Source organism: Myripristis murdjan, chromosome 16 (genome assembly GCF_902150065.1).
Source record: "Myripristis murdjan chromosome 16, fMyrMur1.1, whole genome shotgun sequence".
Classification (NCBI taxonomy): domain Eukaryota; kingdom Metazoa; phylum Chordata; class Actinopteri; order Holocentriformes; family Holocentridae; genus Myripristis; species Myripristis murdjan.
This window is the reverse complement of record NC_043995.1, coordinates 1,766,807-2,055,164: the sequence shown is the minus strand read 5'-3', so window position 1 is coordinate 2,055,164 and position 288,358 is coordinate 1,766,807. Positions and strand designations below refer to the sequence as shown.

The following is a 288,358-nucleotide window of genomic DNA, read 5'->3' as shown; positions in this document are numbered from 1 at the left end:
CATCTGCAGATGGCATACACCAGGGATGCCGACACTTTTTCGGCTTGTGAGCTACTTTTAAAATGTCCCAGTCAAAATGATCTACCTTTCTCAGCTCGCTTTTCGGAGGAAAGTCTGTCATAGTTTTTATGAACAGTCCGAAAGTGCCGCTCCACATTTCCCCTCTTTGGAATAGAGATGGTGGATTGACAGATCAGACAAATGCACTTCGAACATGACATTGTGAAAAAAAAGTCCACCTCCCATTCCGGTTGGAAATGGTAAGTTTTTGGTTTCTTACTTGGTCCAGCTGCTCCACTCATTTTTAAACCCTTTCTTTGGTAGAAATAAATTGGACGGCTAACAAGGTAATTAGCCCACCGGAATTTTGCAGTAGCTCAACTGCGCATGCGTGGTGGCGGTGTGTCAGAAAACACAAGATCTCAGACTGGCTGTCCTGCCCTGATAGGCTAACATCCATTTTTTTTAATGCCACGCTATCTACCCACACTACCTTTGTGATCGACCAGTCGATCGTGATCGACGTATTGGGCACCCCTCGCATACACTATACATGATGGCAAGGGTTTGTAATTCTGTAATACTAACCTCCCTGTCTTCAAAGCCCACGCCCACTGGCTCGGCTGATTTTGCCTCCCTTCTTGCCCATTCTGCATCCAGTAACAGAAGTTCCTCGTCATTGTATTTGGGCTCATAAAAATGTAGCTCTGGATGAAAACCCAGTGTGTTAACAGTATAGGCTAAGCAGAGGTGTTTTTTTGTTTGTTTGTTTGTTTTGTTTTGTTTTGTTTTGTTTTTTGGTCATTTTGGATGATTTGGTGACACCAGAGAGTGTTCTTTGCGGATTTCACAGGGCTATAGTTCCACCCACTGTCATACATTATGTCAGCATGGTTAGCATGCTCATCAAGCTCATCAAGGCTCAGCAATCTGACATCACAGTTGCTACATGTTTGTCTGCAGCACAGGAAGGAAAAAATGTTAGTCTGCCTGTCTGAGAGGGAATGTGAGGTAGTTCCCCAAGTGGTTGTGCCAAAAGAGTTGCATCCCCAAGTGTTAAGTTTAGCCCATGATCACAGTCTGTCTGGCCATCTGGCCCTAACGAAAACCTGCAATCGGACATGATAGACAAAAAGAAGTGCATATTCTTGATTTGAAGTCTTTACTGATCACATTCAATGTGCAGCATGCTTTTCTTGAATTTCATATTTGCATTTTTTTGTATTTAATTGGCTTTTATCTAAATGTATTATTTTATCATAGTTTGTGAACTGTGTTTTAGAAAAATGCAATATAAACAAAGTTTATTGTCAGTTTTATTATTTATAAATCATGTTAGAGTTAATTTTCATGAATTATGTTGTTGAGACTTAACCTTGGCCTGTAATGTCACTAAATGAATAAAAGAAATCTGTGGCATGTTTATGCATTTGTTTGTTGCAGTGTGTTTGACTGTGGTTTGACTTTGCAAGTTCACCTTTTTTCCAACTCCTCTGGTGCCTTAACCTGCCATGTTGACCTTTGTCCGTGTTGTTATGCTCTGCTGTCAGGGATTTCACTGGTTATACTATTATGACATTTCACTGGGGAGCTAATTCTGTAATCATGTGTTTTATTGAATTATCCTAATTCATTTATTCACACACACACACACACACACACACACACACACACACACACACACACACACACACACACACACACACACTCATACACATGCATACAGATGTACATGTTCCTTTGGGTATGGTAAGAGTTTATGAGGTAGAGCTACTTCACAATTATGCACTATGTGTCTATCAATGAAGCATCTCTGTGGTAGAGTTCAAACAGCACTGTGTGGCTCTGCTGCTACACTATATAACAATGATAACAACCCACTAATATGGGGCCATGCAATTGCAAAAAAAAACTCAATTTCTTCTTGCTTTGGCCCAATCAAATTTTATGGTACAAGCATCAGACAGTATCAACCAGTTAGCAGAGCAGCACTCATACCATTTATAACAGTTGGAGTAATTGTAAGAGGATTTTTGTGTGGTCAGTTAATGTGACAAGTGCTCCGTTGCTGCCTGATATTCAGTCTGAATGGCCATTCTATTTCCACTCCATCATTTGGTGTGAAGTGGTCCCCATGCTAGCCGATTTCTGTATGTGGAGGGATTTGAATCCTGCGAACCAGGCACTAGCGACTGACATGTCCATCCTCTGTGACATTGTTTTCTGTCAACACGGTAGCTAAACTGACCAGTTTATAGCATCTTTAGCAACCAACAAAAATGTCAATGTTTGACACTTTGCCAAGTCTATTTGTTGTTGAAAGGGCTCATGCCCAATGCAAGAGCTCTAGATTATTCCCAAAAAGCCAAAAAGCCAATGAAAGTACATTTGGATGAAGGATTCAGTGAATTCAAGCTAATTCTAACACACAGACCACCAGTCGTTTCCAGTAGGGCTAGATGATAAAGCAAGTGAAACTTCTGCCAAATCTGGTCAGCAGAACGCAAATAACATCCTGCCCTCCCCAGAAATGCCATCATGTTGCTCTACTTTGAGTGTTTTTGATTTTTAATTTATTTAAAGCAACATCAACTGCAGCATCTATAACTTTAGCATCCAATTTCTCGCGTTTTTAGCCAGTGTTAGCTGATATGCTATGATCAGCAACATTTGTCCTACGCTGCATTGGTGGTGATTGTCCCAGTTACGTTTTCAACCATGAAATCACAGCTGAAGTGAGCAACACCAGACCCACAGGATTATTAAAACATTTTTTAAGTTGATTGATTTAAGTTAATGTGCATTCATCTGGAGAAAGGCTAGGAAAATCTTAAGAGTTTTCTAAAGTATAAACTTAAGATGTTGAAATGAGCTTTACAAATTCACCTTGTGTCTTGTCCTTAGAATTTATCAATGAATAATGTTTTCGTCCTGGCCACCTATTTTTGATTAAGTGTGGTAACTTTGTGCTGCTGAAGCTGCTTGCACTCTCAGCAATTTGAAATTTAAAAATGGGCAAGGTGACTTACACCTCACCAAAATTCCACTGCCCTAAAATAGGGCCCTAGGGCTTGGTTGCTAGACTCACACACAGGTTAGAAGCATGATTACAGGACAAGTGGTTTTCCATGTTAAGAATGCCTTCATGTGTCTGCTAATCTTTTCCTGAAGCACGCAGTTGCATATTAGAACTCTGATATCGTTTCTCCTACCTTTTATGCAGCAATTGGTCTCCATCCATTTCACTACAACATGAGAATGAACTTTTTCACACCAGTATTCCATCACTATAACAAAGTTATCCACATTAGTTTTCCCAAAAGCAGCAGCCCTGTTGTGTTTTGATGACTTGAAACTGGGTGGAGTGAAACAGTTTCTCTACCAGAAAATAGTCCCCAGGGAAACATTTGCTTTACACAACCAATTATTGGTTCTGTGGTTTATGAAAGTTGACGACTTTGTTAGCCACAGAAGCAGAACATTGTAGGGTGGGTGTTTCAACCAAAAACTGAAATATGAAAAATCAAGGGATTTTGAGTATGTGTTGAAAAATCTTTAGTGCCTCTGCATGATCTGCATGAAGGTTTGCTGTTGTGTGTTGTTTGCATGGGCCTTATACATTGATACCCTGGCTACGTGGCAATCATTTCCTCTTCTGTTACTTTTTGAAAGTATGTGCCATATATCTTCAAGTTCTGCCTGCAGCTTTTACAAATTGAATAAGCTGTAACATTCACACCTGTTGACATTTCTTTCAATAACAGGATGAATCAGAGAGAAAATGCTCCAATCACATCAACTGCCACCTCCTCAAAAGCGACACTATCCCTGTAGGGAACATCAAAGAAAGTCCCCACACTCCTGAGGCCAAAGAGTTGAATGAAGACCAGGCAAGTGGTAGATAGGGAGTTTTATGCAACCAATCACAGACTTACAGAGCAATATATATCCAAGTTTTTGAAGCTACTGCAGAACTTAATTTTGGAAAAGATTTACTCAAGTGGGGGAAGGACTAAATGACTCCTTTAATAATCTCACCTCTCTCCCTCTCTCTCCCTCTCTCTGTCTTTGTAACCGCTGGAGAGAAGGCATATTGTATCCTGGCAACTGCAAACTTGTGCAACAAAAGGTCATGCTGGACACAAAGGGATGAGTCACATGTCTCATCAATATATTTGCTGCAGAGATATAGACTGCAGTCATCTAGTATTATGAATGCTATACAACATACGCACTAATTTAGTGGTTTTCAAAGTGAATCCCCAGGGGTCCTTGAGAGTCCTCCAGGGGTCCTCAGCAAAATGAGGTATAGGCCTAGTTTGATTTCACTGTAATTTAAGGAGGTGGGACCTTTCACAAGCCTTGAAACACAAGAAATCTGATGATGACGCAGCATCACTGATCTGCTATTTAAATGTATGATTTTATTCATACATTCAGTCATGAATATAGTTTTAACTAATGTTACTTTTTTGTTGATTTGCTAATTGCCTTTTCCTCATGTTTTGGGAGAAATCAAGGGAATTTTATTCACTAGACATTGCTAAGACACAGAAATGTGTATTTCAGTTTCTGTTTTAACCACACATTTTAATCTCACCACTTTGAACAAGTATGACACCAAGACAATTCCATAATGAGCAAAAAGTAAAATATTAATCCTGAGGACAAAATCACTTCAAGTTATAGTTCGGGGCTTAATGAGAGTCAACCTTTTGAAAACACCTGATCTAAGGTATTCCCTAATGTCCAACTAATATGTGACTGTAGATCCTTACACTGTTACATTATGTAAACTGTAAACTAAGTATTTCAGTACAAGAGTGGTTGGCAGGCAAGAACTTTCCTATTTCAACAGCAAATACTAACTTGTTCAAGTACTGATGCAACCAAACTGCTAAAGGGACTGAAATGTCACATATAAAAATGCCCTACATTTGGTACTGTCATTTATGAAAAGCCACTGCTGAGTTTTAAACTCATGAGTGAGAGAACAGGACAACTTTTACCTTCCCACTCCATTTGACCTATATGTGTGCAAAAGCATGATGCTAATATAGGTATATTCAAGAATCAAATTGCACTGTAGGGCAGTCACTTGGATGGAATTACAAGAATTAGGGGTTAGGATTTACTCAGCAACATCCCCAGAATGAAATTAATTTGACAAAATGGGACATTTCATATCCATTCTTAAACACGTATATTATCAGCAAATGTATTGTAAATTACTTTTTGTATAGCCTAGTTAAATCCCCACAGCAAATAATACCTTTTATATGCTCTTAAAGTTTTGATAGTATTTTTTTTTTTCAATGAAGCTAATTTGAATTCTGATAGAGTGAAGGTTTGCTGCCAGTCCAGATGAGCAGAACAACACATTCAAACTGCCTCTTTTTTATAAGGCTTAATTGAGTTCAAATTAGATAATTATGGTCCAAAAGTTGAGTTTTTGTAAAAGTGCAGCGACTACTCTGAGCAGAGACTGGCAAAGTATGCAACACCTGCATCGAAGCTACAAACAGTAAAAGACATGTCTCCCTCAAGAAATCAAATCTGCATACAGCGTGTAACAACATTATATAAATTTTATTACAGAGACCTCCAAAAACTCATTTCACCCTGGAATTGCTATCCCTTTCATCTTATTTATGAGGTGAAACGTATCCTGTTACATAACATGCTATATATTACTTCCTCTCCTTCCTGACATGGAAAAGTGGGGTTATATTTGCCCTGTGCCTTACCCTTCCCTTCATGTTGGCCACCTGAAGTGTGCCCACAGACAACCTGACCATTTTAACACAGTGTGTCTAGACACTGCTGTTCTGTGGCCCCGGAAGCCCTCTGAGCATGTGAATGGTCGTCTGTCCTACCCTGGGGGAGCCTTTACTCACTGCAGCGCACCTGAAATCCCAATAGGTTACCTCTGACAAGATGACCACCATGGATTTTTCACAGTCCCCTGTTGGTTGCTTAAAAGCCCCCATCCCCCTCCCCAATCCACCACCACGATCACCAAAGATGTACGAGCAGCAACAGGACAAAATCTTTTTCCCCACACAGAGAAGTCACACCTCGGAAAATTTGATTCACTGATGGCTGTTATGATCCATTACAGATTCACACCTGTTTGGTAGCGTCTGCATGTTCTGTCCTCAACACAGAGACAGGAGAAAAAACAATGAGAGCGCTTCTGTCTACACACAGAAAAGTTATGGTTCTAAAATGTTTATTAAAAAAAAAAAAAAAAAAAAAAACGTGGCTCCATGAAGAAACATCAACTACCAATGGACCACTGTATTTTGTGAATATTTCTTCATTAAAAAAATAATAATACTAATTATAGCTGCTGTGCAGCAATGGTCAGGGCCGGGCAATTTTAGGCAATTCTGAGCAACAAGTAGAGAATAGGAAGATGAAAAGAAAGGTGGCATTTTAATGTGCATTTTGCATCAGTTGAGGCTTGAACTCAGTTTCTGGCATGAAGGACAAAGCTCTATCTCTCTGAGCTAATTGCCAAGTGTCAGTTCATGTGAAGCTTCACAAATTGACTAAGCCAGTCACATGATGGCAGCCACCTATGCATGGAAAGGCAGATTTCAAACCACTGTAAAAAAAAAAAAAAAAAAAACAGTCAAGACAAAAATCTGAAAATACACATATTGCATCTAGACAGCATGGAGATATTGGTAATTTGTTTTTAACAATGATTGATTTGCTCCATAAGTTAAAAAATGATGTTTAAGTGTAAAGTGTACAAAGGTTTCCTCAGTATTGGGGCTAAATTTTGATGAAAGTTGCAAAGCTGTAGCACATATGGTTGATTTATTAAGTTTCGAAATTTAGAGGCTTGCTGTAGCGCCACCATCAGGACTACTGGCTTGTGTTGGCAGCTGAGGTAATGTGGCATGGGACTGGACCTTTGTGCAAAGTTTGGTGAGTTTTGGCACATGGGAATGTTGGACAAGCTGAGGCTTGAACTCACAATCTTTGACACCAAAGACTGGCCTCTATCTCACTGAGCTAAAACTTCAAAGAGCTGTTATAGCTCTTAGAGGCACCTTCGAAGCTTTTCAGGAAATGGTTCTTTAGAGAGCCATGGTCTGAAAGCTTCTTTGTGGAAATAAATAAGGTTCTCCAATGGCATCACTATGAAGAACCATGTTCTGTTCCAGTTGTCTGTATGTCCTTATATTGGCAGAGCAATTCCCCATGATTTCTTAGACATTTTGTTTTTGATGGAAAACTTTTCTCTTTAATAATTTTAAATGAGAGCTTGTTTCAGTTGAATGTAATACAGAGTATCAAAGCCCTGATACATTTTGCCAGATAATTAGTTGCAATTATGCTCACAGTTAGCTCAGAAAACATCAAAGAGAACAATACTGTTCAAAACAGCTCAAATAATTAGCAGAATTCACGCTGATCAGCCCAAGTAAACCTGATACTGTATATTAAGACAAGACAAAAGATTATGATCCACACTTTAATGAATTTGGCCAGAAATAACACATTCACATCAAATCATTCTAAATGTATGGTCCCCTGTAATTAACAGTTATGAAAGTTGAATACAGCTCTAGCAATGCTTCCTCTCCAAGGTGGTTGGCTGTGTGTATATCTGTGTGTGATGTCACTGTTGTATCATCTGAGCTCTTTCGTTGTGCTGCTGTGGGAATCATGTTAGTTCATAATGCATGTGTTTAACCTTTGTGAAAAGGTAGCCCTGCCTTAAGCTGAATATAACCTAACCTTTAAGAGGTATTCTAACATTACCTTTCTCGTGCTGCATGTTTTCTCTACATTTAGTATGACATTTGTAGGGAATAACACAATAATAAAATCCTGCTGTACCACTCGCATGCATCTAAAAAAATGTTCTCACCTTACTTTATTGACTTTTTGTACATTGTGGCTTCTTTAAACATCTAAATTTTCAAATGAGCTGTGATTGCAATTGTTGGTGCAATATTCTAGGGTCCCTTGGATACGTATATGTGATATGTCAGAAACAAACATAATCCGTGGCAAAATAGATTTCCCCCTAAATGTAATTGAGAATGCAGGGTAGCTGTATGAGAACATAATTTTTAAGGAGACAGGGTTGGCAAATCAGATGTGTTCTTTGAGAAGATGGTGAGATAACCAAATACTGTGATTGGCTAGCTAAACACCTGATGGTGTGCATCAGCTGCAAAAATGTATCACTTTCCAAAAAGTAATGTATTTTCAGGGTGGTTGAGACAGTGTTTAGAAATACAGTGAAGCAGGACGTCCCTTGCCTGGTGGAGGGCGTGCTGTGCCAGGCTGTGTTCTTGCTGCAGCGACTTAAATCCAGCCTGGGCCCATCGCTGCATGTCATCCCCTCTCTCTCTCCACGTCTTTCTTGTATCTCTCTACTGTCACTTCCAGATAAAGTAGAAATGACCAACAAAAGATAAAGAAATACAGTTAGCCGTTTTTCAAGAGCAAAGGACCTCCTCTGGTTTCCCATGGTCTTTATGTACTAACCACAGTTTTCCTATGGTACTATAATAACTATAATTTCTATGATTTCTATGACAGTGGTTCTCAAATAGGTATATGCGTACCCCTAGGGGTATGTTGGAGTACTGCAAGGGGGAATGTAAGATTTTTTAAAATGTTAATTAAAATATCAGTCATGCATAATTCCTAAAATAATTAGCCTACGCTATCATAAGTTCAATAAAAAAATGTAAATGTAAGTTTGATATACCGCATTTTATATTCAGTATTTCCTTGGGGTTTCTCCCCCTTTGAAATATTTTTCAAAGGGGGTACATTATTGAAAGAAGTGTGAGAACGACTGCTCTAGGGTAACCTAGCCTGAGTACTTGTGTTTTAGAAGGATTTTGTAGTAGCTATGATTTATTGGTTGTCATACTGTAGATAAACATTGGTTAATTAGTTATCATTAGTAAAGCCATGGATTCAAATAAACAAATATATAAATAATTCTGGCATTTCTCAGAACATAAACCAGTTAAACTAGTGGTTTGCCCATCAGTGATCAAGCACCAGCCCTTCCACTGTAATGAGGGCAGCTGCTTTGGCCAGTGCTGCTGCTAAAACGGCTACTGTACAACAATGTGCTCATTATATTTCTGTGACAAGATTAAATTCTGCTCTGGCCTTTAATTTATTGGGAAGAACTGAATTATTCTATGTACTTGAATACAATTATTTTAATTAGTTCACCCACATTTAGAATTGTGAGCGTCTCCCTGCAGAAATCCCATTTCAGCTCGTCAGCGTACCATTCTTTCTTTGGCTTCATTTGAGATCAGTTGCTCTGATAGTCAGCAGGTAACAAAGCAGCCAATGGAAGGGAAAAATAATTCATATATATAAACGAGACAAAAACCAAGTCTTCCTAGATAGGTGGATTAGAGTGGCGCTTTGACTCATTTCAGAGAAACTAATCAAGCGTGGAAATACAGGCTCTAATGGAGAATTGAGTTGGCAAGAAACACATTTGACGCAAAATTAGTTAAGAGTGTTCTAAATCTGGCAAGTGGAGCAATTAGACAGTGTTCATTATTCCCACTTCATAAGAGAGAAGCTAGCTAAGACAGAGCTCATGGGCAGTCAATTAGCTGGTTTGAAGAGCATTGTTGCAAGAGGCCAGTGCATGCTATCAATATGAATTAAGCGAGTAAATAATACTGGTTAAATAAATTGTAGTTGATGAAGGAAGGGAAGGAAAGGAAATGTCAGTAAAAATCAGTGCTAGCTGTACAGAAGCATTTTTATTTGTAACTTACTTCCAAAACTATAAATGTACATGCAATGAATATTTGTAATATTCATTTTTTGTAGAGAGAGCAATACAGTTGGTTCAAGTCTATTAAGAGACTGTTTTAACCTGAAGAAGATCCAGTGCAGATCGAAATATTGTCTCTAATAACATTTGTGGCTTTGAGCTGAGTGGGCAGACGTTACTTTTTTTCCTTCACATGCAATGAATATTCCTAGAAAATAAAACAATAATGAGCTATTAACCCACATCTGGGGTGGGTGTAGAAAACTTTGATGGCAAGAGCAACTCAACTGTTGAAATGAATTGAGATGAATTGAAATGTCCGTTTTGTTTTTTTTTTTTGTCATCAAGGGAACATGCTCGTCATGCAGTGACATTTCCCATATCTAATCAGCAAGAATAAATATTCTGTCAAGCTTCAGCAGAACAGGAATGTCCAAAAGCACAGCCTGCCACACTCTAAAAGGGGGGAAAAGATTTTCCAAAAGCTCTTTAATGCTGTTCTTGGGCAATTCATTTGGCTTCATTTGATTCTCCCTGACTCATGCAGATGTTACTCCTAACCTTTTAACCTGCTTTAATTAGTCAAGAAGAGGAGCCGGGCTCAATGAGGTAGCTGCTGGGAAGCCCTGATACTATTCTGTCCTTTGTTCATATTCACAAGATAAGTCCATGGTAAAGGCAGGCAGCATTGAAAAGGCTGTCTGGAGTGAAAAGTGGCATTAACAATGCATTTATAATCTCTTCTTCCCTTTTAAGCATGCAGTTCAACAAACAAATTAAGCAGACTCACAAACATCCATGTAACAAGATTTGAGAGATTAGAAATTAGATTAATTGAATTAGATTCAAAAGGCTTTTTGTGTATTTGTTTAATCATAAATTATGTCCAGTTTATTCATAATCTTTGAACAGCATTGTATGTCTGTAGCACGTTCTATTTCTCTCATTCTTTTGTGTAAATTGTATACTTTATAACAACAATAAAGTCCAAGTATAAATAAAGAATACAATGCCAGAAAGCAAAAACAATATACTGGCGTCATTTTTAAAATAAAACTTTTGGGGTTAATTATAAACGTTTAAAAATATTTAAATATATTGTAATGTGTTTATAAAAGACTCAAAGTACATCACAGTCTTGCCAGCTAGGACACACAGAAAAATAAAGGTGCTAACTGGAACCAAACATGGCTCTTCGGAGTGATGCTGTAGGAGAACCATTTCTGCCTCCACCAAGAACCTTATGGTTCCTTGAAAGCTTCCCAGGTGCATCAGAGGGCCATGCACACAGTTCTGTGAGGAACCAGCAATGGTTACTTTAAAGCAGAGAGAACAGAAAAGATATGTGGAAGCAGCAGTTCTTTCTCATCTCAAGTCAACTAGAACCACAAATAGTTCCTCATAGTGGTGCTACAGGAGAACTATTTCTGATTCCACAAAGAACCTTTCAGGCCATGGTTCTTTGTCGAACAAGTTATAAAAAATGAAGAAGAAAAGGGACATGAAAATAAATGGTTCTTTAAGGAACTAAGTTGTGAAAGGTTCTTTGTGGAATACAGCGGTTCTTTGTGGTGTCTTGTGGAACATCAATTGTAATAACTGCTTCATTGATGTGATTGTAATTGCGATGTGCTCCCATTAAATATATACATAAAGAAAGAAAAAAGTAATATTCATTTAAATGGCTCATCAAAGAATCCCCAGTGGTGCCTAAAAGACTCATCAAAAAAAGCTCTTTGAGGAAGCAGAAATGGTTCTTCCAAGAACTTGAACCAACAAAAATTCTGGTCATCCTTTTAGAAAATAGATCTTGGTGGAGCTCAATAGTTCAATAATTCTTGTCAAATGCTTATTTTTTCAAATGAGGAGCCATCCACTAAATAAAGAGGTTCTTTAGTATTCAGTGGTTTTTAATGCAACCACACATTTTTATCTTTTTTAAAGAACCATTTTAAAACCATTATTTTTCTGTGTGGTCAAATCTTCGATGCTCTATGTATCAGAGCTCCATCCATCTAAATAGAATTTAATTATTTCATGCTTATGATATGTCAGAAAGCATGATATTACTAAAGACATGCACATGCATCATGCATCCTATCTTCTCAGATTCCTTACTTCAGCCTGTTGATCTTTGATGACAAACACTTAATTTGATTAGCCTCAGTGACTTAAATGAAAAAATGAAAGCTACCATATCACCGATGCCACACACGTTTTGTTTAGCTGACACGAATCCAGACATCTTGCGGTTTAATTGGGAATTTTATGTCACCCGCAGGTGATGGGAGGTGTATTATTCCCCCTGCGACACCTGTCGTCCACCAAGGTCATCCTCAATAGAGCCCAGCACACCAAACAAGAGGGCTCCCTGATTTGCATGCATAATACAGCGTCTCTCAGTTAAATGCCTTGTCAAAAGGGAGCATTTTCTTCAGAAAAATATAATGGCTTCAGTGGGGAACAGTGCACAGCTGGGTGCATTCTATATGGCAGTAAGCTCGTGTAAAGACGTTTTCATGCAGTGACACCTCAAGTTTAGGGTGTTTTGCTGTAGCATGAGCATGGACTAACTTTTTAGAGCAGTGACGAAGGGCGATAAACTGGAGCTAGAATATTAACAAAGTGCTAAACTTTGAACTCCATAGTTGAGATATAAAAAGCGCACAGACTGAAGTATTAAATTGGATGAGTTGGTTGCTCCAGGCAGCATATTTTCAGAGGGAAAATGAAGTTTGGTAACTCCGGTGGAGTCGTGCAGGGGATGAAATGCCATTTTAGACCCATTGAACGTGACATTTTTTCCTCCATCTACCTCACTGTACCTCTCTGAGAGGAAGTCAGAGGCATGACCTTTTCCAGTTTCCTTGAGGCTTTGCTCAAGCAAAATGCCCTTCGATATTTTTCCTGCGCATCTGAGCTAATTGAATCTAAAAGATTGCATGTGAACCTGGGGCTGTGGTAATGAGAGCACAGCTGCCTGCTCACAAAAGGTCCGTAAATTGATAGGAAAGGTGGGCGATCCCTCTGACAATTTGCTTCAGACGGAGCCTCCAAAGGGCAATCTCCCACCCTGCCTGATCCTCTGCGAGAGCCAAAAGGGCACCGAGCGACGACTGGTGAGTTACAGCCTCGCCTAAACCAGCGAGCCAGCCGTCGACTTTACTCTATCAGTCAAACAGTCGGTGCAACCCTCCATCACTCACCTGCCCAGCCACACATTCACACACACTGACCCACTTGCTCAGTCACACACACAAAACGGCTTAAACGCTCATTCATAAACTCACTTGTTTGGTGACTCACAGAAAGATGCCACTGAGTAGATACATATCAATGCATATCTTGAGATTTAGAAGATATTCCACTTCCACATTGCATAGTTGATCAAATTAAACTTTTGTCAATTCTTACTTTTCATGCTTTCAACTGACGGTAATGTTCTTAGTTTAATTAATTCAAACATTAAACAGTTATGTGTGTGTGGTTGATTAATACTTAAGTAGGTGGGCTTTTTATATTTCAATTATTATTACGGCCACACTCTCTTTCAACCAGTCGGCAGAATCACATCCTCCTTGTCTCATGACTGAGCTTTCCACAAAATTTTGACATGTCACATAAATCCGCGCAAAAGTTTTATGCCTTTGTTTGTTTGTCTGGTTATGGAATTCAGGATGGATATTTGCCAATTTTCTCTGACATGGTAACAGTTTTAGAATTCTATTAGAGAGTGTATGTGTGTTTCTACAACTCGGTCATCATAGTGCGTGCACAGTCTCTCCTCACTCACTCTCACACGCACACACACACACACACACACACAGATCATACTTGTCATTCTGGCATTTAGAGAGAGGCAGTCTCTCTAAAACCTGCAGCATATTGTCATTATCTGTAGAAAACTGTCATTATAAACACATTAGCAACAACCATCATTACTATAACAGCAAAGCACTTACCTCTGTCTCTCTCTCACACACACACACAATAATTGACAATTTCATTACACATAATTAAATTAAGCTAGTTGAATGACATTTTCCTGTAAGGTGAGGATAGTTACTGAACTAAATTTCTAATGTGAATAGCAGCTTTACTAGTTTTTAATTTATCAGTTTGATCCAGCCAGTTTTATCAGTTTTGTGTATGTGTGTGTGTGTGTGTATTTACTATATTGGCTCAGAAGGTAGAGCGGTCGTCTGGTAACCAGGGTTCCCAGTTCGATCCCCAGCTCGTCCAGAGTGTGTTGAAGTGTCCTTTAGCAAGATACTGAACCCCTCACCGCTCCTAATGGACAGTTGGCGCCTTGCATGGCAGCCTCTGCCATCAGTGTGTGAATGTGTGTGTAAATGGGTGAATGTGAGGCAAAACGTTGTAAAGCACTTTTGAGTGGTCAGTAGACTAGAAAAAGCGCTCTAGAAATGCAGTCCATTTACCATAAATACATACATCATACACACACACACACACACACACACACACACACACACACTGTCTATCTGTCTAGATAGATAGATAGATATATAGATAGATAGATTGCAAACACAAACACTTGGAATGAACTCCAGACCTTTAATTTTCTTCATTTGTTGTGGAATAATGAGGGAAAAAGTCGCACCTGGCCATGAAACTGCTTTTTAGTCAAGTGTCTAATGACTTATGAGCCTCTGAAAAAGGGGTGACGATGTATAAAAGTGGCTGTAATTCCTAAATGGTGAATGCCATGTTTTAGTTCAACCCCTAAAATTAAAGCTGAAAGTCTGCACTTCAATCACATCTAGATTACTCCATTTCAAATCCACTGGTGGTGTACAAGGACAAAATTACGAATATTGTGTCACTGTCCAAATACCTATGGACCTAACAGTACACATATACACTACTCACAAAAAGTTAGGGATATTCAGCTTTCGGGTGAAATTTCAGGATGAACCTAAAATGCATTATAACCTTTACAGGTGAACTTAATGTGACCTTCTGTAAACTTTTGAATGCACATGTCCAACTGTTCAATGTTTCAGTACTTTTTGCACAAGTTGCTGTTCTCTGACAAGGAGTTTAACGGCAAAATTCACATCAGGTGTTTGATGCTCCAGCTCATTGAGGTCGTATCATTAGGGAACGGCTGCTGGAGATTGGGGTACCTCAAATGGAGTGGCCTGCACTTTCTCCAGACCTGAATCCCATAGAAAACCTATGGGATCAGCTGAGTTGCCGTGTAGAGGCTCGGAGCTCTGTACCCCAGAACCTCAATGTCCTGAGGGCCGCCCTTCAAGAAGAGTGGGATGCCATGCCTCAGCAGACAATAAGTCGACTTGTGAACAGCATGAGACGTCGTTGTCAAGCTGTAATTGATGCTCAAGGGCACATGACAAGTTATTGACACTGACATTTTTTGTTGTGGTATATCCACCACTGTTGTTGGCTTTTGTTTCAAGAAATTGTTTGAGATGAGGAAATCACCAGTGTATGCTTCTACTTAAATGCCCTACTTTCATGATATAATATCACTGTAGCGTGAACTTTTTAGATTTTCCATAAATTTCACTCGAAAGCCAAATATCCCTCACTTTTTGTGAGTAGTGCATGTGTGTGTGTGAGTGTGTGTGTATGTATTGTGACGACCCCTCCGCTCCACTAGTTGTTCCTGTTGCTGGTGGCTGTTGGGTTTTCCTTTTGTGCTTGTAGGGCAGGGCGCAGGGCGTCGCCAGCTTGATTGGAGCTGCTGATGAGCCACACCTGGGCCCGGTGTGGTCTCACCCTCCTCCTCCATGGAGTTCTCTGCTCTCCTGCTCTCGCCTTCCAGCGCGGACGTGGCTGCTGTTTGTTGTTGTTTTCAGACACTTCCACACATCCACACATGCCTACACTGCTGACCACTGACTTTCAAGTTTATCTCAGTTCTTCATTGGTTATTTTTGTTCATAAATATTATTTTCACTTTTGCAAAACTCGTCTAGTCTCCCATTTTTGTTGCAGCCTACGAGCCGGGCTGTGACAGTATATATGCTTAACTTATTGTTGGTTGTTTTTGTCTTGCTTCTTTTTGTCTTATTACCTTGTCCCTTTCTTTGTGAAGCACTTTGTGACAATTGCTCTGAAAAGTGCTGTAAAAAAAAAAAATAGCACTTAGTCACTTACATATTGTGTAGTTTGCTTTGGGTTCAGGTTCAGGCTGACCACAGAGCTTCTTAACAGCAGCTATTCTGACATGATGTAACAGGTAAGCACAGGGGTTGCTCATAATATTAATTAAGGCTCTGTTCCACTGGAGTGGAGCAGAGCCTTGCAAACAGACCAGCATGAACGACAGCACGACTCTGGCACTGTTACACCCAAATGGAACAGATCCTTCATTAATGTCATTAGTGACACAGGCAGATGTTATTGTTTGCAGTCATGTGTTCCAGTGGGAAGTAAGCGGTAACTTCTAAAAGTTACACTTTCACAGTTATCTCCCAAAGTGTTGACACTGACATAAAACAACTTGAGGAAATCATAATCCCCAGAACTGTTGTAATGGCAGAAAAGAGCAGGCTATAATCCTGTGTGGATGAACATCTGTCACTGAGGCTTTAGCAGATGAGTAGTAATGAAGTGACTTTGCAGTGGTCCCAGTGTGTGGAACAGCCCTCCTTAGCACACACTTTACACCTGCCTTTTTACTGTGGCCTTCACTTCAAATTCTTCCAGTTAGTCACTTGTGTTTATTCCTTGATTTAGTTTGGTTGGTCTCACTCCTTGGCCTCTCCTTTTATATTTTGGATTGTATTCTTTTTTATGTCCTACATTTTATTTCTGGCTTTACTCTACTCTATACCACTCATCTTTTTTACACCATTTTATTATTTTATCTTAACTTTAACTCAACTTAACTTTAACTTAACTTAACCGATCTACTATTTAGAGTTTCTTGCTTCTTGTTAATTACTTTATTTTGCTATATTACGTATTTATCTATTACTTATTGGTCATAATCAAGCCTCTAATGTTTCCTCTACTGAATTTGTTTCTTCAATTACATTTGTTAATTTTGTGGTCCTGTTAATTTATTACAAGTTTTTGTTGTTGTTTATTTGTTTCTGTTTTATTGTGTGAGGCACAAAATTTGTTCTTTAATGAATGTTATAAATAATTTACATTTGTAGAAACCTTTCTGTTTTGGGCATTATAATGACACAGGACACTTGGATGAATAAAAATTTCAATTAAAAAAAAAACAAAAAACAAAAAAAACAGTACCCAATATTTTGCATGCCCATTATCTTATTGCAAGCGAAGAATCTTGTCCAAACATTTCCCAAATTCATGGTTTAACATGACAGCTGGGAATCGGCTGGCTTTCAGTTGACATAGTTGTCAGCTAATAAGAATTCCCAAAAATATTTCCTGGTAGGATCCTGCTCAGATTCTGTGTTCAAAGGTATGGACAGTCTGAGGCTGTGTCATTTGTTTCCTGTATTTTGGGACAGCCTGCAAGACGGTGATACAAAAAAATCACTTTCCGGGTCACAAAGGAAGTAGGTAGTGAGGGAAAGGCTAATGGGACGCGCACCCCGTAGAGAATCTGTATCTTTGCCTGCTTTCCACTGGACTCCTCTCTGTGTGTCGGCTCAAAACTGCGAGCTAGAAATAGAGCTGAAAACACATCCCCACAGACGTGTCCACACACACAAGGCGCTGTGGTCCTGCTGATGTCTGGAGCGGCCCAGAGGACAGCCTTCCAGCGCTGCTTGGTGGTCATAACCGGCAGCTCTATGAGCTGGCTGCGGTGATTAAAATGACATCAGCACCATGGAAACTGTGCATCGTATCACTCCCTCAAGGAAAATCACAGGCCTATTTCCAGCTGTATTTCACACCAGACAATTCAATATGAATTTTAGTGCCGCAATTAAGAGCTGAAACGTGTTCCGCTGAAGAGCATGGGACAGAGGACAAGGGTTGGCACAGCTTTGATATCTCGGCAATATGGGAGATACTGACCTTTTTAAAAGCAGATATCCACATGAGAGATTCTATTCTATATCAGTCCTGAAATTCAACACTGTGGGATTTACTTCAGCTTGAAAGTTATAGGGATTGCTGCAAATAAACCACAATCTTTTCATGAAAACAGATGCCTCTATGGTACTCTCAGTCTGTGATTATATAACACAATATGAATTCAACATGTAGCCAGTTTGTGTGCAGTTTTATAGAATTTTCTGGGGTAAACATAAGAAGTTCTGAGCAGCGAGGGCCACCATGGCTGAAGAGACAGAATGATAACTAAAGAAACTAACAGAAATCCTGTTTGATGATAGAAATTAAGAGATCTGCTGGATAATGATTTTCCATACGCCCACAAGTTAAAGAGGTATATTTTCATGATTAGCGTAATTGATTAAAAAAAAAAGAAAAGAAGAGCAAAAAAGAAAAAGAAACACCACAGTGTAAAAATAGTGGACTGGCAGAAAACACAACTGAGTTGCTTCTTTTAGAAAAACGAATGTGACCGACTGTGTTATGGTTATGGAGTACTGGTATGAAGAACATTTGAAGTCTCTGAAAGTTCATTTTCATATCATGTGGCCAAATAATTTAATAGTATGCACAACTGAATTGCTTTGTACAACACTGCATGTACCACATGATACTGAATGTGGACAGGTCAGAATGTAACCGTACACTGACTTATCTTTACAGCCCCAGCCTCTGCTCCAAAACACAGACGGTTGGCTTGACAGTGTGGAATACATGGGTAGCTTGCTAAATAGGCCAGCAAGATAATTTACCACAGAAGCTGAGGGTAACTTTAACATGCTAATATAATCACTATGAACACTATCGTTAGCTTCTATTAGATATGTTAAAGGACCAAACCAGTCATTTTGAATGTCTGGCCCAGTTACTACGCTACAGTTTCCTCGCATTTTACATCGCAACAAACCATTTTGCAAATCATGCAGGGGTACTAAAGATTTCACAATATATCAAATAAATCCCTCCATTGTCAAATTTGAATTTTTGAAACAGCCACCTTATAATGTTCTCCTTCTGTGGCTAACAAAGTTGTCAATATTCATAAACCACAGAACTGATAATTGGCTGTGTACAGCAAATGTTTGCCCAGGGACTATTTTCTAGCAGAGGGAATGTTTCACCCAATTTCAAGTCATCAAAACACAACAGTGCTGCTGCTTTTAGGAAAACTAATGTGGACAACTTTATTACAGTGATGAATACTGGTGTGAAGAAAGTCTGACGTCTCTGAAAGTTCATTTTCATATCGTAGTGGAATGAATGGAAACCAATGGCTGGATCTAGGGTAGGAAAACTGATATTGGAGTTCTAAAATACAACTGCTTGCTTTAGGAAAAGATTAACAGAAACATGGAGACAGTTTGTAGATAACATGCTAAACATACAAAATCACTGGCATGGTCCTTTAGCATAACCAATGAGAGAAGTAGCATCAGTTGCTAGGTAACAGACATAAAAGTTGTTAAGCAATGTTGGAATGACTATTTTGGATTTCCTAACCTGAGATAAGAAATGATGAAGTAAGATAGGATAGGATTCCTTAGGTTAATTAGAATTTGCTTCTGTAATATGAAATTGGGAAAAATCCTTTCTTAGTCCTCCTGTTTTAACTGAAGATTTAAGATAGGAAGTCTCTGTCAAACAGCCCCTGGTCCTCAAATGAAATAAGTGGACACTGTAACCAGACTGAGTGGCAGTAAAAGTTGTAGTTGTTGTAGTAGTTTCAATGACATTTCAATGAAGAGTTGTAATTTTCCTTGATCTTCTGAATGTTGACAAAAACATGCAGGGTGAAATGCTGGATACTTGTCATTTTTTGTAGTCTTGAGTTATATAATAACATGCTGAATACATAAAGTGATTATGCACAATATTCTGCCAGGACATGAATCCGCTACTGGTATCTGACTTGAAAACCCCACAGGGCCTAAATCTAATCACAAAAGTAATATTACTTTTTCTTGATCTTGGCAGCATCTTTGGTGATAAGCAGTCATTACATTGGTGCTTTGCCGTGTCCCAACATACTGTAATAATACACAGATCCAGAGGAGTGGGAGGAGGTAAACAAGTTGCCTTTACTGTGGTGGTGTCTCCGGGCCTTTTACCTTTACCTTTTCAATTTAGCTTTCCTTTTCTTTCATGGTTGATGCCATGAGCGATTTCCAAGTATTATTTAAGAACTGAGTAGGATACATACCCACACAAAGTACATTGAACCGTAAGTAGAGGCCACTGCCAAATGTCGTCAATCCAAGAATCCATCTTTTACTGTCAACTGTAATGATTTCTATCAATTTGCGCTGTTGCTAGAGGGTGAAATACACACACTGATCACCACATTTTTCTGTATCTTCATCTACCTTCTTATGTTTTTTCCAAAGAAAATGCTGTTGTTGCTGCCATAAACATAAAACGCATCACTTTCAGTGAGGCCGCGGATATTTCTGGGAAAACCTATGGGTCTTTCCAAGAGCAAATGTTAAAACTGTCACTGAAAATTGTGTGTGAGTAGTCATAGTAACACGCATGGGCCCCAAAGTGATTTTTTTACATAGCGCCCCAAAATGTCAGGGGACAGCTCCAGCTTCATTTACCCCCCAACCACACGCCCACTGTGTTTCACTGCTTCTCTTTAGACCCTTACATCATCATCTATAACAGATGAAGCAGCCCTGTCCCAAACCTCCAACAGCCAATCACAAAGCTCTACAATTATTGGCATGTTCAAAATTCAAAATTTTTAGTGTTGTGCTATAATAATAATAATAATAATAATAAAAAATGTTGCACAACACATTAAATGCAGTTGCATTTTTGATGTGGTGTGAGCTGACTGGAACTGGGTCTAGAGAGCAAAAAATCCTTTCTGATAGGCTCCCCCTCAGTTTTCTTTCTCAAAGTGTAAGCGGTGAGTTAAATAGACCACTGTCCAGTGTGTTCCCACACCTGTCCCCTGGAAATAAATACACAGAACCTTAGTGCAGTCTTCCTCTTCCGCTGTTTCCTGGTATGCCTCATTTTGCTGCATGGCTTCCTAATTCCCTGGTGGAGGTATGTGGCATGCGCTGAGTGTGAGGATAGCATGGCATTCAGTCATTAAGTGTATGACCGACATTTCAGATTGGCGTTCAGCAGTGGGTGACGACATGTGGAATGAGTCAGCATAGTTTTTGAAGTAGTTGCTACAGTCAAGGTAGCGTTTGTTAATGTAACAGTGACTGTAACCAATATGTGTGTGTGTGTGTTGACAAATGGTAACTCACTCCTTTGCCCCCACAGAGCAGAGGTTGCCACTGCTGCTTTGTCTGCCTTATTTTGGAACTTGAGAAAAACAGTTTTGCATTTTATTGTAATTTATTTATTAATTTTCCTTTTATCATTGGTTTTAATAGACTACCTGCTTTTATCTAGGGGCCTGTGGCTAGGTTCACCAGTCTGGGGTTTTAGCTAGGCTGGACCTGGGGTACGTGTGTTTGGCAAGTGGCCTTTTACTTTATTATGTCACTTAAAGGTTAAAAGGTTACTATATGTATAGTAACGTTTTAACTCACTGTTTTAATATCGGCTCTGGCATTTATTCCTTATATTCCTTATTAGTGCATATCAAATCAGATAATGTGTGATATGCATGTGTAAACAGAATAATTCAAAGAACTTGTAATTGACTTTTTTTCTTGTCTTTGTGTGTGTAATCAACTTGTGAATTTTTATAGCCATATCTGAAAGTAAAATTTTGAACCCCTTTCCCCTGTGTGTTAAAAACAGTGTTTTTTGGTAATATGTGGTCATAAATAGGTGATTTTCAAAACTTTCCACCAATGGGATTCCTTGGGACTTTTTTCCCCCTCACTCAGGATAAACTGAGGATACAAAATCAGTTGAGTTTGCTTCTCTTGCAATTTGTCCTAGGTTTTTACATAAAATGACTGGACTATTAAGCCTATGTGTGGTTTCTATTTCTATAAATGTTCTCATTTGATATAAAATACACGTCTCTGAATCCATTTGTGGATTTACCTGTGGGCTATGGTAGGAACCCGCAAATTACAAGTTACAGTTTTTCTTAGCTGATTCATATTAGTACAGTGGTTATATTCTTTGGGTGAGAGTGGCATCCCAAGGTGGCGTTGTCATCCTTTCAACATAATGTGATAATTGAGCTGGGCCGTATACACGTGGTTACAAAAGGTTTCTAGAAAGAGAAGTCTGAAGCTGCTCCATTGTTTCCTACGGTATTGGGACTAGGGTGGCCATACGTCCGGATTTAGGCCGGACAGTCCAGAATTTAAATGCCTTGTCTGGCGTCCGGCGCAGCCTCAAGCCGAACGCTTATTTGTCCTCCTTTTTGGAGTTGCACTTGAACGCAACACTGGCCCGGACTGTACATCGATATCAGTCATATTTTTTGTCATAGCCTTTTAAATTACAATCCAGAAAATGCATTAATTGGATGCGCGTTAGTTTTTCTCTTCCTGCGCTGCTGTGTGCTCATGCCGGAGTGCGTGTGTGTGGCGCTGTCTGGAGTCTGAAGTCACTGGCTAACAGCAGCACACTGGCTTAGCTTGTCTATTCAGAGAAGAGGTATCACTTCGGCTTATTTTTCAATCTATGTTATCACATGCATACCACTGCTCATTCATTGGTAGCTGAATCGTTAGGTCTGTTTGATAAGTAATTTACATTTTTAAAATAATAATTTAAAATATTGTTAAATTAAAAAAAAAAAAAAAAAAAAGCCAACATGGTGCAGGTCAAAGACCAAAAAAGAATATTGACTAAAACTATTGACTAAAACTGGACTAAAATACTTTGGATTTTCTTCGACTAAAACTAGACTAAAATGCCAAGACTTTTCGTCGACTAAAATGTGACTAAACAAAAAAGAATTCAAGTTGACTAAATATGACTAAAAGTGAAAAGGGCATTTGACACTAGACTAAGACTAAAACTAAATTGAAAATAGCTGATGAAATGAACACTGGTGGACCTGACTCGACCCCCCCACCACCCCACCACCCCTCCCGGGCCCGCATCGCCACCCCCCAAAGTGTCCTCCTTTTTGGTGTTGTGGAAATGGCCACCCTAATTGGGACAGCTTGCAAGATGGAGACGCCAAAATCAGTTTCGGGTCACAAAGGAAAGGAGGAGGTAGTGAAGGAAAGGAGGAGGTAACTGGACACGACCACTGTAAGCTGATCTCCAGAAGGTCTTCGTAGGGTTATCACAGCAGCACGGTGACCTGGTGAGACTTCAAGCCTGTTCTTGCTAATGTGCTGCGGCGAGCATGGGGAACCCATCCTCAGGGGAAATATGGTTTTGATATTGATACACTTTGACTCATTGATCTCTCTGTCAGCGCGTGTCGTGACAATGGCTTTATCTTTCCTCCGAGGCCCACAGAGCAGTGGACACATGGAGTGACCAGGAGGCAGACAGACTCATTACTTCATTTTACAACCTGTCACAAGGCTGACAGCCCCAGGGAGCAGCCACCACTTAAAACTACCTGAAGGCAAGCAGGTGAGAAGTTTCACAGAAGGTTGATTATATCTAAGATCTTTTTTTATGCATGGGTGTTCACTATCTAAGTGGAGGATACAAATTACATTCACAGTTTGCACACCTTACCAGAATGTAATTACATTTTCTCCACCAAAGCCATTCCATAAATAACACTGTCCAGGAAGCGAGCTGCGCTACGAATAGCAACACCGGTTGGATTCCTTTCTGCTCTGACTGTGTGAAATCTGGAGTGTTTATCCTGGAGGACAGAGGCATGAAAGTCAGTGAAATGCCAATTTGAAGGTCGTGACCTTTCAGTGATCTGAGCAGATGGACTGGTTTGTGATCTGGACCTTTCAGATGGAGGGTCGATGAGCTTGACTGACAGTACAGGGCCTTCTCCTCACATCCGAAACAAGGAGAGCTCAAAGGCACACGGTTAATGGAAGTTTCCTTCATATGAAAACAACTGGGTGACAAATGAGTCCCATTATGCAACTCAGTCTGTTGTGGGAATTCTACTAGCTGATGTTGAGCGCTGCAGATTGCTATTTGACTTTCGAGGCAGGGATGCAGTGGAGGGTAAACCCACTTAAAATCAGTTCACCTGTTTGCAGAATAAAGTCTACGATCTTTTTAGACTCGCGTTAAACTTTGTGACCTGAATCAGTCAGTCGCATTGACTGTTGTTCGCTTTATTATTATCGCCTTTATGCGTACAAGGAATTTCAATTGGAGGATTGGCCACATTAAACACAAAACAATACAAAATGATGTGTATATCACTTGTGTATAAAATTTTAATTAGAAATTTAGGGAGCATGTCTCTTTTATGAAGCAGTAGGCTATATGAAGAAAGAAGTGTTTCAATAGTATATAAACCTGCATACGCGTCCACTGAAGGGACACTATGGAAGTCTACAATAGCAAGAAAAGAAAATGATTAAACAGAAATGAATACAGTTTTAGAAAATACAGCATTGGGTTGTATTGTACAGCAGCTTATTACAAATTTTACTTGAGTTTGAAAGTAATGCGATGTCTAGCGGCCCTGTAAAGAACACCACTGTGGTGTAGTGTTAGAAGAGTAGAGTCCACATAAGGACTTTAGTGAAGTGGGGGATCAAACAGCACCACTTTCAGCCAGCTGACCTCAGATCAAATCCCATGGCCAGCAAGAGCAGAGTTTGCTAACATCAGCTAACTAGTACGAGTGAATGTGAGGTTAACATTTTGTTACCTTGGCGCTGACCTTTTTCATCACAACCCTTTCCTGAACCTTGACAACAACCTTTTCCTAAACTTAGTCAAGTATCTTTAGTGGCTAGGTCGCTAGCTAGTAAGCTAGCCCGCTAACTAACATTCATTAGCTAGCTAGCCGGCTGAGGAAACAGTCCTTTAGGTCGTGTCAGAGGGCTGGAACAACTTGGACAACTGGGGTCAGTTGTCAATTGAAGGGCTAGATGACTACTAGGTTGCAGCCTACGGTGCCCACGTAGGAGGCGTCCGACGGAGGTGCTGATATCAGGTTTACCGGAACTAAAAGTTAAGTGAATTGGGACGGTGTAGCCTGCGGAGGATTCCTACGTCATTATTATCGAGGCTTCCCGAAGCGCATTCGAGTGATGCAGTGTAAAATGCTGAACTAGGTTTGGGAGGTGTGTCAGTGAACACCTGTGCATGAAACCAAACGATAAGCAGCTTCAACGCGCTCAAGATGGACAACATGGATTCTGTAGTTTTATAGATAGATAGATACTTTATTCATCCCGAAGGAAATGTATTTTATTTTATTTTGTCTTCGTGAAGATGGAGAAAATTAAGATAATTGTTACACCTCACAAATTGCAACAGACTTTCCCAATTAAAGTAACTGTACACATGGCTACATTGTAACGTACCTGATGCACTGATGGTTGCTATGGAAACATCATGCAAAATGCCTATCTAACTCATCTAACTAAACTTGCATTTACAGGCGTTGTTGGGATACAGTTAACAGCTAAACCGAATCTATGGTGGTAATTATAGGCATGAAAACTTATCAAAACGTCATGATATAAACATTAAGACGGTCTAAAACAGGCTTCATAATTCCAGCAATGGTGGCTGATCCAGAAATTCAACCGGACCGAAAGGTACCCTGGGAAGTAGGCTGTAATGTCAGCGCGAAGCATCGTGGAGGTGTTTCCTGCAAATTAGTCAAAAATAGGCTGGATCTGTCGGCTACATTTGCAGGACCCTGCGCGGTAAAATTGAATTGGGACAGCAGTTGTCGCTCCGCCGTGATGTAAGCAACCTACAAATACGACCTAGGTAGCGTACAGCCTTTGAATTGGGACAGAGCCCTGGTCTCCATCATGCTCTGTAGTAACTCACAGGGGGGTGAAAACTTACCTACAGTATCCAGCATTAAATGTACTCAAAAGTACAAGTTAATTGTGCTTAATAAAATTGTGCTCTTCTTCAGACATTTAATGAAACTTGGTGCTAGTTTCTGTAGAAAACATACAATTAAATTAATTTTTTGGTTGACACAAGTAAAATGAGGCTAAAAAACAAACAAACAAAAAAGTGTTTTCTGAATATTGTGTCCCCTGCGTGCATGGCTCTAAAGGGTTAAATGATGTCTCAGACATGACAGTAAAGTTTATGGCTGTTTACATTTTTATCCTGTCAGTGTCTTTCAAACAGTGCCGTTTCATACATTTTGTGAAACTGACATTAAAATATACAAGAACACACTGTTAATGTGAATGTAGAAATGAAAACGTGCTTAACACAGTAATTTGACATCAGTGGCTGCACTGCACATGGCAGTTAAAGAGGATAGCTAAGTGTCCAAAAATCTCCTCTAATATAAAATAAAACTGCAAAAATATACTTCAGGACTTGTCCATGAAGATTAAACATAGATAATAAACTTACAGTAAATGCCTGTCCCGAGATCAGGACAGGTGGATGCAGAGGATTGAAGAGAAAGTGGTCTTGAGCACCTTATTGTCTGAAATCTCAAAACATGGCTGGTCTCCAGCTAGGACCCCACCCATGTGACCACAAACGACCAATAGAGAACAATACCATTTAAAGCTACAGGTCATTCAGTCCACCTCCGTCTCTAAATCAACCACTAGGGGTCGCTAAAATGCTCTCCGCCCTCAGGTAGCATCACTCTGAAACTGACACAAAAAAAAAAAAAAAACTTGGATGCTTATGCCGGGTGCTCACATTTGTTGTGCTGGCACCAGGAGGCACTGCTGTGTTAAAATGTTGTGGTTATCAATCAATCAATCAATCAATCTTTATTTACTTATTTATTGGTTAAAATCATCCAACAAAATCCAAAGTCAGCAAAGTTATAAACATTTATTTTATTTTTTTTTTATTTTTTTTTGCTATGAGTAACAAAGGTAGCCTAGTCAGGGAATTTGTAGTGGAGTAAAAGTACTTTATTTTGGTTTATCCCTTTGTATAAAAGGATAAACACTTAAGTAAAGCACAAATTCCTAAAAACAAACAAACAAACTTAAGTACAGTAATGAAGTATTTCTACTTTGTTACTTTAGACTACTGCTAACTCTTTTTTAATGAGGACAAGCCTATGGTGGTTGGTTACCTTATAATTATTACTGGCTGGAGGTCACAGGTTACCCTCCGTTTTATAACTACTATACGTCACTGCTTCGAGGCAGAGGTAAAGTCACATTGTGGGGAAACTAGTGCAGCAAACTGAAACCCCCCGAGTCCCAGAACGGGCCCTCTCCACCAGAGTCAGGCCAGTGGATCCTGTTTCAGTTTGGATCTCTAGATGCTGTGACAGCCTTTATGAATCATTTAATTGCCTCTCTCAGAGCTTTTCTCTGATGCCTGACAAATTGACTTTGGGCTAAAAGTCAGATGCTATCAGATATTTTTACTGCAGTCTCTAGCAAATAATCCTTTGTAAATTTGATCTGCACCCCGCAAATACAAAGTGACACACACAGAGAAGCAGAAATTCACCTCTCTATCACGCCTGAGACTCTTTATTTCTATCATTTTTATCTTTCTCTTGTGACTTGATGATGCTGCGTAGTCCACAAGTGTTTAAGGTGGCGCTTTAACAGTTTGATGTACAAATTATGTTTGTGCACAAACTAAATATTACAGTAGACTTCACAACTCCCTGCCAAGCTAGAATGTTTACCTCAATATACACAATTATTCTTACATTAATTTTAATGGTGTTGTATTGGATCTTTCCAGTGTCTCTTGGATGTTCTGATGTCTGACTTGGAGCCCACCACCTGAAATGCGGAATGTTTTTTATTGCAATTATTACTGCTTGATCTGTCCACTGACAGGAACTGACTCACTAATGAGAGTCAATCATTATAGCTAATGTCGGCATAACGGATAGCGGGTAGCATGGGCGCAAGATACCGTTTAGGGATAGCGGAAGTTCCTAAATCCGCAATTTGCAGGTAGCGGGTAGTGGCAGCGGGTAGCGGGTGGCACAAGATAGGGCCCTTAATTTATACCATCATAAAAGTGAGACCACAGCGAGTGCCAGATTGAGGCTGAACATGTTTTCAAATTTTGTTCAATCGGACAAAAAAATGTATCACTGACTTGGTTATCCGCCATTTTGCTGTGATGTCATATATGGGTATTTTGAGCTCTCAGATCTTTGTAAATCCGACTTGAAGTTCTGACTTAATTGACATTTCTTTATACTTATACATGAAAATTGGATTCATTTTAGGTCCAAGGTCTATGGAAAGTTCCATATAACAGTTAAAGACCACCTCCAATCAAAAATGTGTTTTTCTTATGTATATGTCTCTAAAACGGCTGACCTTCACTATACTGATGTGTATCAACTTGTCCAAAGTTTGTCACTAGAGAGGGTTCTCACATTCCTCTGAGAACTTTTAGAACTCCCCGAAAATCTGAGAGTCAAACATACCCCGGGCCAGCTAGACCAACAACACCAACTCTTGAACAATATTAGAGTAACTAAGAGATTCACTTATTTGTATTTTTTTTTTTTTTTTTTAAACATGGATAGATTATCAAATATGATGCAAGTTATGAGCTGGTGTGCCAGCAGTCAGGGAGTCAGTGGAGTCTATTTGCATATTCATTGCTCTGCGCATACTTAATGAGTGAAGGTATAGAGTTATATCTAAGCTGTTTTAAGACACAAATGGATGTTTTTTTTTTTTTCATGGAAAAAACTGGAACTTATAAAAATGTAATATTGATGAACAGAGATGATTTTTTAAGTGTTTAATCAGTGGCTGGAGGGGGAGTTTAATTAATGATATCCAAGGTAATATGTAGGAAAGAAATAAAGATCTCCCAATTAACAGACAATACTACTTTGTTCCTTAAAAAACTAATTTGCTCATTTTATCCCAGGCAGATGGCCATTCATTATTTAATTATTCCATTCTCTCTTTTGGCCAGTTCTTTGCATAAAGCCATCAACTTAGCCTTTGTTAAGTTCATATCAGAAATTGTTCCAAAAGTGCTCCAAATGGTTGGGAAAAAAACAAAAGGTATCTGGAGATGTTGGAATAAAAAATAAAAATTAAAAAAAAAAAAAGAAAAAAAAATGGAAAATAAATGAAAATAAATCCATAAATGTGGAAGTTTATTTGGTATTGTATCACCAATCATATGTTAATGTATTGTTGATTTAAATCTATCTAACTTTAGTCTTTCAAAACTTTGATTGAAACTGTACAGGTTTTATGAACAAGCCTGAATATTGTGCTATGTTTGCAACTTTTCCTCAAATAAAGTAGTTGTTTGGAATAATGAATGTATTACAGTCATAAATAAATCTTTCATGAGAACTGGTATATCAGGAGCATAAATTTCCTGGGACGTCTTCAATACATCAGCTAATCCTTCAGGCTTTGACATCGTTAGAGCAACTAATAACTTTTGTGGTACCCTTAACAAATTCAGTAAGGTACTGCCATGACACCTCATATGGAAGACAATGGTACAAATTATGGGGCACCCAAGCTGTTAATTTGATAATAGCACTCATGATGAATATCGTAATAAACACATTAAAGAGGTCATTCAAAAAAAAGAAAGAAAATAGACTGCTCCTGTGTTTGATATTATGAGAAAAAAACAAAAAAACAGAATGCTTATTACCCTCTCCAATAAAGCACAGGATTTTCATTTCAAGCTATTACACAATATTCATCCTTCTAATTTAGATGTTTCTACACATGCTGATATTGTATGATTGAACAATGTGAGGACACCTTACCTTACACTACATAGAACTTTCTGAACTGTCCTCAGCAGTGCTCTGTGGATGAATGCAGCCCTGTCTCCTAAATATTACACTCTCATACAACTAAAATGCATTCTTAATTATTCTGAAAGGGAAATGTATTTTGTCACAGATTGCGCTTGTTTCCAGTGTAGCACAAATATGTTTCTAATCAACATATCCTGTATATCATGTTAGATGGCATTTTAGCCATTTTCTTTACTTTAGCACTTTACTTTAGCCACCAAAAGCACTTGGTCAAGGTTAAAGAAAGGTTAGGTTCAGGCATGAAAACCACTTTTTTTTTTTTTTTTTTTTTTTACAGTAACATTACAAAACATGTAACATTTGGAAAAAAAACAAACACAACTATCACTTGATGCTGGACTCATATCTGGGTTGCTTGGGTTAAAGTCAGGTCTCCTAGAATGGATTTAAGTTCAGGAGTTCTATTTTCACTATCTAAGCACTCGGTCTGCAGAGCATGGTGCAAGTCTACTTTTGCTATGTTAACAACATAAAAAATAGCTGCTGCACCAGGCACATGATTTAACAGGCTTGTATTTAGTCTCTAAATGAATCATGGGTGTGATTTGGGTGTGACATGTATTAAACCAATCAGAGTGCCTTCTCCCATTCCCTGTAAAAGCCAGGTGTGCTTGCACCTTGGTGGATTGCTCTGAAACTGATGCATTTGCCAACTATGAAGGAAACGTATTTGCCTGTGCACAAGGTGAAAAAGCACACGAGCAGATCATCGACAGGACTCCATCTGAGCTCCCTGAGGTGAAGCAGCGTCCCTGTGTGGGACAAGCAGAGCAGACGCTCGCCGGCGCCCCCTATGTAGGCCACCATCACTGTCTGGATAATGAGCAGAGAAACCTGCAGCACTGACCTCAGAGCTGCTGTTTGTTGCTCAGTCACTTTCAATTGCCTCAAGACAACAACGCAGCAACACTGCAGCTGAGCTCAGCTCATTTTAAGAGCAACACGCCCATGGAGCTCAGATGGAGACTTTGCTCTTCACACAGCGTGGGCACTGGATAGGAAAAGGACAACTGAGCTGGTTGGAAACTAGCAAAGACAGTTGTGTTGAACTTGGTACGGCTTTGGCGGGAGATTGGGCCCTGAGTGATTACAAACATCTTTGTTTGTAACATCTTGTTACAAATGTTACAAACAAACTAATCTGCAACAAAATATATTACTCTGGACAACAAAATATATTACCCTGGAAACGTAATTGAGAATCAGTGTAGCTGTATGAAAGTCATTTTTAGGAGACAGAGTTGAAGACTAGGAATGGTCGAGATGTACTGCAGCTGTGTAAAAAAAATCCAAACATAGTAATGAAGTAGTTACTCAAAATGTATTCAGCATACAAACAAAAATAGACACACAAGACAGTTATGTGACTTTTCTCTCTTCAAAAAGGACCTGCTTAATGGGTTTTAGAGGCTGAAAGTAACTGCTCCAATGGAAGGCCAGCAAGAAGCTGCAGTAAAGTGGTGAGTTTGTCACAGAGGCTAGTGGTTACGTTGTGCTGTGTACAATTATGAATGGTGGGAATCCACATCTAATAGTGTGGGGGCTGAAAACAACCAAACATATCCTTTAATTACTCTCAGAAGCCCAGATTTGAGTGTTGAGAGCTCTAATGGCCACATTGTTGTGTCTTTCTTGTGAAATGACAGTGTGGTGTTTCCACGTGGGTGTTTTCCAGGGTAAAAGTGCACTAAATGGTATAACAGGCTCTTTTAGCCATCCAGCAGAGACTAGATTCAATTCCAGAGATATGACTCATCTTCCTGAACCAGGGGCTTTCCAGTCCCCATCACCCTGACATCCAAATTTAAACATTACAAACTCAGGTGCCACAGGGCAAAAACAAGGGGCCATTAGCAGCACGCTTCCACCAGTCCACTGGCAGCACAGACACAATGTACAGGACAAAGTTGCATTAGAAGTTGTACACCCACAGTGAATCATTATGAGCTTTCACTGCAACAATAAAGATCCACGCTCATCACTTTCAAGCACACAAAATAACTGGGAATGTATGTTCATAATCATCAAAGTAAACATGAACGTAAATGAACAGGCATCAACTTGAATGGTACAGAAATAAACAAAATTACAGTTATGATCGTAATTATCAGATTACACCAAATGGACCATATTACTCCAGGAAATGTCTTTCCTCCCAGGCCAGTTGTAGAGGTGGACGGGGGTTATCAGTACCATGAGCCATAGGCGGTTCTAGGGGGTGGCAGGGGGTGGCAGCTGCCACCCTAGAAAAATGCCTTGCCACCCTAGTTGCCACCCCAATTTCAGACAATTTATTTATTTATTTTGTAATTGTGGCTGTTCGGAAACTCGCTGTTACAAGACTCAAATGTCCGAGTGCAAGTAAATGCAGCAAAAGATGACACTCCCACTATTTAAGGGGTTGATAAATAAATAAATATTTCTAATGCCACCTTTTGGTTTTCTATTCAATGCTTTACTCATGTACCACAATAATAGAATGTTTTTCAGTTAAAATATCCTCATTTGGGGGTTTTCCAAGCAAATGCTGATATATGTGATCGTTTGGTATTAAATCAGCATATATATTTCTGCCACCCCTTAAAGTCTCCATGCCACCCTCTTGCCACCCCATGAATATTTGTCTAGATCCGCCCCTGCCGTGAGCAGAAACATGTCGATGATTTCCAAAGCAGAAGGGAGTCTATATTTAAAGATTTTTAAAGAGCAGTGTATCTCAAAGTATCTGATCTTAAATGCAGTTCTAAGTCACTTTTAACATGTCTTACATTCACGAGTGGCTTTCTGTTACCTGAGTGGGCAACTAAAAAAAAATAAAATAAAAGGATGTCACTTTGGGTTTGCATTAGTCAGGAAACAATGTGGATTCTTGAGAAATGCTTTGATAAAAAAAGAACCTTGGTGAGAGGAGCTGGGCACCAGATGTGTAAAACAGGTGATCTCTATTGTGCTCATTATTTTCTAGGGGAGTCTGTGCATTAGTGCTAGTAACACATAAAATCAGCGGAGGATGGGGGAAGAAAACTCGTGGTGAGATGAGGAGGAGAGTGTGGGATGATTATGGGGGAGGATCCAGGTGACAGAAGAACAATTGGAGGAGGCTGAGATGGTGAGGGAGAGGGAGAGCGAGGAGCCGCGGTGGAACCTGTGGGTGATGCATTACTGGAAGCCACGTCCACTGAGGAGCCCCAGAGAAAATGAGACATATGCTAGCTGCCTTTGCGATGCTAATGCCAGCAGGTATTCAGAGGGGAAGACGGAGGAGGGTCAGGCTTCATTTCTCATGAGACGCAGAGCAGAGGACACCCAGGGTTATGCTGCTCGACTGCCAACACAGACACTGTAAACGTGTTGCTATCTGTCTCTGTCCAGGAGCATTATTGGCTAAAAATGGCACTTCAGCTGTTATTCTGCAGCAGATGGCTCATGATAGTCAAAGCTCCAACAATAAACATGCGTGCTGAATACAATTAGAGCTCTTTGTAAATGCAAGCAGTAATCACACAGTCCTACCTCTAATTTGCAGACTTCACTGACAGACCGCTGTCACTCCCTGTATTTGAAAGGAACAACCACGGGTACAGCTTTTCCCCCCCAAAAAAGAACAAATACCGAGGAGTGGGCAGCCCTGTTTTCTAAAACTTATGTTCTCATACTGCATTCTCAATTAGATTTCAGGGGGAACGTACAACTGACTGTCACTCAGGTACCCTGAATTTCTCTCTCTCTCTCTCTCTCTCTCTCTCTCTCTCTCTCTCTCTCTCTCTCTCTCTCTCTCTCTCTCTCTCTATTTCTCTCTCTCTCTATTTCTCTCTTTTTTTTCTCCTTGCCACTGTGGCCCTGTGCTGCTCTCGGGGGGAGATTTTGCTCCATGGATTTGTCCAGTGTCTGTTGAGATTCACTTTAATCACGTCTCTTTAATGAATCAGGATTTACTGCACAATTCAAAAGCAATTTGTGATGCTGGAGTGTTTACAGTCATGAAATTTGCCAAACTGTTTGGTTGTCTGTTTGTTTAGTGAAGCAGCCAAAACCAGGCCTGAAATATTCTGGTCTCAAGAGATTTTGTGAAATCAACAGTATCTCAAAACAGAAATGATGTGTTCTGTGTGTGAAAACAGAGAAATTGCCCACCAGGAAATGATTTGGTGCAGACACTAAACTAGAGACAGCAAGTCATTTGACATGATTTTGGTAAAGAGAAAAAGGGAGGTGGAGTTGGGCATTTTGTATGTCCACACAGGATTAGCAGTACTCAGGTCAGGTCAGGTAATATAATTTGTACCAGCATCATAAAGTCATTTCTGGACTGCTGTGTGGAAGGACCAGGTCAGAGCTTTTTTCTGGGTACACAGATAATTCCAGCTGCAGGACCCTACTGTTTTTCATAGGACATACGCAAATATATATATATATATATATATACACTACTCACAAAAAGTTAGGGATATTTGGCTTTCGGGTGAAATTTATGGAAAATGTAAAAAGTTCACGCTACAGTGATATTATATCATGAAAGTAGGGCATTTAAGTAGAAGCATGCACTGGTGATTTCCTCATCTCAAACAATTTCTTGAAACAAAAGCCAACAACAGTGGTGGATATACCACAACAAAAAATGTCAGGTCAATAACTTGTCATGTGCCCTTGAGCATCAATTACAGCTTGACAACGACGTCTCATGCTGTTCACAAGTCGACTTATTGTCTGCTGAGGCATGGCATCCCACTCTTCTTGAAGGGCGGCCCTCAGGACATTGAGGTTCTGGGGTACAGAGCTCCGAGCCTCTACACGGCCACTCAGCTGATCCCATAGGTTTTCTATGGGATTCAGGTCTGAGAAAGTGCAGGCCACTCCATCTGAGGTACCCCAGTCTCCAGCAGCCGTTCCCTAATGATACGACCTCGATGAGCTGGAGCATCAAACACCTGATGTGATTTTTGCCGTTAAACTCCTTGTTAGAGAACAGCAACTTGTGCAAAAAGTACTGAAACATTGAACAGTTGGACATGTGCATTCAAAAGTTTACAGAAGGTCACATTAAGGTCACCTGTAAAGGTTAGAATGCATTTTAGGTTCATCCTGAAATTTCACCCAAAAGCCGAATATCCCTAACTTTTTGTGAGTAGTGTATGTGTGTGTGTGTGTGTGTGTGTGTGTGTGTGTGTGTGTGAGATGTTAGTAACTGGGCATTGCAATATGACAGTAAAACAAGACATGTTGTCTTAAGAATGTGCTGGGAACAAATTGCAGCAGGGAATGAAAAAATGTCAAGTTTTAAAATCCTTTTAGACCTGGAAGATGCACAATTAATTAGGTTAATTAAGTGGAGGCCAGTGCTCATGTCACCCTGTCAGCCACTCTGCCCAACACGAACACATGTCACATGTGAGTGCATGAAATCAAGGCATAACCCACAGCACCTGCAGGGGGCAATGAGTTGATTTGTCAAATCAAATCAAAAATCTGAGTTGACTCGTGTGGTACAGCACGTTTTTTTTTTTTTTTTTGTTTTTTTTTTTAACAAACTCCAGGATTGTCTGATAGTACTATTACTGTCTGGATCAACTGCTCAGTATTTGATGCAAATAACAATTTTTGTCAGTATGTGTGTTGATTCCTGGTAGGTAGGAGGGGTCAGTCAACATGACTGCCACCTAGCAGACTGAGTTCAAACCCAAGTGAGAGCAGTGTTTGTTTTTAGGTAGCTCAAGCCAGCTACCTAACATTACCCAATATTAACAACTGTTTGCTAATGTTTCTTAACCTTAACTGTGACCTTTTCCTGACCTTAACCATTGTGACAAACCTTTCCCTGACCTTAACAGTGACCTTTTCCATACCTTAACTAAGCATCTTTAGTGGCTAGTGAGCTGGGGAGCCGTGTTAGAGGGTTGGAGGACGTGTTGCAAACACCACAGGGTTATCTGTATGGCCGACCCAAACTACTGCTGACTCAGTCCAATGTTGCAAATTAGCTGTAATGACAGATTATGGCCTCAATTGGCCTAAAAAGAGATTGTAGGGATTATCAGTGCCTCTCTCCATTCATCCATCTCCTTCTGTCATCGTCAGAGCAGAGGCTGTCTGTTTGCTATCCTCACATCATCACTTTTCCACATCACTTGTCTGCCACAACAGCTTTGTGATCAGCGATCATTTTATGTCTCAGTCTGTGCCGAGCCCTCATCAACACAGAGCCAAGCCCCATTTTCCATTCCCCACACAGAAGTGCAAGTAAACACTTTGGCATATTTGAAATTTGCTAATGCACGCATTTTCAATTGAGTGGATTTGTTGGGGAGACGCGAGCAAGGTAAGCAGGAAGGCAGAGGAGGATTTTGACTTTTAAAGACGCAACAAACTGCCAGGAGCTAAGCATGTGTGATTCGTGGTCGTCGCTCTCCTGAGCAGCGACGCTCCGCTTTGTACTCCACATACTGTCCATGTATTATTCAGCAGTTCACGTTGAGTGCTTGCTCTCTGAATGGCACTGAGAGGTCAATGGCTCATGGAGCACCATTAGCATCTCAACCCAAGGCCCTGTGTGTGTGTGTGTGTGTGTGTATGTTTTGTGTCCGTGTGCATGTGTGTGTGTGTGTGTGTGTGTGTGTGTGTGTGTGAAAGAGAGAGAGAGACCTCTGCCACAGTCAAGTGTAAACATTTTTCAAAGTCTCTCCAAGGGGTGATTTATTCATTTCTTATATTTCACCTTTATCCAAATGAAATATTACTCACTGGGGAGACATTCTCTTTTCCACATGTGCAAAAAAAAAAAAACACTTAAGGGGGAAAAATATATATGGGTATGAGCAGGTTTACACACACACACACACACACACACACACACACACACACACACACACACATACAAAACTTCTGTCTCTTTCAATTTAGTGGTAGTATGATGTTTAAACAACGACCTGTGTTCTTTCTTATACAGGAGAACTGCTCATTCTTTGGTATGTGTCTGTAAATTAAAATTCTGCTTCAGTTAAAATGCAGTGACATTTTGGAGAGTTTCGCCCCATCATTTTGGTTATTATTCATGCACTGACATTAATCAATTGCAGGTATATTCTAACAAATTATTGATGAGTGAGACTTGATGAGTGGGTGGAGATAAATAAATCTTTGCTATCATTTTATATTTTGCAAAATCGGAAAATGTTCCTACATTTTGCTTCAAATTGCTGCAATATATACATTTTTCAAAGTCTCTCCAAGGGGTGATATATTCCTTTCTTATATTTCACCTTTATCCAAATGAAATATTACCCCCACCAAGCCAGCTGTTAGAGGAGAGGTGTTTGTTTTTTAATGGGATCAAACAGCAGCTGCACAATCCCACAGATATCCAGGAGCTGAGCTATGGTGTGGGCACACACTTTGGAAGTCTCTGCTCCAGGCTGTAGCTGTGCCCATAATCAAATACCTCAAGAGCGCAGCCTCAGAAGCTGAATGAAAAGGGCTGAGCACCAGAGGCTGTCCCTTAATGGAAAAACTCCTCAAATCAGTTCTTTACATGGGGTTAAAGGACCATACCAATGACGGTAATTTTTAATTTTTGGTTTAAACAACCACCTTATAATCTTCTGCTCCTGCAGCTAACAAAGTTGTTGCTATTCATAAACAACAGAACTGATAATTGGCTGTGTAAAGCAAATGTTTCCCCGAGGACTACTTTCCGTGATCGTATCACTCCACCCACTTTCATGTAATCACAATACGACAGTGCTGTTGCTTTTAGGAAAACTAATGTGGAGGACTTTATTATGGTGATGGAATACTGGTGTGAAGAAAGTTTGAAGTCTCTGAAAGTTCAATTTCATTTTCTAGGATAAAATGTCAAAAAATAATTGGAGTTGTAAAACATGACTGCTTGCTTTGGGAAAAGCTTATTAGAAATGTGAAGTTTATACATTTTGTAGATATGCTCAACATGCAGAATCAATGGTCTGGTCCTTTTACATTTGCCTCTGTCACACAGGGGACAGGACGAGACAAAAGGATGATGCAAAAGCTTGCAAGAGCATCATCGATTAGCTTAGTTGTTTATGAGATTTTCTTTAAGCGGCAGGATTGTGCAGATTGGATTTGTGTCTGACAAGCAGCGTTTAGCTGGCTGTAAAGTGTCGGCCACCTTTTGTTAGAGCGGCTCAGCCGTATTGACTGTCAGCCAGAGCCTCACTATTTGATCTCTGTGATTTCAGCTCTGCTTTGTCATAGGATTCAGCACTTGACCCTGCTGGCACACCTCTTTACAGGCACTCACACACACTTAAACACAAGCACACCTCACCTGGGTTGCATCCCTAGGTATAACAAATAAGAAAAATCAAATATCAATCAGTTGTTGATATTGTGATTGGAGTGATGTCAGAGCAAATACAAATACCCTCTCTATATGCTAGCAAAATTAATTAGATGTAATAACTATTCATGTAAGTGCATTGCATTACCCAGAGATTTAAAAAAAAAAAAATCTGGGGGTTGTTTTCTCACAATGATGACTTCAGTATTTCATAATGATGAGAAAACTATCTTGTAATTATGAGAAAAGCATCTCATAATTATGAGATACCGACTGCTTAATTATGAGAAAGGCATTATAATAGAGCCTGAGTAAGAATAAGCAGGAATGTAAAATGGATGGATGGACTGATTTTTGTTTTGCAGGAGGAGGAGGAGGAGGAGGGAGAAAGGAGAAGTAGAAAGCAAAATGGGAAACATGACACATGGATTTTCATTCTCAAGTTGTCACCAGCAAAGCAAAATAATGATAATAATAATGATTATTTTTCCTGATGTCATGGAACATTAAGCTGCAGCCCAGAGGGAACCCAAAGTGCCACTGGAGAGCTGCGTGTTAACCTGGCATTGTGCTCTTAAGTAGTACTGTGAAATGCTCCGGTAAAATGCAGTTGGTAGCATCACTGACATCCCAAACCCTAACCCTAACCTGGTGGGGCACCAAGCCAGTGGATTTTAACGGGCTGTTATGCCTGTATTAACAATATGTAATATCATGTAACATAATGTAATTTCTAACAAGGAGTCAATGCATTTTAAAACCCAGACATGGCAGGCTTTCTCCACAGTCTCACTCACTTGTGCCTCTAATGCTGCTCCAGACATACAGTAGTTACATTTCAGAGTGGACTGTGCTCCAGCAGTCAGTTCCACTGGTGCCAAGGCAGCATGTTTGTCCAAGGGGTCCACAGTGCACAGCTCCTGCCTCTGATCCACCCACTGCTCATGCAAACTGGGCCTCTGGGAGAATGGGAGAAATGATGCACCAGTGTTATATCCAACAGCTTATTTGCATCTCCCATGTAAAGGGCAAATTACATAATCACACACACACACACACACACACACACACACACACACACACACACATTTAACTTCATGTGTATATATATATATATATATATATATATACACACACATTTATTTTATTTCGGTCCATTTAAAAAAAAAAAGAAGAAAATACATAGTTTACAGTCTAGTTCACTAATAGTGGTACCGAAAAGGTATAGGCTGAAGCCAAAGCTTATTTTGCCTACCCTTTTTACAAGGAAACTATGATATTTAATAACAAAAACAATGTCACAGTTTTAAAACATTGTATACGTAAACTGAAAACAAGTTAAGGGAAAAAGTTTGTGCGTAATAGTAATAAACTTAAATGAATCTACATTGGATTAATAAAACTTAAAACAAAAAAGAAGTCACGTTTTGCAGAATGCAACATTCACATGCCACACCCTACTACATGGCCTATCAACCAGAGCATGGCTCCACTCCCAGGGACATCAGCCACAGTGCCTCACCACAATCCGTGGCTAGTAGGCCACAGAGCCTGGACGGGTACATACCCATTCATAATCATAAACCACCTGCACACAAGATCACATAAACACACATCACATATACATATACTATACTATATACTATATACAAATACTATACAAATACAAATACTATACAAATACTATACATATACTTTATTTAATAGCTTATTTTTGTACATCTTTTTAAATTTTGTGACAGTTGTACACATTTTTAAGTCTTGGTCTAGTTTATTCCATAAATCAACCCCTTTTACTGATAGACACCTGCCTTTTATGTTGGTCCTCACTCTTCTTTTCTTAAATATACACATCCCCCTAAGTGCATACTGGGACTCCCTTACTTCAAACAGCTCCTGCATGTAGGGTGGAAGAGTATTTTTTTGTGCTTTGTACATGATTAGAGCAGTATTTAACTTTACAAGATCTTCTAGTTTGAGCAATTTAGTGTTAATGAAGAGTGGGTTGGTCGGTGACAGATTTATTATTTATTATTTGATTTATTATTCGTATTGCTTTCTTTTGTAACATACAGATTGGTTTGATGACATATATGATACACACACACACACACACACACACACACACATATATATATATATATATATATATATATGGCATAAATAATTAGGAATACTCACTTCTCATGTTGATTCTCTTGCTATTTTCCCTTGTGCCTGGCTCTCTGGGTCCAACCTCTATTGTTTTTGCCACTGTTTTATGACAGGAAAGTGGATTCTAATCAAAGTAAGCCACTCACATCATGTCAAGGAATTCGGAATTCAATGGTTTTTAAGTGACAAAACATCATTTTTGTTTATTTCCAACACCATGGTGTCATTGTTGGCTGGCCCTTTATTCCATTTTCAAGAAGAAGACTACCACAGAGAAACTGTGTCAGGTCAACACACAACGGCTGACCTTATGTCACCACAACTTATCAGACATTTGTAGGATATCTTTGATTATGCTCACAAAGTATAATTGAGGCAACTAACTTTATTCATGAGCTTACATAAATAAGTAAGATAGGTAGCCTTGTCATCTTTTTTTGCCTCCGACTCACAGAGGACACAGTTTGTTGACAGGTGAATACTGAGTCAAAGACAACATGCAACCTGTCCTCCCTGACCTGATCGTTGATGGAATTGGTCTCTGCTGGGAGGAGACATTTTCATTGTTTTTTGGCAGCTTTACATAACAAACTGTCTTAAAAACACAACAGGGACATTTCAATGAAAGTAAATGGTGAGTAAATAATTGACATAATTTCTTTTCCAGGGCTTTTGGTAAAACAGCAAGGGATAACTGTTTTCTCTTCAAGCTCTTATTTGTTACTTTTGTGGTATATACAGCACTAAGGAATATGTGACAGATGGTGCCTTGGTGGCTCACCTTGTGGACCTGTGCCATGTAAAACCAGAGCATGGGTTCAGGTCCGGCCCGGGCCCTTTGCTACATGTCATCCCCTCTCTCTGCCCTGCCTGTCTGCCTCTCCACTGTGTCTGCCTAGTAAAGCTGAGAGAATCTTTGCCTTATATTCATTAAATGTTTCATAAATAAGAACAAATTCCTTACTTCTATCCCAAGATTTGAATTTTTGATTGCAGAGATTAACAATACAACAAAATCCCTAAAAATAATTAATACTGAATCTGTTTTGAATACTTGAATACTGCCTCATGTTTTGTTTTGTTTTTATTTTACTTTTTAATTCTATTTTCTATTTGGATTATTTTCTATCTACATAGCTATATCTATATCTATCTATCTATATATCTATATACACTGCAAAAACTCAAAGTCTTACCAAGATTATTTGTCTTATTTCTCGTCAAAATATCTCATTACACTTAAAATAAGACATGATCAGCTCAGAAGTAACTTGTTTTTAGACAACTGTCTCTTGTTTCAAGTGAAAATTTGCTTGTTTCATTGGCAAAATTTGTTTCTTGTTTCTAGCTAATTTTCACTTATTTCAAGTGAATTTTCACTTTTTCTACTGGCAAATTTTACCAATGAAACAAGCAAATTTTCACTTGTTTCAAGTGAATTTTCACTTGAAACAAGTGAAAACTGTCTAAAAACAATTTACTTCTGAGGTGATCATGTCTTATTTTAAGTGTAATGAGATATTTTGACGAGAAATAAGACATTTTTGACTTGAAATAAGACAAATAATCTTGGTAAGATTTTGCGTTTTGTGTATGTGTGTGTGTGTGTGTGTGTGTGTGTGTGTGTGTGTGTGTATTTGTTTTTGTTGTTGTTTTGGTAACTGAACTTAACTCATATCCCCAACATTTTGTTACCTGTGCAGTCATCTGTTCCTACTCTTTTGGATGTTGTATTTAATATTACAAATATTATACAGAAACAGATGGGAAAAACACTAAGGACTACCTACCATCTTTTAACATTATTTAACAAGCATCCCAGACTTCAACATCCACTAGGAACAGCCTGGCTTCTGTAATGCCCTTCTACCCCCTTCATTTTTTAGGCCCAGTCACCAATACACACCCGCAGTTGTTATATAAAAATTCATACAGCTGAGCTTAAAGCATTTGTTGGTTATTCTATAACTGAACAAGAAACAAGCCGTACCTCAGTCTGGATCTAATGGCTGTTCATCATCTCTTCTCCTTCACACAACAGCACACATCAGTGTGACAGGCGTGGAGAATAACAACAGAGGCTTCTCTGCGGTAGCACTGATACTCTGTAACTATAACTGTCATCAAGAGGACTGGAAACACAAACACCCACACTCTCACACACACAACTAACACACATGTTATTTCAAGCTTTCAGACTTGGAGTACACACACAATGCCGGTGGGGGAAGTTGAGAGAAATTATCTCCTCTGCCAACCACCCACATCAGTAGTGACCTCGGCACTGTCCCTGAGGGGGAGTGCTGCCATGGCTGTCATTGATCTCCTAACACACACACCATAAGTTTGATCGCAGGTCGGGGGAGGGACTGTTCACGATCAATACATTGCAGCCATCTGCAGCCCACTGATATAAAAGGCAATCATGTATTGGAAATGATCATCGGGCTTTCAAAGAGAGGAAGATGCTATAAAAACAAAAATAGACATGATTTGCATTGATAAACAGCTGAAGCCATTGAAAACTGAGAACTTGTTATAGAACTTGTGTTATATAACCTGGTTAGGCTGTATTCAGCGGGCTAAACAGTGACTGACACATCCAGGCCCTGTTGTATGCTGCCTACACAAAGCTGCCAAGAGCATCAGGGCCTGAATTTTAGGGAGCCCTGTCTCCCTAAAATGACGTTCTCATACAACTAAACTCTATTCTCAATTATGCAGGAACACATTTTGTTACAGATTATATTTGTTCACAACGCATCACAACAAAGTTTGCCTGATGTCCAGACCAGGAGGCAGGCGTGATGGTGGATGGGTCAAAAAACAGACTTTCACCAAGGTGACCCAAGTTCAAGTCCACTACAGAGCAACAGTGATATTCATTTGCTGCAAACTTTACATATGTTCTGTTATGTTACTGTAACCTCAAGGCTTTTTTCTTAAATCTAACCTTTCCCTAACCTTAACCTAAACCTAACCATTCCCTTATTAACTAGTAGTTTTGGTGGCTAAAGGTAATGAAAATGGCTAAAATGCAGCCCAACATGATAGACATAATATGTTGATAAGAACATTTGTACACAAAAACATAAATGTTTGGGGGGAAAAAATTGGAACTGAAAAAATACATTACTACATACATCGTTCATAATAATTTGAAACCTGCAGTGCTCACGGCCTGTCATATGAAGCACTAAGCTAATTTTGGCATGGCATTGCTCACGACCATTATTTATGGCCTACATGCAAAATAAGCAGAAAGAAAAGCTGTTTTACCTGTGGGGTGCACATAAACACACATAGCCTACATGCTCTCAAACAAATGCCTTTAGTGTCTCCATTAAGACTAATGATGGTCCAGGCAACTATCATTTGTAACCTCTACAGCCGGGTGCCTGCAATTAAGATTTATGACACGTTGCAGGAGTTAATAGGCATTAAATATCTAATGTGTGTGTGATTGTAATGTATTATGCCTCAGTTTAGACCCTCTTGCCCAGTAAGAGCTCAGCATTTCTCAGAATGCAGTGCCTGTCCCTCTCCCTTATTATTAAATGCGTGTGTCTCATGATGATTAATTCATATCAGTGCTGAAAGAATTCTGTGTTGTAGGTAAAACAATTTTCTGAAAATCCCCTCGAGACACCCACTGACTAACGCATAAACATGAGAGGAGACAACAAGCACATACACATTCGGATTCATATTCTTAAGAGTCTGGACTGGCAATTTAAACAGAGTCACTGGTTCACAGTTTAAGAGCTACAAGAGAAAACACTTTGGGTTTTATTTGGGCTGTTCTCAAGACTAAGACTAGTTTATCATCAGGATGCAGGGAAATACGAGGTAGAACTCCATTAGTCAGTCTGTGCAGGAGACACACTGCCTGTTTTCCTCCAGCAAACTCCACAGACAGGCAGAGAGAGGGAGACAGGATGCAAGACAGCAGGTGAGGTAGTTCACATACACACGCACACACACACACACACACACACACACACACATATATGTGTATATATATATATGTGTGTGTGTGTGTGTGTGTGTGTATACATACATACATACATATACACACACACACACACACACACATATATATACTGTATATATATTTTTTAAACATCTACTGTGTTTTGCGTTGCATATTTTAATACAGTTCAGCACTTTAACTGAACTTTATCTAGTTTTTAGTGGATGTTAGTCCTGAACTGATTTTTTCAGCAGCTTATGACATTACATATTACTTAGTGGGGGTCTCTTTCAGGGTCCTCACCTGCAGCATACCTGAAGACAAAGGCATTAAATATGGATCCATTAGTGTTCCTAAGGATGGAACCAAAGCCAGAATGCAGGGGTTCTCAAGTGGTGATCCGCGACCCCCTGCAGGTACTGCAGGGGGTCCCTGACCATGCATTCATTCCATAATGATTTTTTTTATTTAGTTATTTATTTATTTATATAATATTGCATTTTTTCCATTTCTTACCTCATGTTTGTGAACAATACAATTCGTTCAAATACATAACATTTAGAATCAAAATCAGCATGTGAATCAGAAATACGTAATTGCTCCCCGAGGGGGAAAAGGGTCAGTTTCAGTTCAAATTCTCAAGAGAAGAATTGAATTATAAGAAACAGAAAAAGAAACAGGAAATATAAATAGATGTGCCTTACAGATTTGAAAAAGAATGTGCTTTATGTATAAATATGTGCATTAATGCTACTTGTACATTAACCATAGTTGTAAAAAAAAAAAAAAAAAAAGTCCATTATGTGAATTATGTCATTAATCCTATAAAATATTACAACAATAAATACAGAAATGAGAAATTGTGCATATGTAAAAAAACAAAATAAACATACATATATACACCGTAGGTAGACAAGGAAAGGTGACGATTACAAATAGTGCCCCTCTGGACCTCGGTAGCCTCTGATAAAGTTGGAATGTGTCATTAACGTCCTGCCTGTCTGTACACACACACACACACACACACACACACACACACAACATCAGATCACTGACTGACATCTGAGAACAGCTAATCCATTATGTCAGTGAAAAGACCTCTTTCCAAGAATCAGTGAAAATAAAAGTAAAAGTGAGTCATTGTCTGATGGGTGAACTTGAATTGGAGTGGGCTACTGCTGCAACCCACACACACACTCACACTCACACACACAGTAGCCGTCCCCAGGTTGCATCAGGATGGTGCAAAGCCCTGCCAGAACACACTGGAAACAGCAGGGGCTCACTGGACGTCATCATGTGGGACAAGACTCGTGTTTCCTCATGTGGTGAAGAGAGCCAGTGACATTATGGCTATGGCTCCAGCTAATCAGTGTTATTATTCTAAGAGCTTCTCACAGAGCTCACTCTCAAGGCTCAGCCATCCTTCAGCCACGCCGAATGCCCTGTATTGGCCCAGAGGAGGGGTCATTATTGGAAGCTTGACCTGTTGTTTTTAACACGGGCACCTCACTGAAAATCTTTTAGCCTCTATAAAAGTTCTGATCGAAATGTGAGTTTGTGTGAATTCTAATTAATCTTTCATCAAATGAGTGGCAAACCCATTTATGGAGGTTAAGAAAAACAATAGCTGCTCCGAGGGCTTCTGAGCTCTGATAGCACAGATTGGTCCGAATGCCGCTGTAGTTTAATCTAATTTCCAGAACGTGCCCCGCCGAGGAGGAATGTTCATTTTTCATGATTGTGACACATTTCTTTTTTTTTCTTCTTCTTTTTGTTTTTTTTTTTTCTGGGAAACTTTTCCATTGCTGAGCAGCCATCGTGTCTCGAATGAACAGACAACTGATGGCTGGGTTATTATGACTGTAGAGCTAAGCACTATTGTTGATTTATTTTTAATGAGTTTTCCAATTATGCAAGCAATAATAACCATTAGAAGTTATCCAAGAGAGCCGGCTGTGGACCGGGCCTGCGTCTGTTATGCAATGCTGGGCTGAGCCTCCTCTCTGGCATAGTGATACTCTTGGGCCTCAGTTTGAAACAAGTGTACTTGAAAGCACTTTGTGTTGTGTCATGAGTAATATACTGTATGTGTCATTAATATACTATATGTGTCATTAATGTACTATATTGTGCACTTTTACTTTGGTTTTGTAAAGATTCTCTTATTTGCCAGAAATGTAACAGTGTCTTTAACATTATAGGGTGAACGTGTAGGTACTTGTGCGTGTGTGTGTGCGTGTGTGTGTGTGTGTGTGTGTGTGTGTGTGTAGGAGGACATGTGCGTATGTTTGTGTGCGCATGCGTGTGTGTGTGTTGAGTCCTGAGGAGAACATTCATCACTGACTGTGGGCAGACACAGATCAATGTGGAAAGGTTTGCGTCCAGCCCCTGCCAAGAGCATTCTGGGTAAGAGTGGTGGAGTGACAGGCTGTAAATCAGAGTGTGTCAGCTGGATCAGTGGCAGGTTTAGCAGCTGGCGGCAGTGGAGGTCATGAACACAAACACTCAAATGCGAAACACACAACTTTTCCTGCGGCTCACTTCCACTGTCACTTGTGGGCGGCAGAAATCTGGAGGTTAGACATGTGGGCTTGTTGCTGCAGGGTCGAATCCCCATTCTTTGTGATACATCAGCATGGAGGCCAACATTAACAATGAGTCAGAAAAAAGTATCGGAATATTCAGATAATAAAGGCACAATATGCAACAAAGGGCTTTACTCAAAAGTGCAAATGATCAGAAGACAGCAGCAGAGATGGGCAGTATTTCAGTGAAATGCATTTAAGATACTTATTTAATTGCTATGGAGTATTTTCCAATTTCTATTTTGCTGGACAGAAAAACAAAAGATGTCACTTGTAACAAAGTACTTTAAGAGCTTGTATTTGTGTATTTAAAATACATTATTTAATATGCCATTTTATTCTCAAATAAGACACTTTATTTATCCCCAGGTGTAAACTGTAGAAATAACTCGACAATTGGCTGAATTCACTCAGTCAGTCAGTGGTGATGGACAGAAACCCCCAGCATGCACCGCGGGTTTCACAGCATCCTACCTCCAAGATATTCTGATTGGTCACTTCAAATCTAGGATGTGGGAAGTTAGCAGAGCTCATCTTTTTTAATGTAGGGGGGTTCAGGTCAGACACATGTTGCAGCTGCTAAATGCCTAAAATGCCAAAACATCAGTTTGCATAGAATGTATTTTTGTATTTTGAAATTACAAATTATTTTTATTAGCATACATTTTCTTAGTGCCATTTGATTGGCTGTGGTGTGCGGGGACGGCTGGTTTATAAAACTGAAGCGTGAAACTTGCATTTTAAATTTGTAGTTGTAAATGCCAGGACAGAGTTTTTTTTATTTTTGTTTTTGAGCTAGAGCTTCATGAGATTATATTTACAAACCTTTTTGGTACAGCCACATATCTCAGATCACCAAGATGGGCTCGCAGGCTTTTGTTGCTAATGACTCCGTATGCATGTGGTGTGGAGCTTCCCCTTAGTCCAACACTGCAACTGCTTTCAGCCTTTGTTCACATCCTCCTTACAACTTACATCTTTTGTTTCCTGTGGCTATTGCCTGACTGTTACTTCTTGTAGCTCCTTTAAATGTTTCTAACCTTCTGTATTGAAGTAACTTGTGTGGACTCGAAGACATTTAAGTCTGTCTACAGACACGAGACAGTGCTATAGCATCAAAAATGTACATAGTGTAGTTTCAAATCATTTTCATCAACAGCTGCAGTATATCTTTATCACATGGACACATCAAGAGAGTAAAGGCCTGGTTCAGGTTAATACCTGCTTCATGCTTTCCATGACAACCATGGCCAAAGTATTGCAATCTTTTGGGAGCGCTGCAGGAAAATTCCCCATAACTGCCCCACCCCCACGAGGAGGCCGTGGCTCCAGGTCGTCTTTATTCAGCCAAATGTGGAGTCATGTAAATGCAGCGGTGGTGCCCGCCATGTTGTCTCACTTTTTGTGTCAGTCTACTCCAAAAGCAGCCAACACAGCCATGTTTGCTAGTTATTTTTGCTGCAATTACATCATTTTGACTATGCATACCCCCGTCCTGCTTTCGCATGCAGCATGCACCATGCCTAAGGGTGCGCTCAGACGATACCATCTGCACATGTTTACATGTGCTGCTTTTAATGTTTTGCCATGGAGCTGCATGCCCTGTGCATAGACACGCTCTCCTCATCTAAAGAAATGGGCCCTGTGCTGTTATGCGTATGCAGTCGTTGAAACTACATCTACTATTGTGTAGAGCAAGTGTTTAACAACCATGTTGGACCAATGACAAATGTGACTCACTGCTACACAAACATGGTCGCAAAACTCGTCATCACCATGTACAAGCATCCAGAGCTTTTCCCAGTTTGCCACAAGAAAGAATTTAGCAGAGATTTGAAGTATATACATTTTGTAGATATTACACTAATCATGCCAAGTCACTGGTACGGTCCTTTACATTTGTGCACAGCAAGTTTGTGGTGCACCTTGCTTTTTTTTACATGTATGCATGAGGCACCATGTGAATGCACCCTATGCATGGCCTCGGCCCCTCAGTTCCAGCTTTGTGGGACCAGTTTGGGGAAGACCCTTTTCTGCTCCAACATGACTGACCCCACAAAGCAGCTCCATAAAGGCGTGGCTGGCTGAGTTTGGTGTGGAAGAACTTGAGCCCTGACCTCAACCCCATCCAACACCTTTGGGATGAACTAGAATGGAGATTGTGAGCCGGGCCCTCTGGTCCAACATCAGTGTCTGACCTCACAAATGCTCTTCTGGATGATTGGGCCAAAATTCCCACAGACACACTCCAACATCTGGTAGAAAGCCTTCCCAGAAGAGTGGAGGCTGTTTTAGCTGCAAAGGGACCAAATTCATATTAATGCCTATGGATTTAGAATGGGAGGTCAGAAAAGCTCCTGTAAGTGGAATGTGGAGGTGGTCCAGTACTTTTCTCCATATTGTGTCACTGAATGAGTTTGTGATATCAGACTTGTCCAAGTGACCTATATGTGCTGCTCAAAGGATTTGTATGTTGTTAGATGGACTACAAACTGGATATTAATGCATAACATTCTCAAAACCATTCAGATTTAATGTTTTATGCTCTTCAAACAAGCAATCTTATTTTATGGTAGATTATATCAAAGCCCACATACCTATTGGACACTTATTGGACGTTTCTTGCTAAGCAGCATTTCTGTGCTACTTTCTCTTTCAGCAGCACTCTGTTTTCCTTGTCATCCATTAAGGCACCATGCAGCACGGACCACTCATACGCAGTGGTTCAGGGCCAAACAAATCCTGCTGGTTTTGTGAGGCTAGCCTTCTGTGGTCAACACTAGAAGACTGTGATTGCAAGGGGCAGCCGCTTGAATGGGTATTAGCTTGATACGTGCTGCAGAGATAATTAGTTATACATCAGCCGAACTCTAACCTCGACCATTAATCTCACTGTGGGAGAGACGATGGAGAGTGTTTTTCCCTCCCTCCCTGGGAACAGAGGCAGGACGCCATGTGCTATCTATGAATGTTTACTTGATCAGAGGTCTGAGCCCACAACATGCAGATGCTGTTCTGCTCAAACCCATATGCTGTAGGGGAGGATCATCCTGCTATTGAAGATATGGTTTTCTCATTACTGCTGCCTGTACAGTAGCTTGACCCGAGGCTACGTACTCTCTCTCTTAGTCTCTGCAAGACATATGTGCTTATTTTCTTCGTTATTTCCTTTATTTGAATCTAGATGTTGATAAAGAGCATCACTGGGATCCTAATCGGAAAGACAGAAGTGGCTATTTTCAGCTGTGTCTCATTGATTCTGTCTGATAAACACACATGCAGCGCTACACACGATTCAGCCTGGGGAGAGCTACACACACACACACAGACAGAGAGGGAGATAGAGAAACGCAGCAAGAAATGAAAAACATTATAGACTATATGTCCATTCATGCACACTCAGACTAATTGCATGGCAGAGACACACAGAGGGTTTGTTTTCATGTAATTGGAAATAGGCCTCTCCTGCAGATTAGATTTACTGTAATTAGTCTTCTCTCGTGGTGTGAACACAGCCAGTGTCTCTACATTGCAGCATTAAACTCAGCCTCCCTGCCATTAACGCTGGTAAACAATCCGGAGAACCACAGCAGACACTTCAACACATGCACCGCTCACATGAGGAACTGCTGTGCATTACCGGGACAAATGTGCATTTTTTCCGAGCATCCGCAGTTAAATGCAAACAAAGCAAAAGGATGGTTATTTCTTACACCAGTGATTATCAGAGGCTTATGCTGTATTTGGGGATTAGAATGGTTAGTGTTGAAAAGAATGAGCGGGAGCAGATCTAGTCCTGGTCTGAACAGTTTTCTGTGGCTGCTGCAGTGATAAGCTCTGGGCTATTACAGCGCAGGCCTGGATCCAGCCTGTCCGTCTGTCTTATCTTCCCCCGCTATAATAACCTAGCCTCAGCATCAACCCGGACATGGATAAGGGTGTCAGTATACTACACTCTAAATGTGTGTGTGTGTGTGTGTCTGGTTTTGTTTGTTTTTATTAGGTTTGACCGATATGGGACTTGACGCTAATATTAATGATAATAAAAACAAAAGCGCACTTAGACCATCATGGAGCACTAAAAATCTCTTTCACATCCTCTGTCTCTTTCTGTGAGTGTGTGTGTGTGTGTGTGATGATGATGATGATGTCTCTTTCCTGGGAAACATTCTGTGGTAGACAGGAAGGGAAGCATTTTATGTTTCCAATTTGATAGCCACCGTGGCTGAACAGATAAAGAAAACAGGACCTCCCAGTTAAAGGGTGTCCCATACACAATCAGTGTTGAATTGATTGATTTTATATTGTGTAATCAATAAAGCATGCATCATATCTATCATGTCAGAGGTGGACCGCATTGGATCGGATTTGTACTATTGTTAATCAAAAGCCATGATTGGCTCCATGAAACGTGTGAACGTGTTTATTTATGTGCATGGGTTGCCTCTGCCAGAGTTTACATTAGTAGTCCTGTCTAGTCTGCAGCTGGAGTCTGTCATAATTGCTGTACATGGAGTAGTAAAAGGAAAACTGCAAAAACAGATGTCCTCATGAATTAGTGAGGCGCCTATGAAAAATTAACTGATGACCTAGGATAGAAAGCCAGGGGGGTTATGCTCATTTAATTCTTTCTTCGACATGCAACACACTGCCTGTAGTCGTGGTTTTCACTCTCTCTGCCTGTCCGGCTCAAGCAGGGATATTTACATGCCTGGAAAATGAGTCGTGATAGAAGTTTGTTTATTAAAAAAGTCACAGTTATGTCAGCTTAGCATAATTCCTGCATAAACGTTTTGGATAGTCTAATGATTGTAGAAATCTGATCACCACAGCCTCTAAAAAATGAAATGATAGTATCTGTGGGTCACCATAAAGTCTGAAAAACTACAACACGTAAAGCATAATCCAAGTGGTGGTCTTCTGACCGCCTTAGAGATGTCGAGTCACACAAGCAATGACGAGCTCCCACCTGAGTTCTTTCAAGACCACCATATATCTGGAGAAGACCACCTGGATTATCCTGCTTATTACAAATGATGTACATTGATTGACAGTTAGACTGGGAAGTTAAAGGTCAAGGCACAGCATGGGGCAAGTGGATTTAGGGTGTGTGTCCACGTTTGTTATTTGAGCAGTGGAAAAAAGGTCAAATGGTTCAAAAGAGTTGTACTTCGTCTCTTAATAGATGTGGTTTGGGCGTAACATGCAGTGAACCAATCAGAGGCCGTCTCCCGTCCCCTCTAACAGCCAGGTGTGTCCCACCTTGGTGGGCTGCTGTTCTAATGGAGGATTCTCCAGGTGAGAAGGAAGGAGACGGAGTGAAAGCTCCCGAGCAGATCAGGACTCCATGTGAGCTCCCTGAGGTGAAGCAGCGTCCCTGCCCTGTGTGTGGGACAAGCAGAGCGGACGCTCGCCGGCGCCCCCTATGGAGGCCACCATCACTGTCTGATGATGAGCTTCAGACAGCAGAGAGACCTGCAGCACTGACCTCAGAGCTGCTACAGAAACAGAACGGCACCGCTCACCCTCAAAAAAAGGTTTGTTCTAATTTCTTTGTTTTCACTACCATCATGTTGACATGTAGACTGTACTGTACAAGCTATACTATACAACACTCCAGGGGAGTCAGTGGTTGTAAAATAACCTTGACAGAGGTCCTTCGCCTCTGCATTGGTCATTATTTTTCCATAATCAGTCACCTCAGAGTGGATTATTCCTTATGCAATAAATCCCACCATAAACACATGTTTAAACACATTTTATTAATTCCTTTTTAATTATTCACTCTATAGAGAGAATTTTCTCAACTTTGCTATTACAGCATCTTTGTCAGGAACAGAGTTTGAGCACTGAGGCTAGAAAACCTGATGAAGGTCTTTATATGGAAACATCTTTCTAATGAAGATGTTAGAAGAGCAAGCAAGAACTTCTCTTTCTTTATTTGTCAACTGATGTCCTCTTCTATGCACCATCACCTTGTTTTCATATATCCAGAGCAGCTACTGCTGTAGCCATTCACTTTTTAACATTCTAAACAGCTCCCATTGTGAATATATTAATGAATGAATTGTAGCAAAGTAATGGGGGTGATTCTATGTAGACGATTTGCACTTATATGAAGTAATACCCTCAATTTATGCTTGAATAGTATTGCCGCTGCGGGTTGAACGGCTTTGTCTGTGATGCTGATGCATTTTTTAAATCTGGTAATAACAGGCATGACATTTATTTGCCTGACAATTTACAGCCGGTTAAAACTTTATTAGCAGACTCCCACCATCTTGCTGTCCAGATTGCTTTTCAGTGAGGGGACGTAAATAATCCGTAGGCCATTAGAGGTACACTCCTTCCTCATTTCTAATCACACACATGCCTCAAAACACACACACACACACACACACACACACACACACACACACACACTTACTTCACATGCATACATGCATATTGATGCAGATATAGTATATAGTACATGCTTGTGCAATGAAGCACACAGCAAATGGTTTGTGTTCCTTGTTATATGCTGATTTGTGCCAGGGACTGATATGAACTTTTACATATAAATAAATGTTTTTTACATTCAGCAGAATGCCAAACGAGTTTACACAATTATGATTAAGCCTGTCACCCAATGCTAAACTCTGCATTTTCCATAATTGCAGACATTAGAAAAATCATGCAGAATCACAGAGAAAAAGGTAAACCCAGGTTTTGTTCCATACTGCACAATTTGAGTCGACTAAGGCAGTTATTTTTCAGAATGTTAGCTGGGGGGAAGTCCAGCTCAATGGCACGAGGCTAACAGTTAGCATTTGGAGCATCCAGCCAGTAGCCAGCACTCAGTAACAATGAGAGGAAGATAACACCACCACTGTCCTACATACAGTAACAGCTGGGGGGAAGTGAAATATCAAGTTTTTCAAAATGGATGAACTATCCCTTTAAAGGACAATGCCACCATTTTTTTTTTTTTTAACACTGAAGCCACCGATAACTTATTTTACACTCATATTCAAAATCCTAAATTTTGTCTGTTTGCCAGTGTTTTTTCAGAAAAACAGTACTTGACAGTTTTCTCAGAGCTGTGTTCTTGTCCAGGTGATAAAACATCCAAAACAGCCCGCAGAGAGCATCACAGGACACTCACAGAGCCAGAGAGACTGCTTTGTGTGAGCAATTTGCACCTTCCTTTTTTGTACATTTTCAGTTTCTTTATCTGAGGGTGCAGAGTGTTTGTGTTGTTCACTAGAAAAATGTATGCAAATCAAGTTGTGGCATAAACAAGTCCAAAAAAGCATTGGGCAAGCAAGAGACTTTTCATAACCAAATGGAGGTGCAAATAGCTGCAGCGACAGGACGATTCCATCAGGGCTGGCTGGCATGATGTGACCTGGATCTCTTGGCCTGCAGCTTGCATCAACAATGGCAGCCATTCTGACTGGTCAAACTCTCTGCATGCAGTCTTAACAGCTCCTTTCAGGATTTTACAAGTGCCCACACTTGGTTTTGGGAAGTCTTAGCAAACCAGGCACAATCTCAGTTTCCATATAATTTCCTCGACAGATGCACAGAGGCTGTTACAGTAGGCAGCTTTGAACACAGCTCAAGGTTAGTGATTTAGTCATTTAAGGAGTAATACTGTGCTCTTCCTTCAGCAAACCTTTAGTGAATGTGCAGCTGAAATTCTGCTCTGAAACCCACAATGTCAAAACGTTCTCACGGCATACTTGTGTGAAATCTGAGCTAAAGGTCTCATTAGAATAATTTTAAGTTAACTCTTTGAAGTGTGTGGGCTTTTACCAAAATTTTTATTTCACCCTCACAAATTTAGGATTTTGTTTAATTTTGTTACTTTTATAGTAATTTTCTTGGAATTTCAAATAATATACAGTTCATATATATATATATATATATATACAGTACAGGCCAAAAGTTTGGACACACCTTCTCATTCAATGCATTTTCTTTATTTTCATGACTATTTACATTGTAGATTCTCACTGAAGGAATCAAAACTATGAATGAACACATGTGGAGTTATGTACTTAACAAAAAAAAGGTGAAATAACTGAAAACATGTTTTATATTCTAGTTTCTTCAAAATAGCCACCCTTTGCTCTGATTACTGCTTTGCACACTCTTGGCATTCTCTCAATGAGCTTCAAGAGGTAGTCACCTGAAATGGTTTTCACTTCACAGGTGTGCCTTATCAGGGTTAATTAGTGGAATTTCTTGCTTTATCAATGGGGTTGGGACCATCAGTTGTGTTGTGCAGAAGTCAGGTTACTACACAGCCGACAGCCCTATTGGACAACTGTTAAAATTCATATTATGGCAAGAACCAATCAGCTAACTAAAGAAAAACGAGTGGCCATCATTACTTTAAGAAATGAAGGTCAGTCAGTCCGGAAAATTGCAAAAACTTTAAATGTGTCCCCAAGTGGAGTCGCAAAAACCATCAAGCGCTACAACGAAACTGGCACACATGAGGATCGACCCAGGAAAGGAAGACCAAGAGTCACCTCTGCTTCTGAGGACAAGTTCATCCAAGTCACCAGCCTCAGAAATCGCAAGTTAACAGCAGCTCAGATCAGAGACCAGATAAATGCCACACAGAGTTCTAGCAGCAGACCCATCTCTAGAACAACTGTTAAGAGGAGACTGCGCCAATCAGGCCTTCATGGTCAAATAGCTGCTAGGAAACCACTGCTAAGGAGAGGCAACAAGCAGAAGAGATTTGTTTGGGCCAAGAAACACAAGGAATGGACATTAGACCAGTGGAAATCTGTGCTTTGGTCTGATGAGTCCAAATTTGAGATCTTTGGTTCCAACCGCCGTGTCTTTGTGAGACGCAGAAAAGATGAACGGATGGATTCCACATGCCTGGTTCCCACTGTGAAGCATGGAGGACGAGGTGTGATGGTGTGGGGGTGTTTTGCTGGTGACACTGTTGGGGATTTATTCAAAATTGAAGGCACACTGAACCAGCATGGCTACCACAGCATCCTGCAGTGACATGCCATCCCATCCGGTTTGCGTTTAGTTGGACCATCATTTATTTTTCAACAGGACAATGAGCCCAAACACACCTCCAGGCTGTGTAAGGGCTATTTGACCAAGAAGGAGAGTGATGGAGTGCTGCGGCAGATGACCTGGCCTCCACAGTCACCGGACCTGAACCCAATCCAGATGGTTTGGGGTGAGCTGGACCGCAGAGTGAAGGCAAAGGGGCCAACAAGTGCTAAACACCTCTGGGAACTCCTTCAAGACTGTTGGAAAACCATTTCAGGTGACTACCTCTTGAAGCTCATGGAGAGAATGCCAAGAGTGTTCAAAGCAGTAATCAGAGCAAAGGGTGGCTATTTTGAAGGAACTACAATATAAAACATGTTTTCAGTTCTTTCACCTTTTTTTGTTAAGTACATAACTCCACGTGTTCATTCATAGTTTTGATTCCTTCAGTGAGAATCTACAATGTAAATAGTCATGAAAATAAAGAAAACGCATTGAATGAGAAGGTGTGTCCAAACTTTTGGCCTGTACTGTATATATATATATATATATATATATATATATATGTGTGTGTGTGTGTGTGTGTGTATGTATATATGTATGTATATGTATATATATATATATGTATGTATGTATATGTATATATGTATGTATGTCTATAGATAGATAGATAGATAGGTGTGTGTGTGTGTGTGTGTGTGTGTGTACATGGACAGTTAAGGAGAAGTCCCGATTTGCCACAGGGCCACAAGCTGCAGAAGAAGCTGCAGATGATCACAGTCAGGTGGAGCAAGGCAAACCTTCTTATTGGATCCTCACTGCAGATTCTTCTCTCCTCTCCTCTTTCTCCCTGTCTTTCCTTCTGCCTCTGTCTCTGAACGTGTCTAGTCCACCTGAAGCGTCACTTTATGTTCAGGAACCACCTGTGTTTGGTGTTTGAGTTGTTGAGTTACAATCTGTATGATCTACTGAGGAACACCAACTTCAGAGGAGTCTCCCTCAACCTCACCAGGAAATTTGCACAGCAGCTCTGTACAGGTAGGAGCACGTGCACACACACAACACATGGATCTCCTCTCCACCAATGCCGGAGCCGGGGCCTGATCCAGAACCAGCTCCACACATTTCCATTGGAAAAAATACTGGTGCCGGTGACAAAAAGCTGACGTCAGGGGCCACCCCAAGAGATTCCCTGGATGTGGCATCCGCTTTGGCACCATATTGTATATATATGCCAAAGTGGCACCATATCTATCTATCTATCTATCTATATCACACACGTATATATCACGTGTGTGTGTGTGTGTGTGTGTATGTGTGTGTGTGTGAGAGAGAGAGAGAGAGAGAGAGAGAGAGAGAGAAATTTTTTTTACTAATTTTCTGTAATCTTTTGATCATTTTTTGTAACTTTTTTTTTTTTTTTTTTACTTATTTCTTGCTAATTTTCTTTCAGTTCTTGCTAATTTGCTCCCCACCTTTCCCCCTCATGTTTTAAAAAGAAATTTGAATTGAAAAGTGAAGTGGTTTCAAAGGGTTAAGCACCTCCCAGTGTAGTACTGATTAATTCTTCAGAAAATATAATATAGTCAGTCAAACTGTATCATATCAGAGATGGACAACACTGACTGGGCCAGATCTCATTTTTAAGTAAATGCCAATGCGGCATAATGAAGTATAACCCTAACGTGCACACATGAATATGTCCTTTCATGTGGTGAAAAAGTATATCAGGACCAGTGCTCATTTATTATATAGATATACTTTTATTAGAAATATGACACATTCATTTTGTGCTCTGAAAACTGTACATTAACAAAGAGGCGACCCCAGTGAAATAAGAAGGGGAGTAAGGAGGGTGTTGGAGTGGAGGGTGGGTGGTTGAGGGTCAGAGGTCAAAGGTCAGGGGTTGGAAGGTCAGGGCTTAGACAAGTACAGATCTCAGGGAGTGACCGGTGGTGATATCAAAACACACACAGTTTCATTTGCGATACAGAACACTTGTTTAGTCCAGTACCCTGAAAGGACAGGAGAGAGGGAGGGGAATGGGGGAGGGAAGGGTTCAGTATCCGAATAACCATGTTCATATTTATAATAATGATAACAACTATCCCCAAGCACAGTAAGAAAGATATTTATAGGCTAAAATCCATTCTGTAGAACTCTGTTGAAATAATTACAATGCTGTACATCAGGACTCCAAAAGAGCCTTGTGCTTTCTCTGTGTGCAACCATCACCCCGTCCGCTTCGGAGTCCCCGACTCTGCCACGCCAACCCGAAGAAGTCATCATATCATATATATTTATAGCTCTACTCATTTACTCATCTTCCAACATAGCTCTTTACACACACACACACACACATACACACATGCACGCTCCCTCACTCATCAAGACATGAGAACCGTCTTCCCTCAGTGCCTGCTTGTACATCAAGCAGCTGATCCCAACAGCACATAGTGGTCACCTTGGCTCTCTCTGCACAGGCTGAGGATGGGAGCCGTGCCGTCTCACCGTGATGCCGTTGAGGTTGAGGGCAGGTTAGAGTGTCAGCCTGCTGGCCTGCTCTGCTGTTTGTGTGGTGTCCACCAATGGAAAGGCAACTTGCCATTTTGGCTCAGAGTGATGTCACTGATTTCTCCCTGTTGCTCGTGGACTCTGAGAGGCAGGAGGAGGGATAAAGTGGGCTGAGGTTAGGTGGTGGTGATGGGGCGTGGGGGGTCTGCCTCCTCCATCACCTGGGTATTTAAGGGCTCAGAGCCCTTGGTCATTTTCCTTTCAGAATTGTGAAGAAGAAGAAAATGCCCGTTTTTCCACCATCAAGGTCCATCAGGAGAGGGAGAGAGCATAAGTGATGCAACAATACAGTGAAAAAAATAGGAGACATTATCATGATTATCACATTATAACCGTTTAATACAAGGGGTAAACACGGTATGATTACCTTTGTTATGCTGTTTATTACATCACTGTATGATACACATACAGTAGCTGAATCATCTGCAATGGCAACCTGTCTTCCATGTGTGCCAACTTGATGCCCAAGACTGTGTATATGAAGATGACCAGTGTTCAGTTTTTGTTTGTTTGTTTGTTTTTTTGGACAGAATTCGCTGATAAAATAATCTGCTCCGACATCAAATGAAACAACATAGAAAGAGTCACTGCACACCCGTTCTCTAATGAATCTACTCCTTTTTTTTTCAGTCTGTCTCTCATTTTGTGATGCTTTGTTCATGACTGTCTCTCTCCTCTGTGCTCTCCTCCCCTCTCACCTTTTACCCAGTTGGCTTGGTCCGGCCTTATGTAGAAATACAGAGCAGGGCAGTGTGTGTGGTGTGTCTGCATGTTTGTCTGAGAGCATGGGGATAGGATGTTGGGTGCTGCGGGGGCTGCTGGCTCCGTCACACCTCAGTCTGAAGGTCCATGATCTCCTGGCCCACCAGAGGAATAGTGGCGCTGGTCTTCTCCCACTCCACCGTCTGCATCTCTAAAGGGGAGGCTGCCACCGCCTCCAGGTCCTTCCTCACCCAGGATGGGGGGGAGTGAGTCTTCCTGATGCCTTCCCAGGCCCTCTTACTGGGTGTCTGCTGCTTGTCCTAATGGGAGGAGGAGAGAGGGGGAGATGCTGGTGTGCTGGAGATGTTTTTTTTTTTTTTTTAAAAGCAAAACTCCTCACTAAAATCTGTAATTTGTCATTACACCATTGTTTGGATTCCACAGATACAGATTAATAAAGTTAATTAAAAATGTTCAACACATTTAAACTACATCTCATCTCTTCTTATGTGTTTTTACTCTTCTTAGGGCATGAACACTTTTGTGAGTCTCCATACTTCTTTAAGGATGCAGGACTGGTATTACCATGTCATGATACTAGTATTAATATGTTTTCAGCAACAAGAACTGACAGTCTGACGGGGGGGGGGGGGGGGGGGGGGGGAAGCAGCAGAGAGCATTCTAACAGCTGATTCCACCATAGAAACTGACTTTAAACAGCTGTCCAGTGTAGTGACCGCTATGCACCAGGGTTAATAAACATTTTATAATGGTTAGTGTAAAATAGCAGCACAAGGACACACAATTTCATTTCCCTATGACTCAATAATAACACATCAGAGCTACTTGAGAATTAATGATGTCATACATTCAGAAAGCGCTCAGTAGACGAGGGGGTAAGAGTAGATCAAGATGTTTGACAAAATGCAACCATCAGAACAAGGAAGCAGGCCCAGCAGCAGCAGAACTGCATCATAAAACAGTGTTGGACGGTGAGAGTACATGAGCACTATTTAACTGTAGAAATAATCAGTAATAATAATCATACTAAACAAATTTGTGCCATATTTGTTCCATTTTGGCAAATCCACAACGTCTACAATGCCTTATCTCACAGCTGGTAGCGTCTCCCTTGCTAGTTTGTTCCATCAATAAGTCTGAACTACACTAAAAAAATGTTGGTAAAAAAGTTTACTTTCAGAGCATATAGCTTGCTAAAATAAGTTTTCAAAAAATGTTCATTGCTGGCAATGGCTGGTATAATCCACAATGAGATGTGTATTAAAGGGTTTTAATGCGCGATGTGCAAACAGAGTCACAGAGCGTAATTTGCTTTTTTGTTGCAGCCACTTTCCCTCACCCAACCCTGTCTGCCTTCAATTTGCTTTGTGATTATGAGGGGCTGACACTAAAACCCGGCATTTACCACAGATGATTTAGATCGATGCAATATTTTCTGCTTCACAATGTCACATTGTCTACATTTAGAAAGTTATTCATGGGAATCTAAAAAATAAACTCAAAAAAAAAAAAATTGACAGAAAAGGAAAAGCCAGGTAGATCACTATTCTGTTTTCAAATGTTAAGGTGTTAGTGTTTAGGATGGATCATTCCGATTCCAATATTCCAATGTGCATTTTACTTAGTTTTAATAAATACTCATCTTACAAACTATCTAATCTAATGGGTGCACAGAAGGTAGTGGGACTGTTTTCTAATCCTTCCTGTTTGCATGTTCCTCCCTTGTGCTGCTTTTCTTCCACAGTCAGCTGGATACATGACAGAACAAATGCTTTAAGGGCAGATTCACCTTAAAGCGCTCTGTTTAAAACACAGCTGTTGTCCCTTGCATGTCTGGCTCCATTTCGTTATTTGGCCTTTTTCCTTATTCCGGGTTTAACTGGTCAAGCAAAGACAGTGTGACATCATGGCTACAACGGTGCTGCAATTTTTTGATACAAAAAGCCATCTAAAACATGAACAGTAAATTTCACATTTCAAACAACTTTTCAGGTTCGGAACCAGTTTATTTTAGGTCAAAATGCTCTGAATGGTTCAAAAGTAGGTTCGTGAACCGAATAAAACCAGCTCCTTGTTGCAGGATGGACTCCACGCAAAAATGACCAGGGATCAAACCCACAGCCTTCTTGCTATTTGGTCCGAACACCCTTATTTGAGAGGTGTTAAAACAAATGACCTGTCCTGAAGATGCCCCTCCCCACCTGTGCTGTTACTCCCTTGCTTAAGTTGCTCTGGCACTGACCCTGCTTGCAGACACACAAACATGTAATCTTGTAACAGGCTTCACTCAAAACTGAATGAGCAACACCACTCAAGTGTGCTGATGTGTTCTCATGATAAGGGTGAAGATTGAAAGAATGGGAACAAGATCAGATGTGAGATTGCGAGATGGGTGGAATCAGAACAGAGAAAAAAACTCCCTACACTCATGTTGGTCTTGTCACTGCTGGTGGAGGACACACTCCATCTTTTGGCAGCCTTGGCATCAACAGGCGGAGATTCTCTATCCTTGTCTGCACTGTGAATCTTCCTGTTCAGGTCCTGGAACATGTCCTGATGGCGTTTCCGGGTGTGCATTATCTTCTGCACAGGAACATAACAAATCATGTCCACAGTATACAATCATAAGACATTTAGCAGCCATCAATCATACAATACAGTGTGACTCATTCCCAACACTGCAGTCACACTCATAAACCTTGAAAGTGATTATGCAAAACTCTAGAGGTGTATGAGATGTTAAGAGACATATCAGCCTTTTGGTTACCGTAAGTCTTAAATGCTATGGAGAAATAAAAGAGACTAAAATTACCTCAAAGTCAAGCTCAGCATAGCGTGATTTTCGTCTCTGGGGGAAGATGAGACAGAGAGATTAAAGATGTGTTTTGATATCATGTGCCTTCTGAGTAGACAGATGCTGAAGAGTTTCTTAAGCATTTCATTCTGTATCTCCACATCAGTAAAAGAGAGGGTGTTTTGGGACTTGGAGGAGAGAAGTGAGTCATGAGGAGGGAAGCGAGGCTTGGCCGTGGTCTTGCTGACCCTGTTGGCCTGAGTTTGCAGTTAACAGCTTGTGACCGAATGACCTTTCGGTCCTCCGTCATGGAGGAGCAAAGAAAAACCTGACCTTCAGGCTACTTGGTTGCTGTGGCAGCTGCCGCCTTGCACTGAATTGTGGGACTGTGTTTTGCCCTGAAGTGAAAAGACACCAGCAGGCAGATGTCCTGTCTGTTGTGTGCTGATCAGCGTGTTGTCTGATCCTGCCACTGGTGACTGCAATAGGAGCTAAGTGAAAACTAGCCTTTTAAAAGATGCTACACATGCAGGATACTTTTTGTGGTAACTCAAACGATGCTGCTTTTTGAACAAAATCAGGGGAGAGGACATTTTCAAAGACAGGACAGACGTCTTAGGCCATTATTAATCAAAAGCAGTGTTAAATGTGCTATTAGAAACATGTTTTCACATCATACTCCAAGAAATCTTCAAGTGTCAGAACTGTGGTTAAAAATCAGGTTCACAACACATATGTATGGTTCATCACATTGTGGACAACAGATTCAGCACAGCATTGCAGCACCACTAGGAATCTGATGAGGTTGCAAAGATCAGATTTCAGTATAGGATGTCACAGGAACATAGAGTCAATATCTAGCACTCTCTGGGTGGAGTTTGCATGATCCCCCCTGTTCTCCTGGGTTTCCTCCCACATTTAGGTGGATTACAGACTCTAAATTGTCTATAGGGAGTGAGGAACTCAGGAAGATGCAGATGCTTAAGTCTTAGCTAATTAGTTCCTCAGAGAGGAAGCCACCAGGAGACATCATACTGATCGGATTTTGCCAAAACCTAGGAATGGTGCCTCTCACTTTGCTATTGTATTGCACTGCATACGGTTAATTTGAATGTGATCTCAGAACTCACCAGCTTTGTCTTCTATGGAGAAAAAAGCACCATAATATGTTACATGATCACTGTATGTCAGCAGACCATGTAGAAAAGTGTTTTTACCACATTATGAGGTAGCACAGTAGTGTAAAGCGAGTAAAGGAGTAATGTAATTTAAAGTGCCTCAGTCCCCGACTTAAATCACTATAATGCATAATTTTTGTATCAAGTACACATTGTGTGCTGCCCTCCACCCCTGACAAAGAATACTTTACCTGCAAGCCCTCATGGGAAACTTGTCATTTCAAAAACACAAGCCATCTCTGATCCAAACAAAAGTATTTTTGCTCAAATCTTTCTGCAAAGACTACTTCCACAAAATCCTCTCATGTCTTGGATAATGCAGCATGACAAGCATGAGCTTTTTAAACAGAACCTGTAATAGCATTTTAGTTTGGTGAAGTTGTAAAATTACACACCCAGTTTTTTTTTTTTCCATTGGATCAAAGATGGCTAGTATTTTTGGAGTATGAGTTTACCATAAAGGCTTGCAGGTCAAATTTTCTTTGTCAGGGACTAAAGGCAGCACATGGTGAGTACTTCATACAAAAATTCTGCCTTATGGTGAAGTATGCCCTGAAGATCACAGACTCACATAGTGCAGTATGAGGCTCTTAACATGTGACTGTGAGTGGTTTACTGGTCTTACCTCCAGGGAGCTCATGGACAGTGTGGACACGGTCTCGCTCTTGGACATCATACCAGAGTTCCCAGAGTCTCCTCCGTCACACATGTTGTTGGCCACCTGGGAGTCTCTGGACATGTTCTGCAGGTTGTGGACAGGTGAGTCTCTCTCTGAGCAGGACACACTGACCTGGTCAGCAGGCAGGCTCTTCAGCCCGAAGCCGGGCACTGGTTCGCTGCTGGCAGGGTTGGCCAGGTGGATGAGTCTGGTCTGGGGCAGCTGTTCGATGCTTATGTTGTACTTTGCAGTCTGTTCCTCTTTACCCTTGGCCGGCTTAAGAGTGCCCGTGTTGTTGGTCGGAAGAATGACGTATCCCGGGCTGGTGCCGGTGCCCTCAGTGCCACTGCCCTCCCCATTCCCTCGAGGTAGCTCTCCATCTAGCTGCTTGAAGAGCTCACCATCACAGATGTAGATGGACTTGGCACCTGGCAACTCGGTGCTGATGCCTTTGGTGGCGCCTTTCTCCCTGCGCAGTGTCAGAGTGTGGCTGGTATAGTCAGCCACATTCTGGAGATGAACCTTGGCCATGCTGGCCGGCATGGTGTTAAAGTTGGAGCCTTTTTGAAGGGTTAGAGTCCCAGAAGAGGCCTTCTCCTCTCCTTGAAGAGATGAGCGCTTTAGGGTACCTGGGGAGCAAAGCAGGAAGTTGGGTTGGACTAATTTTTTGGCAGATATCAACTTTTTATCTAAAGGACCATTCCAGTGATTTTGAATGTTTACTCACATTTACCCACATTTTACACTGCAACAAACCAGTTTGCAAATTATGTAGGGATACTAAATATTCCATACCATTTTATCAAAATCCCTTAATTTTCAAATAAGTTTTAATTAAAACACCCACTTTTTAATGTTCTGCTTCTGCAGCTAACAAAGTCATCAACATTCATCAGCCACAGAACTGATAATTGGCTGTGTCAAACAAATGTTTCCCGAGGGACTATTTTCCATACTGCTGCTTTTAGGAAAACCAGTGTGGATGACTTTATTATGATGATGGCATAGTGGAGTGAAGAAAGTCTGAAGTCTCTGAAAGTTCATTTTCATATCGTAATAGAGTGAATGGAAGCGTTCGCTTTGAGAGAAGAGTAGCAGAAATGTGAAGTAACATCCAAAATCACTGGTAAGGTACACATCAGACTTCGTTTGTGCCATCCAGCTCTAACATGATGGGCATGATGCAATTTGAATGATTACAAATTCATATACACATCAACTTGTCACTGGTTGCCAATGGGAAGCATTTAACTTGAACTGATTCTGATTTTAATTAGAGTCTATAGGTTATTTATAGGAATAAAGTAAACATGGTATATTTGTAGTTTGAGAATTTGAGATTTTTTTTTTTTTTTTTTTTTTGGCATAAACACATTTTAAGCCACTGATTATCTGTACAAAATACTGGCTGAATTGTTTGAATCCTACTGCGAATGTAAAGATATTCCAAGCACTACATCTCCCCAAAAACAGTGGTAGCAAGTTGTTTTTTGTTGACAAACAGTTCCTTAAGACAGTACATCACTGAAACTATGCTTGCCTAGTACTTGTGACCCGACCCCATTTCACCATAACCGCTGCTGGCTTGTGGCAGAATGCATATATCGCACCAAGTCCGGGCTGGTAAACAACATCAGACAACGCTCTATCGGCAAGACCAAATATTTTGCGATCGCTCATCATGTTCTCTCTCCCACTCGACACATGCAAAGAAAAAAAAAATCAATTCTCTCTGTTCTTTTCCATCGTTTCTTGACTGGGCATGTCGGTGTCTCAATAGCTTTTCTGCTCCAGATGCTTTTCTTGATATCCTGTCTCAAGAGATAATCATATTTTGCTCCCAACGGATATCAGAGGAAAGCCGGTATCTGATGCCGCACTGTCGGGAGGGACTTAATTATACACCAGCAGTGTAGAAGAGACTCAGACAGGCCTATTTATCTGCATATTACTGCTCAGCACACGTTCATCCCACTCCCAACAGCCTAGGCTAAATTGCATTATGCAGCAGTAATGGGCTGTATCTCTTGTCAAAACACTGTCTTGGCAAAGGGAGTCTACTGTGATGTTGATTGTAAGACATGAGCACAGAATTGAGGGGGAACATGCCTAACATCTGTTCTGACGATGCTGAGGAATTTGAAGTAGTCACGACGCAGAGCGGGAGAGCACAAAGAAACAGCTGCATCTTGTGAATGGAAGTCAAAACCCACATACTTAGTGTACATGTAAATACAACCTGGAGCTTACCTGATCTACAAGCCATATCAACGTCTTTCTCAAAGTCAGTCTGAGGACAGGAGGGAAAAAAGTGTATTAAAATGCATTTAAAAAAAATCAATATTTTCAAAAGTAAAAAAAAAATAATAATAATAATATTCCAATATTCACACCATGAGCTGAGCATGGCCATTCTGGAAAGATCCTCCCGAATCTCCATTAGTGTCCTCCTGGCGGTCGACCACACGACACTTGACTGCCTCCTGAACCTGTTACAGACCATGAAACACAAAGGTCATGACCTTTGCACTGGTGCAATTAGACAAACATCAGTTTGCTGCTCTTTCAGCAGGGCCAGTGGTATACAAAGAGGGGTACGAGGATCCCAGGGGGTCCTTAAGGGGCTTCCAAGGGGTCCTCGACAAAATGAGGAATAGTCTAAATGCTTATGAAAGACATCTGAACAAGCATTTAAACACAAGACATCTGATCCAGCATCACTGACCTGACCATTAGATATATATCTTTCTTGATTTTTTTTTCATATTTTCTATTAATTTTCTTTTTCAATTAAGACTGGCCATTTTTTTCTGATTTGGTGATCACATTTTTTTTCACCATGTTTTTGAAAGAAATTAAGTGAATTTGCTCAAGTTTATGGTTAATTTTACTATCACTGCAGTCACTAAAATGTATCATTCCACCTCTATGGGCAATATCGGCTTTTTACTAAAAATGGGATCTGGTCCACATCATACACCTCAGATATGTAGTTTTGTTGAATACATTGGTATTGCAGAATTGATGAATAATAAGTTCTTAACCTGAATTCCATACAAATATTCATACTGTATGTTGTATTGCATTACTATCTTTATAAGTTTCAGCTGAGGTTCAGGATCCCATCAAGTTGGCCTTAATGTTGTTCCAAAGCCTTTTACACCATGACAAGAATAAAACTCTGGGGCAAACACTGATTACTTAATTTTGGGCAATGACAACGGCCAAATTTGAATTTCAGCTTTTTTAAACATATCAGTCTTCAAAAACCTGTGCTGTAGTAGAAGTTCATAAAATCAGACTGTCTATGCTCATCACTCACTTCACCCCCAAAACTAGCAAACCTTGACAAAAGACAGAGACAGATTACCAGATAATGCAGGCAACAAGTCAGGAAAGGAGATAGGAGATGGTAATAGGAGATAGAGCTTGAATTCTTGGTTGTTCAAAACAGAACCAGGATCAGGCTCTCATTTTTATAATATTGCCTTAGACTCAGGTCAGGCCCTCTGTAGCCTGCCGGCCATTTTTTGTGCTCAACAAAGCTCTGCTTTACAGCCAGGACACATATTAAGGAAGTTTCCAGAGTCGATGTGTAGTCGATGTGTAGAGCTCAGAGACTCCCAAATCTCATGAACAAATGTTTAAACTAGGCGCTGTAGAACTAAAATCAATCATGATTCAACAACTGCATGGCCTATTTATCACCTCAAATATTTTCAGACATAGATTTTGGTAAACTGTTGAGGTGTAATAAGATGCTGAACAAGCTGCCATGTTTTTGCAGTCTGAAAACTGCAGACAAAAAACAAGAACATCCCACAAATAGTGCATCCTTCCTATCAGGTGAAGCCTCTGGTCCATGGAAAATGGACATAACTACAGGTTGGGCAAAGGTTGAAATCAACTAGGGGAGTCATTCGGTTGGGTATTGATGTTTGGGAAGAATTTACGTTAATGTTTCAGAGTTGAAAAGCTTTTGTAAGACATGTATCGGGACACTGTCTATGTTGCATAAAAAATATTTGGTAACAGTACCAGCCTGGATGTGCTCTAAATATTAGGCTCTGAGAAAATGCAGGGTTAGTTAGGCTTGATTCAAGCTCTAATATGAGGTACCTCTCTGCGCAGGATGCAGTGCACCATGACGATGACAAAGCCCTCCAGTGAATCAAAGACAGCGAAGAGAATCTGGAAGAGGGCCGAGCGCCGATCAGTGATAGCCAGGACGGCTGACATCCATGTGAGCGCCAGTAGGGGTAAAACCACACAGGAGCTCCACAGCGACGCCCTGCAGGATGGGAGAGGAAAGGCAGTCAACAACAGCACGAGTCAACCTTCATCAAGAAGTGTGTAAACTCTGTTAAAGATGTATCATACCTATAACTAGATATTTTTATACTTCTGAGGCAGGCATTTATGCAGGGATAGTAAACCAGTGCCCAAGTTGATTTAATATTATTTTGCTATCTAAAAAGAAGAGAATAATGCTGAATCCTAAAGTAATGCTACAACTGTGAAGAATCTTCTTCTTGACCTTACTAATAGACCTTTTTCATAGCAGCCACTTTGACATGAAAGAGCAGGTAAACACAGGTGGTACTAATGACATTAATTAAGGCTCTGGTCCATTTAAGTGTAGCAGAGCCTCTCCAGTGAGCCAGCATGGACAATAAGCAGGACCCCGACTCTGCTACACCTAAATGGAATGAAAACCTTAATTAATATTATTAGCAACACCTGTGTCTACTCCGATACTCACGTCAAAATGGCCTCTGTGAAAAAAACGTCTGATTCCTTAACTGGTAGCTTAGAATTAGCAGCCTGTGACTGTAACCATGCATAAATTCTTATCAGAACAAATAATTAATGCTTCTATCACAAACCAAAACATACATCCATTATCTGTAGATATATATGTTCATAATTCACATATATGACATGCATGTATGTTTAAGATGGTTCAGTCAAACCATAGAGGATCTAGTGCCACAGGGAAGAGAAGAAGGAGCGAGGATGAGCAGTAGGGGAAACGAGTGAAATGAGGCCGGAACAGAATGCAAAGACAAATAGAGGAGGCAGAGGATAGAGGCAGAGGAACCAGAGAGACAGTCTGGAGAATCGTCACTCCCTCTCATCCACCTTTTTACTCTCACTTTCCATGTGCTGCTTTCTTTGCCTCTTGACTCATTCTATCTTCGTCGTACCATATGCTTTTATGTGCATGTACTGGATGAACAAGAACAACAGGGTCACTTTTCCATCTGCATGTCGCTATTTCTGTAACCGTTTAACACATGTTAATATTCATACTGTCCAATTTATTTCTAAAGTCTTAACCTACGATGTGGCTGATAGGTTGGTTTGCTGATGCTGGATTATTAGCAATCAGATGTCAGCCACCTCAGCTATGATGGATATCATGCAGTTAAATATTTAGCGGAAACTGATTGTGGTTGTTAATGGGAATCTTTTAACCAGAATTGTAATGAGACATTTTGATCAGATTCCACTTTGAATTATATTGTATTATCCTGGTTATCCCCTACAATCTGTCCATTGGTTCCAATATCCTGGACATCACGGGTCACTTTTCGACTCATCTTTTGGGGAATCTTGTGTCTCATTGCTGTGTTCTTCCTTTTTCAAAATTGTGTTGATTGGTCAAAGCAAAGCATTTAACTGTCAGTATGCATGGCACACAATATCTTAGACACCACTGACAGGCCTTTTTGACCAACAAGCAACTGGTTCCATTCCGGTTTGCGAACCTAATTTTGAACCGTTCTGAGCATTTCAATCAAAGACGGAAAAGAAATCGAAGAGTGTACAGTGGTCTGCTGAAGAAACATGACTGCTTTCAATTTGGCCAGCTCCTGAATTTCAGGAAAAGACAGAAGGCAGTGCTAGAAAAAGCAAATTGTATCACGGACATGCCAAAGAGATGGTGAAGGCTGGGTTTGTTAGAATCCAGGACCAAATTACCAACAGGAAAAAAAAAACAAAAAAAAAACAATATGAAGTAAGATGTAAGAAGAGTACAGAGACTCCAAAAAGGACCTAGTGAAAACTGGAGCTGGATGGGGTGATAGTGGGGAGTATTATGAACTCCTCCATGATGTGCTGGGTCATAGAGCAGCAAAGCAACAGACTGGGGCTGAATTCAGCCACAGCAATGCTGGAGTCAGTGGCCAGCAACCCCACTATAACTCCGTTGCAATGATTACACTCAACTGGTTCAAACGTGGTCTGGTGTGCTAGTTAGAACCTTGGTTCCAAGAATCCCAAATGGAACCAATTCAAGAACCAGAACAGTTTTGGTCTAAAAGGAATGAATAGCTTCTCTTCTTCCCCTTTTCCTGCCGCATTCAAGATGAAGTCACATGATTACTATTTAAACAATTCCATCGCAGTTTTGGGGGATGACGTGTTTACTGTTCACCTTTTTAACAGAAAGGTTTACTGTTCCTCAGTCTAAATGCTGTTTCAGAGCCTTTTCCAGCTTGACACATATACAGTTCTGGAGGAAGCATTAACCGGAAAATGCTGAACTAAATAATAACATGATTTTGGATTCTATTCATTTATTTTTTGGCATGAAACTACATAAATTATACTGAAAAATGGCACAAACATCAGCTATCAGCAGCTTCAATCCAAAAATGTCAGTATCAGTGTCACCCTGCATTGGATAATCTCTAGCTTTAACACACTTCTATCAGATAGTCTGCCATCTGTGCACTCATGTAGCATACACACACACAAACACACACACCCACACACACACACAGACAAACTGATAAAGCAAAGTGTATTGCCATCCTCTCTACATATGTAGCCATGGCCTCCTGAGCCTCTCCTCTAATAAGCTCTGTAACTCTGGTGGTCTCAGTTCAGAAAAACACAGATAATTTCAAACTCACATAAACACAGTCACCAAATTTTCTAAATCAAAATATTTTTTAACATATGTCCTACTATAAATAGGCAACCACACATGCATGAATATGCACTGTACACACATAAAACCAGCATGCACACGCACACACAGACACACATTTGCTTTCATCAACAGTGTATAAGTATCAGTAGCTTCTAATATTGTGGAATCCTCCCAAACCAGGGCACCAGGTAAGAAGAAATGAAAGAGGGATAAAGGAGAGAGAAGAAGTCAAGTGAGGGAGAGGAAGGAGGGAGGTGTAGAGGAGAGAACAGAGGTAAGAAGAGTTAAGGAAAAATAATTAGCGGGACTAACATGGCGTTACTGGTAGCTGTGGTGGAAACGTCAGCCGAAGAGATAACTCCGCACTTGGCACATTTGAGCGTCATATTGTACAGTGGCACTGTCATCTGACTGCAAAGTCAAATTAACACGCTGTAACATACACAAACAGATACAAATGCACCTGCACACAAACTCAGAGGCACACTTGCACACACACACACACACACACACGCACGCACACACACACACACACGTGCGCGCACGCAGTCACACCAACAGTGAGTCACAGTGTTCTCGCTCTATCTCTCTCTCAGGGCTATGGGTGAGCACATTTGCGTGTGTGTTCATGTGTTTTGTTTGTGTGCTCAGGTTTTTCTGTGTGTATGTGTGCGGGGGCAGAGGGGGCGTTGAGGGGAGGTGGGGCAGAGATGTAGCCACGTTGGTGGATATTTTTTAATTTTACCTTATGTCTGCTTTTCTTCACAAATGAACGGTTTCTCTGATGGGCAGCTGGAAGCTTGACCGCAGGGAACTGGGAAGTGACTCTGTGTTAGCGATGTTTCATGCCCTCACCCATTTATCTGCTTGAAATGCAATAAAGCCTTCATCTAAATGCCTGATATAAGGCACTGCGTATGTCTACTGAGGATTTTGCATCCTTGCCTGCTGTGATAAGCTGTTTGTTATAGAATAACCAAACACATTCTGGTGGTGTCCACCCCTGGTTATTTTCACAGCATCTACGCACCGCTAGCCAGACTGATTGCTTAACACATGCACTCCCAGGCTCTGTTGCTAAGCTTTACACCCGGACTGGTTTCAAACTTCAACTTGCATCCACACACATACACATACACACATCTGCACACGATGAGGTCAAACGGTAATTACAGCCAACATGACATAAAATGTTAAAGGGATGGTAAATTACATTGTGCAATGTTTTATTAATATGATTTTATTGGCATCACTGGGTGCATAAATCATCATGAAACTGTGAGTGAAGTCCTTCCTACACAGATACCTGACAGTTGATTTCTCTAAGTGGTTTTGCTGCACAGTAATATGTTACTTTCACATGTAAGAGTGGAGTCAGAACATCACCTCTTAATTACTCCCGCTCCTGTTTGATTTACTCTTCAACTGTACCTGCTATCCTGCATCAGCATGTGCTGGCCTCAACAAACCATAGCCTATTAGCAGTAACTGTTGTTCCAACAGCTGCAGAGGACTGTTTTAGAAGACAAGATGAGGCAGGGGCTAGCAAAGGCTTCCACTGAAATATGGAGCTTTAGCTAGTGATTCAGTCATGGACCATCTCACTTCAACATCACAAAATGCATGTTTTTAGCACACAGCTCCACAACAATGTTAACTAGGTCCATCAAGTGAGTTGGCTGGTCTTACCAGAGTCACAACAATAATGTTACTCTGGGGGTACACCTGCTCAGGCCTGCTGTTTTATTCGGTTTTATTACCGTTAGTGACTTTCAGGAACTCTCAAATCTTGGTGAATGATGGAGATCGTACTCAAGTACAGTACTAAATAATAAAATCCCCATTTTTAACCACCCCTTTCAAAGCCCACCCCCTACCACCACCACCCCCACCCCAAATGTCTTTCATTGTTACATGTCATCAATCTGACATTAAGTGTATTCTGGGAGTTGTTTAGTGATAGTGTTGGAATTTACATTTTTTTGTTGTACCCACTTTCCCTAAACATGCCTCATCTACTTCTGTTTCACTTAGCGATTTAGTACACTTCCCATAATGCCTTTCCACACTGTCAAAACACAACTGCTGCATTTCATTAGTTGTTTCACTCACTCTCATTGACTTCCCCTTGGAGGAATCACTGCCACCGCAATATTTATCCCTCTGTTTGTGTGAAAAAAGTCAAGTGGGGGCTTCATGAGATTGACACTTGGAGGGGCTGTGGGAATGAGTCAACAACAAGGCCACTCCAGAGATGTATATTACCCACGATCCTTTGCTGTTTTCCTTCATGTTTTGATGTAATGAAAAATGATATACTGTGTACAAACCTATATCTGTATAGAAACAGTAATCCTATATCCAAATTCAACTCATCATGAAACTCATTTTGGAACTGATCCCTGTATGTAATTACCTCACCTTCCTTCATAATCATCCGCGAAAAACACTGTTGCCTCGTTGACCCAAGTTGACAGGTATTTTGAATTACCTGTAAAAAGCGGGCTGACTGCGCACACAGTCAAGTGTGTTCCATTTACATCTCCAACTCCACCTTCACCCACTTCTCCTTTGTTCACCAAGTGGCCTCAGTGTGGCGTATGTTGTTACCTTTTGCCATGGGCAGAGGGGAAGTGACGCATCTAATGAAACACAGAAAACAGGTCCTGTGGCAGCACTGCATTCTGGTCTATTGAGACTGTGGGCAGAATAATGGGCATCTCTGCCAAGTGATTTCTCCCTGTCTGATTGTTGAACATTGGTGAAACTATATGCCTATTTGGACAGAATTAGTTTTCCAAATGATGTTTGAGTTTTAATTACCGGGACATGTAACACACAGACTGTAATTTCGTGAACCCATTTGGACGGGATTAGAATCTGTGTAATTTCTTCCCAGTATTACAGAGATAGGCGTGGACCAGAAACTGTCAGACAAGTCATCTTAAACTTTGAAGGATTGGGCTGTCTTCACAGATTTCCTTTTTCCCATAACTGAAGTGACTCTCAACAGGCAGCAGCCTGGTAGATGTTGTTAGGCTAACCACAGCAGTTAAATTGGCGATAGACTGTTTTGATATATCCATAACTACAGACTCTCAGAGCAGTGGTCTGTACACACACTCCAGTGAGAGGTACATTAGTTGCGCTCCAGGAGCACTTGACAATAAATAAATGCCTAAGGCATCCAATAGTGGTCAAAATGTTTGTAAAAATATACCTGTCTGGTAATTCCATACGTAGGTTTCCATTTGGATAGGATAAAATTTATCAGAGGGTGACGAAAAACAGCGGGTAATTTGCTTTCTAGTAATCACAGAGGTCGGCTATATAAAACACACACATTGTCAATTCAGACTGGACAAAAATCACTACAACTAAGGACATCTGTAACGCACAAAATTACATGATATCCCCCTAGAGAACTATCTGGAAATATCTTGATATTGCCAGTGATGCCCAGCAAAAAAAAAAAAAAAAAAAAAAAAAAAAAAAAACACCAATGAACATCAAACTGAGCCGAGAAATCACATATAGCTGCTGTTTGGGTGTATGTTGCCTTGAAGGAGGTCAAGGACATGGTGCATCTTATTTTTTATGCTTTCCAGCACAATACTATGGTGCAAGCAACCAAATACAATTTCTGGGTATGGATACCCTGAAGCACCCATATTGTTTGTTTTGACCAAAACTCAGTACTCCCAAAACTACCACAAAAATATCAGAGCTCTCATCTAGAATTCCGTGTGTCTCTCCACTGTCGCTGCCAGTCAAGAACTGAACACAATGCTAGAGACACTGACAAGTAATAACAAACTAATCTGTTACCATATGGCCTCCTCCTAAACAACAATTAAAGTCAAAGAGCTAAAAGAATCGATTCTGTAGCCTCTGGACACCCGGATTAAAAATCACGTCATAGAAGGAATTCAATTTCAAGTAAAAGGGCAATACAACCACTAAATGTGTGCCGTAGGCAGTGATATTAAAAAGCAATCAGCATTTTTTGAAATACAACACCGTTTCCCCTGTCTTCGTGATCGAGAGGTAGAGGGGGTGGGGTGGGGAGGGTGAGATACATTAAGCTGGGACAAAAAAGTAAAAAGAAAAGAAAAAAGATAAGAAAACATCCAGCATGAGCAAACTTCAAACTGACCAGGTCCAATCCGTTCCTTCAACTCAACCATGAACCTTAAAAATTAAGGGCCAGAATTCAGAAATAGTAGACTGGGATATCTCTAAGATGCCATTTCCAATGCATATTCATATTCAGAGTTCTGCAGATACTATATACCTTATCTGCACAAATTATGTTTTGGACATATTCATGGACAGGACATAGATATCTAAGTCTACTGTTTGGATAACAAGTTTTGACCCATGCTGAACACCAGCTGTTTTACAGGAATTGGAGGTTTGAGCTACCACACAGCTAAAACAAATAAACTGAATAATAATAGTATAACTACAAGTACTAATAATAAATAAATACAAACTTTTACACTTTGACACAATGTTTGATCAGGGTTAAGATTCAAAATGGTTTGCTGTAGTTGAATGTTTACACTGTTCACATGTAGTGAGGAAATACCACTGATGGTTGGAATTAGGCCTCTCGTCTGTTTTCATTTTCCCAGCCAATTATGCTTTAATTTTGAGAGAAAAGGAGCCTAACCAGCGAGGCATGGTCTCAGAGGTGTAAGCCATCTCGCCTGGTACAGATGCTGCTGCGCGCTTAATTAGATGCTGCACACATTAATTAGCTTCATTAAACATGTTATGCATTTGAACCTTGAGAAATGCATGCAGGGGAAGGGTAAAAGAGGGGAGAGGCGGGTGCAGATACCGAGAGGAATTAAACATAACGACACCTTCCCCTTTTCTCTGTCTGTCTCAGAGGTACCAACAAACAAGTCTCATCACTGTTGGCCCTTGCAATAACCATCAGATCCCTTTCAGGCCTGGAGAAACTTGAAGATCCATGTCAGGTCATGTTCAGATACACACAGCTTTGCAGCCGCCAACTCTACCTTGAATTGCCTCAAGATTACTATATTTACTACCATCCAGAGTCTGAGTATGACCCATTCAAAACCTTGGAGGAAATCTGGACAATACAACTGTGCTGTGAGAGACAGCTACTTAACAAATGAATCGGACGCGATGGCCTTCTCCTTGAGTTGATGATTTTGCAGTTAATATACATTCTGAAACTCACATTGGCCTTTTCAACCAACAAGGAACCAGTTATGTTCTACTTCACGAATGTAATTGTGAGCTGTTATGAACGTTATGACAAAAATTAAATTGAAGGACCTGAGGTGGGAAACATGACTACAGCAAGAGTGGGTACAGTGGTCCGCCAAAGAAACAAAACTACTGCTATCAATCTCCTGAATTTCAGGAAACAGGGAAAAAGTACTAGAAAACAGTTTAAAAAAAAAAAAAAAAAGAGTGTAGAGACTCAAAAAAGGGACCTTGCAAAAAGTGGCAATGGGGCAACATGGGTTAGTATTATGAACTCTAGCACAATGTGCTGGGTCATAGAGCGGCAAAGCAGCAGACTGGGGCTGAATTCAGCCACAGCAACACTGGAGTCAGTGGCCAGTGACCTGGTGACGCCTCCATCACAATGGCTCCACTTTAGACTGGTGCAAACATGTGCCGATTCACTAGGTAGCATCTTGGTTCTCCCTAACAGAACCAGTTGAAGAACCAGAACTCAGTGGAAAAAAGTGTATCATCCTCTTAACCTTGCAAAATCTCTAGTGATGTGGGATGGCAAGTAACCAGATCCAATAAACAAGCTACTTTTGAGTTCATGTGACTTTCTGTTTCACTTGTAATCAGGCACTGTCACCTTCAAAAAACACAAAGTCAACTCTATGGTTTCAATGTAAAAAAAACTGTTTTATCACACACTTACAATCAAAGCTGGTTCCATGAAAAAAAAGCTTTTTGAGTATCTATTTTTCACTTTATCTATCTTCAACCAGCCATTTCCTGCTGCACGGTGTGTCATCAGATTTTCCTCCAAGTTTTTGAATGAGTCGTGTTCCGACTAAAGATGCAAGAAAATGCAAATAAACTAATCCACCATTTTGAGGCTATTCAGGCTTCATCTAACTCAGCTCTTACTGCCAGACAAATGTTTGCTCCAGTAGTCACAGAATACACACACTTGTACAGATGCAAACATTCACACTACCATACTAACAACCTTACACACATTTATTCCCATACATTCACACACAACTAAAAAAATATTACTGCACTACAACTACTGCGTTATTATAGAAACAGTTAGATCTTGTCTAAAAGCACACCATCAATTTTCAGAACCTGAGGCAATAATGTTAAGATATGTTTATATCCAGCTAAGAAGTGTTAACATAAACTGCAAGGTAAATAGTGAGGTAAATAGCGAGGAGGTAATAGTAAGCCAATCAGAGGTGCTTGCTAGAGGAATAGATTGAGCAGGTTTGGTGATGGGCAGGGCTGGTAGCCATAAGAAGAGGGTGGGATGGGCAGGTATCTTTTTTTTTTACCCAATCACTGATGACATGGGAGGGGGCTTCTGAGACTGATGTGTTCCTGACTGAAGAGCCCTGAGTGAGAGAGAGGGGATTCTGTGCAAACTCAAACATGACGTTTCAGACAGCAAAAACAAGTACAGTTGAACAGAGAGATCATTGAAGAAAGCAAACATATTGTTCAGAGAGAGAGAAAGAAAAAGTAATAATAACATCTGGATGCACCAACAATGCCAATGGAGACAGAACAGCCTGCAGGTAAAGGGGAGCAGGGCACGTGAGTTTTTTTTGTTTTGTTTTGTTTTGTTTTGTTTTTTTCTACATATGAAATGACATTTCAAATGAGGGTTTGACCAAAATGGGTTTTTGACAGCAGACACAGCAGTGAGGTCACCAATAGCTGACATGTTGTGCCCAAGTTAAAGTGACAGTGCACCCATTTTGAAATATTTGACTTTACTTCACTTCCCCCCAGCTGCTCTGTAGGACAGTAGTGACTCTGTCTTCCTCTCATTGTTACTGAGTGCTGGATACTGGCTGGATGCTCCAAATGCTAACTGTTAGCCTCCTGACACTGAGCCGGACTTAATCCACTCATATTGTTAAGTAAACAATGGGAAAGAATTATCAGAGGTACAACTATTGTTGTAACTATTGTTGGTCCTCAGTTACAATGTTGGCTAGCAGGAGCCTGGAAGGTATGTGAAATGTGTGTGAGAGGAGGAAAGGAAGAAGCTAGCCACAACATTACTTGCCATCTATGTTTTAGCACTCAGAAGACAGTTGTTATTTTAGTGATGTTAAACCTGTGAGAGGATTAAGGCTCGTTACTGTTAAGAAAGTCCAGCTCAGTGTCAGGGGGCTAACAGTTAGCATTTGGAGCATCCAGCCAGTATCCAGCACTCAGTAACAATGAGAGGAAGAGAGCACCACTACTGTCCTACACAACAGCTGGAGGAAAGAGAAATAATATCTCTATATTATCTTCCCCTGAATATTCTACTTGGGTGGGAAACCCTCAGAAACAACATTCAGACATGGCACTGCTTACTGAAACCTTGAATACTAAAATCATTTATTATTAGCAACAAGGTGACCGACTAATGACCTATTCAATGGTAGGGAAACTAAAAAAAAAATAATAATTTACAAAAAACAACTTGAACAATTGAACAAATAAAGAAAAATATGCAAAGAATCACAAATATCAAGTCATGTTTGTCATTCAGAGGTTGGTGACATGACTGACCAAGATGACTGACATTTAATTTAAAAAAAAAAAAAAATTATATATATATATATATATATATATATATATATATATATATATATATATATATATATATATATATATCACAACACATTAGCATGCCAACATTTTGCGCACAGCTATCCATCGTGTCTGCATTATGATTATGATTCAGTAGAATGGGAATGCTTGAATTTCTTTCCTGAAGTCTCACTGTACAAGAGCCCTGCTTCCCTTTACTAGAACCAACCAAACAAGAGAAAAAAAGACAATGATGGATTTACAAAAGTTTACATCAATAGCAACACCTGCAAACAAAGAGCAGCTGAAGGAAAATGCGACACATATGAAACTTAAGGAAAGCAATGAGATGAGCCATCATCTTGCTGTGTCTGACAGGACCAATAACCAGACAGTCTTCTGCACATCGTTCTTTTTCTTTCTATCACTTTCCTATCCCTTCTATATTTAACCCCATCACCCATCAATCTCAAAAGCATTGATCATCGTCTTCGCTATATGAGAAAGCACATTTTCTTTCACTGTTTCTCTTATCTTGTCTTGATTTTATTCACTCTGTCACATTTCTTAGTCCTGACCAGTGCCTTTCTTTTTCTGCCTTCCTTATCTTCTTTATCTTATCTCCATGGTGTTAAAAATGAAATGTCATCTTAAACCAATTTCCCAAAACTCTGCCTCCATGGCTAAGGATAATTTCAGATGAAGAGCCAATCATCATTCTAGTCCCGCCCCTAGCTAGGCCATCAGGCTGGTTATAGGTCACTACGTAAAATGGATGTGTGGTATAAGGCATACCCCGCCCTCTCCTTCAGTTTCATATCAGTAATGCCGTCTTTGGACACCAGTTTGTTAAAAACGAGAATCCCAATAACCATGTTAACCTGCCAAAGAGAAGAGACAGAGGATTAACACAGGGCAAAGCATTTTCACTCTGAAATTCACAACATGCAGCACCACTCTGATGACGATGACAATCTCTATTGTGACGAGATGATTGATGGTGGCATGCACGTAACTGGAGATGAGTCAGTCAGATCAACACACCAACTTGGAGTAAGTTTAGATTCTACCATCTGTGAGTGAAAGAAACATCAGACATCAAATGAAATGAGAGAGGGTAAAGACAGTGAAGAGGGTGGCTTCCTGGAGTATTAATGCAGATTACTCTTTTAACTTTGAGCTTGTGGGCGAAAATTCACCTTATGGCTTTTTATTTTTTTTATGGGTAATTTTTTTTGTCATTTTAAATATACTGTGTATTTATACTAATTAAAGTTTAGTTTTCTTGTGTTGTTTTTCCCCCTTGTTAGTCATTTTCCTATACTGTTTAACTAATTTTGATTTTTTTTCTTCTTTGTTTGTTGTCATTGTTTTATTTTTCTTATTGCTAATTTCCTAGTCATTTTTTCTATATTTTCTTTTCTTTCTTTTTTTACTGGAAGAAATGGAGCTAAATCTTTTTTTTCTCAGACAGGAAGCAAGACGGCTTGTGGGGAATGTGCTCTTAATTTGGAGAAACACTAACAACAGCAGTGGTGTCACATAGAAGTTTTCTCATTTAATTACAATAATTATACAGAGGTAACAAAATTAATTTAATATTTTTTATTGACAGTGGTGATAAAGATGTATACATGTATCAGATGTAATATCTAATATTGACACATCTATGGCATAATTTTCAGGGAATAGTTTTACTTGTTGGATGACTGGAACTAGTGAGTGCTGAGGTTTCTTCTGTTTTATTTGTATTTTACTTTATGTATTCTTTTCTTCATATATCTATATCCCTATTGTATCAGGTATATTATAGATCCACCCCAACTCCCACTGCAGATCCTGGCTGTGAACACGGTAACTCGATAACACAAATGCACACAAATTGGTTGTTTGCGTTCACAATTCCTAGAAGAAGAACCCTAATGATTTTGGTGACCCCCCCGACCTTTCCTCTGATCAAGCCAAACTGAGGTCTGTCTCTTGTGCCTTTCTTTGAAGAGCTCTGTAAACTCTGCTTTCAGATAAATGCAAAAGAAAAACGCTATGATCACTGTAATCCGTGTGAATGTCATAAACTGACTGTTCATGAGTTAATGGAGACATGCATGCCAAAAGAACAAAGAAAAAACTTGTTTACTAGATGGGAGTTATTGCTATGGCTAGACTGTAGCATGGCCTTAGATTTGGCTTAGGACAGAGGCTTTAGAAGAAAACTGATCAGAAAGAGTAAGTACCAAGACTACAGCTGCAGCAGGTCCAACAAATGCATAGAGAAGACCTCCTTCCAGAGACAACCAGCAGCTACAAAAGAGGAGGAGCACATAGGGATGTACATTTGTAGAGGGGTATGATTATGAGAACCAAGGGAAATGGAGATGGAGGAGAGAAGCAGGAAAAGGGGAAAAAAGACAAAAGGTTGTAAAAAAGGCAGGACAGAATCGGGTGAAAAAGATGAGGGGTGTATGCATGACATGACAAAGAATGGTAAAAGATAGATGAGAGGGAACGCATTGGTATGAATAACAAGACCGGGGGGAGGAGAAAGAGGTTAATTATGCTGAAAAAAAAAAACAATATAAAACATCCAAGCATTGCACATGTTGTAGCTATTCAAGAAGACGAGGCCTGTACAGCAGTACTATAAAGAAATAATGGAGAGAAAGCTTACTAGCTAGGTGTTCCATATCCTTTTGCCTTGGTGAATCCCACTGAGATTGCCACAACCAAGGCAGGGAGACCTGAGGAACAAAAAAAAAACATAAAAATGCAAAATGGCATCACATAGAGTGCACTAAACAGATCAACGGCATGCACAGCGGACAGAAGACCTACCCCAGCCAAGACACAAGAAACGCTTGCGTATGATACGATTCCTGAGGCGGCCGGTCACCGCCATGTAGGACTGCCACGCCTCCGTCAGAACCCAGCAGAACGACGACAGGAAGAAGAAGTGAAGAAATGCAGCTACCAGGGTGCATAACACCTGAAACACACAGAAAAAAAAAAAAAAAAAAACAGACAGTTAACTAGCTCCTGCTAGCCAACACTGTAACTGTTTGTTTAACAGTGCATTAAGGCTTAAGTTATTTTTCAGAGTGTTAGCTGGGGGGAAGTCCACCTCCATGGCAGGAGGCTAACAGTTAGCATCTGGAGCATCCAGCCAGTATCCAGCACTCAGTAACAATGAGAGAGAGTCTGTTCATTTTATTTGGTAAAAACAAAGGGAGGGGAAAGAGAAGGGAAGCAAGACGGTTTCTCTCAATCCTTCTGGTCGAGGCAGATGGCCGCCCACCCAGAGCCGGGTTCTGCTCAAGCTTTTAAAAGGGGCTTTTCCTCACTACTGCGGCCCTGTGCTGCTCTTTGGGGGAGATGTTGCTCCATGGATTTGGCCGGTATCTGTTGGGTTTCTGTAAAGCACCCTCTGATAACTTTTGTTATGATCTGATGCTATACAAATAAAATTGAATTGAACTGAGTTTATGGATTTACTGGTTTATGATGTCTTAATTTTGAGAAACACTAACAACACTACTAATGTGAGCCACAGGCTACCACTCAGCTCTAACATGGTTTCACTTGTTTACTGTAATGATACCAAGCTACTACAATTAATTTGAAAATGATATCTTGATGAAATAGCATTTTTAAATTTGACCTTTTCATCATATCAGAGGTGGACAACAGTGAGAGGAACAAATCTCATTTTTGAGAAAATGCCAACACTGGCAAAGGAATTCATCAGTGTAACCCATGTTGGAGCTTTCAGGAGTCTGCATGATGTTTGCTATGATGCAAAGTTTCTAATTGGTTCTTACCTTATTCCTTGTCTGTGTTTGTCCAATGAGAATAAGGGCATTGGATGAGATGATGGAGAGGCAGAAGTTAATGAGGATGACTGAGCGTTCCGAGCGAATATACCTGCGGAAAAATAACAAAAAGAGGGGAAAAAAGAAAAGCAATGACGGTGGTCCTTTTGCTGAATATAGCCAATGACAAAATGGACCACGTCAGACCTCCTAATACCTGAGTACTTGGGTGCGTGGTGTGTTATCTTACCTCCACACGGATACATAGATGATGATGAGTAGCAGCAGCGTGAGCGAGGACACTCCACAGCCCACAATCAGTGTCACAGATGGGAGCTGTGTTTTATCCATGTTCTGCGAAAGCAGCAGACAAAACAGAAACAAATTATGGAAAACGTGGGGGGGGAAGCCTCTGTAACTGAAAGAACATCTTGTATGGTGACAGTGAGGCTTTTTCTTTTTTCAGGCACTAATGTGTGTGTCTAATGTCATAATAAATTAGAGTCAAATTAAGTGTTGGAAAATCGAAATCGCTGCTGATGCATTTCAGCTATATTGGCCTGCCATCAGGGCGAAAAAAAAAATTGAGGATGATATTTGGCTTCCACCCTAGCTGTTATGTGGGACAGTACTAGTGTTGCAATCTTCCTCTCACATACTAACTGTTAGCCTCCTGCCACTGAGGTGGACTTCACCCCAGCAACAATGCTTCAAAAATAACTGCCTTAATCCACCTAAAGAAGGTTTAAAATCAGGTTATAAGTGTCACTTTCTGAAACTAAAATACAGATGCTGTATGACTACCAAATGCACATAGCTGTGCTCAAATTACTGTTTAAAACTGTATTATTCCTGTTATCAGCATCCAAAAACAACTTCTGCACTTCCTGTATCCCTCAGCACCAGAGCAGCAGTAGCCACCACAGAGACAGAGGTCGATCACTTGAGTTTGCTGTCACTTGTGCTCATCACTGAACACATGTACACATGTTGAGGGACACATTTATTTGTATAGAGCGCTAAAAGACAGCTCACAAATAATGTTATGGCTGCCTTCTTCTTTATCTCTTCTTTTTCTCTCTTCTTCTCTCCACTCTATTGCACACATTTCATGTTCATTTCAGGCACCTGCCAGCCATCTTTTGAGGGTTTTTTTTTGTTTGTTTTTTGTTTTTTTTAAAATATTCAACATTTTTTATGTCATTTTGGGCTGTAACACCTATGCTGCACCTCATCAAAGTTAAACTTGTTTATTTAACAATTTTAGTGCATTAAGTCAGTTATTTTTAAGAATGTTAGATGGGGGAAGTCTACCTCAATGGCAGGATGCTAACAGTTAGCATTTGGAGCATCCAGCCAGTATCCAGCAAAAAAAACAAAAAAAACAAACAGATGTTCATGGGGTAGAGAAAAGAACACTGATAAGTGGTCAGACTGGTAAAGCTTAGCATGCCTTCACACACCCATACACACATCATTTTGCCTACCACTGCCTCAAGGAGCAGCTAACCCACCTAAAAAAACATTTCATTAGTCTGGGTTTCAATGGAGAGTTCTAGTGTGCCTTGATGGTCTGCATGCTGTGTCAGAGGCCTTTCAAGCCTGACAAGGATACAATTCAGGGGAAACACTGTCTCACATATGGGTGAGCACACACACACACACACACACACACATCTGATATCTATTGCTGAGAGGTTAGCAGCCTTGTTGCTATTTGGGCCTCGGCTGGAGAGCAAGGTGACTTCAAGGTGATTCGACACAGAGAATAAAAAAGAAACACCAACAACACCCATAAAAACACACACACACACACACACACACACACACACACACTCCAACACCACGCAAACTTCACATACATTCATATGCTGATTTATATCAACACTCCTTTTCCATGCTGAGAACTGGCAGCTCCACTGTCTCCATGCTACTGCAGACACTGTCTTGGTTGCCATAGCAATGCTGTAACATGGCAGCAGCAGCTGCAGCAGGGTGCATGGTTATTGCTTATGCATGTGTATGCCTGTAATAGGTTTAGACTGATATTGTAGCTTCACAGTGTTCGCCTTTTATTAGAGAGCACAATGGAATGAATATAACTAACTAATATTTTTCATCTTTTTAGCCAATTTTTCAAATAATGTTTTTTTTTTTTTTTTGCTAACAATATTTTAAATTGACAATGACTGTCAGCATGTTACTATAGTAAAATGCTAGGGATGTCACAAGAACCAATAATTCAGTACCAAATCAATGCCAATGGTCCGAAAATACAACAGTACCCGTTTTTCTGTGGCACCGTAGGTATGGGATGTATTCATTTAGATTTAGTATTCATTTAGATTTAGCCTTCAGCAGGCTGTAACATATTCTTCCAGAACTGACGGGGGCAGTACACATACAATTTACGCTTGTTCAAGTAAGCACCGAAGAAAAGACAAACATACATGAAAGATGGCTGCTCCAGGTGCAGCTGGAGTGGCAGCTCTGCCTTGGCTTGTCCAAAAGAAACACAGCAAGAGTCACGTATGGAAGGAGACTGCGTTCAAGGCTGATGTTCAGGGGATAATAATAAATTCGCAAAACAAAATATACAAACGTTGCCATCAAAGGTCCCCGTTAAATAGTTCTTTTTTAAATTAGGTGTAAGACTACTTATTACTTCTACATTTTTCTCATGTCTCTCCTGGATACTGCAATTGAAATTCTGTGCAATCAATCTAAAAAGTTGTTATTTAAGTTATTATGTTATTTACACAGTTGACTTATTGTTTGTTTTGAATACTTGAAGGCTTAAATACTTGAATGTTGGACAGATTTTAATAGAGGGGTGTATGTTGAAGTAAATTGGATTTTTCCTTTGCTTTTTTTTTTTTTTTTTTTAAACCGTGGTATCGAAACGGGAATCGAGAATCATGGAAAATCACTGGTACTGGTATTGACTACTGAATTTCTGGTATTGTGACAAGCCTATAAAAAACCCTGTTTCCTTTTCCTAAAACACCATGGTTGCATGCTGAAGGCTGCAAAATAAGCCTGGAGGCATCCTGTTTCAACCAGACATATGCTGACTTATGGAAGCACAATTACCAGCTTGTAACCTTAAAAGATCATACAAGATATTTTGAATTTTAGGCCCGTTAACTATTATTTACCCACATTTTACATTGCAACAAACCATTTTGTAAATCATGTGGGGGTACTAATTATTTCACAACAAAATCCCTTAAATTTCAAATCTGAATTTTTGGTGATTGGCTGTGTAAAGCAAACATCACTCCACCCAATTTCAAGTAATTCTTGTCATCAGAATACAACAGTGCTGCTGCTTTTAGGAAAACCAATGTGGACTACTGATATGAAGAAAGTTTGAAAACGCTGAACGTTCATTTTCATATCATACTGGAATGAATAGAAACCAATGGTTGGATAAAACGTAGCAAACACGATATCAGAGTTCTAAAATACAACTGCTTGCTTCAGGAAAAAATTAGCAGAAACATGGAGTTTATACTTTGTGTTGGTATTACACTAAACATGCGAAACCACTGGTACACGCCTCTAAAAGCAGATATCTGCAAGTCACTGTCAGCTACTTTGGATATGATGCAGGCTCTAATCTTTACAAATGAGCTTCAGGGCGGCAGCTTGTGTAACCTGTAGTGAAACTTGCCTCACTTTGCCTTAAATAGTTGTTAAAACTATTTCTGTAGCCTGAGTTTTCAGTGGTGAGTTTTAGTTTCCCATAATGGCTTTCACATAAAGTTGACACTTGTGTTATTTTGTATTGATTGTCATGTAAATGGTCAGAGTTAACAATGTTGAGCATTGACACAACTATCACCTGCTGGCAGCATCAATAAAAAATGAATGAATGAATGCATGCATGCTCACATTCAAATACCCTTGCAGCTGGAATGGATACAGAAACAACTGGGTTCACTCTTTAGTGACAAAGTCCAGTGTACAGTAATCCATGCTCATCCCAATCAAAAAAATGGATTACTCACATGGGTGTTTTACTAAGAGCAACATGTTGTGCCTGTAAGCCCAGTGTGGCCAGGTCTGACTGTGTTAGGCCTCTGATACACACATAGTGCTTCACGGCATCATGGAGGGGTTTCAAACCCATGACTTATTTTTCAAAAGTGGGCAGAGACCACCTGCTCTAGAGGCAGGTTGGAAACGTGTTGGTTTCTTAATTGAACAATGTTTGCAGAGTGAATTATGTTGTAATGTTTTTTGTATTTTACAAGCAAATATTTGCACAATATGGGTTTCCAAAGGCCAGTACCATGACCACGATATGTATATCATACCCATCATATCAGAGATGGATGATTCTAACTGGAACAGATCTGTTTTTTAATAAATGGACAGTATCAGCCCCATGTATCAGCCTGACCCAAGTGCTCATGTGTGCTGTTGTTGCCAGCTGAGGTGAGGTGAGGTGAGGGGACAGTGTGGTGAAACAAGTCGGGGAGGGTGCGTGGACATGAGGGGACTACGACATGAGGGAGGTTCTCTACCCCCGCCCTCAAGCAGGAGATAATTGGCTGAGTTTATAGCCTGTCTTGTCTCCAGGTTTGATGTGTGTGCCGGGGCCAAGTTAATTAAATCCCCCTGATTAATCTGCACTGCAGCGAGTTCCTCCTCTAAAAGCAAAAGGGGAAAAAAAGATTACGAGTGCAGTGGAACGGAAAGGCGTCTGCTGAGACTGACAAACTTTTACTGCCTCTCAGCCAATGACAGAGGCAGACCGGGAGTCCCATGCAGCAGTCACCGAGAGTAAGTCGTACTATTCAAAATAAAGTGACCAAACCACATTATTCCACAACAGCAGAGACAGAGGCGCTCCAGTTTCCACCGCTGGAGAGATGGAGGGGATGTGCTTTGCTTTTTTCTGTTTGAACTAGAAATCTATGAGGTGAAGCTATTGACAAATACATAACTGCATACACAAACACAAACAAACAGGATTGCATGAACAAACAGAGGTCCACCAATACCAATTTTTCTGAGCCAAGACGAGTACAGATCCAAATACTAATCAATGTACACTCACTGATACTAGCTACTATTGGCCTACTATGAATCAATTACAGGAATAAGTGCAGTTTTTATTGGAGGATAAACAATTAAACAAAATATTAAAGTATCAAATTGCAATTCGGCCAAGTGCAATATCCAAATAGACAAATATGAAAAATATTTTGTCACATAATTTACCTTTATCAAAACATTGCAGCTCCCTTTTTAAAGACTTTTTGGGAGAAATTGCTGCTTTATTAGACAGTCACACTGGAGAGAGACAGGAAAGACATGATGACATGCAGCAAAGGGTCTGAGCGAGATTCAAGCCCATGCTGCTGCAGCTTAGCTTTAGATTTAGATGGTGCGCACTCTACAGGGTGAGCAACTGGAGCCCCCAGTTATACCAATTTCTTGCTAATTTTCAGGTCAAAGTGTTGGATGTTTTCGCAAATATTTAAACACAAGAAATCTGAATGGCGATCCAGCATCACTGATGTTATTCATTCATTTTTCAAGACGCTTATCCTAATGGGGGGCGTGGGGTGCTACAGCCTATCCCAGCGCTTACTGGGTGCAAGGCCGGGAAACACCCTAGACAGGTCACCAGTCCATCACAGGGCATCACTGCTCCAACATTTAAATATATCATTTTAATAATGATAAATATAGTTTTCATGTAATTTTACATTAAAAAAGCATTTTTTTTTCAAATATTCTGGAAAAATAATTATGATTTTAAGGTAATTTCCTTGGATTTTTTTTTTTTTTTTTTTTTTTTTGCAATTTTTGCAATTTTTTTATGTATGTCCTATAATTTTTTGCTTTTTGCTAATGAACCCCACAGTATATTTTTGAAAGAAATCAGGTGAATTTGCTCAGGCATCAAAAGGTTAAATTGTTTAGATGTCACACAGAAAGGAAAAAGAAATGCTGAAATGATCCCTCATACAATTTCTGTATTGCAACAATTTGTAGTGGATTAAATTCTAGTGACACTGAACTATGCCTCATTTTGGATGCCCTGGAAGCCCCTCAATGACTCCCGGAGGTCCCAGACCCCACTTTTAAAACCACTACTACTGCATACACTGACCTGCATATGACTTCTACACATTTAGTGGATGTCTATAAACAAAGCAGGCTAACATTAATTCACACACGCTAGTATCCTGGTAGGCTGACATTCTAGCAGTATGTAGGCTATAGCAGCACACATGGCCATGGCCTGAAGCCATACAGGCCTCAGTCTTGTTGACTTATTTCTCACTCTCAGAATGTGGGCTAATTGGTCAAAGAGAGGTTGTTACTGCATCCACTGGCCTCTGACAGCACACATTCAAACAGAAGAATAGGCTTACACAGGCTTACAACACCCAAAATGATAGAAGCACAAGCTCATCCATTCATATTCTTCCCCCCGTCGCAAAACAAGGCTAGAAATGGCCGCAAATCGTGTTCACGTTTGGGTCTTTTGCTTTTCACTGCATTGCAATTTTTTCTCTGTTTTTCCTTCTAAAAGCCTGCAGCAAAGTTGAGGCCGAGTGTGGCACAGCAAAACGGACAGGAGAGGTGGCAGCTAGAGAGTAAATGGTGGAGAGAGTGGAGAGAGAGAGAGAGAGAGACCGAAAATATAATGCAGCACCAGAGCATGAAAAATGATGTGATGAGATGACTGAGGGGTAAAGGATAGAGGGATGTGAAGAGGAGACGAGTGAGGGGGGAAGACAGGGACAGAGAAAAAGAGGTTGGGGTGTTTATCATGCTGAGGCTGTAGGAGGCTAGTTGCAGACAGACAGAGGGTTGGGCCATTTAGGAGCTACTATGTGTTGCAGTAGGAATAATTAGCATGATAAGCATGGGTGCCCCCCCCAAAATAAAAAAAAATAAATAAAATAAAAAATAAAAAAATCAGTATCAAGTGAGGAGAAGGGAGAGTTACATGAGAAGGGAGAAGAGTTGCCTTTCCCCTGTTTTTTGGCAGAGGCAGCCGAGTCAAATAGCCACCATTTTGCTTTCCTCAGGGCATGCGACGCCTCCAGCCTGCGACAGTGCTGTGAACGGCCTGTCATCGGCCCAGGTAGAGGTGGGCTTCGGGGAATATAGCAGGCCCAAGTCCAAGGAGAGGCAGCAGCAGTCACGTGGTGCACAGAGTAGCTAGCTACTATTTGGACATCATGCTGCTGCACACAGCCTTAGCCCATTTACACACACATCAGTGTGCTGTTGCCTCTCGTGTGGAGAAAATGTAAGGCCAAAATCCATTCAAAAATCTGGCAGCTTAACACACACTCAGACCATTTACAAATCATTAGCCATGCTTCATTTGCACATTACATTTTACATTGCATTAGAGCTGGGTGATATGGACAAAATCGAATATCACAGTATTTTTCACCCAACAGCTCGTTATTGATATTGTAACGATATCTTAAAGGCGATGATTGGTGCTTTCACAAAATGAGATTTGTGCTAATCAATTATCAGTATTGTGGATATATAATGCCCAAGCTGGTAGAGGCAAATAACAGAACAGACAATGCCCCAGACAGACGATGTCTAGTCTGATACTGCAGTATCAATATAATATCAATATATTGCCCTGACATACATCTACAGGTTAACACACAATGCAGCATCTGCCATTCTTAGAATTGCCTCAAAGGTTTTCCTGCAATCTTCATCCACTATAATAAACCATCTTGAGTGGTAGCAGGCCGTGTGAACCAATTCTAAAAGGTGAGATCTGATTAATTAAAACAGGGATATTGGATATTGTGATATTTTGAGTTTTGGGTTAAATGCAACATTACAGTAAAGGGATGCAAGGTTTTGATTTCATTACATTTTTCTATTATTTGCCTCTACCTGTTTGGTCATCATACCCACATTACTCACGACTCACGACTGTTTATGAAAAATGTTTATGAAAAATCTCTAATATCTAAATGTCTGACAAGAGCACCAATAGTTACTAGTGACTATTGACTACTGACCGCATCCCCTCAATTGAACCATATCTGGAACTGGGCTACGGGTCAGCAAAACAGAGTTATAAATAATTTTGCACCTGTTGTGAGTTGAAACGATCAAAATAGTAACAATATAAAGCAACGTGCAGACTAATATTCATTCCTAAATTACTTAATTTCCCCATACATTATCCCTGCTAATCACTATCTCCCACAATATCATACCAATATTGATACTGAGGTACTCGGTCAAAAATGTCATGAAATTGGATTCTGCCTGTCTCACCCAACCCGAGTATCATCCAGAGCTGAAAAAATGAGTCAATTAATCAATTAGTTGACTGACATAACATTGATAAATTACATTTTCGATAATCGATTAATCATTTAGCCTAAGCCGTTTATCAAGTAAAATATGTAACAATTGCTGGTTATTGACCTTAAGTGTCCCACCCATTCTGGCTCCGTCTTTATTTTTATTTATTTCCAGTTGCTGCACTTCAGAGCAAAGATGCTAGCTAGTACGGATCAATCCCAAACCAAATAAACAATACACATATGGACAAAAATGAATGCATAGTGAGTACTTTAGTTTTTTTCATTCAAAACTGACAGACTTGGAAGCTTAATACATCCACTGCCAGAAGCTCTGCAGAAGTGGACAGACAAAAGCAGAAAGACGGTGACAGACTTGTCTAGAAACATACTGTGGATTGCTTCAAAAAATGCAGTAAATTATTTCTTTTACTCATTTTCATATCATTAAAAACGCACGCCAACAGCTTCTGCACACCTGGGTGGTCTTTACGCAGGTGCATAGGAACAGCAACAGACCAAATATAGGAAGAAGGTTGTCTCACGCTGCTGGAACTGGCAAAACATCCTGATTGTATTTTTTACATACAACATTTGATCCAGCATCACTAATCTGACCTTTAAATACGTCATTGTTATCTATATAAATGCAGTTTTTTTGTGATTACAAAATAAAATACAAACTCTCAGGTACCTTCTATTTTTCTAATCATCTATTAAAGTTTTTGGAAATTTTCTCATTCCTTTCCCCCTCATTTTTTATGTTTTTACTTCTGTTCTTATGTACTCACTTATATATTTTTTTTGCTAATTTTTAATCAAGTGAATTTGGTCAATTTTCAAAGGGTAATTCACTAGGCAGTACTACAACACAAAAATAGGTAGAAGTGATTATTTTAACCACTCTCACCACTTGAAATTTATTTGACAAGTGTGACACCTTGACAATTCCATAATTAACACAAACCAAAATATCTTTTCATATCAGAGTCCCAAGGCAAAATCACTTAAAGTAGGGGATAATGAGAGTCAGCATGGAGGTCCAGAACATGAACAAGTTTGAAAACCCCTGATCTATGCCAAATTTACAAGAAGAGCAAAAACAAGATTCCTGAAGCTGTGTTCCACGAGGTTGTGTACGGCTGCCCTGAAGCCACATCAAGCTGCCAGATGTTTGAATGGAGCCTGACGTCCCATTCTCTCCATACATGAAAGAACAGCATACATCACATGCTGTCAGAGATGCTGGCAAAGCTGCTCGACATGTTAACATCTTGCAGCTTGCAGAGGTGCATCCTGATGCCTCCCACTCAGGCTCAGCTAAAGGCCCTTCCCTGTTAACTGAATAATCTTCGCCCTAGGCCAGAAAAGAGCATTGGAGAGAGCAAAGCACATATAGTAAAAACACAGCTGCAGATTTCCACCATGTTTGTTTATCGCTGAAGCCATCAAATTGTGCTTCGCTAGCATCCATTTTTTTGCCACAGCAATGTGAACATAGTGAACTCTTTGGAATATATGCTGAACTCAAGGTGTTCAATCCAAGGTGCTTTTAACCATGTCATCCATATCTTCCTCTGCCTCCCATTTAAACAACGAAGGCAGCAATAACCAGTATGGTGCCTCCTATGTCTTTAAGAGAGCCTCTGGTACCCATGCTGTTACCAGGGCAACTAGTGAACAAACTGCTTCCGAGGCAATTTCCAGTCTAATAATAACTAATCGCACTGAATGAAAATTCCCCACAAAGACACTGCCCTTTCCCCAAAGAAACTGGGGCACATTTGAGTCACTGGGATTCTGCAGTGATTTTTTTTTTTTTTTTTTTTTTTTTTTTGTTACAGACATTTCCATTATCACCCTCCCCTCCCGCCTCCATGTGTCCAGCTGCAGCCACATTTTAAGGGAATGGTGTTATATGCAGCTCCCAAGTGTTATTAGCTAAAAATGTGTCTTTCCAGAATATCTGACTTGCCATGCAGGCACCTTTTTCCACAGGGCCTGGTAACCATGGAGACACCGTTTGATAGTCAAATATGTTAAAATATGCTAATGTGAGCATCAATTGTTCACATGGAATGACAAAGTGAAAGGGGGGATGTAGAGCTGCATGCAGGTATGAGTAGGACCTATATCATTTCAGAATCTACAGCATTCCATTCAGCATGTGATGTATGCAAATCAATACATCTGGCATTGATCTGCACTTGGAGCTAAAATGCTCAGGTTTAACAAATAGCCATTTTCCTTCAGGGAAAGATAAACACCAGCCTATTTTCTTCGAACTTGGAATAGAAAGACGTCCAAAATCGTTTACTTGGCAAAGCCTATAATAACAACCCTTGCTGCATGGCTTTGGCATGTCGAGAGAGAGCGAGAGAGGGAGAGGGAGAGAGCGGGGAGAGAGAGGGAGGGAGGATCTGTTGATATGTAATGACAATGACGCCCTTTGCACAAAACCCCCGGCAGATGCATACACATAAAACCCCACCAAAACACACCGTCGCGGATACCTTAACGCCAGCGAAGTCAAGGGAGGTTGTCGGACTTACCATGTCGGGATTTAGCCGTGCTAAAATGGCGAAGGTGGACAGTCTGTCACACACGCATTTGGTTCTGAATGAGTCGACTAGCACGGCTCTGCAGCCCCTGGCAGACCAGGATCCCAGCAGAGAGGAGCTGCACAGGAAAAAAGAAAAAAAGCACACACACATACACACATACACATACACACACACACACACACACATATACACACACGTACACACACACACACACACACACACACACTCACACACACACACACACGCACGCAGACAGACAAGCGATGCGGTGAATAAAAGCAGCCCGGCAAAAAGCGATTCAAATCCCCCACGTTACACTGGCTAGTTAACCCTAATCCACTTTACATCTCCGCCGTTTGCAGGCGAAAGCGCTGGAAACGCAGCGAGCACGGTGATGAACGGGGCTGTGTGGCGGCGTGCTGCAGGTCTCTGCCTGGACACATTATTGCTACTACAACACACTGCAAATACAAATAAACACCCCACACATCAGCAGATTCATTTTATTAGCACCACCGTTATTATTATTATTATTATTATTATTATTATTATCCGGATTATTATTATTATTATTTTATGTTAGCACTACATGTTTTTCATTGTTATGTGGACAAAAGATGACGCACACATACATACACATACATACATATGTATGTATGTGTGTGTATGTATGTATGTATGTATATGTAACCAAATATGATACCTTGTACATTGTCAGCTGTTGCTTCACTTTGAACAAATCATTTAGTCTCCTATTCAGTAGCTTCTCTTAAAACAAGGTAATACTGTAAGATAGACAGCAAAGTTTTCTTTATAACTGCGCTTGGGCACTTTTAGAAATTAAGAAAATAACCCAAAAGCATGATAAACCAACCAAGTGTTATGAATGAAGAGCACACAGCAACAAGCCACAGACTTAAATTCTCTTTGCACAAATTTACACAGACATGATTTGATTGAGCAACGCTCTCTTTTTGACTCACACTTGTACACCAGCCATGAAATCCAGATTAATTTGTCAGGCACTGACAATATCGAGTACTTAAAATGTCAGTCATCATTCTGCATTTTTGAAAGAAGAACAGAGAAATCTATAGATTGAAATTATTCCTTATACATAAGCACATAAACACAAAGGAGAGCAAATCGTTACTCTAAGTCCTTTATTCCTGCTGTTAAGCTGCTGAACACAGACCTTACCCATTTTAAATAACTTGTTTGAAATGCATTTTAAGACATGCTGTTATTTATTTGTGTTTTACTGCTGTATCTCTTGCTCTTTTCTTGTACTTAGAGTATTTTTACAGTTCTTATTGTAACTTGTTCCTCTTACTGTCCCATGCCCTCAAAATGTTTCTTTGACTTTATTAGTAGTAGTCTGTTGTATGTATGGATGCATGGACTAGGAAAGCTACAAATGAATAGCCCCTTGGGGATAGGTAAAGTTGTCTGAATCTGAATCTAAATCTGAAACATAAAGCTAGGAGCCAGTGCTTTCTGCAATTCTGCACACAGCGCATGGCTCACAACTTTATTATGCATTGTCCTAGCTAAGCTAAGTACACAGCTGGTTTCAGGGGGCTGTGACACTCCCTGAGCAATGAGGACGTATAGTAGCATGCTGCACCAATTATATCACCATTATAATCGCACAGAATTTAAAGATTATTTTCTTACACCGGATTCTTGCATTTGGCCTCTTTCACACACACTGACTGTCAAAGCAGAACCTAGCTTGAGACATTAACATCGTCTCCTTCCATCACTGGTTCGCTTCAGCCTCAGGGAGCCACAGCCGGTGGTGTAATATGACTGCATGTTCATCACATAACTCAAGTTGCACTCTTTTCCAAACTTCAAATAGCTATAAATCAATGGCAGATGTAAATGCAGCTGCCTAAGAGCAGCAGGTATATGGTCTTCTCAATTTACTCCCATCAGTACAACATAGCAAAAGAATGACATAGAAGGATAATGGTGGTGATGAAAGTCTTTGCAAACTAATTGCAACATATTGCCTTTATTAATTATGATTCCTTAATGAAGCTTAGCCCAAGACCATTTATCAATCATATCTTTTTTTTTTTTTTTTTTTTTTTTTTGCTAAATCAATCTAGTAAATCTATATAATCAAGTTTCTCTGAGAATACTCCCAGAGGAGAGGACATTAACTTCAGCAAATGCTGGAGGTCTGCTGACATCTACACATATAAACAACTGGAGATACTGGTCCAACTCAGGAACATGGCAAAAAATGACACATATAAGAGATAAAGGGATTTAAAGGATCACACCAGTGATTTTGAATTTTTGGCTGCTTTATGACAATTTGTACACATTTTACATTGTAACAAGCTATTTTCTAAATCATAAAGATTTAACAACAAATAATCAAAATCCCACAATTTTCAAATTTTTGGTTGAAAAACCCATCTTATAATGTTCTGCTTCTGCAGCTAAGGAACCATTTCATTCCACCCAATTTCAAGTCATCAAAACCCAACAGTGCTGCTGCTTTTAGAAAAAAGTAATGTGAAGGACTTTATTACAGTGACGGAATACTGGTGTGAAGAAAAGTTCAAGTCTCTGAAAGTTCATTTTTATATCTTAATAGAATGAATGGAAACCAATGGCTTGATATAAGGTAGGAACAATTATTTGGAGTTCTAAAGTAGGAAATGCTCTAAAAAGTTTCAGAAACATGAAGTTAAAACATTTAAAAATATTTTGCTAAACATGCAAAATCACTGGTAATGGTACTTTAACATCAGCCTCCCAATAATTACAACAACACCTCCAACAGGCCTAACTCTGCCATGACTGCAGCCCCAATTCACACATTAAACGTAGCACAGTTGGATGGAGAACGCCAAGTGGTGAGACTACGAATGAGAGAGGGAGAGAAACACACACACACATACACAGAGAGAGAGAGAGCGAGAGGGAGAGAGCGAGAGAGAGAGAGAGAGAGAGAGAGAGAGAAAGAGAGAGAGAGAGAGGGATGGGTTGACCATCAGTAGAGCAGTGTTTCAGCCCCAGGAGGAGGCTCAGTGCTGACATTAGCACATCACCCCTAACAGAAATCCAATATATTACAACTCAGCGCGGTCTCTCTCTACGGATGACGTGATTAGGCCTCTCTCCCAACCATAGAGGCCTGCAGACAGTCTTGCCCAACTGTCTAAATGGATAATTTAGGCGCGGTCCAGCAGCCCTGCATGGGAGAATATCCTGTGCCAAGAATAGGCCACATGGATGAAAAGACAGTCTGCCAGCATAGAGGCACTGGAAACCTGGACCCTCATGCATTAAGCTCTGAGGAAGAGAAGTCCTAAATGAGACTCAGTGGTCAGGTCACAGGGTCATTTATATTTCTGGCAAAAATCCACCCTATAATACAATTTACACATGCTGAACAATAAACTCGCACACAAATACCCCCCAAATTCAGGTTTCTGCTTGTCTACATTAGTTTTCCTAAAAGCAGTGACACTGTTGTACTTTGATGACTTGAAATTAGGCGGTGTGAAACGGTCTCTCTGCCAAAAAATAGTCCCTGTTGAAATGTTAACGTTAAAAATTTTGATGAAAAATGTAAATTTGAAACTTGAGAGGTTATATTATTTGTTCCAACCCTCTAACATGACCCTAATCTCTAATATGACCTAAAGTCCTTGAAGTCCTTTTTCTAACCTTAACACAGGCTAAGGTTGGCAACAGGTTGTTGTTAAGACAGGAAAAGATTTGTCATAGTGGTTAAGGTTAGGAAATGGTCAAGGTTAGGCTACGAAATGTTAGCTGACATTCACTAATATTAGTAATGCTAAAAACAAACACTGCTCTCGGATTACTTTTTTCCGATTTCAACTCTGCTCAGCTAAGTGCAAGTAGTTTTGACTGACCCATCCAACAATCCACCAGCCTCCTTGTGTGGACTTTGTCACCCCGTACTACTACACCACAGTGTTTTTCTTTACAGGGCCACCAGAGGGTGCTTATTTTTCAAACCTATCTATAGGTTGTAATAAACTGCTGTACAAATGACCTATGGGTTCATTTTATGCCAGAGGACAGACTTCAATTAAAACACTAGACCATGTTGAAGGAATATACCAAGTTTCCAGGAGATTGTCCAGTTGGTCAACTTAACCCGTAAGTGATGAAAACATAGACAGAAACTCATCCCTGATAGGTCCTTTTTTTCCTATTTTTTTCCTATTATTTCTTATCTTGCCTCTTGACTTTCCCCACAGAACTTTCGCTGGCATGTTGCATGTAGGTTTTACTGTCAGATGGAGAGAGCAATTATCATTGTACTAGTGATGGCAATATCAATAGCATATCCATGCTCCAAGGGCCCTGTGTTCCCCCCACTGCTTTTTTATTTTTTTGAAAACACAAAACCAAAAGAGGAAGAGGAGTGTCCACATCTACATACTGACAAACATGCACAATCTGATTGTACATATTCAGCAAACATCTGAAATGGCGTTTACGGACAAGCTGCTTCTCAGTCAGTTATACTTGTGAGGGGAATTACAGTGACAAGAATAAAAATCTATTCAGTGATATTATATTCACTGATAATTTCTGCTTGTTGTTTGAAAATGGTCAGGGGAGAAGTGAAATAATTTTCTAAATGGTTGAACTATCTCTTTAAGCATTATTGTGTTGACTTATCGTAGGTTACTGCCAATAATCAGAGTAGGATGATTGACCTTTTAGTTATATATAGTTTAGTGAGATAAAGCTGCTAGTGGTTTGGCTTGTAGATTCATAAGTTCTTAAAATGAACATCATTAACTCACTGATGTAGCCAGATTTATTTTGATAACAACTTCAGTGAGCATTCACCTGCTATGTTGTGATTTTTCACATCATGTTCAGCAAGTACAAAACCCAGTGTTATTTTGTATCACGTTTCCTGCAATTTTTACGAGCCCCCTGTACTGTAGGAAATTGAGACTCGGCCACATACTATCAAATCTATTTTACCATGACTACTCCATTTAGCTTTAAGGCCCCTTCAGTTCTAGAACAATAACTATTAAGATAAATATAAACTATACTGATGCATTGTTGCTCAAGTATCCTCACTACAATGATATCTGTGATAAGTTCCCCAATGGACCAAGCATCACTGTGGTCAGCTACTGAATTCTTGCGGGTCAGTCTACATATCACAAATAGTTAGCTCTGTCAATGTTTTGTTTTGTTTATATCATAGTGAGATCACAGACCTTCTGTTTTCTTAGAATGCTCTTAGTTTCTCAATTTCAAGATGGTGCCAGTGACCTACTGCCATTCAACAGTGTAGGCTATGCTAAAGTGTTGGCATAGAGCCGATTATCCGTCAGCACTGCACATGGCAAAATGTTAGCAGAAGCCCATTATCACTAAACACAGTGTTTTCTTATCACTTATCAGGGAAGGTGACCAACAGGACAATCTACCACAAACGTAGTCTTTGAGGAGTGTTAAAACTATCAGTTGTTCTGTTAGACTGGATTGCCGCTTCAGGTCAACAGCAGACTGATGAAAAATCACATATGTGAAGTATTTATTTTACATCACAGAGATAAAAAATAAACAAAACTAAACAACAATGCCGGTGTGAGTGAGAATGAGTGAGCAAGCTAAAGAAGCTGGCACTGTTGCAAGTTATTGATTTCCCCAGATTGAAGTGTGGTGCCAGTGAAGGCCCAGGCTGCTTCACAGCTCTTATCAACATGACAAGGACGCCTCCTCAGATTCCAATTTCTCCCCCAAATATTAACTCATTAATCATAGCTGCTGTCCACGATAGATTTTAATTTTGCCTAGGACATGTCTCCCCCTACCCTGCAGCCCCCACCCAACCAAACACCACAAGATTAGATTTTTTTTGTCCTTGCTGTATTTCTGTCATTGTTTCTCTCCTGTTCTTTCACATATTCCTGCCCTTATTGCCCTCTCATGCCTGCCCAGCATGTGGCCATGACATGCAGAGGGAGGCCAGGTTCAACATTAACCCAAACAGGCATATCTTGGCATGAAAAAAAAATGCAACTAGAAACATACTTTGCTGCCTGATGCTGGTAGCAGCTCCAGCCATGTCAGCTTTTATATTTGTGCTCTATTTCCATGGATTTTCAACAGTGGTGCAGCCTGTCACATCAACATCTATTCATGTTTGCTCGGTGTTTTTTTTTTCCTCTTTCTCCCCAAACCACCTCTTTCTCTCTTTTACTCTTTCTCTTCCTCTAGGTCTGTATTTGCAGAGCCAAACTTCTTTTAATCCCTAGACTGAGGCGAGGAACGTTTTGCTCTTCATCTCTGTAACACAAGTGTACGTACCCATCTAAATGCAAATGTCCAAACCTGCATCGCAATAAGGCTGTAGGCACAAGATGTTTTCCTCTCTCTTGCCCTCGCTCTTTCCTTCTCATTCACACTCAAACATGCAGACACTCTATTTTCTTGTTTTAAAATAAATAGGGCACTTAAGAGCATGGAGCAAATGAGTAGTACTTTGAATCAGGTCCACATGCACAGTCAAATTGAACTGTTCAATATGTCTCTTTTACTCTTTTTCTCCTTTTCTACCCTACAACGCTTGCCGCTTTCTCTCTCTCTCTGTCGCTCTCTCTCTCACTCAGTAGACTTTAAACCTCTCTCTATCGCACAAGTCAATGTGTCTGCACGGGCTGGCAGGGGGAGGAAAGCTGTGAGCGACACTTTTAATTTTCCACATGCTGCATCAGTGTCGTAGCAGTGTTAGTGTGGGGTTAGCGGCCATCCTCGACAGGAGCTGCCGAGCTGTCCGACACACTCAGCACCTTTCACTGGGGAGCGTCGCACTCACTTTGTCAAGATTAAAAAACCAACGTCCGGCATCGTGAGTCGCAGCAAGAACATGGTGACTCCAAAATGTACATATGCAGTACTTGCACTGCTGGGAACTAGGTGTTCTCGAGTACGGTCACACTGATTTTTTGTGGTTGTCCAATATATAGCTCCCTTGGTACATAAAAAAGGTGAACAAAACAGATTAAGCTAATAATAATAATAATAATAATTATATATATATATATGTGTGTGTGTGTGTGTGTGTGTATATACATACATATATATATATGTATATATATATATATATATATACACACTATATTACCAAAAGTATTCGCTCACCTGCCTTTACTCATACTATGAACTGAAGTGCCATCCCATTCCTAACCCATAGAGTTCAATATGATGTCGGTCCACCTTTTGCAGCTATTACAGCTTCAACTCTTCTGGGAAGACTGTCCACAAGGTTGAGGAGAGTGTTTATAGGAATTTTTGACCATTCTTCCAAAAGCGCATTGGTGAGGTCACACACTGATGTTGGTCGAGAAGGCCTGGCTCTCAGTCTCCGCTCTAATTCATCCCAAAGGTGTTCTATCGGGTTCAGGTCAGGACTCTGTGCAGGCCAGTCAAGTTCATCCACACCAGACTCTGTCATCCATGTCTTTATGGACCTTGCTTTGTGCACTGGTGCACAGTCATGTTGGAAGAGGAAGGGGCCCGCTCCAAACTGTTCCCACAAGGTTGGGAGCATGGAATTGTCCAAAATGTTTTGGTATCCTGAAGCATTCAAAGTTCCTTTCACTGGAACTAAGGGGCCAAGCCCAGCTCCTGAAAAACAACCCCACACCATAATTCCTCCTCCACCAAATTTCACAGTCGGCACAATGCAGTCTGAAATGTACCGTTCTCCTGGCAACCTCCAAACCCAGACTTGTCCATCAGATTGCCAGATGGAAAAGCGTGAATCATCACTCCAGAGAACGCGTCTCCACTGCTCTAGAGGCCAGTGGCGGTGTGCTTTACACCATTGCATCCGACGCTTTGCATTGCACTTGGTGATGTGTGGCTTGGCTGCAGCTGCTCGGCCATGGAAACCCATTCCATGAAGCTCTCTGCGTACTGTACTTGGGCTAATCTGAAGGTCACATGAAGTTTGTAGCTCTGTAGCAATTGACTGTGCAGAAAGTCGGCGACCTCTTTGCACTATGCGCTTCAGCATCCGCTGACCCCTCTCCGTCACTTTACGTGGCCTACCACTTCGTGGCTGAGTTGCTGTTGTTCCCAAACGCTTCCATTTTGTTATAATAGAGCTGACAGTTGACTGTGGAATATTTAGGAGCGAGGAAATTTCACGACTGGATTTGTTGCACAGGTGGCATCCTATGACAGTTCCACGCTGGAATTCACTGAGCTCCTGAGAGCGGCCCATTCTTTCACAAATGTCTTGTTTCACAGTCTGCATGCCTGAGTGCTTGATTTTATACACCTGTGGCCAGGCCAAGTGATTAGGACACCTGATTCTGATCATTTGAATGGGTGAGCGAATACTTTTGGTAATATAGTGTAGATATAGATATAGATATAGATATATATATATAGATATAAATCCCATTTATTTACATTCACATCATGTTTACATTAACCTGCGTTTGTTTTTTTATATTGTCATAATCTGCTTTGTTCACATTCATGCTTGTGCTCAAAGTGTTATTTTGTGAGTGGTTTACCACAGTACGATAGTGACTGAAAAATTCCAGTATTTTAGAAAAATAACCCAGGGGAGCACAGATTAACTGATGAGAACATTTCACCACCATGTGGATATATCATACTCAGAGAACTAGACAACCCAACACTTCTACCAAAGTTCAATTTTCCTTTAGAAAAAGATATTGATTATTGGTGGAAAATATCGGCTGTCAGCAGCTTCAATGTAAAAACATACCTATCGGCCATCACAAATCCATATCATGCAGTCCCCAGTGTGTACCCATGCATGTGTGTGCATACATGTACATGCATGTGTATTTGCTTGTGTTAATAGAAACACGTGTCAGTGTGCACCTTAGTGTGCATTTGTATGTAGTGGAATGCACGTCAGGAAAAGCAGTCTGGAGGCAACATGTAGCAGGAAATAGCATGAAAATAGTTTTTCAATATAAGCACAAATGATCATCCATTGGCAGCTTCAGTTCAAATATATCAATGGGCCTGCACAAAGGTACTCTAGAGCTCAGCACATTGAATATGGATGGGTGAACAGAAGATCTTTACCTGTCACTCTCGTCCCAGGATATACAAGTGTGGTTAGTGGTGCCCTGAATGAGGGGAAGATAACAAGAACCACATGGTAAGAACAAAATAGTGCTACTACAAAACAAAAAGACAACACAGTTGCTGTTACTGCTATAAGAGCAGCTGTTGTGCTTGGGTCAAAGTTGATTGGACAAGTGAAGACTCACTCACGTTGTACAAGTGAGAAAACTCAACTTCAACGGGAGCTGAGAGGGTGGCTGGGGTGGGCTTGATGGTCACTGACACAACCTTGGAGTTGAGCACTGTGCTGTTTCTGTAGGGAAATAGACAAAGGGTCAGATTGGTAATAGTTTCTCAGGTGCTTTCAGTGTACAAGCGTTACAAGGGATGCCTTGATTTTTTGACCCAATTGGAATTCTATGCAATGAAAGCTTAGAACTGGACTATAAGTTCAGAAATATATTGATTTCACACAGTGGCTGTATCTAGCCCTTTTCTGTATCTGTCCCATAAAAGGAATAAAATGAAAAAAGACAGAACAATCCAAAAATAAGAGTCACAATGATGGATTACTGACATTGCACTAGGTTCACTGAAGGTCACACATCCCTCAAAATACACTAGAGCATTTCATCAGAGCCTCTTTCAAACAGTGACAGCTTGTGCCCAGTCTTCTCATAAAATGGCAAATCATAGGAAAACCATATGGCCAATGATTGCTCATTAAGATTAAAAGGCACTGTTGCAGTTTCAGAACAAAATGAAAACAAATTACTGACTCTGAGTTGCAGCTTTGAAGTCTGGACCAGCCTTACATTTCTAGCTGCTAGATAAAGGATGGTCCTGCATCTGAGCTAGTCCACATTCTTTTTCAATATCTTCAGTAGTTTTTTTGGGAGGTATTTTATAGGTCAACATTGTCTCTATCTGCTTAGTATGCATTACAATTTCTGCATTTTATAGGTACTATCAATCATATGGAATGAGACGATCAGGCAAAAATGAATTGCACCTGGAAGGACTGACACCAAAGCTTCCAGTTGGCCACACATGTTCAACAGCCCATGCTCTGTTTCTTTTTCCTCAAATCTGCATTGTATCCTGCATGCACAATCCCCCTCTCACAAAAAAACACAATCAGTCAACTTAAACTTTTTTGTCACCTAGTCCTTTGCCTCAAACTCATCCCATTTACTTGAAAGAGAAATCAAATGCGGAAAAAGGAGAGCTGGGTGAAAACAGAAAGGAATGAAGAGGAGCAGCAATGTATCAAGAACACCCATAATTCACTCCTGCAGAACACACAAGAAGACTGCAAACAAACACGTGGGAGAACTGGAGTGGGAGTCTGCGTCACTTTCCTCCCTCTTTACATATGTTTCCAGTTCATTATGCACCATAACCACATTACCATAATGGAGCCCTCCTTACCCATGGAACCAAAGCCATACTATAGATAACAAATGGAGTGCTACTCACTGAATCCCACAAGCACGCCTGTATACACACACACATAATTACGCAAAACCACACATGCTTTCCAAATCAACGCTGCCATATTAAAATGTATGTTAATCATTGTGGAAGCAGTGCAACACACATACAAGCAATCCCTTTACTCATGGAGATAAAAGATGGAGCAAATAACCACAAATGCACTGTTGCCTCTATACCGAATATTTGTTTTACTGTGAATGTTTGGTTAAACAGTGTTCCCATCATGGCTGAAAAATTCCATGATGTTTCCATGACTTTGAACACCTCCATGACCAAGGAATATCCTTCGAATACACTGAGTGAGTGAAACAAATTTTAGAATGCATTCCGCTAGATTCCTCTTGAGTATTACTAGAACCTCATTCCTTGAATATGGAATACTCAACTGAATGATCAATTTCATGATTCGTTCCTCTCACAAGTTCTAAAATCTGTTCTGTTAAATTGCTGGAAATTAATCCTCATGCCCTACCTTCTACCCAAGCACTCTTGCATCTTGCAACAAGTTGTAAAATATTGGTAATGTAATAACAATAATGTATTTTGTACCAGAATGGTACAAAACTTCAAGCAAGTGAAAAAAAAATCTGCAAGTAGGAAGAGATAATCCCAGTTGTATCCAGAATTTTCTGAAATCAAGTGCCATTTTTTGGGTACTAGTGGCTGATCTGTCTCATTCTGCCCTGTTTCAACATATTTATACTTGCTCCCAGAAAAAAAGTCCTGCAATAAGTGAAAATGCGCTGGAAACAAGTGGGACTATCTCATCTTACTGCCAGATTTTTTTTTTTTACCTGGTTTTAAAAAAAACAACATTTTAAATAGGGCTGGGGAAGTTAACGCGTTATTATCACATTAACGGATTAATCAATTAACGGCAACAATTATTTTAACTCAATTAACGCATTTAAAAATTTTTTTTTTGAAGGTTCTCTGTTACTGTTGCTGGGGGGTGGGGGTTGGAGGTGGGGCAATACTGGCATATGATTGGCTTTAACGCACATCTCAACCAATCAGAGCATTTGTTTTGGCGCACATGAACCAGAAAAGAAAAGAACTGCGGGGACAGCAAATGGAGGAGGATTCGGGTATTTATTTTTTATATTATATTCTGAGTTAAGATTTCTAAGAAATATTTTGTTGACTGCTACCATGTAAAGGGAAAGTTCATTGCTGCTACAGAGCATCCTATTTGTTGCAAGTGTTATTGCACTTTGGATATTTAATTTCTTTTAGAATAAAAATGTTCAACACATTACCTCTGAATTCATTATTAATTTTGAGCATAAAAATGTTTTTTTTTTTTTAAATCTGGTTTTTTTTTTAATGCAATTAATCGTGATTAATCGTAGATAGATCTTGCGATTAATCATGATTAAAATTTTTAATCATTGCCCAGAACTAATTTTAAGACTAAATATAAATGATTTGTTTGAATGGAAAATTTTCACAGTGTACCCTTCTGAGCACCTTAATACCCTGAAACAAGTTATAAAATAATTCCTGTTATATTTTTACTAGCACCCTTCCAAGCTTCCCTCATGCCCTAAGTTGGAAAACACATTCTGTTACATTAAAGTCACTGACTTCTAAAGAGGATTTAACAAATATCTTTATCTTTATTCTAATATCTAAAATTTCTTTGTTTGGAATCCAGCTCTGAACATTTCCCAGTTTCCCTGGAATTCCATGACCAGTTGCTGGCTTAGAAATGGTTAACAATTAAAGACAAGTCAAATCTTCCAGTTCCACCTGTGAAGAGCCACAAGTCTTACCTCTGTAGAGTTAGAATGCTGCCAAGGTTTCTGTATAGAACAATGCCAGTCACAAAAGTCGAGGAGTCATCGGAATCTGTTGGAGAAGAGACAGGAGGTGTACACATAGACACACATCAGGGAGAACAAAGTCAAACACATGTCTGAGGAGTGTTCAAAGAGATGGGGTGAGTTATGAAGCTGACCATGTTAGTCGAGTCTGAGTTCATACAGTGGCCTGCTCTGGAGGAGGAATACAGGTCAGCCATGCTCCCTCCTCTCCCCCAGCCCCCAAGAGTTTTACACTGGAGCTGGCCTACATGACTAGTCAGCTATAAACGCTGTCTCATACACTGCATTACCACACACACTCTCAGACGAATACGCACATACTTATAACTGCACACTCACAACTAAATCCTCACTTGGACACACATTCACACTCGCACAGACAGACGTTCAGGTTAAAAGCAAAACATACTTGCACTTAAACACATTATCTACACATGGAGACACGCAGCAAAACACACACACAATCACACCAGCACATACATATAGACATTGCCCTTTTGATAAGATACTAATGTAATTTAACAAAACACACAGTTCCATAGCAGAACCCTTGTGCTTTAAAATTATTAATTTATAAATGGCTTGCTTGGCTGCAATATCTATAAAGGAGCATCTATACAGCACTGCTTGTCAAACAGTGGTCCTATGACATGCAGGAGTTCTGGACAGGGCTCCAGTGTCCCCAGCAGAACAGAAATATCACTGTGATTTAATTTAGTAAAAAAATATAGCAATTATCACATGTGCGCCTGAGACTAAATCTCATTAAGAGGCATTTGCAGTACACTATGGGTTTATTTGGGGCTCTGTGGTATGAAAAGGTTTGAGACTCATCACTGTATTGTACCACTACACAAGCCAGAAAATTAAGGAAGAACCTTCTGACTAAAGATGCATCGACCAATTTCTGATCGACAGTTGTGTAATATCATAGTCAATTTATAATCAATCTAATCACCAATGGAAATGATATACTTTAGCTCCACTTTCTACTAACAATGTTACAAAATATAAAATCTATGACGGTTAGGGTTAGCTTTCCCATATTAACCTCCAATACAGTATATTAAAGTCTAATCAGTGTACCCAATAAAATTCATAACAAAGTTTGTGGGTTGATAACAAATAGAAAATCTTGTTTTTATGAAAGTCTCTCAAAACCCTCTATAGATAATGAGAAAAATATACTCATCAAGGTAAAAATAAGCCTGTTTTTCTTAGTTTCTGACAAGATTACATTTTGGAGACAAGATTTTCCCTGGTATTCATTCATTGTTTAAACCCATTTATTCCATTTCAGAGTCATTTAGAGTTGTACCCTTTCTTTGTGGGCACTGAAAAACATATTGCCAATATCACAGGACTAACACTGACAAACACATATTCCCTTCACACCAAGGGCCAATGCAGATTTTCATTGTCACTATTTTCAACTATTAATGCACAAGCCTTTTAGAAAGGAGTGAAAGGAAATGACTAAGTGTCTGTCTGTCTGTCTGTCTGAAATGAAAAACAACGTCCGCTTAAAGGGATAATCAACCCATTTTGAAAAATACGATAATTTCACACACTGTCCTCCAATATACATACATGTGTTCAATGAAACAAAACAAACTACAGTAAACTCAAGCAATCTACTTCTGTCTCTGTGGTAGCTACTGCCGCTTTGGTGTGGAGTGATACAGGAAGTGAAAAGGTTATCAGATATTTCTGGATGTTGATAAGAGGAAAAATACACTTAAAAACAGTAATTTCAGCAAAACTATCATGTGTTTGCATTCAGTAACCTTATGTGCCTTTAAGTTTTATAAAGTGACACGTATCGTATCGTACACATATAAGTGTAAAGTGATGCTAAACCTTCTTTGAGTGGATTAAGGCAGTTATTTTGAAGAATGTTAGCTGGGGGGAAGTCCAGCTCAATGGCAGGACGCTAACAGTTAGCATTTGGAGCATCCAGCCAGTATCCAGCAGTAATGAATATGTCCTACATAACAGCTAGAGGGCAAGAGAGATAATATCACATTTTTCAAAATGGAAGAACTATCCCTTTAAAATAATGAATGAAACAAATGGGCTCATTATTGATTAAAAAGGCCACTTATAGTAAAATACCACATGAACATAAATACCAAACACATTTATAATGTGATAGAAGTTGAAAGGGTGATTGATTGACCACCGGTGACCTAATTAGAATGTCACTTGGCCATTTGTAATTGGTGGCCATTGATCAGGTACTTCTGACAGCAGATCTCTATGGAAGAAGTCCTCCAGCTGCAATGGAGGGACGACAGAGCACCAATAGCCAAAGAAGAAAGTCCAGCATTTGTCAAAAGTTGACTGCTGGACTACATAAAGACACAGACAGGCCCGGGGCGAGGCACGGCCTTCTCCTTCCCGCTGCAGTGTCAAAGGCATACAACCCTGCTCCATCTGCCCTGCCATCTGAAGACATCCAGCTCTCACGCTGCACAACACTACACGGCAGCCTGAGAGCACGCAGCAGTGTGCCAGGCAGCAGGCAGAGGCTGTAGCTCCCAGGCAACAGCTGAGCTCCCATGGGCATCAGGGGGGAACCGTGCAAGACAAGTGTGTGTGTGTGTGTGTGTGTGTGAGAGAGAGTGTGTGTGTGTGAGTGAGTGTTTGTGTGAAGCGGAAGAAGTAAAATGTGTCCTGCTCATCCTCTCTTTGTCTGGCCCATCCAATATGCTCAACCAGATTGTCTGTGGCCGACAAGATGTAGCCTGGAGGGATTTGAACCAGTGATACAATCCAGTGTGTGTGTGTGTGTGTCTGTGCATTGTGTTTGAGTCTGTGCATATGCTGAATGTGTTTGACTCTATGTGTCTAAGATTTTGTCCATGCATGTGTTTCATACTATTGAAAATGTGTGCTATACCTGGAACTGCTCATAGCCCAGTATCTGTATTTGATAAATTTGTTTGTTTGCATACAATGCAAAATACTTCTACACCGAAGGAGTGAATATGTGTATGTGAGTTCATGCAAAAACTTCTACCTCATTGCTGTCATGGTTTCTTAGAGGAAACAACACAGTCTCAGGAAACATGATGAAATGAGCACAAATTGTACAGTTGAATAATAGCAAGATTTGAGAGCATTTGACAATGATATGAATAACAGGAAATATTTGCATGTTCACTACATGAAAAGATTAGCTAATGGTTAAAGGAGCATTATGCAAAACTGAATAAAAAAAACAACTATTAGTCTTCACGAACAACAATAGCAATAATAGTAATAATTATTATTATAATTACATTATTTGATTAAATTAATGACTGTTATTTGATTCAACTGACAAAAAAAACCTCAAGACTCAACCTTAAAATTTCAAGCGTATTCCACTTTTTTTTTTTTTTTTTTTTTTTTTTTTTGAGTCAAAAGGTTTTTTTTTTTCCTGAGACAAAAGGTTTCTCACATCATTGCAAATTTACATAGTGCATCTTTAAGTTAAGGCTAAGTGAATTTAAGGTTAATTAAAACAGTTCAATTCAGTTCCAACCAATTAAATTCACACATTTAACACTTTCTGCTGAAAGGTAAATGTTAGACATGCAAAATAAGTTGAGGTCAGATTAGGTCAAAGCTTTGGTTGAGAGACAAACTTTCAGTGACTGTGAAAACCTCACTCACACTAGAACACTTGCTGTCATGAGTTGGGAATCAAACCACCCATCATACCAGTCTCTATGTTCATGAAATTGCATGAGACCAGACTGGACCATATCAATCAGTGCGAACAAGGCATCAGAGAGCCATTTTAAGTAGGTCCAAGCTGTATGCATCAGCTTGACTGTCTGCTGATGTGGCGTTGTAGCCTTGGAGACACATCTCCCAGCTGGGGAGGAAATTGCTTCTAATTGCTCCTGATTGGCTCCTGTTGACTCCTGATTAGGAGTGACGGCCTCATTAGCATGCTAGCAGTGATGCTGAGGGCCGTCGTAACACTCGAAAATATCCTGAATGACAAATAATCTCATTGGTGCTGAAAACACTGAACGCTCCCACGTAGCAAAGAGTCTCACTCAGTTGGCAGTGTTTTCAGTAATGCTGCCACTCGTAACGCACATACTGAAAATGATCTACAGCTGTAATTGAATACATTTCTTAAGATGAACAGTTGTTACAACATATGTAAACACACCTAAACGCATTGTGCGCATGTCTGGTTGAGGCAGACATGCTAATAACATACAGTAAGAAAAACAGTACATTTTGCACATCCTGTGTATCGGCATCATTGTTGTTTCTTATTGGTTATATACTGCATTTATACTGATATTTCTGCATTGTTTCTTTTTCCCCACCCTGCATATAATTTCATTGGTAACACTTTACAATAAAAGTACAACAATTAACGTTAGTTAATGCCGTAACAAACATTAAGTAACAGGTAATAAACATTAAGTAACAGTTAACTAACCGTTAACTAATGTGTCTAAGAATCATGTACTAATGCTGTTAATGCTAAGGTATTAATTTATGTGTTATTTAAGGGTTATTGTAGATATTATTAACATCAGTAAATGCCATAATAATCATTAACTGACAGTTAATTAACCATTACGGCTTTAAGTAACGTTAACTAACGTTAATTGTTGTACTCTTATTGTGAAGTGTTACCATTTCATTTGTTCTAATATTTAAATGTTTTCCTATATTTTTCAGTATGTTCAGTTATTTTGCAAAAACACATATTTGCAGTTATCCATATATTATGAACTTTTCAGTCTTACAGTCTTATATGTTCTAGAGTTGTGTCGGTCATGTAATGTTTAACAGATCTCATCTTAACTTAGTCTAATTTAAATCTGATTTTTCTTGGCTGTGTCAGAGGACTGTTGTAGGTTATAGACAGTTATAGGTGCTACTTGTAGCATTTTGCTTGTCAAAAAGAAGTTTCTAAGGTGTTCGGGTGACTCTCACCTGGCTTACCAGTGGTCAGGATATTCTTGGGGACAGTGACTCTATCCTCTGAGCTGCGAGCCCACTCCACCATTCCCCTCCAGCCCTTCATAGGGAAGGTGATATCAGCATTACCCACCACCGGTCGCTTGTGGATGCTCAAAACTACAGCAGAGACAAAGGACAAGTGACTTCTTATTCAGTATTTTCAGCAAAATGAAAAAAATATATAATTCAATCAAGGAGAAAAACATATTTAAATACACGACAAAAGTGGCATTAACACTGAAAAAAAAAGATGCACATGGTGTGTCCTCTGGCAAATTTGTCCATTTTTGTTGTTGATTTTCCATTGTAATGTCTGCTAATTGAATTTGGATATATTTTGTTCTATTTGCTTTGGCAGTAAACATTTCATTAGCAGTAGTTTATTACAACAAATTACATTTACAGTGAACTGGATCCACTGTGTGTGTGTGTGTGTGTGTGTGTGTGTGTGTGTGTGTGAGAGAGAGAGAGAGGGGGGGGGGGGGGGGGGAGAAGGAGAGAAAAGAAAAAGAGAAAAAGACAAAGGAAGAGGCAAAATCCATTCAGCAGTGTATCAGATAAGACTGGAGAAATTCCATGTTCTGTACATCTTCATTGCTCTGTTAATCCTCCTGGAGGAAAAAAGAAAAACAATCCAACTGCGCGATGGAAAATGAGAAAGTGTTCCTGTGTTTAGGTTGAAGGTGTGGGAGGAAAGTGGAGGTCAGCAACCAGGGGATGTACGGTGGTGGTGTAGGCGGCTATTTGGCTCCAGACAGCGAGGTGGCACGGCTATAAACAGGACCTCTCATCTGGCCTCCGTTCCCACGTACACTCCCTTGACTCGGCTCAAATTCTGCCTTGTTTTTATGTATAGGTCAGTAAGAGCAGCAAAGCCTCTGTGATGCTCACAGTGCAGTTTTTTTTTCTATTTGTGAAAAATAGACCATTTACAGTCACTGGGCTGGAAGGCAGCAGCAGGTGGTTGTGAATGTGGACTTAGGCTCCCATGGGACACATTTCGAAGACCTTCTGTCCATAGGGAATGCTACACTTGGCCTGACTATGTTCTCTTGAGATAACACTAAGAGATTAAAATGGAATGCTACAGAAAACAGGGATCCAGTGGTGCCTCAAAGGGATTGTTCATCCAATTTGAAAAATTTGATATTATCATTTGCCCCCTAGCTGTTATGTAGCACAGTAGTGGCGCTATCTTCCTCTCATTGTTACTGAGTGCTGGATACTGGCTGGATGCTCCAAATGCTAACTGTCAGCCTCCTGCCACTGAGCTGGACTTCCCCCCAGCTAACATTCTTCAAAATAACTGCCTTAATACAATAAAAGAAGGTTTAACATCACTTTATAAGTGTCAGTTTCTGAAACTAACATGCATATATGATTACCAAGTGCACACAGATGACAGTTTTGCTCAAATGAATGTTTAAAACGGTATTTTTCCTGCTATCAACATTCAGAAAGATCTGGTAAGTTCTGCACTTCCTGTATCACTCCACACCAAAGGAGCAGTAGCCACCACAGATACAGAATTACAGACAGACAGAATTGCTTGAGTTTACTGGCATTGTTCTTCATTGGGCACATGTACACATGTTGGAGGACAAAAATAGCAACTTTGTTGGAGTACTAAAAGATACCTGGCAAGAAACATTGTGGCTAGCTTGTTCTTTTCCTCCACTCGCTTCTATCACATATTCCATGTGATTGGATATGGGCCGGTCCATGTGCCGGGCACTTTTATCTCATATTCGATGCGATACAAGCGACTGGCACAAAGATCTTAAGCCTTGCTCAGACTGCAGGCAAATCAGATTCATTTCTCAAATCAGATCTTTAAGTAAGACTGTCCACACTGAAGAAAGCACCACTACTGCCCTACATAACAGCTAGGGGGCATGTGAAATCTTTTTTTTTTTTTCCCAAAATTGGTGATATATCCCTTTAATATCAATGCTGTGCCATTTAGCTATTCATATTTGAGTTATTTTGCTGCCACTTTTACCCAGGGTGATTTGCAGAGTGAGAGATGGCAGGGATCATTGCTCGAGCACACTAAGACAGGAAACTCTTGATTGAAACAGCATGGTGCTGTTTGGTCTGGATGGTGTGCTTAACAGATAGGTCACAGTCCCCTGCCCTCCCACTGTAGTTGTGAAGGTCAAGCATCAATGAAAACCATTTCGATACATTTTTTCCTTCTTTTTTTGATAAGAGAAAAGATAGATGTGTGGATCTCCAGGTTGGAAAAAAAGACTGACCTAGGTTATCAGTGACCTCATACATATCCTGAAAATCCTTCATCCTCAAGCCGATGACATCCACAAAATCCTCAACCAGGCGAAACAACTCCTTGACGTTTGGCCCCAGCTGTGAGAGAGAGAGAGAGAGAGAGAGAGAGAGAGAGAGACAGACAGACAGAGACAGAAATGAAAATACAAAGACAAAGGCATTATGGACTGAATACTAAATTTTCCACAGACCCCTGTTGGGTCATTACCACCATCTCTGCATTGCCCCACGTTCCTTCATTCCTATCATGAGATCTTTATACTTAACAGTATGTGCCGCCTCACAGGCTTTCTGTTCATTTCTGATGAGAGTACATCATATGTGATGCAGCTATGAATGATGTGAAGATTATGTTCCTTCACCATGACAGTGATAATGTGATAATAAGATGAATTGGACATGCCATTTCCATGTGTTTGCCACATCAAAACAATAGCTAACCCATTTAGGCCAGGGGTTTTCAAACATTTTCATGTTCTGGACCCCCAAGTTGACTTTCATTAAGTCCCAGACCCCCAACTTGAAGTGATTTTGTCTGCGGGACTGATATGAAAAGATATTTTGGTTTGTATTAATAATGGGATTGTCAAGGTGTCACACTTGTCAGATAAATTCAAAGTTGTGAGATTCAAACATTAAAATCACTGTCTAGTAAGTTAACCCTTTGAAACCTGAGCAAATTCACTTGAAATTAGAGAATAACTTAAAAAAATATATACTAAAAAATATATTAAAAAATTTACTATAAGTTAAAAAATTCATTCCAATTTCCAAAGTGCTTATCCATAAAGGTCATGGGGGGTGCTGGAGCCTATCCCAGTGTTCATTGGGCAGAAGGCAGGGGAAACACCCTGGACAGGTCGCCAGTCCATCACAAGGCAGACAGACAAACACACACATTCACACCTTGGGGCAATTTAGTATCTCCAATTCACCTGTCTTGTGTGTCTTTGGACTGTGGGAGGAAACCCAAGCAGACACGGGGAGAACATGCAAACTCCACATGGAGAGGATCCTGGCTGGCCGGCCCGGAACCAAACCCAGGACCTTCTTGCTGTGAGGTGACAGTGCTAACCAGTGCTCCACCATGCTGCCAGAATATAGAATATAGAATGATATATTTAAAGGTCAGATCAGTGATGTCAGATCAACGTCAAATTTCTGTGTTAAATGAAAAGTAATTTAAATTGAAATTAAACTCATTTTTTCTGAAGACCCTCAAGGACCCCCGGAGGTCTTAACACCCTACTTTAATGTCACGCTAATGCCCATTTCTAGTTCCTCCATGTAACCCTTTAATGGTGGGGAAAGTAATTCTCTCATCATTAATGCACAGAGCATGTTATTTGCACTTAAAGATGCTCATTTTACAAAATTTCAGGAGACCAGGCTTTGCTCTGTCTGCACTGTGCAGTGTTTTCTTGAGGGAAAAAAATGATGGATGGGTGGATGGATGGAAAAATAGTGATGCATATGAACAGATTGAAGTGTGGGTGTTTGCTCCGTTACTCGTTAGGAAGAGCATAAATAGCTCCAGCTATTTATGCTCTTCAGCAGCTCTTCTCTCCTCCGCCTTTAGCCCTGACAATTTTTGACTCTTTGTCCACCTGTCTTGTAATATAATCTTTATTATAATCATCACTGTTCACAACATATATATTATAGGTGAGCAGATTGTGTGTGTCCAGTCCCTGTATTAAAAAGAGAGGGTGATACTTACCAGTTGTGCTTCCTCCCATCTCTCCCTGTTCTCCTCCATCAGCAGATTACTAACAGACTGAACAAAGTTCTGTAAAACAAAGAGAAAAGATATCAGATAATGTCTTTGATCAGATTATTATCTTCGCATTCTGAAATGAGGCACCACTGAACTATAGGTATGCCTGCAAAGTCTACCTTTAATCACCAGTACAGGTTTTTGAAGACTGATATGGCTAGTTTTGGATTTACGTTGCAAATATTTTTCAAATTTTGAGCAAAATCCTCCACACTCGAGTAATTCCTCAAAGAAAAGTCTCCATTATAGGTGGAAGACATTGAGTTGCCAGTGTATGATTTTTAGTAAAATATGAGCAATCTTGTGTATTGTTATAACTAAAATCTATAGAGATTTAAAGCTGAACCTCAGCCACTGGACGCTGTGAGACAGGAAAATGTATTTGAGTGCAATACAGTCTTTTGGCCACTGAGGGCAGTGCTGATCACTTCCTCAACAGAGAAAAATATATGGTTGCCAGTGGGGCTAAATGCTATAAATGATTACTACATTGGACTCCAAATATTTATCAGTAACTGGAGTATTAGTGTTAATGTTCCATGGCCCAATATTTATAATGAGGACATAATTATAAGCGTAAGTTAAGTCAATGGTTGTAAAATGATGGCAATTTCAGAAGACTTCCTCTAGCACTGCGGCTATGTGGTGCTAACTGAAAGCAAAGAAATGTGTATGTTCTTAACTAGTGTCTAGTCATTATCACCACTGCACAGCAAAAAAAAAAAAAAAAAAAAAAAAAAAAGTATAATAGAGCTGATTTTCTTGGCTGCTGTACATTTGACTGACTTTAGCCCAGTTTCAGTGCTCTACATTGCCCCCTCAATGTAGACTCACATATTCTTGGAGGTGGAATATCTCCCTATATAGACTATCTCTGGTGTAACCCTTGTCTGCAGCTCCCATTCTCATCTCACCCTCATGTCTGCGCTACTAGGACTGTAGTAGGCCCTCCGGAAAATCTCCGTCATATTCTTCAGCACGTCCACTATGGCCAACAGGTCCCCGCTATAGCTGGTCCCATCACTGGATGTTACCCTTAACTTGGTCATCACCTCCGAAACTCCATCACCCACCAGGCCACGCTGTGCTTTTGACAGATGTTCCCGAGTCTGGTACAGAAAGTGGCTCTGTTAGTTCTTGAAATCAATCAGGTGCTAGATTGTTGTTGAAATTGTTTTTGGTGATGTCACCTGCCGTTCAAACATTGTGGCTAAAAAGCTAAAACAAACATGATCCTTTTTTTTTTTTTTTTTTTTTTTTTTTTTTTTTTGGTTTTCTGACATTGTAGCCCTAAAGACTCCACCCACATCTATTGTAAATTGCTGGTTATTAAATACTGCTGCATATGTTTATTCCACAAAAAATGTAATAAACCACTGAAAACGGGTTTGAAGCACCTCTGCTTCATAAGCATCTTTGAGATGATGAGAAACTATGGAGGCGACATCTCCACACCCTTAACTCCTCCCCCCAGGTTAACTAATTACTAAACACTGTGCCTCAAAGGCAAAGGCAGCACTGACGAAATAAAGACTTGCTGATATGTCTGAATGGTGAGTTTATTTCACAGTTTGCTTATATAGCTGTCAGTCTGCAACTACAAAATACACTGCAACGTTAGCTAGAATTTTGCTGTTTTACTGTAATGTTAGCTACAGTATCTGAACATTTTAGCATACATTAGTTTGTGTTAGTCATAGCTTTGATTTTAAAATTTGTTTGGTGGGAGACTTATATAACATTAACTTCACACGTCTTGCCAGGCTTCCTCTGCATGACAGCGTTAGGGTGCTTGTATGTACACAGCACAATACCAGATTTCAGGGAAGCAAGGAAAAGCCTCTTCCCTTCGGTGGAAGAACATGCAAATTGTGTTACAGTACCAGATTTGGCACCAATGCCAATCCATAAAGTCAAAGTCAAGCTGCCAAGAGGATTAAAACAAAAAGAAACCCTGTTTTCAGAGGATAGGGTCTTCAAGCTTTTCATTTAACTCACTTAATGTTGCAGAACCTTGTGAAGGCACTTCTAACATAACACTGCCAGTAGCCTTAGATACACATTTTTTTAAGAATAAATGAGTGGTTTGTTGCATAGCACTGATTCATGTTATTATGCCATTATTTTGCCATACAGTTGCTGAGACTCTAACATATAAAAGAAAATAATAATAACAGTCTGTGCTCACCAGAGTTTGGATACTGCGGTAATCATTGGAAATGCATTTCATATAGGTGGGATTCTCCCAGTAGGCGATGCCCTCCTCATCCAGGGTGCAGCGGCGCAAGATAAGCCCTAGGTAGGGACACCAACAAGGGTTTCAGCATTACTCAAGTATGGGGGATTGTTCTTGGTCTGATCTCTCGTACAGTATGGATGATCCTGGGGCAGTGCATGGATCAGGGAGATAGAAGTAGGTGGTGGGAGCTCACCCATGGCATTTGGAGGGCAGCGCACTGCCGCTGTATCCCCAGCTGGAGTCATCTTCCATACCACATTGGAGAAGTTGTCCTCCCCACAAATTTCATGGGGCTCTACGCAAGAGAATGAACAAAGTGTTTACATTGTGCTATACTGGCTACAATACCTTTCAAAGCCAGTTTTATCAAATGCAGGTTTTAGACCCTATCTTTTTTCCCCATTCACTGACCTGGACATCTCTTTTCATTGCAGCGGCGAACCTCCTCTCGGTCACCAGGACAAGACTGGCCACCAAAAAATGGCCCATAACACACCCTCTGTCTCTGCTGGCTCCCCCCGCCACAGGTCTTGGTACAACCTGCCCACGACGACCAGGGCTGCCACTTGCCATCCACTGTTAGAGTGCATAAGACATGACAACATGAGACACAAGAGACACTCACATAATATGCATTCAGTGAATATTGAGATTCAGACCTAGGTGATTTTTTCCCTCTAGTACTAGCACTCAAAACCCTCTATGCCAACCAGCTCTTCAGGAGGAAGCACAACAATTGCAGTAAAATAAGTCAGTTTTGCAGTTTCACATAGGCATATATATTGTAAATTTACTAAAAATTTGCAAGGAATTCACCGTAAAGGTATAGTTCATCCATTTTGAAAAAAATCGTATTACAGTACAACCTCAATTATCTGGAACCTGTATGTAATTGTGAATCATGATATTATGTAAGTTTTTATTGTGTTTTGTAATCAGGGCGCCATCGGAAAAGAGAGCTTGCTCTCAACTGACCCTCGCTGAATAAATAAAGGAAATAATAATAATAATAATCTGACCCCTGAATTTTTACTGGCAGGCCTTCTTCTTTGTCATGTAGTTTAAAAAACAATGAAAGGAAGATAGCATTACTACTGCCCTACATACAGGCTATAGGGAAGTGAAATGACATCAGGTTTTCAAAACAGGTGAGCTATCCCTTCAAATAGTAATAGTACCCTCCTACCAAATGTTTTAGTTCACACTAAAATGTTGGTCATGCTGTGAGCCTGCATCTGTCACACCTGGGCAATCCCCAAGGAAGCAGTCGACAGTCTCCAGCCACTCTCCTCGGCACTCGGAGCCTCCATATGAGGGGCCGTTACACTCCCTGGTTCTCTGCATGGTCCCGTTGGAGCAGGAGGTGGAGCAGGAGCTCCAGCTGGACCACTCATTCCACACTCCATCAACTGAGGACAGCCAGGGCCAGGACAAACAATGAAACAACAAACACAAGTGCTATGTTAGTCATGTGGTGTGTTCTGGATATGCCTTGGGTTATATACCTAATTAATTCTACACAGCCACGAATACGCTTGACCTTTATGGTTTAACAACTAAAGAGATTCATCTCAAAGGGAGTTTTGCACAATTTAAGAATGGCAACATGTATTTTGACAAAGTGATCACTTATATGAAAAACTGTGGAATAAATAGTCACAGTACAAACAGTGCAGAGTGGGAAATGTCTGTGTATTTCAAATTTTAGCAGTGAACATATTTTTATGCTTTCCATCTGCATATGTTGACATCACCACGAGTTTGTAGGATTTTCAAGGTTAGGTTCTTGTTAAACCTCCATGTCTGAAATGCCTGTGCAAGTAAGCGCTATAGGCCAGCTGATGCTCTTGGAAACACTTGTTTACACTACAGCTGCACTGGAAGGGTTTTTGTACTTCACAAGTCTCAACAGCTCAAAGTATTTGTGGAAACATTAGGCGAGCTTGTAGATAATTTGTTTAAAGTTCCATGGATCAGGCAAGATATTATCACTTTGCAACATTTGGTTTGGTTTAAAAAATTGCCATTGAAATGTAAAGACAAAAGTAGAAACTGCCTGTACACACACACACACACACACACACACACACACACACACATACATATGCATATAGATAGATGTAGATATATAGATATAGATAGATATATAAAAGAAAAAAGAAATAAAGTGAATTTTGTTTAAAGGCTGGAGTTAAACCCTTCAAAACACAAGCCTTCTCACAAGCTCCTTTATCATTTGCTGAGGATGTAATGTCTTTGTAGTACGCCTTGCTAAGATGGATTTCTATCTATTAAAACACCTTTCAGACGATTAGTCAATTGTACAATACTGCTGTGCAACAAAATATCAAAACTGATATTATCAGCCAAATGTGTTATTGCCTGACTTCTACCATTAAAGAGTGATTGTGCCACTGACCTTTCCATTTGATGTCTGGTGTGAAATCTATATGAAAAAGTGGGCTTATTTATCTGGATGTTGTATGGTTCCAAAGTTATGAAAATTGCTGTTTTTCGCTTCTCATGTGGATGGTAATTCAACATACCTACCAAACAAACCCCATGAGCCATTAGGCTGACCTTGGCAACAAGGAAAAATCTGAATCGAACACCATTAGGGTTAAAAAAAAAAAAAAAAAAAAAAACAAGCTGCACAAACATGGAATGCAAAAAATGCTATGGGAACCTATTTCTCCTACAGGACTGAAGTGCATGTCAGCTGTTTCTTGAAAGTTGTTAGTTATTATTGGTGATTTGATTTTTAATTCCTATAATTTCATTTGCAAAGATGGCGCTTATCCAACTCATATACAACAAATACATACCATACACATATAGCATTTTGAAACAAAACTCTTTAAAGACTTCATACATCATTGAATCATATGTTTAGTCTGAGAATGTTCCTCACCTGGACAGACAGCAATGTTGCAGAACTTGGTCTGTTTCTCTGGCCCATCACAGGGGTCTCCCCCAAACTGAGGGGGTTTGCAGGTGCGCGTTCTGTCCCTGTAACCTCGGCCACACGTGGATGAACACAAACTCCATGGCGACCACTCATCCCAAGTGCCGTGCACTGCAATCAGAGCGGCTAGGGTATGATTTATAGACGGAAAGACACAGACCCCCTTAACCACTCACAGTCACATGCAAAACCGACAGAACAAACTTGGCAGCATGTCATCATAACAATACAAACCTACAGTGCCATTCCTTCACTTAACAGTTACTGTGCTGGCTCACATGGTTTTACTGGGGATCATCATGGCAAGCCATTGTCCTGTGTACTCACAGAACTCTCCCTGCCTGCCTACAATACATGAGAATGCCATGAAATCTAGCATTATAGCAGGCAGTGGTGTGCGGTAACAAAGCCCAAATACTTTGCTACTGCAGTAAGCTAGGAATACTACTACTAGTAGTAGTAGTACTTAGTAGTAGTAGTACTACTACAACAACAACAACAACTAATAATAATAATAATAATAATAATAACAATGATAATAATAATACATTTGATTTAAATAGCACATTTCATACACACATAAAATCATAGCTGTCAATTAGGTATGACAGCTGCCATACCTTGGGAATCAGGTTTATACACATATTATGCACTCATTCAGGCTGATTTGTCTATGAGAAGAAAATAGACCTCTGATAGGTCCCAACTGCCTGTCAGTGAATCCAAGGGTCAGTGCATGAACTTGTTCATTCCTTCATGATTTTTGACTGTGTGTTGCCCATAATCTGTAGGCTACTGCCCAACAGTCTGTAGCCTACAGATTATGTGTGTGATTTTAGGTGTTGTTCCCCATGATTTATTCAAACCTGTTATGGAAGACTGAAAACAGCCAGTGTGGTCTTGCCTTAGCTCTTTGACACTATAATAAATTTGCTGTTTTTTGTGCCAAATTTGCCTTTTTTTTTTTTTTTTTTTGCTGTGTTTTGAACATGCCTCGCTTACCTACTAGAGATTAACATGTAATGCTAATACATTTCTTCATTTTCTGTGATTTAAACAAATGACTAATGATAATTAGACCGGCACTCTCTGTCCATGCTGCTGAAATATGAGCCAATTTGGATAGAATACTAGCCATTTTTTCTGCTCTCTCTTAGTCGCATATTGCATGCAAACATGAGGCATTGTGAATGTGAGAGAAGGCTAGAGACCTGCCTTTGAAACTCTTGTTCAGCAAAGATGGCAGATACTGTCAAATTGTTTAAACCAGTAAGTATGAATGTTACCTGATTACTGCAAATCCACAAATCCAAAATTGCATCTGTGTCAACAGCAATTAGACAATTAGAACCAGCCTCTAACTGACTGTGTAGAATGTGTAGATATACCCAGTTGGTAAATGGGACTTAGGGTGTAATTTGGATTTGGCTTTAAAATAAATTTTTAAGTAAGTTCAAGTAAATCCCATCATCACTGAGTATTCCTGTCATGTCAGGTCACATTTTCTTGCATTGGTGTTTGCTGAAACAACGCCCCGAAATAAAATGCAGCCTTACGCAACAACAGATAAAAGAGTCAAATGACAATTTTCAAACAGTAACAAGCAAATACATAAAAGGCAGCTTAAAGGTGTTTTAACACAAATAAACACAAACAAATTTTCAAAATATTAGAATGAAAATTTCAAAAAGTCAACAATAAGATCTCTAAAAAGCAAAATATAATAATAAAAAAAAGTTTTAGTTTGTTCTAGGAATTTGTACTTTACTCTAACATTTCTCCCTGTTAAAATTACTACATTTTTAAAATAAAATATGTACTCCACAACAATTTCATACAACATAGATTTTTTTCTTTTTTCTTAATTTTACTGGTGTCTGTTGCCAAGAAAATATATTCTTTTTCAACAGAAGATGGCTTTCAATGCATTTAAATATCTAAAAAAAAAAAAAAAAAAAAAAAAAAAATTATTTACTTGTAATTTTGAAAGTTCATTTAGTACCAGCCACTTTAGGACTTTGACTTAAGTAGTATAGTAATGTGTGACTTTCACTTTTAGGTGAATAGTTTTCAAATAGTGTTTTACAGATTTTGCAGTTTCAAATGGGTGGGCACAGCACTATGTTTACGAATGTCACTGATGAAGCTGAGGAAGGAGAAAACCCCTCAGATTCATGCCAAGACTAATACTCGAATTAATGGAACACTGGTAATGCTTTGTTATGAATCTAATGTTTATTAAATTAATGTCAAATGTTCACACAAACATAAACAAGAGATTGAAATTCTCTTATATTTTGGGTTATGATATTTTTTTAAGAATAGTTCATCATTCATCGTTAACCACATCAAGACAAGGGATGCCCTCCCATTTCATTCATTCATTCATTTTCCAAACCGCGTATCCATAAAGGTCATGGGGGTGCTGGAGCCTATCTCAGCGCTCACTGGGGGCGGAAGGCAGGGGAAACACCCTGGACGGATCGCCAGTCCATCACAAGGCAGACAGACAAACATACACATTCATGTACACATTCACACCTTGGGGCAATTTAGTATCTCCAGTTCACCTATCTTGCATGTCTTTGGACTGTAAGAGGAAACCCAAGCTCCCAGTGGAAACCCACACAGACAGGGGGAGAACATGCAAACTCTACATGGAAAGGACCCTGGCCAGCCGGCCAGGAACCAAACCCAGGACCTTCTTGCTGTGAGGCAAGAAGGTGTGCTCTCCCATTTGAAACTGTATAATCTGCCTGTATGAATTTTGGCTACTTTTTACACCACTTGTAGCAGGGATCTTTTTGATCTGCAAGCAGATCCTTTTTTGGAAGTCAAGGGTGAAATAAACCTGGGGGTCATGGATTTGTTAAAAGCCCCAGGAGGGAAGTCAGGGGGTCTTGTACAGGTGAGGTAGGGTCCAGCAGAGGGGAAGGCAAGAGCAAAGGGTGGTGGCAGGGGCTTACCTGGACAGACAGCAGAGTTGTTGCAGGGTCTCTGCTCTCGCAGTGGCCCACTACACTGGGTGCTGTAGGAGGAGGACACACAGAAACGAGTGCGACTCTGCCAGCCCTCCCCACATGTGGCAGAACACACACTCCACGCCGACCACTCCTCACCTGACGTTGAGTCTACCGAGGCGGGAGGAGGGATGGGTAAAGGATGGGCGGATAGGAGGAGGAGGAGAGGGAGGAGGGAGAGCAAAAAAGGAAAGGGCCGAAAAATAATTAGCATGCGGGACGCAGCCTCCTCGGCCAAAAGAAGAAAGGGCGTGGCATGACGAGGGGGAGATTCTGTTCTGCCGTTCTTTCTGCAACACTGGGGCTCTGATGTCATATCCTTTGCATTGACTTCTTCCAGGGGAAGTGAATGCCACTGGCTGAGGATATGTCAATCATCTCTCCAACGGCCATGATTGCCCATTCAAAAGGTCCTGCTAGGTTGCGTGGCCAATAAGGGAACGTGGGGCAGTCATGGCTGTCCAATAGGGGAAGCAGGAAGAGGAGAACTAAACAGGATGTGTGGGATTGTGATTAGCTAATTGATCAAAGGTTTCCACAGAGAAGGTAGACTCCATTTAATATCATGTTTTCAAGACAGGGCACAATCTCCTGTTATGACCTCACGTAAAATACGACTTCACCAGTCAGGGTCCATGTTGGAATAAGCCCATTGCGGACGTGGCAGTATTTTGGGAGATTTTGATAGATGTGTATATTAGGTGTTAGCATAAATTTCTAGTGTCCTGGTCGTGGTGTTTTATGTATGTGTGGTGGTCACCCAAGCTGCCATAGTGACTGATGCATGGGATCCCTCTGCGTCCCGTTGTCTTACCTGTCTGAGAGTTCTGCTGTCCACTGCGGGGCTTGTCTACGTCATCACGCTTGCGGCTGTCCACCGAGCGAAGTGATTGGCTGCGAGAAAGATGACGGCCTTTGCCTAAAGGGGTGAGGCAAGGCCATGAGGGGGTGGTGTTAGAACGACAGCTCCTACCACGGATAGGTCATATTTGGGACACAACTGTGACGTGATTGGTCACCCAGAACAGCATCAGCCAAACTTGGGACTTTTTTTTAATGGAAATGTAATGTGTAGATGTCGGTGTGCAGGTCAGCGTGTGTGTACACTCATTTTGTGTTTTCATTGCCTGAGTGTGTTCAGATGCCTCTAATGGCATGATGAACTGACAATAACAAACACATCTATAGCAGTAACAATCTGCTGTTAGGGCCATGTCAGACAGAAAAACACCTCTGAATAAAAGAAGAAGGCTTGATGCAGTGAAAGAACAACAATTCAGTGAAAGCGCTGCAGGTTCTTATTCAATAGCAAAGGTGATTTCTACATAATAGCGCTCCGATGTTTTTCTTTGCTCAGCAGTGTCCCTTTAGCCATTTCGGTGAGTGATGATTTAGACACACTGTGCATGCATGGTCTTGAAAACGGTTGACCATGACTTCAATATTGTTTCATCGATCAAAGTCCCCTTTCCAACATGCACTCCTTAAGTCAAAATGCTGACTTAAAAATGGTGGATGCAGAAACACATGAACAAGGTGTGAAAAAGGAGCAGAAGAGGCAGAAAGTAGCTGTAAACACACTATGCACACACACACACACGCGCGCGCGCACACTCACATACACCCACATGACATACACTCACTAATAAAGAGCTAAATGAACACACACAGACACAGTGGGGTGTGTGTTAGGCCTCACCGGTGCAGGGCTGTGGGTTGCAGGGCCGGCCCTCCTCCACTACACCCTCACACAGGTAGGACTCCTCTGGGGGTGACTGGCAGGTCCGAGTCCGAGTTTGAACCCCGCCTCCACACTCACTACTGCACTCTGCCCACTGGCTCCACACACTCCAGCCACCTGAAACCCCCCCAAACACAACAGACATGCAAATACATTGGTCGTGTTAGCCACTGTTCCCTGCAAAAAAGTCCCTTTAAAAGAAAACTCCACCCTTAAAGGGATACTTCAGGAGGCTAACAGTTAGCATTTGGAGCATCCAGCCAGTATCCAGCACTCAGTAACAATGAGAAGAAGAGAGCGCCACTACTGACCTACAGCTAGAGGGGGAAGTGAAATAATATCATACTTTTCAAAATGGGTGAACTATCCCTTTCAGCACTGACAAACGCCAATATTGGTGATGTACCTTGCATTCATTTGTCTATTTTGTTGTTTAGTCGGGTTTGATAGGAGAGCATTTTTCAACATCGGTTTTGTTGTCCGCTCCTCAGAATCAAAGAGCAAGTGCTTCTTGCATTTTGCTACAACACACAGCATAACAACATAATCATACAGGGAGAAATCCATTGTAAAATATGCAGAGATAGCAATTTCTCCACCCACAGTCGCATCAATAGACCACAGTGTGATGCAGGCATCGAAAGCAACAAGTTTATGCTTGTTTTTGTTGGAGTTGTTGAAAGGAAAGAAAAAAATCACAAAAGATGGACGGTAGAAAGAAGGTAGGTACATCAAAAAAGTAAATCACAACACCAAATAAGTTCAGGAATGCACTGAGCCATGCAGAATGATGATATTTTACAGTGCGAGAGGATCCAAGAGGGGATTTTTCATTTAAAACAGAGGCGTGATGAATGCGGTTGTCACTGTGAAATCCCTGTCCGGCCATTCTGATTTAATGTGCTCCATTAAGATGTGTGCTGATATGAGGAGGAGCGGGTAAAGAGCTGCCGAATGGCTCTCTCTGTGTCCTGCATGCTCATGAATGTTTAATGGCACAGACAGATGCCTTTCAGCCCCCACAGGCAACGACAAATATGTATTAATCTGCATGAATAGAACATGAAGCTGGCCAGCGTCCAGACACACGTTTTTAATTACTCGCAAATCAATTTCCTCGGGGTGAGGGCTGGGGGTGAGGGAGGGCAGTGTGGAGAGCACTTGATTCAGTCAAAAGAGTTGGTGATGCAGGAAAACACACACACACACACACACACACATACACACACACACCCACACAAACACAAAATTCCTAAAGCAGATTCTGTACAGGAGTAATCTCAGTATGTCAGCGTGATGAGTCAAGCTTTATGGATTGAAAGAGACAGATTTCAATGAGAAAGTCAAAATTTGTAAACGATTTCCTTTCCCTTTTGAAATGAAATTAGCAGGCACCAGCGATCACAGTCAATATCTGTTTGTTGTCAGCAAACTGACCGAGTGTGACCAAATTGTTTACTCATGGCTGCGAAATTGGATTTGCTTATGTTTCTGTGACCGCACTCATCAGCACACAACTAGTCCTATGAAGAAACACTGACCACAATATTCAGTAAAAAAAAAAAAAAAAACAACTCATTCACCAATGGCACAGTAATTCCACTTAACACTAGGATGCCAAGCATTATAAATAAATGGATGTTCTGAATTTTAAAATTTCCATATTTGCTTTTCAAAATGTTGCCCCATGACTCTTCCCATGACTCACTTGCACTAAACAAGTGAGTCATGGGAAAAGTAGCTGGCTGCTAACATTCTGAGACAATAACATTTGGCTTCCTCTGTTACGTACAATTATAATGAAATGTTAGAAGAAAATGGCCAGTAAATGACCCAAATTTTTGTAACAAAAATAAAGAAAAAATCAAATAATAAAAATCAGAAAATTAGCAACGACAAAAAATAACAATACAACAATGACAAGAAAATGATAATTATTATTGTATTTAAAATTAAATTACTAGAAAATGAATACAAAACTCCTTCTTGGTTTCAAAGACTTAATCCGCAACACACGTTTTTATACACAAAACTAGTGATTTTACTCTTGCAAGGTACATGAAGTGTGCTTGTCCTTGATATGAGAACCAAAAAATTCAATTTCATACACCATGTATGAATCAGTGTTAGGTTTTCTAAATTGCATAAGCAGTTGGTAGTATTAATTAATATTAAACAGCTCTGTTACTGTTCATAAGCCTACTCTGGGACCCTCACACTGTATAGGCCTTTCTTATGTCACAGCATCGTAGGCCAGTCCTCACAATGTCAACGAAATCCAGCCTTTTCCTGCACTGCCATTGTTTTAGGAAACAAAAAAGTGAGGATGATACAGCAGAATAACCTTCAGCTATCTCCTGAATCATTCTGGATTTATTGTGAACAAATATGCTTTATGAATACAGAGGGAGATTAACTGCAGTTTGGAGCAAAGGACAGACGCTCCTTCTGTCAAATGAATGCTTTGGCAAGGCAAGAGAAAAAGAGGGGGGTGGGTCCATTTAAAGATAAGATTCATTCTCCTGAAGAAAAAGAGAGAGAGAGAGAGAGAGTGAGAGAGCGAGAAAAAGCAGAAAGAAATGACATGGCTGTGAACTTTTTTTTCCTGCCCAATAATCAGACTTGGGGGGAGAAAAATGGGGAGGAGAATAATGCAGTGTTTTCTTTCTCTTTCCGCAAGGACGTTTCATTATATTCTCAATAATTCAGAAGGCTTCCTTTGTCAGTGCCGCCCCTGGTAGCGGAGAGCATCGCAGAGTCCAAGTCACCTCTTCAATAATCCTTCAACTCATCCTTCCTCCTTCCTAAAATCCCCTATTTCCTTTGACCTTCACCTATTTTTAAATCGTATTCATGCTATCCCTTTTATGCGTGCAAATATGTTTGTGCAATTGGATAGTGTGTGTGTGTGTGTGTGTGTGTGTGTGTGTGTGTGTGTGTGTGTGTGTGTGTGCATTTGTATCAAGCATCATGGGCACATTTCTGTCTATTTTTTCCCCATCGAGAACTTCCTGAAAGTCACCTTCCTCTCCTATTTGGAGGGATGACTGGATGGGCATCTACTATTACAGATCTAGTTTCTGCCTCCACTTTGAGATCATCAATAGCAGCCATCCCACCCCCCAACCCCTAACCCCTCCACCCAACCCCCCACCCCCACCAAATCCACTTCACGATCAATACATTTGCTGTAACCCTATCTTGAAGAGCTTTAGCTGTGCGTGTGCCTGTGTGTGTGTGTGTGTGTGTGTGTGTGTGTGTGTGTGTGTGTGTGTGTGTGTGTGTGTGTGTGCGCGCACCAACATTAGGGTTGGTAGTTGAGGTTGGGAGGAGGGTGTGTGTGTGTGTGTCAAGGGACGGGTGAAATATGATGTAGAAGTTGACAACTGTAGCAGGAAACTGGAAGGAGGGGTGGGTGGAGGGGTGGATGTATGGAAGACATAAGGAAGAAAGAGACAAGAGAGAAGCGGGGGACAGTAATGAAAACATGAAATGGAAGGAAGAAACGGGAGATTGGCTCATGCGAGTTGAATGGCTGAATGAAGGATAAGGCTAGTGCTGACACCCAGAGGACAGAAGCAGTCAACTGCATGCTGGAGATAACAGGCAGTGAAAGGAAAGGGGAGAGAGAACGAGAGAGAGAGAGAGAGAGAGAGAGCAAGGGGAGGGGGATAGAGGGAAATGAAGGGAGACAGGAACAAAAAGAAGGGGAAAAATATTAGGGCAGATAAGGAAGGACTGTGGGATGAAAATATGGCAGACTTCTAGCAAAGTGAAAAGAATATGTTAGACCTCCGTGTCAATGAATATGTTCACTTGCAAGGTGTCCCCCAAAAAAGAAAGACTTATTATCTTATCTTCTATTATTAGTTTTATTTCCAGTAGTGGACGATAATGGTTCCTAAGTCATTTCTTGGGGAAATGAATTGTTGGCAATTGATGCTGTGTATGCATATTCATGGTCCTCTATGGCCGTTTGAACAGACGCATGCACAGCATTATCACACGTGAAAAGCATAACTTACTCGTCTGAGGACTGCTCTCGTTCTCTCATAGATTTCCCCTTTTACTGTGTTGTTATACTGTGTTATTTGAAACCTGGGGAAAAGCCCATGATTTCTTTCAAAAAGCAATAAGCAAATCAGCAAAAAACTACTGGAGCATTTGTGATACAAATAAATAAATAGATAGATAAATAAATAATAAAGACAATTAATATACCCCCCCTGCCCTCCACATTTTTTATTTTTTATTAAAAGAAAACTATATACTTTATACTATAAACTATATAACTATATACTATCATTATTATTGTTATTATTGTTGCTGTTGTTGCTGTTGTTGTTGTTATTAAATATATTAAAATGATCTGCTTAATTAAAATTATCTGCATTTAAATGTTTGAAAGGAGTGTCGTCACTTGATTTCTTTCAAAAACATTGGAAAAAAATAACAAGCAAATTAGTAAAAAAAAAAATAGTCAGAAACAAGAAAATAACTCATAAAATTAACATAAATTTTGTTAAGCATTAAGCTCTCTCGTGTCTTTCTTTCCGTCTCTCCTCCTGGTCTAATCCACTGCTGGCAGTCTGTATTCTGCTCCAGGTAAATATTTGAACAGGGTCCCCTCGCACAATGGCATCCTATCGATCAGTCTCTCCCTCCCAGAGGAAGCTTAACCCAAAGGGTGCACCCAGCACCCGTCAACTCCCCTGCCAGCTGACATTAGCCCACCGGTTACCAACATATGACCATGTGACCACACTCTCAAATGTGGGGTGTCCTGGGTTTTAATTTTGACTTCAATTTATGTTCACTAAACTGAGGATTTGAATTCCTGGGTGGATTAGCGTGGACGCAAATGAAACTGCTCATAACAGATATTAAATATGTTTAATTGTGCCAATTTTCAAGCTAGATTTTTTTAAAATTCTTGTCAAAGTAGAAAACCTCTGCTGCTGCATTAAAGCCATCACAGAACACTAAAACTCTCCTCTTAAAGCCATACAATGGGGTTTCAGGCAGGTTAAGAGCTCAGGGGAGGCTGGCTTCAGAAAGGAAGCTCAGCCATGTCAGAGGTGGAACACACTGACCCTATATCTGACCGATCTGACAGATCAGCACACACACACACACACACACAGTCTAGCCCCTTTTCAAAATTTAACAAAAAGGCAATATACACCGCTCCCTGCCACAAGAAACTGAATCCTAACCCATGTTGACTCTCATAGACTCCCACTTGAAGTGATCTTGCTCCGTGGACCCCCATATGATAAGATATTTTGGTTTCTGTACAGTATTAAATTGTCAAATAGGTTCAAAAGTGTACTGTTAAAATGATCACTAACACATTTTCTTGTAATGAAACAATTTTTGGCGATTCAGATTACAGTGAAGTAACCGTTTGAGAATTGCTTGCTCCTCATCTTGCTGAGGACCCTGTGAGCTCTTCAAGGACGCCTCGGGGTCCCAGGGCCCTACTTTGAAAGGCACTGTTCTAATCTACTTCCAAACCAATCTGGCAATTAATCTCATGCGCACTCCAGCTGGTCCTTGAATCCACCTGACACTGTCCTGCCTCTTTAACCTATCAGCTGATGTCACCACAAACCATTACACCCCTCTCTAAAAAACCTCTCTGCCCAAACCCATTGTCTATAAATACATATCATGTGGGCTGCTCTTCGGTTTCAGGTGCAGGTCAGCCAGCCAGACATTTCAATTCCAAAGATGGATGCCCCACTTCAGAGGGAGCGATAAGAAAAGGCTCAAAAGGTCTTTCACCACGGGGATCACATGGCTTTCCCACTTTTTCTCCAGCCTGACAGACAGAAAGCTTATAGAAGTAAGGATTTTCTGTTTTTTCTTCTTCCCGACACACATCCATCTTCGTCAGAAGCGACTGCTGATAAGGTCTTGAAGGTCTCTGTGTGCTCAGATGCCGGGGCCCATGCAGCCACCACTGTTAATTTTTTACAGCAGATTTTGATTTAGATTTAGTCTTAGTTGACTAAAATCCATTTGTAGTCATACGAATGCTGTTGTTTTTAGTCTAGTTTTTGTTGACAAAAACTAGACTAAAGGTAGTTTTAGTCAGTGAAAATAAAAATTGAAATCTAATTCTGCCGAATTATTTGCTCTTTGTTTTTCTTTATTGCTTTTGTGTGATATACCTAAGACGTTACAGTAAACCAGTCAAATTCCAGAATGCAGACCCACACTTATAATAAAACTGATTCTGATTCTGAATTGTTTTTCTCTGTAAACCCTCAAGAAATTATTTGCCAGTGACCTTTATATATATACTGACACTTTTTCCAGGACGAAAACAAGATGAGAACTAAACAAAAATGAACCTTTGTTGATAAAAACTGTGACAAAATACCATGAACTTTTCATCGACAAATAAAAAAAACAGATAAAAATGCCAGAAATAGACAAATGAAAGCTCCTGGCAAGGGACAAATATATGGCAAACTTTACTTTTGATATCACAGTATAAAAACAAAAGCTATATACAAAATACAAGAATCCATAATGACAAATGTAGATCAGTGTTAATTTTGGCAGCAAATTTTTATTTTATAGTTTTAATCACATTTTGGTCACCTGATTGTTAGTTTTAGTCTAGTTTTTGTTGTCAAAAACTTCAATTGATGAAAATAAAGTTTCAATCCAATTCTACAGAATAGTGTTTTTTGTTGTTGTTTTTATATTTTTTCCTGTAAATTCCTCATTAAACTATTTGTTGGTGACTTTTACATTCTACATTGCTCATTATAACTTCTTGTATTTTGTATCTTTTGTTTTTATGCCGTAATATCAAAAGTAAAGTTTGCCTATATATCTGTTCCCTTCTAAACTGAGGTCAGGAGTTGTGTTTTAATTCATCTATTCATTTCCATCTGTTTTTTTTTTTTTTTTTTTTTTTTTTAATTTGTTGAGAAAAATGTTGCTGCATTTCAGCATAGGTGAAAGTGACAAATACTCATAGTTTTAGTCACCAAAATTAATACTGGCATCTGCACAAATCCACCGCACAAGTGCAACACATGCTTGCTTGCTTGTCAAACAAGTCAGTACGATTATCTTGGAAATCTCTGCCAGGGTGCGATTTAAGACTGAATGTTTTAGTTTCTTGTTTGTGCCTCTGCTGGTTGCAGTACAAAAAAGACACAGCGAGGGCTAAGTGCGGAGTACTTTGACTTCAGCTATAGGGGGGTGTTTACAGGTTGTTTTTCCAACCAGTGCTCCTGATGTGCTGGGCATTAAGCTAAAGTGTTCTGATGGGAACTGCCAGGGCCTCCTTGTCTATTTCCTCCACGGACTTGAGTGGATTCCCCACCCCCTCAGCCTTCCCTCACGCAGCTTAAAACCACCCCCGCTGTCCTCTGGTCTCTCATCAACCCTCCCTGGCTTCCTCGTTCATTGCTCAGCTGCTTAGCTTACAGATGAATGTGTCATTGTTTTGTTTTGGTTTTTTTTTCTTTTTTCTCTATCTTCAAGTTACGTTGGGAGGACATCTGACTGCCTCATTTACATCCTGTACAAGGAAGCACAAAATTTAGTCCGAAGCGCCCGGGGATCATTAACCTGTAAGCCTTAAATGCATGCACACACATCTCTGGCCATAGAGAGTAATGTGGTTTACTCTTCCCACGCTTTATAACACTCTCATACATCAGAAGCCCTTGTCTCCCCACACAGTGTGGGCTGGTGACTGCATTGTGACTCAGAGAGGGAGAGCGAGAGATGGATGAGGGTGTGTGTGTGTGTGTGTGTGTGTGTGGGGTTGCCAGGGCCTACCTGGGGTTTTATGGTGGTGGGCTATAGAGGGAGTTCATTATGGATGGATGTATATAGATCTATGTAAATGCAGGTTCTCAGTCTTTACCTCCACCCCGACGGACAGATATTTCTTGAGCAATTTAACACAGTTCCCTGTGGCCTTACGAAGTTTACAGCTGAAAAACGAAAAACAAAAACAAAACTAAATTCAGCATTCGTAGTGTGTGGGACAGTTTGAGTATCTCCGCTGTAAAAAACAGGCTGTTTTCTGTGGGCACTGCTCTGACTGCCCACTTCTTTGGAGGGCTTGGTTATTAGATATTCACCCTGACAGCCCTGAGAAACAATACTAAATAAGGCTGGTGTTACACATGAAACGTTTTCATGTAGGAGAGTGTCCATGGAGTTGCAACAAACTCCCTGCAGTTAACCAACAAGTTGTTTGCTAAATGTTGAAACAGTGTTGACTTGCATGTGACTTCTCAGTTAAATGCAGGGGGTGATGCACATCAAACTGTTGCGTACAACCAAATTGCATGTAGAAGTGTCGTGTAAGACCAAGGACTCAACCCAAATGGCTTGTTACATGACATTTTCAAACAAGAAAGCATCTCTGCCAACACTATGCACTATGCAGCAACCTTAGGAACCAATCCACAAAGTTCAGCAGTGTTGCATGAAACCATTCAAAAGCTCTGTGTGTTTTTATGTTAAGCCACACCACGCCCCACTTTGGGCAGTCAGTGTACAAAGTGAACCAGTTCTTCCTTGCCCCATGATCAACAAGTTTCATGCAAACCCAAACACGTCTTTTCAAAATACCCTGTTAATAAACAAACAGTCAAATGGTATGGGGTGAAAACATCACCCATGTCCAGCTAAAATCCAGTTTTAGTCATTTGAAGTTTGTTGTTTTTAGTCTAAATTTTGTTAACAAAAACTTATGTAGTTTTAGCTGATGAAAATAAAAGTTTTAATGTAATTTAATTTTCAAATGTGGATTTGCACATAGCTGTACATAGAATTTAAATGATGCTGTAAAGACACGCACGCACGCACAGACACCTATATATCAAATCATTTTTAACAACAAACAAACAGAGGTGTTCTTTGAGTCATTATGGGACCACTACCCTAACTAAAGAAACCTTGAAGAATATTTCTCTATAAAGGATGAAGACGTGTGTTGGACAGTATGCATGTAATATGTAATACGCTGCAGTGTTTCTGTCAGTCTGAGCACAGCAGACTGGATGTGCCCCTTGTTGGCTAATACTGAGAAGCATTTCATGCAAAATAACAGTTCAGCTTGGCCCACTGTACTCAAGGCTCTAGGGCCATAAAGTGGGGACCTGCCAAATTTTGGACTGAATGAAGCACAGTGGCCACTGTTGCCTCCTGGGCCAAAGCTTGGTCCTTGGCTCAAGACCCCAAAACCATGAATAGGAATGAGGAGGTATAGAAAATTAGAGAATAAATGAATGAACAAAATACTAATGGATAAAAAAATGTCTCAAAAGGCTTCATTAAAATAACTTCATTTGTTAAAACATGACAGTTTACCTCGTTAGATAGGTCAGATATACCTGTAAATAGACCTATATAGTGTATGCCTGTGATTCTGAAATAACCATGTAATTTGGTTTCCAGGACTTACATAAAATAAAATAAATAAAGAAATGGATGGATGAATGAATGAATGAATGAATAAATAAATAAATAAATAAAAAGTCCATGTGAAAACTTGTGATTTAATATAAGGGCTGCAGATCCAGACAAATGCAAACTTGTACATATAGGTACGTATCAGGTAACTACATTAGAAGTAGGATCTTTGGCAGTGATGTAAACAGATGGAGGGCAAATTATAGTCTCAAACAACCTTAAATATAATACATATATGACATGTTTTTCATGTTTTTTTTCTCCAGTGACAGACCCTATATCATCATTTCACTGTAATTTAGCAAAAAGATCTGCAGTAGGCAATTTGTTTTTTGTTTTTTTTTCAACAACCAAATGGAGAAATTAATTTGTTAAAATCCCCCTCCAGTTATTTCCTAAGCCCCTAAAAAGCCTGTAAAAATAATCTCTTCATCAAAACTACATATTGAGACGTTTTTTTCCCCATGAAAAAACATCCCTCAGTGCCTTAAATGTAACTCTAAACCTTGCCCTCATTAAACATGCTCAAATCTATATGAAAATAATCCTCGCCCAGCCGCCTGCCTCCTGGCACACCAGCTTGTAACCAGAACTCTGTTCACACAACCAGGAAGTCCTGTTCTGCAACATCATGAACATTATTCAGAATGTGTAAAAATCTATTTATTTTTATCGAATCTCTTAGTTAAACCAATATTATTTATGTGAAGCAGCCATTTAGTGTTGGTCTTGTTGATCTTTTGAAAATAAAATGCTCATGTGGCAGAGCTCTGTTCACATGTCATGGTGGTGGTGGTGTTTTCTGAAAGTCAAGCAGCAGTCCAGCACCAGCGCTGTGCCCGGCAGAGCTGTTGCTCATGATATGCAAAGCAGTGCCCCTCTAGTGACAAATTTTGCACAGATTCAAGTAAGCACAGTCAAGCTCGCACATTTTAGGGGACAGAAACATATGAAAAACACATTTTTGAGTGGAAGAGGGCTTTAAAGCAAGAAAGACAACAGATTCTCTGACAGCCTTGCAGCAACATTATGAGTGAGCAGTGACGACTGCCAGTATATTAACATTTTTGTTATTACACCAAACCTAGCCTTCCATTGACAATGTCAGTGAAACCTAAACTTAAATAATATAATTAAATAATCAGAAGTAATCATCCTTTCACCTTTTTCTCAGTTTTTTCAATGAGTTTATAATGAGCTACCAGGAGCTGCCCTTCTTTTCTTCTTTTCAGGCTTTCTTGTAGAATGATTTATTTACTCCATTATTTCCCATCAAAGCGTCCCAAAAATTATAAGGGTACAACATTTTATGGTCTTTATTTTATATGCTAGATGGAGTTTTTATCTTTTCATTCTTTTCATGTTCGCAAAACATAATATTGCTCAGTCTAATCTCGAACAAAAATTACAATTAATTTTTGAGGGCATGTCTCAAACAGCCTATTATTGCCACTGAGATGCCCAGGGCTATATTGGGAGTAAATCTGTTCTGTTTCAGCTCCACTTGCAGAATGTAAATCATATTTATCTTTCCTTTTCAGATTTTGGTCTTGCCTGTTCGTCTTCCTGTCGAGTATAGTGGAGAGATCATTGACTGAATATTATTTGTCTCTGGTGTTAGAAATGTCATGTTCTGCCTCTTCCTGCACGTACAGGATATACATTTTGCTCTGATGATTTCGTATTTTGGTTGCTGAAGGTTAAGTACCGTCTTTGGAAGGGTCTTTATGGTCGCTGACATCAGCCAGCATCAATCGTCTGTGTTCAGCTGTGCTCAGTGATGTGGCAGTAAAAAGAATGCTGAACTATGACCTGAAGTCAATGATCATTGCAAGGCAAACAACCACTTAAATAAATCAAAAAACGTCTCTTTTCAGGAAGCATTCATTCATGTTTTTTGTTCCTGTAAAAAAATAAAAACCCTATTCTCATGGAATTTACAGCAGCTGGATTAAACCACCACTTACGTACACAGTGAATTTAGGTCATAGTGATTTATCTCAACCTATGCAGGTGGCAAGTTTGAATCTAGGTTGGGTTACCCCCCACTGCCTGCATCCCTGATTCTTCGCTTTCGTATCATATTAAATGGACTGATCATGTTTATTTTATTTTATTTTATTTCATAATGGTTAGGGTTTGGGTTACTGTTTGACTATTGACATAATTTTGTAAATTACCTAGATATAGCCAACAAGACAGAGTTTTATCTGTATTCCCTGATCAGATGTCATTCATGACTCCCCAAAAATTAAACCTTTTGAAACCTGAACACATCTACCATCACTGATCTGATGCTTACATATATAATTGAAAAATGTATATATAAATAACTAAGCAGATCAAGCACAGCACCTAGGACCTTACCTTCCTTGGGGCCCCTGTAACCAATCAGAGTTTTTTTTTTTTTTTTTTTTTTTTTTAAAGGTTAAAGTAACAGAAATGCACTTGATTTCTTTCAAAAACATAGGGGAAAAGGGTGTGTGTGTGTGTGTGTGTGTGTGTGTGTGTACAGTATATAAAAATGCAAAAAAAAAAAAAAAGCAAAAAAAAAAGCAAAAAAAAAACACTATAAACTTTATTACCATACAATTATATAGTTATTACAATTATATATTTCAGAGAATATTTAAATAAAATCATAGACTAATTCCACCAAAAAATGAACAGTAAGAGGAAACAAAGTGAATTCTGTTCAAAATAAACTGCCCAACTGCTCCTGGATTTCAAAAGGTTAAAAAAAAAAAAAAAAAAAAACGGTTTTGTACATATTGATGCAAAGACACATTAAATAGCTCAAAACAGTATGGTACAAAGTCTTATAATCCTATCTAAGACAGGTTGTTCATCTTTTGGACCTACATTGATCTAGTCATGGTAAAACACATGGGCTCCCAGATGTTTTTTTGCAAGGCCCCCAGATGTCTGGAGATGGCACTGGAAGGTGAGACTAACAATACAGTTCCTATCTAAAGGAGGAAAAATTGCACATTTTAGGGTTTAACACAAATCCATGAGTAAGTGGTATGTGGTCTAAATATGTGACTTTGTGTTTGTGTGTGTGCAAATATGTGTGTATTGTTAGTCTTTTTTAGAGTAGCGTATGGGACATGTCTGCACTAATGAGTCCTTTCCCTGGGCCTGGCAGGCCCTGGCCAAGAGCCGCTCAGCTCATTGCACGAGTCTATGTGTGCGTGTGCGTGTGTGTGTGTGTGTGTGTGCGTGTGTGTGCATGCGCGCGCGCGTGCGTGTCCTATGTGTTGTGTCAGTGTGTGTTCTGACAGTGTGTCACCTCTGGGTGTCATTCCAGGTGATATCACCAAGGAGAGCAGCCTTTACAGCCGTCCTGCAGAGCCACCGCCTGCTCTTAACAAGGACACAGAATCACACAGCTACAAAAGCAACACACACACACACACACACACACACACACACACACACACACTTGCACAATGAATTTTTCCACTCGGCTTTGGCACACGACGGCAGTAAACTTGTACATTGCAGGCTGAATCAGAGGTAATTCATCTTCATTGTCCAAGTCATCAAATCTGAAGAATGGCAAAGAGAGTCTGACTAGCATTAAATGCCCTGCTACCACTCACAGCCAAGGAGACTGGCAATGGAGAGCATAAACACACACTCTACTTCTCTTTGCTCTCTCTCGCCTTTTCACACACACACACACACACACACACACACACACACACACACACACACACACACAATTTCACCCTTCAGAGACACAACGCAGTCCCTCAGTAACAGAGCACTTTGCTGAGGAAAAAGACTGAACAAAAAGATTTTCCCGACTCCTTAGAAGAAGTACAAGACTCGACCAAATTCCTCCTAAAAGAGGGGAAAAAAAAGAAAAAAAAGAGTGTGATGAAGTGTAAAATAGACGAGAGAGAAAATGGGTGACAGTGAGCGAGCGAGAGTCGCCGCAAATGGTGACAAGCTGCCTGTCAGAAAACAGAGGAATCCCTATCGCGCCGCGGCATCATCCCCCAACCATTCTCCTGCAGTCACACATGAGTGATGAGGGAGGTGGACACTCATAAAAAAGTTCAACTTGTCTTTTCTCTAATCCTCACGCTCTTCTTTACGGTGGGAAATTAATGGCCTCTTGCGTCCGACACATTTTTACACACACACACACATAACGTTTGTGTGCTCGCCTTGCCAACCTGGAGCGGTACTTTTATCATCACCCAGTAAGTAGCAGCAGTAAAATTGCTTAATTAAAACATGAATGTTTAATAAACCCTCAAGCTGCTTAAAGAGGGACCTGAGATAGGCTGTCCATCGGCAGGCAGCCTGGAGAAAAGGAGAGAGACAATTCCTCAACAGGCTTTGCAGTGACTTAGTTAAAGAGTCTCCTCTGACACAGAACAGGCCGAGCGGGTAGGAACCAGAAACTTTATAGCAGCAAGGTCACTGACTTGAACCTTGCTGGAATGCTAAGTTTCTGTCTCAGACCCTCATGAGCTAATCCTGTATGTTTAACTATGGACCCTTTCACACCCAGAGTCTGTTTGCTGTGCTTCCAATCCGTGGAAATGTTAGTAATTTTGTTGCATTGTTCATTTGGTTTGGTTTGATTTCACATGGCAAGAAATTCAAACAAACCAAAATGTATTAACAAAAGCCATGTGGGAGCTGTCAACCTGCTCATTGGTCAGATCCTGACCAATGAGCAGGCTTTGCTGGGCATTGCTGGGTAACAGGTTGAAAGGAGGAGAATGGAGATGTTTACTTTGGGAATTTTTTTTTTTTTTCCCTCTCTTACTTGCTTATACAAACACATTTGGCCAATACAATATCCAACATGGGCATGGAGAGCCATCAGCTGCCATCATTCCAGTGCTCATTTGGGCTAAATACCAAAAGGGCAAATAGATTTCCTTGTTGCTCCATGTCAAACCTCTATTCACAATGTTATGGATCACATTCACACCACAAGTGAACCACTAATAATGTAATGGAGAGAGACCACCTCCTCAACAGGGTCTAAGTTTGGTTGTTTTAGCCAAACTTGAGTGCAATTGCTGGTTTCACACCTGACCAAACAAACCGCACCAGGGGGGTAAAACACCAGAGTTCAATTCAGTCAGACTAAACAAGCCAGGTGTGAAAATGTCCTAAGGGAAATGTCTGAACTTTTTTTTAACAATGCAAAAATCTTGGTATTGCTTAAAAAACATTACAAAACTATAAATATGGCACTCCACCAATGCCATGTAGTTTTTAAAATCTGCCATTTCCACATCATTTAGTTGACCAAATTTATCTTTTGTCAGTTCTTACTTTTCATGTTTTTAATTGAAGGTAATGTTGTTTAATCAATTCAAACATCAAATAGTTATGTGTGTGGTTGATTTAAGTGGTATTTCTGTTGCTGGAGTTATGCACCTTTTTGTGAAAGGCCACGCCCACTCCCTTATGACCAATCAGCATTAAAAGTTAACCAGTTCTTTCTTAGACCATGACTTACCTTGCCACAAAATTTTGTGCAAATCCATTCATAACTTTTGGAGATATCCTGTTAACAAACACAGAGACTAACAAACAGATGGAATAAGGTGAAAACATAATCTCTGTCCAACATATGGAAGTCGACTGCAGATCTGTCATGGGGGGTTAGCCACACAAGGCCTCATGGGAAAACAGTAAATCAAATAAATTGTTCATAATAACTATCTGGAATGAAATTCCTGTTTGCCAGCTTCAATGTATAGGTTTCTAGTCAAGGTCACATGAAAGAAATGAACAAATTAGCCTATTTTGGATTTTCAGTAGCTGCACAGGTGGAAAAGGAAGAATAATGTGTGCAGTATGAGAGTGCAAACAATTTTGTAAACATGAGTCAGTGGCTGAGAAAAGGGGAAAAAAGGGGTGGGGGTCAATAGAGGGAAGAATTTAATCAGCCACTGCAAGAGTTTTTGGATAAATTTGTCAGAATTTGATATTATTATTAGGTGTCTCACCAGACTTGGTAGGCTACCCACTTTCTAGAGTTTGGCACCATATTTTGATGTATTTTTGATTTGATTGAGTCAGATAGAGGAAACTGACCTGCAAAGCCAATGCACTAGACTGAATGACTCTCAGGACGTAAACACACTGGACCTTCTCTGGGAGTTGAAGATACTTTGGCCCTTACAGAGAGACACTTCCAAAGGCCCAAATGAATCAATCACAGCTTTTTGTTTTCTCAAAAGGACTGAAGGAGCCTGCACACCAGCATGTTACAAAACAGATAATGTGGACTTGCCATTCTATTTATTGAAAAGGATGCTGCATCAAAGCTGCATTATCATCTGTGAGTTTGCAAAGGCAAGAAAGTATCTTGAATGTAATCCTGTGTAATCTCTCATTAACTATAGGTACAGTACAGACTACAGTAGGTTAGACATGTGTGAAAAATAATCTGAAATCTAAAATTAAGCATATAGACCTTAAGTATTGGATTTTTATACATGTTCAAGACTCTGACAAGTTATTGTCATGCTAGTTTTCCAAAATAAAGCAATGGATGGCTGTCATGGTGAGTAATTTCTTTCATTCGAAAAATTATAAGCTGTGCATGATTCTGTATTATTCCACCTGTTCATATATTGGACATTAGACATCATGCACATACAGCTGACAGCTGTGATTGTGTGCTGCATGTCAGTTTGCACTGGGCCTCACACTTGTCATGTGACGGCTCTTGTAGGGAGCCTTGGCGTGGCCATGTTGCAAAGAAAAAAACTGTTCTCCAGCAAAGTGTTAAAGCACCAGGAAAGCTTTATACATAAAAACCCAGCCGTCTTATCAGCATGCTGTAAATCACAAAGTGGGGCTGCAAAACAGAAGAGCATCCCATCAATGCTAATTGACACACTGTAGATTCACCCTATTTATCCAAATTAAACTGTAGTGTCAGTATCTTCACTGGTGGGAAATCTTCTACACAGGAAGTGGCAAATTGAGACTTAGGAGAGAAATCCAAAGAGCAGCAAGACTCCACTCTTTCATAGCTGGGTGTTATGAAACCTCTGGTGTTATAAAAATCTTTGTGTATGATCAAATCTGTTCTTTACTCAGTGGTATCTAAATGATAACATAAAGGTTTTAATATTCGGAAAATTTTCCATTTTAGCTGTGATTGTAATCAATCATAATCCCCTTCAGATGCAGATGAGTTTAGATGATATCAAACGGCAAAGTAACTCACTTCTAGGTTAGTTTGCAGAGATTACTGCAATATAGTAATGTATAGAAATATCTGCAGGGCTAAATCTCTTTATGATGGTGAGACAACACATACTGCAGTTTAGAAAGTCATAGCGTGCAATATGTACAAGTGTACCACTGCCTGTATTGGCTATAATGGCTATAATGTTGGCACAGATTTAAGATACAATAAAATAAGCTGTACATGTGGTTAAGCTTCTTATATTATTATTACCATCCTTTCATTTGACAGCCATATAGCCCTTTCTATAGGGGTAATTTGTGCCAAAGGCCTTTGGGTAATTTGTGCCAGTGGCACAACTTGTGATTATATACTATATATTACTTTCTTGTATTTTATTGTTATTGTACATTTTTCTTACCTTTGATCACTAAAACGATTCAGATTCAGATGAAGATGATTTTTAGGTGATCATTTTGGACTTTTTATTTTGTTCTGGGTATGTGTTCATTGTGGCGCTAGGCCTTGTTTATAGAAAAAGTGGCCTGTGATCTTGTTAAAATAATAAATAAATGTTAATAAATAATTTTGTATTGAATTTGTTTTGCTTTTATATAGCCATTACATTTGGGAGATTAAAATGATCTGTTTTACTTCAATTATCAATGGCACAATTTACCCCAGTGTATTCTCTCTAATGGCACAATTTACCCCGCACTGGGGGCACTTTTTTTTTCGAAAGCTATATTTCTCAAACAGTTTATATAAGATCCAAAGTGATTGTTCCCAGGGATGCACAACATCCTAAACAGTATTTCAGTTGTGCACACAATTTGACCCAAACTTTGGTTAATGTAGCCCTCAAGACTGAATTTGATAGATGAAGAGTAAATTTATTTGTGCACTCATGATTACATCTTGAATGTTTGATTTTTTCTTTTCTCCATCCCAGTTTCCAGAATATAATTTTATGTTTCTGCAAACCAACAAAAATGTCAGCATTACTGAACCAAAAATACACTGCATATCGACCTTTACACTTACTGCGAATGTGGTGGAGCCTGTGTCAGTGTCACGTGACTGTTAACATTTGTCAGCATTTGTGCAACATTATGTAACGTTAGCTTGTTAGCCACCAAAACTACTTGAGTAAGGTTAGGAAAAGGTCATGGTTAAGATTAGGAAAGGGCGTGTCTTCATTGTTAATGTTAGGAAGCGTTTACTAATATTAGCCAGCAAATGAGAACTGAACCCCAATCTATAGAGGGAAAGTCCTGTTGCTTGAACCACCCACCACCTCACCTGTATCCTAACTGCAGCATTTGTCACTCATTTTATACTACATCACCGAACTTGAAAATGTAGATACTGTAATGTATCTTTGGTTTGCAGAGACATAAAATGGCAACATTTTTTACTGGCAACCAGGCTGCTTTTCTCTAGTCACTGCTTCACCGAAGGGCATTTTTTTCTCCTTGTTTTGTTTTGTGGTAAAGTGAGGAATATAACTGTCAGTCTAATTTGAAAAAAACAATTCTCTGTGTTTTGGAATAACTGACTTTGCACTTTGTGACCTTTTGCACTTTATAATCTGCAAAACAGAGCATGGCATGAATGGCTCTACGATGCTGGATTTGGAAATGGTTGTTACGGACTCCATTTGTGTCACTACAAGGCTAATGGCCAAGATATCATTTGAAATTGCCCATGTTGGTCTTGGAGCTAAGGGTGGGTGGGGCGGTGCTGGAGCTGGAGTGGGTGTGGATGATGGGCCCAATCTGGAAATGTTTGTGTACTATGCTTCCTGACATTATACTGCATTCTCCACAGAAGGCATAAAGACAGCTGACCAACCAGTGAGCCAGAGAGATGTCAAATAAAGTGACCATTAATTTTTAAAGGGATAGCTCACCCATTTTGAAAAATGTGATATTATTTCACTTCTCCCTAGCTGTTATATAGGACAGTAGCAGTGCTATCTTCCTCTCATTGTTACTGAGTGCTGGATACTGGCTGGATGCTCCAAATGCTAACTGTTAGCCTCCCGCCATTGAGCTGGACTTCCCCCCAGCTAACTCTCTTAAAAATGATCGCCTTAAACCATTCAAAGTGTTAAATAAACAGTTTGACTTTGACCATGTATAGCAGAATTTTTACAGAATGAAACTGTGTGATGGCGATGACAGTATAATAATAGCATTTACAAAACGTGTCAATAGCAGAGCTGCTTTCTTCTGTGGTCTAAGCTCTCTGTGCTCGTCCTCAGTTGCAACTACAGCTGGTAGGGGCCTAAGAAATGCTTGAAACATGTGTGATAAATCAGAGCAGAGGAAAAGAAGAAGTAAGCCACAATATTACTTGCCAGCTATCATTTAGAACTCTTGAGAAAGTTGTTATTTTTGTCCTCCAACATGCGTACATGTGTTCAGTGAAGAAAACAAACAATAGCAAGCAGTCATGTTCTTCTAGCGACTGTTCTTCTGGCATGGAGTGATACAGGATGTGCAGAAGTTACTGGATCTTTCCGAATGTTGATAACAGGAAACATATAGTTATAACAGTAATTTGAGCAAAACCATCACTCATTCGCACTCGGAAACCAGATGTACATTTTAGCAATGTAAAAAGTGAAAAGTGATGTTCAACCTTCTGGATTAAGGCAGTTATTTTAAGAATGCTGGAGGGAAGTCTACCTTGCAGGAGGCTAACAGTTAGCATTTGGAGCATCCAGCCAGTATCCAGCACTCAGTAACAATGAGAGGAAGATAGCACCACTACTGTCCTGCAGAACAGCTGGGGGGGGAAGTTAAGTAGTATCATGGACCATTCTTGTAAATAGGTTGGTAATTAGGCCTACATGTCATAGCCACAAGCTGACTGTACACAGTCTGTGCTTGATTTCCCTGCATTCATCCCAAGCTCCAAAGAAAAGAAAACTTCTCAAAAACTCTGTGAGGCTCCCTGTAGGCTTAGCGACCTCCACACTAGCAGAGAACATCCCTCCCTCCTCAGTTTATTCCTGCCCACATGGTGCTCCCTGTGGTGAACACACCCCTCTCTCTTTCTATTTTTCTATCGACATACACACACGCAAAATCAGTTTTATCCCCTCCCTCAGTCAACCACCTACATTTCATCATGAGGGACCAGTGCGTGGTTGCACCAACGTATACGTGCCATTCTTTTGATGCAACATTCTGCTGTGTGTATGCACATGTTGTCCATGTGTGTGTGATTTGTAAGTCCACACATGTGAGCGTGAACAAGAGCTAATGCATTCGTTTTACTTTAGGACTCTGCGGTGTTTCATAGGGACTGAGTGGAAATCCCTTAGTTTAGCAACACTGCGGTACAACCACACCGAGGTTGGGAGGAAAGACACACCACTCGTATTCATCTTACTCAACAGCAGTCTTCTGCCAGCAACAACACAGAAAAACTGCAAGTCATGAGGGTTTATGGGTATTCCCTCTTCTTTCCCAATACATCACTTTTTTGAATCCGCCTGCATCTCTTTGTTTATTTGTGCATTTACTCATAACTCTCGAAATCTCCAACACCAAGGATACGATTTTAAAGAAATTTAGAGGACTGAGGCGTCTCAATCTTGTATTCCTCCCATATTGTAAATTAGTGCCATGGAATTTGGTGACATAACCAACTGTTTTTGCACAGCAATTTTGCCCTCAGGTCCACCAATGTCATGTTCGATTTTCTACACTTTTGATTTTCATATTGAAATGGCATATTGAAGTGTTAGATATCGATGTGAGAAGTCTTGCGTTTAAATACTTGTGAAAACATTTAAATACAAGCATTACAAGCATCACAGGCATTCACAAGCATTTAAGCATCCCTGCTTTATTATGTCATTTGGGACGAACAGCAAAGCTGGGAACTACAGCACATGACAGGCAACAATAGGTCATGACCCGGAACGACTCCATGGAATTGTGGGTTCATGGTAGTTACCATATCATCAGGCTGCCCCTTCTATCTCACTGCAAATGTACTTAACTCATCTCTGTGAAACTCATCATTATTGTCTTATCATTATTGTATCTCTCTTGTTTTTATTGTGTCATGCATTTTCTCATCTCTTGGCCAAATTTTTCTCCTTTGTGCCCGCTTATCTCACCGTCTCTCACATCACTCTGATCCATCCTTTAATCAGTCACTGCCTTCCCTGCTGTCCGCTGGGGGCTGAACAATGAATCCTTTACTGTTATGCTGCCTCGTCCTCACACAAATGACCCTAAGTGCATGTCGACACATAAATGTCAACCTACACCCACATGTCTACACGCTAGTGAACGGCCAATATTTTAATGACGAGTTTTTAATGACCAGTACCAATACTTTTCTCAATGTTCAGCAAAAATGTAAAAAAAAAAAAAAAAAAAATCCTAACAGTTAGCAGTACAGGAAGCAACAACAGCAGTAGGGTTAACATTCAAAGATCAATCAGCGGTTTCAAATATAAACCTGGAGCTCTGCTGATTAGCTGTAGGCTAATTAGATATGACTTCATGGGTTTTTAACTACCAACATAAAGTACTTGGGACTGAAGCTGCCCACCCCATGTATTTTATTTTTATAATAAAACATATAAACAAACTAAAAGTGTGTGTGTGTGTGTGTGTGTGTGTGTGTCTGTGTCCGTGTGCGTGTGCGTGTGCGTGTGGGGGGGGTTGGTGGTAGAGGCAGTGGGTGGGTGGAGGGTGAGTGCTTAAGCTTCCGCTCCACAAATGGGTCATATGGAATCAGAAATGGTTTGAATATAGTACCACTATGGAAAATTATTTTGAAAAAGGTTCTTTGACTTTGACTTTTTTTTTTTTTTTTTTTGGTTTATGTTCTTTTAAGAACCATTTCTGCTTCATCAAAGAAATGAAAGGTCTCTGAAGAACCTTTAGGGATTCTTTGAAGAGCCATTTAAAGAGATGGTTCTTTAAAAAATTGTGGTGTGAAAGGTTCTTCGTGGAACCAGAAAAGGTTCTCCTATGGCATCACTATGGAGAACTATTTTCAGTTCCAATTGACACCTTTATTTTTCCTTTAAAAATTAGAATTAAATGCTGAGTTGTGTACTGCAGGTTGAAGGTACCTTTTCTGCCCCTCTTCTTTGGAGTAATAACTGATTGCTCCTCAAAGAGCTGTCTTTTTAAGGCTCTTTGATGCAGGTTTGAAGCTATTAAAGAAATGGTTTAAGATCATGGAACCATGGTCTGAAAGGTTCTTTTGGAACCAGAAAAGGCTATCCTATGGCATCAATCTGGAGAACCATTTTCACACCTTTATTTTACTGTGAATCTGTCGTCATCAAATCCTATCCACCTCAGATTACCTCTTCTCTCAATCCCTGCCAGCCTCTCCGGTATCCTTTATTCTCCTCTCTCACTACCCTCCCTCAGTATCTCCTGGCTTTCCTTCATTCATCACTCACAACTATCATCCCTCCATTCCTCTCCACTGCACAGCAGACCACAACAGCCTGGCTCCCAGCCTTTTTCCACACAGAATCCATTATGTCTCCCCAGCCTCTCTTTATCTTCATCCACCAATTCAATCCATGCAGTCACCCATCCAACCAAATATTCACCAACTGCTTGCCTCATGCATTTGTGCTCATCACAGGGCTCTGTAGCTACTCAGTCATTGAGAAACTGGGATTATCATCTATGAGAGGCTTTGCACATGTGGGCTGTCTTTTCTCAGAAGCTCAGATATGGAGAAGAAGAGCAATAATGCATCCTTTTCTTCCTATCTCTTCCCAAGCCGACATTATATGGTGTATTTATTTTTTTATTTTTCACACCTTGAGGCGCAAACAGCCCACACCCCACTGTTGTGCACCATAAGTGGGATTACATAAGTGTGATAACTAGCGGAGAGGAGGCTGGGCGGCAGGGGGACATTAGCTGCTCAGGAGGCTGGGGGAGGATAAGGCAGGAGATACCCACCGCAACATCTTCTCTGCTTGGTTGGCTCCCCATGTCTGGCTCAGTATCAGCCCACTATCAGCCTGGGGAGGGAGATGGGGAGGTGGTGACGGTGGCTCAGAAGAGGACGAGGAGGCGGAGGAGGAGGAAGGATAAGGCACACGGATAGAATAAGACCACAGGCTGATTAAGGGAAACGACTGAGAGAAGCAGAGGGGAAGAAGGAGAGATAGATGGTGGAAAGGTTAGAAGGAGAAAGGGGAGCCGAGAAATGTTCTATCCCTCTGGCCATAGCCCTGCTGAAGCCAGGACAGAGATGTCAGGCCACATCCTGTCTGCTTAGGGAAGGGAGGGGAACTCAGATCAGGCAGCAGAGAATTAGACTTCCAGCGACAGCCCCTTATCCTGTCCCATTTCTACCTCTCTCTCTCTCTCTCTCTCTCTCTCTCTCTCTCTCTCTCTTTTTTTTTTGCTTCTCACATCACCATCACCCCCCCTGCTCTGAGCATCCCTAAAGCTATCTCATATCAGCACTTGATTCTCCTCTCTTTACACAGTCTTCCCAAAGGCTGATTCGGTGTCCTTCCTTTGACCACAGAGGGACAGAATATGGCGCCGACCTAACAAGGTCAGAGAGCTCACTTCCATTGGATGAAATCCTAAACCTCCCGTTTGTCTCATTGCTCTTCTTCTCCTCCAAAGCTCTTTACTGTTACTTAGCCAAAGCACTCCTCTGGCTCTTATACCAAAGTCAGACAATTCTCACTTTTCACAAATCATAGACATTTTCCCTGGCTTGAATCCTACTGAAGATACCATTTTTCTGTCACTTATCTGAGAGCATGCTAAAAAGTGTCTGTCTTTCTAAAGTTTAACTGACAAAACCCAAAATAAATCCACGGATTCTGGACATGGTTTCCCAAAATCTCCTTAGCACTAAGATTTTCTTGTCCTGTTGGTTTACAAAGGAACAAAGATAATCTTTTGAAAACGCTGTGCAGTCGATACATAAAGGAAAACTGTTGTAAATCCAATCCGCAAAACCGTTCTTTTTGTAGTTGCTCTACTGTAAAACCTCTTCCACTCACCACTCATCTCGCCATCTTTTCCACTCTCTTTGACGTTGGGTAAACAGTTTTCCAAGTACACTCCATTGTGGTAACACCTATCACCCTCGCTGAGCTGTGGCGGCGGTTCCCAGCACAAACAGGGCGTCTGCATGATGCCACAGGGCCTATTAGAGGTGCTGGATGCCAGGCAGTCCTCCAGCCACTGGCACAGCATCTGACAGGCAGCCATGCTGGGGTTGCGCTTGCCCACTACTAGGTACTCTGTTTTGAAGTCCCCATCACCATCTGTCATGGCCATGCCCAGCCGTGGAGGGCCTTTCCTCATTTGGAGAAACTGTTTCCCGGCCTCCAGGAAGGCTACAGGGGTGGAGGTGTCGCACAGCCTCACCACCTCATCGAAACTCTCCATTCCCAGGTAGGTGCGCGTGGTCTCGAGGAAGGAGTCAAACTGGAAGGTTCGGAACTGCGACGGGACGCAGTCCTCAGTGGGCTTGGTTACTTTGATGAAGATAGTGTAGCGCCGCGGGTCAGGGTTCTGCAGGGTCCAGGAGCAAGGCACCGTGGGAAACACTGAGGAGGACAAGAAGAAGCCGAAGAAGCGGCTCTGGACCAGCGTGGAGCAGGAGTCTGACTCTGGCCCTGAGGGGGCTGCGGAGCACCAGCCCTCCATCAGCAGCAGAGAGGAAATATACAGCAGCAGCACTGGGAGCGGCCGACTCGCCCGGCCAGGTATCAAAGAAACAATTCTTGTCATGGTTTTCAGAGGACACACAGGATGGGGGTGCAGGTACCACAGGTTGGTAGGTGGCTTCGTGTGACTCGACTGCAGGCCAGGCATGAATAACAGGGCTCCACTTCCTACTCTGTAGCACAAGGGAAGAGGAGGTGTAGGAGGAGGGGGAAGAGGAGGAAGAGGAGGGGGAGTAAAAGTCACTCTCAGAGATCCAGTGATCCACCCATGGCTGCATCAGCTGACCCAGAGATTCAGACGAACCTGTGAAATGAACAAGACAGGCTATGAATTAGACTCTTATGAAACAACTGAATGGGATTACACTGGTTCTATTTATCTCCATGATGAGAAATCTCTATCAGCTGTTATTGTTTGTGCAGCAAACTGAGAGTGACTGTGATGACTGGGGCTTGCTCAGTCCCAGAGAACAAAACAAGAGGAGTTGAAGCAGATGGAGACAGCGAGCAAATGATTTAGTTAAGTTTTTGTTCATTACACAAGTTCAGACCGGTCTCTTCCTGAGAGACAACTGCTTTCCTCAGATGTCTGCTCTCATATTTCATCCGCCAGCTCATTAATTTGTCCAATTATAAGACTATTAATTACCAAAAAGCGAACACCTGCAGTCATTCGTTACTCCACTTTATCAGGGTTTAGCCGCAGTTGGCAACGCTGTGATCGATAGTGCTCTTTACTTGTACTTATTAAAGCCAAAACAATTACCTGCTGTTTTGACATTAATGCTGTTTTGACAGTGCTTTTCACTTTTTGGTTCATTTCCTTTTGTTGCACTTCTGTTTTACATTATCTATAGGCTGCTGCCCCTTGCATAGTATTATTGTTCTAATCAAGGATAAGTGTCATTTAAATGAAGTTGTGACCTGGAAAATAGTTTTGTTTTTTTTTTTGGATGGTAAACACTATCTTTCACATAAACAGTTCTAGCTTGTAGTGCAAATTGTATTGTTTCTGCTGAGTGCTCTGAGTGAATCAGTGCTCTTTAGGGAACTTGCTGCCTGTTGTCAGGATTATTACATTAAGAACAAAAGCCAGATGTTGGTACCAAAACGTTGATAGAACTTGATTTGTGTTGCTAACTTATAGCAGCACAATGGGGGTTTTAACTGGAATACAACAGAATGTTATGAGCAGCAGCAGGTAATGCGACATTGAATTGTACACCACATGATGATCTATTTGGGCAGAAATAATGCAAAACAACAGACATGTGAGTAAATTACAAATACACAGGACAGCAAGAGCAAATCTCATGTATTTCAGATTTGAGGTAAATATTAATGTTGATCATTGGTAGAACCCTAATATTTTTTTCTACAAGGTAACAAAAACTTAACCCAGCATCTACCCATGCGACTCCTTTAGGGAAAAGTGCATTTTCTCAACAGAATGGAGTTTTCTATCCAAACAAACTTAATTAAGCAAATTCAATTTAATCATACTGCGCATCTGGCCTCATCAACAAGAGCAGTCTTCTGTTTTTGATAAGAAGTTTAGATTTTTAAGTAGGCCTGTTCAAACAATGCAATGGCCTCACATCACAAAATGGAACAATAAATAGATTCTAATACCCTCTGGCACGATTTATACTTAAAGTCACAAAGAAATGGAAAATTGACTTCTTTACCTTGATACCTACTTCTTCACCTTAAAGCATTTTTTTATCAGTGAATTAAAAAATGACAAAACTTTCTTGTATTTTATCTTTCTTGTATTTTTTAACTTTCTTGTATACCAGTAGGCATACCAGCAGGCCTACCTAATAGTTCTTACCAATAATACCATCATAGATTTTTAAACAATTTTAAACAATATGATGTCTTCCCATCATATAAAACCTGTACCTTCATAAGTTTTAAAGCGACAGAGCACTTTGTTGAACATGTTTTTTCTTTTGCTAAGACACCAAGGTTGAGTCTGACTTGAATTGATTCTTTTTGAAGAATCTGGAATTTCTGACAGCTCAAGATTATGCAAAAGCACTGAGTCATTGAAGGAAGGGACTGTTCACACTTCTGAACGGTCCCTTCTTGTGTTATCTCTCACTCCAACATCCTGTTTCAGCCAGAAATATGTTGAACTCTGGAAGCAAAATTGTGGTTTCCTTGTGACTGTAATTGTCTGCCCTGGGAAGTAGGTGGGTGCAGAGCTGCCCTCCTGAATCTATCCTTTATCGTCTATTCTGAATGGAACCAGCCTGCAGCCTCCTCGGGGGGAATGCAATAAAATCCCAGGAAAGCAACAAAGAGAGGCAGTGGAGTCAACAGTCCAACAAGCCCTACTCTAGAAAAGGAAGCATACTCTGGCAATCAACTGACTTGCATTTGGGTCTGACTAATCATCATTGTGTCCAGTGATAACCTCCATTTTACCCCAGGGGTGTCAGCTTCACCAAAGCTTAAAAAGAGAGAAAGCCAAACCACAGCCACTGACTTCTTTGAGACAGAAGTAAAGAGTGCCATACAATTTTTTGGCAGTCCGGTGGCAGTGCTGAGGTTCCTTTCCAAACAAACTTAATTAACTGATAAACAGGGTAAAATATATGCCGGTCAGTGGGGTTAAATTTTATAAATGCTGTAAAATGATCACTACATTTGATTCCAACTGGACTATTACTGCCATTGTTACACAGTATTTATGAAGAAGACATAATTACAAGCTGACATGAAATTGATGGTTGTAAAATTAGGGCAATTTCAGAAGATTTCCACTAACACTGAAGCGATGTGCTGTTGACTGGTTGCATAACCAAAGGGAAAAAAGCATTTTTCCTAAATGATTCCAGTTTTCATTCATCTAAACACATAGAAATGTGTATGTTCTTAACCAGCATCTGGTGATTTTCACCAATGCACAGTAAAAAAAAAAAAAACTTTGGAGAGCTGACTCTCTGGAGAGGTCCCACTGACCACTGTTTATTACCTTTGCCAAGGGGGTGGCGGGGCGTTTGTAATTGCCGTGTCTGTCTCTATGTTTGTCTGTAAGCAAGATATTTCAAAACGTTTTGAACAGATTTACACAAAATTTTTTATAAAGATTGGTCCTGATGCAAAGATGAGCTAATTCAACTGACTGTAATGTGTGTGTATCAGATCTGACCATCTGATGGAGCAGAGAATAAAGAATAAAGAATAAAGATGAATTGACTGACTGATTGACTGTGGCCATGATGAAGCCTGTTTAATGAGGTTGTCCAGTTTTGCTCCAATTAAATATGCCCCCCCTGTCATTGGCTGGTTTATTGTAGTTTTACATCTAGTGAAGACATATTGTCATGCTTGTTTACCAGCTGTTCCACAACAACCATTTAGACATTGAAAATACGGCAGCCTAAACTAACCATAACAAATCTAAACCTTCTTCACCATACTCCCTATTTTTCTACAAGCAAGATAAAAAAAAAAAAAAAAAAAAAAATCTGCAATTCGGAAGAGATAATTGTTTCAAATTGTTTCCACTTGTTTCCAATGCAGTTTCACTTGTTTCACGGATTTTTTTTTTTTTTTTTTTTTTGTATAGCATATAGCATAAATATGTTGAAACAAGGAAGAATAAGGTAGATCTGCCCCCTAGGTTAAAAAAATGTGACACTTGATTCAAGACAATTTTGTAAGCAAGTTGATTAATGTTGGAAAATGGTATTATCTCATTCCACTGGCAGATTTTTTTTTTTTACCTTATTTGGAGAAAACCAAGATTTCAACACTTAAGATGAGGCTAAATTACTCATTAAGGTGGAGATTTTTGCAGTACTGTACCCCTGTGTACATATTGCCAAAAGCAAAGTTAAGATAATCCATAGCTGCTTCCATTGCCTTTTTGTAAAACTAAATATCTTCCTTATGTAAGCTGAATTTTTTCTAAAGCTCTTTCAATATGATTTTTCTCCCATACCACAATATGATATTTTGGGTTGACATTGGCTTGGCTGCCTTCTGCACATTGCTGTCTTTTAAAAGCTTGCCTTACTGGCTCTGTCTTTGCTCACCTGGCTGTACAGCCACCCCAAGCCCCTTCACCATCCCAGCTCACCCTGCCTCGTTCTGCCTCAGCCTGGCAGCTCTATAACTTTGCCTCATGCTTTAAGTGTCCAGAGAGCACAACCTAGACATCTTTTACCAGATGAGCCTGACAGTAATGAAATGGATGGAGCTTTAACAGACAGATAAAGAGCTGTTCTCTATTGACAACTTTACCTCATCCATTGCCAGCTCACCACTAACCACCATTGCCTTCTCTGCCTCCAGACCTGCCAAGCGAACCTGATTGCCCAGCATGCAGTGCTCTGTGGAGTTTCCTGCTCATGACAGGCCTCCCTTCATTACTAACACCAAATGCTGCCCACACCCTTCCCCCAGACACCTCCACCCCACCTCGATCGATCTCTGTGTTTGAGAAGGCAACAGATAGAGAGCAACTATTAAGAAGCTTTTATCTAGTGTGCCGCTGAGGTGAACAGCAGCTGTGAAAAGTGGAGATTTGAGCTGGAGCTGCACAGTGACAGTCTACTGAATGAAATCTGACATTTGAAGAATCCTCAAGATCTAACTTGATGTTTCTTGTCAATCAATAAACACATAAATGCATCACTGTCAAAAGTGCCGCCATTATATAATTGCCGCAAAAAAAATAAGATCAGTGTCGAGATGACCGGAAGCCTTTATCACATCAGTGGTTTTCAATCTCACCACTTTGAATTTATCTGGAATGACAGGAATGACACTTTGACAATTACATAATTAATACAAACCACAGTATTTTTTCAAATCAGGGTCGTGAGGGCAGTACAGTTATTGCTGCTCCTAAAATTAAGACAATTCCCATGGTCTCAGTCGACTGCTGTTCCCTCTACTCCTCTCTAGCATCATTGGCTTTACTGAGGATAAATACATGTGTACTTTTTCCACTGGAGTTTCACTCATTCCACCATCTGCCATTGCAAGAACAGCTTTAGCTCTGTTTTTGGTGGAAGAACAGTGCTCTCTTCCTGTTTTGTGGCATTATTATTCAAAATGCATAATTTTTCAAAATGCTGCTGCCAGAGTTCTGACAAAAACTAAGAAATATAACCACATTCCACCAGACTAAATACTCTGGTTACTAATCAATCAAATATCCTCTTTAACTGTGAAGCCCCCATTTTTCATGAATGTTTTTACCTCAAAGGATAATCCTTGCCATCTTCATATAAATACATGTTTGTTTTGCAACTTTCGACTCACTCTAGTGTGTTGTTGCATCACTTACTGATGCAACAACACACTAGAGATTAAAACAAAATCCGCTTCATGAAAGCGTTTACTTTCGCTGTTCTAAACGCCCAGTGTCTGGCAAGGAATGATGCATTATGCATTTTCGATTTGTGTGGAATATTTATATATATGGAAGAAGAACTGGGTAGTTAACATGAGCAGCGCCAGACACCATGACTGGAAAAAAGACATCACTGTACTGGACACATTGTTTGACTGACAGGTGATCAGGTTGGGTTTCCATGACGCTGCCAAACGGTGCCAATCTCCTTTGATCTGACATCAGATGCGACGGGACAGTCGATATGGAGATACATTTATGTGCTGATTGAGATAGAAGCATTGAATATTGGTTTTGTGGGTATTTATTGCATTGTTAATGTGCCTGACATTCTGGACACCTGCCTGCCAGCCAAACTTCCACTACAACCACTGCGCTCCACCTTGCACTGAAAGTAGATGTGGTTTCAGATGGCGAGCTTTGAGCGCACCTCGGCGAAGCCTTTTGGCATGAAACTGTCACTGCACCAAGCTGAATCTGTCGACACCTCCCCCTGCTGCTCCACCACTCCCATCTCAGCGCACCTCGGTCTGCCAAATTACCAAACTGAGTGCGCCTCGGGTTGTGCTGCTCAAAACTAGCTCTGCGGGGGGCTCGCCTCACTGCACCACCCTGCGCTGCGCCGGGAAACTAGAGCCCCAAGTTTCAAAAAATGGTCTCACCTCAGTGGGCTGCTATGGGGGCCAACATCATCACACATGAATCAAATGTGGCTCATTGAATCCACAAGAGTCTCAGCTTTCCAGTCAAAGCCAACTGATGCAGCTCCAAGACTGTTTAGGCCCCAGTCAGCACATATACACCATTTTACAACAGGCCACAAGAACACATGTGGACTGCAGGGTTTGTGGCCCAAACTGCATGGGATTAGCAGAAGGTGGGCGTGTCTGCAAAGGGGAGAGCCGTGGCTGCCCAGAGAACCCATTTTCATTCAGACATCTGGAGGTCAGAGGTCAAGAGACACCACTGAAAACAGCCATGCCAGTTTCTTCCTCACCAAAATTTAGACTTTGGAGCAATATTTGGCCATCTTGCCAACAGCCTAGCATGACATGCTTCATATCAATGGATTTCCTAGGTCATCTAGTTTTAAACTGAGCCTCTGAAAGACAGTATGTCTGCCGGGCCAGCATGCCATTGAAACATCAAGGGGTTAAAGAAACATATTTGGTGTTTTTTAGAATGATTTATCATTTGAAATCGGGTTATTTGTGCTTTTTGTGATTTAAAAATGTAGATAACTAGCTGACAACTGGCAAATGAAAACATGTGCACATATGCATCTAACAGTTAATACTGATATACTGTGCGTAGCAGTTTTAAAACATAAAACAAATTCCAAAATTGAAGTTAGAAGGTATTCATATGACAGCAGCAAAATGTATTTACTGCAAGGAAGGCATACACCACCTCACAATTTTAGTATTCTGGAGCTGTGGAATTATTCATTCCTTTTAGCCTGTGGCTGAAACAGCAAGCACTTAAGAGAACAAAGGTGCTGCATTAGCCGGCAGACTATAAGCTGGAATCCATGTAAACATGTCCAACAGGCTGGCTCTGTAAGTCACTCAGAACAATGGCCCAATCACAGCGAAACAGGAGAAACACTTTCTCAGGCTGAGACGAAAACAGAGACAGAGTCCTGATGAGAAAATGATAGAGTTGTGTGGAGCATGCCTGTTCATATCCACAGCACCAGGATTACAGGCTGATTAGCGGAGTCAAAGAGGGACCTGCTTTTCACATTCATCACGAAATTGGAGGACAAAAAGCCACGGAAGCTTTGAGAGACAACTGGATTTCCTCTTCTATGAAGTACAAATTGCACACAATTACATATCTGCATCATTTCATAGGCTACATCGTTTGGCAGGAGGATAAATTACAGCGCTCTTGTGACCTTACAATGTAATATATTGAGTGTCTATTTAGGTCATTCCATAGATGCATCAAGCCTATGGTGTCTCTTCCAGTGTCCAAAATTGCAGAGTGCAGAAAGTGACAGAAAGGAGGAGAAATTTGAAGAGTGGAAGTAAACACAGTGGATAAATATTACAGGGATATGAATGAAGAGAAAAAAGAAAGGAGGAAAAGAGAAAGCAGAACAGATTAATGAAACAGGGACTGGGGTAAAATTGATATATGGGGCTGATAATTTCAGTTTATGAAAAATTAGTTGGTGAAGGTTCCTCCCTGGCCACAGCTAGTCAGTATGTTTTTTGTATTTTTTTTTTTTTTCTATCAGATGTCTGACCAGAGAAATCCTTCAAGTCCGGTGGGAGGATTTTACTCAACAGTCCGTAAAACCTGCAGTGAAAAGCTGCCTCACTCTGTTTTAATTAGCTGTGAACCCACCTGAAACAAATTCATTAGCATGGCTTTCAGTAGAGACTTTTAGTTTCCCCTTGATGGTCGAAATGCTGCTTCAGACGCATTTCCACCCTCTCAAGAAAAAAAAAAAAAAAGTTGAATATTGTTATAAATATTTTTAGCTGAAAAATATTGATATCTGCCAGCATAAACCCCTACAATACAATACAGTAATACCCTAAAACCCACCATTAAAAAAATATCACCAATTGTGATCACCATCAGCCCATACATGAAGGATTTTTATATTGTTGTTGTTTTGACTTCAGTAAGTTATATAGCAATAACTATACCATGCTCAATGTTAGAACTATGACAATCACCACATACCTTTTACATTAGCATTAGCATTATCATTATCAACAACATCTGCATAAAACTTGAGACCTCTGGGTCAAACTCTATGGGAACAAGTCAGTTTTAAGTTTGTGGCTGTCTTTGTGGGAGAATCCTTATCATTTTAAAAATGTATATTTTTGTCCCTAAAAATGTAAACACATTTAAGCATATTGAGCATTAACAAAAAATATCAGTTATCTGCAGCTAGAAACCACAAATATCAGCATCAGGCTTCAAGCTCTTGTCCAGTGATGGTTGCTTTTATCTGCTCCCTATTTTGAAGTGTCACCTACTTTCCCTTGAATCTAAAATGCAGAGATTTGTGGATTGTCCAGAGCTGGGAAAGTTAATGAAGCAAACAAGAGGGAGGAAACCGCGCAGGCGTCTTGCCCTCTTTCTCGACAAACTACTGCTGTTTCCTTACAGCTGCACCCTGATGACTGGGACAACAAAACCTGTGATGTCTTGGAAGGCTCCAGAATTAAACAGATAATCATCTGTCTCTGCTGATGAATGTGTTTACCATGGTAAATGTCAAACCCTTCTATTAAGCGGACAGAGGGCATCACACTCACACACACACACACTCACGCACGCACGCACGCACACACACACACACACACAAATGTGCTCACCATTATTCGGATACACGTTTCATTACAGCTCCCACAGAGCTCAATGGGAAGTCTCACAGAGATAGTGGAGAATGTTTAATTGATGAGAACCGACTAGGAATAAAGTAATGAAACAGTAATGCATTGTAAAAGAAATTGAAGACATCCAGAAACCAAAATAAGCATTCCCACTGAGCACTACACATGATTTCAGTGTACAGTAAGCTCTATGCGTTAGCTCTCTAGTAGCTCAGGATCTTTCTACCTGTAAGACCCTGAAGTAAATACTTTATTCTTTATTTAAACAATGTACAATCACCTGTAAATGAAAAGACCATTTGTACTCTCTCTCTCTCTCTCTCTCCCTTTCTCTCTCTCTCTCTCTCTCTCTCTCTCTCTATATATATATATATATATATATATATATTTTTTTTTTTTTTTTAGCCATTCATTATTAAGTTTTGTCATTAAGGGATGGTTCATCCAGGTGAAACTGCCTTAATCCTCTCAAATTGTTATAAACAAGGTTCTTGATGATGTTTGATGATGTGCAGCACAATTTTACAGCCCAAAATGGTGTTTAAAAAAAAGAGGCCTTTCTTGTGCAGTTTAAGCTCTCTGTGCTGGTCCTCAGTTCCAGCAGTGGCTGGCAGGTCCCTGAAAGGTACATGAAATGTGTCTGATAGAGGGGAGCGGAAGAAAAGAAGAAGCTCGCCACAACATGACTTGCCAGCTATCTTTTGGTACTTGAGAAAAAGTTGATATTTTTGTCCTCCAACATGCATACAAGAGTTCAGTGAAGAAAACAAATGAAAGCAAACTCATGCAATCTCCTTCTGTCTCTGTTGTGGCTACTGCTCCTCTCCTGCAGAGTGATACAGGAAGTGCACAAGTTGCCAGATCTTTCTAGATGTTGATAATTTGGTTTCAGAAAGTGAACTTGGCAGTTATTTTCCAGAATGCTGGGGAAGTCCACCTCAATGACATAGCCCGGTATGAACTCAAAGTGTGTAATAGACCCGCTGGTCCACCATAGCAGAGCATGCCAGTGTCATGTTTTATGCTGCCTAAAAGAGTTTAAATGTGGTGTAATGGTCTGAATGCTGCTCCAGCCTTGAGAAGCTAGTGACCCACCTGAAACTTTTAGTAGTCTGGCTCTCAGTGGAGAGTTTAAGTGTGGTGTAATGGTCTGAATGCTGCTCCAGAGGCTTTTCTTCACAGACAGGAATAAATTCCGTGGGAAGCACTAAATCATTTTTAGCATAAAAATGATACAATTTTAGGAATAGATCTATCAGATCTGTATTAATTGAGCCCTAGAGGACAGTGAGCAGCAGATCTATTCAGAGAGTTGCCTGTCATTTGTAACACCATGTGCTTATGGGTGTGGCCAAATTATTGTCTCATTTACAAAGACTCCCTATGAGAATGAACACAGCCTTAGTTTCTTTACTGAACAAGTGGCCAGAGCAACATAAACACCTGATTTGATCTGTATCCTCTGCCAGGAGCTATCATGGTTTCACCAATGAAGGGGTGAAAAACAATTTCCTTAGCGATCACTAAAGTATTTCTGATTCTGATTCTGAAAAAGCTGGGCATTAGTTGATGAAAGTAACACATTCATATACTACAAAAATGATATGAGCTGCTCTTGCATAAATACACTGAGTAGATTACATTTCCATTTCATTCCATGACACAAAGGAGAAATGCCCTCTCTTGTGTCTGTAACCTGCCTCCTCTGAGTAACAACAGTCACAGACGTGATAAAACAAACTTCACCGCCTGCTTTACTAGGACGTGCAATCACCAAGTCACTAACTATCAGCCTTGATGAATTGGAATTGGTGGTGCATTTCCATAATCCCCTCCCACTATTTTCCGCTTAGACATGGAAACTCCTACACTGTATAAGCAATGAAGCAAAAAAGAAGTGACCACCTCATACAGTAAATTGTCATTTGTCACTTTCTAACAGCAAAAAGAGTTTCTGACAGTGCAAATTGGGCCATAAGTGTGGAGATGACAGAGCCAATGGCTTCAAGCAAGTGTTTTAAGTAACTCTTGAGCCAATAACAGAGCGTGAGTCTAAGTGAATGTGTCATTTATGATCACACCAGGGATTTTGAATGTTTGGCCCATTTACTACAATTTACCCACATTTTACATCAACAACAACTCATTTTGCAAATAATGTGGTGCTACTAAAGATTTCGCAACATAAAATCAATTCTTTAATTTTTAAATATGAATTTTTGGTTGAAACACCCCTCTTAAAATGTTCTCCTTCTGGGGCGAACAACATCATCAGCCTTCATAAACCATGAAATTGATGATTCCCCATAGCTTTTTTCATACTTGGGTTCCTTAGCCTCAATTCACTCTGGGACTTATTGACCCAGGGCAAACAAGGCCAAACAGTTAGCCCAGGGTTAAGGATTCACACTCGATTCACACTATAAATATTACTCTTGCACTGACTAACCCTAACCCTGCTCTGGAGTGGGGTTTAGATAGTCCTGGGCTAAGAGTGGGGATATCCCATACTCTGAAGGTTCTTACACACCAATGGCGTTATTTTCGTGCAAATACTTCATATTTTTTCAAACTCATAACATGCAATCAGTACTTGCACATAGAACGCGAAATACGAAAAGCCGAAATGCGAGAGATTTATTTTTTCGCAACAAGCTTGATTTTTCTAGACGAACAAACTGCAGCAGCCAATCAGCAGTCTCCATTCACAACAACAACATTACGTCAGTGGCTGCACGAGAGGCAGCGTCTCTCCTCAGTAGTTGCCCAAGAGTTTGACAGCCTACCTCAAACAGACAGCCAGTCGCTGCTCTGGGTCAATGGGATCCCCATAGTTGGTTCTCTGTCTCTCTAGATGCGGTGCCAGCAGACCCAGGAGAGTCTCAAATTGTCCCACAGACATCATACTTCACGCGGGAGACTCACAATTTTTAACCCAATCTCCCGCAATGCTCCCGGTCAGTAATTTCTCCCGCTAATCTCCTGATTTTACAGTGAAGGAAACAAGTCAGTCTCCCGGATTTTACTATTGGTAGGTATGGGACATCCGAAAATAAGTTCAGAAACGATCATGATACAAATTTAATTCCTGTATCAGCAGGTGGAATTCCCCTTCACTATCCCTGCTCTGCAGAGGTGGCAAAAGTACTGACATTCTGTACTTAAGTAGAAGTAAAGATACTTGTGTGAGAAAAGACTCTGGTAAAAGTAGAAGTACCACTTCAACTTCTTTACTCAAGTAAAAGTAAGAAAGTACAGGCTCTGAAATGTACTTAAGTACAAAAGTAAAAAGTAAAAGGATTTTTTTACCATTAATGATACATATACCTTTTCGATAACTTTTTGACGAAAAAAGTTCAGGGCACACAAAACAGGAACTTTTCCTCTTTTATTAACAACCTGCAAAGTGCTGGTACAGTTTTGCTGCAAGCCCACTTTCACACAATAATCAAGACTGAACTGCCCAGAGGTCTTGAATGAGTACCTTGATGACAGCTTTGGTACTCTCAACACTATACCTAACATATATGACTTTTAAGAGATTTTTTCTTGCTTCTCCGACTCTGTTTTTTGTCGACTAACGCTATCTTCCCTGGCAACTGTCTTCCTCCATGTCTCCAGATTTCTCTTTATGGTTTTCTTTTTCTTAACTGCTCTCACGCCCCGCGCCCTCTCTCCCTTTCCCTCTCTGTGCAGGGTTTCCTCCAGGATTTTTGGAAACTGTGGGGGAGGGCATCAGCGTTAATGTTAATAATTTTTACCACGGATCTTTTGTAGCACAGAGGAGATATGCTGCTCAAACACTCAGTATGTAGTGTTAGTGTATGTTTATGAGTTGTAGAACATAATAAATGATCTTGAAGGAGTAGATGTTTACCAGTAAGCTTGACTCCAATAATTTAACAATATGTTAAATTATTATTTGTTTTAAAAATGTAAATTACTTATCAAACAGACCTAACAATTCAACTACCAGTGAATGAGCAGTAGTATGCCTGTGATAACATAGAATGAAAAATAAGCCGAAGTGATACCTCTTCTATGAATAGATAAGCTAAGCCAGTGTGCTGCTGTTAGCCAGTGAAAATAGAGCGGAGTGGCGACTCTTCACTTTGTTACACAATCTATGTCAGTGCGCTGCTGTAGCTGGAGAGTTTCTCTGCCTTTTGTTCTCGTACGGTGCCGGTGCAGGTGTTGTAATGTTTTTCTTGGTGGTAAGGAGCCCGCCCGCCCCCACCAAAAAAAGAGAGAGAGGGAGAGAGAAGTAACAAGCCTGTTTTGACAATGTAAGGAGTAAAAAGTACAGATATTTGTGTTCAAATGTAGGGAGTAAAAAAAAAAAAGTAAAAAGTCGGCAGAAAATTAAATACTCAAGTAAAGTACAGATACCTGAAAAATCTACTTAAGTACGGTAACGAAGTATTTGTACTTCGTTACTTCCCACCTCTGCTGCTCTGTAAAAGCGGGTGTACCCAAAATCTCCTCTTTGGAAGCAAGAATCACTGGTCTGGTCCTTTAAGCTGACTCTACAGAGCAGTCCTATTGTAGGAGCTTAGCAACTCGAGCTTCAGGTTACTGTACTTTTGCCCTTGAGCCTGACACATAGAGACAGTGGGACAGAGAGAGAGAGTACGTATCCTATATACAATATGTGATGTCTGTGTTGAAGTGGATGCTATGTTAAATATAGCGCTAATTGGATTTTTCCAGCATGAGAATTCATGACATGTGCAACCCTGGATTACAGTCTCACAACATGAGCAAACAGCACAAGTGGTATTACAAACACATTAATGAGCTGTTAATGACAAAGTGATCCATGGCTTTGTTGGACTCTCACTTCTAACACTCGAAACGGCAGTCGCGGCAGTAGTTCACCCCAAAAAGCTTGGTTTGATGCTTTATAACAGCCAGGAGTTTTCGAAAAAATGGAAACCAAGATTAGAGTGGTGGTGTATATGTGTGTGTGTGTGTGTGTGTGTGTGTGTGTGTGTGCCTGTGTGTTATGGATTTGTCTTATCTCTCCTTCCTAATACCCATATCTCTCAGTGGGCATGTTACTGATGGCAATGCAACGGTCCTTTTTTCCACCAGCTATAATTCTATGTATAATGGCTGCTTTGTTCTTGGACATAATCGCATTAATATGAAAGGCAATTGCGCTGGATAGCAAATCAAATCAAGCTAGATCACTTTCAGATGAAATTAGTTAATAAGAATAGCTATGTGTTTGCACAAAGAGAAGAGGATTAAAACTGAAATATGGCATCACATGTGACTGCTTTCAGAAGTCCCATTCGCTATGTTTCCATCCAGCCATCCATAATGGTGAATTTTACCCAATACTTTTGAAAGGGTGCAAAAAAATACAATGTGAATTAGGTGTATTTTGATAAGCCGGACTGAAGCGCATAAATTCTTAAAGAATTTGAAGAATTCATTTACACCTATTTACACTTGCGCATTCTCTCAAAGGTTTTAGAAAATGTAAATCTCATCATGAATAAAAACGTCCTCGGGAATTTTTATCAGGCTTTTTTCTGTTTTTGTTATATCTAGATTCTGTTGTCTGACATTTTGTGAAGCACTTTGTAACTGTTGTTTTGAAAAATGCTATATAAAGTTATTATTATTATTATCATTACTATCATTACTATCATTAGTAGTAGCAGCAGTAGTAGTAGTAGTAGTAGTAGTAGTAGTGGCAGTTTACCAGAAGTTGCTATTATTTTTTAAAGTCAGCTAATGTTGGTCATATTTTATCTTTCATCTAAAGACAAAAACTGAGAAATCCCTTTGGTGATATTATAATCTATCAGCTAATTATGATAAAACCATGATGGAGAATTTTTAAAACAAGCCAGGAAATCAGGAGAAATTGTGGGAGACAATTTACTGACAACATCAGTGCCTGAACATTCAAAGTCAGTTAAAACTGTTGTGTAGTAACACTGAAACCTTTTTCCAGGCCCAACATGTCAAGCCTATGACACTGTCACTATTTCTGGTGTAATTTCTTTATTCACATTATTTCTGAGTTTCTGCTTCAAGCAAATAATAAAAACCATTTCTCAACATTGCTGAATTTTTTAATCAAAGTTTGTCATTTCCTTTCAATTTCCTTTTCTTGTTTAATAGATCACAATTCAAAAAAAAAAAAAAAAAAAATGACTGGATAGAAACCCAGCTGCAGTTTGTCATGAGTGATGTGTCTCGTTCACTGCTTTCACAGCGGATTCATGTTCAGCTTCAGGTTAAGTGCTGCTGAGCTGAGGCGCGCCGTGAAAATTATCCAATCCATTATACCACCGTTACGGATATATGGTAGTATAATTATATGATTAACCTGCATGTGCCAAATGCACATTATTAATCAGTTCTGACACAAACACACACACACACACACACACACACACACACACACACACACACAAACACACATACTAAATTCATGCATGTGTCTATGTATTAAAGACACATACATTCATACACAAATTAACACCACATACATGTATTTACATGTGAAAGGATACATGAATTCATGTAAGTGAGAAGATGCAAGGAGATGCACACACATCCACACTCTAAGACAACAGACACACAAAGAAAAAGACAAACAAAGAAAAAGACAAACACACAATAAGCAGCAATGACTCAATATAATAGCCATTTATATTGTAAAAATGACCTAATGAGCTAATGTGTCAGCATTCCATCACTGCATGACCTCACAGCCTGACAAAGCCTTTGGTCGCACACAGACGCCTGTTTTATCCCAACAACACGCTGCTCAACATCTCCACACACACATCCAAAAGTATATACAACCTTAGTGTTACACTAAACAACTTAAAAGAATTGATTTTATTTCTTTTCTTCTTTCTACTGTTTTACTCTTGTCTTCTGCCTTGACCTGCCAAGGGACTGCGGATGAAAACTAGCTAATCTAGCTAATTCCGATGCATTTACATTTTAGTTCAATATTGAAATGTCAATGAATGTACACTGTCCCTTTTAAATAAACAAACAAATAAAAAAAAAACTGAAGGTCTTAACTTTAGCCTACATGTCTGCCTTTTAGAAGAGCAGACCTAGCTCTTCACCCTCAGAATAAATTTGGCTTTTATTACTTTTTGTTTTTCAGACTGGCTCAAACACAAATTGTCCAGTCATATTTATCACTATGACCTATATCATTAACATTATTGTTAAAGATAAAAACACCAAAATATTAACAATTATAGTAATAGTAGGCCTACAAATCTTTTGAAATAAATGGCTCAATATCAGGATACAGCTGATCACTGCACAATCTGCTTGAGGAGAACTGCACGGTGGGCTGGCAGAATAACACAAACCAGTAACAAAAGGTGTTTTCATCTTTTTTTTTTTTTTTTTTTTTTTTTTTTTAGTAGGTTTTAATCTTTTTTTTGCTATACTTACAACATTAATGGGTAAAGAAAAATCAAAGAAGGTGGATAAGGAAGGTGTTGTCCATCAAAGTCATGTTTCAGAGGAGGTCCAGCTTGTTACCTGTCATGAAAGTGTTCTGCTGAAAGATTAAAGAGGCATCTTAAGAAATTTGAATGCATTTGTATTGCTTGTCTAAATTTGTGATAAGTGATAACATAGGTCTGTGTTTGCAATACTTCTGACTGGTAATGTGTCTACCAGTTTTTTGATGTTAAGATTGTTTTATTTCAAAATATAGCTACACATCATTGGCCTATACAGTCACCATCATGTCTCCTTAAAAAATTTTAATTTTGTTTTTGAAGGCCAAGGCATTATGATATTTTTACAAATGGCGCTAGCGTATACAGGGATTGTCACCACCAGGGGGCTCCACTATAATAGTTATGAAAAAACTCTGCACTGTAAGCCTTTCCCCGCTAGTGGACGTAAGGCAAACAACTAAATACGAAACCAGAACATTCAAAACAACTATTAGTGATGTAGTTTGCATTTCTTGGTCTATTTTGTTATAAGGTGAATTGTCTTATTCTGCCCAAATTTTGATGATGTGGTATCACATCAATATTTATTAGCTAATCATTATTTCACTATTTCCCAATGTTTCATCAATCTAAAGCATCAACAGTAAATGTCAGGTTCTGGTGTCAGTCTCACAGTCCCACTGTACTCTACTGTATAGTCCCACAGTACAGTCATGCAATATGACTGTGGGATATGTTGTGCTTTGAATGAAATGGATTATTAGATAGATATGGGGTAGCTACTGACCTTTTAATAAAAATGGTTGTCTATGCATAGACAATCATTTGGAAACCATTAACCTGAACCTGACTCCAACCTGACATTTTGATCAAATTACACACAATTACCCATTAATATGTTTGTAATTATTATTAGCAGTTGTGGTAGTACTGGTAGCAAAAGTGTTAATATTTGCATTTTCAGTTTCAAAGTCTTTCCCAGCCTGACAAGAATCAGGTTCTGAGGGAAGCACTCAATATCATATCTTAGACAAATGCTGCTGTTTAAAGATTCTGAATATCTGTAAAACTCTCAAAATATCATCTCCTGGCGACTTCAGTCCAAAAATTCCTGTATCAGTACTGGCCTACAAAAAGCAGTATGCATGTCTTTGCAAGTGTGACACGGAAAATATGCCTTCACACCATTACCTGACAAACTGAGAGCTCATTGCTGTGTGAAAGGGTTTGTGAAGGGGAAAAAACAATGTGTTTGTTAAGCAAGCAGACATTCAGGCTAAATAATCCCCCCAAACTATTTTCGGCAGTGAAATCGGATTTCACAGGTTGTGTTCCTGGGATTGTGGGATGCTACCTTCTATTTTGGGTTGGGTATGAATCATGGTAATTCAGCGACAGAGGATGGAGAAAAGCTTGTCGCACGCAATCAGCCTGTAAATGTTGCAGATAATTAGCCTTTGTAACTGCACTTGTTAAGAAGCCGCACACACACAGACATACACACAGACATACACACACATACTGCAGCTCCTTTTGTGAAAACTCCATGAGGTAGATCTATTTCACTGTCATGCACCATGGGTCTACAGTGAATATAGTAAGGCATCGGAGATCAGAGAGGAACAGCACTAACCTGTTCTGCTTTATCACAGAGATAAGGACTCAACCGTCTGGATCCAGGCTATTAAGACCAAACACAATTTCTCCTTTGCTGAGAACCAAACAAACAAGGACACTTCGTAGTAAGTGGCCTTTGTAGCAAACAGCTTACTGCTCCTAGAACCGTTGAAAAGAGCTCCATCGATCATCATCGACATGGTGTTAACACTTCCAGTGCTCTTGACAAAGGCTTTCTCCGAACATGAAACCAGCTTATGTGCAGGTTTTAGAAAGCCACGTTTACAAAGTTTTTAATGCTACCTGGAATCCAATTTCATTTGAAAACCAGAATAAAGAGGCAAAAGCTGGCCCAACCAGCCTGTTACTGATTAAACAGAGCTAATAAAAGTTGTAAAACTTCAAATGGCAGGGTAAGAAAAAGGACAGCAGGAAATTAATTGCTAAGGGACATGAAGTCCATCTGTGTTTACTAAAGCATACAGGATGCATATTGTACAACTAACCCTGTTCTGGATTAATCAAGCACAAAGAAATCTGCTATTACATACAAAAATACCTCTTTTATATATCTATATCTATCTATATCTATATCTATCTATCTATCTATCTATCTATCTATCTATCTATCTATATACACACACACACACACACACACACACACACACACATATATATGTATATATATATATATATATATATATATATATATATATATATATATATATATTTACATTTCAATTTAGATCATTCAAAACTTGTATGCACCTCTGTGAAATTACTTAGTTCTGTCCTGTCTTTCCCTTGTTATGCCAAACTAAAGGCTTTCAAACTTACTCACAATTTCACTTCACCTCTGACATCTTATAAGGTTGCTGTCTCTGCAACTCCAACATTAATAAGCTACTTGATACAAAGACAGACCCCCTGATTTGTTTGGTTCACAGCATGACTACTGCCCATTCTGAGCACCTGATTATGCACTTGGACTACAAACAGGGTCCCCACTGTGGTCCTGATGTAAAATTCGACTTTTAAATGACTTTCATGACTAAGTAGGGTTGTTTCCATGACCTAAACATTTTATTTCTCCATGGTTTGTTAATATGCCAACATCATGGCAATGAATGCCAGAAATACATTGTAAGATATGAAAAAAAGTATTTTGTTTTCAAATGAGTGACTTTCACTCTCACTAAAGCCCCTCTCAAACCCCATGATATTGCAGGAATTCCATGACCAGCAACAGCCTAGTCATGGAATTCCCAGATAACACTCTTTCATTCATTTTGCAATTTGTTAGAAAGTTCAGCATTTGCCTAACCTGCCCTATGGACTGCACGGCCCTGGTAGTAACCCTTAGCTCTTGGCCCTGCTGATGCTAGTTTCACTTAGGCACATTTGGACATTGATTTCTCTGCTCACAAAGCTTGTGCAGGTGTGTAACTCGCTTGTAAAGAATTGAAGCTGGCTAGTTTCCTGAGACTCATTTGGTTGTCTTATTTTACAGCATGGGATTGTTTGATTTTGGACCTCACTGGAAGCTGGTGCAATCCCTTGTATGGATGTAACATTAGCATAGCTTAGATTTGTTTTGCTAAATGAAGTTGTATAATAAAGTATAATAAAGTTATGAAGTTATAATAAGTAATTACTATTGGTGATTTCATTTATAACATTGTTTGCCAAGATCCTGACAGTGTAACTAGCACTAAGCACTGGCACTAAGCTAGGTTACAGTTGTTTCACAATTTTTCTCTCACTTGGAGTTTTTTATTTAAGTTGGAACTAGGCTAAATCCTCCTACATGGAAAAGTGCAGAGCGACACCAGTGAGGTCAACACCAAGTCAGAATTATAGCAAAAGCTTTCAGTTTGCCACCATACTCATTTATGACTTAACAACAAAATGGCAGACATCACAGTCAAAGTCATAGTCTCTGACTGTTTGTTTTATTTTGTTTTTTTGTTTAGTTTGTATCTGTTTTTGTTTTTTCTAAGAACACAATCAGGTACAATTTAGCATTTTTGGCTGTCTTTATTTTATAATCTTGTAGATTTATAGCAGTGCAGGCCAGTGGTGTAGTCTAGTTTATTCTAGTAGGTATACGCACACGCGCGCACACGCATGCGCGCTTTCTGAAAAGTTAACGTTAGCCCCAGCTGTACTAGTGTCCCCTGAAGCGGCAGTATTCACAGGACAAGCAGCAGGCTCATTGAAACACTGAAATAGTGTCATTTGGTTTTGCTTTCTTTTCATTTCATTTCTCCACTGACTAGTGTTGGACCATTTGAGGTTGTTGACTCGTGCGCCTCTTCAAGCCATACACCTTTACAGCTTCACCTAGCAGTTTACATAGGATTAACATCACGCCTGACGGAAGCCCCTATGGTCAAAAAGAGCCCGCTTCTTAACACAGAGAAGGCAAATTTATGAACTGGAAAGTGAACTTATGTCAAAAAAAAAAAAAAAACATACTGATGCATATCTCTGTGCATTATTAAGAGGTTATACGGAAATTCGGGACCTTTTCTAGTTGGCATACGGCGTATACCTGCGTATCACGTAGACTACACCACTGGTGTAGGCTATTCTTAACAGAACTAGCAGTATCATTTAAGATGACAAGCTGTAGCCAGCCTAGCTAACATTAATGGCTAACATTAGCTATCATCTTTGACTGTCATTATCGAGTCCTGTAGAGCTCAGAAGCGGGAACATCTCACAGTCTGACAGTCAATAGAAAAACTAATTGAACCTTGTCAACTGTTGGGCTAATTTCCAATGAAAACATTTAAAGTAAAATAATATATAATTTCAACATTTTCACAAATAAAAAATACCATGTATGCATTCTTGTTGAAACAGACAAGCTTAAAGCAAAATCTGTATAAACCTGAAGGTACCATTAACACACACACATTTTATGTGCCTCAATGAATATGTTAGTGATTTAGTGATTGAATTGGTTTTCACACCTGCAGTGTTCAGTCCAGACTTTCTGAACTTTTTCAAAGATCGGATCAGATGCAGTGCATTTTCAGCTTTATGGCAACATGATTTGTTGTTAGAGTGATACCAGCTAATAGTGTGTTGCTGCTGCATGTCTGTTTATTTTCAACATAGGCAATACAGCAATTCCTGTGAATTCCTTGTCAGCATTGTAGCGTCTCCTGAAGCAGAATGAATGACAGCAGTTTTCATTTTGACAGATCAAAATTTAAACTGTAGAAAATAAAACGGACAACCTTCAAACTTCTTTTTGACTTATAGGATATTTTTGACACTCTAGACACTACATCTATGTTCTGCTGCCACCTACCATTCTGAATGTAAAATATCAAAAAGATCACTTGCAGTTATGGAAATATAAAATGAACCTTCATTGATATAACTGATCAGTTTATCAAGCCTGGTACTTTGTTAAGGCCATGAATGTTCAAATGTCCTTAGTATATCCAGGAGCTGAATCTGCTTGTTGTTTTTGCTTTGGGAGTAAATACTTATGTCTTTCATTTAGGTGAAAAATCTTTGAAATGAAAACATTTATGATATTAATTTATGGAGACAAGATAAGAGCTGAGGTCTCTATGGAGCTGGACGCTGCAGGCTTCTGGCATCTCAGAGCATTCAAAAAAACTATCCCCCCCCCTTCCAAAAAAAAAAATTAAACAAATAAAAAAGCAGAAAGCCTGGGAATAAGGACAGAGCCCAGTACGGGAATACAGACCAGCACTGTCCTGTGGTGGTAGTCACTCAGCTGGGCCCCATGGCTGTGTGTGTATGTGTGTGTGTGTGTGTGTGTGTGTGTGTAGATGTTTCCCAGGGTTGAAGGGCTCCATTGAGACGGGCTCTCCTCCTTTCCCCTCATTGCCATGCAGAGGGGACCAGCTGCCTACACTCGGCCATGACGGCTGAAATATTTACCACTCTGTTTACCAGGGACGTCCTGACTGACAGGCCCACCCCGGGGCACCTCCTTTTCTTCTCCTAAAACTTCATCCTTCCTTTTTTCTCCTCCCAAAGAACCACTGATGGCTCCTCTCTCTGAGCGTCCGATCAGCGCTGGCTCGGAGCGTCTTACAGCGGTTTTGTCGATAATGGAGTCTCTGAGTGACAGATTTTAATCCTGTCCCGCTCTAATGATATTTGCTCTCCCCTCAGTGTGTCACCCGCTATCAAAATGTCACAGGCAGATTTACAAGTGCATGAACTGCCAAACAAAGCTTATTTTAGTCTGGGGCTTTAGGGTGGGGAAAAAAATCCATATATACTACAAATCAATGGGGGAATATTTATGGCTGGCACCTGTGGACTAAGATTGTGAACAGCTCACATATGCACAAATGAAGAAATGACTGCGATAGACTGGCCCTGTGTGTGTGCATTTCTCTCCTGTCTATCTTTGCCTTTTTATTCCGTGTCTAAATCATATGGCAAGAAGTGGAAGAATGACATCTTGTTGCTTCATCTTAAAAGTCTATGTCACTTGTTGACATAACCACATACAGCATTTTTTTATTGATGAATTCAAAAACAATCATAAATGAATCATGTATTGTCCATATAGTGTCCCCTTAGTGTTGATTGTATTAACCCCTTTGAAAGACACGGGTTGGTGGGTAGACTTTTACTTTGAAAGGTTTAATTTCTCCTTTTTGGGAGGAGAATTTTATTTTTCTCACCAGCCATTTTTTTTTTTTTTTTTTTGGTCATTTTCTTGTAATATTTAATAAATTTCTTGCTAATTTTTAGATCATTTCTTGCAATTTCCCCCCGTTTTCCCATGATCTCGAAAGGTTTAAATGCTTGTGAAAGGCATCTAAACTCTAAAATATCAAATTTTAACAGATACACATATACTTTTCTAATAGTAATTCTTTTCATTTTCAGGTAATTTTACAGGTATTTACAGGTACAGGTACAGTATTTTTACAATTTTCTTTTTTTCATTTTTTCTTTCTTTATTTATGTTTGCTATTTGTTTTTACTAATGTTCCAGTTATTTTTTGCTAATTTGCTCATTACATTTTTTAAGAGGTTTCAAAAGAGTTTGTGTGCATATCACTGATTATTTTTATTTTTATTACTTTGGACTGTTGACACTGGTGATTTCACAATCATGTTTGCCACCTGCCTTGATACACATCACAATTTCTACACTTCACACAATCTGATGCCAAGTGGTAAATACTGGAGCCTACAAAAACACCCACATATCTAACTATAATTACCATTAGGAGGCTGATGTGAACATTTTTTCCTGGCTTATTTTCATGGTAAATCTGACATGATGTGAATGCAACGTTCTCTGAATCTCCCCCTCTATCCTCTCCATCCCTTTCTATCCCAATCTATCAGGCTCTCCCTCTGTTTGCATCTGCATTGCACTCATATTAAACGCCTCTGGGGAGTTGGTGTGATTCCTCAGTGCAGAAGTGAAATAACATGACGTGCCTTCAGGGCACAATTACCCAATGCCAGCCACTATTACTGTGGTTCCTCAACACTCATTCCCTAAGGGCATGGACCATGGATCCGACACACAAACCCACCCCAACACCCCCTGAGTAATGGATTTATGATATCCCCTTCTCCATATGGAGCCATTGGCCACATATACATAAACAACTCACAGACTCAGTGAGCATTTCACTTCACTACAGCCATATGCTCATAACTCTCTCTGACTTGTTCAAGCAAACCTGTCCTAAAGCATTTATGATTTTCGTTTTGTGTAGGCTCAATGCATACATGGTGTTTAGAATAAGCAATGTATTACAGCTGTATGCAGATATAACAGGCATATGGACAAATAATTATTTCTGGTAAGACCAGATTACATGATTTTCAAGGCCAATTTAGAAACGGTTTGAAATGGGACAGACTGCTGGGCAGCCCAAAGTAGTTGAAGGTTGTGTCACTGCAGAGTTGTAGTAATCGTTATCTACAGTGCATTCAGAAAGTATTCAGACCCCCTTCACTTTTTTTCACTTTTGTTATGTTGCAGCCTGATGCTACAATCGTTTAAATTCATTTTTTCTCTCATTAATGTACACTCAGTACCCTATAATGACAAAGTGAAAACAGAATTTTAGAAATTTTTGCAAATCTATTTAATAGGAAAAACTGAAATATCACAGAGACATAAGTATTCAGACCCTTTGCAGCCCTTAGCTTGAAATTTAGCTCAGGTGCCTCCCATTTCTCTTGATGGTTGCTGAGATGTTTCTACACCTTGATTAGAGTCCACCTGTGGTAAATTAAATTGATTGGACATGATTTGGAAAGGCACACTCCTCTCTATAGAAGGCCTCACAGCTGATAATGCATATCAGAGCAAAAACCAAGCCATGACGTCAAAGGAACTGTCCGCAGAGCTCAGAGACAGGGTTGTTGCAAGGCACAGATCTGGGGAAGGCTACAAAACAATCTCTGCTGCACTGAAGGTTCCCAAGAGCACAGTGGCCTCCATCATTCTCAAATGGAAGTTTGGCACAACCAGGACTCTTCCAAGAGCTGGTCGCCTGGCCAAACTGAGCAATTGTGGGAGAAGGGCCTTAGTAAGAAAGGTTACCATGAACCTGGTCACTTTGACTGAGCTCCAGAGATCCTGTGTGGAGATGGGAGAGAATTCCAGAAGGACAACCATCACTGTGGCCCTTCACCGATCTGGGCTTTATGGCAGAGTGACTAGACAGAAGCCTCTCCTCAGTGCAAAACACATGAAAGCTGCTTGGAGTTTGCAAAAAAGCACCTGAAGGACTCTCAGACTGTGAGAAACAAGATTCTCTGGTCTGATGAAACCAAGATTGAAATGTTTGGCCTCAATTTCAAAAGTTATGTCTGGAGGAAACCAGGCACCGCTCATCACCTGCCCAGTACCATCCCAGCAGTGAAGCATGGTGGTGGCAGCATCATGCTGTGTAGTGGGGCTGTTTTTCAGCAGCAGGGACTGGGAGACTGGTCAGGGTTGAGGGAAAGCTGAATGGAGCAACGTACAGAGATATCCTCAATGAAAACCTGTTCCACAGCACTCAGGACCTCAGACTGGGCTGAAAGTTCACCTTCCAACATGACAGTGACCCTAAGCACACAGCCAAGACAACACAGGAGTGGCTTAGGGACAACTCTGTCAATGTCCTACAGTGGCCCAGCCAGAGCCCTGACTTGAACCCTATCCAACATCTCTGGAGAGACCTGAAAATGGCTGTCCACTGACGGTCCTCATCCTACCTGACCGAGCTTGAGGGGATTTGTAAAGAAGAATGGCAGAAAATCCTCCAATCCAGGTGTGCAAAGCTTGTTGTGTCATAAAAAGACTGGAGGCTGTAATTGCTGCCAAAGATGCTTCAACTGAATACTGAGTAAAAGGGTCTGAATACTGAGTAAAAGGGTCTGAATACTTATGTCAATGTGATATTTCAGTTTTTTTCTTTTTAATAAAATTACAAAAATGTATACAATTCTGTTTGTGCTTTGTCATTATGGGGTACTGAGTGTAGATTGATGAGAGAAAAATTAATTTAAAAGATTGTAGCATCAGACTGCAACATAACAAAAGTGAAAAAAGTGAAGGGGAACTGAATATTCTGTGAATGCACTGTATGTGTGAGTGAAACACTCAAATTTGATCCCAGTCAGCAAGGTCAGGGGTTTTCAGACTTTTTCATGTTCCAGACCCCTGAAGTTGACTTTCACTGTTTGCCATGGACCCCAACATTTGAAGCGACTTTGTGCTGAGGACCCTGATATGTAACATATATGCTATTGTATGTATGTTATGTAATTTGGTTTGACAAATTAGAATATTGACAAAATGCATTCAAAGTGGTGAGACTAAAATATATTCTTAAAATAATTATTTTAATATTTTTGTATTGTAACTTTTTTCGAGTAAATTATATTATATTGTAGTGAAATTAAAAGAGCACTATCCAAAATAAATCTATCAGCATGAGAACCTTATAGACTTATTCATCAAATTACAAGTTTATTATTTTTTTATTTATAGGGCCCTCACTTAAATTAACCATCAGCATATTTGCATAGTGCACCTTTCTACCATTCTTCATTTGCTGAGGAACCTTTGGAAGTCTTTCAAGGACCCCTGAGCAAGGCTTTGAACAAGGTCACATATCAATCAATCATGACTGATTTTATCAGGCCTAATTTTTCCATAATTGTCTAGTGTGTGCATGTCAAAAACTGCCAACAGCCAATGAAAATTAAAATTGTGAGCTGAGGGAGAGGAGGGGGTAGGAGGGGGGAAAGGGCCAGACGATGAGAATCATTGGCTGTAGACAGTTAACACTCTCTGTCATACTACTGATAGTCATCAGTTTTTCCTCTTTTTTCTTTGTAAACAGCAGCAAGCCATATATTTAATAAAGCAGTAGGGCAGCCATGTTTATTTTGGTGTTAAGACATTGTTGGAAAATTCATTCTCACGAGTGCAAAAGACTGTGTTCATCTGCGCTTGATCTTTAGATTTGTGTAGCTCAAAGGCAGCAGTTGTTCTGTGTGTGTGCAAATGAGTTTAATGAGGCCCTTGATTCAGTTGTTCAATGTCTGCTAGTCAAACTTTCTACTGCAATTCACACCTGGAAAAAATCATGTAATGTGAGTCTGGCTTTAGGTAACTTAAGGAAAAATCCAGCCTGAGAGCCTCCAGAGTTATTTTGCCACGAAGTGCTGTAATTTACCTTCCTGTTAAGCACACTTTCCATACACCTGTCATTACTACTACTCACTTTGGGCACTATTCTCAGGATGGCACATGGCAGAGGTTTGTAAAGTAGTGTTTTTGTCAAGTGCACAGGGTTTTTTTTTTTTTTTGTTTTTTTTTTGTTGTTTTTTTTTTGGCCTGCTCCCGTTTGGTGACTTGCCATAAACTTGACTGCGATTATAAAATGGGAGGTGAGGCACAGCAGGGGGTATGTCAGTAACAAGCAGTGCAGCACAATTTTAGTGTCAAGGATTTAAATCCCTCACACAGGAGAAATGTTTTCATCGATTCTAAGTATATACACTTGTGGCAGTGATTGAATGATTGCCATTCAACATAGAAATGCCAGAATGCGCCATGTCACACAGTTTTGGGACTGTGGAGTCGGCTGCTTCCTATGTAGATGTCAGACACTGGCTGGTGCATGCCCCCTCCTGTGAAGTTCACCACTAACTTCTATTTGGCTTTCACTGAATATCAATGAACCATTTCCTTCACTGCACAAAAGTTCTTGTAGGGCGAGACCAACATGGTAATTATAGCTGCTGCGCAGCAATGGTTGGGGCCGGGCAATTTTAGGCAAATTTAGACAAATCTGAGCAACAAGTGGAGAATAGTAAGATGAAAAAAAGGTGGCATTCTAACGTGCATTTTGCATCAGTTGAGGCTTGAACGCACAGTTTCTGGCATGAAGGACAAAGCTCTATCTCACTGAGCTAATTGGCATGTGTCAGTTCATGTGAAGCTTCACAAATTGACTAAGCCAGGCACATGATAGCAGCCGCCTATGCATGGAAAGGCAGATTTCAAACCACTATATATATATATAAAAAAAAAAAAAAAAAATTAAAAAAAATTAACAAAAATCAGTCATCAAGACAAAAATCTGAAAATACACATAATGCTTCTAGACAGCATGGAAATGCTGGCAATTTTTTTTTTTTTTTTTTTTTTTTTTTAACAATGATTGATTTGCTCCATAAGTGAAAAACTGATTAAATGTAAAGTGTACAAAGGTTTCTTCAGTATTGGGGCTACATTTTGGTGAAAGTTGCAAAGCTGTGGCACATATGGTTGATTTATTATGAATTTCCAAAGTTTTGAAATTTAGAGGCTTGCTGTAGCACCACCATCAGGACTATTGGCTTGTGTTTGCAGCTGATGTAATGTGGCATGGGACTGGACCTTTGTGCAAAGTTTGGTGATTTTTCGTGCATGGGAAGTAGAACTTCCTCGGAAGAAAGAAGAAGAAGAAGAAGAAGAAGAAGAAGAAGAAGAAGAACATGCAGGAGTACACTGGGTTGTCATCACAATGCTGCACACACAATGCTTTTGAAGTTTGGCTTTGATGAAGAGCCTATAATAGTTCATTTATTTCCAAAGGGACAAGAAAGTGCTACATTGGTCAAGTGGCACACACAACAGGTGCTCTTTATTGGGGCAGGTAAAAGTTCATTTAGAAACAAAATCCTAGAAATCTTGCTTGATATTAATCTTTAAGTGATACAGACAACCATGAAGACAACTAAGGCACTCTGTCTTTCAATGAAGCAAAATTATTATTTATTATTTCAGCAAGGCAAGGCCAATGCAAAGATTAATATCAAGCAAAACTTCCAGGATTTTGTTTCCAAATACTGCATTTATTGTTTGTTCTCACAGATGCAATTACACAATTTGCGTAACAGCCAGTAGCTACTACAGCTGCAAACCACACTCCTTTTAAACACTTTGCCGCTCCCTAGCCGCTATGTCAGAAACGACAAGCTGGCACATCCAAATGGAGCACATTTATAGCTAATCGTGAGTGAATGAATAAGTGAGTTTCATTACAGCTCATAGACGTGCTTAGAATCTAAAAAAAAAAAAAAAAAAAAAAAAAGTCATGCCCCTTTCTCAAAACACAACATGTGCTGTGACTGCATTGCATTCTGGTCTGCTAGGGCTTCTAGCAGTAAGGAAATGGTAGAAAATTGACAACATTTGGCCAGTTATTTACAGAAACAAGAAAAATTCACTGAACAGCAAACTGGCCCAGGAAATCAAGGCACATTGCCAATAGCTGCTTTTAACAGGGTCAGAGTATTTTAAGAAATCCATAGGTTGTGAATATCGTACTGTAATAACAGTGTGAGTGTGTGTAGGTGTGTGTTTGGCAATGATTTTGAGGTGTTAATTACACAAAGACACACAGAACTGGATATATGGCTTCACAGTTGGGAATATGAAGGTATGTGACTGTGGACACACACACACACACACACACACACACACACACACACACACACACACAGAATAAGATAACTTTGAGAAAATAAGGCAAGATGTGTATGTGGGCATGTGTGTGTGTGTTTGTGTGTGTGTGTGTGTGTGTGTGTGTGTGTGTGTGTGTGTGTGTGTGTGTGTGTGTGTTTGTGTGTGTGCGTGTGTGAGTATGACCCTGGCGGCAGGCCACGGTGGATATGGCTGATTACACACATTGACAGGCCTCCTGCATCGCTGCACAGTGAGCCAACAGCAGCTACCTGCTCCCCCCAACCAGTCATAATGAATGAAAAGCTCTGTTTCTATTCCCTTTTCCATACTCACATTGCTCTGTTCAAAACTCAATCTGCTGCTCTCTTACTAATCTTTTTGTCTCCTCATATTCAACTTCAAACTTCATAACAGCCAACTAAAGTGACATGCAACCACATTTTTGAGTCTTTTGCTTTACCACTCACTGACTAATATAACACAATAGAGATTCCACTTAAAGCTTTGACATTTTCTGTTATAAGGTGGGGAAAATCCTCTTATGCCTAGGAAGTGATGTGTTTAACATTGCTTGTTTGTTTAAAAGAAATAGAAGAAGTGGATAGTTAGCATAAGCAGCAATAGCCACGACAACTGAAACAGGAAAAAGAGTGCCACCCACAGAAGCTCAAATTTCATTAAGAGCAATAAAATACATTGTAATGTTGCAATGCAAAGCTAAAGCATTCAGAATTTGAAGGTGGAAGTAGTAAAAAACTGGTGGAATAATCACTTCCCACACATTTATGCTCTCCACTGAAGGCAAAGACGTCAAGGGAAGGAAACAGTGTATGGTTTATGGGAAATATGATCTTACTTTGAGAAACACTATAAATAGCCATGAGTTTGAGGCTAACAATGTTTAGGCTAACAATAGTTTGTTTTCAGATCAAGATCTGAAATGACCACTCAGAAAGCACCAAATACTTGTAAAATGTATGTGGACTAATCACTAAGGGTCATCACCATACTGGCCACTGACCACTTTGTGAGATGATAATAATTAAAGACCTCACTTACACATACCCTGTGGTTTTTGCCGGTTCTCAGCATGTTGTCCTACCTGGCTACTGCACACTCATAGCACACACATCATATCAAAGCAACAGCTCCGTATCCAGAAGCCTCCTGATTGCCTTCAAAATGTGCTTCAGTGCACTTCAATACAACTGATGATGATCGTTATTGATCCACCAGACCAGGGCTATTCAATTAAAATTCAAAAAGGTCCAGTTACTAAAATTTCCTCCCAGCAAAGGTCTGAATCTTATAATGGCCCACGGCCCGGGGGCCGCATGTGGCCCGTGCATCATTTTTATGCAGCCCGCCACTGTCATATAATAAAAATATTGTTATTCTGTCTAATCACTGAGTTTCAGTCTATGGACAATTCATTTCTCTCACTAACATTTTGTGAATGAAGCCTGTTTATTTTATAGTGTTCCAAGGGAGTGTGAAATGGCCTGATTTCAGTATTAACCACTGAGCAAGTTGCCCATTCTGTTCACATTTTGGGAATAAAGCCTCATTTTGTTGTAACTTGATCATTTCATCATTAATCATTGCATGACAATCTTTTATTCAGTGAGGTTTGGCCTTGGAAGGAAATGTAGCTGTTTCCTGTATGTTTCATTAATTTTTAGACTAGTCTAAAAGCCTGTGACAAAATTATTGTTTAAACGTCCAAAATAGGACAGACATGTTTAGCTTGCGGCCCTTGGACACAGCTGAATTTTGCTGCGTGGCCCCTGAGCCATCTCAAGTTGAATGGTTTCCTCAAACGATCTGTGTTTTGTCTCATAGTGACGCTTAACGTTGCCACTTTTTTTTTTTATTATCGCCATGTTCACAACATATGAGACACAATAGTTTAGAAGTTGATGCAGGCATAATGAACATGTATTGGTCCATCGATTCATCTTTAAAAGTTCGGTTTTCACTCTCTACTTTTCTCATTTTGGAGCCATTTTCTCATCTCATCTTCTTTCCTCCGCTTTTCTCTGGTGCTGACAGGTAAAGAATCATTTTGATTGGCTTGGCTACTGATGACACTCCTGTCATATAAGCTGTATTAGCTGCACATGCAGTCTGTAGCCACAACCGTCAGAGAAAAAATAGCAACAAATGATTTATTTATTAATATTAGAATTGTCATGGGTCCAGACAGAATCGTCACTGGGTCCATGCCCGGACCATGGTCCACCATTTGGTGATGCCTACACTAGACAGATGCAGGATGAACACACAGTATTTGATCCCATATGCAAACAAGAGGGCACCTGATAGAGCGCAGGCCTCCAACAAGATGCAAGTTACGGCCATGTTTGTGCTTATCTCTACCCCCTTTTTGGTGATGCTGTTGTCATAAGACATGCAACTTCAGCCAATCAGCAGGCAAAGTTGGTCAGTGCCACCTTCCAGAATTTCCCTGGTTGGGATCATTAAAGTATATCTATCTATCTATCTATCTACCTATCTTGACCATAACCAACCTCTCTGCCGGGTTTACATGGATGTATAAGTTTCATGCAGCATTATAATCTCTTTTGAAAATGGGAACGATTTATAGAAAACACAATAATTAGTATGTTGGCAAGAAAATTATTCATGGAAGTTATTTATTTGTTTTTAAGAGCCCTTTGCAGGAAAGAATAACAATTTTGTTTACAGTAATTATACCAAAGTAATATCATTAATTTACCTGTAATATATTGATGTTTAATTAAAAGTGCTGAGGGAAGGATGTTTAACCCTGTTAACTCTTATTTCCCCTTAAATTTTCTCTTAAGTAGCTACAAAGTTTGTAAAATATTTTTTCTGCCATACTGAATGACAATGTCACAGCCATATTGTGTATCTGCTGGTTGCAGTGCTTCATTGAAGCTACATCAAGATTTAAATGTTCAAAGCTAAGATGCACAATGCTGCAGCATTATATCAAAGAGATAATATCTAGATGTCTGTATCACTGTACACACATTTCCCTGTAATTTTGCAGGACATATTTGAAGCTTAGCTCCAGAATTGTACCCTCCATTAATTCCTCCTTTCCTACAGTTTGTGGAGAAGAGTCAGCCAACCCACTTCTACCACTTCTCCTGCAGACCTGACCAGAGCCACTGACCTGAGAAGACTACCGATAAAGTTAGGGAGGGAGGAGAGATAAGAGCTAACAGCCACACAGTCTGAACAGTAACAGAGGCTATCACTGTCAGAGGCTGTACACTGACCCGCACCATCCATCACACAGAGGAGAGGGTGGGAGAAAGCTGATGAAAGGGATGAGGAGGAGGAGAGAGTGGAGGAAAAGATTTGAGAGGAAAAGGGAAGAGATTTGACAGGGATGGAGAAGACTGGGAGAGGAGGGGAGAGAGCGAAGGAGGCAAAAGGAGAGAAGAAGAAAATAGGATGAAGAGGAGAAAAGAAAATTTTAGAGGAAAGAGAGGATGTTGGGAAGAAAAGAAAGGAGGGGAGAGGGAAGGAGTGGAAACAGGAAAGGAGGGGAAGGCGGTAGGAGATTTTGATAGGAGGAAAGGTAAGATGAGGGGATGGGAGAGAGGATGAAAGTGAGGGAGAAGAGGGAAGAGATTTGAGAGGGGAGGAGAGTAAAATAGGGGAGAAGTGAGTGGAGGGGAGAGGAAAAGAATGAGCAGGGAGTTAGGAAGGGGGAGAGAGTAGACGAGCAGAGAGAAAGAAATGAGGACAGAAAAAGAGTTAAACATTTAAGAGGTGAAAAGAGCAGAGAAAAAGAAAGGAGAGGAGAGGAGAGGATGTGGGAGATGATAGTAGGAAAGCAGAAATGATAAGAAACTGGAAGATTTCAAAGGAAAGCAAAAGAGGAGAGTAAATGAAATCAACGAAGAGGAAGAGAAAGAAGATTTGTGCAGGGATGAAAAACTATTGAAGAAGCAAGGAGGTCAGGTATGGGGTGGCATCCAGGTGGGAGATGAGAAAAGAAAATGAAGATCTCGGAAATTGCAGCTTATTCTTCTTCCACTATTAGCTCCACATGAAAGAATATAACAACAAATTAACAAGTGCTCAAGTACACAAAAATATGCAGAGCTCGGTATCCAGCTGCAGTGTCCTCTAAAGTGGAGGAAAACAACATTGTAGACGTAATGAGGTGTAACACGGAGGGGTCACAAATAAATGCTTCACTTCACCAGAGTTGTTGTACGGAGCTGAGAACGCCAGATTGGAAAGTCAGCGTTTCAGGACCACATGTTTTCCTGTTTGGTGAGAGAAACTTTGTATGGATAAACACTTTATCTAATGGAAGACAAATTGCCAGCAGATGCATTCTGGATATACATGCCTTGGTTGGGATAAATTCTATCTCTTTTTATGGCAATGACAATGGACGCAGCTGAGCTCTAACAAACATCTGTTCAGAATAGGCCGACTGCAAGCACAATGAATGTGGCCAGCGTTAAATATTCCATTAGATCAGCACTACTCATTAAGGTATCAAACATCACAAAGTGGAAACTTTAACGCTCTTCAAAGAATCTGGAGTCACAACCTGGCACTGGCTTTTGAATTTCAGCACCATTATTCATATAACTTTGACTATGTGGACTAAGTCGGACTAAGTAATCACATTTTTCAAAATGGGTGAATTGTCCCGTTACTACAGGGTGAGGCAGGTTTCACTGCAGACAGTTAAGTAAAACCCTCACACCATACAAGACATCTGATAGAGAAATAATAATAAAACCATGTTCACTAGTTGTGGTCAGGGAAGATCATATCAGCAGTGGACAACACTGACTGGCTGATAACCAATTTTTAATAAAAGTCCGATATTGACCATATATATGAGCAAACTGATATATCAGTCTACTCTACAAAAGCTGAATCATGAAAGAACAACAGTGATGGTGAACTTGATCCCACATCTGGAGAAGTATGCCATTCAGTGGGGAGAGTGGTAATAACCCTGATTAGTTCCACTGTTGATGGCTGCTTATGGAGCTTCCAGGGGAGAATTGAATAGAGATGGAAATCAGGGCTCAGACATGGATGATTATCTAGCCACTCCAGATCAAAGATTTCCCTCGGCCTCATCAAGGAGGACAAAGAAAAGATCATTTTGCTCTACACTATGACACTACCTGTATCTTTTTTCTTACTCTGGTAAGGCAAGCAGCATTGGCTCCATTTAGTCACAACAGCCAAGCTGCATGCATCTGTGTAAGTGCAGACTGATGTACGTATGGCTGTTATTTCATATTCAGGTTTAACTGTTTATTTTTAACAGATAATTTCTAAAACAAACACTAAAAAAAAACACTAATCAAAATTAGTTCAGTTAGTTGAATGATTTATTTATACATCATTTTAGAAAAATAAAAGTGCCAGAAATTAGAGTTTAAAGTGCTAGAAATGACAGCATAATGTGTTAATAAGCACTGTTTTTCAGCCAAAAAAGGGTCACGACACTCCTGAGAAAACTGTGGAGGAAGCAGAGAGTGAACCATCTGTGATTTCTCCAGCAAGGTGGTATGTGCTGTACTGTACAGTATGTGCGTGGGGGGGAAATGCCATGAACATGCCTACATGTGACTAATTTCTATTGCTTTTCTTTCACTCACAGCATCTCAGATAAGGAAACGGGTGTGTTGCACAGAAGGCATGCCTTGACATTTTATTCAAATCGATGTTAAATGAAAACACTGTACAATAATTTACATAAAAACTAATGCAATCAGCCAGTGATTATAGTGCATCTAAGATAACAGTTTGCCCTTTACCAGCAGCTCTTTCATTCTTGCTAACTCTTCTTGTATATTCAGACTCCTTTTCAAGAAAGTAAAATTTAAGACTTCTTAAGGATGAAATCCTTAAGAATCCCCCAAGAAGAACTACCCCACTGATTTTGAATGTTTGAATATTTACTATAATTTACTCACAATTTACACTGCAATAAACCATTTTGCAAATCATGCGATGGTACTACAGATTTAACAACATATAATCAAAATCCCTCGATTTTTGGTTGAACTATACACCTTATAATGTTCTGCTTCTGCAGCAAACAAAGTTGTCACCATTCATGAACCACAGAACTGATAATTGTCTGTGAAGAGCAAACATTTCCCAGGGGACTATTTTTCAGCAGAGAGACAGTTTCACTCCTCCCCATTTCCGGTCATCAAAACACAACAGTGCTCCTGTTTTTAGGAAAACTAATGTGGACGACTTTATTACAGTGCTGGAATACTGGTGTGAAGAATGTTTCTGAAAGTTCATTCATTCATTCATTCATCTTCTAAACCGCTTATCCTCACTAGAGTCGTGGGGGGGAGCTGGAGCCTATCCCAGCGCTCATAGGGCGAAAGCAAGGAAACACCCTGGACAGGTCGCCAGTCCATCGCAGTGAAAGTTCATTTTCATATCATAGTGGAATGAATGGAATCTAATGGCTGGTTAAAAGGTAAGAAAATGCAAAATCTCTGGGATGGTCCTGTAATTAATATATTGGTATGATATGTGTGTGCATAGTGGAATATGGTAAAACTCAAAAACTGACACATGTGACATGCATGGAGACTCTCTTCATAGCCTGCTATTGTGGAAAGCGTCAGTCAGCTTGTTGGGTCACACTTGGCCTGACTGATAGATCCTGCAACTGCAAACATCTCACATAGAAATTCTGGCACTACATGGGAAAAAAGACATTTTCAGGCTAAGAGCCTTCAAACACCCTGCCATTAGACATTTTCAATATTTCTCTAGGAAAAATTTGCATTTATGAGAAGCAGTGCTTCTACCTCACTATCTATATCTATGTAGCCTGCTAAAGATGAAGACACCAGTATTCAATTTTGATTAAAAGGTTTTGCACAATGTCTCCATTCTAATAAAAGCCAGCAAATATCCAATTTAACTTTTAAGAGTGACCAATAAAATGTTTAAAAGAGTTTTAAATCACACCACTGACACACCCTACCACATCAAAGCTGGAATAGACTAAGACATAACACTTAAAACTGCAAAAAGCTGGGGAAAAAAAAACTTTCTTTGTCCTAACTTTGTTATAGAGGTACTAAAAGGTTCCTTTATTTCCTGAATATGGTTTTGACCCTGGGCCACATGACGACCAGTGAAAAACCATTTTCTTAATTTCAAAAAGCCATGGTTGGCAAATTGAAAGCACTGAGATTTTTGAGACACAAAGTTTTCATCCAATAAAAGTAGAAAATAAAGGTACAGATACAAACTCACAGGGCTGGCAGATAAATTGTAACAGGGAAAAGTGTAGTGGTAATCAGGCTAAAAAGTGCAGTGAATTGATTGGACTATATGTCAATGCACTCATTATTCATTCTTTAACATGTGCATGTGTGCATGAACACTAACACATATACATGCACATACACATGGAAAAACTACCAGTGACACAAAGCATTAACACACAAACATAGCATGTGATTTAAGCCATGTTCAGGTTTCACTGCTTATCATTAGAGGCTTTCAGAGGAGCACGCCGAGGTGTGAAGGTGTTTCCTCTGTTCATCTCACATACACGCCCTCACATAAAGATAAAAATAGCAGGCCAGTGAGAGAAATCCTGCCAGCTGAATGTCTTGACTCACAAAGTAACTCACATTCAAACTACATTGCTACAATATACTAGGCCTCAGCCCTTTTAGAGGCAATGTCATTACTAGCATTTATGGCATCTCCTCCCCTTTTTATCTCTGGGTATTACACAGTAACTGCTTAAGATAGTTTTTAAGAATTCACCACAAAAGGTTTTTTATTGTTTGTTTGTGTTTTGTGTTTTATTTTTTTGTTTTGTTTTGTTTTGTTTTGTTTTGTTTTTTGTATGTACATTTCTTTTTTCTAATCGTCATGTAACGATGGGAGTGTGAGCTCTGCATAAATCCAACCTTGACTGTAACTCGCAATTTCAGATATTTTGTGCTGATATCAAATATAACATATTTAAATGTGACCTTTTTTCTAAAAAAACAAAACAAAAATCAGTTACAATAAAAATGGCTTTCAGTAGATTCTTGCCAGGCTGGAAAAGCCTCTCAAACAGCATGAGTACCACAGTTCACTTAAACTGATGATGACAATCATTGTCGAATATGTTTGCTGACACTTTAGTGGAAACTCTCTTAAAATTGGTTCAGGCTAAGGTCTTCCAATAAAGAGCCAGTGTTGAACTGACCAATCCAATTTTACAGCAAATATGTAATCAGTCATACTGCATCATATCAAAGGCAGATGACACTGACTGGACCACATGCATTCTTAAACAATCTGAACATTATTGGCCTAATATTGGTCTGACTTCACTACACACGATGAGAAAGTGAACTAATTAATCTGAGCTTTAACAAAAAAGGGCTCCTCTGTATTTTCATCAAAGTCGATCAAAGCTAGGTAAATACTGAGACAGTACTGACTAGATTTTGTGAAATCTGCATTCAGGTTATGTTTGGGTCAAAGTTAGCAGTTAAGATTGGGTAACTGCAAAACTTTAGCCATGGAAGTTTAGACTTCAGGCTGTCAGACTTAAAACACAAATCACAACACCCTTACTTTGCACTGCTCTTTTTCAATGTCAGTCCTCTTCCTGTCCGTTTCAGGATGTACCCCCTTCACATACAGTAATCCTTCCACAGTCAGACACCTTACTTCTCTCACTTTCCATCTGTGCATCGTGCCCATTTCATGAAATTTAAGGAGATCAGGCTAGGCTGAAATCTTGGAAGAAATATCTCCATTCAAGCTGCAGCTGAAAATATCCCAGTGCTGATTTGTGTCCCTCACGCGACACAGATCTGATGTTTGCTAATCTGTATGAAAAGCAAAAACTGCATGGAAGTGTTATTTTCTCTGTTCCAGAGCAAGCTATAAGGATATATGGCACAAAATTAGATGCAGAGGCATGCAACCTTCATGAGACTTGTATTTAAACATTTATGTTAGAATTTAAATAAATTATACATCACTCATCTGACACAGTTGTTACAATTAAGACACAAAAATGGAAACAAAGCAAAATAACTGACTTGTTGCTCTCAGGTAATCAGCTGTTGCGGACATTGCTACTTGAAAATTCAGCATCAAAACGACAATTGGCCATACTTAAGTCCCTTCTATGTGAGCAAAAACACTAACCCATGCTGAGTGGGAGGACTATCTGCATAAAAACACATCTTTTGTTATTTGTAACTCATATCTATTGAACAGTGCTGTCAAATCCTAGTATAGGCCTAAAATCCTGTAATCATCTGTCTCTGATTTGTTAGCACTTTTGCGACATCTCATTATAATCTGAAATGTGTAATTTTAAAAATAAAATTGCTAAAGGTAAAGTGGTTTGCTACCCATAATGACCTGTCACATATATTGTATATCGAGTGGCATTTGCACAAATAAATCCACCTGTTAGTGTAATTTTACATTGTGCAATACTTTTACCATTTTATACATGTATATATCCCTGTATACCAGGTATTTTTGTGCATCTGTAGCAAAATAAAATGACCATAATCTAAAATTCTGCAACCAAAGGTCACCCAGCTGTAACATACAAAATATGCTCGTCAATGTTAGCTTGTTGTGAGCAAAATAATTAGCCTATTTTGATTGCAAAGTGGCAGCAGAAGTCAGTGAATCCAGTCCTATTTAAAAGAGGGACGTGCAGATAAAAAGGTCCAAGTTTTAAATTCCATCTCAAATCACAAACTGTGACATGAATGATGATGTGAAAACCTCAATGATTTTCTCCGTAGAGAAATGCATTTGACAGGGAATTCCATATTTGGGCAATTGTTTGCTTCCATGTTGCATGTGGCTTCTGAAGCTTAATTTTGCATCACATCCTGTATTCCACTGTTCGTTTCCTGAGACTTTGTCAACACAATAGCTTTTGTATACAAACTGCATTACTTTTGGACTTGTTCCTTCTATGATATCTGTTGTAAGTAGCATGATCCTATGCATGCACCACCCACATCACAAAACTCCTTTGGCCCAGAACCAGCCCACACAACACATTTTCCCTGGCTCAGATACAACAAAGAATGAGGGCCTATGCACTGTCTAGGTGTGTTCATTTTCTTTGCTCATGGGTCACAAACAGGCCAAAATCAGGGTCAGATCTTAGAGGCCCCTACTTGCCCCAGCACAGGACCAGAGCAAATTTCAATGCTGACACCAAATCTCAGCCACAAAAATCCATATTTGGGCAACAGCTTGTGTGGTGTGTGACATCTGTCACTCAATGGATATGCTTTAAATTCTCAAACAGACATGAGCAGTCATACGATTTTGTTATTATGTTGTGCAGATTCTATGATATGGATTGTGTCTTTTTCTGTTTCTTATGAATTGGTGCTTCCATATGCTATGCATACTTGATGCCATCTTGAACTTTGAGGACCACAGTAGAAATAAGTCTGACTTTTTTATGTTTTGTCCTCAATTTCTAAGCAAGCACAGTAAGGTGTATGTACACTGTGGCTTATGAATGATAAAATAAATTTAAAAAATGTGTGATTTGGAATTGAACACGAAGGCTTGCACTGGGCATGTTAAAGCTTTGTGGCTGTTACATGGTCGTCAAACTAAGATCCCGTCTCCTCACTCTGCACATTGGCCAAGCCTCATTAAGCAGCTTTCCCAAGCCTCTCGTTTAGACCCTAATTAGAGGAGCCAATGGTTTTGCAGGATCTGGTCAACCTCCAAGACGCTCGAAGCAAAAGACATTCTCCCCACAGTGCTGTTGTTAAGCCATTAAGAACTTTCAGTACAGGGGACGCTGGCATGTTTTGCCTTTAAATTGCCTGCAAGTGTTTCCATGTGTGTTTTTCTCTGTGTGTGCGTTGACGTGCCTGTCTGTGCTGAGTGATCACTGTGTATTTACTCCAAAGCATGGAGGGTGTCACACACAAAGAGATCTGTGAAGCTCAGAGGCAGCAGAATAGCATTGTCTGTCTATGTCATAAAGCCCTGTGTCTACAGTCCCTCTCTATCACGCCTTTAATCCATCTTCTATCGTTCCGCTGACTCCTCTCCTCCTTACCATCTATTCATCTCTCACCTCTTTCTCCACTCTCTCGCAGTTTCTTGCTCAGTGTCTTTTTTCTCTCCCTCTGATGTCAGTAATTCAGATATGAGGTTCTCTGATGGCACATAGCCTGAGACACTATGGCCTTGTTTGGAGGGCTTAGAGTGATCAGAGGACGGGGATAAGAAGATGGAGGGTAGGCTGGCGACAAGGGTATTTTCCAAGGTAGCGGGGGAAATGTAAGATACAGAAACAAAGAGGGACATCTAGGTTAAAAAAGCACGCATGGATGCCTCTGAAAAGGCCTGTGTTATGTCGCTGGCTTGTCTCAGCCCATCCCTGTCCGCAACTCAAAGCCAGAGCAGGCTGTCGGGGCACTTCTAGTGTTGAGTCTATTTATGTTATCTGCTCTCTTCCTTGCAAATAAAACAGTTGACTGCTAATATCCACAGTTCAGAAAATTCCTGTCCTGTCATTAGGAGCAGACAAGCCCTATGTACCATCCCGTCCTGTAGCAGGCCTGACATATACGCTTCTCTGTGGTACTGTCACAAAAAAGCACTTTTTTAAACAATTATATATCAAAATTATTGCAAATAGCTGGCGCTTCAACACCTCACTACTCAAAGATCCAGATTTTGATAGCTACTTTAAGAGGGAGTGGGCATCCTTTCTTGAAATAAACGATTCTCCCGAAACCACTGCAACACTTTTATGGGAAACAGCAAAAACAGTACTGAGAGGAAAAATTATATCATACGCATCTTACAAGAAAAAAAAAGATACAGCCACTGAAAAAGACTTAGAAGAAAAACTAAAAAAACTAAACGACTCATATGCTAACAACCCTTCTGAAATAATCCACAACAAACTTAGAGAAGTTAAATTCCAACTAGATAACATAATTAATAAAAAAACAGAATTCCTGATAAAAAGATTAAGACATGAAAAATTTGAATATAATAACAAATCTGGAAAATATTTAGCAAATCAACTTAAGTGTAACAAAGAAAAATCAATAATTTCAGCAATAATAGACTCAACAGGAAACCCAGTGTTTACCGATATAGATATCAACAACACCTTTCGATTATTTTACAACAAATTATACACCTCAGACCATGAACCCCACATAACAGATATTAATTCATTCCTAAACAACTTAGACCTTCCCAAATTAACAAGAGAACATGCAGACAATCTAGATAAACCACTTACACATAACGAATATTTCAAAGCACTCAATAAAATGTCCAACAACAAAGCACCCGGCCCTGATGGCTTCCCTGCAGAATTTTACAAACACTTTTGGGATACTATTTCACCACTTTTTATTAGAATGTGCCAAGAAATCAAAAATAAGTCCAAAATTCCACACCACATGAACACAGCCCTCCTCACATTATTACCGAAACCAGGCAAAGACCCAACTCAATGTTCAAGCTACCGCCCACTCTCACTTATCAATACAGATCTAAAAATAATTAGTAAAGCACTATCGAACCGTATTGAACAGGTCATCCCACTCATAATACACCCCGATCAAACAGGATTCATCAAAGGAAGACATTCATCTGACAACATGCGCCGACTCTTCAATCTAATAAATACCACCACATTAAATAATCAAAAAAACATCATCGTTTCCCTTGATGCCGAAAAAGCTTTTGACAGAGTAAACTGGACCTTCCTATTTGCCACACTACACAAATTTGGGTTTGGGGAATCATTCATACACTGGATTAAGACACTATACACATCCCCCATGGCCACAGTAATAACCAATGGAATAATATCTCAACCCTTTACCCTGCAAAGGGGAACAAGACAAGGATGCCCACTCTCTCCGTCACTTTTTGCCATTTTCATTGAACCTCTTGCAGCTGCCATCCGCCAAAGTGAAAATATCACAGGTATCCACATCCACAACACCCATCACAAGATAAGCCTTTATGCTGATGACATATTATTATACTTACAGACCACGTCAAACTCATTACAAGAATCCATTAAGCTCATTAACCGATTCTCCCTGTTATCAGACTACTCCATAAACTGGACCAAATCCACGGTTCTCCCGTTACACGAAGGTTACTCAAACGTTGCATCCCCAAACATCCATCCTCACATGCCCATGGGTAACATCAAATACCTGGGTATAAATATTTCCCCCAAGCTGTCAGAGCTGTTCAAATTGAATTTTACCCCACTATTAAAATCCATAGAACACGATCTAAACCGCTGGATGAACCTCCCCCTCTCCATTATAGGCAGAATAGCATCAGTTAAAATGATAATACTACCCAAAATCAACTACCTCTTCTCAATGATCCCAATTCAACCCACCACCAACTGGTTCCAATCACTTGACTCCATAACAAATAAATTCTACTGGAAAAATAAAAAACCTAGAATTAAACTAACAACACTTCAAAAAAGTAAAAACAATGGAGGATTAGAAGCACCAAATTTTCACTTTTACTTCTTAGCAAACCAATTACAGTATATTACTAAATGGATTAATCACATACCACAGAACCATTCATGGACACAAATCGAACAAGCTCAATGCAAAAATATTCCGCTATCTGACTTACCATTTCTAAACACAACCATAAAACGCCACGACTGTTTCAAATTCCTGACAATTTCGACAGCTCTGACAGCTTGGTGGAAAATCAACAAAATTACAAATTCTACATTAACCCATTGCAAATACACTCCCATCTGGCACAATCCCGACTTTACAATAAATAATGCACCCCTCAACTTCACCACCTGGAAGGAAAGCGGAATCACACATCTACATCACATCTTCCATAATAACAACCTTATCACCTTTTACAACCTGAAACATATGTACGGCATTGGGACTGATCAATATCTCCACTATCTCCAACTAAAATCGGTTCTCAAATCCAAACTCAATATCACAAACAACAGTCTAGACCCACCTGCATTATCACAAGATTTGTTTAGGCTCAAAGACACAAATAAAACTCTTTCAAAATTATACAAACTGTTAATAAACACAGACACCACAATAACACTCCCAACCCAAAAATGGGAGCGCGACCTATTGATCAGCCCCGATGCCGATTTCTGGACACAAATCTGCCATAACACCTTCACAATGACCAAAAACACTAATATACAGCTGATACAATACAAAGTAATCCATAGAACTCATATCACTCAACATAAAATGCATAAAATGGGATTCATAGACTCAGACATATGTTCATCTTGCACACTCAACACTCCTGATACCTACTTTCACGCCATGTGGCTCTGCCCTCCAATCAGCAGTTTTTGGAAAGACATAATTACCAAACTCTCCAACCTACTGGAGTGTACCCTTCCACTATCCCCCACTCTGTGTTTGCTTGGAGACTTATCCACAGTTAAATCAACACCCAACAACATTAAACCCATACTCACTGCTCTAGCCACTGCCAAAAAAACCATACTCCTGAACTGGAAAACTAGACATAAACTCAACACTGCACACTGGTTAAATCTTTTAACAGAGCACATCTCAATGGAAAAACTCTCAGCATGTCTCCAAGACCAAATCCCACACTTTGAAGAAACCTGGACCCCTCTTCTCCTTGAAAAGTTAAATCTAAAAACTACACAACCATGCCTGTGATCCAAAGCCTCAAACCCCAGTAACCAAGTAGCCAAAAAATATATATATTTTTTTTCTTGTTCTTTTTATGTATGTATGTATGTATGTATTTATTTATCTATTTATTTATTTATTTATTTATCTATTTATTTGTTCTCTCCCCCCTCCTAAACTCATAGCATTATTATATCATACTATATTATATTATATAAGGGATCATTAGTTGCAGCCCCTAACATTATCATTATATTATATTGCATTATATTATATTACTATTATTACTTGCTCGCTGCTACACTCCATATACTTAATACTTAACCATCAATGTTCTCCCTTCCCTGTTCAGGATCGTGATTACCAGTACAATGATAGTGACTATATTATTATACTAGTATAATTATTACGACTATGATTATGGCTGTCATAATTATTAGTGTTGTTACTATTTTTGTCATTTTTATTTCATCAGTATAACTATTGTTTCTTACTGAAATTCAGCTTAACGGTACTCATGACAATGACATTATTATAACAAAATAAAGGCGGGGGGTGGGGCCGGACTGGTTTTGCTGACAGTGGGAGTGGGCGGGGGCTCCGTGCCTGGCTCTCTGGGGGCGTGGCGGGACCTCCGGTGGGGGCGGGTGGGGGCGGGGTGGATGGGCCCCACCTCTCTCCCTCTCTCAAGGGGAAAAGAGGAAAAAAGAAAAGGGGAAAGTAAAGGGGGAAAAAAAAAAAAAAAAGAAGAGGGAAAAAAAATATATGTACATGCATACATATGTGTGTATATATGTATATATGTATATATATATATATATATAAAATATATATATATAATAGATATAAAATAAAATAATGCCACTCCTTAGCGGGCAGACTCCCTCCCAAGGTTCTGGGGGTTGCCCTGACCAGGAAGAGGCACAAGGGGTCAGATCTGCAATGAGCCAGCAGCCACCTCTGGGTCTGGTTGCGGCCCAAGGTACGATCGCCCCCAAATCAAAACCATATAAAAAATTAATAATAAGGGGGAAATGGATAAATAAACAAATAAATACATTTAAAAAAAAAAAAAAAAAAAAAAAAAAAAAGGGGTGGGGGGGTGGGTCCCTTCCGCTGCCGTCTCGCCTTTTCTCCTGCTGGGACTCCAGGCCGTGCTACTTTGGGCCGGGCGGGGGGCCTCTTGCTCGTCTCCCTGATGCCCCGGTCTGGCCCCATCCCTCGCCACAATATTTACCAACATATAGATAAACATCTAGGTACATATCATCAGATATCAGTATATTAATATATATACATAAATCAATTATTATTCTTATGATTGTCATTACTATGTTATATTGATTTATATTGGGTCATATTTTATATATTATATAATAATGGATTATTATATAATGTTATTGTATTGTGCTACATCACATCATGATATGCTATATTAGCTCATATCATATTATTTTATTATGTGTATGTATATGTATATATATATATGTGTGTGTGTATATATGTATATATATATATATGTGTATATATATGTATATATATGTGTATGTGTATATATATGTATGTATATGTATAACATGTGTATGTATAGGTATATGTATGTTTGTTTGTTTTTTTCTTTTTTTCTTGTTTGTTTTTGTTTTGTTTTGATTTGTTTTGTATTGTCTTCTTTTGTTTTGTTCTGCTTTGTTTTGTTTTGCTCCCTCTCATTTATACCTTTACTTTACTTTTTTTTTTTGCTGTCGTCATTAGATTATCCATACCATATTGGACATAATAACACCATACCTTTTGTTTCTCCATCTGCACGTGCACATACACACACACAGGCACACACACACACACACACACACACACACACACACACACACACACACACACACCCTACCCATACACATATCATTGTAAGTTTATGTTGTAGTGTATTGTGGTTTGTACTCAACGTTTACTGTCTGTACTCTATGTCCACTTGGTGTAATAAAAAAAAAAAAAAAAAAAAAAAAAAAAAAAAAAAAAAAAAATGATTATTTCAAATACAGTTCTTTCACACTTGAAAAAAAAAAAAAAAAAAAAAAAAAAAAAAAAAAAAATTATTGCAAATACACCACTTCATCTTAGGGTACAGACATATCAGGATGATATTCCACTAAACATTTTAAATGAATAGGATACGGATATGTTGTCCCCATCCAAAAAACAATCTAGAGAATGAGAAGCAAGACTTATTTTCTATTGTATGTATTTCTTACGTTTTTCCAATAATGCTTTTTTAAAATTCATTGCTCATTCAAAAGGCCTGTGTCCTTGTTAATCAGTAGGTGTGGTTTGTGTGTCACTCTGCTTTATGGGGCTGACAAATTTCATTATTCTGGGTTCCAGCGGAGAGTTTTTAGTGTCTCAGGATGGTGGGAAAACATTTTGTTATTTAGCATAAATATGGTAATTTAAAGATATTCAATATGGGCACCAAATCATAGCTATCTATTATATATTCTGAAGATAATGGTACCCCTATGGCCTTCATAAACATATACCAGTCAAACATGATCTGTAATAGTGCACTAATGCACCTCATGCAGCTCATCATCATCATCATCTGGGCTGAAATGGCAATAAAAGCTACAATAGGCCTTTCTACGTCTGTTTTTAACATCTACCCGCCTCTGGGACTGCAGATGGAAATTAGCTCTTTAGCTAAATCTGGTGCAATGCATTTTGCCTCCTTGAATTTAGTCTATTTGTACATGGTCCCTGATTAAACTGAATAAAAATGAATTATAACTGAATTAAGCCTGAAACAAACTATCTGTTCAGCAGGATTTTAATGCACCACTTCCTCACCTGTTGAGAGCTCATGCCTTTCAGTGGAAGCATAGCATGGCTCTGTGTAACTAGCTCCATCCCTGGAGAAAGGAGGGCCCATTATTCGCTACTCAATAAATCAACACTGATCAGTTAGTTCAACTACTAGCTACAGGCGTTTTTATCTGATGAAAGGATTTATGTGTTTTTACAGCGCCCCCCCACGAGTAACTGGGAACTAACCGGGAATCTGCAGCTGTCTGAAGACAGACTGAATATCTAGGGTGTTTTCATGATATTATCATTGAAAAAAACTGGAATAAGAGCACTGACACAACCATATGTTGCACTGTTGCACAAAGCAAAAAAAAAAAAAAAAAAAAAAAAAAGTTTTCCTGTCCTCTGAAACACTTGCAAGCAGCCCCACGTCTCTGAGTGCATTTTCCATCACTAGGCGCATAAGTCCTCACATAGAGGATGGCAGGGAATGGACATTGTTTAGTCTGCAGCTTGCAAGGACAGACGGAAGGAGGCTCGTTGCACCGGGAGTCAGTGAATGACAATTCATTTGGTGGTGAATAAGACTGCTTGCCATCAGTAATACAAGGATGTGTATCATAGTGTATCATAGCCTCAAAGCTTAAATCTGCCTACTCCACCGCAAAGAAAACAGTAACGTTGGCTACCTCTGCTTTTTTTTTTTTTTTTTTTTAAGTGGGCAATACCGGGCATGATTGCTTGTGCTTCTCAACTTGGGTTATCACCATTCAGATTTTAAGATTTAAGATTTTAAGATTTAAAATAAGCCTGCAGTAGCCTGTATAGCTATGTAGGAGTTGTATAAGGGAGGAAAAGCCTGTGTAAGTCCACATTCGAGCTTAAAAGTTTGCTTGTGACGACGTTCAATGTCAAAATAGGGCGAAGAACAGCCCTGTTTGATACGTACAGATTCACGCTTTTAAAACTAAAAATCACTGTGTGGACAGTTCCACTGGAGAAGAATCTAGTCTGTCATAAAATATGACAAACTCGCGAAGTGGGGACTAGGTTTTGCCCCAGTACGTGCCCTACACTCTGTTTTAAAGAGAAAACAAAAGCCAAACTCTGTTCAAAAAATCGAACATAGAAGCGCTGCCTCGTTTATCGGTGCACACTGCGTAGGTCTACAGCTCTGAGGCGTTTTATTACCAATCTTTACGATCCAGTGGTAAATTCGGCAAACATATGATGTAGAGCAGGCAGCACTTATGTCAGTAAAATTTAAACTTCTGAAATAGGTTTGCATTCCACGCTACCTCCCTCCGCCATTTGTTTTAAACAAAATAATAATAATAATAATAAAAATATTGTGGTAATATCAGGAGAGCCAATTATAAAAGTTGACATTGTATTGAAATAGCTTCTGCTTGGTGTGTTGGTTGTATGCCGAATTGGAGGGCGGCTCCTACGGATTCGCAACTTAATTCTTGTTGTTGTGGTTCTACATTGTCTGCAGATAAGCGCCCCGTCATTAAATTGCCAGCTTTGGTGTGAAAATTGGCGAAATCCTTTCTCTATAGTACAGAGCGAAGCGTTCCGGGGCGAGGACCAGAGCGGCCACCCTCACCGGTTGATAGTGCCTTTAGTACCCCGGACAGCGACTAACACCAGCGTGGTGACTCCCTGAGCACTGGCTGATTGTGTTGGTAAGTCCTACATGTTCGGTGGGAAACACCGAAAATAACCGATTACACATATTTCTAACACATTCCACTCACCCGTCAGAGATTTCCCTCCCTGACAGCCTTTTGAAGCCAACAGGCTAACCACAACAAACAGAATGTAACCCCACGGGGATTTCTAAGTTGACGGCGGTCTATTTCTCAATGATAGTTTCCTGATCTGGTTGTCCTTAGGTCTATCAAAACTGCCAACTAACACACAGTGACAACCCGAGGCAGGCTATCCCTCCAAACAGACCACGGACAAAACTACAAACTGTTACATGGGGCAACAGTGTTTATAAAGGGGGTCAACAACAAAAGTGAATATTTTAAGTAAAAAAAAAAAAAAAAAAAAAAAAAAAAAAAAAACACCATACCTTGAATAAGTTAACAGTCCCTTTGACGCATAATGTCAGTGGTCAGGGCTTGGTGCTTTCATAGGGCATTCACCAATTCCAAAGCTTGGCTAGGATAAGTCCACAAAACGCATTCTTCTGAACGAAGAGACTGTAATGGTATATTGAGCAAAACAAATGAAAATAAGGAAAAACTCAGAGGGGCTGCTGAATAATGCCCGTTAGTTCCCACTGTAGTTCCAGGGCACCAAAGGGGTTTAAAAATCCAGAATAGCCTTCAAAGGCTGCTATTATCTTACATTGTTCCAATATGAAACGTCCTCTTCTCTTATTTCTGAGGAAACACTCCTTTTAAAAATAGTTGTGTTTATTCCAAATACTACAAGATTTGTCCCAAAAAGTTATTCTCCCAATCAGAATCCAATTGTCTTCAGCTTAGAGTCTTCCAGGTGAAACTGATGGTTTAACGAAGCGGCAAATCAGAGGGTTAGTGCTTTCCAGCGCGTGCGTCTCAGGGAAACGCAGTAGCCCGCTCGCGGCTCTGGAGCGTCCTTGTCTCTCTGTGTGTCCGCGCGCAACAACAACCAGATTCCTTATTTGGAAGCCTGGGGCTCGCGCCGCTGTGAAGTGAGGCAGAATATGACGTGGATAGTTCTGGGCATACCTTTCACAATAAAAGCCTTCACTGAAGAACGCATTGCAACGTTTGTTTTGGATAACGCAAAACACCCATGCTGTAGGCTAATTATAAGTAACACTTTGGAGGAGTCATGACCCTCAGCGGGTAATTATCATAAGGCAACTGACCACAAATATGGGCTAAAACCAATTCAGAGAAAGAAACAAATGTTAGAAAGCTGTTTGTGAAAAAAAATAATGCAAAACCTTCTTCTGAAAAATAATAAAAAGAAATTGTTAGTTATTTATTAAATGCAAATTGGTGAGGGGAAATGATGAGAAGAAATACACACAGAATAATACAGAATCTGCAGGTGCAACAAAAAATGTCAGATGCCCAAAATGTCAGATTTGTAGCATAAATTCATAAATATAAAGACTAGGCCTACTCTAAATGGCTGCCAAAATTTTACCTAGACTCCAAAGACATTATGTAGCCTGTTACAGTTCGAGTTTTACTCTGCATTTAATTCAACTTGTTAATTGCTGTTGTTTTGAAGGATACACCTTAATTTTTCTACATTCTGTGCTGGCGACAAACCTACGCTTTATTTTGAAGGCAAAATTGCATAATTTCCGGTTATGTTATGTGTGCATTGACGCAGCTGGGGCTCACCACAGATATTCACCCATCAGCCCCCTCTTCTGGAGTCAAATGTGGGCATCAGTTGGGTGTGGGGTACTATGAATATTTTTTACTATATTACAGTAGAGAATAAAAGTCATGCATATATAACCAGAATTATATGTAAAGGGGAAAAAAATCGCATCACTGAAGCAAAGCAACAACCCCTTGCACTTCACAAGGGAATGACGAGACATACATGTTTGCTCTAAATGAAAATACCACGTTGGGTTTTAACTGATCAGCTAATTTCTCAGATTTTAGGGGGAAATATCCCCTAATTATACAAACTGAATGTCACTCAACACAAATGTCTGATTTTCAGCGCAGGGAAGACAAGACAACAAGTGTCATTTATTGGAATATAGGGTGAATGTAGGGTGTGAATGTGTGTGGTCAGATTCCATGGATTTCTCCAGGACCATGAGAATTTGGTCTTTTCTTCTCGGTTGCTCCATCTGTGGTAGGCTACAGAGACACCAGAAAAACAGGAATAGTGATTCAAAGACATGGCATAATTACCTGCTCACCGCTGAGGGAGAGGAAGGTCTGTGCGGGTCTAATTGGATGTTGAAAACAGACAGAAGACAGTGACAGGGCGGCAATGGCATGGAGTTAAACAAAATATTCAGAATACTTGGAGAGCATTGCAAAGTTAAGACTAAGTTAGCTTTGCAAGAACAGGAGCGAGCTGCACTATGTGGACATCACAGCTTGTTCCCACGCTGCCTCATCTGAATTGTTCGTCCTTTTTCTTTCCAAAAGTTTTGGTTTTGATTCGATCCTCATATTGTTGTAACATTGATTCAGCTAAGATATGTGATACTGACACTGTCTGCCATTGTTGTAGCTAAAGGAATAGTTTACCATTATGAAAAATGTGATAATATTTCATTTCCCCTCTAGCTGTTATGTAGGACAGTAGTGGTGCTATCTTCCTCTCATTGTTACTGAGTGCGTGTGTAATGTGTAAAATATGTAAAAGAATGTTTACAGCCTGAGATGACATAAAACATATCAACTGCTCATAGATCAACTGTTGAAGTTGATTTTAGTTTGGGAAAGTCACACTTATAATGTGATTTAACCCTTTTTTTTTTCTTTTTTTTTTTTCTTTTTTTTTTACTAAATTAAGACAACTATTTCTGTTAGTTGGGGGGAAGTCCAGTTGAATGGCAGGAGGATTTGGAGCATCCAGCCAGTATCCAGCACTCAGAAACAATGAGAGGAAGATAGCACCACTACTGTCCTACAGAACAGCTAGAGGGGAAGTGAAATAATATCACAGTTTTCAAAATGGGTGAACTATCCCTTTAAGTGCATTTTGCATCCCTGGCAACAGCCGACAGCGGCGAATGAGAGCACAATGGTATCCAAATGAAAACATTTCAAATATATATATTTGAGCACATTAGTCATTTCCACATATTCTAATATTGCACCCTCCTGCAATTATGATATAAAATGTTTTCAATCCCACCTTGAACAGAAGTGCTTTTGCTGTTTCTAGAGAGGGTCATTAGTATTACATTATATGACACCATATGGCTCTAGGGACATAAATGGAATAGTCCCCTGGCTATCCTCTTCTCTACAGTAGGCATGTCCTCCTCCCAGTGCACAAGGGTCACTGTGTCAAGGCGACATGCAGGTTCATTGTGCTCTGTGCAGAGGTGGTGCAGAGCCACGCTTTCTTACCGATCTGATTCTTAAAGGTCCCATATTCATGCTTTTCATTATTTTATTTTTATTTTCTTCAAATGTGCTATGACTCAAAATAAGAGTACTGCTTTTCATCTTATTTTGCAAATAAATGCAGTTTAGATACATGGGTGGTATTGAATGAATTCAAAGACTAAATTCAAATGAGGTTAACCTGTTGAGTGGAGGTTTTCCAGCAGTGGTGGGAAAGGTATTCAAATCCTGTGATAAAAGTAGCAATACTCAATACTAAAAGTAAAAATCCTGTGTTAAAAATTTCAGTTAGGCAAAAGATTAAGAGGTATTGGCGGTAAAATGTACTTGCCTAACAAAAGTAAAAGTAATCATTGTGTTATTATCCGTTCAAAGTGTTAAAATATTGATATATTAAACTGTAAATATTCTTTTTTGTGTAAAATATCATTATTTCAAGGAGTGATAGCTCTTTGTTGCTGTTGTTGTTTTGTTGGTTTTGTCTGTTTTCTTTTCTTTTAAATTGCCCTTTGTTATATCCAATTTTATTGTATTAAACTGTGGTATTAAAAAGTATCTTACTGTTGCTCTAACTGTGCTGTACAGGCCTACTGTTGGCTGCTTTACACTGTTACACTGCATCATATCTTATGAGCTTGTTGTATATTTTGAATGTAACAAATCTTATTCTGCAAAGTGACCAGTAGGGCAGCAGTCAGATCAATTTAAAGGAGTAAAATATTCACCAAATGTTCACTAGTCAATACTCAAGCAAAGGGCAAGTACCTCAAATTTCTCCTCAAGTGCAGTAGCTTGATGTGCTTTGCTACTTTCTGTCTCTGCTTTCCAATTCAAATGCTGCAAACTGACCTGCCTGGAAGGATTTCAGGAATTCTGTAGTGAGTGGAGCCAATCAGGCCCCAGTCCAGTTGTGATGCTTTGGCTGACGTTCATCATTTTGTCAACACAATCAACAAGTCACCATTAGTCCATTCATTTGTTTTACACAGAAACTGGACTGATGTGTGTACAGTCAAGCTCAACTGCTGAGGAATGGCTTGGGGAATGGCTGAATCCCTCCTTGGGGTTGACAATAAACTGGGAATTTTACAGATTTTTTTGTTGAGCTTAATTTTGGTTAAGGCCGTCTCACTAGCAAGCTTAGCTAAGTTCAGATTTATCTTCATATCACATAAAAGTGATTGTGCTCAAGAATCCATTCTCATCTGGAGGTATGGTAGATTGTGTCTGAAGTAAACTTGAAAAATAAGAGCGCACACCCAGAAAATGCATCAGTTTGACAGCACAGCAAAGACAAAAAGCATTTTGCGTTTTCCTTTTAAATGCACTTGCTTGTAAACTTGTTTGTTTACATGGTTCTTTTTTCATTACTTGGCTGCAGGACTTGGCTGCTGAGTTACACTTATCCAAGTCCAATTCTGAAATGATGGTCGTAATTCCCTTTGCAGGGAATTGGACTTGGATAAGCGTAACTCTGCGTAACAGCACACCCGTTCAGCCGGGAAATCTGACAAGGCTGGCAGGACTCGTCACTCCAAGTCATATTTGTGTTTGTCTGAATGCAGGGCTAGGTTAGCTCTCTGTTGACATCATTCAGTTGTTGTTCTCAGTCTAAATCTTTTGTGTCAGATGTTTAGTTTATGGAAGGTTCATGCCCACGCCTGACCCCAGGTCTCGTCTGCTGCTCCCCACACACAAACCGAAATGCTCATAAAAAGTCTGCTCCGTATCCCTGTCTCTTTACGCTCTCCTCACACTGTTGTGCTCTCTCTCTTCAAGCTGCAGATGATGTATGTGTTCAGGCAGAGCGTGCTTATGCATTGCCCCCCTCCACACACACACACACACACACACACATACACAGATTCAAACCCACACACACACACACGCACTTTTAGCTTTGCCACTGGGCATGACCACACAGCTGGGAAACCCTTCTGATGTGAAACCCAGAGAGATCTGAGAGGCTTCTAGAGGCAAGAGCACAAACAAATACATCCTCCCTCTTTCCCCTCTCACTGTCTCAACTTCAATCAAATGCAAACAGGCATGCACAAGTGCACGCAAGGACACATGCATGCATCGAACACCGCAAAAAAGCAATGTCATCTGAGGTATGAGCAAGTTCCCATAAGATGTCTCACACCATTGTTGAGCTCAAGCTTTGACGCTCCCTTATCATGAGGCACTGACTCCCAATCTTCTTTAGTGTATAAAAAAAAGCTGTAATGTTTTGCCTAACCTATATTCACACCATTTGGGGTAATTTTCTCCTCAAGCTGCAAATGTACCACAGTATACCACAAAAAGCTTGCCAACAGCCCCCTGTTTTGTTTTTTTTTTCTTTTCTTTTTTTTTTCTTTTTCTTTTTCTTTTTTTTTTTTTTTTTTTTTTTGGCTGTGCCTATGAAGAAATCAAATTTCAGGCATAATCAAAGTCTTTTGCAGCCTTGCCATGAATTACATTTACAAGAGGCTGAGAGTGCATTTTCTGAAGCCTTTTGTGTTGGAATTATGTACAGCAAGAGTCCAAGGCACCAAAGAGCACAGGGATGAGTATGTGGGGAAAGCAGCTGTGCTAGCAGCTGAACTAATAAAAGAACATAAAAACACCCCCGTCTGGTAATGCCTCATATTGACACGAAGGAATTAAGGATTGTTACGTTCCAGGAATTCATTAATGTTTGACATGAATGAATATTGCTATTCAATATCATTTGAATTAGCACAAAAGCCATGATGCAAATATTGCTCATTTTTCCGTTTTTTGCAGAGGAGATGAAGCTGTAATGTAGGTTTTAATTGCCAGTTGGCCTCATGTTATGTCATGGTTTGATCACCTTTTTGTGGGGATAGAGTGATGTTTTTTTCACTCCTGAGTATATTTTGTCCCACGTGTAATAGGCTATGTTCATAATGCAATTCTGACCTATTTCACTCACAGATGTTGATGATTTTTAATCAGTAAAACATCATGTATGTGTGTGTGTGTGTGTGTGTGTGTGTGTGTTGTTCTTTTCCATTTAAATGCACTACAAAATCAGATTCCAAGTCATGACACTTACATCAGACTTTGTCAGAGATGCAGTTGGAAAAAGAAAAACACCTGAGACAGTAGTCATAAATTTGGCAGCTTGGCTAATTTACTGTTAGCATGGATGACAATGAGACACAGCAATTAAAAGACTGCAGTCAAATTGGCTGACTTGGATGGTATTTCAGAGATGCCTCAATTCATTAAAGCTGCAATGGCTTACAATGTAGAGCAGATATGAACAGCCATCCAAAAAACAAACAAACAAACAAACAAACAAACAAAAAAATCAGATCTACACAGCATTTTAGGTCTTAAATGTAAATGCAGCTGAAATTATTCTTGTCTAAGGTTAAGTTCAAGGACAAGGTCAACTTTGTCATCACAGCAAGGGGAAAGCTGTTCCAAGTGTGTAACATGTAGAGGGTATAAAAGACTAAAATACAAACCAGATGAAAAAGGTGTGTAAGAGACATAAGACATTCATAAAAAGAACCTGTTGTACATTTTAATGGCAGCAGTTAAAACACACCATGCTAATCTTAAAGGACTGTATCAGTCATTCTGCATGTTTAGCATAAAATGTACAAAATGTATGCATTTGTGCTCATTTTTTCCCCATACTTTAGAATTCCAATATCCTTTTTCCTGCCTTTCATCCAGCCATTGTTTTCAATTCATTCCCTACGACTTCAAACTTTCTTCACTCAGTATTCCTCACCGTAATAAAGTCGTCCAAATTTGTTTTGCTAAAAGCAGCAGCACTGTTGTGTTTTGATGACTTGAAACTGAGAAGAGTGATCAAGTCCCCCAACCAAAAAGAGGTTGCCCCCCTGGAAACACTCCTATAGGTTATATGCACTACTAATTTAGGAAGCACTCCTGTCGGTGATACAGGATTGGAACAAGTGACCCAGGTGGCCATATAAGATGAATGACTAGTTGGCCAGAAAGTAATCCACAGAGAAATGTTTACAAAGCAAATGATCAGTTCCGTCATTTGTGAATGGTGACAACTTTGTTAAAAATTCAAACTTGAAAACCCAGGGATCTTTGGTTATATGTTGTGAAATCTTTAGTACTCCCACATGATTTGCAAAATGTTTTGTTGCAATGTAAAATGTGGGTAGAATGTAGTGAATGGGCCAAACATTCAAAATCACTGATATAGGCATTTAAGCTGTTAACTACAGTCATGCCATGGTTAAAATTGCCATGGTTAAAATTAATATATATCTATATCTATATATATCTATCAAGGAAACAACCTGGTTGAAATTATTCTTTTCTGATCAGTAATAATATACACTGCAGGGCTCTGGAGCCTGCAGAGCTCTGTCATCTGCATGGCACACCATTATCAGGCATGACTAATTCAGCATGTGGCCAAAAGACTCTAAATGTGTCATTAAATATTTAATAAGGCCACCAGCCGTCTGTCCACCTCAAACTAGCCATATATGTGCGGCGCTTAAGGGAACTACATGTAGAAATGCACTGACATGACAGCATGGGACCACATTACCTGAGCATACAGCAACTCTCAAGGGTTAGTCTGTTATCTTTAGGCATACCCCTGGTCACATCTGACAAGTGCCCATTGGGTTATAATAAATGCATGTGAACTTCATATAGAAAAATTGTGGCTCATCATCCTTTTTGCACATATGTAATCTGCGTCTTTTTCCTCTTTTTTTTCTATCACTGTTGACTTACTTTGCCTAAACTGTTTGTTTTGTGTGAAATCTAGCTGCTATCTAATCTCTTGCTGCAGCCCCATGTCATTTGGATTTGGACAGCTCATGCTGGATAACCCTGTTAAGGACATTAAAACCCCGATTTGGGTGTGACCTTTTTAGCTGTACTTATCTAATAGACTCAGGGGAGGCTGTTTCTGTTTCATTGTGAGGATTTCACCAAAAGGCTGCTCAGTAGCTATTCATAAATGAGTTTGTGTCACTCCCTAATGTATGCCAAAACATCCCAACCTCAGAGATGCCTAATAACCTTTTATATTTGGATACAGTTACATATCCAGTGTCTATAATCACACATCATGCAGTGCTATTTATTATTTCTAAAGGACTGACATCCTACAAGGCTTATCTTAAGTGATACATTGATCCTTGGTGCCCAGATGCATTCAGGACTTGTCGAGCTGAGCAGACTGAGCAGGGATCTGGCTCAGGTCCAGTTCCAGTTTGGCTGGGGTGTAAACTGTGGGGGAGGCTGAGACCATCCAAGCCAGAGAAATCATCTCTGCTCACATCTCATCCCCCAGCCGTGTTTCTGCTGAGAGAGGAAGAAAGCGGGGTGGAGGAGCTGCAAATATATGTCAGCTTACGGAGCCTGGGGTGAATAATGTGATTGTACCACATTGTGCATGGAAAGATTGTGACTGTGTGTATCACTGAATGTGGGTAGGCATGTACACTGATACGGCTGTAAGGATGCTGTAGCCCCCATCACTTGGTGCTTCCATTCACAAAGTACACAGAATATGATGCGTCACAGGCGACTTTAAAGGTTAATAATTCCATCAACATGATAGCATCAACCCTGATGAAACAAGAAGATATTTGCTATCTAGTTATTGCAAGTTTGTCCCAGTGTGGTGAGGGAAAAGGGGTGAAAAATTGGTCTAAAAATGGTTCCCTCAACATCTTCTGGCCTAATCTGGCCTATTTTTTATGTGGACTTTGGAAGTAGTATACTCATTTTATATGTTGGGGATATATAGTACAGCTTCAAATAAATTCAAAGTGGGTACAATATGAAGATATAAATTCCCCCAAATTTTTGAATAGATGTTGTGCCATCAAAATCTGTACAAATAGCAAAGCCAGAGGTATATTTAGAGCAAAATGTAACTTTGGCACATAGAGTGTTTGGTTGTATAGTTCCCTGGGTGTGATATGAGTCCACATGGTGGTGAAACAGCCTCATTACTCCATTCTCCACACACAATACCAGATTTATATCTCTTCATTTCACTTCCATAGTTCAGCAAAACAGGCCCTAAATACCACTTTAACACATTAATAAATGCAAACAAAGCAGATTTTGCCAATAGCCAAGAGGACATCCTGGTACCCATTGGCGTAATCCGCTTTGCTTGTGTTTGTTTATGTGTTAAAAGTGTTATTTTGAGAGCTATTTTACTGCTCTATGGAAGTGAATGGAGGTGTAAAAATACAGTATTGTGGATAAGCACCTCAGGAGAACAAGGAGCAACTGGAGGATATTTCACTGTGTGGACTCATAACACCCAGGCAACCATACAACCCAATGCTCTACCAAAGTCCAATTCTGCCCTTAGATAACAATTTGTAGTCATCGTATCCACCAACTGTATCGATTTGACAAATCAAAACCTAAATATCAAAAACAATCTTCTTCATCAAGTTCCTTAAAAATTTAAAGCACATTTTTTTCAAGACTCCATTGTAAAAACATCGTCTTTGGGCTTATGCTGAACATGCACGTCATGTAAACAAGAGATTAACAAAAGCACCGAACTTGGCCATTTCTTGCACGTTGCCATGCATCGTGTTTGCCGGCTCGTGTGAGGCAGGCAAACTGTTTAAATCCTTGAGAACATCTGAAATTAAGACCATTCAGTACTACCTAAGAGATGTGATGGACTTTTTTTTTTCAGTGCCTGCTTCCAGATCACCACTTTTGAATAGATGAACATTTTCCAAGGTACTTTGAAGGTCTCTTGGGTTAGAACTGAATGTTGTTCTTTTGATTCCAGGCAACATTCCTGTTGTCCACCCCAAGATCATAAATTATATGCAAGGTCCTGCATGTGCGTGCTTCTATGCCACTTTTGTGTATTACATTGCACACATACTGTGCATGCTCTACAATCTCCTTCTAAGCAAAAAATACTGAGTTCCTTCCTGTATAGACTGACATTATCAAGGGTAAGGTTAAGGGTAAAAGTAATGGTTTGGTCATATTGATGTTTAGTTAAAAAATTGTATATCTTAGGCCACAGTTTCTCAAATGGGGGTATGCGTACCCCTGGGGGTACATGGAGGAACTCCAGGGGGTACGTGAGATTTTTAAAAATTATACAACACGTAGATCCGACCGACCAATCTGATTGGTCAACCACCACAAGACCACCACACAAAACAAGGCTGAGAGGTTTACATGTGTGATCTACCCAACTGAGGGATGAGAGGCAGGAAAGCCCCACACTTTAACCCGGGTCTACCCAAGACTAACTTGTACCAGTCAACACAGATTACTGTAAAGGAATGTACACAGAGATGTGGCCTCAAATGCGTCAATTTATTACAGAAGGGTAAAAATGACAATAGAATTAGACAACCGGTTTGTTGTAAAATACAATAATTATATTAAACCCAGTCTTCAAATATTCAATAAAAAAAAAAAATGCAATATCCTAAAATGCAATGGGATTCTGGGTATAAGTGCAAAAAAATGCCTAGTTGTTATTCCTAACAAAAAAAAAAAAAAGGAATGCAATTAATAAAGTAGGCTGACCATTAAAGGGCTAGTCTCTCCAAAACCGTTCACCACATGCTCCCCTTAAACAATGCATACTCACACACACGGTCACCACAGCCAAACACCCCTAAGTGTCATCTCTGCATGCAGGTGCACAGCAAACCAAACGGCCTGTGACACCAACAGTACAGGCCGAATGTAAAGTGCAAAAAAGAACAAGCCCAGAGACAGCATTACAACAATAAAGAGATGCAGTCAGTTTGCCTCACAAAGTGAAGCATAGCACACTAAGTTTATTCACAATAAGCTGAATAAAGGCGATAAGCCCTACTAGACAAAGAGCAGAAGCAAGAAGCAGGCCAATTACCATAGGCACAACTATAGGCAGAGCAACAGAGAAAACCCCTAAGCAAACCTATAAACTAAGAATGAAGGCAAACTACCCTAAAATGGAGAAGAAAAATCGACAGTTGATTGAATTGTCGTGGTGTTGGTGTCTTCCTTATATGGAAGGTGACAGCTATGCAGAACGGAGGAAGCGACGTAGTGTGGCAGTGACCAGCCAGGTAAAAATCACTGGGCTGGGGCTAGACAGGGAGAAGTGGGGATAAGAATAGCCCTGCCACATGTGGGCAGAGGAAGAGGCTGAACTCCTAAAAGTCTCAAATTAATACAAGTTTTGAAAACAGCTGCATGATCAAAGTCATTCCTGTTTGAGGTCAGCATCCTGCTGTGAGCAAGAAGCAAAGTAGTGCCACTGTTTTCTCAAAATTCCACTCTGGAGAGCATTTACTTTGTTTTTTTAAGATTATTTTTTTAGGCATCTCTGCTTTATTTGTCAGTTAGAGGGGAGAGAGAGGGGATGGCATGCAGCAAAGGGCCTGAGGTCTGATTCGGACCCAGGATGCTGCGATCAGGACTCAGCCTTAAGAAATGGTACAGGCTCTTGCATTTTCTTTCAAGTTGCATTTTCAGTGATCAAAAACACGATTTTCATGTGAACAGAAGGTTGAAAAGGAAAGAAAAAGTTATAGTCTTAAAAAAAAAAACGGTCTCTAGGTTTAGTCAGTGTAGTTCACCTGTGATATAAGGCAGGATGTCATCAGTATTGGATGCACATGTTTTTGGAATTGACTCTGATAGTGGTTTAAAATTTAGGGATCAATGGAATCGACTCTTTGACTTCATAAATACCATCATGAAGGAAGGACACACTTTTCCTCTATTAAAATGAAAGACATCAGACAGTTTTATTTTTTCACGTTGATGGAGCCAGGCTAACGACTGCCATAGACTTAAAGTCTTTATGCTAAGCTAACACAAAATGCTACCCATTAGATCCGAACCACTGGATATACAGAGGTGAAAATGGTATCCAACATCTTGTCTCAGTCTGGGGAAGTCAGAAAAAAGTATTTTGTCCAAAAACTTCACAGAGATTTCCATTAAGCTGAAAGGAAAAAGGGGATTTTTTTTTTATTCTTCATTGCCAGATTGGTTTACACTTGTAAAGGTCCAAGCTACAGGTTAGCCACTGTATGAGCCAGAGGGGATGCAGGTGAAGCCTACATAGGTAGGATAGTGTACAGTATTTGTGTGCCATATCATTCTACTGTATGTCATTTATTCCAGTCACTGCTGGTAAACAAGGTAAGGTGTGTACTGAGCATCACAGTATCATGAGTCCAGACCTGACCCTGATATTTTACATTCACCAAATTTGATGCATTTTTTACTTTTTAAAATGGTGGAATCAGCAAACAGAAAGAGTCGATTCGAATGTAATTTAATTATTGACTGTTGGAACTGAATTCCTGTTGTGTTGGTCTAAATGCTGTACATTTGTCCTTTTTTGCTTTTTTAGGAATGGAAATTGTGAAATTTAAAGATATTGAAAATATCAATCATCAGCAGCTTCAATCTTAAAATATCAACACCGCTGACACCTTGGCATAAAAAGCCAGAAACAAATAGACACAGGGCCTCAGATTGTCAGGCATGGGCGAACCGATCATTGCTCAATTCCAGCTGAAGGCAGTGACTTTGCAAATAAAGTAAGCATTAGCAGAGCTGTGCAAAGCTCATTTTCCTATATCTAGGGAGGATAGAGAGCGCTCAGAGGTCAGAATTAACTGCAGAGTTGAAGTTGTTTACTTCCCCCCTTCCTTCTGATATGCTGAGTTTGTCACTCAGCTGACTGCGAGCCTGTTTTTTTCTCCCTGCGGATAGAGAGAGCAGACTGCGGGATTGACTATACTTCAGATGACCCCGAGCAGTGGAGGTCAGGCCCTGGAAACACAGCAAGTGCTTCATGTGTATCTCTCAGGATGCCTGGAGGGAACTCTTACTCAGAAATAAGAGATAATATACTTGAGATATGACACAAACACACACACACTCAAACAAGTATTTGTGCCTGTGCATGTTCATCGTTTTCTCACACATTCACATGTCACATATGGACACCCAAGCAGCATATGTGCTCTCTTGCCCAGTTAGATAATTCTCCCCTGAAGCCACAGTTATCTAGAGAAAATATGTATTCGGACTCCAGTTGGCATGTAAATGAAATCAGCTGTAAGACTGTCACTAGCAAGGACATGGGTCTCAGTTGAGTGTGGCAGGATGTGGCATACCATAACTTGAAGGGCCATCAAATAATGTATCACTTTTTATAAGTGAAAAGTAGCAATTTTATTAGCTTTATTAGCTGAACTTAAATCCTCTTACATGAGTGTCAATTTATTTTGCTTATTTTGTGCTAGAGATGGCAAAACTCTTCCATATTTTACCTTTAGGTGAATACAGCTTCACTTTGCATTACATAACTTAAATCAATAGCACTTTACGATAATGGTACACGCATGTAGCATGTTAATACTTTAACTAGTGTATGAATCATGGTGAGATAAGGCATATACTAATGATTAAATGGTAACACTTTACAATAAGAGTACAACAATTAACGTTAGTTTATGCCATAATAAACATGAAGTAACAGGTAATAAACATTAAGTAACAGTTAACTAATGTGTCTAAGAATCATGTACTAATGCCGTTCATGCTAAGGTATTAATTTATATGTTATTTAAGGGTTATTGTAGATATTATCAACATTAATAAATGCCATAATAATCATTAACTAACAGTTAACTAACGTTAATTGTTGTACTCTTATTGTAAAGTGCTACCGATTAAATTATCAATAATTAATGATGTTCCAACCTGAGCTAACTGTTAATAATTTTTATTATACCATAATAATTTATAATTAGGCTTACTGTTAAGTAATACCACAAATTAATGTATTTATTACCATTCAATAGACCATACCAGTCATTTTGCATGTTTAGCATAATATCTACTAAATATATATATATTTCACATATCTGCACACAGTCATATTTTAGAGCTCTACCATTTTTCATTCATTTTTCATTTATCCTGCCATTGGTTTCCATTCATTCCACTGTGATATGAAAATGATCTGTCAGAGACTTCAAACTTTCGTCACACCAGTATTCCATCACCATAATAAAGTCGTTGGTAAAAGCAGCAGCACTGCTGTGTTTTGATGACTTGAAGTTGGTGAAGCAGTCTCTGCTGGAAAATGGTCCCTTGCAGAAACGTTTCCTTTACACTGAAAATGATCAGTTCTGTGGTTTCTGGATGGTTTTGTTAGCTACAGAAGCAGAACATTATAAGGTTGTTGTTTCAACCAAAAAAAAAGTCTAAAACTCTTGACATGATTATGATAAAACTTGGGCTGTTGTTCGCCTTCTTGAACTGTTGAATCACACCATTGAATGGACATTACCAGTCGAAATCACTGACACAGGTATGGGTTAGTTTGGATCCTGTCTATTATTTTGAGTAGGTCAGAAGGCTGTTACCAGCTATTGCTATCATCAGTCTGTCTTAATGTCAAACTTAGTCCTTTCTTCAGCTTAGCTTTTGTTAGCTACTAATAAGGTTAGGAAAAGGTTGTGGTTGGGGTTAGGAAAGAATTTGTTGTCATAATTAAGTTTCAGAAAATGTAATGGTTAAGGTTAGCAAATTTAACATAACATTCACTAACATCACTTGGTAAGATGAGCTAGATAAAAATGAACATGGCTCTTGCTTGAGGTGAGACTCGATCTCAGGTCTCTGGATTTACCCATCTACCACCTTGTCTTTATACTATGTCATGGTATGTCTGACTTCAGGGTCCCATTGGACTGGTTAAGAGAGACTGATGATAGGAATAGATGATAACAGTTTTTCAGCCACTAGAAGGTGCAGTAGAAGGTGCAGTGAACAGTCAAATTGGGTAACAATGTTCTCTCTAAGAGGATATTTTGGTGACCTAGAACATCTAATAATTTATCCCAAACAATAATAACAAGTGTTTTAACATTTAATATTTGTACATGGTATGACCACTTGGAGTCTATACACAAAACTAGACTCTCCAGAATTATAAATATGGCCAGTAAAAGAGACAATTGGGATGTCTATATAAAATGCAGGTGAAACAAAAAGCTTTAAATATTGTGTCTGATCCTGTTAAAGAATTCTTGTAACTGCCTTCAGGAGGGTCCAATAGAGCCCCTGTAGTGACCAAGAATGTTTACAAAATGTCTTTCATGCCAAATGCAATAACTCTGCTAAACTGGTAAAAGCCACTGGAACTGTGTCTATTATTGTTGTTGCTGTGTCTCTTTATAATTTATGTTTTTTTATGATTTATTGTGATATGTTTTCAACCAACTTGTGAAGCCGAAGGCATATTTCCACATCTGCGGACAGTAAAGAGATTATCTTTATAATATCAGCAATCATTCATTGCTCTACCTGTCCCTTGAGATAGCCAATAGAAGTAAATGCATTCCTTTTGTTTTTTGATGTAGGGACGTTATCAAACAGGGTTTGATCATGTGGCACACCTGGATAAGGACAAACACATCTCCTTGGCTATGACTACAAGCAGAAATGCTGCATAAGCAAGATCCAATGACAGCTAAACAGATGCAATGGGAACACTTAACCCTCTCCCCTCTAGGGACACGAACCTTGAACTTGTGAGCTTCCTGGGGGTTTTGGAGCTCGTTTGATCCACCATGTTAAAAAGTGTCTTCTTCCGTTTTTTGTTCCACTCCTCTTCTTTCATTTCTATGCACTCCCACTAATCTGCAGGATTAACTTATTCTGCATCTACCTGTGGTCTTTGATTATTACTGAAAGCTTAGGCGCTGAAGCCTGGCTTGGATTATCTCCCAGTGGAGTGTTTGATGTTCCCCTCTTAATGAAGCTGGCAGCAGAAAGCCAGTGTGCTCAAAACCTCCCTTTTATGTTGATGTAATGTTGCAGCCGTCTTAAAAGCAGTTATTACAGAGACATCAGATTCGTTCAGGCATGTCCACTCCTGCATCAATTTAGGGTCAGAACCAGGTCAAATGGTGTTTATGCTCAGAATCATTGCATTCAGTTTTGATAGTGTAAGGCAGTGCTGAATATCAGAGAGGCCTCTTGAATTACAAATATAAAGTAAATGCAAAAAATAGACAGAGCCACACTTACCACATGCATATATACAACCACAAAAACATGCTTTGGTTTAAATGCTATGCTTTGTTAAGAGTTTTCAGCAACAGTGTGTGTGTATATTTGTGTATGAATGTATCTGTGTCTTTAATGCACATACACATGCAGGAATTTAGTGTGTGTGTGCATGCGTGTGTGTGTGTGTGTGTGTCTCAGTGGAACCAAAAACTATTGTATATTTGAACTGGAATGACTGCACATTTGTGTGCAAGCAAAAAGGAATCCAGTAATCTCCACAGAAATTCGCCATTTATCCTGTGACATTGAAAATCCATTTTGGTTTTTGTGATGGCAGAATCAGGCACGGGTTTGCACACATTTATCTAGCTCACATGTTTTTTGTTTTGTGTGTGCGTGTGTGTGTGTGTATGTGTGTGTGTGTGTGTGTGTGTTTCTCAAAAAAACAAAATCAAGTATTTCAGCTTCCTGATTGACTTTCAAATTAACCCTTTGAGCAAATTTACTTGATTTCTATGCAAAAGTGGGGTAAAGGTGAGGTGTTTTAGTGAGAAATTACAGGAAAATAATTAGTAATTACCAGATAATGAACTAACAAAATGGTAAAAAACCAGGAAAAACTTAAATCTGGTGGATTCTGTCTTTAAATTTAAATTTAAAGATAAACTTACCTACCCTTATGCTGTCAGGAGGATCAACATTAAAAAACAATAAATAAATAAAATAAAAGCTAAACTAAGCATCTGTGCTGGACTGGGTTATACTTGAGATGATGAACTGCAGAGAGCATTGTCAGTAAAGATGTGAACCCAAGATCTGGCCGGCCTGACATGACAAGGCACACATTATGAAGAAGAACAGGGAGCAGGGATCAGCTAACAAGGCAGCATTCTTCATATGTCATGTAGAGGACGGCCTTACTGAGGTCTCCTGCCCGCTCTGCCAGGGATCACTACTTCAGCACCATGGACAGCAGCACTGACAAGCAGCAGAAACCCTCTGAAACCTGAGCAAATTAAAACATGAGAAAACACTCTATGTTTCAAATTAAACCACAAAGCCAAACTTAAAAAAAAAATAAATAAATAACTGAGAATGAAAAAAGAAATTGAGAAATTAATGAATACATTAAATAACTACTAGACAATTCCCAAAATAAAAAATACAATAAATAAATAAAAAGAAAAAATGTAAAAATTAAAATAAAGTAAAATTACCACCATACTACTACTGCTAAATACTACTACTACTACTGCTACTACTACTACTACTAATAATAATAATAATAATGACAATAATAATGATAATAATAATAATAATACATAAAGGATAATCATAGTAGAAACACAGAAGTAAATAAATAAATTTTAGCAAGTTTAAAAAAACAAAAAAAACTATATTTATAATCATTATAATTAACAAATTTACCCCAGAATCCCCCCAAAAAGTGAATTCGTGAATTTTGTCCAGAGGGTTAAATAAAACCTTTCAAAATAAGCCCACCCACAGGCTTCTGGTCTCAAAGGATTTAAACAGGCCCCTGCAGACCTATAGGAAAAAGAAACCTATAAAGAGCACAAGGGACTGAATGTATACTGAATGCTTTGATGAACAGTTTCACTTCCCATGAACAGGAGTTGCAGGAAAGCCTTGTGCACGGGATCTGGAGTGGTGCAGTCAAACAGATGGGTTTCCATCACTGACCAACAAGCTTCACAAGATTCACAGAGTCTGATGGCTTCCTTCACTCTGACACACCGATCCCAGCCAGCCCAGCTGCTCTGGAAACAGCCATAAGACACGGTTCACTAACTGACGTTCCTAAGGACCAGTCATGCAAGGCTGAGCACATGAATTGCATGAAATTAGTTGGCTGGAAGAATACTGTACATGCAAGCAGAGATCATTCACACGTGGGCACACTGGGAAAAACTAAACTATTTCTAATCCTTACTGATCAACTCAAAGTTCTGACTTCATTTTCACAAACATTCAGTGTCTGATGAAGAGCTGAGGCTGGAAAAGTCACATTTTGCTTTTGCAGAATAGACTTTTTTGTCCATGTGGATAAATTTGTTGAATTTGTTGAAAGAGACATACAACAAGTAGCATACAACCATTACAAAAAATACACCAAAGAGATTTAAAAACACTAGACAGGTCACAAATTAACAAATGAAGTTCCTGAAACTGACACACTTTGGGAGTATCCCACACAGGGATTAGGCCTACTCAGCTAAAATGCCTTTTTAAACCTGAATAGCTCTATTAAATTAATTAATTAAATTTTTGAACTGACATCGTACTAGATTTATCTTAAGGTGGATTTAAGTGATCTAATTTCCAGGTCAAAGATCAGTGTTAGCCCTGAAATGACAGGACCGAGCAAAAACGAGAACCCAAGTGCACGACTCCAGACACAAGTTCTGAATGAAAACAGTCTTTATTTGGGCAAAAGTAACAACACAAATACTCACTCGCAAGGAGGACGAAACAAAACCAAAATCACTCAACTAGGAGGAATTCTACACTCTACTAGGAGGAAATATAATGCAAAAGTAACAACTAAAAATCTAGACAAAAGTATCAACAGAAATACTCACTGTGGCGTGGTCAAGAAAACAAAGGAAATAACTAGACAAAGTATCAACAAAAAGCTGTGGCAATAAGGCAAAATGGCAAGGCAAACTGTGGCAAACAAGACTAGAATGGCGTGGTTTACTTGGCAGACGGCACAAGACAAACTGGCACAGGACAAGGGAAAACGCTGACTATATATACACGCACACACAAGGTAATGGGGAACAGGTGGAAACAATCAGGGCGGGGAAAGACAATCAACCAGGGGAACACAATAGGAAGAACAAGTTACCTGACACAAGAGGGAAGTGGGATTTCAAAATAAAACAGGAAATCACGAGACAAGACATGACAACACTTAACACTTTTTCCTTTTCATGACATGAAATAGAATATGATTTAAATTAAACGTCCAAGGATATGACTTTTCATTCTCTTATGGTTTTGCATTACATCTGTGTTTAACACTGGGTGTTTGTGTTTTTCCTGCAAACATTTGAAATGAACCTAGAATATGAAATGTTTTTTTATGGCTCAGAAAATGAAAAAAAAAAAAAAAAAAAAGTCTAGGCAGTATGAGTGAGGTGAACAATATTGATCCAAGGCTGCATTTTTTCCCCTTCAGAAACTTTTTAATGTGTTTCTATAAATGCTTCTCTCATCACATTCCAATGCCAAGCCTGGCACTCATCAAATCAGCAATTTATTTTGCTGTGATTAGTTCAACGGGAATAAATTATTGCATCAAGATTTTTTTTTTAGTATAGTTGGAGAACTTTGTGGGGAAAAAAAATCCCCCTAAAAAAAGCATTGCAAGGGAGAGTCTCCCTTATGAACTCCTTATTTGGCATCAGTGATCGATTCTGTCATGTCTGAGTCTACAGCCCATAAAAACATCTGCCGATTTATCACCTATTGCAATACTGAAAATCAACACATGTTGTGAGAAAAAAAGAAAAGAAAAGAAAAGTCTCAGCCCTCTTCATAAAGCCCAGGAGTGACAAGAAATCCATTTCTGTCGCATGCAATTACCAGCATGCTGATTCGGGGGAAAACACTCCTGCTTTATATTTCATCAAGGCCATAGAGGAGCTGAGGTGGCGCTCAATACTGGCCTCTAGAGCAACACACTGCATGGCTGGAAGACGGCTACACACACACACACACACACACACACACACACACATAAACACACACACACACATAAACACACACACACACACACACACACGCATACACACACGCACACGTACACACAAACACACACACACACAGTACGTACAAATGTGTGTATGCCCCTGGAGAGAGTGCTAATGAAATCTGGAGTAAACCAAAATGGTGCACATTTAGGATGATAAACCATGAAGATGTTACTGAGAATTATGTTTCATATGACTGAACCAAGAATCATAGATTATTATGTGCCTATCTGAGATTTGGTATTCTACCAGTCAATGTTGAAACCAGATGCTGCGTTAATTTGGAGGAAGAAAAACTAATTTGTTCAACGTGTCATTTAAATGATATAGAAAATGAGTACCATTTTGTTTGTTTAGTATCTATTTTATTGGAAACCTTGTAATATTTTGTTCAGTGCAATGAAAAAAGAAATTGAGTATGGATGATGTGCACAGATTAAGCTGCTTATTGACTCACAATACCTTTAAGTTAGCTAGTTATTTGGAGAAAGGGAGATAAAGAAAGCTCTTCAGGATACAAAGTAATCTTTAATCTGGAAAACCTGTATTTGATTTTGAAACTGTGAATATGGCCCTTTTTTCCAGAATATCTAGTGTCACTGGAAGAGTTTTCTTTATTTGTTGACAAATAACTTTGACTTGTAATCCCATGTGGAATGGACCAAATAATTTGGCCTGACATGTAAATGTTAAATTCATTCATTCATTCATTCATCTATTATATGCGTTGGTATTCATCCATATACATGATGCAGGGATGATATGTTGCGGCATGGCTCAGGAGGTAGAGTAGTCGTCCGGTAACTGGCAGGTTCCCGGTTCGATCCCCGGCTCCTCCAGAGTGTGGCGAAGTGTCCTTGAGCAACATACTGAACCCCTCACCGCTCCTGATGGACAGCTGGCGCCCCCACATTCCTTGGGAATGTGGGGGTCACTGACAAGAGTAGGATTGATAAACTGAACAAAAGGGCAGGCAGAATGGTTGGGCAGACAACCACAGTGGATCGAGTGTATTATGACCGCTTGGAAAAACTGACATCTAAGGTTATGCAGGACTCTCTTCACCCTCTTCATACTTGCTTGAGCAGCAAGGTTATGGATAGTGGCCGGTTAAGGCCACCAGTGACACGCACTAAGCGGTATGCTCTTTCTTTTATACCTCAAGCGGTTAGGCAGCACAACAAGCACTTTAAACGTACATTTGGAGAACTTCTTTAGTTGTATGAGAGTACTTAATGTTAATTTATGATCTTTTTTTCTTTCGTGTGTGCGAATTTGATGTTAATGTATTAACTAGGCCTGTAACCATAGGCCCGCACGCAGTATTTACTTTTAAACTGAGGTTTTGTGGGGGCATGACGGTGGGTATAAGCGCTGTAATTTCCATTTTAATGGATGAAATAAACTTGACTTGACTTGACTTGACTTGACTTGCATGGCAGCCTCTGCTGTCAGTGTGTGAATGGGTGAATGTGAGGCAAAACACTGTAAAGCGCTTAGAGTGGTCAGTAGACTAGAAAAAGCGCTATAGAAATGCAGTCCATTTACCAGTTTACCATGCATATTTTCAAGATGAAAACATGAATACAAATACAAATATGAATGTTTGTTGTCCGCCAAGCAGAAATTTACCATTGGCTTCACAATTTAAAACACACAGGACATTGGAAGATATAAGCATGAAACAATAGATACTTCAATGCATAGCTCCTTAAAATACAAAATATGTTTATATTATATATTATTATGTTTATATATATATATATATATATTCCTAATATTTTCCCTTCTTAATTTTAAATTAATACCACCTGGGACTAATGATTTGTTGACAGCAGAAGGGCACAACAGGGATAAAAAGATTAATAGAGTAAAAAAAAAGCTATTAAAAATTAAAAACAGAATATAGAAAACTATGTGTGGTCATATGAACATTCTGTGCGCTGCTTCTAGTTTCCAAATTTCCTTTTACAACAAGAGCATTTTGGAGAGACCCATGCAGTTTGCATTTTTATATTTGTAGAGAAAAGTTCACCACCTTTTCAGGTGGAAATAAAACTTTTAATTACAGTTAACAGGCTTAATTACATTTAAAGATAATGAAGAAAGGGTCTAAACAGGCGTAACAAATAGACCCAGGTGCAGGTGTTTTTCCTAACTGATTTCTCAACCTATCTGATTTCTTCAAACTATAATCCCTGCTCACGCCGCCATGAAGCCTGGATAATACTGCAGCACTACTACGCAAAATAACACTTGAATGTTCCTCAGTAAATGGTTTATATGATAACTGAATGTAATGGACTGTCGTTCCTACATTTATAAAGTAGATATAAATACAGTTATGAATAGGTATATAAGGTGAAGGTTAGAGATAGTATGACTGAGTTGTTTACATGTAACTTATATATGTACCAATATTTCAATAAAATTAACAAACATTTAATAAGCATAATAAACATTTAATAAACATTTACAGGCCCTTAGGTTCCTTGACCAAAAAAGTATTTTTTTTTTAATTTGTAATTTTGTGACTTCATAATCTCAAAGTTTTTTTTTTTTTCTAATACATTTGTGAGTTTTTATTTCTCATAAATTAAGTAATTAATGAGACTTTAAGAGGAATTCTGAGCAGTGACTCTGGCTCTGTAAGACAATAGTCATTTGTTGCCTATAAAGCTGATCATTTATGACCATATTTGTAACTTGTTAACAAACATTTATAAGTTCAGGAAAATGTTTTAAATATTTATTTGGCCTTGCAAGTCATTTGTTGAGGAACATTACCAAACTGTTACCAAAATTACTTATAAAGGGCTTTTAGGTTGTGTAACACAGCTGGCAGCTGTATTGGACATAATGGAAAGCAGACTGTCAGGCCACACAGGCCATAGTCTTTCAGTGTAAAAATGCTGTAGGGAAGGAATTCCCCACAGCCCCTGATTTTGTTCTGGAGACCTCCCCATTTCTGGTGTCTTAGGGCTGGCTCTCTGCAGACCTCTCTCCATGTGAAGATAAAAGGCTCAAGCTGCTGTTGATGCCATCATACAAGCAATGGCTGCCTCATTTAACTGATACCCTTGTAGCAAAAAAAAGCCAGTCTGGACATGATGCATTACAGCAGCGATAAGAACTTGTAGCAATGTAGTTATCTGAAAATAATCAACACTCCTCCAGCTAATCAGAATCCAGTCTTTGTCCTGTGTGTAATGTTATACTGGGGTTATTTTGATCCAGTAGGGATGTTCAAGTTTCCATTCTTTCTAAAAATGCAGGGGGAGCGGGACCTCCCCCAAAGAAAGTGATACTGATCATTACTGACTGTAACATTCAAGTGAGTGAAACTCAGGCAGGGAAAAAAAAGGGGAAAAAACAGGCAGGGAAGTTAAATGAATGGCCAGATGCAAATTTATTTAGAAATAAGAAATCACCAAGTTGCCAGGAAAAACATTGGCATTTTATATTTCTGCAAACCAAGGATACATAGATATGTCATGGTTTCAAGTTTTGGGGTGTGTATAGTGAAAAATTTGATATAATTTCACTGACTCTCTACCTCTTTTTAAGAGTGTTAGCTGGCGGGAGGTCCACCTCAATGGCAGGAGGCTAACGGTTAGTATTTGGCATCCAGCCAGTATCCAGCACTCAGTAACAATGAGAGGAAGATAGCACCCCTAGTGGTCCAGAAATAGACCCTTTTCACAGCAGCTAATTTGACATGAAATAGCAGGGTAAACACAAGTAATGACATTGATTAAGGTTCTGTTCCATTCAAGTCTAAAGGCTGGCACACACTACAGGATTCTTCAAACCTTCACAGATTTAGAGACCACACATTTGATGATAACAAAAGACAGATCGCACAAGATCTCTCTCTTCTGATCTTACAGTGTGTGGTGTGCACCACGGAGCACACCACACACTAACCGATTCTTCAGCAGAGCATCAGGTTCTTCACGCTCAGTATTCCAAATCTCGCGTAGTCAAACGTGACTTCAGTGTAAACAAACATGGCGGACAAACACCAGCGCCAAAATCCACAAAAAAGGTACAGAAATGAAAATTATCAAAACCCTAAATGCCACTGAGTGTCATCTAGCCAATTACAGGCATAATATTAAGAATCACTTCATTGCCATGGTTAACAACAAAGTGCCCTCTTATCTGGGTACAGAATTGAACCCTTGGGGCTCTAGTTTCCCGGCGCAGCGCGGGGTGGTGCAGTGAGGCGAACCCCACGCAGAGCTAGTTTTGACCGGCGAAACGGGAGAGGCGGACAGTGTCCAAGTTTCGCAGGCGGAGGTTCGCCGAGATGGGAGTGGTGGTGCAGCGGGGGGAGGTGCCGACAGATTCGGCTTGGCGCAGTGACAGTTTCGTGCCAAAAGGCTTCGCCGAGGTGCGCCAAAAGCTCGCCATCTGAAACCACGTCTACTTTCAGCGCAAGGCGGAGCGGAGCCGGCGCAGTGGAAGTTTGGCTGCCTGGCCCACATCACCAAAACCTCACAATCAGCACAAACGGTGCCAATCTCCTTTGATCTGACATCAGCTGTGACGGGACAGTTGATATGGAGATATATGTATGTGCTGATTGTGATCGTAGCATTGAATAGTGTTTTTTTTCGGTATTTATTGCATCGTTCATGTGTCTGACATTCCTGAAGCCTGCCTGTGAGGTTTTGGTGACGTGTCCGCACTGCTCGCCGGTCTCCGCTCTGCGCCTGTCTCCTGAGCTCCGCTCCGCCTGCGGCAACAGACCTCCATGTCAGCTGTGTAAACTTTCATTACGCCTTCGCGCAGCGCATTTTAAAGGCGAGGACAGGGGCTCATTTGATTGGTTAAATGTGAATCGGCTGTGTCAAACCCACTCCACGCCTTCTCTCCTCCCTTGCGCCGGTAGGAGGGACGGCGGAGAACTTGCGCCACCGAGAACGGCGTGCCAAACTTGGAAAATCCACCTGGCATCTGCGCTACGCCCCCGCCTCGCCTGGTCTGCGAAACTAGAGCCCTTGGTCTCATGCATGGCAGGCAGAGACACTATCTGCTCTGTCATCGGGAATTATATGCTATGCCTACGGTTTGGTCTCATTTTCTTTTTATATTGATAAAAAACTGCAAAGTCCGATCGATTTGAAAATTGACAAGCCACTTTTTCTCCACAAGACGCACATTTTTCGTATAGAATAATAAAATAATAATAATAACAAAAAATAAAGGTAAAAAAAAAAGGGACGAAAGGATGTTTAATATTTGCAACTAGAAATCCTGTAGCCTAGTGTGTGGAAATCCTGTAGTGTGCGGAAAGCCCGGGGCTTTCTTCAAAAGCCCCGGGCTTTCCGAGCAGCCTGCTCGGTTGAAGCCTGCATCAGTTAGCTCAGATATAGCCTAGTAACGGCGCATTTTATTGTCAGAAAAGGTAACGGCGTTGTAATGGGGGAAACAATATATATTTGATTACTCATTACTGATAAAAATAACACCGTTTATTTATAACGCCATTATCCCCATCACTGGACATTACACACTGTGCGTGCTCGGCTCCTCTCGGAGCGCCCCACACACTACAGGATTTCTAGTCGCAAATATTAAACATGTTCATTATTTACGATCTCTCCTTCCGAGGCCTTCCGAGCAGATCGGACTTAACAAAATCACTCTTAACACACCCCACACCACAGGAAAATCAGACCCAATGACATTTGCAAACATCAGACAATCGGGCCTTTGCTGGCTTTGATCGGAAGGGGGAGATCGGGACAAAAATTGGTCAGGCATAAGCCTCTGGTGCACTTCAGCGGAATGGAACCTTAATTAATGTGACACTTTAGTTTCCCCTGCTATTTCATGTCAAAATGGCTGCTGCGATAAAGGTCTGCCCACAAGTCAAGTCATCTAAAATTGTGATCATATAGCCCAGTTTTCCAATCTTCTTAAATCTACTTCAGGCAGCAGGATTTTTTTGAATGTAATAGAATGCATTTCATTAGACAACCCCTGTATCTAAAACCTGATATATTTTGTCAGGGGCTTTTTTATGTTATGACCTTGATATGAAAATTTTGTAAATAAAATTTTGCAAAGTGACATTTCATTTTACATAAAATATCAGATTGCAAATTTTAGTGCTAATTTGCATTCTCTCTCTCTCTCTGTCTCTCTGTCTCTCTTTCACAGATTAGATTATTATCATAAAAATGTCACTAAGATCAATCTCACAGCAAACAGCAGATGCCTGTCGGTTACATAAAATTTAGCAAAAGTGGAAAGCTCTAAGTGCTGCACAGCTCAACACTCTACCAAAGTTCAATTTTGCTTTAAAGTAACAATTTGTAGTAATCATAGTCACTTTGAAAGCTCACATATGAAAGTGGTGATTGTCAGAGTTCGTTCAAGCTGACACATACTGCTAAAGTGATCACAGTATATGACTGACCTGTGTAGCTGCCTTTGTAATTGTGATTTGGTCCCTTCAAAGTTCAATCCCTTTTTCATGTAGTGTGCCCATTATCCTACACCCTACCCCCATACCATCTATGTCTGAGGTAAGACTGTGCTCCGTCTTCTCTTCTTTTTACAGGAGGAGGTGAAGGTCAGATAGGAGTCAAAGCTGTTTCCTGTCCTGGACGGACACCAGGGATAACGAGGAGGAGATGACTCCATTACCGGCCTCCCTCTCCTGAAAGTCTCCTTCAGTCCAGAGCACGAGAGCAGGCAGCAGCAAATCGATGCACAAAACACAGGAATCCTGGCAAGACGAATGGGCTGCAAACAGGGAAGTGAAGTGGGAAATGGATTTTAAGTCATCCTGCAAAGCATTTGCAAGTGGCATTTAAAACAGGAAGACAGAGAAAAGGTACTAGGTCCCATCTGCTCAACTTCTGGAGGTCTATTGTAATTGCAATTATTAAAGAACATTTAGGTCTTGACACATGAGAGCTTTAATTCCTGAGTTAAACATGCATTGCTGTGTTATAGACTGAAGCTGGACTTACACCCATTTAAAGAGTCATATTAACTCAGTGGCAAGTACATAGGGAGCTGCAATCAAATTGCAAATTCACAAGATTGATAACTAATCACTTGTGCCCTTGTAAGCATTAGTAAGACATGCACGTTCCATTAGTGCAGGTATGGGAATACAAAATACATAATTCAGAAACCAAAGAGGAACATGGAATTGAGTCAGAATGTGAGAATTTAATTAAAGAGAGATCATTGCTGCCTTTTAAATTTCTGGTTATCTTACTGTAAATGTGACCAGAGGCACAATACTAAGATTAAGAGGCTCACTTATATAATGTGAGAGGTTTATGGCAGAAAATTGCAAGTGCATGTCCAAGGATTTTCTTCTTAAAGATAACCTGCAATTAGTCTCCGGTCTGATGGGAGGCATCCCACTTGCCCTTCTGTTGCAGCAATTAATTGAATCAATATTGATATTCATTTTTTGGAGCAATTCATCTTTCTTCACTTCTCGCTATAGCCAAAATGTTCTCAATGAATTGATCTCAGTTTTTTTTTTAATTGAATCACAGTCACAAGGACTGCTGAGTACTACAAGATTGCCAGAGAAAGCAGAAATGTGATGGAAAATAAACCATCCTGCTGTAGAGCTCTTTTAGTGATCGATGCTTTCTGTGGTAATGTGTGAATGCTTTGCTTCCTCAATGAAGAATTCAAAGTGGTGTGAAGAAGGAAGGCTGACAGGTGTGTTTTCTTAAAGCAGCAAAAAAAAAAACAAAAAAAAAAACATCAAAATATTAATGTAAATAATACTGTGCGTTTGTGCACCCCTCTGTGTATGTGTGTTCATTTGTGTTTGCACTTCTTATCATGGACCACAGAAGTGATTGCATGTGATTCTGACATTATTAACATTAGAAAGGCTAAGCCGCCATCATCTGACTGATGTTTGAATTCCATTATGGAAATAACCGATTTCAAAGTGTCCGCCCATGACTACTCCTAGACCCACACTGGTGCAATCCAGTGTTGAAAATTTTTAAAATCATGCAACACTGAAGATAAAGTCCAACATGGAGGCTCCCACTGATGCAAAATTGAAAAACAAAACAAAACAACATATATTTACATGAAAAAGTTATGTGCTCAAAATGAAGAAAAAGTTTCTTTTCACACCACAGCCCAGTCGCCAGCAAAAAATGTTGGCATGTTGGCATGTCTCTGCAAACCAAGGACCCATTAATCCAAGGATTGGATTGAAAGTGAGGGGGAAAAAAACAGGCAGAGAAGTGATAAGAGCAGCTAAATGTAAATTTATTTGAAAATAAGAATCCAAGGTTAATCTTAGCCAAATTGCCAGGAAAAAATGTTGGCATTTTACATTTCTGTATACCAAGGATACATAGAAATGACTGAAGTTCAGGTTTTGTGACGTAGTATGAAGCAAGCGAAAAACACAATGTTAGGAGGCAGATGGGTTGGTGGATGGCACTATCAGCTGGACATCAGCCTCCTTCTGCAGGCCATCTTTCTCCTCCTTTCAAGTAAGAGCCTTGTTTGTTTTTAGGTAACCAGCTAATGGTAGCTAGCTAATATGAACGCAACCATAATCCACCCATGACCTTTTCCCTAACCTGAACCAAGTAGTTTTAGTGGCTAATGAAACTAACGAAGCAAACAGAAGTGGCTAAAGTCAGCTCTCAAACAAAAGAAAGTAAAACACCTGTAATATAAAGAGTAATCAAAGGAATTCATGAGGGACTAGTTACCTGCAGCCAGCCAGAGAACAATGCATAAAGATCCTAACCAGTGATTATACCCAGTGCTAACACTGCATCATGCAATGCAGAGTGTGGGTACCCAATCAAAGCCTGGACAGGCTGGGTTTGGACAAAAATGTAGAAAATATGTTCAGGTTTGGGTTAGGTCCAGTCACCTTGGCGTTATTTTAGTGAAAAGCTGAAAAACAGCTTCTACCTCACTGCAGTAAATGCACTCAATGCTGCTAAGGGACAGTGCAATTAATTGTGAATTTGTGCCTGTGCGTTTCTACTGTTTACTGTTTTTTTTTTTTTTTTTTTTCTATTTATTATGTGTTTTGTTTGTTTGTCCTTTTTTTTTTTTTTTTTTTTTTTTTTTTTACAATGTTTTTTAATGTTGAATGAATGATTACCATTAGGGATTGCACTTTTAATTTCGTTGTACATTGTATAGTGACAATAAAGACATTCTATTCTATTCTATTCTCTTCTAAAAATGATGGACCTACAGTCTACTCTGGGCAACTTCCTGAATAGTGCTGGAGTGATGATGCTGAAGGCAACACGCAGGCTATTTCAGGTGGTAACTGTAATCTAGAGAGGGAGGACAAGCAAACCTCAGGCTCCGGTTGGGTCCGGACACAAAAAAAAGTCTGCCTGTTGGGTTGGGGTCGGCTCAGTTACTGTGCTCTTGGGTTCAGGTTGGGTTTGGACACAAATATGTGGCCTGATCCGCACTGCAGGTACGTGCAGGTATCTACTGTTGTAACTTAGCTGTCTTATTATTTTTGGCAGGGTGAGATTAACATCAAGCCATGAAAGCATTCCAGTATGACTGATGTGACACACAGGTAGAGGGGCAGGCCGACAGCTCTTTAAAATGCAGGCTAACAAATAATGACAACCAACTCAAAGTTCATTTTTATTGAAGTGAAAACAGACTTACTGCGAACTAGCAAGAACATTGGATATCTGGCCAACAAACCCATTTTGTGCTCTTCATTTGAACAAAGCATCAACACTTATCAAAAAGTAAATTCACTTCAAATCATTCAGTGTGAGTGTTGCCAGTGAATTCCATTACACATGAACACTGTGTAGGGCTGTGTTAAAGCTCCATGTGTGTTTGGGTTAGGCTGTTAACTACATGGGGTTCATAGCCAGAGGCAATTTACTGGCAGGCAAGGCAGGCAACTGCTTGGGGCAACTATTTTTTGAGGGCCCACACTTTTGGGTCTACTCTGTTGTTTGAAAACTCTTAGGGGCCCTTTCTTGCGTCTGTAGTTTGAAAAGGATCCTGCAGCGATGTTGGAAACCCTCGGATCTGAGTGCAACTTGCGGGAGTTTGTTTTGAAAAGTGTCCAGTGTCAAAATGAGTGGTAGCAAGAAAAGGAAAACACAAAAGAAGAGAGGAGGAAGAGGAGAGGAGAAAGCAGGACAGGGGTAAGTGGAGCATGAAATGCCAATTAAGGATGATTAAACGTAACCATAGCATGCTAGGATCTCTGCTGCATTAACAGGATATTTGACTTGGTGACATGGTGACATACATATTTAGCAAGCTGGTCTAACCCAGCTTGCTAGATAAAATATTGGGATTTTGCAATGCACTGGCTTTGCATTTACTGGAGTTCATTACATTGCAAGATGAATTAGAAAAGTCACATTAGAAAGGGCCTGTTGGCTATAAGATTGCCTTCCCTATATTCAGATTCTGAGTACGCCATAGTAGACTTACAAGCCACTCCTGACATAATGTACTTGTATTATACAAGTACATTATACCAGTAGTGGCTTGTTAATAAAGACCTGTAACAGTCAGTCATAATATTTCATTGAGAAAAGTTGATTGGCTAAATATTGAGGCTGTACTTTTTTTAAACTCTTGTGTTGTGTCATATTAGAGTCATTGTAGAGGGGGAAAATGAAGCCAGGGGAGGGGCATAATATTCAGAGAAAAAAAAAAAACTTGGCCAAGGAAGCACATGTGTTGACTGTGTGAGGTTCAAATTCTACTTTGACATGGGATTTAGGAACAAGGAAATGCTGCTGATTTGAGCCCAGAATCACAAGATTGTTATCTTCTGAATCGGCTAAAGTCACAGCAACGTCTCTTCAAAGTCCACATGCTGATGATAATGATGTGATTCTGGGCTCAGACCAGCAGGATTTCCTTTTGACTGAATCCCACAGGAGGAGAACAACTAGTTTCACTGTCTTTTTGTGTAAATTTGTGACTTTATAATCTCAGAATTTTTGAGGGTTTTTTTTTCTCATAAAATTGCAACTTTAATCTCAGAATTTCTGAGGTTTTTCCTAAAGTTTGTGACTTTATAATTTCAGAATTATTTGAGTTATTTTCTCATAAATTTGTGAGTTTTTTCTTGTAAATTTACCTCTTTAATGATGTTTTTTTTTTTTCAGAATACTACCCCATCTCCCTGGCTCCATATTTTTTTTTCTTACAGTGGCCCTAATATGCTGTCGGATTTTAGTCTGTCGAGTTTTAGCCCTTTATTACTATTATTATTGTTGTTGTTGTTCTTTAATTTAATTATTGAGTTATATTCAGTTATTATTTATGTTTTTTGTTTGTTTGTTTTTTTACTTTTTGTAAGGTATCAAATTATTATTATCAAACAGCACTGTGTGCTGTTTGGAAAAGTTGTTTGATGTGGTAAAATTATGGCATGTACTGGCTGTCAGAAGGGCCCATTTTTTCCTACCTCAGGCCCCATCAGTGCCTAGAATGGCCTCTGTTACCGGCAATCTGAGACAAAATAATATTCAAATTATGAGTCATTTTTTCACAAAAAAAGTCAGTTGAAAAAATTTGACGAGAGCACGTAACTCCTTAGTTTGGATGATGTTACTGACTATACCTAGACAAAGCAAATAGCCATAGAATTTCACAATGTAAAAAAAAAAAAAAAAAAAAAAAAATACACAATAAAAAAAGATCAGTCCCTCAGTAGAATGCTTCATTCCTGTGTGTGTACAGAAAACAAACATAAAAGGCATACATATGTGTGTGCGTATATATATGTATGTGTGTATATACATATGCATATACACACACATACATACATATACATACATACACACACACACACACACACACACACACACCTCACAATAAGTCACAAAAATGGTGTGCATGTGTGCAAATGAGATCCAGATTTCATTTATAAGTGATACCTGAGTACAGACTAATAAATAAATAACATGGTAAAATAATAAAACAATGACAAAATTATAATAAAATAATGCTTTAAATATTCCTTCATACAAACAAGCATAAAAGCATAAAATAATGAATAAATGTATTTTATGTACAGAGCAAATAATAACAATAATAATAATAATAAATTAATTAATTAAAAATACAGGCATATAATGTGAAACAGTCACACTTAAAATCAATCAAACCTCAAACTAAATTTCAGTGTCATTTATCTCTGTAAATTATTCTAAACAAATGGAGCAAACTATCTGAAAGCTGGCTGTGGAAGACTGGTATTAACTGCAGGAACATAGTGCATTCTTGTGCTACATAATGCATTTTTTGTTGTGTTGTTTCTGTGAATACAATACATGTGAGTAGCCGACATTATTTCAAAATTATGCAAGGAAACAGCAGATATGACTATATTTTTCCTCTCCAGCTGACAGTCTTTTTCTTGGACCCTCCAAAGCACACAGGAAGTAGATTCCATCAGATTCCTGATGGAAGCAGTAATGGCATGTTTATTGAGGTGAAGTTCACCTCAGTCTGGGAAATATGACTCAAACTTTTTAAATCCTTTTCCCTCTTTGGTCTCGATGTGCATGCTGTGTCGGAGTGAAGTGTCTGTGTTGAGAGGTTGAAATATGACTAATAGACCCATGCAGATCAAGCTCTGTGAAGAATCAGCTCAAATGCAGCCGCTTGGATTACACAGCGCTCATGCTGTTCACACTCGCAATTTTTGCTCAAAGCTGTCTCCATTTTCCTAATTACGGGTTCCGCTCTGCCTGTCTGCTCATGTGTGCATGCGCCTGTGTGTGTGTGTCTACATCTGCCTGTGCATGGAAATAAGTATATACGCTGCATGCCTACAAGTGTGCGTGCTACACATTTCAAAATGGAAAAAGCATAATCTGTTTCGTCAGATTACCTTTCTCTCCTGGGCGCTTAAGTATATTGTCACATGAAGTTATTTTCAATTTGTGGATCTACTGTAGAGAGGGAGATCCAGTACGTGGGCAGTGGAAGGCATGAGGATACGACAAGAGCCAGACTTGCTTTGCTCTCTAATGTTTGGATCTGGAGTTTCTTTTCTTAGACAGGAGTAAAACAGCAGGCGACACGCTGCTCGCATTTAACTTATGTATTATTAGCAACCTTCTCATGCGTGAAACACTCATAAAGTTTTCATTTTTGTTCATCTAACAAAAGTTGGAAAAGGAGGAGGTTATTCATTATTAAAGAAGGCAAAGTTTGCTATTTAAGACAATTCAAAGCACAAGCACCTATGCATTAAACACACCCTCACATTGCAAGGAGAGCTGGTATTTTTCAGCCCAAGCTGTAGTAAAGTGGGAGTGAATGCTCAGGCTTAAATAGTGCCCCACCTAATTTTGCATAGTACAAGTAAGACAATAATACCAAATACCCCCCCCCCCCCCTCATCACCACCACACACACACACACACACACTACAGGCCACTAGAAGCGCCCCCCTCATAGAGCCCGCCAGGCTGTGCACAGCACCTTTTCAGCAAGCAGGGGCACCAGCTCCTGCACAAATACCTCTTTTGGAAAAATACTTTTTATATGGACAAAATCTTGTTTGAATAAAAAAGCCACTGGCCGCCATCAGGCGAGCCGGCCGCGGCACCGGTCGGCATCAGGTGGGCCGGCCGCGGCACTGGTCGGCATCAGGCCGGTGCGCGGCCGGCCGCGCCCACCCGGCCAAGTCTGCCGGATCTGACAGGTGAGCGGCGCACACATACTGCCATATACCTTTCATTATAAATCAACTGTTCATATGCGGCTGCAGCAGCACAACGGACAATGACACAGTCAACATGGTTGATTATTGACTGCGCAATGCAGCCATTCGCCGGTAATCGCGGCATCAGACGAGCCTAGTATTTGCTTAGACCCCCAATATTAGGCGAGGGCGTTTTTTCAGGTCATTTTCAATGGAAAAATATCGTCTTATATTCGGATGAATACGGTAATAGAAAACTGCTTTGCAGCGCTGATTTTTTTTTTTTTTCGATCGTGCCGCCCCCCACGTGACATGAAAAAATGCTGCCCGGGCGGTTGCCCGCTTCGCCCATGCCTAAAACCGCTACTGTTCTGTAATGTTATTCAAACAAGGATAACAAGAATAGTGCGAGAAGTGGTGATAATGTTGATATCCAATGCATAACTGAGAAAAGTTGTGAACATGTTATTTCAGCCAACCAGCGTCTTGCTATTGTAGTAGTCCCGCCCACCTGCCGCGGTGGGTAGCAGTGTGTGTGTGCTCCGGGAGGTGTGGTTTAGAGCAGTGTTTCCCAACCTTTTTTGTCTTGTGTACCCCCTGAGCCTTTTTGTCAGACCATGAGTACCCCCTCACTCATACGTTATACTCATTTGTTATAAGTTATGTTATGTTATGAAATGTTTCCATGCAGGGGCGAAAATCCCATTTCATTATTGGGGGGTGGGGAGTGGGGGATAAACAGCAAAATTTCAGAGAGTAATTCTTGGGGGAGACATGAAAAAATTGCTGTCTGGCACGATTGTACATCTCCCTCTGAACTCTCTTATGCTCCATTGAAATTTGCAGTACAGTGCTGAGCACTCAGTATGTTCATATGTTTTAAATAATGCTATTAAGAACAATAATCCTCTAACCAAATTTCTTTACTCACTGTTCTATTTCCAATACAGTCCATCAAAGTAGGAGAACTAGAAACTCAAAATAAGCTCTAAAACTAGAGGAAATACCTTGAATAATCTAACTACATCAAACTATTCTTCAAAAAACAGATTTATTGTAGTGTCAACAAAAAACAAAGCAAGATATGGCATCAAATAGTGACATACAGTATATGTTTGAGCTGTACACTGTCCCTTTTAGATCAAATAAGAAAATTAAATGGAACTATGCCACAAAATAATGCAGTTTAAAATGCAAAAAATAGATATCTATCTGGAGACAAACTCAAAATATCAGTAAAATATGAACTATTTCTGACATTAATATCCTGACAGACTTATTGAAAGAATAAAAAGCTCAGTATCTGCTCCTCCTGTGGTCTGTCCTCTCTCTCCCTCACTGTCCTGCACTCCCTTCAGCTTGGAAACAGTCATTAGCTATTAGCTTAAACAGAGAGCTGAAAGAGGCAGGTTTTGGACCAAGCAGGGGAAAATATCGCTTTTCATATTACAGCCTTGTGCTTGGTGAACAAGTGGTGTGATAAATGACTCACTGGCTTTCACTTGAGGAGGTTTTCTTGCTAGTTCTCATCAGGCTGCTGCCTCTCAGGCTGATGGACTGAAAGTTACCGAGCTGCCGCTCTGCCGGCAGCAGGATGCGGACCAAACCACTTTGAGGCATGGGGGCAGGTCATAACATTTTAACACTTAAAAACACACTATTTTACATTTATAATTAGCACCGCTTGCATTGTGCTTTCATTGAATATTACTATATTATTCAAAATGTATGTATGGAGGGGTCTTTGCCCCCCCGACCCCCCCGGGATTTCCGCCTATGTTTCCACGTACCCCCTGCAATGTGCTCGCGTACCCCTAGGGGTACGCATACCCCCGGTTGGGAAACACTGGTTTAGGGAACCACAGAGCAGCGTTTAGAGTGGAGTTGATATAGAAGTTAACGAAGTGAAGCAGAGGAACGGAAGATAACCAGGAGGTACAACTGAGAGGGATGTTTCTGCACTCTATAAAAAAACGTCAGCGGGCAGTCGCTGGACGTACATAAGAGCAGAGAATCTCTAATATATCCGTAGACGGGCTCTGATAAGAGTGAGTTAGTCCATTCTGTTGTTGTTTTGCTGCTAGCTAGCCGACTGCTGCTCGCGCTAGCTCAGGACCGCCTGTGCTTTCCCGCTCACTACTTTACCTCATGAACCGCTTCAGGAGGCCAGCTAATACAAACAATCGATGAACCGTTTGTTTTATTGTAGTTCTATCCAAAGTGACGACTAACTCGTGATATGATTTGGACAGTAAGAAAGAGACAGTGAAGTTACGTTTGACTCATTGACTGTACTGTATGTTTCCTCAGATTCCTCATGGCTGTACTGCCTGAACGCCCCCATGTTGTGCCTGGTCGGCCTTCCGCCCCCAGAAACCGGTGAGTGTGATCATTTTGTTCAGTGCAATTTTATTTTATTGGGTGTTTACCAAGTCATGGTACTGAATTGTTTACAAAGCCTGTTGTTTACACAGTTTATTAGTTACAGTTATTCCATGAATGGAAATAATTTTTGTTGATTTCTGTGGCATCTAAAGGTCTGATCTATAACTTGCCTTGCTAAAGGGCAAGTGCAAAAAGGCCATGTTAATACAGATTGCATGATGTTAACTACACACAAAATAGATACATAATCAGGACTCGAAATACCCACCATCAACCTGCAATTTGCAGAATTTTTTTCAAGATTGCAGGAAAAAATAAAAACAACTTGCATTTTTGCAGGCAACAAAAAAGTCCAGGTAATTCTGACCATTTCCACCCAATCTGGCTTGTAAAAGGTCCAATAAAGAATAAAGATGGTTATAAACAGTTTTCAGTGTAATTTCTTTTTAATAAAATCTGCAAATACCCATAAAATATTTGGTGTGGAAGAAGCAGGTAGCGCTCTGTTCGCTTCTGTGTAGTCAGCACACCAAATATGGAAGAAGCCACCAAACTCAACATAAATGCATTGTAGTTGGCGAACATCGGAGCCCTTCGGAAACTAGCGGCCAGAAAAAAAAGTCCTGAATTTCCAGAAGCCACAGCCACTGTATCGTTGCCGGACATTTCCACTGAGGAAGAGTCTGAAGGTTCTGGTGTGGTTCCTCGAGAAGAGGACTCGGTGGCAATGGGTGCTTCGTTGCAGGAGCCACAAGTGGGCCATCCCGGGCCCAAGGAACCACGCCAGAACCCCCCAAGTTGTTCTCAGTGGATACATGACATGTAGAAGATAATGCAACTCTCAGATCTTAGTTTCAAAGGGTGAGCAATAAAGCCCTGTGCATACAGAATAATTCTGTTTTTGTTTCAGTTAACATATCATGTTGATTCAGTCAGTAGCAGACCAATATTGTTTTCAGAGCATCAGAATGTTTATTTAGAGCACGGAATGACCAGAATATGCTTTGAGATTTGAAATAATCAATCTTTAGTTTACACAATGTAAACGACATTCTTAAGATGTACAAAGCCATGTATGATGCTGTTGTTAGCTTTGCCAGGCTAGGTAGGTTATAGAAGGGCAGGAATAACAGCTTGGGTATTTGCAGAAACTTTTTCCAGATTGCAGAAAAAAAATTGACTTGCAACTTGCAATTTTGCTGAAAACAGAAAAAAAGTATTTCGAGCCCTGATAATTGATACTCATGATAGTTTTCTGAGCCTGTCTGTTTTTTCTTTTGGTTGGTTTTGTGCCTTAGACCGTGCAGTGCTGTAGATGTGGTGCTGTCCCACCTGGATCTAGAACAGGGAGACAGAAGCTTAAGATTTCCAGTGGCTCCAGGACAGGTCCTGCTGCACCCCGCCGTGTGGTAGGCCCAGTATGTGCAGACACCCTCACCCCTCACACCCTCAGCCCTGTCATTGGTGTTACATTTTGGATAGTTATAAATTGTTTGTATATATTCTTATATTTATATAGTTGTAATGTTGCGATTATTCATTTGTGCTTTTCTAAATATGTGAATAAAAATAGTACAGAATGGTGCTTCTTTTTTGTTGGGGGAATGGAACGGGCTGTTCTCCCAGGGCGCCACACAAGCTAGCCCTGCCACTGGTTTAATTGAACCATGGCAGGCCAATTTGACCTCTACGCTACGACCTTCGAAAAGGGGTTTTTCAGAGTTTTTCAGCAGGAACTTGCTTAAAACAGCTCTTAATTTCTGTGTTGGTTCCCACAGAAACGATGAAAGGATCTTCTTATCATGGTATGTCTCATACATTTTCAGCCTGACCTGGGCTGTGCTAGGCGAAATTAGCTGTCCTTCTAACTGCTTAGCAAGAAAAGCAGGGCTCAGTACAGGGCCAGGTCACGTTACAGATTTACAGGTCACGTTACGTTAGCATAGCCTCCAACCATGATGTTAACTCTTGATGTGGTAAAAAAAAAATCAACATTTTATGCATCCAACACAGTAACCTACTTTCAGCCATACAAAGGAGTGCTCATGAATGTTAATTAATATTCATTTTTTAAAGGCAGCAGCATACACTGAAAACACCTCAGAACCTACAGAAACTTCATGCACATCTGGGGAGAAAGTATTGCTTGTCAGAGGGCAGCGTTCACTAAGCTTCAGTTGACTGGCCTGTATTTGGAGGACAAGACTTAAAATCAACAATTGTTCAAAATGTGGTTTTATTTAACATATAGTAATACATAGCCCTGTATATATCTGCACAGTATTGCTACTGAGTTCAAAATAAGCATCCTATGGGACTATTTTGAAGTGCTAGGTTTCTCGCAAGCTAAGCTGAACAACAGCAATCAACATGTTAATACAGCCTGGGTTGAAAAATAGCAAACCTATCTTCTAAACACACATCCATGCATGCACACTTTCCTCCTGCTTCCCACATACAATTTTCACCCACACATTCACATAGAAACCCAGACACACACACACACACACACACACACACACACAGATGCACACACAGACACCCAAAGGCTTGAATTTGCTCACTCAGAGAAAACCAGACATATTTTCACCCTAGTTTCAAGTTTTTTTTTTTTTTTTTTTCCATTTCACCCCGTCGCCCTGGCAGGATATTCCAGCTTCGCCTCTCTCTGGACCTAATCCATTATCAGACGCCTACGGAAACAATATCCCAGTAAGGAGGGCTGTTATCCTGGGTCTAGGCTGTCTCTAGAGAATGCTCAGACCCCCTCAGTTTTAGTCGTATGACTCCCCACCCCACCCCTCCCTTGATCATGTAAATCATCAGTGTCAGTGCTGGCACCCCACCGCAATAGACTAAATGGCTTTCATTTTAATTCTTTTTAATTAATGTCATCTAATTCCCTCCTGCCCCATTTCTTAATGGCATCAGCATTCTTTGGGAGAATCACAAAGTAACCGCCGCCAGTGGGAACATTTGACCCTTGGGCTCATTGAAAAATTAAAACCTGGAGGGAGAAGCAGCTTGCTGGGAACAGAACATAGCCAGCAACAGCTTTCAAGTACACAGTGAAAGTTTAGAGCAGGGTTTTCAACCTTTTTCAATACAACAACAACCCCCAAATAAATTTGCATGTAGCCAGGGACCTTCCATTTGATAAGCTGTGCCATAAAAAAAACATCTAAAAAATGCTGAAATCTCTAATCAGAATAGTCATCCTATTCTGGAGCCATTTAGGGGTGAAAAATGCTTTTCCTCTCTCTCTGGGTATGCAGCCAGTCAACACCATCAGCCTCAATGTTAGTGGAAATCTGAAATTGTTGTCACTTTACAACCATCAATTTCATTTCAGCTTATGATTATGCCCTCATTATAAATATTAGGCTGTGTAAAAATAAGATTAGCATAATAGTCCAATTCCTCATGTACATATTTGGAATCAAATGTAGTGATCATTTTATAGCAATTAGCCCCATATATTCTACTCTGTTTAGCAAGTGCTCTGCCCTGCCCCCAATGGCCAAAAGACTGTACTGCACTTTTTCTTTCTGTCTCAGCAGTCAGCGGCTGAGGTTCAGCTTTATCTCTCTACAGGCTTTGGTTAGATTCCAGCCCATTCTCAATACTGCAGCTTTGCCACGCCCTTCTGCATCTGATACCTATGCCAAAGTCACCATTCGCCATCAAATTGTGATGTAGTGTACAGAGCAAGAAAGTCCGCAAAGGCAGGTGGCCAGGGTGGATGGTGGGCATTTAAGCCACAGAACCGTCACTCATAAAACCTGAGTTTGATTCTGGTTCCCAGCGAGACACGTCATACACTGCCAGTCAAACGTTTGGACACACCTTCTCATTCAATGTTTTTTCTTTATTTTCATGACTATTTACATTGTAGATTCTCACTGGAGGCAAAACTATGAATGGCTATGAAATAGCCACCCTTTGAGGGGTCATTTGGGTCATTCACGGATAATTCTGATAATTGACATTTCTCTGGGCCATTCGGAATCTCAGCTCTGGTGTCTGTGTGATGATGTTTGCTTGAAGCACGCAGCGCCAGCTGAGCTCAAAGGGCAGGGCCTTGTTTGGAAGAGATGCCTGGCTTCAGAGTCTGATGGAAAGTTTTAGCATTACTTTGAAGGAACCACCTTAATAAAGGCTAAATAAAAATAAATAAAATAAACCTTACGTTAAATTAGACCTTGCATAACGTTATGCTTCGAGCAAAATGGCTAACGTTAGCTAGCAAGACAAGCGGGCCATATGATGCTGGAATTTCCATTAGCAAGATAGCGAACTAATTAGCCAGCTAACGTTAGCTAGTTCTAATGTTAATTCCAGCATAGCCTGCTTGTCTTGCTAACTAACATTAGCCATTTTGCCATTTATCTCTAAACATATGCTTGCTACGTAAGGGCCTAGTCTTCCAGCTAGCTAGCTAACTAGCAACTCCCATTATAGGACCCCTGTGACACTGTCACCTTTTTTTACTCTGAGGAGTTTGCATGTCTGCACTGTGGAGGCCAGGTCATCTGCCGCAGCACTCCATCACTCTCCTTCTTGGTCAAATAGCCCTTACACAGCCTGGAGGTGTGTTTGGGCTCATTGTCCTGTTGAAAAATAAATGATGGTCCAACTAAATGCAAACCGGATGGGATGGCATGTCGCTGCAGGATGCTGTGGTAGCCATGCTGGTTCAGTGTGCCTTCAATTTTGAATAAATCCCCAACAGTGTCACCAGCAAAACACCCCCACACCATCACACCTCCTCCTCCATGCTTCACAGTGGGAACCAGGCATGTGGAATCCATCCGTTCCTTTTCTGCGTCTCACAAAGACACGGCGGTTGGAACCAAAGATCTCAAATTTGGACTCATCAGACCAAAGCACAGATTTCCACTGGTCTAATGTCCATTCCTTGTGTTTCTTGGCCCAAACAAATCTCTTCTGCTTGTTGCCTCTCCTTAGCAGTGGTTTCCTAGCAGCTATTTGACCATGAAGGCCTGATTCGCACAGTCTCCTCTTAACAGTTGTTCTAGAGATGGGTCTGCTGCTAGAACTCTGTGTGGCATTTATCTGCTCTCTGATCTGAGCTGCTGTTAACTTGCGATTTCTGAGGCTGGTGACTCGGATGAACTTGTCCTCAGAAGCAGAGGTGACTCTTGGTCTTCCTTTCCTGGGTCGGTCCTCATGTGCGCCAGTTTCGTTGTAGCGCTTGATGGTTTTTGCGACTGCACTTGGGGACACATTCAAAGTTTTTGCAATTTTCCGGACTGACTGACTTTCAGTTGTTAAAGTAATGATGGACTGTCGCTTCTCTTTACTTAGCTGATTGGTTCTTGCCATAATATGAATTCTAACAGTTGTCAAATAGGGCTGTCAGCTGTGTACCAACCTGAGCACAACTGAAGGTCCAAACCCCATTAAGAAGCCAAGAAATTCCACAAATGAACCCTGACAAGGCACACCTGTGAAGTGAAAACCATTTCAGGTGACTACATCATGAAGCTCATTGAGACAAGGCCGAGGGTTTGCAGCGCTGTCCACAAAGCAAAGGATGGCTACTTTGAGGAATCTGAAATATAAAACATATTTAGAGTTATTTAACATTTTTTTCTTTGCTACATAATTCCATATATCTTGCTTCATATATTTGATGTCTTCAGTATGTATCTGCAATATAGAAAGTAGTGAGAAGGTGTGTCCAAACTTTTGACTGGTAGTGTATGTGATCAAGACCATGTCCAGTCTCCATTTTGTTGCCTAAATCTAACCTTTCCCCAACCTTAACTAATTGATGACAAATGTACTTCTGTGATATGATACAGACAAATCAAATTTAATCAACAATAAAATATGTCTCCCTCGAAATGTAATAGAGAATGCAGTTTAGCTGTATGACAGTTTTAAGAGATAGGGCTCTGTCAAGCTGTAACACATACAGTATTTTGGAGCAGAGACTATGGGGCTAAAGGCAAGCCAGTTTACTGTGTCACAGTAAGCTACATTTGGAGGACTCTTTCACTTATATTGTTATTGAATAGATCTTCGATGAAACCTATCTCTGTCTTTCTAGCCTTGTTGCTTGCCCACAGCTCATCCTCTAATGGACCACCAGCTGTGAATTTTGACAGAACTGCAAAGCCTTTATATGTCTCATTTTGCCAGAGAGCCTCTGGAATGCCAAGGTCCCCTGTTTGTGCTGTGGGAATCACAGGTTTACAGTGTTGTGAGAGCCTCAGTTGGGAGAATAGTTTAATACACTCATCTATAGGGTTAAAGAGATGTACTAGCTGTGTTAGGTTTGGGCTTCAGGTAGTTTTTGGGTGCCAAGTGATGACACTGATGGAACCAAGAGACACATTTTTTGAGAAATGCTTGATCTTTTTTTCAAAGTGTGGTACTCAAACAGCAGGTAAATATATATATACAAGCGCACACCCATTTTGCTGGTGAATGCAATGTGACTGCTTGTGCATTCATACTAAAATGCAAGATGGCATACTTTTGATGTGATCAACCTATCATTAAATGGAGTAGAAAATGTCCTAGGTCCATCAAATGACACAGCTTTAGTTTTATGCTGCTCTATAATCAACACTATGGTACCTCTCACATTCCAGCTTTCATAATGTAGAGTGGGAGGAACAGCAAGAGCATCACTCATTCAATATATAATTCGCGCCCTTATTAAGCTGACTGAGTGGTTCCCTCAGCATCTGGTTTATATTTTCTCTCAGTGCTATTGCATTGGCTCCCCAGGCGTCTCAAAGATGATCGCTGTGTGAGTGATTTCTCCAGTCACCACTAAATGCATGGCTGTAATGTTGTCGCACAGAGCCATTCTGTTGCCAGGGCACCAACATCCTCTCTACAACCTGTGGATTCACCAACAAAATCAGCCCTGAGGGCCACAACATAGACATAGAAAAGCAACATAGAAAAGCAGCCAAGAGCCATGCTGTAAATAAGTATGAGGATGAGCTGATAAATAGAAGACAGAATTGGCATATTATTATAATTATTCACAGGTGATGATGTGAAAATCCTACTCATCTGAACATTTTGTTCTAACACATACTATGCAGCTGCATAGTATATGGATTTTGTGTATGCGAGAAATGCTCAGATGTATACTAGATTTGCAAAATTTGTTGTGTATGTAAAGTGAGCTTACTGGTTATACTTAACTTCCCCAGAATGCATTGTGTCAGTCTAAAATGTTTGATGACAGACTGTGAGGCGGATGGTTCTGACGCCGGCCAATAGCAGCATCGGTACAATTTTGTGATTCATTAGTGCTATATCAGTGTTCTGATGCTATAAGTGATTGTAATGTAAGATTTAAGCCCATGTTTTTCTCATGTCAACTGGTCACATCACATTAATATACTGGGAGAAAATGGGACAAATTATGTTACTGTGTCAAATTAGCCAGACATCGGCTGAAAAAGGTGCACATCCTGTCTTCAGGATGTACTGCTGTTAGACTGAGAGTTGTTTGGCATCTCTGAAAACATTGGAGCAAATTTTCAAACAAGCTTTATTTGAATAAACTGATCACATATTGGTAATCTACATGGCTACTTTGTTACTTTGTGAAATGCATTCTGGGCAATATACTTAAGTGTGAACAGCCTGCCAGTAATAGCATACTAATGGTTTGTTGAGGAGGCAATATGTAGTCCATACTGTTTGAATTTATAGTAGGCAGGATGTTAGTAGGCGATTCCGAGGATTTCCAATTGTCAATTATAGGGAGTGGCCACGCCCATCAAGGCTCCAAATTTGGGAAGCAGCACAACACCGAGCGTCAAATACATGCCCCGGTTGACACTGCTCACACTGAGTTGACTATGCCCACTTAGTCCCAGGCCATGTCCACTTCGTTTTTTTTTTTTTTTTTGCAGTTTCTCCAAAGGGTGTCCTTTGGGGTGTCCTCTGATTCAGCATGTAGCAGCCAAAAACTTTGTCAGCTCACTGCCAGGCCCACTTTAGGTTGTGCTCTTTTTTTACAGAATCTGGACCAGAGCAATTAGCTCTACTGACCTACAGTGGGCATACACCATTTGTGGACGGCACCATATTTAAAAATGGTATTTGGTCCAGTGAGTATGGTCCACCTTTGATATGATGTAGTTTGATTAATGATTTATTTATGATTTATGATTTATTATTGAATTGGTTGTGGACAACCTTTAAGCTGAATTGATGAAACGCTATACAACAAGTATAATGCTTCATAAAAATCACAAGTATACATCAAAATGTGCTCTTTTCATTGTTGTCGTTGTTGTTGACATTGTTGTTGTTGTTCTTCTTCTTCCTCTCATAATATGACTCAGGGTTTCAGTTGGGCAGTTGAATGTCCATGGTCCAAATTCTGTTTCAGAAGCATTTCCAACCTGACAAGGATATAATGCAATTTTCACACTTTTTGGAATGACTACAATCAGATATTTAGCCTAATATTGGCAGAAACTATCAGCTGTTGACAGTTTCAGTTAAAATAAATATCAGAATTGGTATCAGCCTTCAAAATCCCCAGTGGTCAAACCCTATTTGGCACCACTGTGTCAATTTATGCTCAGGTTCAGAAATGAGTGTCCTGCTGGGGATCCCGATGCACACACTCTGTTTGAATGGCACAGTCAGCCTGAGGGATTATCTTTGTTATAGATGCCATGGGCCGGTGAACTATAGATCTGCGTGAGCAAAGTGAGATTTGTATGTATCTGTGTGCAGAGATACTGAGGAAGCCTGACAGACTTGTCCTCTGTCAGCAGATGGAGACATGCATAATTCAGTCTGGAGGCAGTTTCATGCTGTTTCTCTTCCTGTCTCATCACTGTTCCCAAAGACAGAGAAAACAGGATTTGGCTACAGAGGAAGAAGAGGGAGCTACAACTCTTCCTCCCTCAGTGTCTCAGCAGTTGTCTGGTACAATACCTAAACCCATGTAAGCACCAACAAATAGAAAAAGTCAGGATGGCAACATAACACACCAAGCAATATCCTGTGAAGTGTTTTTCGACCCCGCTGATTAGCTTTTATGTTCCTGTTTGCTGTTTCCCCATTATCTACGTTTGGCATTTTTTCTACATTGTTCTGTCTCAGGGCGACACTGGGGTGCAGTGGTTAGCACTGTCGCCTCACAGTGAGAAGGTCCTGGGTTCGATTCCCACCCAAGGTCCTTTCTGTGTGGAGTTTGCATGTTCTCCCCGTGTCTGCGTGGGTTTCTTCCGGGCACTCCGGTTTCCTCCCACCGTCCAAAGACATGCAGGTCAGGTGAATTGGAGAAGCTAAATGACTGTGTGTGTGAATGTCAGTGTTTGTCTGTCTGCCCTGCGATGGACTGGCGACCTGTCCAGGGTGTTTCACTGCCTTCGCCCTATGTGCGCTAGGATAGGCTCCAGCACCCCCCCGCAACCCTAGTGAGTATAAGCGGTTTAGATGATGAATGAATGAATGTTCTGTCTGATACCTGAGGGTAAAATCTATCTATCTATATATATAGATATATAAATATATATGTATATATACATACACACACACACACATATATATATACACATATCTCTAATATCTCTATATCTATATCTCTATATCAGAGATATAGATATAGATATATATTTATATATGAACAGTTCATTTGCAAAAACAGATAAACGGCATTTTGGGAAAAAATTAGATTAGGCTTGTATTTTGCTGTTTGCATAGCGCTGTTTTCAAAGCCAAAATGAATTTTGGTGTAATACCTGATATCTCCTATTGGAAACTGGGTCGAAGTTCATGTTTTGTGGCAGAAACTACTTTACACCACCGCTGTTTCGTTACAGAAAACGACATATCCATTCAGCGAATCAGTGCATCGCGTTTAGATCACGTGACGGAAAGACGGCAGCGGCGGCATCTTCAGGCTTTAAGTGAGTTTTCAGCGTAAAGACGACCGACTTTCTTGGATATAACCATGGAAAAGTTTGATGAGATGGGTGAGGCTGTTGTCTTATCACTACCCGGACAGAAAAAGAAGAGAAAACCTGAGGAGTATGGCCGTAACGTGGCGAAAAAGGCGAGGCACAGTGGAGGGGCACCTGGTTTGGCTTGTTCACACAAAGTAGCTAATGTATGTCAGGCTGCGACATTGTCGTCAGAGGACATAGCCTACATACATTGAGTCCTGTATTCGACTCCAGACAAGGTGAAACAAGATGCTACGTTGTTATCTTATATGGACATCATGCCCGTTAAACGTAGAAGACCCAAAAAGGAAAACCCAGCACAGCAGAAGACAAGGGAACTGACTGTGAAATACTCTGTCCTGACCGAGCCAAACGAGAAAATCCCAGTCTGCAAAGCCTCATTTATGAGCCTGTTTTGTGAGTATTTCATATGATTATTTTTATATTATCAGATATTAACAGATTTGTACTGTCTGCATTTTTTCTGGCTCACAGTTTAAAGACTAAAGTTACATGAAAGTATGAAAATAGATAGATGGATAGATAGATTTACTTTATTGATCCCAAACTGGGAAATTACAGTGTTTCCCATACATAGACCAATGTGTGGCGCCACACAATCAACACCAAGCGCCACAAATTTATTCCCCTTTTTTCCCCCCAGCGTGATTTTAATATAAATGTCGTTCTGTTCATTTATCTCTGCATCGTGCTCTTTGTCTCTGTCATTCTCAGACACGCGCGCATACATGCTAGTGGTGCGCGGGTACACTTATAAACGTTTTCAACCAACCCGACTGCAACTTGGACCGCAAGTATTAATTAAAATAATGTAGCCTACCCGCACTGCTTCCTGACCCACTCATTTTAAAAGGTAGGCTATAATCCATGCTATTGGTGAGCTTAATCACAGCCTTATTGGCTTACGTGAAACTGACATCCCTGAGTCATTTTATTTTATTTTGCCAGAAAAAAAGTGAAATACAAGAACAGGTTGATATTGGTTGAGGTAGGTCTTGAGTTCAGTATTTGAAATAAAAACCTCCGGCTTTAGTTGTTTTTTTGCAATTCATTCCTTGAATGTCACAGAATCTAAAGATTGCAACTAAAATTGGCAAAAAATCAAGTAAAAACTAAACTTTAACTTCAATTTTGGTGAGTAAATTCTCAATATGAAACTTAAAAGACAGGTCTTCCCCCAACATGAAGTCCAGGTATTTGTATGAGCAAACTAATTCTACTGGCCTGCCCTGTAATGTGTGGAATTGGGGTGATTAATGAAACCAGGCAGGGTTCTGGTAAAAAATGTTTTTAGTTGTCTTCTCTTAAAGAACTTACTTTTAAGAATTAAGATTGAGCTGAATAATTTCAAATGCTTCTTGTAGCTTTAAAATTGTCTCAGCAGATGACTCTGAAGAACAATAGATAAGCAAACAGGTGTATTTAACCTATATAGCAGTTTCAGAATGTGTGTGTTTGAATGCCGCCCGCTGCACACACCCCAATGACCGACTCCACCGACCGCCATGACACAGCGACACTCAATTACCCCACCAACGTCAGGGGGGCACCACAAATTGCTACCTGGTCTGTGGGAAACACTGAATTATTAACTCATTTCTTCTACTCAAGGAAAAAAAATGACCAAAACTTAACTGTGATTTAAAAAAAAAAATCTCATGGTAAACCATAATTGTGACAAGATAAAGACAAAAGGTGAAATTTTTATCTTATAGTAAGGACGTACTGTCTCATGCTTTCCACTCTTTAATTTCATATTTGTGACTTAACTGTCTCACAATTTAGTCTGTTTTTTCTCTCATAATTATTATTTTCCCTTTTGATTTTTTTCAGAAATTGTGGTAAAGCTTTCACCTTTTTTTTTTTTTTTGACTGGAGGAAATGGGCTTTCATAAATAAGTTACCACCCAGTATTAAGCCAGTATTTTTCATTTTTCTTTTATGCCAAAAGTCAGATTACGTTCTGATTACTGGTAAATCAAGATACTGGACTTGGTTTGTTTTATTTTATTTTATTTCACTTGATTTTATTTATTTTTTTACTATAGGAATGTACTTGCTTTCATAAACACAATGTTGCGGTTAGCTATTTTTATAATGTTTATCTAATTGCCTCATCTTGATCTGACCAGTTCTGCAGGATGAGGCAGTAGTTGATAGAATTTATTCTGTGATTGCAGGCGTCAGGAAAGATCGCATCTGCAACATCGTCAAGTACTGGATGCAGAATGGGGTACCAATGCCAGAACATCGCAGTGGTGCTCGGAAATCAGAGGAAAGAGCAGCCAAGAGGGAGGCCTTGAGAGACCACATAAAAACATTTACCTGCAGAGCCAGCCATTACGCTTGCCGAGGTGCACCTGGCACAAAGTACCTTCCCGTAGATTTGAATGTGAAAAATATGCATCAACTGTTCCGCTGTCAGAACAAGGAGCAGATTTTTTATGCTTTATATTATAGTGTATTCATGTATGACTTTAACCTAGGTTTTGGACATCCATCAAAAGATGTGTGCAGCACCTGCATTAAGTTACAACTGAGACTGAAAGACCCAGAAATCTCAGATGAAGCAAAGCGCAAGGAATCTGCCCTATTTATGTTACATAGGCGCAGAGGATGCAGATTTTATGATCTTCTAAATGCTGTGGGTAAATCTTTCACAATCTCATTTGACATGATGCAGAATGTGGTGCTGCCAGAGTCACCAGTTGGGCAGACTTACTATTCAAGACAGCTGTACCAGTATGTTTTTGGTGTTGTTTGCTATCGTGGTCATGGTCTGAATCAGAGAAAGGAGGACATTCATCTCTACACACGGTTAGAGAATGAAAACAAGAAAGACAGCAACATAGTGTCATCTGCTTTGCAGCATTATGTAGGTAGTGGTGCTTGTGATGAACTCCATGAGTAGAAAGACCTAAGGCTTTTCTCAGATTCTTGCTATGGGCAAAATAAAAATCTTAGTGTACTGTCAATGCTTTTTGCCCTGAGAAAGCGCAAGTTCAAAGAGTTAAGAATGGAGTATACCTTTCCTGTCCGCGGCCATAGCTTCATGCCCCCTGACCGAGTCTTTGGTCGTTTGGAGCAAGAGATAAAAAAAAGGACACTATACTGCTACCATCTGAATATGTGGACATTATGTGCAAACACGGAAATGTCCATGTTTATGCAAAAGACAGGCAATGCTATGACTTCAAAGCTGCAGCAGCTAAACACTGTCCCTCTTCTCGCTCGTTTAAAATCAGTGATGCCAAAGTATTGGATATCAGTGGTGACAAGGTGGGCTTTAAGGAGCTGTACAGTGGTGACTTCTGTGACCACACTCTCTTGAAGCGTGGTAAGAGGTGGGAAACCTCCAAGTTGAAGTTTAAAATACCTCATCTTTTTGTTTTATGATATGCACTGAAAACTCTGAATACTGTGAATATTATAGCACTGACAATTGAATGTGGAATATTGCAAAAATAGACAAGTTTTGATGGCTTATTACATTGTATTTTTATTATATTTACCTGAAGTTGGTCTAAACTTACATGCGTTTTTTTTAGCACTTTACTTGCTTGTTTTATGATAATTTAATTTACTCTGACCATTAGAAGAAGCACATAGTCATTATATTGCCTAATTCAGTGGTTAGAAATGAAATGTGGAGTTAACTGTTTTTGTGAAAAACTGAATGTTGGAGTTATCTGCTTTTGCCAAAAAACTAAAATTTAATTTAAAAAAAAAAAATCTGTTTTCAATAAAGTTTGATTTTTTGAGATACCTCTATTTTGTTATGGCATATCTCCTTGGTCAAAGCCACTCTACTTTGGTTTCACTGATATCACCTTCAGTAAATTTTATAAAAATGTATAAAAATGGAGTTATCTGCTTTTGCAAATGAACGCTTCATATGTGTGTGTGTGTGTGTGTGTGTGTGTGTGTGTGTGTCACCAACTGTTTGTATTTTTTTTTTCCCAGTAATTGCCTCATGTTACATTGAAAAGTCACATGTAAAATAGTGATTGTCAGAGCTCTTTTCCGATAGCTAATATTTAACCCATACTGCCATGGACGTAGCTTTGATTAGAAAATTGATTAGGACATCAGATAACGTAAAGGGGTCTGGGGCATCTTTCCCTCTGAGAAAAATTTTGCTAAATTGAACAACTAAATGCACCATCTCTAAACAATTTCAGACAAAAGTATGCCATTTGATGTCATGGTACAAAAAAATAAATTAATTCTAAAAGATGCTGATTAGCCAATTAATCCAAATTGTGTGTTATTTCATGTGAAAATCAGGTTAATCTAAAACAATAACACTGTTAATCCAAGACATAAATGCCCAGTTTCCCGTTATATGAAATATAATGTCTATTACAATGGTTTTTCACTGCACGCATGTGCACACACAGACATACACCCAGGGCAAGAGAGTGAGAGAGACTTTGGTCTCTGATCATAAGCAACCATTTCAATTCGGTAGCAATCCTACCCCATTTTCAGATTATTGAACATTAGGTTGTGGGGGTTGGTACTGTACCAATCAGAAGAAAAATATTTTGATAATTCATACCCTTTTAGTAACTCAGAGTACAATTGACTAAATGTTGCATTTACTCCTGCAGTCCACATATTCATGGACCATTTGGATTTAATTTCATTTGGCTCTTGGAATGAAATACAAGGATATACTGTGGGTTTTAGCTTTGAAACTCAACATTTACTTTTTCCCACATATGGAAAACCAGATTCAGTGCATTTTCTCTATGGGGAAAATACATGGGTTTCATAAAGTCATCCCTGTCAGTCTGTGATTTAGACTATGAAGACGATATCTCCATTTTTCTCTCTTAAATGGGCTTCACTCATCATTATTCACGTAGTATAATGTGTATATTACTGTACACATTAATAGCTAGCTCTTGTGTGAGTGGCTTTGCCTCATAAATTTAAGATAATCATTCTAGAAGGGTTATCACAGGTGACTGTATATGTACACACACACATTATGAATATTAAAATTATTTTAAAGGAATTAGGAATATCCCATCCATTTCTAAAATAGGCAGTCTATTGTTTGATACAAAATGAAACGAGAGACAAATTTTGACATGACTTCTGCTACCGATATCAGTGCTGCCCTCATCTGATGTGAGGGTCTAAGGACAGAGGATGTTGTACTTTCTGTAAAGCCCTTTGAGACGAATTTGTAATTTGTGATCCTGGGCTATATAAATAAATAAAATTGAATTGAATTGAATAAATTGCTGCCCAATGAGAAGCACATTGCTCAAATTCTTTCGGGTGGATCAATGGCTCTGTAAGGCAGGGAGAGGCAGGTTTCACTTCAGGTTTGAAAGTGTTCCCACCATATCTAAGACTGGCTCTGGTGAAAAAACGTCATTATCGGCCTGATATATCAGTAAACCATTTTATCGGGCTAATCCTAGACGGGACAGCTGGCCGAATTTTCTGCTGTTTTTCACACCATATGCATGAGGCTGATCTGACAGTGTGAGTGTGTGAAGGTCACCATGGTGTCAGCTAGTCAGATGTCTCTATGGACATTATTCCCCCAGAGAGATCTGAGAACAGCCACTGCTGTCATTGTAGTGTAGCGTTAAGCTCCATGAGACAGAATAACAGAGATTTGAGGAACGTGTCAATACCAGTGTCAAGCCAGAGAGAATCAAAATAAGACGTCTGCTTAAAATTTTCACGAGAAAACTCTTCCTAATGGAGATATTTTTTGAGCAACTATGAAAATGAAAACAATGAAAGAAATGTAAAGAAGAATTGGTATGATATTAAACAAAAGTTTTTTTTCTTAAGTTTCCGTTATCCGGCATATCCATATCCGAAGGCCTACATACTGTATATGTCTTATAAATACAGCATAGAGCTGCTGAAACACACGAAGACTGAGGGCCCTATCTTGCGCCAGACTCCCTAAACCCGCTATTTGCGGATTTAGGATTTAGGAAGAGGCGTTCCCCCCGTAAAAGTTGCTATCTTGTGCACCTCCTGCTATCCGCAAAACACCTGCGCTACCCGCTATATTATGCATAGGCGTGTTTTGGGCGTTACGCCAGTTAAACCAATCAGTGTGCCAGGTGCCATTGCCTTTAAGGGCAGGATGCGCTATCCTAAATCCTAAATCCTAAACCCGCGATGGAGAGAGGGAGGTAGATTTTCTCAGGGCTTCTACTGAGGCTAAAGCAAGCTGGCTTTATACATATTATATATTATATTATAGGTGAGTTAATTCGGGAGGTGGAGCCACATGTGTCCAAGTGGACGTGTCACAAGGTTGTACTGATTGAGTAAAATCTCGGGGTCACACCACACACATACAAGAGGCAGAGGTGGAACTATGTGTAAACTAATTTATTGACAAGGCAATATGAGTAATGAGTAAACAGTCTATATGAGTAATATACTCAGTCCAAGATAGGGCCCTATCTTGTGCCACCCGCTATCCACTGCCACTACCAGCTACCCGCAAATTGCGGATTTAGGAACTTCCGCTATCCCTAAACGGTATCTTGCGCCACCCGCTATCCTTATGCCGACTCCGTCATTTGCGCCTGGAGGTGTGTCCGTGGGCGTGTTTCATGCGCTATCCCTAAAGTTTGGGCTGTTAGGAGAGCGCGCCCAGGCGGCTTCAATGCGCGCCCCGACGCAGCCTCGCCACGCACACGGTCGGACTGATACCGGGACGCCGCCGGAATGGACTGAGTATATTACTCATATAGACTGTTTAGAGCAGGGGTGGGCAATAATGTGCCTGGAGGGCCGAGAGGCTGCAGGTTTTCTTTCCAACCAAAAACTACACCAGCTGATTTCACTGATTAGTCCCTCCTCTCTGCTTGAAGGTGAGGTAATCAGTGAAATCACCTGGTGGAGTTTTTGGTTGGAAAGAAAACCTGCAGCCTCTCGGCTAGGGTGCATCAAAAAATAAAATTTTTGAATTTTGATATGGCTGGGTGCTAAAAGTGTTCCAATATATGTTTTAACAACACATGCAAAATATTTTTCCAATACATGAAGGTTTAGGGGTGCCAGCTCACATGTGTTTCTGTGGATAAAGGGGCAACAGTGCTAACCGGTCACCATAGAGCTCTGATGTAAAAAAAGACTGCACCTCAAGAAAACTGAGGAGATATTTATATTTTTGTGTTGGGTATGTATACACTTATTACATGTAATTACCATATCTGCAGTTGTTTCTTTGTATATTGAAATACTTTGAGTGAAATGTAGTCATATTTAGAGGTATTTGGTGCTCATTACATCTAAGGTTAACTTTCTAGCCACAGTTAGCTAGCTATGTTAGCTAAGCTATTAAGCTTATCATCAACAGTATTTTAGAGTAGGCAATATCCTATTCAGAGTATTGATGTCTCATCTTTATTGAGTGTAGCATTGTAGCTGTTCAATTAACATTTTAAAGAAGGTGCAGCTAGTCACTCTGGTAGTGATGTTACTGTAAGTTCTCATTGTAATGATGAAGTTAGACGATGTAGAGCTTAGATTTGAGGCTTATGCATGCATGGTACATCATAATTGAGTGATATTAGGTATGCTAAGACATGATTGTAAACCCTATCCTTGTCCTTGTATCCTTTTCATTCTCAGGCACTGTACAACACAGCAAACTCCAGGATCCAGCTAAGATGCTGTCCTCACCAACTGTAGGGTTGCCAACTTTCACGCAGAAAAGAAAAAAAAAAGTTAGTCCTAGTTTGCTCAGAGGTTAATACTGAAATGAGGCCATATCACACTTCTTTGGAAAATTACAAAATAAACAGGCTTCAATCACAAAATGTTAACAGTGATAATGCACTGACTGTAACACTGCAATTATTCATTATTTGTTTAAGGGGCTTTCACACAGCACGCGGTTTGGGCCGCACGCTATTAATTATTATTCCCTCCTATTGGATGCACCGAGGTGTTGTCACTGAGTGCTGCGCCCAAGTTAAAATATTTTCAATTTGGGCGCTGGCACCAGCCTCGCGCTGCGCTCAGCCCGGTGCAGACTGGTGCGCCTTTGTCTCCTGGCTCCCGGGTACCTGCTGCTGTTGCTATGGGCAGGCACTTTGTAGCTTAGCAACACTGAGTGACAGCGCATTCACCAATGAACGGAGTGCACACTCACTGACGTGTGTGAATGAGCTCCGCTCATTGGTCAAACAGCGGAAGAGGGGGCAGACTCTCAAAAATAAGGGACAAAGTACGTCACTTATTGGTTCAATAGGGGACGTGTGTTTTGGTTGCCAAATATGGGACGATTCCGTATTTCAAGGGACGGTTGGCAACCCTAACCAACTGGTCCCAGCCAGACTAGCTGGAGACATTTCGGGTGGGATGCACCAGCTAGGTTCAAGGTTCCATTTCCATTCACTCTCTCTCCCTGGTGATGTTGCTCAGTGGGGCAGACTCTGGCACAGACTGAGCATTTACGTTTTGTCAGTTCTTATCATTAGGTTGTGTGAGTTTCCACTAGGGTTTGTTCTTTTAAGTGTCTCACTATTGCCCCTTGTGTGTAACAGTAAAGTCAGTTAAACTTTATATTTGTGTCTGACGTCCATCTCTGCTGCACAAACATAAAGAAAAAGGTGAAGCATCATCCAACTTAGCACCCATAAAATTTTGGCTCGGATCTGACATGTCGGTCCTTGATCTCCAGTCATTGTTTGGACCAGAATTACACAACCTATAAAACAGATTTTGAACAAACTTGATGCAGGTGTGAAGCATTGGCCAACCTAGAAACCCTAAAATGTTGTTGTGGATCCAACCCACAAGGCAGGTCCACAGGCCACGCGAAGTTGTCCTATTGCCCTCCATTCATTTGTCTATAAGCTCTCGTAAATGAAGAATCTTGAAAGGTGAATTCTAAGAAATTCCCAAAGTTATCCAAAGGGCAAACAAACTAATTTTGCTTGAGTTACCCTATAGAACATGTTTCTGTATAAAAGTTCACCTTATTTAACCTTTCTGGGTCAACCATTTGGCAAATAGACTAAAAAATGCACATTTTTTGACATTTCACAGAAGTTCACGTGTTAGCTGGTACCCCTAAACCTCAATGGATTTCCACAAAACTTTGCAAAAGTTATTTGTACATGAATAGGAACAAAATGCAATACCAGCCAAATTGATATTTTGGAATTAAAATTTCACCATGTTAATTTGATGCACCCTACTCTCGGCCCTCCATGGCACGATTGCCCACCCCTGGTTTAGAGGAAAGACTGTTTTAATTGGACACTTACGCCAGCACGTTTTATTGTTTTATCATAAGCCAGCAGCTGTGCTATATTTTTATTTTTAATATTTTATTTGCCCAATCTACCTTGTCAATAAATTAGTTTACACATAGTTCCACCTCTGCCTCTTGTGTGTCTGTGGTGTGGCCCGGGGATTTTACTCAATCAGTACAACCTTGTGACACGTCCACTTGGACACATGTGGCTCCACCTCCCGAATTAACTCGTCTATAATATAATATATAATATGTATATAAAGCCAGCTTGCTTTAGCCTCAGTAGAAGCCCTGAGAAAATCTACCTCCCTCTCTCCATCGCGGGTTTAGGATTTAGGATTTAGGATAGCGCATCCTGCCCTTAAAGGCAATGGCACCTGGCACACTGGTTGGTTTAACTGGCGTAACGCCCAAAACACGCCTATGCATAATATAGCGGGTAGCGCAGGTGTTTTGCGGATAGCGGGAGGTGCACAAGATAGCAACTTTTACGGGGGAACGCCTCTTCCTAAATCCTAAATCCGCAAATAGCGGGTTTAGGGAGTCTGGCGCAAGATAGGGCCCCAAATCTCAAAATATCCGTTTTAACCTGTGGATCAGGTGTGAAAGAGCAGAGCTGATACAAAAACCTGCAGGACAGGCAGTCCTTGAAGACTGGGTTGGGGAACACTGGTGTATATTGCAACAGTGTATCAGGGCCACTGTAGGGGGGGGGGAATGGAGTCGCGGTAATATTCAGAGAAAAAAAAAAGTGTTACATTTACATGAATTAATCCTTGAATCGGATGTTCAATCCTTGAGATTGAACATCCGATTCAGCGAAGTGAAATGATGTGATGTTTTTCTCATAAGTTTCGGGAATATTACGGGATCAATCGGGATCAATCTCAGAATTCTGAGATTGATCCCAGAACTCTTTGTGTGTTTTGCTGTGTAGTCCCAGTCCTCTTCTATAGGTATGGCTGTTCCTATGGGCAGGGAGCTCCATGTGCAAAAGTGACACATTTTCAGCTTTATTCGATGCTTCAAACTTTATTGCTCTGACTGATAATCATAAACTGCACAGTCTTTATATTTGCCCCACAAATCTCCCTGTGACCCTCATCTGACACCATCACAGAGCTCCATTGGAGAATTGGCTGTGCAAATGTCAAGATACAGAACAACCAAACTAGAAAAACAGAGACACCTGAAAAGTTGAGTGGTGTAGATGTGGATCCATTCAGTAACATTATGCAACCCAGTCACTATGATTTACAGATTATATTACATTACTGTCCTCAACCCACTGCAAATTCAATTATGTGACAGTAGAATAACTTCAGTTGTGTGACAGACAAATTGAATATGCCATTTTCTCTTGTTTGTTGCTTTAAAAGGATTAGCTAAAAACTGTGTTAAAGCAAGCAAGCAAAAGATTTGGCAGTGGTGGACAAAGTACACTATCCCATTACCCGAGTCAAAGTATACATACATTTTATCAATTATTACTCAACTGCAAGTAAAGGTTGTTTATTCCAATTTCTTCTAAAGTCAAAGCATTGGAGTTTTGTGTTTTAATACACGTAAGTATCTAAAAGTACATTTTCCTTCTAATGGGATTTTCACAATCCATTTCTGGAACTTCAAAACTCTAAAACCTACTGTATCTCATGAGGCAACTGACAAGCCTCCTCCATGGCTCAAATCAACCACAGTTGCAACAAACTGTGGTTGTTAATTTGTTCATTGCCATCTTTAGAGACACCCAAAGAAGATCGTGCTGATTTATTAAGGTCATTCTGCAGTTCATTTTATAGCATACATACACTCAGTGACCACTTTATCATGTCCACCTGTACAATGTAATGTAGTTCAATGCAACAGCTCTTGGTACACAGCAAACCAGAGTATTTCCATGTGGTTCACCTTGCCACAGCAACAGCTGTCCACGTTCACTGATATCACCTCGTCGGCAGTTGAGTTTGTTTGCGTCGGGAGAACTGATGCACAGCTAATGGAAACATGTTCTATTTTCACAAGAAAATAGGAAGAAAGAAGGTGAACCACCCGGAAATACACCGGGATTCGCCGTGAACCAAAGGCCCACAAAGGCCCACACCATTCTACCCACTCACTTACTATGATAGGATATTGGTAGCTTAGATGCCGACTCAACATCTTTTCTTTAGACTGAAATACTATTCAGATGCTATATCAGACTGAACAAAAGAAACTTTACAGATGTGGGTAATTCAGTTGTTCATTAGCTTCAGTTGCTAGTGTTGAGTTGCTGTTCACTTGCTGTGTTGGATTGAATGAACCTTGAGTCACAAAGGTATTGCCACATTTTGCAAGAAAGTACAAATTTAACAGAGTCATTACCTCAGTGGGTCAGTGGTTCATTCAAATGAATCAGTTCTGTGTGTCAGTGAATGTGTGATCTTTGTCTGTTTTTTTGTACATGAGGCAACTGAACGGACACTAAATCTGACAGACTGTACGGACCAGTGGGGGTGTGCTTCGTGAGGAGATCCTTAGTAGGATACATAGTCTATTAAATTGATCATGTTCCAAACTAGACTTGAACAAGTTTAACATTGTTTGAAATAGCAAAGAAAAGTATGTTAAACTTGGATTAGACAACCTGTCATTAGACTATTGGCAAATTTTGTTATTCTTACGAGGTTGTATCTATCTATCTATTTATTGATTGAGTGATTGATTTATTTATTTAACGATTGTGGCACCAGGGGCCCTCGACAAATGCAATTTCAACTGTTTAATTGTACATGAATGTGCTGACAAATGAAGGTCTCTTGAGCCTCTCGAGTCTTGAAATGAACCTTTTAGACTGGAGAGTAGTTGTTTTCATTGTGATGGCATTTCTTCTCATGTGGTTGGAAGGTGGGATGAACTTAATCAATTTGCCATTGGCCAGCCTGAAAGGACTGTGCTAGTTAAAACAATCAGCCCTTTCAATACTATTGGCTGTAACAGGAAAAGCTGACTTTATTGAAACACATAATGGATCAGATGTGCCGCTGGCCAAATTACAAGGCAAAAGGCTGGTTTCATTTCTCTCTTCATCATCACAGTCTGATGCAATGGGTGAGATGCAATCAGCTGTTCTCATTATCATAAACCATCACTTTTAATACATGTATACCATATTGAGATGATACATTAGTTGGTTTGAAAACAATGATTAATGTTGATAATCCCTCAATCATTTGGTGTGAAAACATAAATGTAATTACACATAATTATTTGTACCTCTAAAGATGAACGTTTTGTTTGAAAATTGGTCTAGTCTTATTCTGGCTATCTATGGCTGATCTGACTCAGATCATTTTAGTAAGGTCCCTCTCTCTAGAGACAATCACATCTTATCCCAGGAGACGGGCAAGCTGCTGACCCTGGATCAGTCAGAAAAAATGTAATGTTAATCTCTTTGGACCGGCAGGAGTCCAGAGGTTAGAGAAAATCAGTTGAGACTGAGATACTGTTGGTTCAAACCCCCAGACTGTGTGGGAAAATGTGGGATGGGAAATGGATGAGTTAACTCTCTAACCTCCATCAGCACGTGCTGTTCATGTTCCCCTGAGCAAAGCACCGAACCCTCAGCTGCTCCACAGGCTGCTCTGTGGCAGACAGGAGAAGACTGCGGTACTGCTCCCACTGTGAATTTATGGAACTGTATGAAAGTAAAGCAGATGCTGAGAAAGACCATGAAACTTTCTCTGGGTTAATCTTTAAATTTGACCATTTTCATGCCAAAAACTCCAGGTCTGTGGTTGTCTCTTTTCAGCAATGAAAGAAAATGCTCAAATGCCAAAAACCTTCAATTTGAGGATTTCAGTAGTGGAACAGAGCAGAGCCTGGCTCAGGCACAGTGAGCAGGACTGCAGGTGAAGCTCACATGGTTTGGTGAGAGAGCTCCTCAGGGCTTTATGATACCAAAACTTGGAAATGGATTGGATTGATGATAAATGCTATTTTGCAATTACATTTCTAATAAATTCATCTTAAGTTAATCACATCCATTCCAAAATGGTCCAACTTTTATTTTTGTCAGATCGAAATATCCCCCAATACAGTATTTAGATCATCATGGGACAAAAAAAAATTCAAAAAATAAATCCTAGGCAACATTACTTGAACCATAGCCATCACTACTACTACTACTACTACTACTACTACTACTACTACCACTACTACTACTGATGATGATGATAATAATAATAATGATAATGACAACAACAACAATAATAATATAATTATGATTATGATTATTATTATAATTTGCTAATTATTATTTCACTCCCTACTAGCTGTTTTGTAGTACAGTAGTGGTGCTTCTTCCTCTCATTGTTACTGAGTGCTGGATACTGGCTGGATGCTCCAAACTGTTAGCCTCCTGCCATTGAGGTGGACTTCCACCCAGCTAACAGTGTTAAAAATAACCGCCTTAATCCCCTCAAAGAAGGTTTAACATAAATGGTAACTGCTGCACTTCTAGTATCACATCTTCAAAATCAAACCTTTTTTTTTTATCTAACCATTTGCGTGGATTAAAGCGGTTAGCTGGGGGAAGTTTAGAATGATCAGCATTTGGAGCAGCCAGTATCCAGCAGCACCACTACTGTTCTAAAGATTTTTTTTTTTGGCATTTCTGCTTTATTTGACAGTCACAGTAGAGATAGACAGAAAAGGCAGGGGAAAGAGAGGGAATGACATGCAACAAAGGACCTGAGGTCGGATTCGTTGCTGCGATCGGGACTTAGCCCTGGTGCATGATACGCGCTCTTGACCGGTGAGCCACCAGGGCGCGCCCAGCACCACTACTGTTCTACATAAAAGCTTGAGAGGGAAGTAAAATAATATCATATTTTTCAAAATGTGTGAACTGTCCCTTTAAAATGATTATATTTTGGCAGCAATCAGTCATTGGTCCATTTGTCCCCAGATATGCAAATCAAAAATATAAACAGTATTGGTTGCAAATTATTGTAAATACAGGGATGCCTCATTTTAAATTAGGCCATAAGAATCTGACTCATCTTACATAAATCATCATCTGTTGGCCTCCAACAGCCCTGTGGGCTATTCTGAACTACAGATCCCAGAGATCTTAGCCAGGGCTTAATCTGTCATATGACCACTTACTGGAGCAGGTGGTTCAGGGTCATGTGATGTTGTTAGCCGAGGGTGAGTAGCTGCAGCATCTTAGCAAGAATCACAGCACACATCACTCTCTGCGTTGAAAGGTAAATCTGGATGACTCCCTCTTTTTCACCCGGCTTTTCTCTTGATGTAATGATGCTACTGCAGCCACAGACAGACAGAGAAGGGGAGGGAGGGAAGGGGAAGAGGAGGAGGAAGTGGGAGGCAGGGATGAGGGGGATGGGAGGCCATCAGGGATGCCTCTCCGTTGCTTTCTCTAGACAACCAGGAAGCACAGATGTTTATACTGTGTAAATCTATCTGCTGAACACACACACTCTCTCTCTCTCCCTCTCTCTCTCTTTCTGTGTGTGTGTGTGTCTTTGGGTGGATGCCATATTGATGGAGATGCTGGGATCTGATAAACTGAAGTGATGTGCTAGTATCAGTTGCTCTGTTGCTATTAGAGCTTTCTAGCATCCTTCTCACAGGCAGCTTCCTCCTTCCCATTGTCATTGTCATTTTCCCTTCCTACTCATTAGATCTGTGGGAATGTGGCTTTGAGTACTTTTTTTTTTCCTTATGCAAAAGCTGAGTATTTGTCTATCTATTGTCTCTCTATTCACCAAAGTGTAAAGGACTATCTCAGCCATTTACTGGATTTAAATTGTGTTTGTGGAGAGGTAGTGGCCAGTCATTTCTGTCTGCCGTTCTTTTAAGGGAATACAGTGACCTTTGGGTCGACTGTTATGTTGGTCTTAGCTGTGAAAGGAATAGTTTTCTCGTTCTGAGAAATTTGATATTATTGATATTGATATTATTTCACTTTCCCTGTAGCTGTTGTGTAGGACAGTAGTGGTGCTATCTTCCTCTCATTGTTACTGAGTGCTGGATACTGGCTGGATGCTGCAAATGCTAACTCTTAGCCTCCTGCCATTGAGGTGGACTTCCCCCCAGCTAACATTCTGAAAAATGTCAAATTGTTCAAAATGGGTGAACTACCCCTTGTCAACCAGGGATGAGCGTGGACATGCAGCTTTATCTGGAATCCCTTATTTTGATGAGGGATCTCATTGTACTAATGAGCTTTCAGTCCTATGTGACATTTTTCAGACTATTGGGGTTTCAGAAAAAAGGGGCCATTGGACCAATAGCATGGTGCTGGTAAACTGTCCCTCATGAATACTTGTACTTACAAAATGTCTAGGCTGTGATCAGATTTGTCTTTTTTTTTCTCCTGCTCAAACACAAAGCTTGAGTGTTAGTCGTAACCAAGAATGCAATAGGTCAGTGGGTGTAAGTGTTACAGTGTCACGTTGTTGCTGTGGGACTGTCAACTTTAAAACCTAGGAGCCCATGGGTCTCCTATTGCCTGGTCATTTCTTGTTAATCTGCTCATTGCTTTTTTCTCCCGTGGTTTTGAAAGAAATCAAGTGAGGAAGTCATATTTATAAGGGTTAAATACCTGTGAAAGGCATCTGAATGCAGCCTCAGAAAAATGTTGTCATCTGAGCATCACTGATCTGACCTTTAAATATGTCATTTTAATCATATATTTATTTATTTTTTATTTTTATTATTTAATACATATTATTTTAATAATTATAAAAATATTTTTCTTGTCTGTTTTTTTGTGTGCAGATTTTCTAGTCATTTTTCTTTTTTTTCCTTTTTCTTTTCTGGTCATTTTTTTTTCTTTTTTGCTAATTTGCGTGTCACGTTTTTCCCATGTTTCTGAAAGAAAACAAGTATATTTACTCAGGCTTCAAACAGTGTTTCACCTGAAGTATCAAGGGTAAAATGAGAAAAATGAAATAAAATAAACCGGTCCAGTCTGAAGAATAGGATAGGGAGCCCATTGTGAATCATTCTGATCTCATCCAAAAGTTAGATAGATCCCTTTTGAAGGCCCATTTTTGTCCTGATGTAATGCATCTAAAGGGGAGCCATGCTCAACCTGAGGTGCCCAAGTTGTGGCTCTGACTTATTCAAAGATCCATCTGTCAGTCAGCTCATTTCACTGACAAACATAACCTATGCTATAAATAATGCTAAATTTATCTTTATTATCACTTTTTTCAGAAAAAAAAAAAAAAAAAAAAAAAACTTGTTTCAACAGGCTTGTGCACAATTTAAAAGAGAAGCTTAGCAAAAACAAGGCAATAATCATAAAAAATAAGATTAGATGGAATTTCCATGATCCCTGTGGGTAAACTGGAGTGCAGCGGAAGCACGTGTGGATATATTAAGTAGAAACCTCCAGGGAAAAAAATATGAATTGCAGCATCACAAGAATGGTCAAAATCACATTGAAGAGAAGAAAATATGCACATCATTTTACCATGTTCAAAATAGGCTTCAAAATAGCAAGTCACAGAACATACTGATAAAAATGATGAAAATATGAATAATATGAAAATCTATCAAGGATTTGCCTATGAAATAAGTGGAGGAATTCCAAAAAATAAAAACATCAAGCTATAATATTATAAAGAGCAATATGAACGTACAGTTAATATGTAAATTTGAAATGCAAAATGTCATATTCATACTAGTAGGTCAACAGGAGGCTCACAAGGAAATGCAGAATGTCTTGTCAAAAGTCAGTAATATTGTCTCTGAAAACCTCATATCTGTGTGAAGGTTAAGAAGAATACATATTTTTCAATATTTAATGAGTTCTTTCTCTCTCTTTATGATATCGTATGATCTATAAGGTTATTGTTTGTTGGTTGTTTGGTTGATTGCTTGGTGTGTGCCACATGACTTACTGTTTGTTTGTTTTGTTTTTTTTTGTTTTTTTTAGTAGAGTACCTATTGTTGTATAGAGAGCAAACCTGAATACGCATTTGCACTGGCTGTCTTTTAATAAATTAATAAATGATTAAATTAATTAAACACATCCAAGTTCAAATTGAAGCTCAAGTTGCTTTTTACAGTTTAAAAGGGTTTTTCAGGCCCACGGGTTTACAACAAACAAAATTGAACAACACCTGTGACTTCCTCACAGTAGGCAAGTGATTTTTAAAAAAAAATTTTTTATGGACATTGCTTTCTCCTGCTGTCACCATGGCCCTTAAAAGGAACACATGTCTGTGTACAGAACTTGATTTACCTGCTAGATATAGCTTAGGTTGGTGATAATTCATTTTTTTTTTTTTACTTTATTCTATACAGATATTCCTCACTCTGTATGAGCCTTGTAGTCTTCAATTGACATGAAATGTGAAAATCACCAAAACTGGAGTAAGGAGATTTTCACATGACAATAGAGATATGTAAATGAGTCTAAACTCATGGTTATTTACATGTTCTATATAATATCCAGATTTTATTTTTATTTTTATTTTACTTTTTTTTTCTTTACCTTTTTTGAGCCAAATTCATGCTCCAAAGCATGTCAGCTACTGTGGATGTAACAGGTTGTTGGGTGGTGGTGGGTGTCCTGTGGATGACTCATCGCTCATCTCACCACTCTGGACTGCAGATTCCTCTCACCATACCAACCAGTGGCAAAAAGCCTTTTCCTTTCATCCACTGATGGTTATTTATTATGGACACTAAATATATCTCAGTAGGAGGGCAGAATCACAGCACATAAAAAAAGCAAAATATGTAACTCAGATGAGCAAAAATCTGTGCAATTTTATGCTACTAATTGTTTACAGATTGGAGTTTCAGTTATACAAACGTCCTCTGAAGGTAGAAATAATCCTCTACTGTTTCCATGCTATTGTGTGCAGTGCTTATAATGGGCCTTTGGCTTCTGCAGCAGAGATAAACTAAAGCTTGGCTTTGATCTGAAGGATATTTTTAAAAAAGTGGGTTTACTGAGTTAAGGATATTTTGGATTCTTAAAGGTACAATATGTAATATTTTGCTTGTACAAAGGTGCAATTACACAGCAGCAGGTGTTCACAATAGTTGTTGTTGAATACCGTTCAGTCTGGTCTGTCCCATTTGTTTTGCTTTGGGAATCCTCCTGCTCCCACCACCACTTAAATGCACACATAGCCAGGCTGATCACCAGTGTCACACTGCTGAGTGGTGTAAGTGCTAACACACACATTTCAAGCTGTTGATTGGCTGGCCTTGTTTACTCTGTTTGCAATAACATTATCATAGCCAACTAAGTGCATCCATGGAACTACTGATCAGCTTTTACATTTGTTGTTCAGGAAGGTGACGTGCTCTGTGTAGATAAGCTGGCCTGAGTGATTAGGAAGACACTGCTTTTCCTTTAACTTTCACTCTTACATATGTTACCGTTATGACTGATTGTGTAAACAGTATGCAACCTAAAATATATCTTTGCCTTGTTTCCTATGGCTGTTGCTTGACCTAATACCTCATGCAGCTCATTTAAACATTTCTAACTTTCTGTGCTAACATAAGTTGTGATATGGAATAATAATAATAATACAGCTAGTAGGATAAATGAAACTTGTACACTGAGTGTGTGTACAGCAGAGTGTGGATACCCAACCTGAGCCTGTTGGGACCCATCAGGAACCATCGGGACCTGACAGGGCAGGTCGGGTTCAGATAAAAATTTAGAAATTATGTTCAGATTTGGGTTGGGTTCTGTCACATCATCGTTATTTTAGTGAGACTCTAGTGTAAAATAAATAAAAATGATGGACCTACTGTTCTGGGCAACTTCCTTTATAGTGCTGAAGTTAACGTAATGATGCTGAAGGCAACACGTACGCTATTTCAGGTGGTAAATGTAATCTATCGATGGAGGACAAGCAAAATCTCCGGTTCAGACACAAAAAAAGAATGCCTGTTGGGTTCAGACTGGGCTCAGTTACTATTTTCTAGGGGTGTAACGATTGTTATAGCTTGGCCTGATCTGAATTGCTAGGGAGAGGCTGCTTGAATGCCATAGTCAGCTGTGTTTGCAATAGAGTGTTTTTTTTTTTTTTTTTTTTGACCAGGAAGCCGAAGTGTTCCCAAACAGGAGATTTTAACGACAAAGGACGCTCTTCAAGCTCTAGTTCCTCACTAGTGCCGGTTTCGGTAGCATTAGCCGTAGCCATGACATCAGTGCTCAGGCTTCAGGTCATGCTTCAGGTGTAGCTTATTACGCTTAGATACTTCCATGGCGTACTGCTGCCCTCTACTGTTTCGCATGTGTAGCTGCAGGTGGATATGGATAAATGAAAACGAAACTTATGTTCCGCCATCTATTACTGCATACTTGTGTGGTAACTCACCCATGCTGCACACCTCTGTACCGAACCCAACGCCCTGTATTGAAAAATTTCAATACGAATACATGTATCGTTACACCCCTACTATTTTCTCATCTTGAGTCGGGTTCGGACAAAAATATGTGGCTCGATCTGTCCTCTACTGTACAGGGGGTAATGCTGGCCACGTCTGTTTTTCAGTTTTTTAGTACCATTTAGCAGCTAGATGGTACTAACTTGCAGTGCCAGTGCCTGATTGTGGGTTTTCTGTGGTATTGCTTTTAGATTTCCTCTAAGTGCAGGCACCAAATACTGAATGCATGACAGTCACACGTCACAGTCACAACACAGGAACCAGAATGTCCATCACATTCGTAAAAAAATGTTTACCTATGTTTCACAGCAAGAACTGCCATCTGCTGTGGTAGTTGTAAAGTAACTTATAATTCTTGGCAGAAATTCAGAGTAACACTATGGTGATATTTGTTTTTGTTTAGTATTGTGTGATTGTTTTTTGCAGTGATAACCTAAAGAACAGCTCTCCTAATTGATAACCACCCACCGTGATGCAGACAACAGTAAACATGTTGTTCCACACCAGTGATGCAGTCCTCCCTTGGAACAATCACAATTTTGTCTCACACTGTTTGAGACAAAACTGACTGCTTTCCTGTTCATTGTTGCCCAGTATTTAATAGTCCATTACACTGTTTGATTGTCATCCAAAAAAATAGCAAAGCAAAGAACATGACTGTAATTAAAATGCACTTTTCATGACACAAAAAAGCCACATAATTAAAGTCATTTTTTACACTGCCAATCAGAAAATGACGTTGCGAACGAGCACGGATGAGACTGGATTGTAGATGACTTAATAGCATAAGTAGGCGACTTGAATGCTAGGTGATAATTGAGCCTCCTAGTAAGGACAGAGCGGAAAGGGAAATAAGTCATTTCTAGATTTAATTTGTGGATTCAGCCGGACAAGAGGCCTTGCCATCAGAGATAACAAGGCCAGGCTCTGTGATGTGTGAATAATGGCTGGACAGAGGTTTAGACATCATTAGAATAATCAGTCCTGATATGGACAGAGATGCACTACAATGCATAGGAGGCCTATTGAGGGCTGAAAGGACACTTAATTAAGAGGCTGCTGGTGCAATGCTCTCTTTTTTGATGGCACAGGCGTGCTGTGATCCAACTTCTGTCTGGGATTGTTTTGAATATGTGTCATTGCTTCAACCCAACAGGCACAACCAGTTTCATTCATATTTAGGTTTTGATATTAATTCACTGTTTCACTGTTTTGTAGCACAATAGTAGTGCTATCTTCCTCTCATTGTTCTTGAGTGCTGGATACTTGCTGGATGCTCCCAATACTAACTGTTAGCCTCCTGCCATTAAGGTGGACTTCCCCCCAGCTAATATTCTGAAAAATAACTACCTCAGTCCACTGAAATTGTTAAATAAACAAGGTTTGAGTGTGACAATGTGTAACAGAATTTTTACAGCCCCAAATGGTGTAAGACACCCCCTCACACACAAAAAAATGTCCAGAGATACAGGAATCCAAACCTTTAATTAAAGTGGCTGGTGCCTGGCAAGAATAAAAAAGCATGCTACAGCTCACAGGCCTTCCTCCTCAAAGATTTGTGAATTGTAGAACTGTTTGTGCTATCATTAGTTATTTTTCAGAATGTTAGCTGGGGGGAAGTTCAGCTCAATGGCAGGAAGCCAGTTTGCATTTCAAGGTTCAAGGTTCAATTTATTGTTTAATTTATTTACAAACATGTAAAAAAAAAAAAAAAACATGTTGGGAATGAAATTCGCTACCCAGGTCCAGCAGTGTACATAATAAATTTGGAGCAACCAGCCAGTATCCAGCACTCAGTAGCAATAAGAAGAAGATAGCACCACCACTGTCCTACAGAACAGCTAGAGGGGAAGAGAAATAATCAAAAATTTTCAAAATGGGTGACCTATCATTTTAACACAACAAGACTTAGATTTTTCTTGTGTGGACTGTTGTGGCTGAACTATTGGCAGTGGCACTTGGATGTTTTTTGCTACACCGACTAATTTCCTAAATAACAAGAACAAAATAACAAAAAAAAGTCTTGTAGGAGTTTTTGTAGTCCTGACCTAGGTTTACCCCAAGTACCAAACAAGTCTGTATTTTTGTGTGTGTGTGTGTGTGTGTGTGTGTGTGTGTGTGTGTGTGTGTGTGTGTCTGCTCTTCCTGATGCTGATGCAAACCAGTTTAGCTTTGTGAACAGTTCAGCTGCATCTCCTTGCTGTTTGGAGAGCATTCACTCTGTTAGAGGTTTTATCGTATTCCTCTTCTCATCTTGCTGTCTACTGGATTGGAAACCCCATTGATCATATCAGATTGGTTAAGTAATTGATTGTTACTGGTTATTAACCTCCCAGAACTTTGGACCTGTTCGCCAGCCACTGAGAACAGCCTGTAATCAGTCACAAATGGCAGCCACTAATGAAATTAGTTCCTGGTTCTGCCTCACAACTTTGTTTGTTCCACAAAGTATTGGCAAGGGCATAGAGATGCCATGGTTTACTTTCCCCAGAGAATGGAAAGACAGAACAACAGAATGCAGATAATGAGCTGGTGTGTCTGTGTTGTCACTGTGTGATTACTCATGTGTCTGACCAAAATATAAAGATGAGGACTGGAAAAGTTCTGCTCTAAACAAGTCAGTGTAATGTCCAAAATGTGTCATTATGGACACATGCTGATCAGAATAGTTCACAATAAGCAATAACTTACGATCTCTTGTTATATCCATGGAATTAATGTCAGAGAGGCAAAGCTTGACCCCACAATGGCTATCTTTTTAAGTAGAGAACTGAAAATATTTTTACCTTGATCACAGCTTCAGTCCTCCAGAAGCTGCATTAAGTCACCACTGTTCCTGTTTGCCCATACAGTTTGTCAGTGTTTGGATGTTGTTCTAATCTGTCTACTGTACAATAGATCTTTTTCACAGCAGCCATTTGACATGAAATAGCAGGGTAAACACAGGTGTTACTGATGACATGAATTAAGGTTCTGTTCCATGTTTCATGTAGCCACTGAAACTAACTCCCCGAAACAGAGCTAGAATTAGCCAGACCTCATTGAATCATTCATCGAAATATTTTAATTGGCACAAAGTCTCAATATTGACTGACATTTTTGTAGCTGGTTAAAGTTGCAAATTAAGCTTGACTGATTTGCAATCGTCGTGTAAATTGGCTAAAGCTACCATGTGGACTGAAAAGTGCAGTGGGTGGCCACGTCAGTCACTAGTGATTTGTTGGTGGGGTTCAAATCCCTCCACCTAATTGCATAATGTTGGGCCAATTTTAGACTGAATGATGGGGTGCAAACAGAATAATCTTTCAGTCAGAATATCAAGCCAGTTTTTAGATATCCTTAGGATTGAGCACCCTTCAAATCATGAAAAAATGATAAAAAGTAATATGTTCTCTGAACACATTCAATAATATTTTACGGTGACCAACGTTCCTGTAATTTGCCCTGACTGAAGCCTCTTTGTTACTCTTATAGTTGCCTCACATTGCTTTGCAAAGTCACATGTAAGAGTGGTGATTGTCAGAGCTCTATTAAAGCTGACACACAATGCTAATTGACATTCAGCTTAACAAGGCTCGCCTGTGTAGCAGCCTTTGTAATTGTGATTTAGTGACTTCAAAGTCTTTTTCAAATGCTGTTTCCATTATTTTGTCCCCCTCTCTGTATATTTCATCTAACCCACTCCATAGCCCCAATTTAATTAAAAAATATAATCAATTGTGTTTGCTCTCAAGTATTCCACGGATTAGGCAAAGCTTATCAGCCAGCCAAACCAGCACAAACGTTTCCCAAAGCATGACCAGATGACTGCTGTGTATTGTGCTAAAGAATGCCTGTGATTATCTTGTCATAACCAATAAGTGAAATCCATTCATACAAGAGTCAGCTTTTGTTGAGGCTTGACTGAGAGGTGATCTTATCATTTAGCCTCAATGATTCTGCTTCATGACATGTGAAATCTGAATATTATGGAGGGAAAGTGATGGCACAATACCCATTGTCCAGCATTACCAGTTTGTGCTGTGCTGATAAAATAATACTCAGCTAGATGCTTTGGGAAGTCTTGCCTGTGGTGATCTAAGGCTTCATGGGTGTCTTAATGCTTGTGTGTGTGTGTGTGTGTGTGTGTGTGTGTGTGTTGGGGTCTGTTCTTCATGATTGGGATTGTGTAGCCATGGTGACGGCTGTGAGGGATTGTGGGAAAGCGATCTCCAGGAAGTCATAGCCGCAGGGTGAAGCATATGTGGCATGAGGATTGTACCAGAAGGCCGCAGTGTGTATGTCCAGTTGGCCATCTGTTGTCATCCTGCAGCCAGGGCCAGGAAGCCCCCAGAAACCACACAGGAAGGACGGCATTTCCAAATGCCAAAGCCTGGGACAGCGCTCCACTCCCCTGGGAGCTCCTCGGCACATCCCAGACACTACGCTTCAGAAGCTGTCAACGGGACTCCGAGAAAACATCCTCGATTAGAGCCATGACTTCATGAGGCGCATTTGTTCGTGTGCAGAATAAGGATGGTGGAGTGGAAGAGTCACAGCATGGCTCAGTCATCGGCCAAAGATCATTACTCTTCCTTATCACCAGCCAAGTCCTCAGGCTGCTTCAACCCGCTCCAAACAGGGAGCCCATTACCAGACCACGTCACTGGAGGCCTGTCCACAAGGCCCTAGGAGACCTATTGGCATTCCACTGCCTTTGTGATGTTTCTATGAGAGGCATTTCTACGTGTCTGTTAGGTACAGTATGAAGGAAGTAAAAGGCTTGGTGTGCTGTCGATATTTCTTGTTTCACAGGACTGGGTGACATGAAAAAAAGTGATTGCTGGTGTTCCGGCCTGAAGGAAACATCAAACATTCGGAAATATATGGTCGAGACAACAAATGAACACACATACACACGCGGTGTATATCTGGTCAGCTTGGAGGTCAGAATCTTGTGCTGCTCTGTTGACTCTCATGTCTGTATAATTCCTGTCCAGAGCCCCAGGAGAATAGACATTTCCAGTGAGTTGTTTAATATTACCCATAGACTCTCTGCCTGACTCTGTGCTTCCCTTGGACCAAACAATACATGTGCTGTTATTATGTCACATAGAATCCAACATCCACCTTCTGGTCATTTTGTTGATATTTTGTTTTTCTTTAAGAGCTAGCATTCTAAAAATACAATCAGCTGAGATAGCCTTGGAGTTGCCTGACTTGAGATATTACTATAGGTATGTGGGTGCTTGTTACACAACCCTAAGGTAACATAATAGCTACTTTTTTTCAAAGGTCAAATGAAAAGGAGGTCAGATAAAGTCTACAGTATGCTGGGCTGTCCTTTAGAGAAAGGCCACAGCCAGATGGGGAGAGAGAGCAGGGGAGAGAGGAAGAAGAAAGCAGAACAGTTCTTAAGCACAGATTAGCAAAAGGAGTTTGTGGATTTAATGAACAGTTTCCCCTCAGGACTATCACCTGCTCCATGGCACATTCGTATGCATGCTTGGCAGCGATGTGCCACAGAAACTCTCATCCTGCCATTGACAATCCAATCAAATAAGTGCAGAGGACAACCTTTTTAGTCCTTTCAAACAAATGAAGGCGTCATAGTGCTTTAGCCCTCTGACTGAAGGTCACCCTTCACTAAGCATTCCTGTCTTGCTGTGGGACATGTAGACTCCCTCTCTGTAAAGTGTTATTGATAATCGCCTGGCCAATCTGTCTGTTCTGCCCAGACACCTGCCTCACTAATAAAGACACAGCTGTTTCCTTTCAGACACAACAAAAGCTCATGAATCATTTCAGTGGATCTGGCTTAATGTTCAACTCACCTTTTGTAGTCTATTCCCAATTAAGAATGGACACTGATAGACAAATACCTCTCATCTCTTATAGTGATGATCTCCAAAATAATCTGTTTTTGTTTTCTTTTTAAATGTAGCCTCCATCTTCAGTGCCAGAAGGTCATTGCATGCTTTTTTAAAATTTGTTTTGTCTCTATCTGCCAAGTGCTCACTGCTTTTTTCTTTCTTTCTTTCTTTCTTTCTTTCTTTTTTTTTTTTTTTTTTTTTTTTTTTTTGCTGTTATTTCACTCTATTTCAGTCAGACAGTGTAGCCAGTGTTATTCCTTTCCTTAGATATTCTGTTGGTGAAATTTGGGTTTCTGTAGGTGGCACATGTTTCTTTTTTTCAGCAGTGGTGGCTATTGTTGCTCATGCTGTCTACCCAATTCTTGTATTTGTCCAAAGCATACCATTACTAGAGGAATATAAATAATAATGTTAATAATAATAATAATAATAATAATAATAATAATAGTAATAATTGTAACTCCCCAGAGTTGAATCACGGACACAAGGCGTTCTTGGTTTTTAACGGGCATTTACTTTCACATCATGTCTTGCCATGCCGTGAGAACTGAATACAAATAAATAAAATACAAACTTAAATTAGATAGATAGATAGATAGATAGATAGATAGATAGATATACTTTATTTATCCCAACCAGGGAAATTCTGGTGTTCCAGTAGCAACAGTAGAAACATATAATAAAGTTAAATAAAATAGAATAAAGGCTAAATATATACAATATATAATATAATAATAATAATATATAATATATAATATATAAATATACAGATGGAATTAAGTATATACATGATTGCATAGATAAGGAGAGTTAGTATGAAACCATGAAACCAAGAACCAGGTGGCAGAACCTGATGCCCGGTACTGGGATTCAGGAACTAACCGACTTGATTCGGCCTCTTACGGAATCACCACTTCCCCTCCAGTCTGAAAAGTGCGCTCTGCTATCACTCTGCTATCTCGGGTGACTAGTGGTGTAGCAATAAAAAGTAAAGAGTTCCATACAATGTGTTCTCATAGAGAATAAGTATCAAACAATTAAATAAAACAAAATACAAATGGTCAAACCATCAACTCTTCATAGCTATAAGCCCTTATTCTTACAGAAAAATTATTCATACAACATATAAACGTTCACTGCAACATAAATGGTCTATCATTTAATTATCATGAGTACTGTTGACCGAAGAACCATACTAGCCGCACGCTAGCTTGTTAGCATACTACGTATGCTTAGAAATAACAACCTGGATTATGCCATCGCCAGACACTACAAAGAAAAAAATCATGGTTCTGCAGCTTCTCTCAGATTCATTGGAATAGAAAGATTATTGCCTAATCCAAGAGGGGGCAACATTATCAAACAACTCCTGAGAAGGGAAGCTTTTTGGATCAATGAACTATTTACTGTCGAACCGTTCGGTATGAATGATTCACATGACTTGACTTGTTTTCTTTAAGAGATAAATTGGTGGGATATATTCTACTTTTGTCATATTTTTGTGCTACATGAGAGATGTGTATTGTATTTCTAAATATGAGGTCTCTAGCTTATATAGTGCTTCCTAGTACTCTCTCATATTTCTATTGCCTAATATATCATTGATGCTTTCTATGTAAATATTTTTTGTAGGTTGTGTAACTTTACAATTTGGTTAATATTTTTCTGCTTCTTGCTTGTTGTTCCAGCACAGTGTATTAGACCCCTACGTTACACTGATGTGTTTCTTTGCCTGAGTCGGGCTCTAACAGTGAAATTGGTCAGGTGACCCACAAGCATTTAAAAACACACCGGGAAATGATCAGGCCAGATTTGAGGTGAACCTGAAGACGCTGAGGCGAAACGCGTTGTTCCCTCTAAATAAAGTGTTAAAGTAAAGTTTGAGTCAGTGTGCAGAGGATCTGTTTGTATGAGTTTATCGCTAGTTCCTGCTGCCTTCCAGCACCTGACGACCTGTGGCTGTGCGAGGAGTTTGCACTGATATTTATATTTATATTAATATTCATATTTATATTCCTTTCTTTCTTTATTTTTCTTGACTATTTGCTCTTTTTACTTTACACTTTGAGTGGGAGTTATTGTAATGAAAAGTAATTTCCCCCTGGGGATCAATAAAGTATTCTGATTCTGATTCTGATGATTCTGATTAAAACTGTATACCTTGATGGAAAATAAACTTAAACAGCAACAAACTTAAAACAGCTTCCTCCGTGGCTCTAGCAGGCATCTGTGCACTCTGCCATTTCGGGTGACTAGTGGTGTAGCAATAAGAAAAGTCGTACCGCACTGCAGCGCCTTAATATAAATTCCGCCTTGTAATTAGAACCATGTTTTTAATTCTGTTTATGCTTTTAACAGAAATATAATATTAACGTAATTATTATTCAATTTTACTCAAAAACATCAAATTAATTTGAACTTATTGACCTGTTATCAACTTGATTATTTTTCTGTATAACTGCCTCTAAGAGAAGCTACAATAGTAATAATAATACTAAAATGCACTACTAGACCCCATCACCACCCTTCTACCCTCACTGGTAAAGTCTAGCTTACTGATTAACTACAATATCTCCACATTTTTCATCGCAACAAACCATTTTGCAAAGCATTCAGAGGTACTAAAGATTTCACAACATATAGCCTAATCAAATCCCTAAATTTTTCAGATTTCAGTTTTTGAAACCTGCACCTGATAAGGTTCTGCTTCTGAGGCTGACACAGTCATCAACATTCATAAACCACAGAGCTGATCATTGGTTGTGGGAAACAAATGTTTCCCTAGGGTCTATTTTCCAGCAGAGAGCAAAACACGACTGTACTGCTGCTTTTAGGAAAGCTAATGTGGATGACTTTTTTACAGTGATGGAATACTGGTGTGAAGAAAGTTTGAAGTCTCTGAAAGTTCATTTGCATATTGTATTGGAATGAATTGAAACAAATGGCTGGATAACAGCTAAGAAAAATGATATTGTAGTTCTAAAATATGACTACTTGCTTCAGGAAAAGATTAGCAGAAACATAAAGTTTATGGGTCATTCCATGTCATTTCAACGAATTTTCAGGACATCCCACACACTTGGGTCTCAAAAAATTCTGAAAGGACGTGCGAAAATCGCACCAAAATCGACACATACCCCCCCTCACTAAATTGGCCGTATCTCAAAAAGTATCCATCCAGGCAAACTAAAATTTTACAATGTGCCTATTGGATAAATGAGAACAACTGGTGAAAATTTCAGAATTTTTTGAGATGCAAATGTGTCCACCATTTGTTGAAATGACATGGAATGACCCTTACACATTTTATAGATGTTATGCTAAATATGCAAAATTTCTGGTATGGTCCTTTTAAGGTTTTCATGAACTGGCCAAAGGTGGAATCAGTTTTATGTTAGGCTATGGAGCCTGCTTGGCGCAGCTATGGATGGATGGGATGTCCATTATTTTACAGTTTATTCAGTTGTTTAATTTTTCCCTAATCATCCTTCATGTAGGGAATTCTTCACAGATTGCCCGACTAAAAGCTGATCAGCTGATCATCGCAAAAAGCATCTTGCTTACTGTGGTCTGATGTTGGCCTTCTGTTGGAGTTTTACGACGGGGGCTTAAGTTGAAAATGATTTCTACTGGATTACATCTGGACAAAGTAGGGAAGACATTAGAAATGGATACATCAATCTGACATTGTGCTGATGAGAAAACTACACAGACACGACTAATAATACACTGGAATCATTCATCAGTTTGATGTTGGGTAGACAAAAGGCCCATGAGAGTGTGATGGGCTTGTGCCATCAGGATTATTGAGAGAAAACAAGCCACCTTTAGAGCAGGGATCAACCTTTTCTGCATATTTAGCCTACAGTCCATGACAGCATAAGTTTGTTGCATTTTCTTTCTCTCTGTTGCGTCTACACTTCCAGCCCCATCCAAGCTGTAAGACAGGGATGTCCAACTGTAATGGGGGTAAGGGCCACAAAATATTTTGGATCATTATGAGGGACCGCAGTGGCTTGCAAGGCAACATACTCATTTGTATACTTTCACCAATTCACTGTCCTTCCATCAGACAATGGGTTTTTGCTCACCCCTGTGCTACTTGGTAGGATATATCAAGAGAATATTTTTGTGCTTTGATGTATTGATGGCAAGTGTTGCCGCACCAGTGTATTTTTCATATTTAGCTCTATGGATGCTGTTATAGTGCTGGTTATTGTTACTTTCTTTCATTACTGATACAGTCTGCAATCACACCTAACATTGTGGTCTATTGGGATTTCAGCGAGGAAGTAGTTGGCCTCCCATTTATGCTGAAACCCACGGCTTTCGCGATCAATTTTTCTTTTGCTTGTGGCGTCTTTAGCTCTCTATGTTAGCAGTGGGCAATCCTGCATAGTTGAATCTTTGAGACCTCTTATCTCTGTTGACAGGATGAAGGTAGTAATGTAAGTATGTAAATACTTGCTGGTTGAAACTGACTTACAAGAAGTGCTAATGGGAATGGTTTCCAAAATGAAAGCAGCAACATTTAATGTAAATAAGAGTCAAGTTAATCATTTTTGGCAAATTTATGTGGGGGCCACAGAATGAAGGTTGAGTTGCTTGTGTCTGTTGTAGGACTTGGTAAGAGGTAGAAAGAGGTAGACATGTAACTATGCAGTGGGCTTTCAGGTATGGATGGATTCACTTCCGTTGTGTGCTCTTTTATTTGCATCGCTGCTGCCTTTATTTGCGTCACTGCTTTTTGTTTGCGTTGTGGTGTTTGCAGTGTGGTGAGCTCTCTCAGCCACCATAGGGGTACGGTGGCCGAGAACCGCCATCGCTGCAAATAAAAAAAACGATGCAAACAACAAAAAATGCTGCAAATAAAAAAAGACGCTGCAAATAAAAAAGAAAAACGCTGCATTGCAAATAAAAAAAGCAACGATCGCTGCAAATAAAAAAGGAAAATGCTGCAAATAAAAAAGGAAAATGCTGCATTGCAAATAAAAAAAAAGCAACAATGCAAACAAAAAAGCCAAAACGGATTTTTTTGATTCTTCGATTCTTCGTTACCAGTTTACGTAAGTTAAAGAGTCAGACCTCATCCTTCCGAATGGCATGGAGGTGTCATAAATGATAAAACTTGTGCTCTCCAACATGTCCCATGTAACATTTTTTGTGGGTTTTTTTTCTCCGCCCACTATCACCTTTCGTCTGTCAAACAAGGGAAAATTTCCTCTCACCTAAAATGCAATTTTGGTTCTTTTAGAGCAGGTGTAAAGGGCAGAGATTTTGCTCAATCATGGCCGATGAGTAGCTGGGTGAAAGCAGGTTGTTTGGGTGCTGGCTGGTGCTGGGTCTTGTCACACAGTAATCAGCAAGCTGAGAGGTAGATGACGCACTTCTAAAAGACTGACAAACCTCTGACGGAGTGTCTTGTCGAAATGGATGACATATTTATCTTTGCTAAGTTTTTCATGTGATGAAATAGCATTACATGGCTTTTTATCACATTACAAAATTATAATTTATATAAAATGACTGGGGAATTTAGTTTCACAAGTATTTCATGAGATATAGTAATACTAAACTGAAGCAATGGGATTGTAGAAGTGAAAACTCAACTAGTTTGGCCAGATTGATAAGAGGTGGTGGCAAAAGACAGATAAAATGCACAGCGATGCCAGTGCCAGAATACATGACATCTGAGCAGTATTGCAGAATGTCACTTTTAAAAGTACTATGTTACTATGTAGCGTTATCTACTCAGACAAGTAATGCACTGAGTTTTATACATTACTAAAAAAAAAAAAAAGAAAAAAAAGAAACTCTTACATCTTGCGCATGTTGATTATTCTTACCAGGGCTAACTATATGTCTTAATACTGTAGTCAGTGTAGTGCATAGCCATCTACGGCCTGTTGCAGGTTTATAACAAGAATGACTGATGGACTTGTCCTTTTCACACACAAATTCAAATTTTGTAATGATGTTAAGGAGCCTTAACGTTGTAACACTTTACCAAATGCAAAGAACCCTGCTGGGCTCTTCTTTCCTGTACAGGGGTGTATGACTGGCACTGGCATGATGCTGTCCAAGTGGTTCAATGTTTTTGTTGTCGCTAGGAATCCACAATTCCTCCCATTAAATCTAGGAGCAAGTACAGAAAAATCTCCATTTAGTAAGCATCACATCAAGAAGTAGGCCACTTGAGAACTAATTCATATTTGGCCTTAAACACAGCATCATAATGTCACTCGCACATTTTACCAGCATCTGGCTGGTGCTTGGTATTAGTTTCAGACCCTGAGTGGTGTGATTAACTTACAGTATATATTCTGAAAATAACACCGCAGTCCATCATGTTTAATAACTTAACTGTCATTTAAAAATTACCTTCATCTCCTTAAAAATGAGACATTTCTTCTGCGTGAGCCACAATATACCAGGACCGTTTCAATGTAACCCACAAAATGGACAAAACATGACCTGGTAAGTGACAAAGCAAAGAGAGTAAAGTTTAGGATTCAAGCTGACATTTTCAAACATCCCTGACAACCCAATTTACATTAATCTGAGTGACTAAAGTTGTTACCAAAGTAACATTAGGTTAATGCAATGGCCGTATTATTAGCCTCACGTCAAACCTGATGCTAAACGGCCGACTAATGTTATATAAATATAACACGCTGAAAGTACAGTCACATAGCGACATTAATGACAGTTTTGTAAAATCTTTTTCCGCCATTTTCTCTCTTATTCTCTCCTCTTTCTCCCCGCTTGTCCATCCGCAATAATAGTCTCCAGGCTAATTATAGAGTTGGACCATTCACTTCCATTGTGGATTCACTTCCGTTGTGTGCTCTTTTATTTGCATCGCTGCTGCCTTTATTTGCGTCACTGCTTTTTGTTTGCGTTGTGGTGTTTGCAGTGTGGTGAGCTCTCTCAGCCACCATAGGGGTACGGTGGCCGAGAACCGCCATCGCTGCAAATAAAAAAAACGATGCAAACAACAAAAAATGCTGCAAATAAAAAAAAAACGCTGCAAATAAAAAAGAAAAACGCTGCATTGCAAATAAAAAAAGCAACGATCGCTGCAAATAAAAAAGGAAAATGCTGCAAATAAAAAAGGAAAATGCTGCATTGCAAATAAAAAAAAAGCAACAATGCAAACAAAAAAGCCAAAACGGATTTTTCATGGCAGATTTTTTATATTTGTTATATTTAAGCAATAAGCCCCGAAAAGCCGTGGGTTACAGTGATTTTACAACGGCTGAGGGGCGTTCTAAAATGTAAAATCGCCGTTGTAAAATTACTGTAACCCACGGCTTCAAGGGGCTTATTGCTTTTATAAAACGGTTACCCTACATATAGCCCATAAAATAAACACACGAAAAAAATCTATAATTTATTGGTAATAATGCAACAATAAAACTGAGAATTATTCATTCTTCCACCAAGCAAGATAGAGTGGACAGAACGGTTGCCAAGCAACACAGACGCTAAGATTGCTTTTTCATCTAGCACCATCATCATGTCACATCAGGCTATCTGGGCTCGTTAATGTTGCTAAAACACTTGGTTAAGGTGAGGTGAGGATTAGGGTTTGGTTAAGGTAAGGGCTAGGTCAAGGTTGGGTGTTAAGAATGATACACTTGATATCATATACTGACCCCATCTCCAATTTTGGTAATACAGGCAGCATGCAAGGTGAGTTTTTGAGAGAAAAAAGCCTCTGGCCAACAGCCATGTCTTATCTGCCACAAACCTGAAGAGCAACCCGCCTCGACACCAGTTCAGAGTTGACATGAAACCGCTGGAAGCCTCCGATGCCCGGGACTAGGTGGCAGGAGCTGTCAGACTTGGTCCAGCCTTATGGAATTACCTCACCTGAATTCTGACAGCAGGCACACCTGTGAATGGGGAATTCAATGTTTCCCAAATAGACAATGATAACTGTTAGAAATGTTCCCAAATAGACAACAGTGAGTCTCAGAAATGGGTTAGGATTAGGTTAAGGTTAGGGTAAAGGGTAGGAAACTTTAGCTTGCAACATTAGCTAACATTTGCAAACATGCTAAAAAGAAACTCTTACCTTACTGCTCTTTCATATAACCGTGTATGTGTCACGCTTCAGCGACACACAATGTCACACTTAACACTTTCTGGTGGACCAGAGGCTCTATTACATACTTTCCCTTGATATTGGGCTGCGTATACACGGATGCCTGTGCTATGAACATGAAACGACAGAGTACAAATTGTTCACTTTCAACAAATCAAGCTGTTGTGGTGGCTTGGATAAACAAGGCTTGCCTATTCTTGTTCATTAAACAAGCCCTTTGCTTGCGCGCCAATGTCTGGGATGTTTGTTGCAGTGACTTGATGCCTCCCTGTCAGTCACATCCACTGTTCTTTCCAGACATCTCAGTCACAGCAAAACTAAGGCCACCTCATTCAGCCTCTTCCCTTCAGTTAAAGGTGTCTCTTTCAGCTTGTTAGTGCCTAGACAGAGCTGCTGTCTCCATGGTTTCCAAACCCAGTTAAAAAGGATGGTCCAATTAATGAGTGGAGGGAACTCGGGTGTGGTAGGTAAGTGCATGAAGACCCTGACCTCACCCAGTAGGTTGCTAACCCACTCTAGTCCCAAAGTCTGACTGCTTCCATACTGTACTTTTGTCATATAATTCATTTAGTGTAGACAGTCTTCTCACACCAGACACTATTAGTTATCTCCACATATTTAAATTTCCACCAAAATAAAGTCAATACAAAGTTCCACATTGGCACAGTTAATGGCACAACAGTACACTTATTCACTAATAAACATCTAAAAGCCGATAAAGGCTGTTGATCTGTCACAACATGCACATCTCACAGCGGATCTTTGATATGTTTCACCAGAAACACATCCCCGCAGAAGCTCACAGGCATCAGTAGAGAGAGCTAATGAAAGCAAAGCTGTGTTTTCCACCTCTCCCCTTAAAGAGCATCATGTCTTGGGCCAGATTGCTGGTAGTGTTTGCCTCCTCTGGGCCAAAGCTGTGACAGAGAACAAATAGAGATAACACTCCCTTTGTGCTCCATTCAAAGCGCCTCTACACACATACACACACATTTGCTTTATTCCCTCACATCCTCAGTTGCTACTGGAGAAGAAAGAGAGCTGTCCAGAGATCATGAGATCATATTCGTGTGATGAGATGAGGCATACCGCTGGGTGAGAAAGACAAAGATAGTGTCAGGCTCAGTGTTCCACACTATTATGTCACCATTAGCTGGCTTATTTTGGAACAGTGGCTGTGTCATTATTTGTAATCACTAAAAAACATGTTCTCAGAGTTCTGTGCTCTGGTGTCTCTGAAACATTAGCAATTGACAGGACGTTAGCTATTTGTTGAACATGGAGCGATGTTATGGCAGTGTGAAAATTTGACTTTGTGTTCATAAGGGAGCCCATAATAGCATAATGTTTTTCTTTATCACATCATCATGCAGTAAACATTTTCTCGTTTTATTATGAGGGTGTTAAAATGTCATTATAAATCCAAAACCAGGGAACAGTGATGGGGCCCTGCCTTTCAAGGAAAATTGCATAGATTTTAAACTGACTGTTTGCTGTGTAGCTCAACAGGCAAAGCAAGGCAAAATCAACAGCAAGAGGTTAGGGGTTCCACTCTAACCGGGGCTAGCCATGTTGCAAAATGTACACAGCCACAGAGGTGTGAATCATCATGGATTTTTGAATTTGTCCAACGGAGTTTGAAATGGTTGCAAGAATCCAAGGGGTCATACCTAGACAGGATAATCCTTCAGCTAATGTTAACGTATGAAAATAGCCAACTGAAGTCACAAGGTTTTCAAATGCCAAAAGCATATGTACAGGATGCTCACACGCACATAATAAGGTGGCAGTGGAGCCCTGCTTAGCAAAAAGTCCTACTGCAGTTACAGGATTGTTTGATCCTCACAGAGTAAGACAGCATGTCATGCCCTTAGCAGGACACTGAACCCCTGCCTGCTCACCTCTTTTCAACCAAAGCAGTTCTGGTTCTTGAGCCAGTTCCGATCAGGGTTCAATTCAGTTTTATTTGGGTAGAGTCAAATCATAACATAAGTTATCTGAAGGCAGAGACCCAACAGATTTTGGCTCATCCCATGGACCAAAATCTTCCCTGTGAGCAAGCACACAGTGACAGTGACAAGGAAAAATCCCTTTTAACAGGGAAAATACAAGAAGAACACGGCTCTGGGTGGGCGGTCATTTGCCTCGACCATTTGGCCAGGGGGACAGAGTATAATGCAAAACATAGTACAACACAGGTTCCACATAGACATGTATATTAATATTATTTGTGGAAAAAATACGAAATAAATCAATAAAATAACAGGGTTAAATAGTCAGAATAAATAACGATAATAATAATGATAGGAATAATAATGATAGGACTAATAACAACTAGAATAGTAATTATAGAGGGGTCAGGGTCATGGGAGCAGTAGGTGGTTTGCAATCACAGATACAGATGCTATGGCTCCAGAGGCAGGAATACCTGCTGAAAAGCAACAATTGAAGGGGCAATAGAGAGGAGAGATTACACAAAGGGAGAGAGACGATGCCGAGTTAGTAATATTCACTAATAGAGTATGAATACATAAGGTTGGAGAGAGAAGAGTGAGGCAGCACTGTGCATTGTGGGAGGCCCCCTGGCCGTCTAGACCCATAGCAGCAGAACTATGGGCCGGTCCAAGGCAAGCCTGGGTCGGCCCCAGCTAAAAGCTTTTTCAAAAAGGATTCTTGGAACAAACGTGTTAATTCGACAAACCTGCCCATGATTGCACCGGTTTGAAGTGGAACAATTGTGATGGAGGTGATGCCACGTTGCTGGTCACTGAGTCCAGCTTTGCCTTGGCTGTATTCAGCCTGAAGCTGAAAACATACTGGTGCTGCACTCTCACAGCTTGTCATAGGAGGTGCGTCAACTGCCGCCCCTTGCACCAGTAAAAAGTATGGGAAAATTAAATGCCATGGTTGAGTTGCCTGTCGTCTTTGTTATTTTTAAATGCATTTTCTCAGGGGCAGTGAGGCTGATAATACAACAATGGCATTAAGTATCATGGTGAGGTGCATTGATGAGCTTTGGCATGCGCCTAGCCACCACCAGTGTGGGGTTCTACATAGAAAAAGATACAGGAGGCTGTTTTGACACATGTATTTTGACGATGGTCTATCTTGGCCTCGAGTCTGCTGGTTTGTTGCTCTATGACCAGCAAGCTGTGCAAGGAGTTGCTAATACTCTACTATATTCAGGGTTCGTACGGGTGCTTGAAAACCTTGAAAATGCTTGGATTTTAATGTTATGTTTTCAAGGTTTGAAAAATGCTTGAATTTTGGGTAACATGCTTGTAAATGCTTGAATGCTTGAAATTGTTACCATATTTCTGGTCTAAATGGACCACTTATTAAATGGAGAGAAATCTCCAAAATCGGATTAAAAATGACGCCTTCACAGCTCACGCTCTGATGGGTTTCACAAGAGCTGGATTGATTGTCATGTGTCACGCCCCCAACAAGAGGGCAGTGCAGCAGCATGCGACCAACGTGCCGGGAGGTTGCCGTTTTAATGAACGTTGGCTGGGTAATGAAAAGTAGAAACAGTGGATAAAACATGGACCAAATCCACGTGTAGCATGCTGCAAAATATGCAAAAAGAAGCTTCAACTTTTCGTTATGGGAGAGTCAGCACTCTCGAGTCATGAAAAGTAAGTCACAGAGATGACTAGCCCTACATGTGTGATTTGTTGGCTAACCAGGGGTGTAGTCTACGTGATACGCAGGTATACTGCGTATACCCACTAGAAAAGGTCCCGCATTTCCGTATAACCACTTAAAAATGCGCAAAGATACGTATCAGTATGTTTTTTTGACATAACGTTCACTTTCCCGTTCATAAAGTCGCCTTCTCTGTGTTACGAAGCGGCTCTTTTTGACCATTTTTCGGGGGACACTACAGCTGGAGCTAACGTTAACATTTCAGAAAGGGAGCCTGTGTGTGTGTGCGCGCGCGCGCGCGTATACCCACTAGAATAAACTAGACTACACCACTGTGGCTAACCATTAGCTGCATGCTAGACCTAAATGTAGAAGCACTATGTGATGTGTCTGAATGGCAGTGTCAATTAGTGACAATTATTAAGGGCTAAGTTAAGAACAAAGCCTGCGTTTCTCAACAGTAAACTGCAGGAACTTCCCACAACTTAGAATTGAAGCACAGCTGATGTTAGCCCATAAGATGATAGACATAAGAGTAGACACCGCTTGGCTACTGGAGCGCAAGACGTATACCAAAGCAGCAAGCTCTCTCTCTCTCTCTCTCTCTCTCTCTCTCTCTCTCTCTCTCTCTCTCTATTTTTATGCTATCTATCTATGAACCATATTGATACAGTATATTAATAATATATATGAATTATATTGACATATTTATTATTATTATTATTATTATTATATAATATTCTTAGATGGTTTTCTTGTTCATTTAATGTAATCTATTTTTTTAATCTTATTTTACTTATGCAATTATGTCAATTTTGAATTTTCCCTTAGGGGGATCTACCTATACCCTACATCTACTGTATAAGGAGAGGGCAGACTAAATACTTCTAGCTGTAGAAGCTGTTTTCTTTTTTCCCTCTGTTTTTTTTTCTGTTTTTCTGATTTTTAATACTGCATACCTGTATTTCCTGTATGCAGTATTAAAAAAAAAAAAAACAGAAGGATATATATATACCGGATTTCTCCTTTAATGGTACTGGAAAACCTGAAAAAATTTACCTTGAAAGTCCTTGAAAAGTGCTTGAATTTGACCATGAAAAAAGTGTACGAACCCTGTATATTACCTTGTCCAGCTCCACTTTTCACAACATCCTTTTTGGAGTCTCTGTACTACTTGTTTTTTTTTTTGTTTGTTTGTTTTTTTAAATAACTTGTTGACAGTTTGGTCCTGGGTTTTAACAAACCCAGCTTTCACCAACTTTTCAGCAATTCCAAGATACAGTTGACTTTTTCTAGTACTCCCTTTCATCTATTCCTGAAATTCCGGGGATGTTCAGATTGAAAGCAATAGCTTTGTTTCCTTGTAGAATAAAACACGTCCATTCTTGTTTTTGTCACGGTTCCCACTTCACTTTGCTATTTGGTTCCAGCTGGGAATCAGTGGGTTCAGGTTGCACTGATTTATTTTTGGTCAAAATGCACAGAACGATTCAAAATTAGGTTCGAGAATCAGTGCAGAACAAGTTCCTTGTTGGTCACAAAGGCCTAAAAATGAGTCCTGCAGGAGCATCAGCTAAGTCTGTAGAATGTCAATGACATCTTTACAGCATCAGAGTTGTGGATTATGGAAATATATTTTTGTTGCAGTGTTAAATCATACTAGTGGGGCGGCATAGCTAAACTATCGTTCATTTTGTGATAAAAGCACCAAATTTGGTACACTCATTGCTGGATATATGTTGAATGAATCTGGATATTGGGCCACTGCAAATTTTTATTCTGATGACTGTGGCAGCCATTTTTAAAAATGGCCACCAGTGGTTACTGGCATGGAATGTTTTGCCCACCCTACAGCTGCTGTATCATGTTTTCAGCACCACAAATATAATTTAGAGACATTTTAAAGTGGGAAAAAGCTTTGTTACAGTGTAACAGAACAGAACATAAACTTTAATAGGCTCTCACATTCCCCTTCACAGTCTACGAATCTTGTATTTTAAAAATTCTACAATAGTTCAGTCATTTTATGAAAAAACCTGGGACAAAAAGCAAGAGAAACAAACTCAACTGATTTTGTATCCTCAGTTTGTCCTGAGTGAGGGGAAAAAGTCCCAAGGAATCCCACTGGTGGAAAGTTTTGAAAATCACCTATTTATGACCACATATTACCAAAAAAACACTGTTTTTAACACACAGGGGAAAGGGGTTCAAAATTTTACTTTCAGATATCACTATAAAAATTCACAGGTTGATTACACACACAAAGACAAGAAAAAAAGTCAATTACAAGTTCTTTGAATTATTCTGTTTACACATGCATATCACACATTATCTGATTTGATATGCGCTATTAAGGAATATAAGGAATAAATGCCAGAAGAGACATTTAAACAGTGAATTAAAAGGTTACTATATCTATAGTAACCTTTTAATTCACTGTTATATAGTAACCTTTTAATTCAAGTCTGAAAGTAAAATTTTGAACCCCTTTCCCCTGTGTGTTAAAAACTGTTTGTGGTATATGTGGTCTTAAATAGGCTATGGCTTGTTTGTTGTCACTAACAACATGTCTCAAAATGTAATTTTGTTGAAATGTCTACATTCTACAATACATAATTTTGCAGTGTCTTACTCTCCCACACTCAGCTTTGCTACATACTTGCTACCTTAACTACCTAGTTTTGCTAGCTTGAAAATTTACCGCTCCTCTGTTCCCCACAATAATTCTTTTAGCCTTTATCTATGATGTTCAAAATGTATACATCCAAAAACTAACATATTTTATTCATAATTATTACAGTTGAAATAAAATGTTTAGGCCTACCTTGATGGACTGTCCACTGCACTGCTTGTCGCAGGAAGCATATGGGTCATTCCATGTCATTTCAACAAATGGCCCACGCACTTGGGTCTCAAAAAATTCTGAAAAATTCACCAGTTGTTCCTTATGTATCCAATAGGCACACTGTAAAATTGTAGTTTGCTCGGATGGATATTTTTTGAGATACGGCCAATTTAGTGAGGGGAGTATGTGTCGATTTTGGTGCAATTTTCGCGCGTCCTTATTTTTACATCTCTACCAACTCTCTGAGAATATACAAAAACATCTGTCATACATCATAACTCGTAGGCATGCCAGCCCCTAAAAAATGGAAAAAAATACATGAGTTTCATGGTCGACCATGTTTGGTCCTTCAGAAAACAACTTTGTAATTGCCCCAGCTTCTTGATTTTTTCAGAGCTTTGAGATACATACATGGACTGTTCAAAGCATTAATGGTTAGTCAGATATATGCATTGGTTTCTGGATGGCAGCTTCTCTAAAAAAAGTTTTCATGTCAGATTTTCACTGGCCCATAACTGAATGTGGGAATGTCTTAAAAAATCTGATCTCTGTTTTAATTTAAAGTTCAAAGCTTACTCTTTCTTGGGATATAAAACATTTTTTCTTTATGCAAGTTCTTCATTTTTTTTTATATCCCAAACATGGGGCTGTTTCACCACTGGCAAATATTGAAATTCCTCAGTATTAGAGCAATGTAGCTTGCTTTTGTGTCTTATATTCATTTATTGTTTATTATTTGTTCATTATTAACCGAAAATATAATGACCGTTGCATCAGAAATGCATTTATTTGTCACAACATCACAACATTATTTTCATGAACTTTTTACCAAATCTCTTAAGCCGCCCATTCATACAGTTTGGGTTTTCGCTTCCAAATTTCCACAGTAAAGTACCCATTCTGAATTTCACCAAATATGCATAAAATTGACTACTTTACAAATTGAAACCATTTTGGTGTGATTATCTTCAAAATTGAAAAAATTAAGAATGGACACAGAATGGGCACTTTACTGCACAGTTATGATTTTTTTAAGCTGGGGCAAATACAAAGTTCTTTTCTGAAGGCCCAAACATGGTCGACCACGAAACCCGTATAATTTTTTTTTCCATTTTTAAGGGGCTGGCATGCCTACCAGTTATGATGTATGACAGAAGTTTTTGTATATTCTCAGAGAGTAGGTGGAGGTGTATTATTGTACCAAATTTCTGTTTCCTATGTGGTGTAGTTCTCGAGATATTGACACCTGAAAATTGGAGGAAAAATAAGGACGCGCAAAAATTGCACCAAAATCGACACATACTCCCCTCACTTAATTGGCCATATCTCAAAAAGTATCCATGCGAGCAAACTAAAAATTTACAGTGTGCCTATTGGATAAATAAGGAACAACTGGTGAATTTTTCAGATTTTTTCGAGACCCAAATGCATGGCATGTCCTGAAAATTTGGTGAAATGACATGGAATGACCCATATGCAAGCTAGCTTGTTGGCTAGCTGGCTTGCAGTGGTGGTTGTGGTGGTGGGGCAGAAAGTGTTTGAGAAACTGAGTGTGTATAACTGTTTTTTTCTTAATTTAATGTGTATTTACAGTTTTATTTTAATCAATCATTTTAATATTTTTATTCATTTTAACAAATCAAATGCCTGCTATGGCCACTAGGGGGCGATTTTGTGATGGCCCAATATCCAGATTTGTTTGAAATATATCCACCAACACATCTACCAAATTTTATGCTTTTATCACAAAATGAACGATTGTTGTGATATATTGAGCTAAGCCGCCCCACTATACATAATAATGTTGACTAGTAAATTTGAGTGTCCGGAAAATGAAAAAGTTAAAAAAACCCCTCTCTGCCGTACTGTTTACTCTGCTTTGATATATGTTTTTTCATCGGGTTGCCCTGTGACTTTAAGGTTTTTAAGCTACAAGTCAACCATATTTTATTAAACTTTGCACACACAGAGGGCTGTGGTAACACAACATTCAGCTATCAATTCCTGCACAATATTTTACAAGTGTTATTTCAGAATGCCTATAATCCTTTTTGGTCGTGATCTGGTTGATGAAAAAGTTTGATGTAGTGCATGGTGGCAAACCAAAGCCACTGGATGCACCACCAAATCCCTGTGGCAGATGAACCATCAGTCTGGAGTCGTGGTGGTTGTGGTCGTGGTGATGGCTCAGCTTGGATGGCAGGTGCCAGTGATAGGTGAACGGAGGCACAGTTTATTTATGGAAGAGAATGGGGTGATTTATCTTAATAATGACTCCTTTTTTGTGTGACAAGGCAATTTCACTGCACAGAGGTGTTTTTTTTTCATCCTTTGCCTTTTCCATCTACCTAACCCCCCCACCCCTCCACCGTTCTCCTTTTCTGGGCTCAGGATGAAGCTTATGGTGGTTTTAAAAGAGAGGGAGTGCTGATGGAATGGCCCAAGATCAGACTAAGGATGAGGGAGGAGGCTTTAGTAAACACACATGAGCAATCCTTCAATTTGGCTGTGTCAGCTGAAGAGGTGACAAAGAGAGAAGGGATGAAACAGGGCCACTTCCCAACTGGAGAGGGACACTGAGTTTTGAAGGAGTTCATTTCTCTCTCTCTCTCTCTCTCTCTCTCTCTCTCTCTCTCTCTCTCTCTCTCTCTTTGCAAGGACTGTCAAGGGTAGAACATCAAGACCCAGTACCTTTTGATTTTGATTGTTGACTTTGATTCTGTCACACAGATCAGATCTGCAGTGAGAGGGGGGTATATCTGTGTCCCGGTGAACACATCAAAAAGCTTGAAATCAAACTTGCAATAATTTGGCAATAATTTGCTATTTAATCTTCTGGGAGTATCAAAACATGCTCTCACTTTAGTCTCAAATGACTAGCAGGCAGTGTTAATTTCTTTTCCACGATAGATGAAAACTAAACAAAAATGAACCTTTGTCGACAGAAACTGTGCTGAAATACTATGATCATCATCAACAAATTATAAAAGGGACAAAAAAGGGACAAAAATTTCAGACATACATGCATATACTTACCTCAGTTTGAAAGAGAACAGCTACATGGGCAAATTTTAAATTTTGATATTAAAGGACCAGAGCAATGATTTTGCATTTTTAGCATAATATCTACAAAATGTATAAACTTGCAAGCAAGTGGTTGTATTTTAGAACTATTACAATATCATGTTTCCCCCCTTTTATCCAGGCATTGGTTTCCATTCATTCCACTACAATATGAAAATGAACTTTTAGAGACTTCAAATTTTCCTCACACCAGTATTCCATCACTGCAATGAAGTCCTAGACATTAGTTTTCCTAAAGGCAGCAGCACTGTTGTGTTTTGATGACCTGAAATTGGGCAGTGAAAGTGAAATGGTTCCTCCACCAGAGAAAATAGTTCCCAGGGAAATGTTTGCTTTGCAACATTATACAGTGGATATTGCAACCAAAAATTAAAATTCGAAAATCATGGGATTTTTGATTATATGTTGTGAAATCTTTAGTACCTCCTGCATGATTTGTAGTAGTTGTAGCCATTTGTAGCCAATGTAGCAATTGGGCCAAACATTAAAAATCACTGGTATGGTCCTTTTAAACATAAAAACATAAAACATACATAAAAAAAAGGCTAGGTAGAAAATACAAGAGGCTCGAATGGCAAATGCAGATCATTGTATGTATAAAGGTCACAAAAACTCAACAAAACTGAAATGACTAAAATATGACCAAAAGCTAATTTTTTTTAGTCAGAAAATTAACACTATGACTAAATCAAAACTGGTCATCAAAACTAACACGGCTAACTGATGAATATCTAATAGGTTTGGTGGATAGGTTTTATTTATTTATTTAGTTATTTAGTTATTTTTTTATTTATTCTTGGTCTGGACATTCTTGGCCTGGTAATGCTTCCATCTGATGTGGCATTTTTTCATCTTGACAAATGCTGGTGATAACTCTGTGGCTATTGGCCTTCCCCAAACCACAGCTACACATCCCAGGCTATAGATATGTGTTAGGATCAAATGAGAGCCATTACTGCACATTATGGAACAGGGAATAATTCCAAAAGACATTTCTGGGTTGGTAAATGAATCATATCCAACACATTTATACATCCATTGACCTGATATAGTCTCATAATTGTAATGTGTGTCTTCTATGATTCCTAGACATGGACCTTCCATCACAGCTGGAATCAGGAAGTCTGGCATGTCACAATGAGCAGATTGGTTAAAGCTAAGTCACTCACTGGCATATTAAGGGTCAGTCTTGGCCTGCAGGAATAACATTACAACCGTAAATGGTACTTGCGTCTTCACTGACTTGATTCTAGGTCATAGATAGTTGCTACAGTAACACAGACATTTTGGCCATTTTTCTGTTTAAATATAATGCAGTCAGTGCCTTGTGAATAAGCTGCCAAGCACTGAATTCTATGCACACAGGCATGCACAGATGCATATACGCCCACGTGTGTACACACAAAAACCTACACAAACAAATGGCTACATTGATTTGCACACATACACCCACACACATTCACATTAGGGAGAGGCTGATATGGGTTTACCGATTATGGCGCTTTATTATTAAATGCCAGATATGATCCAGTCTGTATCATTCACCTCTGTTATTTAGATTCGTGCTTGGTCTGAGCTGTAACATAAAAGACATAACATCATTCAGTTTTTTGTGAATTCTTAATATAAAGGTTGCGATGTATACTCAAGCTTTCCTGCCACTAAGTAGGCTAGGTGTGGTGCTGCTGTAAAGAGCTGCTAACTTGGAAAATATTTTAGTACTCTGGGTTTCAGTGGAGAGTTTTTGTGCCCTTTGATGGTCTACATGCCACTTCAGAGGCTTTTCCACCATACAGTCCCTACAGAAGCACACACACACAGTCACACAATTTTTTTATTTTTTATATGGACCTCTTCCGTACAATCCTGCACAGTAAACAATTTGATTTTTTTTTCATGAAAATTGCAAAATATATAGAAAATATGAAAGAAAATAGCAGTTGACAACGTGAAACTACTGGCACCACCTGTACCACACAAAGAAAAAAGAAGTGTGGCTCATGTGACCATATAACATTGTCCTCCGGCAAAAGAACAACCTTAAAGGTTGCTTGTACTGCAGC

The 288,358-nt window shown here is 39.9% G+C and overlaps 2 protein-coding genes and 1 long non-coding RNA gene across 6 annotated transcripts in view; 2 read left to right on the top strand and 1 right to left on the bottom strand.

Annotated features, from left to right (window-relative positions):
- Positions 1–57,460: 57,460 nt before the first annotated feature.
- On the bottom strand, positions 57,461–197,672 carry adgrb1a (adhesion G protein-coupled receptor B1a). Its single transcript, XM_030071915.1, has 33 exons — positions 197,185–197,672; positions 148,138–149,113; positions 124,430–124,588; positions 123,545–123,649; positions 122,677–122,841; positions 119,657–119,821; positions 117,990–118,154; positions 117,157–117,321; positions 116,939–117,040; positions 116,695–116,801; positions 115,421–115,615; positions 114,450–114,518; positions 112,699–112,807; positions 110,414–110,557; positions 105,410–105,485; positions 102,348–102,450; positions 102,156–102,199; positions 93,042–93,168; positions 82,419–82,522; positions 82,178–82,280; positions 81,195–81,345; positions 81,031–81,100; positions 80,597–80,663; positions 79,158–79,243; positions 77,108–77,167; positions 70,872–70,970; positions 67,736–67,907; positions 66,010–66,105; positions 65,867–65,906; positions 63,584–64,245; positions 61,799–61,834; positions 61,411–61,569; positions 57,461–59,285 (listed from the first exon to the last, which is right to left on the bottom strand). The coding sequence occupies exons 2-33, from the start codon at positions 148,955–148,957 to the stop codon at positions 59,091–59,093; spliced, it is 4,920 nt and encodes a 1,639-aa protein (XP_029927775.1). The 5' UTR covers positions 148,958–149,113; positions 197,185–197,672; the 3' UTR covers positions 57,461–59,090.
- On the top strand, positions 151,483–158,430 carry LOC115373489 (uncharacterized). Its single transcript, XR_003929544.1, has 3 exons — positions 151,483–151,726; positions 158,259–158,263; positions 158,417–158,430. It is a non-coding gene; the product is annotated as an uncharacterized LOC115373489 (long non-coding RNA).
- Positions 197,673–232,516: 34,844 nt separating the features above from the next.
- The window catches only part of tsnare1 (T-SNARE Domain Containing 1), a 195,676-nt gene continuing 139,834 nt past the window's right edge, over positions 232,517–288,358 (top strand). The window contains exons 1-3 of one of the 4 annotated variants that reach the window (XM_030071912.1): positions 232,517–232,630; positions 233,006–233,074; positions 234,379–234,498. The gene's annotated coding sequence lies outside the window, so the exon portion shown is untranslated. Of the gene's footprint in view, positions 232,744–233,005; positions 233,075–234,378; positions 234,499–257,477; positions 257,572–288,358 lie in introns of those variants that run through there. The other 3 variants (XM_030071913.1, XM_030071911.1, XM_030071914.1) reach the window with 3 other exon arrangements.

Excerpts from the sequence above, each read along its gene's own strand:
- adgrb1a (XM_030071915.1), bottom strand. The coding sequence starts at position 148,957 with ATGCCTGGCCTGCAGTCGAGTCACACGAAGCCACCTACCAACCTGTGG. Across the intron at positions 82,281-82,418 it reads ATCTATGTATCCGTGTGGAG|GTATATTCGCTCGGAACGCT; the intron begins GTAAGATAACAC and ends ATTTTTCCGCAG. Across the intron at positions 65,907-66,009 it reads ATGGCCATGCTCAGCTCATG|ACTGACTTTGAGAAAGACGT; the intron begins GTGTGAATATTG and ends TCCTGTCCTCAG.